This window comes from Vitis vinifera, chromosome 4, assembly GCF_030704535.1.
Source record: "Vitis vinifera cultivar Pinot Noir 40024 chromosome 4, ASM3070453v1".
Taxonomy (NCBI): Eukaryota; Viridiplantae; Streptophyta; class Magnoliopsida; order Vitales; family Vitaceae; genus Vitis; species Vitis vinifera.
This window is the reverse complement of record NC_081808.1, coordinates 22,471,023-22,742,392: the sequence shown is the minus strand read 5'-3', so window position 1 is coordinate 22,742,392 and position 271,370 is coordinate 22,471,023. Positions and strand designations below refer to the sequence as shown.

The window sequence follows — 271,370 nt, the reverse complement described above, 5'->3', positions numbered from 1 at the left end:
AAGATTTATAAATGTTTTTTAAAAACAGATTACTTTGACCGGAACTCGCATTCAACTGTCATATTTCGCTCCTTTATGTCACCATATTGTGGATGGGAATATTTTATGGTAACTACCTCCTTAGGTACCATACCAATTTTTTTTTTAAGCCATTGGATGTCCAAGCATCTTGGCCATCCATTTTAAATTTGCAAAACAAAAATGCACTTAACCGGTTAAGGGAAGAATCGGTTGTGACCTTCCACTCTCTTCTCATGTTACCTCGTATTCCTCCATTCTCAACATTTTCGATGATCTTATGTAAAGCGCTTCGGTAATTAGACCGTCGTAATATTTTTTGTACCAAACATGAAAAATGTTATGAAGATACCAAACATGTATTTATCACATTTTTTGTACCCTCCATCGTATTTTTCGTATCCTTAAAATTTTACAATTTTTTGAATTTTTTTTACTTAGAAATACAATAATATTCTTTATTAATACTAATTAAGCTTATGAATAATTAAAATTATTCTTAAAAAATTAAAAATTTAAAACATTAAGTAATTATAGAGGGTACCAAGAATTCCTCACATTCTTCATATCTTTTCTCATATTTTTTTTATCCTCAAAATTTTATAATTTTTCGAATTTTTTTCCACTTAGAAATACAATAATGTTGTTTATTGATACTAATTAAGCTTAGAAATTATGAAAATTATTCTTAAAAAAAATTAAAATTTAAAATACTAAGTAATTGTAGAGAGTACTAATAATGCGATAAAAGGTATAAAGAATGTAAGAATTAATGCATACTTCATACTTTCAAAATTTTATAGTTTTTTCGATTTTTTTTTTCCACTTAGAAATACAATAATATTGTTTATTGATACTAATTAAGTTTAGAAATGATGAAAATTATTCTTAAAAAAACTAAAAGATTAAAACACTAAGTAATTATAAAAGGTACTAATAATGTAATGATTTCTCATATTGTGGACCCCGCATTTCGGCTCAATGCGTTTCCCACTCGAATGGCGAGCTCGATTTTTATTTGAAAAATTGATTTTTATTGATTATTTGAAAATGACTTGGAGTCGCCACTTATTTTTGTTTTATTTTTAAAGGGTAAACAAAATAAGAAAGAAAAACCCTAAGTGTGACTCCTTATTTTGGAAAAGGTGGTCTGTGAAAAACCGGATCGGGTTCGGGGGTCAGGTTACTTATCGGGAAGGTACGGTAAAGACCGTGGCACCCCTCTAAGTCCCTAAAGTCGGGTCTCTACTACTAAAATGAAGCTGACATGACAATCAATGAGAAAATCAATGAATACTCAAATCAAATCATGCACATATGAGTATCAGAATATGCAATAGAGGATAACTGAAGTGAAAGTGGATGCGTACCTGATTAGCAAACGGCAACGCGCTATCACAAAATGGGATTAGTGCATAGTAATGAATATAAAATATAGCCCGCGAGTCACTAAACAGATAAAGAACCATCAACAGCACACATGACATTTCATTCAAATTCAGTTTTATTTTGATGAAAATTTATTTGATGTTGGGCCCCCACCAAAGCCCTTTTATTTTGCATGAATCAATTCCATAAATTCCATCACTTGGAATTACGGAATTTAATTCTTACTTATTTTAAAAACATTTTAAAAACAAAGAAAATGCAAAAGTGGCTTGCCGGAAAGAAAATGGCAACCAAATTTTATTAAAAATGAGATGTTGGTATCTAAAAACCCTAAGGATGGAAAATTTGATGACTTGAAAACATTTTAAAAACCGAAAGTTGGAAAAACATTTCAAAACGGGGTTGGAAATTATTATTTTGAAATCAGAGGGAAAGAGTTTGAGGGATGGCACGTGGCTCAGAAGGGTGGCCATGCATGCCAGGCTAGAAAGAAAGAATGGTCCTAAAGATGCCACAGATACATCCCATTAGATATGACTTAGCAACCACTCGTTTCCAATGTTCATAGTCCGCAGTGAAATCCCCAGGTACTGCTCTGCCATAAACCCCAACCTGGGAACTCGTCAACCAGTATGGAGTTTTATCCAATCTTGCAGGCCATAGCTCTGGCCATTGAGAGCCGCGTTTCAATGTATCAACTGGCACTTTGTGCATACATGCTCGTAATGGGACATTCCAGGCAGCATTTGCATTTTCTAAATCAGCACAGATTGGAGGTTCATTTTCATGACAACTGCAGGCTTCTCAAGCCCATCGCTTCCAACCACTGGTTCAACACATAAAGAGTCTCATCTACAATAACAGCTGAACCTGCCATCCTAACACCATGTCGACATCAGCCTGCTGTCATGTGCCATGAGATGGATTGTAAACAACTGCATGCACATGAGAAGTCAAACCAGAAGTGCCGCAGCGGATATAAATCTTCTCATCCAAAACTATGGAATCTTCAATGTCAGGCACGATGTTAGGGTCTTGAGGAGGTGGCGCATACCCATATGCCTCGTATATTTGAGCATACCCATAATATCCACCATTGAAATCAGTGCAGCAACCATGCAGACTGTATTCTCCCTGCAAGTCAGATCCGAAAACCATTGGCAGCAACAGAAGAAGCTCCCAAGCATTCAAACTCGAAGTATGGATACTAACGTCCAATCTACCTTCAACAATATGCTACTGGTTGCGTTCTTTGTGCTTCCATCATTAAGCTTGCTCTCAGCCGTGGGTGACAAGCTAGTTGGACTGCTCACAAGCCTAAATACAAGACCAGGTATCCTCTGACTGCAGCCTGTATTATAGCTGCTGCAACGTCCATGCGGGATGAATTAGATTTTCGTGGAGCCTTGAAGCCTCGACAGCGACGGAGAGGGAACCCAACTCTAACATTCTCATCATCGTAACCTTGTATACAGTGCCAAACCCGGAGCCGTCATGATTGCGGGGAGCGGAATGATGATCGCTCTGATATAAGATGGAGCCGTTATGCTTCGTTCCGTAATGGGAAGCAATATCTTTGACGGGCGAGGAAGAGGGCATGGGGTGCTGCTGAACTTGAGCATGAGAAACGACAGCGTCCTCCTCAGTGTTGGCACGACACCCAGACAGGAAGAGTCATTCCACACGAGAATTTGCATGATTTCTTTCTAACTGAACTTCCTCTGCTGATGAACCAGGATTCTCAGCAAAGAACTACTCTCAGAATGCATCAGCGACCCTAGTTGGGACAGGAGATGGAGCCCCAAAACAGTAGTAACATCGAGCTTCTCTGTGGTCACGGGTTGTAATTTCACCTTGCTCATGCTTCTTTCCCATCTCTTGGCAACCTCGGCTTTCTTGAAAATCTGGCATGTGTCTTTCAGCAGTTACATGAGCATCGATGCACTGAATGAACTTCCAAGCTGCCCCTGCTGGTTCAAGCACAGTAAAGGGAGCATCCCAAGGGTGATGAATCCACTCAGTGGGCACTCTTGCCAGCTCGGGCAGCCAATGTCTCACATATTCACCCTCTGGATCATAATTGGAGCTTTGATTCTCTGCCACTTCAGCACCAAAATCTGCCCAGCTCAATGTCCCCGTCATCTGAGCATCTACCTTGCCCATAACCTTTCTTCCTTTGATACTGAGATACATCACCATGTAGTGCATAAAAGTTTGATGGGCTATGCACTTACTACCCTGGACTCTGATGTGTGCGTAGAAAAGAATTGTTTGGATTGAAGCTTTCAGCTGGGAGCCAGGAATCTGACTTGACTGCTGTAACTTCTTCATGCACAAACATGGAGGTCGATGGTGAGGAACCTTGTTCAGAAACATCCTTAAAGGCATTCCTGAAGACCCTCCTTGGACTGAAACTGCATTTCAATAGCTGTAACTGTGATAGTCTCTACTGAATCTGTATGTCTTTTTGTTAGTGTTGGCCCTGCCTCGGTTCCAGATGGGACTTGGTCTGCTTGTTTTGCCATTATTGAGATTGATCTACTGGAACTCAGTTCTCCCATGTTGATTTTCAGCATACATATTGTGTAGTTTCTCTGCCTTTTGCAACCCAGAAAAGGTTGTATTGAACCTCACCACCATGATGCTCTGAGGGGCAGATTTCCCTCGGCATATTTAGGTTGAAGAATTTGAAGAAAAATATGAAGGAATTTGAAGACAAAATATAGAAGAACACCTCAATTCATTCTGTGATACCTACCTTTACAATGAATGAAAGTATAAATAAATAGCCTATGGATATGAGACAATTCCGGAATGGAATTTCCCTTACATGGAAAGTGAATAAACTCTTACATGGGAATTAAATAAACTACTCTTACATAGAAAGTAAATAAACTACTCTTACATGGAAAGTGAATAAACTACTCTTACATGGAAAGTGAATAAACTACCTTGCTAGAATTACTCCTAAATCAAATATAATAAAGGTTGTACATTACACTAATTAGGGAAGTAAATAGAGGATGCTGGCTTGATTTCCAACACTCCCCCTCAAGCCGCGTTGTAGATGTTGATCATTCCAAGTTTTTCTGTCAGATCTTCGAAGTTAACTCGAGCAAGAGCTTTTGTGAGAATGTCAGCCGTTTGACAGTTTGTCGGAGTGTAGCTGACTTTGAAAACTCCTCCTTCAATCTTTTCCTTGATAAAGTGTCGATCTATCTCCACGTGCTTAGTTCGATCATGATGAACCGGATTCTTAGCGATACTGATGGCAGCTTGATTGTCGCAGTATAACACCATGGGATGCTTCAATGGAACCCATAATTCTTCTAACAGGCTGTTCAATCAGATTCCCTCGCAGATACCTTGTGCCATAGCACGAAATTCTGCCTCAGCACTGCTACGGGCTACCACTGACTGTTTCTTGCTTCGCCATGTAACCAAGTTCCCCCAGACAAATGAACAATAGCCTGAAGTTGATCTCCGATCAGTCACTGAACCTGCCCAATCTGCATCTGAAAAAATTTCAATCTCTTTCTTTGTTGTTCTTTGAAAGAAGAGACCCTTTCCCGGTGTCATCTTGAGGTATCTCAATATTCTGATCACAGCAGTCATGTGTTTTTCGGTTGGATTATTCATGAATTGACTTACCACACTAACGGAGAAGCCGATGTCTGGCTTTGTATGAGAAAGATAGATGAGTTTCCCCACAAGACATTGATATCTTCCTTTATCAACTGGCGCACTTCCATCACTTTCTTCCAGTTTGACAGTTGTATCCATAGGTGTTTCTGCCGGCTTGCATCCTAGCATTCCTGTTTCATTCAATAAGTCCAGAACGTATTTGCGTTGTGAGATTGCTATACCTTTCTTTGACCTAGCAATCTCCATTCCGAGAAAGTACTTGAGGTTTCCAAGATCCTTGATCTCAAATTCCTTTGTTAGTAATTTTTTAAGTAAGTCAATTTTCTCTTCATGATCACCTGTCAAAATTATGTCGTCCACATATACAATGATAATTGCCAGTTTCCCTTCTGGGAAGTGTTTCACAAATAATGTGTGATCGGATTGACATTGAACGAATCCGTACCCTTTCACTACCTTAGTGAACCGTTCAAACCAGGCCCTGGGACATTGTTTGAGACCATACAAGGATTTTCGGAGTCTGCAAACCTTGTTGAAATTTGATGTCGCCTCAAGTCTAGCAGGAATGTCCATGTAAACTTCTTCCTCTAAGTCACCATTGAGGAAGACATTCTTCACATCAAGTTGGTGAAGCGACCAATCGAGATTAGCTGCCAAGGATAAAAGTACACGAACAGTATTGAGCTTGGCAACTGGAGCAAAAGTTTCTTGATAGTCAATGCCATAGGATTGGGTGAATCCTTTGGCGACCAACTGACCGAAATTTCTCTATTGTACCAAAATACTTAGCCTTTTTACGTAGTAACTCTGGTCAAGAAAAACTAGAGAAAGAGTCACTACGGCTTTTGTAGTATTCCGGGTATCGTTCTCAAGGACTGGCTTATGAAAATTGTCAATACTAGAATAAATGAATTGTTTTTGTTTAAATCCTTAAGTGAAAAAAAAACAATATGTGGATAATGTGAAACTAAGTAAAAGAAATTGGATTAATAAGAGAAAATGAATATTGATTTTAAATTCAATTGATTCAAGTTTGGGGTTTTCCACAATCCAACCTAGGGTATAGAAATTATAGAAAACAAGGGTATTTTAAGTAATATGATCTTAGGGTTTTGGGATCCTTGGCCACTCGCGATCAAGTTGGGTTCTATAACTCAAAATTGCATCCGAAACCTAATTTTTCCTTTTTCAAACAGATTCCTAAAACCATCAAATGAATGAGATTGATTATCAATTTAAGATTTGGCTTTTTAACCCTTCCTACTCCTTATAGCTTTGTTTAGGGGCAAATAACGGTAGGGAAAACGAGGATAACTAATGATCAAGAATTACCAAGAATCACTAGTATCAAGTAATAACCTATCGTATCATTCCCTAAACGAACTCACAAGGATAGGATAAAAAAATATAATAAATTGTCACCCAACCAATAATTAATCTCATTGTTATAGTAATTTACCCATTGTCCCTATAGGTTTCCTAGCCCTTAGGTTTTCATGCTTCAAGCCCCAAGTTGGCTTTTAGCCTCTCATGGGGGTGATGTCACATTCACAATCCATAGTAGGGTAAAAATCCATAATTTGAATCAAAAGAAACTAAAAACAATATATTCAATAAAGAAGAAAAAGAAAACAAACCAAAGTTCTCGTCTTCTTCCTCCTTCAATGTCAAAAACTCCAGAAAAAAAATCCAAGATTCAAGATACCATAAAACCTAGAATTGAGAGAGTTTATATAATATCCTCACTTACCTAACATGTGGCATACTCTCATTGGCCACTTATTACAAAAATAATTTCCTAAAAATGATTAAAAAATAATAAAATGGTGATTTCTAGTGTGTGGGGTCCACCTAGGGCGGATGGAGTGCTTTAGATGCAATTCCCGAGGTAGAGGAGGTGGAACATCAAAGTGGCAGTGGGTGAATTCGGAATTGGTGTCATTTCGAAGTGGATTTCGAATTCATAAGTTGAATTTCGAAATCATAAGTTGAATTTCGAAATCATTTCGAAATGACCCTCCAGCTTGGTGCAGTTGTCTTCAAATGGCCATAACTTCTTCATTTCAGCTCCGATTTGCAAACCGTTTGAAGTGTTGGACTCCTGACTTCCCAAGCTTCGAAACGATATATAGTATGTATATAATGGACTCCAGAAAGTGCTCCAAATTTGTCCTCAAAGTCAAAGTATATAATGCCATCAGATTTTTGAGTTCTAAATTTCCATGCAACTAAATCTTGCTTCATGCCTCATTTCCCATTCTTTCTTGCCTTCTTTCTTACTCCATAATGGTCATTTATCATCCTCCAACCTCTTGATATCCTTGATTTTCCTTTCCTTACATTCAATGAGTCTTGATTCACTTATTTCCTCATTTAGCCCTTTCTTGATCTTTCAAAATCAAAGTCATTCAATTTGCACAATTTTCTTCCCTTGAACCTGAGATAAATCTCCAAAGTATAGATTAAACTCATGGCTAGGGCCTTAGCATTGATTTAGGTCAAGTTGGGTGATTTGAATGTCCTTTGGTGCACAAATCATATCGAATATGTGCCATTAGAGCACATATTTTGGCTCCAATCACTATCCCAAAAACGATATTCAGGGGGAGAATTCAACTCAGGAATATCAATTTTGGGATCTTGAGTCATTCATTGAGTCACCCATCACCACTGAAAATCACATTCCTCCAGAGTCATTTAATCAACCCGAGTCCATTGTTGACTTGTGGGATAAGGAGCACATCCAAGAGGAAACGGAGGAAAGAACACTTTCTCAACAAACCCATGAGGCAGAACCGGGTCCTAATCCAAGCAAACTTCCAGGTAACAACGCTCCTGATGGTACTGTTGATTCCGAGTTAGAAAATGATATTCTTAATATGCCCATAGCTTGGAGGAAAGGAGTTAGGTCATGCACTCAGCATCCCATTGGAAATTTTATTTCTTATGATAAGCTATCACCTACGTTTCGTGCATTCACTTCTACCATCACAGAGATACAAGTTCCTCAGAATATTCAGGAAGCTTTCAAGTATCCTAAGTGGAAGGCGGCAGTCGATGAGGAAGTTCGGGCGTTGGAAAAGAATGGTACGTGGGAAATTACTGACCTCCCAAGAGGTAAGAAACCAGTTGGGTGTAAGTGTATTTTCACAGTAAAGTACAAGGCAGATGGTAATGTGGACAGGTATAAGGCTCGGTCTGATATTATTTCCAGTGACACCATTGCTACAGCTTTTGGTTTACCATCATCTGCTCCTCCTGAAGCACGCTTTGCACCTCAATCACGACCAGCCTTTCCGAGGATTGCACGTATACTAGCACCTCAGGGTACTCGTTGTCGTTCAGCCATCACTCGCCTTGAGATGCCACAGATCTTATGGTTTGTAGATCAGGTCATTAAGACCAATATTTTTCCATTTGGACACTCTACAGAGCGCTCTGGTTCAGTCTTATGGGGGTTATATCACATGTACACAGGTGAGTGGTGGAGTCCTGCTCAACTCATCATGGATACCATCATTTATTTTTTTCAGAAGGTGAAGGAGAAACAGTTAGCTTCAGCTCAAAGCTATCTCATTCCTTTGCCTCGGTTGCTCTCATACTACTTGCTCCGTCGTGGACACCAGTTACCCGAGTCTGATCGTCGTATGGCTTCTCACACTTATGTTATTGATCAGTGGGTTCGGGTGATTCATTCCGGGTCACAGCTGACTACCCATGGCACTAGACGAAAGAGAGATTTGCACGTTGTTCCACTCCCATCTACTACAGAGAGCCCGCTCCCGTCTGCGCCCACTTTTGATACGAGTTTACCAGTGCTTCCTATTTCTCTTCCACCACCTCTTTCGGGCGCCCCCGAGCCTGCTGTTCCTATTTCTACACCAGCAGTACCAGTCTCTGATCTTCCTAGACCTTCACAGCCTCAGGTTGCTGATGCTACCTCGAGTACCTTATCGATCATGGCTCGTCTAGACACACTTCAGGAGTTATTTGTGTCTATGGACTCCCGCATTGATGCTCGCCTAAGTAAGCTGGAGACTCGGATGGATGACCTCACTTTTTCTGTACAGCAGCTCACTTCCTTGGTTATTCCATCTAGACAGAGAGGAGATTTTGTTACACCAGCTGATACCAGCCTAGAGGGTGATGGCGGCACAGAGGTGATTGGTTCTGGCTCTAACACCGACAGTAGCCCATGAGACCATGCCTATTTTACAGACATCGGGTGCTGCAGGACAGGTTGATGGTGAGATCTTCATTCGTGCGACTGACACTAGTATGGACATCATTATTCGGGATGACCCCCCTATGGTACGGGATCTTGGCGAGGCCATTACACCTATCGTGGAGATTACTGATCAGACTACTACACCTATGTTAGAGGAGATAGATGGAGCTGTCACTCCTATCATTGGTGCCTGATGATCATTGTTCTATATTCCTTATTCGATATGGTTGTATACACTATGGTACTTTTGGAGCATACTGATACCCTTATACTCTCTTTTCGATTCTCACCACTTATGTTTTTCTCTATGCATACTTTTGCTACTCACCTTGTTGCTTTTGTGCAAGACTAGTTTATATGAAGTCCTCATAACAAACTTCTCATTCGATGATCTTAAGGTAATATCTTCCTTTTTCCTTTCTTTTGACCTATTATTCTACACATTGGGGACAATGTGTAATTTAGGTTGAGGGGGGAAGGCTTATTAGCCTATTAGCCCTAATTTTTTTTCAAAAGTTTGCATGTCATCTTTGGTTAGCTAATGAGATTCTTGATTTGCCTTGGTAACTCATGGTTTATTTGGCATGAGAATGCTTTAAGTAGTATTATTTCTTTGGAATTTGAGAAAAAATGCAGTTAGAGCAAGAGTATTAGTTCACTTACCTTATCTTTATATACCTTTAAGTGCAAAAATAGTTAGGTTGAATCCTTGGAATACCTTCAATTTTTCTTTGATGGTTATTTTCCATTTAAGACTCAAAGCACACACAAAGCACATGTACCCTTATGGTATCTTGATTAAGATAATTTCTTTAGCTTAAAAAGAGTTGTTCTTAAGCAATAAAATGAGGAAATGAAAAAAAAAATAAAATAAAATTTGAAAATGATTGATTTAAGCTTGAGCAATTATCTGAAGGGGTAATGGCCTTGTGTCTTCAAGCCCTGGTGCCCAAAACCAACTGGTTAGGAGTCATCGGTATCTTGCTCGTTACATAAGCTAAACTCAGTTTAAAAAAAAAAAAAAGATAAAAAAAAAAATGTTTGGGAAATTCGACCTTGTTCTACCTTGAGCTAGGGTGATACCTGAGGGGTAAGTGGCCTATAAAGGTCCTCAATACCTGGTACCTTGGGTGAAAACTCGGGAGTTGCCGGTGGATCCCTATTAAGCCATATAGAAGGAGATTTCCTAAACTAAGAAAGAAAAGTCAAAAAAAAAAAAAAAAAAATTTTCCTCCTCTTTAACTTAAAGAATGATGAAATTTGAGTTTAAGAAAAAGTCTTAAGAAAAATACTATGAGGGGACACCAAAATTAAGCACATGAGGTTTAGGTGGAAAGAACCAATCAAGGGAAAATCAAGAGACACTAAGAGGAATGCTAAACATGGATGCACATTTATGTATACGAAGATCAGGTGAGAAAACTAAGAAATTGCATATCTTGTGTCATCTTGCTCAATTCTAGGAAATTTGTCTACTTGGGTATCTTGTGTGTGAAACATGTTACGTTGAGTTAATATGGTTTCATGAATCTCATTACATATTTTTCATTCTTCTTTATTCTTTTCATTTGCTAGGGACTAGCAAAGTTTAGGTTGAGGGGGATGATTGGAGCCAAAATATGTGCTCTAATGGCACATATTCGATATGATTTGTGCACCAAAGGACATTCAAATCACCCAACTTGACCTAAATCAATGCTAAGGCCCTAGCCATGAGTTTAATCTATACTTTGGAGATTTATCTCAGGTTCAAGGGAAGAAAATTGTGCAAATTGAATGACTTTGATTTTGAAAGATCAAGAAAGGGCTAAATGAGGAAATAAGTGAATCAAGACTCATTGAATGTAAGGAAAGGAAAATCAAGGATATCAAGAGGTTGGAGGATGATAAATGACCATTATGGAGTAAGAAAGAAGGCAAGAAAGAATGGGAAATGAGGCATGAAGCAAGATTTAGTTGCATGGAAATTTAGAACTCAAAAATCTGATGGCATTATATACTTTGACTTTGAGGACAAATTTGGAGCACTTTCTGGAGTCCATTATATACATACTATATATCGTTTCGAAGCTTGGGAAGTCAGGAGTCCAACACTTCAAACGGTTTGCAAATCGGAGCTGAAATGAAGAAGTTATGGCCATTTGAAGACAACTGCACCAAGCTGGAGGGTCATTTCGAAATGATTTCGAAATTCAACTTATGATTTCGAAATTCAACTTATGAATTCGAAATCCACTTCGAAATGACACCAATTCCGAATTCACCCACTGCCACTTTGATGTTCCACCTCCTCTACCTCGGGAATTGCATCTAAAGCACTCCATCCGCCCTAGGTGGACCCCACACACTAGAAATCACCATTTTATTATTTTTTAATCATTTTTAGGAAATTATTTTTGTAATAAGTGGCCAATGAGAGTATGCCACATGTTAGGTAAGTGAGGATATTATATAAACTCTCTCAATTCTAGGTTTTATGGTATCTTGAATCTTGGATTTTTTTTCTGGAGTTTTTGACATTGAAGGAGGAAGAAGACGAGAACTTTGGTTTGTTTTCTTTTTCTTCTTTATTGAATATATTGTTTTTAGTTTCTTTTGATTCAAATTATGGATTTTTACCCTACTATGGATTGTGAATGTGACATCACCCCCATGAGAGGCTAAAAGCCAACTTGGGGCTTGAAGCATGAAAACCTAAGGGCTAGGAAACCTATAGGGACAATGGGTAAATTACTATAACAATGAGATTAATTATTGGTTGGGTGACAATTTATTATATTTTTTTATCCTATCCTTGTGAGTTCGTTTAGGGAATGATACGATAGGTTATTACTTGATACTAGTGATTCTTGGTAATTCTTGATCATTAGTTATCCTCGTTTTCCCTACCGTTATTTGCCCCTAAACAAAGCTATAAGGAGTAGGAAGGGTTAAAAAGCCAAATCTTAAATTGATAATCAATCTCATTCATTTGATGGTTTTAGGAATCTGTTTGAAAAAGGAAAAATTAGGTTTCGGATGCAATTTTGAGTTATAGAACCCAACTTGATCGCGAGTGGCCAAGGATCCCAAAACCCTAAGATCATATTACTTAAAATACCCTTGTTTTCTATAATTTCTATACCCTAGGTTGGATTGTGGAAAACCCCAAACTTGAATCAATTGAATTTAAAATCAATATTCATTTTCTCTTATTAATCCAATTTCTTTTACTTAGTTTCACATTATCCACATATTGTTTTTTTTTCACTTAAGGATTTAAACAAAAACAATTCATTTATTCTAGTATTGACAATTTTCATAAGCCAGTCCTTGAGAACGATACCCGGAATACTACAAAAGCCGTAGTGACTCTTTCTCTAGTTTTTCTTGACCAGAGTTACTACGTAAAAAGGCTAAGTATTTTGGTACAATAGAGAAATTTCGGTCAGATAGTAAGGCTGGGTTTCAAAAAAAGTGACATCCATTGAATTGTAGAATTTTCTTGTGACCGGAGAGTAACACTTATACCCTTTTTGATTTGAAGAATACCCAAGAAAGATGCACTTGAGTGACCTAGGATCAAGTTTACTTCTATGTTGTTGATTGATATGAACAAAGACAGAGCACCCGAAAATTTTGGGTGGGACGGTGGAGATGAGACGAGTAGTCGGAAAGGATTTTAGGAGTGTTTGACAAGGTGTTTGGAATTTTAGTACCCTAGACGGCATCCTATTGATGAGGTAGGCTGCCGTAAGGACAGCTTGCCCCCAGAATAATTTTGGAACATTCATGGAGAACATTAGTGATCTAGCCACCTCTAACAAATGCCTATTTTTCCTTTCAGCGATTCCGTTTTGTTGTGGGGTATCAACACATGAACTTAAGTGGACTATCCCTTCTTGTGCTAGAAATTCTCCTAGAATGGAGTTGAAATAATCCCTAGCATTATCAGACTTTAGAATTTGTATTTTTGACTGGAATTGGGTCTGAATCATATTTTTAAAATTTTTGAAAATTTGACTCGTTTCAGATTTTTCTTTCATGAGGAATACCCAAGTTAATCTAGTGTGATCATCTATGAATGAGACAAACCACCTAGTACCAGTTACATTTTTTATTCTTGACGGACCCCAGATATCGCTATGAATCATTGAGAATGGACTAGACTCTTTATAGGGTTGAATGGGAAAATGAGACCAAACTTGCTTTGATAATTGACAGATTTCACACTCAAAGGATTGTGGATTTTTATTAAATAATGAAGGAAATAAATGCTTGAGATACATAACATTTGGATGACCTAAGCGATAGTGCCACAACCTAATTGCACTATCGTTATTTTGACATGAAACCGAAAAAGAATTACTACCAACTGTCATTTGAGGTTGTTCTTGTGGATCGTGGCGCTCCTTAAGGATGTAGAGTCCAGAGCATTCCTCAGCATTGCCAATCGTCTTCCCCGAATCCAAATCCTGAAATTCATAGTGAGTGGAGGAAAAATTAGTAATACACCTCTTTTCCTTAGTGAGTTTACTAATTGACAATAGATTACAGTCCAAGTTAGGAACAAGGAGAACAGAGTTGAGAGTAAGATCCCTTGATAGCACAACTGAACCTGTTCCGGCAACCTTTGATAGTGAACCATCTGCTATTCGGACTATTAAATTATTTGGACATGAGCTATATGTATCAAAAATTGTCGCATCTCCCGTCATATGATCAGATGCTCCTGAGTCCACTATCCAAGGTTTTTTACGTTTCTTACCAACAGTGAAGGCACTCAAAAAATTACCTTTGTGAGCCAAGGTTCCGGAACCAATGACCTGGTTGGAAGATGAGCCAGTTTTCATCTGATGAGAGGATGAAGACGATGAGATGATGATATCAGAAGTAGAGGATGATGAGTTGGTAGCCATTCCAAAGGCTGGACCGTATTTAGGCATAAATTAGAAGAATAGAATTGAGTAAAAAAAACTGACTAAAGATGAAGACGATGAGACATGATTAAACCTGCTCTGATACCATGAAGAATTTGAAGAAAAATATGAAGGAATTTGAAGACAAAATATGGAGGAACACCTCAATTCATTCTGTGATACCTACCTTTACAATGAATGAAAGCATAAATAAATAGCCTATGGATATGAGACAATTCCGGAATGGAATTTCCCTTACATGGAAAGTGAATAAACTCTTACATGGGAATTAAATAAACTACTCTTACATAGAAAGTAAATAAACTACTCTTACATGGAAAGTGAATAAACTACTCTTACATGGAAAGTGAATAAACTACCTTGCTAGAATTACTCCTAAATCAATTATAATAAAGGTTGTACATTACACTAATTAGGGAAGTAAATAGAGGATGCTGGCTTGATTTCCAACATAGGTCTTTCCCCCCATCAATCCAGATGTTGAATTCCACTTCATTCTTCCCATGCAATTCGTTGAACCTCTCATTCACTTCCTTGTATGAACTACAGACTGCTTCATGGTCTGCAAAGCAGCTTCAAGTTTCTCCGGCAGATCCTCAATCACTTTGGTAGCAGCCTTAATGGAACTAGCAACAATATCACAAATACCGAAGCCATCATGAGGGCCAGATGAGATGGCAGAGAATCGATCAGCGTCAAGTCTTCCGGCGACACGCGTCAACTGGAGAAACGGCGGTCAGAGTCGATAGCTGAGGGCACGACGCAGTCAGAGTGGAAGCGTTTCACCGCCGGCGGCATTCGGGGACAGCTTTGCTTGCTTTATTTCTAGGAGACAAATTAAGTGTGTCTCTTAAACTATTGGTGGCTGCACCGGTTTGTGAGTGGGAGGATTGAGTCTCGTTGGAACTTGGCTTTGCTTTCAACTAGACTGAATGAGTCAACTGATGAGAGTCTGGACAGTTGTCCCTGTACTCTAGGACCCATTGTGTCTCTTTCTGCTATCTTGTTAGACTTTTGAAGTATATTACTACTCCTCGCTTTAAGAATACGCAGAACAAATCCAGATTCCAGGGCTTTCTTCAACTGGGTAAAGCAATCATCACACACGCGATATGGCTTGTTCATGTTTGGAGCAAAAGAAGTTTTCAGAGATTTCCTACTGCTTCAACAAGTGTTGGAATCTTTCCATCAGCTACAGGACTTCCCAGCTGTCCATACACAGCACTCCCCATTGCTGCTAGATTTCTTCATGCACGAGAATTCCAGCTTTAAGACGAGCATGCTCATTTAAAATATCCATAGTTTCAATAGAGTCAACATGTTTGTCTCATTTTGAGTTCCCACAGCAATTTTATTTAAATTCCAGTTTATCAGAGCATACTTCCTTTTCCATCATAAACAACAACTCCATCTTTATTTCCAATGCCAAGGGCAGAAAGGGCAGAAACAACAACTGCAAAAGCTTTCTCCGATGGCAACCTGTGTGGCTGATTTGTGGTTTGGTCTGATATGTCATTAACATCAAAGAAAAAAAGGCACCTGGAATGTGGGCATCCTGAAACTCCTGAAGTGGATTTCTCTGCTCATTCGGCATGTATCAAAACGCATCCAGCACCTTCAATACCACCGGTGGGACATCTCAATATTACACAATCATATCTGGTGTTTCATAACTGTGCATGGATGAACATAACTCCGGTCAAGACCCGTCAGTCCCATAGTCAAAGAACCTTTTGCCCAGCAAGATTCTTTTCAAATGAGGAGACAATTTTTCTGGTGTCACATGGCAATAGTATCAGGCAACGTATCCACCCAGCAACTGCACTCTCAGGACCTTCTTACCCTGACGAACACGTCATCTTTGTGCCTAAGTATTCACCAAGCACTCTCCTACTGGAAATGATCCTCTGTAACTCCTTGCTTCCAAATGTGGAAATGAGGAAAATAACACAGTCCAGGTATGGGTACCAGAAACAGGGTAGACAACAAAAACAGAGTGCAAGCAACAGGAATAACATGAATTCATACAAGCCTCATTTCATATATTAATCAATGAGCTCACATGAGGATGGGTGAAATCAAATGAGTACCAAATAAAAATCAAAACAAGGTTACAAATATCTCATAGGGAAACTGGAACAGAGCCAAACAGGTCCTCAACAAAAATCATTAAAGAAAGAGATATGAGCATGCTTACTCCCAACCAACAAAAATCATCCAAGAATCAACAAAAACAAGAGAAGGAAAAACTTACCGGTAGAAGCGAATGAGAAACCCACAATAAACATACCTGAAGCTCCTCTCCAGCTCAAGAGATCCCTCTCTCTGGTTCTCTGCTCCAGACTATGGCTCCTTCCCTCTGCCAGAAAACAGCAGCCAAAAACGCCACTCTCCTCTAGCTTGCTGCTCCTAGCTCTCCCTAAACCATACTCTCTTGGAAACTTGCTGCCCAAGCTCCCAAAACTCCCCTCTCCCAAAAATATCTCTAACCGTCTTCTTCTCCAAAAATCACCTGCAGCTGCCTAAAATCCCTGTCAAACAGCTCCTGAAAAACCCCCTCCTCCGTAGCCTCAAACCTTCCTCTCCTCTCTCTCTCTCGTTCCCCTCTCAAGCTATTCTCTGTTCTCTCTTTCCAGAAAAATGCCATGTTTTCTCAGCTTGCTTCTCCTCTCAAGCCCCCGAAAATCACCTCCTGGCAGCTCTCTCTAAAGCTCCCCCAAAAAATCTACCTGCAGGAGACGCTCCCCCTCTAACAGAACGTACCTCCTCTGCATATCCTCCAACAGGTATCACCTTCTCATTCGTCCATCAACTCCACTAAGCTGATTCCTCAGCAACCAACCAGGAGGCAGCACTTGGCTTTCAAAGAGCCCTCTAGCTGGCAAGCGAGCTGCAAAAATGAGAGAAAAGAACATGCCCCAAATGGGGTCTACACATATTCTTTGTACATTTCTCACATTCCTCCTACTTTCGAAATTTTATAATTTTTTGAATTTTTATTTTCCACTCAGAAATACAATAATATTGTTTATTGATATTAATTAAACTTAGAAATGATGTAAATTATTCTAAAAAAATTTAGAAAATTAGAAAATTAAAACACTAAAAAAATTTGAAAATGTACAAAAAAAAAAAAAAGAGTAAGGAATGGTACAAAGAATGTAAGGATTCTTTGTACCCTTTAAAACATTTTTTGTACCATTGAAATTTTATAATTTTAAGAATTTTTTTTCATTTAGAAAATACAATAATATTGTTTATTAATACTAATTAAGTTTAGAAATAACAAAAATTATCCTTAAAAAATTAAAAAAATTAAAAAACTAAAACACTGAAAATTTGGAGAGGGTAGAAGAAAGTGAGGAAGGATATAAAGAATGTGAGAATCTTAACATTCTTTGTATCATTCCTCACATTTTGTGTACCCTAAAATTTTTACATTTTTTCAAAATTTTCAATTTTTTTTACTTGGAAATACAATAATATTATTTATCCATACCAATTAAGTTTATAAATGATGAAAATTATTCTTAAAAAAATAAAAAATTTAAAACACTAAGTAATTATAGAGGGTAGAAAGAATGTGAGACTTGAAATTTTATAATTTTAAGAATCTTTTTCACTTGAAAATTCAATAATATTGTTTATTATACTAATTAAACTTAGATATGATGAAAATTATACTAATTTTTTATGATACGCTACAAAATTGGAAGAGGCTGGAGTTCAATAATTAAATAACAATAAATAATTATTTTAAAATTTATTTAAAAAAATTTCCACTCCAAATAGTTATGATTCTGTTTAAAAATACTAATTACACTCACATTTTTCATACCCTCTAATTTTTATAATTTTAAAATTTAATTTATTTTTGCCACTTTTAAAAGCATCAATATTGCTTAGCCATAATAATCATTCTTAGAAATGATGAAAGTTCCGCACAAAAAATTTTAAATTAAAAACATAAAAATTTTCCTCCCATTTTTTTTTACTATTCCCACATTCTTAGTATGCTATAAAATTCTCAATTTTTTTTTTATTTTAAGAATTTTTTTCCACTTCCAAAAAATGATTTCAATATTTTTAATCCAATCTTTTCCATAAAAAATTAAATAAAAATTAATAATAATACAATCTTTAATTAATCATTTTGATGGATCATAATTCTAATTTTTAATAATAAATACTCATTTTAATTTAATTATAAATGATTTTTTCACAAGGTCTTAGTGTTAAAATCTTATATCATAAAATCAGTGGCAAAATTTATTTCACAACATATTATTTTTACAAAATTTTAAATATTTTACAATTTTTATAAAATAAATTGTTCAATAATATAATTGGTGGTTGTGAAGATAATTTAAATGTAAGGGGCATGAGATTGCTTCCTTTTTACAGACATGGTCACCAGTTGGTAACTTGTAGTATTGGTTTTTTTTTTTTCGAATTTTTTATTCATCTAAACTTTCCATGTGGCTTATTTTTATTGGTTAAAAAATGGAGGTATGGTACGGAAAAGCACTTTTCGGTACCATAGAATGACTAGATCTTAAAAATGATATGAAAAAAATATTTCTGCTGAATCTTTTCCATGGTTTGTAGCATTTTTCCCCGCTTTCCGAATTCCGATTCAGTACAGGGTATGCTCTGTAAAATCCACTTGGAAATGGTCACATTTCCACTTGGATAATGACATCATAGAGTTGCATAAATCAATGGCAATATGGCCACCTCTCCACGTTGCCCAAATCTCAGACTGGGGGGGACGGGAAAAAGGTTTTTAAAGGTTTCGGCCCAAACTGGGACCATCCTAGATGGGCACTGAAAATGTTGAAGCCCAGCAGGCCCAGTATTAAGTCAATATTCATAGTCGTGACTTGGCTAGCTTTGATAAGAGTAAGACAAAGAAAAAAAAAAAAGAGCAGAATCGGAAAATGAATTTATTTAATAACAAACAAACAACCCCAGGAAATGTCTACGGGTTCCGGAAAGAGATGGATGTTCTAACAGAAAATAATCCCAAACAGCCAACCTTATTCAGTGGAGAGAAAGATAGGTCCCCTCTTTATTGGAAAGACAAAAGAGAGAGAGAGAGAGACAGAGACAGAGACAGTGCGAGGTGGGTTCACTCCTCATCACTCGGCGGAGGTGGCCTGTTCAAATCCAACCCTCCTTCCTTTCTCTCAGGAGGAGGAGGCGTAGGAGAGGAAGGGCTTCTTGGTGGTTCAGCGTCTGGCTCATTTGGCAAGTTCAAGTCAATGCCCAAACCCCTTCTCCGTTGAGTAGATGAAGACAATGCAGCCTGATCTTGTCTGTCGGAGTGGCTGCGCATGTGCCCACCAAGAGCTGGACCAGATGAAAAAACTCGTGAGCAAATAGTGCATCTATGCCCTGTTTCTGTCTCCGTTTTTCCTCCCTCATCTGTCGTTTTCGCTCCTGGAGAACCAGAAACATCTCGTCCTGCAACCCCTGGCGCTTCACCAGCTGCCTTGCCAGGTTCTGGTGCCGCTCCCAACCGTGCAGCAACCTCATGCGCCACCCCCAAGAGTAGATTCTCCGCTTGTTCCCTTACCACATTGTCGTCAGGTTCCTGATCATCATCCGCCCCTTCAGGCGTTCCTTCACGGTTGAACCTTGGCGGCGGGTGAATCCCTCGCCAGTCTCTATCCGGATGACTCCGCATATGGCCGAAGAGCGCCTTCCACGACCCAAACCGTCTGCCACAAACACTACAGGGTGAGGCAACAGCCGGTGCATCAAACTCCTGTGGCTTCTTCTTGGCCTTGGTCCCGCTAGGCCCTGCCCCCTCTTCTCCGGCGCGGGATCTCTTCGCTCCACGGCCCCGTTGTCCGGAACCATCGCCACCAACGACCTCTACCTGCACTCTTATAGTACTCTGTCTCTCTTGGGTAGCAGCAGGTATTTCAGTGGCAGTTTGCAAGACCGCAGTAGAAGATTCGGGCGCAGTACCACCCGTCTCGTGTTGTTCTGGCCTCTGGTGTTCGGTGGGTGGTGGACCGCCGGCTTCATCTTCGCCAGAATTTGCATGCTGAGGGCTGCGTCTTTGGCCGTCACGATTAGGGGAACTTGCTGAAGAATCCTTGGGATTATTATCCATAAAGCTTTGGAATTGCAGCAGCGAGGGGTAGACAAAGTTTTGTACAATGTCACCGGCTTCTAATGCAGTGCCATGATAGCAGTTATATAGTGCCGGGAACATTTTTTTGATTTGGCAGTTATTTTCAGTTAAACAGTTTTTCCTCCCATGTCAAAAGATACGACCCTTCATTCATAACCGTAGTCCGTACGCGTGGATTGATGTTGTATCAGTGCCTCCAACTGTAGGCGCAGATCAATATTGGATCGGAGTGGACGCCATGGTTCGTTCACACTAGATAGTTTCACGGTGCATGGGGTTGTTAATTGTTGCCAGTCGACCGGCCATCCAGTACCACACTTCTGTACCATTTTGAAGAAGCGGGAAACCAACTGCTCAAAGCAGCCCCTCAAAATGACAAATATACCCTTTGCTCTTGGCATGATGCTTAATTTTTTTTTTAATGTATATGATCATTTGAAGTCATTTATCTAGTAATACCATGTCAATCGATTAATCAATTTGAGATTCTTTTCACTTGAATTTACATGTATATATTATAGAGGAAAAATGGCTCCCTGCATGCACCCTTAATTTTGGTATTTATGGGTTAATATTTTTCTATATGAAATTACCCCCATTCACCCAATCCAATCCAATCCAACCCAATGTGCAATACAAAAATTGACTCTTGTCTTTATCAAGGATATACATGATCTCAGACATAAAATGAAAAAAATTCTATATTACATAAATATGGTCAATAACGATTTGAAAAAATTTTAGGGTACTAATATAGAGAACATCTTTTATTAACAATAAATAGGCATAAAATGAAGAGATCTGTTAGGCATATGGACAGTCTCAGCCACCTGGGTTTCAAACCATTTACACGTATCTAATCAAACAGAAGTCTACAGGGCCTCTGAAATATTCTTCATCAAAATAACAGACAAAAGCACTGATAAACAGAATTGCCACACAGAACAAAACAGAACAGAACATGTTATTGGGAATAGTATTAATGGTTGTTACAATGACAGTCTATAACTTGCCTTTCTCAACACAATGGAAGAGAAATTTTTCTACAACTTTTACAACAAATCTCAGAGTACCAGTACTTGGACCCACGTTTTCTCCATCAATGCATGCATCCCCACTTGATGGGGGCCAGTTTGGACTCTATGGAAAAATGATTGGGGTCTACACAATCATAATATCAAACATTTGAGAAAGCCAACAGCTACGTTGGGTATTAGAAAGTTCAACCTGCAGAAGAGAAAAGCAAGTAGACAAGATGGTGACTAGGTTCTTTCCAGCAGCAACTATGCACGATAAGGGAACATGGTTTATCAGTTGTCTGATTTGGTCGGTGGAGTCAGCTGTGGTGGAACATTTTTTGTATCATATTTTCCCAGAACATTCAGAGCCTTAATCCGTTCTAGCTCTCTCCCTGCAATAAGGAGGAAAGACCAAATGAAGCGTTTTATCATTTACATAACTGTATCAATGACTAACAATGATAAATAAATAAACAAGGCAATAAATAACATGCAGACATGGACACAGGATAGAGCATCCTGATGTAGAAGTTTCTAATCTGGAAAACACAAAGTGAACCTTTATTACATCTCTCACCATTGTCTTAGTTGTTAATGAGTTTTTCAACTGTTTCTGAACGATAAACAAAAACCTCTAATACCAGAATGTAGCTGGTAGTTTCCTACTAGTGCATCTTTGACAGGTTTCTGAACAATAGGAACAAGAAACATGGCATCCATGCCCTGCCCTTCATTTTTAAATTTAATCAGGAATCACAGTAGTTCACTTGTATAAATGATCATGAACTGAAACAATTTCGAAGAGTGTTATTCCATACAGTGCATTATGTTGTAAGATATAATCAGAAAAAGAAAACTGTAAGTATAGACAGAAGACAGATGTATGTAAAGCTAAGGAAATGTCAGGAGAAGATATCCATTCATCAGTTAATTGGATTGTTCATCTATGCAACTGTGGCTAATGGTTCCTTCCAGGAGAGGCCTAAAAATTGGACAATTAGTGATAGTTATGTAAGAGAGAGTAATTAAATGAATGGTAGAAACACATAAAATTATTGACAGCTACAGAGACAACATGAGATTCCTTTTAAAATCATAGTAGGTAAAGGATTAAGGGAGCAGTCTAAATGATTTCTGTTAAAACAGCACGTTGAAAATCCATGACTTTTTGTCAGTTTATTTTTTATTTTTTATGTTATTCTGGGAGCAAAATGTTGAGTAAGGATGTTAAAAATTTCTTTACCTTCCTCCAGAAAGAGGTGGATGGCTCTTTTCTCCAGTTCAACTGCATGTCTGCTACGTTCAGCTGAGGTAAAAGACCGAAGCTCTAATAGAATCACAAACACATACAAGATCATCGTTATGGAATTGTCTAACAGGGAGAAAAGAGAGAATATCCTGAAGCAAGTCCTTTACGAGTCAAGCACTTACTCTGGACATAGGCCTCCTGATTTGAGTGGTCACAATCCTTCAAATATGCCTCCAGCTGAATTAACCGCTCTCCCCAGTGCATATTTGCTACATCCTGAGAATTCTCAGAACAACTTACTTCAGAATTAGCTCCATGGGGCCCATTCACAGGCTTTCCAAGAGGAATAGGCACTGAAGGAACTCCAGATGAAGTTGTTGTCGGAGCTGCAGGAATAGATGAAAATGTTGAAAATCCAGCACCCTTAGGCTCCTTCATCTGGGCTTGTTGAGGAATATCTCCCTTTTGGCCCAGTTGTCTTGATTCTGGATAATCAGCACTATGATCATTGTCCTGAGCACTGTTCTTACCTGGTTCTGCCTCAGATTTTCTACGGACATAAACAAGATGCCCGTTTGCACCATTACTGCTTAAGGACTGGGGTCGAGAGGGGCTAAGCGGACGATCTGGTGTGGGTCTCTTGGCACCCAAAAGCTTGATGACATTCTTAGTGGTCTCTGCATCCTTAGGAGCTGGAGAGTTTTCCAGGGGCTTGGGCAACACAGTTCTGTTGTCATTCTGCAAATCTCTCAATGCAGTCTTCTTCACTGGGGCCAGTGCTTGCTTGTCACATGTGGCCAAGCCAATTCCAGTGTTGCCCTTCTCATATTCACCAAATTTGGAGTCGATCATTTGTTAAAACATCAGAAGCAACTCCTCACTGCAAGTTCTTAGACTTACCTAGAGAATGATGGTGAAAAAAAGTGTTGGACGATTGACACATGTTTCCTTAAAATCAATGATGTTACATAAATCAAATAACAGACAGGAGATGTGAGCATTTGAGCATCTACAGGAAAGGGTAGAGTCCTTTTAGAGGAAAAAACTATGAGGTTTTTCTGCTAAATTTTTAGATAGTCTTCCAAGTCTCGGAAGGAATTTAACAAAACAACTGCATGAGATTTTTGAAAGTGAAGTGAACAATGGATTTGGAATGCACATCTTCCCAAATGTGTGATGCCTCAAAATAGAAGCAAAAATTAAGGGAAAAGGAGATACAAAAAACTGAACAAACTGAACAAAGCATACAGCAGAACAAAAAGTAATTTTCTTGATATTCTATAATTCAATCAAACCATTTTTGGTTCAATAGAAGAACTGATAGCATATAATTTTGTGATTTGATGGTCTGTGTAAATCATCTCTATTCAGAACAAAAAACTGAAACCAGATTCTCTCATGTTAAGTCTAAGTTATACATCTTTAAGGAGCATCTCTCTGCAGGTGAACCTTTAACCTCAGCCATGACAAGAATTCTGGCATAAAACCATTCTCCCAATTGTACTTTCTTAACATTTGACTAAGGAACGGATCTTTGAACCGTCTTCTTCCACAGCAAACATGTTGAGAAGAACTGGCGTTTGCCCACCATCCTTCAAATCATGTTGCCACAGTATTATTTAAGGAGGGGAAGCTTGAATTGGAAAGAATAATATGTAAACCCCAAAGAGAACTTACACAGTACAAAGCTATAATTACAAACTCAAGGTTGGAATCCTAAGTAAACTAGGTTTACTACTTCTAGATTATCAAAAGTGAAAAACTTTCAACCAAGAAGGTAACATTTTTTCACAATTTTAAACAGCCAGTATAAAGTCCATTTGATCCCAGATTTCATAAATAACAATAGCCAAAACTTGCAAACAAAAAACTATGTATGCCAGATTCTGACATTCTTATTAGTGTATCTCCATTCTTTTAGTAAGCTTTCAAAAATAGTGCTCGTGAGTTTGTATCACAACTAGCTTGCTCCTCATCAATTGATACTTGAAACTATATCAACTTCCCAATAGAGTACATGTCTTTATGAATTACCTTCTCAATGTGGACATGTTTTTATGAATTACCATTTCAACACAGAATACCTTCCTATGGAGATTTCCTTAAACCCCTTAGTGCCATAAAAACTGCAAGTCATGTATTTCAGCAAGAGACTTTAGCTTATGAGCACACTGAATAAGGAGACAATAGCAGTGGAATGTCATTTATAGGGTGATGTCATATAACTAATAAATGCTCATAATAGGCATTCGGATTGCAAAACTAAAGGCAAGAGAAACAGATTTTGAATTAGATGCAAGAAATAGCTTGCTCCTAACTCATCTTGATGACATAGAACCACCAAAAAAATGAATAATTAATATAGGATGTAGTAATAGCACATTTAGCAGTCATTTATTGACTTACTACATTGTAGGCAGTGAGTCCCCTAGGTTGCACATAGGCAGCTACTTCACTGAGGAGCAAGTACCCTAAAGCTGGCGGCTTGGAAAATGCTAGGGAATTCAAGTGCAGTAGTTTCTCTAGGTATGTCCAACCACTAAAGCATTAAGGCTTGATGGTTGTAGAAAATATAAATTTTTTTGACTAATACACAAATATTTACTGCAAAGACATTTTTTTTATGGGCAACTTTTACATTTAAACCATTTTTATGGGTAACCTTTTTTTTTTTTTTCACTATTAACCTCCCCCATCCCAACCCTAACTCCTTGCCACTTGAGATAGGCCTCAAAAGCTGTTTACTGCAAAAATTAATAATATCCATTAGTTACAATGAGTCTATTTTTGACTGACTGATGAACAAAGTTAAAAGTCAAAGAAGTTATTGCACTCATACTGAGGGAATGCAGATAAAAGAAACTCCAAGAATCAAGAATGAAAAATAGTTCGGAGTCTGAAATATGCAAAATTTGGGATCCTAGCAGCTAATTTCAGTGGTCAAAAAGGACAATTGTTTGCAAAGCCAAGATGTGATCAAATTTTTCAAAAGGGCCATACTGGATCAGATGGCCTAAAAAATGCCAAGCAGCCTGAAGAGGTCAAACCAATAAGGTCAGCCCACCAGAACATGATCAAATAGCCTCTTAATAGATTTTATAGGATGCTCAAGGCTAATTCAAGTGGCTACACCTGATATAAGTCTGGATAAAGCATAACAAGAGAAATAAAGTAAAAATAAGATCATTAGAAGAAGGCTTGATGTCAGTAACCTAGGCAGGGGGGCTGAGAGAATGAGACCACACCACAGAGATGTGCATGGGAACTGGAAAATTGTCTCCCCAAAGACAAAAGGATAAGAAAACCCCATTCACCACAAAGAGAAAACCTCTCCCTAAATAAAAAAATGATGAATGTCCTTATCAAGAAAAATATGAGTACACTTCCTCAATGTAACTAATCCCAAAAAAGGGGACTCAGGCCAATGAATTTAATTTATTCTTCTATATGTATGTTTTCAGTCAGAGCTTTCACTGAAAAATTTACAATCCAAATTTCAACTAGGCTCTGTTTAAATTGGTGGAGAATATTTCCAGCATAAGTATAAAGCAGATCATTTCACAATGGGGGTTTCTATTTGTGCTCCCCTCATTCTCCTTATACCCACATTTTCCTTTTTTTCCCCTTTATTTACACACCTTCATCTTTTTCCACACAAAACCCAAACAAACCCTACCCTAAATCCTAATCTGCTTCCCCATCATCTTCCTCACCTCCATTTTTTTCCCATTTTTCCTTCTATTCTCATTCTCATGTTCTTTGCTTTTTTTTTTTCAATTAAAACAAAAGGAGAGAGAAAAAGGTGGGGAGAAGCAGTCATGGCGCTGCTGCCACAGCAATAGCATAAGGATGGATGAAAGAACCTTGGATTCTCTCTCCATCTGATATATGATAACAACCTGTGATATGAAGAGCAGTGGCACAAATCGAGGCAGAGTAACATTTCCCCACAGTCTGAAACTAAGGCAAGTAGAAGAACCCTACATCAACAACAGAAGATCCTTTTCAAGTTGGCATTCCAGCTGAGTTTGACAATATCGCAATGGAAGTGAAAACCTTACAGTATAGCATATCAAAAATTAAATTTCAAAAACTAAACCAAGAAAATAACCCAGAAAAAAAGTGTGAAATCAGAAACATGATCATCTGTTTGTTCATAAATAAAAATGTGAACGACACAGCTGATAAAGAATCAAACCCTACATCATAAATGAAAACACATTCACAAGCATATGAACCAATCAACGCAAAATCACAAAATAGACAAAACCTAAGAAGGCAGTTCCTCCTTCAAAGCCCGAAACAGCAAAACCCCAGGTACCAATTTCCCAAATTCCTCACCTGCAATTACAATTTCACAGAATATCAAGGCCCCACGAATCCTTCAGTGCATTGAACTCACAGAATAATCAAAGAAACCCCGCATTGATGTCCAACCTAAGTCCAATTGTAAAACAAAAAAGCACAAACATTGGCATATCATATCATACCATAAAATATAATTCATACAAAGAAAATGAATTATCATGAAAATCAGTGAGGTTACCAGAAACAGCGGCTTTGATATGAGAGATGCAATAGTTCGGAATGGAGCATTAGATGGTACTGAGAGAGAGAGAGGGAAACAAAGAGGGAGGGAGAGAGAGAGCTGTATGACCTGTGGGTTTAATGAGGAAGCCTACAAGGCTTTCAATCGCTGTGGACCTGTTTGGCTGGCTGACACATAGGCATATCCCTTGGAATTATTACACAAACTGTAGTTTCCAAGTGTCAGGCTTATGTGATTAATAATATTTTCAATTTTATAATTTTCATAAATTCAAAATTGACTATTGGAATTAATAAAATCTTGTAAGGGATTGTTTGGGGTAGATGTAATTTTTTATAATTTTATTTTCAAAATATTCAAAATAAAGAAGTGAAATATTTGGTAACAAAAATATTGTTAAGATTTGAACCAAAATATGTCATTATGATACTTAAAAAATTGAAAATATTAAATTTATTTTTATAAAATATAGTGTGAAACCAAAGTTTGATTAATCTCAATTTTGATTATAACAAAACAAGGAAGCTAATAATTATATATCAAGTGTAACCAAGCAAGATGATTTTCAAAGTGATAATAACAAAGACCAAATCAAGTTGAGGGAAAATAAAGAAAAAAGATGAAGTCTCAAAGAAAAGAGTCTTTAAGACATTTGATAGGATATCTCTATAAGATTGTTGACACACTAGGTTTTTCATGCATTTTATTTTATTTGTTTTACACCAAAAATCATCAAAAAGTTATTTTATTTAAAGTCTTTTATAATTGGATGATTTTTTATTTTTAACTAAAACTTTGTATTAAATACTTTTTAAAAATTATTTAAATGGTTTTAAGTTGAAAATGATGGTTGGTGAGCCAATCGGTTAAGGATGGAATGAATCGGCTCAACCGATTGGGAACCAATCAACTGATTACCCTTTCTTGGTCATGGACCGATCAAGAGGTGAAGAGATCTTCTTTCTTCCAGAAGGGTTGCTTTCTCGGTCGAGGATACCTCTATCTTGGTCAAGGCTAGACCTTTCCCAATTGAGGTTCAAACAAGCCCTAATGGTCATCTAGCAAAACATTAAATGCTAACGATTAGTGAACCAGTCGAATTGGAGCTTGACCGATTGACCCCAAACGTGCCTAATGGTTAGTTTAAGCTTTTCTTCTTTTTTTAAAGGTTTCAATATTCATTGTTTTCAAGAACTTAACTTTTCTTAAATATATTTGAGTCTTGGGAAAGTGTTTTTTAGTACACATTATTTTAAAACTTGCATATCATTAGTACATCATTCAATCGTAGTTTATCTTATATCATTTCAGCCTAAATTTTGTATTAGGATTTTGGGAGGATATTTCCTATATTTATTTGTAAATCTTTGAGAATAAAAATTTAAATGTGAGGCTAAACTTAGGGATTCTAAAGTATGGGGTATCCCTTGAGGGGGGTTGTTTAAGAATGAAGTATCTCTTGAGAATTGTAAAGGATGCTTGGAGCCACAAGTCCGAGATGGTTGAATTAACTAATTTTCTACCATATAGTATTGAGAATAATTCACTTTGAAAAATAAAATAGAATCCAAAAATTATCTTAAAAGATATTAAGTGGCTTCTACCTTTCCTTGAATGCATGCATTAGCCATTTTTATGAAACCAATGTGTAGTTAATTTCAATTTTAATAATAAAAAAATAAGATTTAAAATTAATAGTTTGTCCTAAGCGTGTTTAGGTAAAAAAAAAAATTTAAGGTGACAATTATAAAAGATAAATCAAATTAAAAGAAAATTAATAAAAATGAGAAGACCTCAAAGAAAAGATCAATCAAGGTCATTTTAGAATCTCCTTATAAGGTTATTAGCACATTAGGTTTATATTGCATTACAAATTTATTTAAACATCTAAAATCATCCAAGTACTTAAATTGGTTTTATTTTTTATAAATTGGACGAAGAATCTTATAAATGAAAACCACCTTTTATTAATGCCGTTCTTGGCTAAAAATGTTTTTAAAATGTTAAGAAATTAATCTACCCGAGTTTCTACAAAGATTTTGTGTTAAAGATGTAAAAGTTACAAAACCTCATTTATGCATTTATATATATATATATATATATATATATGGATCGTTTCAATGATAAAAAATAATTAAAAAAACCTCATATTTTAATTTGTATTTCATCATTTAAAAGGATTTTTTTAATCTTTAATTTTTATATTGAAATAATATGAGTTATTAAAGGTTATTTATATATCATTTTCTCACATTTTTTATATGTTTGACCAGTGGTTGACTAAAGGAGTCAATTGATTGGACTAAGTGATCAGCCAATTCAAGAAAATTTTCATAAATTGAAGAGACGAAAGCTTGTTTCAATCTATGGCTCAACTGATTGAGTTTTTGTAGTCTAATGATTGTCTATTGTATCTTTTGTTGCCTAATGATCAATAATCGATTTATCTAATTGGTCAATTGATCAACTCAAAACTGTGCCTAATGACTATTTTGGGCTTCCTTCTTATTTAAAGGCTTCAAAATTTTTATATACGCCACTATAATTACAAAAAAAATAAAAATCCTAATTATGCCTCAAATTTTAGGACCTCCTCTTGGACTAGCTAGTGGGTATGACTTCTGTGAAATTTTCTCCAACTAATTTTTCAACAAGAAAGATGATAATGGACAAATATTTCTATTGTTTTATGATATCTTTTTCTTGAATATAACTAATATTTAGGTTTATTTCTTGCTTTTCTTATTTATTTTTTGTTACAACAATTGAATCATTAAGAAGGAAGTAGCAATGAAAATCCTCAACTTTTGTCACTTCCTCCACCACCACCTCAGGCTAGTGGTCAGGTCTTACTCTATTTTATGGGTTTGATATTGAAGGTGGGTTTGGAAATTTTTTATACTTAAGAAAATTGGTGCAGATATACCATCAAACCTACTAGGTCTTTCAAGAACTCCCACTCATACGAATAGATCATCACCACTAATGAAGGCTACAAATGGGTGTAGAAGATAGCCAAGACTCATTGAATGTTGATGGTTCCTTGGCTTAGATTTTCTTCATAGGCGAGTAAAATGTTTCTTCACATGTGGAAATCTAGCTACATGTTCTTAGCAAACATGTTGATAAAAATCTAACCTAAAATTCTATAAAATTGATAAAAAATTGGATTTACATGTTCTTAGCAACCAAAAATGGAAATTGATGAATAAAAATCTTAAAAAAAAAAAAAAAAAAAAAAATTTAGATTAAGAAAAAAAGGTTATTGATCACTTATTTCTTTCAACATAAGCTCATTAGAGTCAAAAGATATGATCGTTAGTGTCAATCGGGTTTCAACATGAACAAACTAGAGTTTGATTGCACTACGTTTGATAGCACATTTCAATGAAATAAAACATTTTCATAAATTTTTAAAAAATAAAAATAAAAAAGATAAGAGAACCTTTTAAGAGAGTAATTTTCACTTGATAAAATGTCCTAGATCCCATGTTTCTACATGCAGCGACCGTATCCATGTCATCCACTTGCTTCATATACGTCATCTCGAGCTCCTTCTTTTCCTTGGCAAAATCAGCATGTGCCTGCTCAAGCTCAATTCTGAGGCGGGTACTCTCTTCTTCTTCAACCTTTGCCGGGGCGGAATCTGCAGTTACTTTCTCAAATTTAAGATGTTGGATTTCTGCTTGCAAAGCTTTATTCTCCTGCTCAGATTTTCGAAACAGGCTAGCACCGTTTTCTGCATCCTTACTGTCCTTAGTAGTGCGACTTGAGACATTTCCAACTCCGAATGGAGCTTTTGACGCTCGCTGGAGGCTTGGACTGCATAAGCCCTTACCTTTTTAGTTGCGTCCAACCTCTAGAAGAGATGGTTGCTTTGCCTCATCAGATTCCGAATCCCGACCACAATCTGAAATGAGCATATAGGCTTAGAATAATTCGAACTAGAATGAAGATTGAAAAGTCAAGATGCTCATCACTTCTACGATTTGGAATGCAGAATACTCCTACATGACAATTACTGATTCGATGTCACTATTAGGGGTGCCAAACGGAATTGGAGACATGAAACTCTGCTCGGGATCACTATCAATATCAACAGGAACCCTTTGCACTCAGGGAAAAATCTCTCATATTCTTTATGGGTGGTTCCTCACCCACAAAGCTGGGGACTTTCCCCAAGACTTTGCCCAACTCCTCCAAACTGGGGACGTCCACGGCATGAGTAGGACACGGAGGATGGCTCGAGGTTGAATTGCTTGATAATGAAATAGGATCTGTGGAGTGCAATGGAATGGAGTCACTAACATCAACTTGCTTTACCACTGGGTCAGTAGCAAGAGCTAGCTCAGCAGACAATGCTAGCCCAGAAGTCACACCCCTTTCAGGAGTTGAAAAGTCTCCCCTTTGAAAACCCTTTCAGCGAGCCATTTCTACTAATGCTCCTTGAAAACGGCTCGAAGATCCGCTGTCATTTCTTCTTCAACTTCCTCTTCGACTATTAAAGGAGTGAGGTGGGACGATTCAACCGACTCACTCACACGATCACCTTCAATCTCCGATGACTCTATTGAAGAAGCGACGCGAGAGCATGTCCATTTCTTCGAAGAATTTTGTATTGGTCGAGATGTTACAACTCGTCGAAGGTACCTTCTTGGCGCTTCTTTTCTCTAGCATCCAAAAGAGCCTGACGAGCCTTGCTGTTGGCTACCCGGGCGACTTCGTATAATTATAAGAGTTTTGACGAACATTTCAAAAATAAATTCCATGAAGTAAACCGGTTTTCAGAATAATATTCATTCTAGTGCACTTGTGTCATGGAGGTTGCCCATCATAAAACCATAATTAATGACTACGGTTTTAACTTTAAGTTTAAAACCATAGTTGATGATTACGATTTTGATCATTTTTTAAAATAATCAAAGTCGTAATCACTAAATACAGTTTTAAACTTAAAATTAAAATCATGATCGGTGAGTACAGTTTTGACAATTTTTAAAAATTATCAAAGTCATAGTTATTAGATACGACTTTAACTTTAATTAATTAATTAATTATAATTATATTGTTTGATTTGAAATATTTAACTTTAATTTTTTAAATAAAAATATTATATTATTTTAATTTTATATTTATTAAAAATATATGAGTAGTTTAATAAATTGATCTCATTATTTAAAAAATAGTAATATATGAAATTAGCACAAATTAACCGTATTTGCATGTGTAAAATCCACATAATAAATTTTGCACAATTTTTTTTTTTTTTAATTGAAGTTTCCAACACTGAACTTTTGCGACCCTTAATGTGTTTAGGGTCATCTTTAGGCTTTCAACTAATAAGCTCTTTTATGTTCACATCTCCTTTTCTAATTGTGAATTGGGTTTTGAGTAATGGAATATTAATCCATGTCATTTCTAATTAATTCTGAGCAATGAATAAGGGAATAATCTTTGCAGATTGCAATTCTTCTAAACATTATGGAGGACAAGTCTGCAATTGCACCATCAGATTCGGATCTCTTAATGCCCCAGCAGCACCTCCCAATCCTCTAGCTCCGCCCAATTCGCTATAGCCTGGCGAATTGGACCCTCCATAGTGGGCAGAAGCATAAGGACCACCCAATCCAGCACCACTCACCGAAGATGGCAAGGATGATTTTAGAGGATGGTGATAAAAAACCTGAAGGCATTCCAACAGAACTCGATGGCAACCTCTACAATGAAGACCCAACTCTCCAAAACAACAAAATAGATAAAGGGTATTTTCAGAAAACTCTTACATCATCTTCAACCTTAGACGGGTCAATTTCAACCGACTGAAACTTAGTTTTTTTTCTTTTTTAAAAATACCAAAATCGATATTTAAAATAAAATGGCTGAATATCATATAAATCCCACTGGCAAAAAGAAAATTTTTGGACAATGGGTTGAATGTTAGAAATTCAAACACCACAAGTCTACATATAATTATAAAGCATAAAAATCACGTGTAAAACACATATACCTTCCTTCCAATTAAGGTAACACCACCACTCCAAAAATACACATTACATATAATTATAAAGTATAAAAAGTACAATACTCAATTTTAAACTTAAGGAAAAAATGCACAAAACATGTTACAAATTAAAGGAGAGTAAAGTTTAATAAATCCTAAAATTTATATTTTATATGATAACTTTTTTTAGATAATAATTAAATACATCTATTTAAAATCTTTTTACCTAAAATCTCTCTAAAAAATAAATTTTATAAAAACAAATACACTGACAATAAAATTTGAAACCAATGATAACTAATTATATTTACATGAAACCTCAACGAAATGAATTAAATTAACTCTTCTTAGAATTAATAATATATGCTTGACAAAGCGCATTAGTTTATTATAAGGTAAAGTTAGAAGTTTTGCCACTACTCAAAAACAAAAAGGTTTATCAGTTCAACTGGGTCCGCAGTCAAGAAAACCCTTTGGGGTTAATGTGCCTGAATGGCCATCCTGAAAATGGTCATTGTAGATATTAATAGAAATAGCATAATCATATCCGTACACAATGTGAATTCTTTGTTGCCCTGTCCCTGTCCCACGGCCTCAGATATTCTCTAATCAGGAGTTAAGTTTACAGCATATTTCAGGGAGTGGCATGCACACTAGCAAAAAGAAAATATGAGAAAGTACTTAAAATCGGTACCCAGTACAAGTACCAATGTTGATAAATGAGGCAAACAATTCAAAAGACGAATATTTAATATGGTGTATGTACAAGCCACTCGGATCTTTCAAAACAGGGGAAAAAAAATGGAAAAATGGGTATGGAGTGGGGTAAGGGTGGGGGAAGAGAGATTATAGTTGAATTATCATAATAGCCTACATCAAGTTCATAACTCTTACTATCTTAATTTGTACTTATTCATACCCAAAACGGGATTTCAATATGCCTCAGGTCCAAACAGACCACTCTCATCAATCCACATATTAGAAACTCAGTAAATCATATCCTACTGACCAGGGTTCCCCAATAGCCGCTCCACTGCAGCATGGACATTCCCTGCAGTGGCAGTCAGAGCCCGTATATTCTCCTGTGTGTCAAAGAAACCCATTTCTTGAAGCTGCGACAGCTGAGTAGCATACAATTGTTCCGGTGGTACTGGAAGAACAAAATGGAACACAGGTTGAGAATCAGAATAATTAGTAAATAAACACATGTGAGAGAGAGAAAGAGAGCAATAACCATCAGATCTGCTGGGAATATTCATACTGCCAGCCCCGAGTCCACCAAACATGTTCATCAACATCTCTAACCCCATATTGTTAAGCATTCCTCCTATTGCCAGAACATTAGCAAACACCACATGACAAATTGTTTCATAGGAAAACCAAGAAATTTGCACATAAGATTTCTCAGTGATGGTGACTCTATTCTTAGCACACAAACAGTCAAATATCTTCCTAAATCCCTTGTGCATGTGTATACTGTATATGGCAAATATACAAGTTTGATTAACTTCCTGAACTTTCCCATTCTAACAGTTGTATCAATTTGATAAAGTGATACAACTGTTATACATTTTCCTTGAGCTAATGTCACTCTTATCTTGTTATAAATTTTTTGCTAGATTAATGCTTTTTTATATCAAAATGCATAGGCAAATGGGTGCACCTTGGAAAAGAATTATTGCAGAACTCAATAGCCCAGCATGTCTCCAGGAGTGTTAATAGTATTGTGACCATAATATATAGACTGATGCAAATCATACAATTATAATGTTTTGAAAGCCAGACTGGACCGGCTGGTCTGACCAGTCTTACCATCGACCTCTCTGATTCGGTCTAGTAAAATAAACCATTCAAAGGTTGGACCATCGTTGAACAGCCTAAACTGGCAGTCAGACCATTGAAACTGACGGACCATCCAGTTTCACACAAATTGGTCAACCATTGTTTGACCAAAAACTTGTTGGACTCTCCATTCATATGGTCCAAGTTTCTTCCTTCTAAGCCCATTTGCCCGTTACTAAGGTGTGCAAGTATAACTACCACATACGTGATTTGTAGATTTAAATATTTATACTTAGTATTATTTTTATAATAATTATTAATGATAAATATGAAAATAATATAAATTAATTAATATAATAATTTTTAAAATTTTAAAATAACAAAATATATAGATATGTAATTAAATTAAATATTATCATTTTCTTTTCATCTTAAATATATCTTCATATTTAAATATTATACATATTATATTTAATAAAATTTAATATATTAATATATTTATATTTATTTTTATCATTTCATTTGACATATAAAAATAAAAAATAAAATATTATTAAAATTTTTAATTATATATATATATATATATATTTTTTTTTAATTTCTTATAATTATTTTTAATTTTAATAAAATATATTATACATTTATGACACCATTGGTTAGACCGTGGTTCAATCACCGATTTGACCAGCAAACCATGAACTAGTAATTTTTTCACTTCAAGCGCGGTCTGGTACTAAAAACATTGTACAATTATATCCGGTCAATCATCAAAGATGAGCACCAAAGATTATGTTTAGAATAGTTCCAAGTAGCCTTTTTTCTTTATAGGTAAATTTTCCAAGTAGATCCTTTTTATTTATAGGTGAATAATTTTTCTTTCTTTGTCCCAACTGGGGCTCGAACCTGGATCCCCTCATGAGCCAACCCAGCCCAGCCCAACCACACCCCACCTCTTACAACTAGGGCCAGGCCCCAAAGGCTTCCAAGCAGCCATTATAATCTAAGAACGACCACAACATAATAGTAGAACTACCACTCCCATAAAAATGGGAGAAAAACAAAAACAGTAAAAGGAATTTGGAGATTGACTTTTGTACCTGTGCCACCACCAGTCTGACCTGATTCCCTGCAAGAGTGCACCATGAATTTAGAAGGAAACTAAGACAAAAACTATTGATGAATCTGGTAACTAAACAACTTCAAACTGTAACAGGCTGACTCATTGAACCAGTAAACAGGACACCCGGGCAGCTAAGGTCCTAAGTTGGAAGATGTTAGGAAATAAACCCAAGCCAGCTCAACATCAAAAGAATTATACTACATTAATAAGACGAATTATACTTGAATACTGGCTACTTGTAATATGAACATCTCTGGTCACAAATCTACAAACTGATTGTTTTTTTATATAATACTGTAATGTTCGTTTGGAGACACTTCATATTTTTCCTTTTTACAATTAAGACTTCTATATAAAATTAGAACATCTTGTACAAACATATAGATTTACCTTACATATTTAAAAATCACTTTCAAAAATTTTAAAATTTGAGGTAGTAAAATTTTTTTGATACTTCAATCTTTTAAAATAACTTTTAAAACATTATTTTCCAATGCAAGTTTCTATGAGTTCTCATATCTTACATAAAAATTATTATTATTTCTGATTTTATAAACAAAAAAACGGAAGTGTATCCAAATGGACATTTAGTTAATATTTTATTATGTTTCGCTAGTACTAATTGTGTAAATAACAAATAATAATTAATTAAAATAAAAATAGACTAGCTATAAAAGAATTATACATACAGCATGCAGGGAGGTATACACTAATAAACATAGGCATTTAAATTTTGTAAACTCTCATCAGATGACTATTATCGCAAAAGGACTTGAGATAAAAGAAAAGACTGAGAATTCCAAACCCTGGGACTTGAAAAAAAAAATTTTTGATAGGCAAAGAGAAAAAACAAATTAAAACACGCCAAAACAGGGGGCACTCCCTATGTATATAGGCAGTATACAAAAAAAGCCAAACCCAAGGCAACAAAGGAGGGAAAAAACCTAGAAAGGACAAAGTTAACCAACACTCCAATCACCCAACAAATTCATAAAAGAGAGATAGTCCAAGTCCATAATCTGTTGAGACCACTCTAGAAGAGACCGTAGAAAGAGATTCCTCAAGCTCTAGAAGAGACTGTAGAAAAAGACTTGAAAAATTGACACATACATTGTGTAAAATTACACAACTATTGATATCTCATATTGGTCTAGTGTCTATTTGGACTTTGACTCTAAATCTTTGCTTGATTTTTATTGACTGTTTAGAAAAGAGTTAGGAAGTTGTTTAGCTTGTAGTTCTTTCTTTTCTGGCCTTGGGTGTGCTTATACTTATCATGTACTTGGAAGCTTTTTAATAAATATTTATTTGGATATAAGATAGAGAGAACTGCTGATATAACATAAGAAGTACAGAACTATTGATTAAAATAGGCTTAAAGTTATAAATAGGTTTAAACATGAATTGGGACAAATGAGTTTAGCCTCATTTGGCCAAATCAAGAGAGAAAAATATCGCCTCACTTACTGGCTTGATTGTTGGCGACCAAGCTGAGACAGAAGAGATTGCTGTAAAGTCAAAAATTGCTGCAAGAGAGAGCAAAACAAAAGTAAGGAAAATGAAGAGTACCAAAATAGATAAATTACATCAAGGCAGAAGAGTCAATGACTAGCATGTCAATCTAGCTTATAAAAACAAAAATGTTGAGAACAAAACTTCCCAGTTCAAACATCAATATCATAAACCACAACAACCAACAATAAGACAAGTCAAATGGTCATGCAAGTCACCACTTCATTCCCCTGTAAGCACTTGACACATGCACCTGGATGGCAGGGGAGGAAGAGAGAGAAAGAGAGAGAAGCAACTCTGTATGTATTTCTGTTTCAGAGAGCCTCAGAGTCTTAAACTACATACCTGCATTGTCTCTGGTGAAGTCAACTGACGAAGAAATTCTGGATTTTGCATCATTTCTCTTAGTTGAGGATTGGAATCAAGAACGCTACGCAACTGGGGATTGAGACCAAGTATCTGACAATAGAGAGATGTCAGAAAACCAGAAACTTTACACCCAAGCATGATCATACCAGATAACAAAGAAAAATGGTACCTGGTTCATATACTGAGGACTGGAAAGGAGGCTCTGCATCATCTGTGATATAGCAGGATTTTGCATAATCTGATTCAGTGAATTAGTATCTGGCATGGAGCCAAACATGCTCTCAAGCTCTGGGAGACCAAGTCCACCCAATCCACTGGGTGTTGGAGTCCTAGCATCACCCACAGGATTTGACCTTGTAGTGGTGTTTGTTTGGGCACCTCCAGCTGCAACATTCACAATTAACAATTTACTAGCAATTATTAAGGCCCACTTTGGATTGGCTTTGTGGAAGCCATAGCTGCCTTTTAAGCCCAAGAAGATCTTCTATCTTTGTTTGGATGATTTCAGCAAAAGTGATTCTAGCTATAACATGGAAACAAGGACAATTTTGCTTCTCCTGGAAGCCTTTTTTCAACTCAAGTAAGAAGTCATTTTCTGTTTAATGAAACTTTCATAACACCAAAATGGTCTCATCAAAATCAAGGCTTCAACTTTATCCTCTAGCTAATGCCAAATGTAAGGAGTTATCCTGCCATGGTGCCGAAGTGGCGTTCTTAAACTGGAAAATTTTAAAAGCAATAGTGATGGGGAAAGCCTTTTAAAGTTTATTCAAGAAAGAAAGGGAAGACCTAAGTAAACTTTAAGTAGGATTAATATTAATTAGAATTGAATTGGGATTGGTATTTGTTGGAATCTAATTAGGATTAGCTAGTTGACTTATGATATAATTAGAATTTGAGTCATGATAGGTTATTAGAGTCCTAATAGACTTTGAATTTCTTAAAGAAGCCTATAAATAGGTTAATCAATGTAAATCAAAGGGATGAATTGATATGAATAATATTATATTTTCTTTCATTGCAAGGTTGCAACCCTCATTGGTGAGACTCCATTGATTTTCTTCTTGGTGAGACTCCTGGAAGGCCTTAGTGAGACTCTAAGGTTTTCCATTTTTTCTTCATTGTTTCTTCTTTCTCTTTATTTTTTATCTTATAATTTTCTCTACCATAAAATTTATTATTTATTCCTCTCCTTACACCCTAAAAAATAAAACCCTAGTCCACCTACCCTTGAGTGTAGGCAACCATCCTAGGGTTGTCCTACATCAAATAGGCTATCCAAATAAGGCTTAAATAATGTTCTCTAGTCAAAGAATTTAAAAATAGTTCTTCTAGAAGCCCTTTTTGCTTCCAAAAGCCATTTCACGTTTAATGAAACTTTCATGATACCAAAATGATGTCATCAAAATCATGGCTTCAACTTTAGTCTCTAGCTAAGGCTAAATGTAAGAAGTTTTCCTGCCATGGTGCCTAGGTGCATAGTTGTGAAAGGCGTGTTTCAAGAGCGCCTAGGTGCAAGGCGACACGATGCAAACCGTCAATGCCTCACCTTACCCTAGGCAACGCCTGTTGAAGGAGGCACAACTTAGGTGCGCAAGGCGCTCGCCTTTTGCCAAGCGCAAAGCCCCAAAAAGGCACGCTTTTTCTTCTCCTTTCTCCCTTCTTCTCCATCTTCTTCCTCCACAAACCTCGAACAAGTTGCAGGGTCGGAGCAGAGAGCCCTAATCTGGGCCTTTTTTTTTCTTTTTTCTTTTTTCTTTTTTTTAATTGGGCCCAACAATTTTTTAAAAAAAAAAAAGAAGAAAGGGCCCAGCCCAGAATGGGGTTTTGACCCAACAATTATTTTTTTAAAAAGAAGGTCCAGCCCAGATTATGGCTTAAAAAAAAGGGCCCAACAATTTTTGACCCAACAAAAATTTGAAAAAGAAAAGGCTCAGCATGAATTAGGGCTCCCTGTCTCCTCATGTGTGCAAAAGAAGAAGAAGAAGAAGAGGAAGAAGTCACTGAGTAGAGGAAGAAGAGAAGAAGAAGAAGAAGAAGAAGCAGCAGCGTACCTTTCTAGATGTACTATATAAAATTATATACGTAAACTACAGTGCACCTCACTTCACTGAAGCCCGCACCTTAGGCTCCAGGAGGACTTTGTGCCATGGTGCGCCTTGAGCCTTTTAAAACTATGCCTAGGTGGTGTTCTCAAACCAGAAAATTTAAAAGCAATAAGCTATCCAAATAAGGCCTAAATAATGTTCTCTAATCAGGAAATTTAAAAATAGTTCTTTGAAGCAAATAACTCTATCACTACATGAAAATAATAATAACAAAGGAATAAAGGACATTTTGGAATAATTCTAGAACCATTTTATGTTGCCAAATGCCTATCAAAAAAAATTATCAAGCTGCAGAACAATTAATCATATAAACAGTAAAGTATAATATTTTTTTTCCCATTTTTATTCAAATTTTATTTTCACAATTGCTTGAAAATTTTTGGGGGGTGTAACAAAGGCAGTCTATATATATATATATATATATATGTTTTAATTATTTGTTTTATCTTTTCAAGTGAATGAGGAGATAGTCCAAAAGCATTTAAAAGTTCACAAAGCCATGGGTCAAGTGCAGATTTCCAATGGGTGGGACAAAATCTCGACAGATTTAAATTTCCACAAAATACATTCAATTTATTTTTTCACAATATTAAAGCTACAGAAGATTCACACACATTTTGCATCCAAATCTGACAAGCCTTCCCTTTTTTTGCTTCTTTATGAGTTAGTTGGGTGTTTACTTTTTATCTACTCCTTAAAAGTTGAAAAGTATAACAGAAGAATTGAAAAGAATAAGAGAAAGATGAACTGTCTGCCCTGAAACCAGAACATTCTTAAGAAAATTAAGAGAGTGAAATTTCTTACCACCACCACCACCACCACCACCTGGGGTCCAAGGGTTGGGAAGAGGGTTTGTATTTGGAGCAGGAGAATTATTTGTTGTATCAGAACCAGCGGTTGGAGGATTAGCAGATCGATCATGGGCCTGAACCCCACCTTGGGTCCCTAAAAGAGCTGCAAAAGGGTTCGATCCTAAATCACTTCCACTGTCCCCAGACATTGTAGTTGCATTCAGAAATGGCTCTTGAACAGTTTCATACATGCGCCTGAGCATGTTGAATCCCTCAGGGGATGATTCAATGTTGCTCATTGCTCTGTCAGTATTACGCATCATCTCACGCATGAGTTCAGGGTTTCTTGCAGCTTCTAAGGTCTGACGGAGAGTACTAGGATCATTAAGTATGTGTGCTAGCTCAGGATTTCGATCAATTATTTCACGCATTTGAGGATTGCTCATAATTAAGTTATGCATTATGTCGGGATTATTCATCAAGTTCTGAACAACAGGCATGTTCATTATTTCTCTCATCATGCTGGGGTTTTGAGTCAACTGTTGCTGCATTTGCTCAAACTCTGGAAGTCCAGCCCCAAATAAACCTCCAGTGCCACCTAAACCATTGATACCAAGCCCAGGAAAGAGGGAAGCTCCAAAACCAGAACCTCCTAATGCCCCACCTTCATTCAAACCAGCATCCATAGGAATACTTGGAGGAGTAGTATTTGGACGCCCTGAATCGGCTGGACCAGCCTTGTCAGCTGGTGCAGGTGGGGCAAAACCACGAACCAAGTGGACAGTGTGATCTGCCTCCAGGCCTATCAACCATCAAAGAAAAGTAGTGGTCAGCTTCATGAGAGCTAATTTGAAAATTGAATGTTTTAAACAGATGGCTTCAACATCTTTTATTTTGGGGGGTTCCTAAAAGGGGAAATCCAAGAAGTGTGCAAGGGCTTTTACTAGGCAGAAAATATAAAAATTTTAATTTTTTTTGGGCTACATGCAGTAAAATAAGTCCCATCACCTGATGGCGCTATGTCTACTAACTAAAGCAAATCACTAAGCTCCATGTTCAAAACCCAATCAAACAATCTTAGATTAAAGTTCTATACTATGGCAACCAAATAAGGAAAGCAGTGACAACAGCAGCAATGTTAACTCCCTAATCAATTTTGTACAGGCATAGGGCAAAGTAATATAAAAATAATCATTTCATAAGTCATTTAACCTCCTAAGATCTCCACAACAAAAGTCATCAAATCCGACCACACCAAATAAGTTCCATAACTTAAAAGGCACCTTTGGTTATTCCAGCTAAAGATAAAAGTAGTTGCTAGAAAATCAAACAGCAATTTGCTTCAAGAGCCCATGTCACAAGAAAAAGATTAATGTCAAGCAGGCAGTTGACTTAATGAACTTTGTGATATCCTTCTGTGACCTATTATCTGCCTCTCTCAAAACCCAACATATTAGACGAAAAAAGGTAATGATCATTCCAATCATATGAAGCCCTAACAACAAGGCAGTTCTCTCTTGCCTGCCCTAATGAATATCTTTATACATTCATACATAAATAAATAAATAACTAAATAAGAGAAAAAAGAGCATGTTGATTATATCAAAATTAGCAGGCACTAATAATTTTAGTTCATCATGGCAGGGACACTATTGCTTACTTAATATCTCTATAAGAAATGCTGACATGATTACCTCCACATGCAATGCTGAAATGGATAGAAAAGTAACAGTTTGACTAACATCTACTAATATCATTGAAAACATTGTTAAAATATTTCTATGGGAAGGTTATATCAAAATTGTGAGGAAACATCAGGAAAGCAACAAATATTTTTGGTTTTAACCCTGCGACATAGAAGGAATAGTAGGACCGATTTAGGTTTCAGCATGGCATAACAAAGCTTGCACCGTCCTTCTGCACTTAGGCACACAATGTGCCATTGGTAATGATTAAAGTGTTTCTTTCCTTTGGAGAGAGGAGTGTGGAGCAAACAGAAGGAATAGAAAAATGCATGTAAAAAGAGAAAACACATCTAAAACACCCAACAAATACACTGTCACAGAAAACAGAATCTAATTAATTTCAAATTCACGTCATAATAGTATTTTTAAATTCAGAATTGGCAATATACTAATACTTCACAAACTTAGATTCATTTTTATGGTTGAACTTAATGCACCTACCCTATTAATTAAATAAACCGTAATTCATTTCAGCAGCATCCAAAAATACAGCCCGAAAATATTATAAAAAGAAATAATGCTAAAGAATCAATATTCATTAAAGCTATGTCCTACAATTGGAAAAAAAAAAAAAAAAAGAGCTAAAATGTATATATTTTTTTTTATTCATTAAAGCTGTGTTTCACAGTAATTAAAAAAAAGTTAAGACAGTTGGCTCTATTGGAAAAATGAACATTGTAAATTTGAACAAATTGAATGGATGATCAATTACTGTCTGCACTTGCTCATCCAAGCTTGGCTCCAATCAAAGCTTCAAGATATGACCTTATATGGCCTACAAATATTAAAGCCTAACCCAGCTTAAAAAATTTATTAGACGTACTATAGGTACAATGGACAAGTAAACTAAAATTTATCCTTCCTATATAGGCCCATTAAGCTAAGTGAGCTTCTGACCTGACTGACCAAACTGCGCTTGATCTTGGCATCAATCATACAAAATGGTAAGCACTTTATTATTAAAGATCGCTCAGAAGTTGATAGGATTGCAATAGACACTTATAACAGACAAAATCAAGTAAAGGATGCTCAGAGAAAACATCAGAATAAAAAACAAAAATGTCTACTAAAGCATAATATAATGACTAATGGATGGACATAGCTTATCCAATCAATCAACTCCAATTCTTTTCTCTCCAACAAAATTCATATGGAAATCAAAAGCTCCATCAAAGGCCAAGGCATTTGTTGGGTTAGTAGCCGGCAAGAAGGTTAACACCAATGACTTGCTTCAGGTGAGAATACCTTTCAAAACCCGCAGTCTTAATCATTGCACATTGTGTATGGGAAGTGGAGAATTAATCGATCATTGTTTTTACTTTGTCCAATGGCTTAAGAACCATGGCACAAGCTATTTAGACTAGTAAGATTGGATTGGATTGGATTCCTCCTAGAAGTATTAGCGACATGATGACCTTTCATTAAGAATTTGAGGAGTATTATTAGAAGTAAAGTTATATGGCAAATTGTTTGTCTTACGCTGATTTGGATGGTATGGTGGAAAATAAATGCAGGGATCCTTGAAGATAGTGGAGGATTTCAAAGATGATAACGAGACCTAATATGCTTCTATTCATCTTTTTGAACCTCTACTACTACGGCTTTCAAGGGAATTCCTCTCAATGCCATTCAACCAAATCGAAATTTGACAATTAGATCAAAAATGCTAAAATAGCAAAGCAAAGAACAATGCTTCAAGATCATTTTGAAGGAGTTGTACGAACCCCTAAGGAATGATGATTTGCTTTTCTTTGTAGTGTCACTTGCAGTACCATTTTGATGAATATTGGAGAAGGTTTCTCTACCTCTGCTTTTTGTCAGATTTTGTAAATTTGGGAGGATTGCTCATTCTTCACTTGTACTTTTAATGCATTTTAATGCATATGTTGTTTCTGATAATAAATAAATAAATACAAAATAAAATAAGGATACACACTACATGCAAAGCAATGGCAGTTGGGAAAGTTATATTTTACTCTGAGATTTCATTTGGTAGCAAAAGAATAAGAGGGCATTCTTCATAATGTTGCAGGAGTCAGGATACAAGCAAAGATAACAATGATAACCGAAAGAGGTAGTCCTCATGCACATAAAAATTTATCCTATTACTTGGAGCATTGCCTGAAACAAGTTCTTCCACGATGCCTGACAATCACTACGTATGACAAATTATGAATGCTAAAAACCGATCTACTCATGGCTTCATATAAGTCGCAATTGTTCCTTATATCTCTCTCAATTTATTCAATCATTTGATTGAATATTTCGGAAAAATAAATTATATCCTAGCAAACGCACAATTCAGTTCCTCATTTATAATCCTATGCACAAATAAGCAAGTCAATCATGATCTCTTCTAAGGAAAAAAAACATAAAAAAAAAAATGGATCCTGAAATCAAGCCAATAGACGCAACCAAACAAAAACTTAAATCGAAGTTCTTTCAATACTACAACTACCCATAACAACAGACTGCGTGGAGAGCAATGGATAGAAATGTCAATATACCGTAGCTCTCTAGGGTTTGGTCGTCCTTCAAGATCCGTCCCTTGTAAATCAATCGCTGCTGCTCCGCGGGAATATCGCAGTTCTGCGAGAGAACGGCTTTGAATGCTCTGACGGTCGATTCGAGGCTAATCTGCACAGAGAACTTCGAACCGTTGGAGCATCGGACGTGAACGGTGACTCCACCGCCGGCGTTCGATTCGCTAGCATCGCCGGCAACTCCATCACCGCCCATAGTCTCTCCTCCCTAGTCCGGGAGGCTCCTTCAATTTCTTATATAAGAATCGAAAAAGAGAAAAAACGTAGAAAAACAAAACAGATCGTAAAGATAGTAGTTCGAAACCCTAACCCTTGAAAATTGTCGAAACCGATCAACAATTCGTAGAAAACAATAAAGATGGAGAGAGCTTTTCCGTAAATTAATTCAGAATGAAGCCCCAAAGAGAAAAATTAGATTACGAAAAATAATAAATAGAGAAATGAAAGGGTGGAATCAGAGGTGACTTAGCCCACCTAAACCGGCAAGGTATATGCTGTTGGTCTTTTCTGTATTTCAAATCCCACGAGCGTTGACGCGAGTTACGGCCACTCACCCCCACATTTTCCAATGAAAAAAAATACGCTCTAACAGAGCGCGTGAGACAGGGTTCTAATTGGGCCAATTCTATCAACAGTCGGTTTGGGCTTTTATTTGGGCTGCATTGATGGTGTTGAATCATGGATGGGTGAGGGCAGTTGTGAGTGGGGCCCAATGAAAGTGAGAGTGCCAAGGGAGAATGAAGTGGTTATGTTGACTTTGGTTTTAACACAAATCTTATCCCATACCCATGTAAAAAGTTGGAAATTAGGTTCGATTTGGCTCCGCAAAAGTTACTTTGGTTGTTAATTTGTCTTTGTTTAAGGGTGGATACTTTTATTTTTTTATAATTTCTTTATTTATTTATCAATTTTTTTTACTATGAATGTTTAATTATCCCACCAAGTGAAGGATTGGAGTTGGACGCTGATAAAGATCAACATAAATCCAATCCGAATTAAGAAACATTTAACTTAAGTTAATTCAATTAGATCCCTAACTCAAATTATATTCCGCACTAAACTCAATTTCATCTTTCCAAATCCAAAATATCTTTTGTATTGATCGAAGTAGACTCGAATTAGTTGGATTGATAAGTTTTTTCCAAATTCGGATTTTGTTTATATTGATTGAAGTAGACTTGAGTTAATTCGATTGACAAGCTATTTTGTAATATTTTTTTTTAAAAAAAATCTATATATTTATATTAAAATTTAAATAATAAATAAAACAACATTGGATCACAAAAAAATGAATTCATTTTTTTACACCAATCTAATCAAGTGATAAGGCTCAATGCTTCACAAGAAAACACTTTTTTTTTTGGCTTAGAATATAAAATAAAGAGAGAAAAAAAAATTATAAAGTAGGTGTTTGGTAAAAATTAATACGCATTATTTAATGAATTAAATTGATTTTAAGTTGAATTAATCTTAAATTGTTAATTTAAAACTTATTACTTATTTTTTATTTAAACATTAAGATTATTTTATAAAGTTAATTTAAAATTTTCACTAAATCATCATATTGACATATTTACCCTCATTAATTTTAACTAATATTTATATTTTCACTAATATTAAACAATAAATTTATTTATTAATTATTCATATTTAAAGTATCATAGATATATATATAAGATAACTATAAAAATATTTACTACAAAAAAAATGAGTTGTAAATATAAAGTCATAATTGTAAAATATCCTCCCACTAAACATGGGTAAATGAGACAAAAAAAAGTGAAATTAAGAATAAATAAATTATTTTAACTTAATATTTAAAGTTATTTCTTTTACTTTAAGTTATGATGTTAAGTTATTTTACTAAACATAATTAATCTATTTAATGACTTATATTAAGTTATTAAATAGATTAAGTCATTAAGTTGATTTTCTAAACACCTTCAAAGTTTAAAACCTTCTATAGTTTCAACACAATTTCAATCTTTGTATTCTTCCTATTAACTTAGCACATCATGTCATATTTTTATAATTTTAATTTATAACTATAAATTCAAAAGCCTGACTTAAATTTCACATGTTATAGGTAATAATATCGTCCCTATTCTCATATATTGAATTAATAGGAATATAAAGGATGTTACACTTTAGTCATAAAACCATTAAAATGATGTAACATTCTCTCACTCATTTTAATATTTTTCTAATAAAGAAAAAAAATTGATCATTATGCATCATGAAGGTGACTCTCCATTGAACCTTCATTAGCAAGACTATCATCTCTACGATATAGTTAGTAATGGCCTCAGGCCTGAACTATAACTCCTTAAGAGAAATAAAGAATTATAGCTAACATATAATAACCCAAGTGTTCAAAATATGAACTTTATTAATTAACACACTACAACTTGTGTTGATCCTAGTGTTCATAAGTGTATTTACGAATAAGGCCAATTTTCATAAAAAGTGATCCCACTTTCACGTTCATATGCATAAAAACTTGTCGATGTTTTCCTATAACTGTTAAAATTTTATTAAGAGTTTTAGAAAACTCAACCCTCAAATATTCCGTAGTAACGAGTAAAATAGAGATTGCATTTTTATGGTCCACTTATGATTTATTTTTCCTTGAGCCAAGTTCTTCGGATCTCCACTTTCAGGTTGAGTATCCTCGTAAATGACACATGATTGTATGTATGAGCTTTAACCCTATCCTCCTCATTGTACTTCAACCTTTTTCTCATGTAAATACCTTCATTAATGGATCCAAAAGATTGTCAGTAGCATTATGTTTTCTCCTCGTAGGTATGAACTTACTATTATAATAATAGTTATTCACTCTATCAATAGTAGTAGTATGTTATCATAACTGAGGTTAGAAACTCCGAGTTACTCTATTCCCTGGCCTGAATCACATAAGGTGTATGCTTCTATCCTAGGCATCTCTAGACTTGATATAGCATAAACCAATGGCTATAAAAACCATAAAATACGATATTTAGAGGATAAAATTTCATACCTACGATTTAGATGTTCCTAAATTGATTCACATCCAATGAAGATACTATGAGCTTTATAGAACTTGTCTACCTTGCACTTCCACCCGATCTCTCCCTCTAAGGATCTTTTCTCTAAAATTTCAAAAAACTGAACTAGAAGCATGAAGCCCTAATCCTTAAGGAGGTTTAGCTTTCTTTGTGAGCTTAAGTGACTTAAGTCAAAATTGGGCTTGGGTCACCTAATCCAATCAACTTGAGTCATAATTAATTAATTAACCTTAACAGATTCTAATTAATTAACTAACTTAATATAAAAGGTCAGTTTATAAGATCTAGTGCAATATTATGTTTTTACCAAAACGCTTTATGCACACTTATGAATTACATACCCAAAATACCTTCAAAAGGTGTGTCACCATGAACTATGAGCTCAAGCAAAGACCACTTAGACCAGTAGAAAAATACTAACTTCCTTAAACCCAATTATGAAGTTGATTTAACACTCCACTAAAGAGAGTCAACTGCACTTTTGTTTTAAATTTAGACAAAACATCTAATACCTATAAGATGATGAAAGAAAATGTTTAATAGTGGGGTTAAACATAAACCATTGGAAGAAGTATGATGTTGTCTTCTTATACCTTGGTCAGGAGATAAACTTTTTTCATAACTCTTTTCATTCCTTCGCTATTAAACAAACCATGACTATGTTTAGGAGATAAACTTTTTTCATAGCTCTTTTCATTTGTTCGTTAATAAACAAACCATGTCACGGGAGGTTGGTAATTTGGACTTTAAGTGATATTTGTGTGATTCTTAATAATTTTTATAAATTATTTGAATAATAAGAACAAATATAAAAATTATTAGATTTTGAATTTGTGGAGATAAAGCACGACAAAACTCAAGGATTGAAGAAGTAAAGGTATATAACTTCATAAAATAAGAACAACAAAAATTATTAGATTTTGAATATGAGAGTGTAGAGTGTGAAAGACCTTACAAGAACAAAGGAGAAAAGTATGTGTAACTCTATAAAATAAAAACAAATATAAGGATTATTTTTATCTAAGAATAATAATTTTAAATTATAAATCTTTAAATTATTGTGAGAATTTTGAAAATATGGTTGATTATTATTTTATGTCAAATTATTAATTTCAAATATCTTATAATCATTATATAAAATAAAAACTAACACTATAATTATTTTTTATAAAGATAAAAGCATGTAATTATAATTTTTAGATATTTAAAAATTTTTAAAACACTTACTTAATAGGTAACTGCATTAAGTCATCAAATGAAAACCAAACATATTAATGTGATTCATGCATATATAGAAAAGATGAATATATAGAGGATCAATTTTTTTTTTCTTTGGTCCAAAATAGAAATATACTCAAATCTAATATCACAAAAAAAGGGAAAAATAATTTTAGTACAAAATATGGTGAAAATTGGAGTACATATTTAAACAACTCAAAAATAAATCAAGCTAATTGGTTTTGGTTAAATATAAATTTCAATATAATTGCATTGATGATTTAGCATATTTAGCTTGTTTCACATTTTCAACTAGTTGTATTGACTTGAATATTGTGTATATGATCAAAATGACTATGTTTGGTTCTTAGAAAGTATCAGAGAAAGAAAAAAAAATTAAATAAATGATTTTCTTATATTTGGTTTCAATATAAAAAATAAGAAAAAAATAAAATATAATTAAAATTAATTAGAAATTTATACATTTTTTAATTATTTAATCTTTATATAAAGGAAGAAAAATAAATGAAATGAGTTTGAAATAGTAGACAAAATAATTTATTGATTTTAATTTTTTATATTTTTTTTCACTTTTTGTTTGTACTTTTTCTTACTATTTTCTTTTCCTCACTCTTTCCCTTACATTTTCCTTCATATTTTTCGGGAACCAAATACATCTTTAATTTGAAATTATTTTGAATTTGCATTTTTAACATCTTTTTCAATCAAATAACCCTTGAATTAATCAAAATTTTAGCTGTTGTTAACATGACAAGATGACTTATGCTATTAAAAAAATAATGTTTTTAAAAGTTATAATTTGGATGGATTAGGTTAAATTTATTTGTATAACATAGAGATTAACAAACAAGATCAATTATGCTCTTACAAATAATATTTCTTAGAGTTATAATATGAATGGATTATGTTAAATTTATAATCAACTAGAATTCAATCAAAGTAAAAAACATTCAACCTCAATCTAACTTAATTTGATTTCTAAGCACTCAACCTAAGACTAATTTAATTTAATTTTTACAAATTTGGATTGAGTGAGGTTTGGGTTTGTATTGGTCAAATTTTAATGTGTGAAAATCAAATTGAATAAGCTTAAATTGAGTGACTTAATAGCTCAAAGTAAATTAAGTATGTTTGGTGAAATAACTTAATAACACGGTTTAAAGTAAAAAATAATTTTAAATAATATGTTAAAATAATTAACTTATTATTAAGTTCACAATTTTATTTTATCTCTTTATCGTCATTTGTCCTAATTACTTTCACCATCTCTTTTATTATTTCACGGTCTTTAATATTACTTGACTTCTTTTGTCTTAGTTATAACTTATGAAGATAAATATATCAATATCATGTTTTAGAATAAATTTTAAGTTAATTTTATTAAACAATCTTAATACTTAAAGTAATAAGTTTTAAGTCAACAATTTAAAGCATAATTTAATTTTAAATCAACTTTAGTTATTAAATAGTAAGTATTAAATTGAATACCTCATAATTTAAATAAAATAACACATTAAAATAACAAAAAATAGAATATTTATCCATCTTTTTAGCAAAATAAGATATCATATGACATAATCACAATTTAATTATTTTTTTAAACATATAAATAAATATTATTAAATAGAATAGTGCAACCTTATAAATAATATAAAATATTAAATTATGTGTCAGGAATTATTTGAAAATTTTCGGAGGAGGCCAACGGAAATTTTAAGAATGATCGATTGGGCCGTCATTAGTCAATTGTACGGGAGTCAGAGTCTTTGGTGGGCTTTGGTTGGGCCGTCATTAGGACCAGGCCAGACCATTCGGCTGTTGTTGCAGCCCTAGGTGGATCCTCGGTTAACCATTTTAATTCTCTAAAGCACCTGACCGCAACGGGAGGGCGCGTAACGGAGATGTTCACCTCCTCTTCCTCCTCTTCCTCCTCTGGAGTCTCACGGCCATGAGGCCCATGACACTCTCCTTCACGCTTTCTCATGGCCTTAACACTCAAAGCCAGTAATGGCTTCGTATCTCGCATCAGAGCCCTATTCAAACTGCAGGTTCATTTCTATTTCCCCATTCTCTTTCAGGCATTTCTTCGAACACTTCATCACATACTAACAAGGTCCCTTTTATTGTTCCCCCCCCACCTCTTCTTATGTATATATTCTACTTCCAGAGATTTAGCCACGCAATAGTCGACGGAGGACTACAACCTCAATTCCACCGAGATATGGGTTCGGATTCGAACTCAATCCCAGAACAATGTATGTTTTTAGAAACAATGATGTATTTACACGTACAAATAATTGGAACTTTCAATTTGGATGATGTTGATGATGACGGGGTGCTGATGTAGGTCAAATTGACATGTCGAAATGGAAAAAATTGGACTCAAGGACCTTCGGTATAACGCGGTCGATGATTTCATCGCCCTCATGGGTTGTCTTGAAACTTCTTCAGCGTGAAGGTGATGTTCTGTTATAATTTTGCTAACTATATGTTTTCACATGTGGTGGAAGGGCTTATTGTTTTGTAGTGAATTTTTGTTTGGTGCAATAATTCAGTTGGGTGGTCAATGCAAACAACCTTATGCAGTTATGAATTTTTGCAAATTTTAGTAAATTGTCTTTTAACAATTTGTTTATCTTTGAGCCAACCTGTTTTGTGCTAACCCCTCTTTAATTTGTACTGACTTGCAACTCAAACTAGAGAATTGGGAATATTGTAAATGGCTCATTTAACCTACCTAATTCCCTGCTATAGTACTCTTATTGTTAATAGCCATTACTTCCATGCCTGGTGGTACATGGGGGTACTCCTTATGGGGCAAGGCTATCTAAATCCAATGCAAATGTAACAACCAACTTCTTCCCATGTAGATATTGTTTGCTCGGGGTCCAACAAACCCTGACAACTTTAAAACACATTTCTATGGTTAAAAGGAGTCCAATACATATATAGTGTCAATTACTTCTTCCCTTCACCAATGTGAGACATCACAATCACCTCCTGTGTAGATAAAATGTTTTCATTGTGTCCCATGAGATTTCAAGGTCACTCAAACAAACAAATAGTGTCCCACATTGGGGTCAGAAATTGGTTTGTGATATCCCACATTGATTAGGGGAGAAGTTCCTAGCTCTACATATGTACTAGATTCCTCTTAATCATGTAGACGTGTTTTAAAGTTGTGACTATAAAGTTAATTAAACTTAAAGCGGATAATATTTACACGATTGTGGGCTAGTCGTTATAACACTCCTTAGTAGAGGTGATAGTCAATGGGTTTCTATTGTATGCTTAGGAAGGAGTTTCAATGGGAAACATGTAAAATAAAAAGTAGGAAAAGAAAAGACAAATAAGAAAGATAGGAAACCTTAGAATTTCATTAAGGCCTTTTAAGAGTCTTTATAGGAGTATTAGTTAGAAGAAAAACAATGAAGTTTCATCATTGTAAATTGCAAAGTGGGAAAAAAAAAGCTTAATATTATTGATCATCAATCATTAATCATGTTTTATATCAATAAGTCTTATTTATAGGTTTTGGAAAACTTTATGAATTGAATAAAACTAAGAAATGTAAACCAAACCTCACCTATCTAGTAGCTTATTAGGAATTTCTTCCCTTTCTTAAAACTATTAAATCTTCTAAAAAATTAAAAGAACGCAGGAACTTTTTTTTTTTTTTAGAATTATATATAATATGTAAAATTAAAAACTTAAAACCTCTTGTAGTAAGAGTTTCTAATAGAGAAGACACTCGAATCAAAATTTTAAAAACTTCTTTCAAGGAGAAATCTAAAACTTTCCAAATTTTGAATAAAACTCAAATGCCAACTCCTAATTAATTATGGCACTAGAGAACTTTAAGACTGTAAAATTACCTAAATAACTCTTGTCAAACTAATTTATGATTTCTTTATTTCATTTCATTTTTTTCCTGAGTAGATTTTGGAGATTCATCCTCATGAATGGAAACGTGTTTCACTATCTCTGTGTGCCGATATCATTTTTATTTGGTTGCACTTGAATGCTCTGTTATTCATATAAGAGAAGGTTTCCTTTTTTAACCAATCTATACCATGCAGGATTTGAAGCCTACCTGGTAGGTGGGTGTGTGAGAGACTTAATCCTGAATAAAACACCTAAAGATTTTGATGTGATCACCACAGCTAAACTTAAACAGGTCTTGTGGCATTGTTTAGGTTCTTCAGAACTTCATCAGTAATCTAGTGTTTGCACCATAAGGTTTAGGTAGTTATGCTGATTGTATATTAATAATTTACAGATCAAGAAGAGATTTCGCCGTGCTCAGATTGTTGGACGGCGGTTTCCTATATGCAGAGTGCATGTTAAAGGTTCTGTAATTGAGGTTGGTTGGTGCATTTACTCGGCATATTAAAACCTTCTATGATTTCCTTTTTTACTGTAAACTACTGGTATGAATACTCCTCCATCTTGCATATAATATTGTATCTTGTCTTCCTTACAGAATTGTATCATTTTCTGTATCAGGTATCCAGCTTTGAAACAGTGGCAAAGCATGGTGAAGAAAAAGAAAAAGTTAGTTTCTCCCAAATGCCAAGTGGTTGTGATGAAAGTGACTTCAATCGCTGGAGGAACTGTATGCATCGAGATTTCACAATTAACAGGTCCTATTTTCTTAAAAGGAAAATGTGAATGCATATGTGGTTCATGTGGTTGAGGTTTATATTATAAATGATGTGCTTTGTTTATAAAACGTAGCATATTTCTATCAGTTAACAATAAAATTAGGTATTTCTCTTTTTTATCTGAATTTTATGAGCTTAGTTGGATTCAATCTAACTCATTGATGTCTATCTATTAAATTGTGGAAGCAGTTTATTCTTTGATCCTTTTGTGAATAAAATCTATGATTACGCTAATGGAATGAAGGATTTGAGGTCCTTAAAGGTGATTCTTTATTACCTTTTGTTAATAAAATCTTGTATTCAGCTTGTTATAATTTGCTCCAATTTGTCTGATTTGAAGTTGCAAACATCTTTATTTTGGTCTGCTCTCAGCTACGGACATTAATCCCCGCACAGTTGTCATTCAAAGAGGACTGCGGTAGGTGTCTCCATCCTCTAGATATAAATTCATTAATATCATGACTCATGACATTCGTAGTTGTTAGCACAATATTTTTTCAAACTAAGCCTAATTGGACATTTTAATGCTAACTCTATCATGTAGCTAGAATGTTGCGGGGTTTAAGAATTGCAGCTCGTCTAGGCCTGTCATTTTCAAGGGAAACTGAGACTGCAATACGAAGCCTTGCTTCATCTGTTAAGAGTTTGGACAAGGTACTTCTACAGGAGTCTAGTGAGACTACTGTGCTTCCTGGATATTTAATGATTTTTGAGTATTTTGCTTTTTCATTGTATGTTATCTTTGTCTGTTTTCTGCTGTAGAACATGCATTACTACCAAAATCGTTAGTCTTATACATGACACAGTGGGTGTGCTGTATGATATCCAATGCATCATATGGTATATTGGGTTGTTTGACCTATTTGATTGGGCCAATAGGGCAGATAACCTGATGTTTAAATGGAATTCTCTGTACAGTCTCTTAACAATATGGTATTTATTTGTCTGTTCAGTCCAGGATAATGTTGGAGTTAAACTATATGCTGTCTTATGGATCCGCTAAGCCTTCTCTCTGTTTACTTTGGAGATTCAACCTGCTTGACATTCTGCTTCCATTTCATGTAGGTAGATTTTCATATTCCTGCTTTCTGTGTTTCTGCACATGCGTTTAGTTATAACACAAACTTATACTTAAATTGTCTTTTTGATTGCAGGGAGCATACCTTGCTCAACAGGCCACTGAACCATCTGCACAGCATTCCATGATGTTTATGGTAAGCTCCAGTCTGCAGTGTATCATTTTTTCATAAATGATTAACATGCTGCTAAGGCATGATAAGCAGTGAGGAATTTGGATTTGGTAATTTTTAACCTTGGAGTTTGAATCAAGGAGTTAGAAATGCTTGTGTGATTAACAACACTGAGTACTGAATTTTGAGAGAACCCATGTTTCTTATGAAAAGCTGAGAGTTATGATGTCTTTCAAAGTCTTGGAATAAAAAAAAATGTATGAATCTTTGTATTCATGTAATTCACGAATGATTTGGAAAATGTTTAATCTTATAGGATAAATTTTCCTAGTAAAATTTTGGAAATAATTTTGAATTCTGGAGTAACTGAGAGTTTTACCAGATTTGGTTTGTTAAAGGAATTCAAGAGTTGTAATGAAACAAAAGCTTTTAGAAGCATGTTATACAACTTCATTTTGTGATGATGACATATAGACCCTTTGGTATGTGTATGCAAACTACTTACATGTGGTCTCTAGACTTCTACTAGTTCCATGCTTAATCCAATTGTAAATATGTTCAACATGTCAATTTATGTTAGTTTGAATATCATTTTTTTATTAGTAAACCCCTTTTTGTCAATTCATTGCCTTCTAAATACATTTATTTATTTTTCATGTGCAGAAATTATTCTTCAATTTGGATAAATTGGTTACTTGTGATCGACCTTGTGATTGCAGTCTATGGTAAGCCAAATGTTACCGAGCCTGATGCTATTTTCCTTCTTAACTTTATTCCTTCAGTAACATCAACATTATGAATTTTCTTATTGTTCACTCCATAAAGATTGCTTGTATTATTTTCTTTTCCTTTTCTGTTTGTTATCCCTTATCTTCAATAAAAATCTCATTCTCTTCTCATGGTTTCAAAATACCCTTAAGCCACATTCACTATGCTGAATTAGTGGTCTGGATAGGATACATGCATCCAGGATATTTTATCTCCAATGGGATATAAAATATGATATCCTATGCTAATGTTTTACTATAATTGGAATAAAAGCGCAGAATGGAAAATATATCTCATTCTGCTGTTTGGTATTTGGGAAAAAAGAAGCATGAGATTCATTTATGGATTATTCCACAACTTAATTTCTTCTGTGTAACTTATAATTTCTTCGTTATATCACTAATAATTAATTTATTAAGGAGCCCCTATCATCGTAACCTATTCACTAGTTTCTAAGTCTTTGAATCTCCCCCTACTTTAAGCCATATATGTTCAAACTTGAAGGGTGCTTTACCCCTCCTCATCCTTCTTCCATCTAAAAGGATGTGAATTTTTAGCCACATCACGCAGGATCACAACCATAAGGAAAAGATCAATTATTAAAAGAAATGGAGGCAGAGGGAGAAAGGGTGATTGGAGGTAGAGGTTGGTTTGTAATTGACTCGAAATCTTTCAAAACTTTGGTTGAGACTTTCAAAGGAAAGATCTCTGGTGTAGTCACTGAGAAGGGACAAAGATTCTCGATGTGGATTAGACTTAGAGAAAGGGGTCTTTCTTTTCACCTAGAAAGGATGGAGGCTTGATGTCAGAAAGTGAACTTGAAGGTTTTCATCAAGTCTTGGATTGAGGGTGGGAGAAGCTATAGTTTAAACTTTGTAGTAATGAGGTGGGATGGTTTCTCTTGTGCTCAGTATTTTCAGTGGAAGCAAAAAGGTTTGATTTGATCTTTCCCAAAGGTAAGGGGCTGCCTGGGGGGTGGGGGGTTGGGGTGTTTGTTCAATGTTAGCTCCTTTTAGAGGAATGAGTCTTTGGGGCCTAAAGAACTTGTTTTCTTTGCTAAGGTGGTGGGTGCACCTCGGAGAGCAGTGAGTGATACCATGTGGCTGCAATTTGGGGGGTTTAAACTCTTTCAACAAATTGTAGTACCTCAATTGGTGTTTGGTAGGGCGGTGGGGTGCCATTGTTTGGTCCATGTTGATTTTATTGGTCTTCCCCTTGATTTTCCATATCCTCAATGATTGGATCACAAACCAAAGATGATTAGCAATATAAGTCCTTTGTAATCTTTCCCTTAAATTTTGTTCTTAATGTAGCATGCAATAGAGAGCTTACAAACCAAGAAGAACAAAAAGAAAAACAAAAGCAAAAAACGGAATTAAAAAAAGTAAAATGAAAAATGGAGAATCGGTAAAAAGAATTTCACCAATCTTGTGATGTGGATCACAAGGGCTAATCCTTATAAATTTTTTTGCCTCCATTACCTTAGAACCATCCTTGACAATTGTGCCATTTTTTGATTGATGGATTTTGGTCGTTTGTCGTATCAAAACAAAATTTATAACCTAATTCAATTATGTTAAGGTAACTTTTACTTGATCAAAAACAGTTTTTAGCAAAAGTTACGGTAGTATAGCGGTTTTGGGTGTCATTCATTAGGATGCATTATTTCTGTTAATTAAAGCTTGAATGGTGAGAAAAGAAATGAATGTGATCAAATGAAAATAAATTGACAATTTATGATAAAAATAAAAATAACAATGATTTCAAATTGGGAAGAACAATTCAAAGTAAAACAATTAAATTTTGAAACAAAATTAATAGGGAAACGAAACTCTTAGAGTTAATATTTTCTAGAAAACAATCTCTATGGTGAATAGGTGTTGAGATCTATTCTTTATCAAGTTAGATTGAAAATCTAAATTCTCATCCAAGTTTAGATTTAATTTTTCTTCAAATTAGGTGATTTAATCCAAAAGATCAATTTAAACCATAGATTCAATTCATCTTAAATCTTCTTCCAATGATTCACATAATGCAACTAGTCAATCTCATTAAATCTAGGTTTAAGAATTTAATGAGTCTATCTAGTTTGCATTGTAGTACTCATTCAAGACAATTTGAAGAGAAAAATTCCCAAAATTTAATCAATCAATCAATTAGATCAAATTAGGTTTGCAAATCAAGCTTTATTTCTCTAATTCACCATAGATCTTGCCTCTAGATCCTCATTCCTCCAAGAAAAATGAAATTTAGTCACTCATGCTTGGAGATTTGGTCTCACAAGGCATGTTTGGTTAGTGAGAAAATGTGAGAAAATGAAAGAAAATAAAAATTTCTATTGAGAGAGAGAGAGTCTCTAGAAAATTCCAAAGTCCAAAAGTAAAAAAAACCTCAAATGAGAGTTTCAAATTCCTATTTATAGGAATGTTACATAAATAGACACTTGACATCATCTTAGGGGTCTTTCTTAATCTTCCAAATTAAAAAATCTGGAATTTGGCACCAAAAACACATTTTTGCATGAGATTTGGCCATTTCGCATGGTGGTGCGAAATTCCAAAGTGAGTGGCAGCAGCAAGTGGAAATGCTTTTTGGACCATTTCACAGCTTCATGCGAAATTTTGCATGGTGGTGTGAATTCCTTTTTTCAAGCTATTGCAGATTCTCCTTCTCTGGTCCAATTCACACGGTTGTGGGAAATTTCACATGGTTATGAAATTTCCAATTCTTTCTTTTTCATCACTTTTCATTCTCATTTCTTCCATGATCAATTAAATTCATCAGTTACGCCTTAAAATCATTTCACAACTCATAGAAGATGGTTAGTAATCATTGCAAGAACTACAATATGTCAATTGGGTATTTTAGGTATAATTACTACTTAAAATATGTGAAATTCATGAGAATTTTAATATAAAATGTTCCTTTTGAGTAGTAATCATGAGGTGATTTCTTGGACGAGGTCCTTCTTTTACCTACTTTAAAGGAGTGGACTAGGTATTGTTGGAAACTAAGAGGGAACTTTCGCCTATCTTTGATGGGAGATTCTTTAATTTTATTTGAATTTGAGGTTGCGGGGAAGTGAAAAGGGTTTTGCAAGAAGATTTGTTTGTTTTTAAGTAGAAAAATATGATGCTTGATAGATGGGTCCCAAAGGTTGGTTACTTCAGGGAAGGTGTTTAGGCAAAAAATGCTTGGTTGAGATTAGGTCTCCCGCTTTTCCTTTGGGACAAATGTTTCTTCAAACAAGTGGGTGATGTATGTGGGGGCTTTTTAAGGGTGGGTGAGGAGATTACAGGGGGAGGGGGGAATCTATAGGGGGTCTTTTCTCTAGATGACGAATCTTTGGTGGCAGAATCGGTTCGATTCCAAGGTATGATGAACCCCTCTTCTTCCTTCTTAGGATGCAAATCTCCTTCTCAATTTTCTCCTTTTGTGGGTTTGGAATATGACGAAAGACTATTTGAGGATTTGATTTATTGGGGGGACATGAAGAGGACTGTCAATGAGTCTTTGTTTGTGAAAGAGGAAGTAAGGGGTGGCCCCCTTAAAATGATTTTGATGGATGGCTTGTCGATGGATTTCTAGCAAATTGTGTGAATATTGAAAATGGAGTTAGGGCAGGGGTGGAGGAAGAGAGGCTTGATCTAGTCAAGGGGTGTGCTTTAGAGAGTCCATTGTGGGATTCCATTTTCACGAAGGGAAGTTTTAGCAAGTTGGCCTCTTTTATTAAATTTGTGGAGCTTCTAGTAGATGGTTTTGAAGAGGAAATCTTTGTACTTTTGAGAAGATTGGAGCTTAGAAAGAAAGGGAAGACTTCGAGGCAGGGGTTAAAAAAAATATTTATGTTGAATCCAAGTCTGAGAGGGAACTTTGTAAGTTGGAATGCTTTGTTAACGATAATTCTGACTCGATTAATGGGAGAAGAGAGGGAAAAGGGTAATTGGGAATTAGCCAGAGTGTGTCAATAAAGCTCTACATTCTTTTGTGGAATGTTAAAGGGATTAATGAGGGGGATAAACATAGAATTATTAAGTCTCTCATTCACTCATATTTGGCAGACCTTGTTTGTCTTCAAGAAGCAAAGGTTCAACCAATGTTAGCCCATTTGGTGAGAAGGTTGGGTGTGAGCAGGTGCTTCGAATGGGGGGTAGTGGAAGCTAGGGGTTAAGTAGGGGGGGTTGGTTTTCTAGGATAACCAAGCATTGGAGCTTATTGAGATGGAAGTAGGAGCATTTTCTGTTTCCTGTAGATTTAAAAACTATGAGGATAACTTGGTTTGGATGTACACAGGGGTCTATGGTCCAGTCTTAAATGAGGAGCGGGGAAATTTCTCGAATGAATTGAGTGATATTAGATGTCTTGAGAGCGATCCATGGTGTGTAGAAGGGGATTTCAATGGTGTGAGATTCCCAAGGGAAAGGAGGAATAGCCAAAGTAACTCAACTTCTATAAGGCGCTTTTAAGAGGTTATTGAGGATCTGGAGGTAAAAGACCTTCCTTTAACTGGAGGATCTTTTACTTGGTGTGGTGGGTTAAATAATAGGCTAGCTACTAGGTTGGATTGTTTTCTTGTTTTTAAAGATTGAGAGAATTAGTTCAGAGGCTTGTTCCAAAGCATTCTACCCAAATTAGTCTTATACCATGCGCCTATTCTGCATGATGGTGGAGGGATAAAGAAAGGAAAAATACCTTTCAGATTTGAAAACATGTGGTTGACAGTGAAAGGTCTCAAAGAGCTGATCTGAAACTGGTAGGATGGTTATAGTGTATAGGGTTTGGTTAGTCACATTTTTGGCGGTTAAGCTTAAAGATTTGAAGTGGAATCTCAAAGTTTGGAATAAGGTGGTCTTTAGTAACATCTCTACTCAGAAGCTAGTTGCCTTCTCGCAGTTAGATTATTGATGAGGGCTTTATTTTACTGGGTGAATTAGTGTCAAAAGTGATTATGTTTGCTGCTTATTAAATTATGATTATTCAAAATCCACTGGATTACATATTTTTTGTTTTGATGCTCTCTTTCATTGCTTGAGGGTGGTATCCATATTCCCAAACATGTGTAATTGTGAAATGAAATTTTTTCCTATTTAAAAGGGCTGCAAACATCATTGTAGGATGGTGGGGCTCTAAAACACTGTTGAGATATTAATGCCATCATGAATTCGTGCCAAACTCCTGTCAGGGATACAAAATAAATGGAAATGCTGATTGATGTCTTTTTGGAAAATTATCTTGAATTCTCTTGCATAAGTTTAAGAACACTACAGAGCTTTACAAAGTTGTCTAAGCATTAAACATTTCTTGAAATTCGCTCCAGTCTTTCCCTAGCTGCTAGCATCAGAAGGTTTCCATGCCTTGCAAATCATTTTTAGCATGCCTAGAAATATTCACACCCCATTCATATCGCATAAATTCATTTGTTGTAGAAGACTTTCAATTTGATGAATACTATGTAGATCTACCGGTTCAAGATAGTTGTTTGCCCTCTGGGGCTCTCTCAACATCTCGCGTCCTTCTCTGTTTTTTACACTTATGTACATCTTATATTTTCTTGTTTAATATCCCACGGCAGTTTTTAGTTGCTAGGTGTGGGAAACACAAACTGTGTTCTGTAACTGGGAAGACAACTTGGTATGGTAGTCCATCCTAAATTTTCTATTACACTTGTAATTTAATAACAGTCTGGAATAGTTTGGGAAGGAATATATAAACGTTTGTTTATGGATCCATATGTTTTCAAGTCTTTCTGATACTGATTCTCTGTTTGAGATGCGGCTTTCTGATTATATGTCTATTTGTATGGAATAGGGTTGGACTGTTGGCATTTCACATGGCATTAGTAAACAAACCCCAAGATGCTTCTGTAGTTTGGACTTTATCTTCTGTTCTATATCATGGGAAGTGGACAGAAGGTGTTAAATTTGCAAGAAAACATGCTCTAGCGCCAATTAGTTTCTCACCTGAGATTTTAGTGGAATGTGATTCTAAATCAGATGAAGAACTAGCAGAAAGAGTTTCTGAGTTGGCATCACTTGTGCAAGATTGTGCAATTTCTTCGACTAAAACGGGTGACCTTTCTGCATCAATGTCCGACTACCCTGACTACCCATGCTCCGGTTTGGTAAGTATTGATTTGGTGTTAAGTCTAGATTGTTAATAAGCTCCTATTTGCTGTGCTTAAGAACCAAACAGTAGATAAGCTGGAGTTTAGGTTAACCTATAAGTTGTCTGAACCTGCCATTTGTATGGCACTTCTAAGTTGACATTTGACCACTGAATGCTGCTATCTTTTCTGCGGACATGATATTCTTTTGTCCTGACTGCTTTATTTTTCTTTTGAGCGAGGCCTACAAGGAAAATGCTAAGGATCATGTTATAATGCCTCCAGTCTCATCCAGAGTGGTCAACCACCTTATATCTAGGTTACATGCCAAACATGAGATACTACTTAGGAGAAGCTGGCATCTTGTTTGCATTTAATTGAGAGTTGATTTGTCATCATGTAGATGCATGCAAACATATAGTTCATGTTAACACACTCTTGTCCAAGTTTTATGTCCACTTATTTTACATGCATATACTTTGTCCTACTTGCTGGGCTGTATAAGCAATAGCTTATTTCTCATCCCCAGAGCCATATGACAAATGTATGCTCATGCATGTGTTGGGAGAGTGCATGAGTGTGAGATGATCTTAGAGGAGAGCAAATATCCAACTGGCTCTGAATCTTTTCTATTAAAATGGATCTGGGATGTTAATTTATAGAATCTTGTACCATCACTGTTTCTAGTGGGGATCTAGCTATCAGTGTGGGTGAATAATCCACATGGCTGTTGAAGAAAACATACATGTTGACATCTGTGCTACTACATACTATTCGGATTGCGGCTGATATGGTTGAAAAATGTGGTTCTTCAGGTATTTGTACAGAAGAGGATGGCAGAACGTGTTGCTCATATTTTTAATGTGCTGGTGAATGGTATTGAATCTTATAAGGAGGGAAGGGAGAGTCCTGAGATTGACTATTACTTGCTCGGAAAGGGAGATCTGAGAGAGACTAGATTTGTTCTTGGCAAAGTTATTATGGACACAATGAGCAGTGGGCTTGTCCAGATGGGAACAGAGGTTCTTGAGGAGAAAAATCAGCTGCACATGTCTTATAATGAACAGAAGCCAGAGGCACTCGAACAGGATTGCCATCCCATTCTTTATGAGGTGGTAAAACATCTGGTGGTTGCTAAGGAGGATAAAAAACGCAGTCTATCATCATTTAATCCTGAACTACAGCAAGAGAGGGGAAAGAAGCAGAAGTTGGTTGACATAGAGTTCGATCCTTTAGAGCAGGAGATTGCTAAGGAGAAGCAGAAAGAAAAGAATAACAAACACCAGGAGATAGCAAAAAAGCAGGAGATGGCTGAGAATGAGCAGCACCAGGAAATGGCCAAGAAGCATTTGAAAATGGTAGGGAAGGAGAATCTCCAAAAATCAGCTAAAAGGCAGGATAAAGTAGCTAAGAACAGTCATTTACCACAACAGAAGTTGGCTAGAAAGCAAAATGAGCAGCACAAGCTAGAAGAAGCAGTTAATCAGAAACCTAGTCGACCGTCATTATCCAGTCTCTTCAAGTGAATGTATCTTTCTGCTGTAAATTACTACCCAGTTACTTGGTTAGCATCACAGTGAAACTGACCTTTGACAATAACAGGTAAATTTCATCTCTCTGTGTGGCTCTCTCTTCCCCCAATTAGGCCACATGACTCAATCTTCTTTCTTCTCCCATACAGGTCTACCACAAAGGGGCATGTCATCTTCCCCACTTCATCTCTCAATTACTGTGAACATTCTGCCCATTCTGATGGTTCCATCACATGGAAAGTTCCGGGTAATAATAGTAGTAGTCTTCAGTTCAAAGGCCATAGCAGATTGAAATAAATAGATTTGTGGTTATGTTTTGGAAAGTCTGTCAGTGAATGTCAGATATGACAGGGCCCGTCAAATGCTAAATACTGATTCTAAAATGCCCTTCAGATTGGAGGCTTCAGCATTGCATTGCCTCTTGTTTTCCTATTATTATTAAACTCTCAGGAAAGGAAATGGAAACGGAAAAGAAAGGAAATGAATCACAACGGAACCAAAAAAGAGAGAGGGGGGGGGGGGGGGGGGGGGGGGGGGGGGTGTGGTGTGGGGGTGTGGGGGGCGCTTGGCCCATTGGTGTGACCTTAAAAGGCCTCTGCTGGCACTGATTTAGAAGTTCCCTTTTGTTCTTACTAGGCTTGCCCCCACCAGTGGTCCCCTGTATGAATAATGGAAGGGCCTGGCTCCTCCCCACTTGTGATTATTTCCAAAGTTAAAAAATGGTAAAGGTACACCTCATTGTTTGATCAGTCAAATTCTAGCTACCAAGAACAAATACTTTGGCCAGGTAATAGAATTTGAGAAGTAAAATTATTGAACTGAACTGATACACTGTGATTTGGAGCCACCAAATTAATGGGCATGTCCTAAAGCTACTCATATGAGATGTTTATTGATTCACTGAAAATAATCAAATGTTTGAAAGCAATGAAAGCTTATTTATTTTTCTAGACTTCCCCAGCATCTTTTCTTGCGCCTGAATTTCTGGTCACTTCGCCAGAACACCAAACCCAAAGTCTCCAGTAATATAACATAAATAAATACAAAAAATTAATTAAATAAAAGATACAATAAAATTAAAAATAAAATAAAATAAAAATGCTTCTAGAAGCCTAAAAAAATCTGAAAATTTAAATTTAATTAAATATATTAAGTGTTGTTTGGATATATCTTTTTATCTTTTACTTTTTAAAGTAAAAATATAATAACTTTCATACAAAAATAGAAATTTCATACACTCATATAAAAAAAATAATCTTAAAATAGGAATCTAAATTTATTAAATATGAATTTCAAATTATTATCTAAAAATAATTAGTATTATATATATATGTTTTGTCAAAGTTTTATCTTCAAAATGTTATTTTTTAATAATATAGATATTACATTTAATCATCCTAAATGTTATTTTACGAATAAATGTATGAAATTTGAATTTTTTAAAAGATTCTTATTTTGTGATTATTTTTATATAAGGATATGAAAACTCACTTTTATATTTTACATTTAAAAATAATTTTAAAATGAAAAATAGAAAATATATGCAAATATTTTTATAAAAGGTTCATGAAATGTATATCTTTTAACCAACCAAGAGATATCAAATAGATACTGAATTTCAATCTCCCTTTTTTTCTTTTACTAGTTCGTGACTGGATATTAATATTTTTTTTTAAAAATAAAAAATAAAATTAAGATTTAAATCAAAATTTGGCATTTTCTTAATATTTATTTTTAACGGTAAAAATATTTATATATCATATCTGTTGGATAAAAACATTGATAATAATGGATCTTTTATTTTTTTGTTTTTACAACGGATATATCTAACTGTAGAATTTTCCTAGAAAGTTTAACAGTAAAAAAAGCCGGATATAAAAAATAAATGAAAATCCAAATAACTTAGAAAACAAGAAGCATGACAGTCATGTGACCGTTAGGATAGACAAAAGTCATTCATACAACACACCTTAGGCAACAGATAAATTTCTAGCCGTTGCATTTGAAAATATATATATTTTAAGACAAACCCTATTGTCTCTGTCCAAACCCACTGTCCATTCTACCTTTACTTTCTGTTCTCTAGAGGGAGTCTAGATTGTATTATCTAGACTCAAAGCCCTCCTTCCACCCTTGATCTTCATCTCTTTAGCTGGTATTCTTCTTTTGAGTAAGGAAAAAATGTGCATTCCAGAGAACAGTCCAGTTTCTGGTTTGGTTGAACCCACAGTCCTTCAAGGTAATTGAATCTGGGTTTGATTGAGTTGGAATTCGTCTGGCTTTGGATTGTTTTTGAGGTTTGGGTTGTTTTGGTTTTTTCCTTACAGAAATGGGCAACAAAAAAGTTGTGCTTGAGACGAGACAGAATCGAAGAGCTTTAAGCGTGATTAGTGAGAATGTTGTGAGAGGTGGTGTTAGCAAGAGAGGCTTGTTAGAGTAAATAATTCTCTCTTCACCTTTTTGAGATTTTCTCTCTCTTGTTTTTTTTTTCTTTTAGTATGGTTTTCTTGTGTTCGGAGATTAAATTTGTTGGATGTTCGATGTTGACGCAGAAAACAAGCGATTTGTGAAAAGAGGATACACGCTCCAGTGCAGCGTCGACCAGTTACAAGGTTTGAATGTAACCCATTTCACTTTTCATGGTGTCCGAGTGGGTGTCTGGGGAACTTGAAAATTTTGAATTTTGAACAGTTCATAGTTTGATGGAGAAAGAAAAAAAAGTAAAAATATACTACCCCTTAGCTGAGCCTGATGCAGCTGCTTAGATGTGTTGAGGTCTAACTTCTAAGCCAAATACAACACAAATCCATCAAACCCTTAGTCTTGTTTTGTTGTTTTCTCTCATTTTCCTCGGTTTCCTCGGCAGCCAAATGGGATTTCAGTGGATTTATTTGTATTTTTTTTATGACATTTTATGTTCTAATGGGTCTCCTTTGATTTCATTTTGCTGCTACCTTTTAGGAGGTTTGCTGCACAATTGGCGAGCAGGCAGCACTCTAACATTGTGGTACAGCTTTTAGCTCTCTGAGAGTCAATTTTCCCTCTTATTTATACACAATGGGGCTAACATTTTCTCGTCTTATAATGATGTTAGCAGGAACCTAAGAAACCCGAGTTATTATCCATATGGACTCCTGGTCAATCAGAAGATTGCGAAATTGAAGATATGGAGGAGCACAAGGCAGCTCCAGATCATCCAGTACCCATGTTGGTGGAACAAACAGAAACCAAGATCGATGAGATGAATCAAGTGGTATATCTCTCTCCCACTAGAAACTACTCAATAATGCATCAAATAGAAAACCCATGAAGGAATGGCTGAAATATTTGCAGGAGGAGGTGGAAATGGAGGACATAGATGGGGAGCCTATCATGGATATTGATGGCCCAGATGCCAGGAATCCACTTGCAGTTGCTGAGTATGTTGAAGAGCTGTATGCCTACTACAGAAGGATGGAGGTAGCTCAAAACTCAATCTCATTATATAGTTTCAGATTATAGCCTTTGATTCTGGGTGACCAAGGTTGATATTAGGGTGTAGGGCAAGGATTTTTTTGACCTTTAGTTCTTTTGTTACAAAATTTAAACCCTAATGCAACTTGCACTTTGGATCCATTAATACATTCAGGTTAAATTTCCTCAGAACTCCACAGATCTTCTGAATATAAGCTATTGTAATTTTGAGCATCAATTCACATTGGGTTTGATGTCTAAACAACACTGATTTTATGCAGAGCTCTAGCTGTGTCTCTCCGGACTATATGGCTCAACAATTTGACATTAACCATAAGATGAGGGCTATACTGATCGACTGGCTTATCGAGGTATATACAAATTTACTAAGTGGAGAAATGAGATATTGTCAGATCCAAGGGGGGCACTAATTGATGTATTTGAACCAAACAGGTGCATGATAAATTTGAACTCATGGAAGAGACATTGTTTCTTACTGTCAATCTCGTAGACAGATTTCTAGCTCAGCAGACGGTGGCAAGAAAGAAGCTTCAATTAGTTGGTCTGGTTGCTATGCTCTTAGCGTGCAAATATGAGGAGGTTTCTGTTCCAGTTGTTGCTGATTTAATAATTATTTCAGACAAAGCTTACACAAGGAAGGAGTTTCTTGAAATGGTACTCTTTTACTCTACTGCCATTAGGCTGGTGGTGGTTTGTTAGTGCGCTCTACTGCCATCATTCTCCTCTTTTTGTCAAATGAATAAAAACCCTTTTCTTAAAATAAATCTGCAGGAGCGATTGATGCTCAACACATTGCAATTCAACATGTCAGTCCCGACGCCGTACGTTTTCATGAAGAGGTTCCTCAAGGCTGCTCAATCAGACAAGAAGGTTGGTTCTGGTTCTCGTTCTGGTTCTGTTTATTTAATGAATCAACCAACATAGATTGGCTTACTGAGATTCTGTATTTAAATTTAAACCATGACCCAGATGGAGCTACTATCATTCTTCTTGATGGATGTTTGCCTGGTGGAGTATGAGATGCTGAAGTTCCCACCATCTCTGTTAGCTGCTGCTTCCATCTACACTGCTCAGTGTACTCTCTATGGTTTTAAGCAATGGGACAAGACTTGTGAGCACTACACCAGCTACACTGAAGATCAGCTCCTGTAAAGTCTTTTTCCTCCTCCCTCCTTGCTCTCCTTTTCTGTTCAGTAATATCTGGAAAAAGTACTGATGGGGGGGTGTTGTTTTTTTGCCTTGATGGTGCAGGGAATGCTCTAGACTGATTGTTAATTTGCACCAAAATGTGGGATCAGGGAAACTAACTGCAGCTCAGAGGAAGTACTGTACATCAAAGTTGGGTTATACATCAAAATGTGAACCGGCTCATTTCCTACTGGGGACACAACAACAACAATAGGGCTATGTGTGTGTGTGTATGTATAGTTACTAATTCTCAGTGACTTATACAATTGGGGTTCAATGGTGGGGGGAAGGGTGGGTGGCTAACAAATAACAACCCAACAACTTGGGTTGCCCTGGAATGTTATTTTTATTTGTTTATTTTATTTAAAATGTGGTGCAGCAGATGTTGGACAATAATTCAATGAATAAATACCAATTTTCTGAATAATTCCACCTGTTAGGGTGTGCTCCATTTTGTCTGAATCTATTTAATCCAAAGGGGAAAAATTCAACTTTAATTTTTTGTACTTGGGAAAATTCTATTTGAATACTAAAAGCTATAGCTTGGTTGCCAAGAAAGAGAGGAAGGAAAAAGTACTAACAAAAAAATGGAAAGCCACTTTGAACTTTTGACCTCAATTTTAACCTTTTTAACCTTTATACTATAGCTTGTATTAATGATATTTTTAGGACACCTAGAATTTGCCTATTTTTAAACAAGAAAATTTGGATATTTGAAATTATTTTTAAAAATAAAAAACTATTTTTTGATAATATATTTTAATTTTTTTCTTCTTTAGAGACTATTTAAAATAAAAATAGTATGAGTTTGGAAAATAATCCGAAATAAAGGGCAGATAAAAATGATTTTTAAAATATATAAAAAATTAAAAGAATTCTAAAAATAGATTTTTGCTCTAAAAAAAATATATATATTAAAAATTATTCCTAAACAGCCCTTACCTTCATAGCGCTCCACTATATATAGTACACCCATGGGTCCAGCCATCTTCACGCCAAAAACCCCTCCTCGCTCTTTCTTCTCTCTCGCTCAACACTCTCCCAGTAACCATGGCAACGGCCACCTCGCCAAATTCTCTTCTTCTCCAAAACCCTAATCGTTCAACAACCATACATTTCCGCAAAAACCCTAATCCGGCACGCGTTAATGTCTTCAATCTCAGCCCTAGTCGTCGTAATAAGTCTATCTCCATCACCTGCTCCACAGCCCAAGTCGAACGCCCACCCTCCAACGCCCAATCCTTGGATCGGGTCTTCAATTTTGCGGCCGGCCCGGCAACGTTGCCGGAGAACGTGTTGATGAAGGCCGAGTCGGAGCTCTACAACTGGCGCGGATCGGGCATGAGCGTCATGGAAATGAGCCACAGGGGTAAAGAATTCATGTCCATAATCCAAAAGGCGGAATCGGATCTGAGGGCTCTGTTGAATATTCCGGAGGAGTACGCTGTTTTGTTCTTGCAAGGCGGTGCCACCAGCCAATTCGCCGCCATCCCGTTGAATCTATGCAAACCCGATGATCCGGTGGATTATGTGGTTACTGGGTCATGGGGGGACAAAGCTTTCAAGGAGGCGCAGAAGTTCTGCAAGCCCAGCGTGATCTGGTCTGGGAAGTCTGAGAAGTATACGAAGATTCCATCTTTTGATGGGTTAGAGCAGAACCCAGATGCTAAGTATTTGCATATTTGCGCCAATGAAACGATTCACGGAGTTGAATTCAAGGACTACCCGACCCCCAAAAACAACGATCGTCTTCTTATTGCGGATATGTCTTCAAATTTCTGCTCAAAGCCTGTGGATGTGTCCAAGTTTGGGTTGATTTATGCCGGAGCTCAGAAGAATGTGGGTCCATCCGGGGTCACAATTGTGATTGTCAGGAAAGATTTGATTGGGAATGCACAAGAAATCACTCCAATCATGTTCGATTACAAGATCCATGTTGAGAACAATTCACTTTATAACACCCCTCCTTGTTACGGGATTTATATGTGTGGATTGGTGTTTGAAGATCTGTTGGCACAGGGAGGTTTGAAGGAGGTTGAGAAGAAGAACATAAAGAAGGCCCAGATTCTGTATGATGCCATAGATGAGAGCAATGGGTTCTACAGATGCCCAGTTGAGAAATCAGTGAGGTCGCTGATGAATGTTCCATTTACCTTGGAGAAGTCAGATTTGGAAGCCGAGTTTGTGAAGGAGGCTGCAAAAGAGAAGATGGTACAGCTGAAGGGGCACAGATCAGTGGGAGGAATGCGGGCATCCATATACAATGCCATGCCTTTGGCCGGTGTTGAGAAGTTGGTTGCTTTCATGAAGGATTTCCAGGCAAGGCATGCTTGATCCTGAAACGATAATAAATAAAAGTTGAGATCAATGCACTCAAAAACTACTAGAGTTTGTAGGGATTTTTGTCCTTGTTTTGTCCCTTTTGTTTTTATCCATGTGGGTAGGTGTGGTGTCTGGGATTTCATTTACCCACATTCACTCACTATGCGTTGTATCCTAAATCCAGTGATATAGATTTCTGTATCCATATCATTGAGAAAGCAATATTTTTCACTTTTAATTTTTCTAGCTCTCACAATTTGGATGGGTTCATTGGGCTGTGAAGCCTCTTTATTTGTGAAAGTAGAGCACTTTTTATGACTTGAATCTCTCTGCTGCTGTCTACACCTGCTTTGGATAATAACAAGTTTGTCCCAGTTCTCAGTGATTTCAAGTTCCAAACATTTATTTGAGAGATATTCTTTCGACCGGACAACTCTGTCGTCGGTGGGTTGAATCCACGGCGAGATTGGGAGTTGCTTATATGAGTTATTTCAGCAACCTACACATCACAGACCAACCCCCGCCCTGACCCACTACCACCAACCCACAAACCCCCGCTCTGGCAATTGTGAAAATGACTGATGACTTGTAAAAGATACTAGATACCCAGTATCTCCCATAGGATCCTCCAGATCCAGAGACATAGTTTCGCTTCCTTGTTGAATTTGAATACCAACTTGCCCACTTGGACCCTGTGATAGAGACGTTACATGGCATCTTACATAAAACAAAAGAATCTTGTGTTTCCAGGAAACCAGTTATTGTTTGAAAACAGTGGGTTTTGCTAATATTTCAATGGTTTTTGAAAGCGCCTAAGAAGTAAGAACTAATTGATCCAAGGTTTGAATTTTTTCCAACTTACATAATAGATCTGAATGTGGGGATGTCCCACAGGGTCAGCAGCCTCCAGTTCAGCCCAAGGGTTTTATCATCATTTGCCATGTAATTCATTCCATACTATGGATCATCCTTCTCTTATGTTTTTTTTCCTTAACATTTTACATAAATATTTGCACCTCTTTTTTTTTTTTTTTTTCTTTTTTAGATGAAAAGAGAGCACAAAGCAAAATATCTGCTATTTCGATTAAAAGATGAATTACAATAATCTTTGAAACCAAATTTTATAACATTTTAAAGAAAATTTGACCTTCAAATGATCAACTCTATATTACAAATACCTTTCTTAGTTAAATAGTCCGCTCTCTATTTACTTCCCTCCTTATAAATATAATGACAATTGTAAATATTTAGATTCTAATATAACTTTCAAATATCCTTTTATTAAAAAGTTAATAAAATTATGAATATTATTATTTTTAATATAACAATTTATTACTATTTTTGAATCATTTTCAATTTATAAGTTTAAGAACCCATTGTTTTTTTTTTTTTTTTTATGATTAGCACACCATCTTTTAAAATCATACATTCCACAATATTTGTTGAAGCATTTCCTATATGAATACTTGCAACCATTTTTATAATTCTATTAGTCTCTAATAATACAAAATTACACACTTTTATTCTCAATTATTGAACCATTAAAATTTAATTTGAATCTTTCATTAATGGGAGGAATCCAAGAATCAATTTTTTCAATATAATGAAGGGATTAGAGTGGTTCTTCATAAATACTATATGATTTCTATGAATTCATACCTTCCGCAATTTTGCACCTCTTAAACAAAAGCATATTGCGTATTTTGTAGCAAAACAATCCAATTAAAATTTTCCTTCCCTCAAATTTTTTCGGAAATTAAACAGAGCTAAAACTTCAATAGCAAGCTTCTAACTTGTAAAATGGAGTTTGCCTTCCAGATGAATGAAGACTTGCATCATTGCAGCTAATCCATTCAATGGAAATACCAAACATCGAGTGCCTACATTGGTTCTGAAGATGGATGAAGATAGAGAGGGGACAAGAAATCTAACTCTTTGAAAAAAGATACATGTAATTCTTGCCTAAGTAGTTCACTAAAACACGCTCTTTTACTTGTGCAATTGCTTTACATCAAAAAGCGAAGCATGGGGAAAAAGGGTAAAAGAAATTGCTTGTGTAGCTTCCAAGAAGCAAAACCCAAATAGCCGGAAATGTTTATCCTCCCTCTCTTTAAATCTTATGTTTTTCACTCTCTCCTACTTAATTTTTTACAATAAACTGGCAATTTAGTGTTACAAAATAATACAAGATTTGCCATGGCTGCACCTTCACTTCTCAGTCTGCAGGCAGAGTGGTCAGCACTAATGCAGCTGGATTGCAGATGCAAATAATTTTAACCAGATCAGAAGAATTCTCTATTGCCAACATTCCTGCGGTTATGAAAATGAGAATCTTGAGAAGAGAGAATGGGCAGATCCTGGAGCATCACTTGCAGGAGTGGGAGGAACTTCCGTTGAGGAGTGGTATGCTTGATGGCACTTTTGCATCTGCATTTGCATAAAACAACGAGTGGTTCATCAGAAAACTTTGATAAGGAGTTACTCAAAACAGAAAAAAAATGGGACTTCAAAATTAAACACCACAGTGCTGAAGACATGAAAAATTGGGTTGCCAAACATGAAATCTGGACAGATGCTAAACAGCATGACAGCATCCTAGCTTAAACAGTGTTGAGCATGCAAATGCACTGGTGTGTTATTGCACAGGAGACAGGCGACAAGAGCAATAATCTGTGACAGGTGAATAGGTAAGCCATTTGGTATTTACCCATCTGACCCACATACTATAAGAAGTTCAATAGAGCTCTCTCTCTGCAAAAGATAAAGTTAACTGAAAGGCTCTCACTGTTTCACATTGCTCAAATATCACACAGTAGATCAAAGCAATTGCTAAACCTCTATATTCCAAGTTCTGCAGGCTAGTAATGCATCCTCAATATCATGCAAAGGACATCTGAGTAGTAAGACTAGTTCAAGATTTCCCATGGTAATGGAGTAACAAGAGGAAAGTGAGAGCTTCACCTCCTCAGGACTGAATTGAAGAAGCATTCCAATCACAGGTAGCAGAGCCTCCACTTCTCCTGTTTAAAAAAGTTCATCTGGGTTAAATTATTCTTTTACAAATATCAGTATCATCTACTCTAGAAAATTAGCGCTTCATCAATCTAATAGAGAAAAGAAATTGGCTAAACTTCTAGTTTAGAGATTTTCAGTCCTTTTACACAGGTACCTGTCTCAAGAAGCTTTAAGATAACATTTTTCAAATATGTCATATCTACACCTTCCCTCTTCTGCGTTCTTTCCATGTTCCGGAATTCTTCCTTTAACATGGCTTCCTTCATTCATGAAATTTAAATTGTGTTAATATGAGAAATGAGTGAGCTAACAAGATAAACAAATTCAGACAATTTTTTATTTTATTTTATTTATTAAAGATAAAATGATAACAAGAATTGAGGTATGGTTAAACCTTTAACTAGAACACAAGACCAAAAGACACAAAGACAAAAGCTATAATAAAAAATATATTAACCTCACATGGTTCACATACAGGATGCTAAATTTCGGAGGGAGGGCAGATAGAATTAGTTCAGTGAGAGAACGCAATATAACAGCAAATTATCCCAAGATTTAAAAACCTTACTGAACTATTCAGAAATCCAAGTTCCTAATACCTGCTGACTGTGGAGACGATTTTCACGTTCAAGCTCCTCAATTTCCTCCTGATATAAAACACGTATCAGAAACGATGTAATAGAAAATTAATTAAAGTAAGAAAAGGGGATGGCTTACTTGAAGTGCTAGAATGTGTCTTTGTGACTGTGCTAGCTCTTCCTCTCTCTGAGCCTGTTGCCTTGCCAAAAGCTAGAATTCAAAAGGGAAAGAAAATGTTTAGGAGGCTTCTCAGCTAAAAATATCTATTTGAGTATGACAAGTGGTACACCTAATTTTTAAGGATCACAAACCACACTAAATATAGATATATATGTAGAACCTAGAGGTACCAGAGCCTATAATATTATTAACTTGAACCATAGGTGCCATGAAAGAAAGTGGCAAGTAATAATGAGTAAAGGAAATAGAAATGTCCCTGAAATTTTTTACTTAATACAAAAAGCAGGATACAAACTTTTAACAGGGAATTGAGTGAAAGAGAATGGCTAGTGGAAAAGAGCTAAATAGAAAGTAAATTAAAGTATATACAAGTCACCAAGATGACCAACACATCTTGTTTAACCAATGAGTCTATTGCCAATATCCAACTGTTATACCAATCATTTTCCCTGGATTTTTTGTATAAGTTCATTCCCACTTTTTGTTATCTTTATTGTCATGGTGATGTTTATTGTGATCATCAATATTTTAACCTTAGGGTAAAATAAAAAATTTATTTCCCACATGTTTCAGGGTTTCTTCTAGATATTTTCTGCCTTACAAGATATTTAGAAAACCATTAGGGGAGTTACATTGAATTTTCAAGGAACTGTCCGCCCTCATGAAGGTTTCTAAGTAACTACTTCATTTATGGCTTCTGAGGATCATCTACAAGAATATGTCTGAATGTATGTACATATACACTAGCAAATCTTGTTTGGAAAGAAAGTTATTAGTGGATACATTAAGAGAATGAGGAAGGGTAATAAGCATAAAAACTGCAGCAAAAGAAAAATGAATTTCCAGTTGCACAAGTAATATCTACAAATCAGCTGGCTCAATTGGCTATTTTCCTCTTTCAGAGATGGCTTAATCTTTCCTACCTTTCACTTAACAACCATAAACAAACACCCACCCCAACACCCCCACCCCACAGCAGCTGAAACTTGCTGTATTGTGCATTGGGAAAACCTATGATTGAACTCAACAAATTAAAAGTTACTTGATAAGGGAATTCTTAGAATAAGATATTCACCAGAATCTGCTGTTCTGCTGCAGAGGTGCTTGAGTTCAGTGCTTCCTGTTTGTGGAAGGCTGTCAATACCAATTGAAAATTCAGAACATTATAAAAGCAATGAATTAATTTGCAACAATACAAAAAGCTTCAAATTTGTCTAATTTAGAAAAGCAATAAGCAAGTGTGACCAGAATTGTCTTAATACCTGTGTTGTAATTGTCATTGTGGTAAGCCTGGGATCATTTACCCCAATGTCAGTCCAAGGATCATAAATATGGAAAATTGGTCCACGAAAAAGTTAAACTAGCAAGGTTTACAAATATAAAAGAGGGAAACATACAGCTGGTCTTGATTCTAGAGATTGTTGAAGAGTCTTATTCTCATCTAAAAGTTTAGATATCTCGTTGTCTTTCCCTTCAATCATTCTTTCAGCCAGATCACGGAATGATTCATGCTCTGCCTACAAGGTATGAATCTAATCAATACTAGAACAAGATATCTGATACTCATTATCCAGATTCCATACTACAACATACAATAAAGAGGCAAGGTACCTTCAATCTTTTATACTGTAGATTAAGCTCTTCTAACTCTTTCTGTAGTTCTTGTCCGGAAGACACTTCGTTTTGAGCAGCCAATGCTTCGCACCTCACTGTAGATCATTCCAGGTACAATCTTATTTTTAAGCTCAATGAATCATGCGGGTCATTCAGGAAAACAAAAGGAAAAATAAAAAGAAACATCATTCAGCTTAGTATGGATTAATTACATCGCCAAGTTTCTTCCAAATTCTGAAGGTTTATCTCCCATGCTTCTTTCTCTGATTGATATCTGGCGTTAGCAGAATCAAGCTTCTTTTCTATGCTCTTAATCTGCTGCTTGGCACTACTAAGAGCCGCATCTCTGAAATGAATGTGGAATTGAAAAAAGTCTTAAGCTAATAGATTTACACTGCACAAAGTTCAATTCATTTTCCACGGTTGTGGATCCAAAGAACATCATTCTACTTAGCGATGGGAGGCTGCAATACAACAAATACTAGACACCTAGATTCGTACAACATGAAATTAGCAAAGCTTCAGTGGAATTGACAGTTCATGATGAGGTCAAGTATTCAATGTTCAGTACAGAAGAAGATTTAAATAGAAAAGTGAATTTTATCAAAATAAATATCAAGGAAAAGGAAATGAAGCACTCGATAAGGATAGATCAGACTATCTTAAAAAAATCAGTCCATTGCCTATAATTTTGTTGCAAGGCTTGTGCCATATTGGTAGTATACAAGAGCCAAATGCACAATCACGCATTGTTCACAATGTCCTCCATTTGTCATTAACTCTTTAGTTTCAACAATAATTTTGTGCACTACTCACATGAACTTGTTATTTACCAAAATAATTTTCTTTCAGCATGGATATTTATTTAAGCTAGAAAATGCTGCTGTTTATAAAATAAAAATAAGATTAGCTGGGCTTCATGAAGCAGAGCCTTGGGCAAACAATAAACAACACCATTGGTAGGATGCAATAAAGTGTGAAAAGACTGGGAAAGGTAACATTGAAAGTGAACACACAGGTAATCATCCCAATAGGTCAAACATGGCAGAACAGCTGCCCATTTAGTCATGTTCAAAAAACCATCTAGGCCAGAGATACTCAAATTCATTTTGTTTAGATACCCATCTTGGCCTTTTCCTTTGGCCCATGGTAGGTATAAACAGGTGTGGCTTGCTTGGCTTAAGGTTGGCCTTAGTTCAGCCACAAGTTTGGCTTGCAGAACGGAATTTTCAATTGATTGGCCTACAAAACCTCTTATAGGTTGTTTCTCACCATTCGATAGGCTTGGGCAGCCCTTTTGAGCTGTTTGGTTTATCCCTCTGACATTTGATTTGGTTCATTGTTTGGCTCCCTTTGATGACTTGTACTTAAGGGCAGCACAGCTATTGAAAACTAGCTGCTAGTATCTATGTCCAGTTTTTGGTTATCACAGACACATTTAAATAGAATGCATACAAGTTATTTTTCAGGAAAAGGTGCCATCTTTACTTTGCTTATTCAAGGAATCAATTCAATGGTGATAGTGAAATAACAGAAAATATCCGAGAAAAATATGGGAATAACTACAGAGTAATTCAAATAAAAAAAATGAAAAAGCCCTTAATGGGCTTCAGCATCATGTTACCTTGTTGCAAGTTCTTTATCATGATTAGCCAAAGCATCCTGAAGATCTCGAAGAATCCTGTCCCTTTCTTCTGTTGCCAACAGTATTTCTTTTTCAGCCTCCTAAAATTACAAGAAACATGATAAGTAGCCAAGTAATTTGATTAATTTTTGCCTCAGTTCAAGCGTTTCTTCATATTATAAGATACAGGCAACCATAAACACATACTTTTAGAGCTTCTTCTTGAGCTTTGAGTTGTTCAGAGTCCTTTGCTGCAGCAAGCTCTGCTTCCTTCTTTTGGAGAAGTGCATGAGCACGGACCTTGTATGAAGAAAACTCACTTTCTAGACGCTTAATCTGCAAGATATAGAGTGAGAGGGCAACATATTAGGACGGATTATAATTCAGAAAATATTTACTCTAATAAAATGTTTCATAAGAGAACTAGTATTTGTTAGCAAAATCTAGTCATCAGTGCAGAGTAGTTTGACTGTGTGATGATCCCAATTCAAAGGGGGTTAGGGGTTGCAGAATATCATAAACTGTTAGTTAGAACTGTCTACTGGCTTCATTGACAACCATGAATCAACATCATCAATTATTTTACTATAAGAGAACCCATTTACTTTTTTTTTTTTTTTTTGATAGGTAAATAGGAGAATTTATTAAAAAGTGCTAGCAATAGGCACAACCAAGTACATACGTAGTATATAAAAAAGGCCTAAAAGGAAGCAAGAGAAAAAAAGGGCAGAGCTAAAACAAACCACCCAAACAGCATCCAACCCCAACACCCTAGAAAATTTGTAAATTCTAGGATGGACAAGAAGCTGCCCGAGAGCCCTTCTCTAACCAAAAACCATCAACCAAGCTGGGAATGAAGACAACAACCTCAAAGTGAGAGGACTAAAACCCCATTGCTCCCCCCTTTCCCCTTATTGAGTGAGGAGAGCAATTGTATTTCACCAACCATTCAAGCTTTTGGATTTCCCTCTCTAGATAAGTAGACGAAAAAATTCCTACTTGCCCTTGAAACCTTAACCCCACATCCTTTTCTTGACTCCATTTTCCTCAAAATAGAAGTAATTTCCTTTTCAAACCCCACCACTGGCAACCCCAAAAAAACTACTAAAATCGGCAAACTAACTAGGAAGACTCACAGAGCTAAGCTCCTCCCCCTTCGACATGCAACAAGCCTCCAACGCTTAGTTGACCTTCGACTCCTCAACCCTACCCACTAACTCTTTACTTGAAGGACCCTTCTCTTCATTCCCCTTTAGATCTAACAACCTTCCATCTTGGAGCATCATTTGAAGCAGTCGAAGATCCGAAAGAAAAAGTCCCCAAAGGGAGGCGCCGCCCTTTCCAAACCTGTCAACCCAACATCAAGAGCGAGAGGCCCAACTGGAGAAAAAGAAGCCAAAGGGGGGCGCCTACTTTCAAAGCCAACCACTTCAGCCAATAAGGTTTCATTCACCCCCAAAACCTACCCCACCAGACCCTAAACCACCGCCTTTAAGAGAGGATTGGTGAAGAACTCCAAAGAGGAAGCAAGATCACCAACATTAAGGTTCCTCTAATGCCTTTCTTGGGAAATTATAACTAGGGTTCCAAAATATAAAGGTTGGATATTTGACGACCTAAACTTAGGAAGCCCAACTTGACTCCCTTTAGTTAAACTTAAAGGGGCTTTGGGCTAGCCTAAGAAGAAACCAGGGGCCTTACTAGCATAATAGGGCGGGCCTTCTAGTCCCCCTTTTCTCCAAGGGGCCTAAATAAACTTTAGGCCCATTAGAAAGGCTAACAACCTCAACGACCGCCCCACGAGGCCCACAAGCTACACTATAGGTATAGGGATGTGACGTTGAAGACCTATCAATCCCCATTCTTTTAGCAATAGTACCTCCCCCCACTTTACAGAGCACAATGGGTTTTCCTTTGACACCTGGGCTACCACCTTTTCAGAGCACCCTCCTTCCACTCTCTCTCTGGTGCATAATCTAACCACTCCTTCTCCATCCACCCTTTCATTATAACCTAGAGAAGGCACCTTACTCTACCAGGGTGGGATCTCCCACCACAGTTGAACCGCAAAGCAAGAGGTTCCCACAAAGAACTTGGAACTTTCCACCTACTAATCCCAACCATAACTCTAGCCTACTGCAAGTTCCTATGCTCCGTCATGTCCTCATTGATGGCCACAAATCTTCCACTAGCTTCCCTTATTCTTTTAAACAAACCTTTTCCCCAAAGATGCAAGGGGAGTCTCAAAATCCTTACCTAAACTTCATGATCGCCCTTTTCCTCCTTAAGGCACCTAACATAAGGGTTCCACCACTAAAAAAAAAAACTTTTTCCATTGAAACATTTTACACTCGAGTGAAGCACCCTCTCAGCTTCACCAACAACTTCAAATTCAAAAAGGATGAGGGACCCTCCTAACAAAGTCAAGTGGAGCTTCCCTTTCAACTACCATCTAATCTGAGCCCAATTTCTCAAAGCAAGGAGGTTCGGGGTCTGATCAGAAAGCTCCCCCCCTCTCCCCACCCTCCCTTCAATCTTCTCACAAGGATCCTTTTCAGATCTTCCTCATTTTTGTCAAACAACTCTTTCTTGATTTCAATCCACACAACATTCCATTGCTCAGTTGAACCAAAGGACACCGCATCTGCTATCAAATTCTCTTTCCTTTCGCCACCCTCACTATGGACCAACATCTTCCTATAAGAAGCAAAGGACTCCTCCACCTTCCATAGGGCCAGGGAGACACCAAGGTTTCTCAACTTGTCAGACAAAATCTTCCACCCCCTAAAAATCCCCTTGCTTCAGGAAACACTAAGGAGAACCTCTTCTCTTCCACTGACCAAATAGTGCAAAACAAAAACCGTCTTGCTCTATTACTACGCAACTCCAAGTAACGTTTACCCCCTTCCACCCAAACCTTTCTAAAGGGTTCCCCATCCTTAACAATGCAATAGGTCTCAACCCCTTCCACAAGCAAAGCCAAGCCCTTCAACCTTAACTTACTGATACTCTAGGCCCTTCACCTTCCCTAAGAGTGGAACACTTGGACTCTCATTAGATACCACTAGGCAAAACCATCAATTAAAGCAAACAATCAGTATGTCCATCAAATTAAAGCACAGAGCCAAGACCATCCTCATTCAAAAGTCTATTGAATGAAACTAATTTAGATAATTCTTCATTGGCCAACACAAAATATGTAGATAACCCTTTTTCCCCTCACTTTTGGATGAGAACTTGGAATCTCAAACATCCCCACTTGAGTCCAAAATAAATGATTTTAGCCCTTAGAAAAAGAAAACTAATTCCTGAACCATTTCGTGCTCATGTCACATTGAGGTACTGCAGAAGAAATAACTGCAAAGTCTGATCAACTATATTGTAACACTCATTTGTTTGTAGAGACAGAAAGAAAGAGCACAGCCATTTGCAGATAAAAGCATTCAGCTATATTTCCTTCAAATAGAAACCCTGATAATGAAACTTGAAAGCTTTTTTACCCTGTTCAAAGAAGAACACTTCAACAGTTTAATTCAATTTTCAATATTGTAAAGCTATGCTACCTAAAAGATTGAACTGTAGCATCCAGAAACAGGTGGTAGAAGTGACATTTGCAAGGAAATGGCAGCTCTCTAGTTCTGTGGACCTTGCAGATCCATCTTCAAACATAATGTTAATAGGCAATTGCTATCTTCTTACTTCAGTGGTTTCAATAGAAGTAGGTCACAGGGGGGCAACACATTTCCAGCAACTCTCAAATGGTACATGCCCTTAAGTCTCAAGGAAACATTCTGATCTAATGAGGCAAATCTAATTAACAAGAGGGAGAGTTCATGCCCCAAGTGAGGGCACCCTCTTCAAACCATTTCATTTTCAATAACTATCTAATCATATCATTCTGAGATACAGAAGTAAAAATTAATCCACCAAGATATAAGCTTAATCTCAACCCAGAGAATAAATGGAAACCTAGTTGCTTTCTCAAGGAATAAGAATGATTATTTTTGCCTTATCACAGTCAACAATTAGTAAGTTAGATTCTCACGCCTCCTTTCTTGGCATGGATCAAAGATTAGATGTGAAAAAAAACTGAATACCTCCTCCTTGGAAGCCATTAATTCAGCATCTCTTGTACTTAGCAGCTGGGTTTGAACAGACAATTCTAATTCCAGCTGACCTGCCAGTAAGAAAGCATGAAAACTATATTTTCTCAAATATAACTAATCAAATGAAAATCACAGTGAGGTAAACAAAAACAGAAAATACTTCTGATCTTTGCTGCTTCAATTTCAGCTCGTATGCAGTTACTTTCAGCAAACTCCAGTTTTGTTTTCAGTGCCTGGGAGGCAGCTTCCCAACTCTCTTTTTCTTTCTCCTAAATGCATCACACTAAAAAATGTTATGCATGCAGGCTAACAAAGTATCCAATGGCTGAGGAAACTTCAATAAGATTTACATGGTTGGTGCTAATGTCATTTGGAAATTAATGGTCAACAATATGGTTTGACATCAAATACAAAGTATTGTATTTGGCATCAAATATAAAACATTATAAAAATTTAAATTACCAAACTTAAACACACAAATTTGAATGAAAAATAAACAGAAAAAACATCATAGATATTAGGATGCTCAGCTCCTCCCAGCAGGTTGGTAAGGCATTTCCTCTTCAGGGAGGAAGCAGATGGGTGGCTGCTAGATTAAATGGGGGAACCTTTTGGAGAGTGACTGCAATATGGTTTAGCTTGAGTCTAAACAACTCCACCTTTAAATGTAAAGGCCACATGTTTAGGTCAAGTTTAGCCATCAAAGAGAAGGGAAGAATCCTGTTTATTTAAAGAGCATGCTTCTGACATCAGTCTAGTTTCTAGAATGAAAAACTGTCAAAATTTGGAGCTCCAAAGTTCAATTATTATCTTGACAAAATAGTTATGGACACAGGTCAAAAGGCAATATCAAAACTATGTCAAAGTGTACACATCGAGCACGGTGAGGAAAAGGAATTACTATCTAATTCCTGATCAATATTAAGATAGTCTGAATAATCAATGTTAGAACTAGGAAGATTGTCTACACTGGAGTGAAGGGATTATAGTCTGGACAGTACAGAAAACTATCCATATGGAAATTTTTTAACCTAATAGCTTAGGCAGAATCCTTTTTGGTAAATGGCCAGCACATTGGAAAGCTATAACTGGCATTTATTTTTTAAAAGAAACCTGTTTTAAAAGGGAAGTATTGACTTTGATTTCAATTTCATTTTGGCAGAAGAATTGAATGCAATCAATGTGCTAGACAGCAACTACAGTCCATATTTTTAAACTTATGGGGAGCAGATTCTCAAGGAAATATCATATCTAAGTTATATAACTGGCTAAGGTCTGAAAACAACAAATTAAGCTAATTTTGGAAGGGAGATGGTGAAATTGATTATAGCCAACACAAGATAACCTTCTTCTAAATGGATGGAACTTCATCATTCTGCCAATCAAATTTATCAAAGTTATGACCATACTCAATGATTAATCACCCATCCACAAGCTCATGACCAAAATCATTTGTGAAATATTTAGAAAAGAAAATTCACATAAGGCCCCTTAATGTAAATGAGAAAGTGACATTTACTCTTACTAAAAAGTTTGACTCATACATGCTCATGCTTCAGGTGAACAAGCTCCCCTTTTACGGTTTCCATGGCAGCTCTAAGTCGTGCTGCTTCACCGCTTGAAGCTGCATCCATCTCTGCAATCTTTGACTCTTTCTCAGCAATTAGCACCTGAAATAACATATTCAGTGAAATGTTGAGTTCCATCATCAACTAAACAATTTCTGGAGCATCCAGCAACAGTTAGCTATAAACCTATGAGATGGACAAGCCAAAAGAAGAAAAAATATGAAGACAACGGCTAGAAGTCCATCACTACTGTTTCATTATACCCTATTGAATATCAGCGTGCCTGACATAACTAATAATAATTCACTCTTTCCGTGCTGAAAAGCCATATGACATATTAATTAATCATTGTGTCGCATTTTGATGATTTGAGCAAGAAGATCATGAACACAGAATTATAATTCCTTATACTGCTGCTTCTTTTCTATTCCTGAAAAGCAGCAAGCATAACAAAACCTTATAACATTTACTCACCTGTAGAGAAGAAATCGTTTCAGTTGCTTTGGTTCTTTCAGATACTGCATCAGCAAGTTGAGCTTCCAAACTCTCTACTGTCTATGGAAAATAAGATAGAGAAGGGAAGCTAAGATACAATTGGTAGCACCAAAAGTAACCAGAGAGAAAGAAACATGGACAATCTTAATGGTTAACAAAAGAACCATATTTTAGGCATCTGCATGCAAATTTACCTTCTGGTGTTTAGCAGAAAGCTCAGCTATTGAAGCTTGCCTTTTTTCTTCTGCAGCTTGTAATAACCCTTTCATGTCTTCCAACATCTGAAAAATAATCAATTTGACAAACAGATATGGAAAATCTAGGAAGGGATCTTCAGTTCTCTTCATTTGGAATACTAAGAAACGAATATATGTACTGAGTGTATGTGTGAGCACACCTATGTTAAGGTTTCTGCACACATTCATTCACATGTTTATTTGTATGCAAGTTTTTCTAGTTGCATTAAATAACAAGATGCACTGAGAAGCTGAATTTTCAGTTTTGCAGTATGGTAGAGCAATTGAACCTCCGGAGAACACGATTATTTAAAACTGGTTTAGGAGTTTCAATACCTGATCTTTCTCCATAAGTGACTGTTGCAAGGTCTCAATGGCATTCTCTTTGGGTTCAAATGAACGGCGCAATTCATCAATTTTGTCTCGAAGTCTGGAAGTCAATGACATTGTTAGAAACTTCAAAATGTGAAACAAGTAACAAACATGATCTTCAAGGAAAGCATAATTAATGTGTATTTTCCAAGAAATCAGTTTAATCACCTTCACAATGCTACTATTTGCTTATCAAGGAAGAACATAGATTATTCTGCTGGAAGATATTTGAACAAAAATAAAAATGAAATATCTATTGGTTACTGTTGCAGATGAGGAAGAAGGTTCCTGTTAAGCTACCAAATAAAAACAGAAGCTTAAGGTGTTAGGTAATTGACCAACAATGTATTTCAAGCTAACTTAAACTAAAGCCCTAGCGTCCACTCCTCTTTTGGTTTGTTTGTGGGTTTAATTAACTGAGGGAAACAAACAGTTGGGAGGTTTAAACTTATGATCTTCTGTAAACCTACCATGTTAAACTGCCTGTCAAAAAAAAAAAAAAAAACACTATATTAAGCTACCAAATTAACTTAAAAATTTAAATTGTTAGTAATGGCTAAAAATGTACATCAAGATGACCTGGACTTAAATCCTAATATATGTTGCATGGATTCGGGTGCAAGTATCATTGCCAACATGTATCTAGGTGTTTGATCCTTCACACCTCCAAATTTAGGATATGAGGACTTAGGTAAAAAGGATGCCTATGATGGGGACACACACTTGAACAAGGCCATAATAAAAGAAAGAAAAAAGAAAATTTATTGAAAATCAATCAAAAGTAAAGATATTCTTCATAGAAATTTCTTCTCTTTTCGCTTTTATCCTTGTCTTTTTTTTTTTTATCATGTCTGGATATTTTTATATAAATCTCTTTCTATATGCTAAGGAAGTTAAAAAAAAAAAAAATTAAAAAGGGAACTCAAATAAAATCAAACAATAATATCTAAGGCAAATTAGGAGTATCTAACAAGGATCTCACATCCGTACCCAAATTATATCCCCTATCAACATAGGCATGTGGGTGAAGTTGAAGAGTTCAGTTATCATAGGTCCTAGAGGTTCCTCATCGAGAAAACCTTTTGGAGCTCCATTGATGGACTAAATCAATAAACAATTGAGAGAAGCACACACACATACCTCCCTCACCCCCTGAACTCATACACATAAACACATACAAAAACAAGCAGAGTTCAACTCTACAATATCATGCTTTTGGTCTTTATGAACAAAAAGTGAAAATTAGTATGTAAAAGTATCTATAAATATTAATTATGCAAGGGAATAATGGATATAGTTCTCAGTTTAGGAACAATGAGATTATACTTATTGTTTTCACTTCGTAATTGTTGCCTCTCTGCATCTATGGCTCTCAATGCATCATTTGCTTGTTGTCGTGTGCGCTCGAGCTCCTGCTGCAAAGAAGACTGTTGGGATGATGCTCGTTCAGTTGTTTCATTCATGTCACGAAGACGGGCTTCAAGATCGTCTTTTTCCTGAAAATGGCAATCTCCAAACAACGAATGAATTCATTTTTTGTGCACATTGGAGTTTCATTTTTCCTTTTTATTTGAAAAAAATGTAAGTTCAACAAGAAGAAAAAAAAATGTGATTACAAGTTAATATGAGAGAATTACAAACATTATCTTATAAAAACTACAGCATAAAAAGGCACGAGCCTATAGAACACTTCAAGACCTTATAGCTATTCTACCTTATGTTGAGATTTTGAACAAAATAACATTCTATCCTACGAAATTTATCTACATATAAATATGCCTGTTTTTGTCTCTTCTTGAGTTTAATAGGAAGAATATGAAAGAATAACTCAGGTTGTAAACACTAAATTGTGTTTTGTCACACTATTGTGGCCATAAAAGTAGAACTACGCAAGCACCAAAGTTGATTCAAACATGGAGAAAGAAAGTCAACTAAACCAAAACTTAGGTACATTTGAGATAAATTTTGGATTTCTTTTCACATTAGATTATATGGTGGTTTGGATTCTTTGTTTCTCTTTTTACATGTGGGCATGGTTCTTCCCCCTTTTTTTTTCATCGGTTTGACTCAATCAGAAAATCTCTTTGTTTCATTCTCCTTTTTGACCTTTGTGTGGAAATAGTAAGGGCTTAATCTCAATTTGATATTTTAATAACCATAGTTTCCAAATGGATACATCTGGGTCAAATTTCAAAGATAAACATCTTGATGGAACTACTTCAACTTCAAATTAAAAAATTACAGGTTTAACCTAATTTTAGGTGGGATAAATGTGATAATTCATGGAAAAGTGTACAGGAAAAAAGAGGATCCATGTGTTCCATGATGAAGTGCATGACAAACAGCATTTTCATATTGGGAGCATAATGCAGTAAACATGCCTCTCAAAGCTAACATGCTTCAGAACATAAACAAGAAGAGAGGGCACATAACAGACTAAATTTCAACCAGGATAACAAATGTGATGGCATGAAGCATTACCCGAAAGAAGCAATCTAAGATGGAAGCAATCTAGTGATAGAACATACCTTTTGAACATCTTGGATTCGTTGTTTTGCTCGTTTGTGAAGCCTGCTAAACTTGGAGTCAAGTTCAGAGTACTTCTCATCACGCTCTTTTATTTCTTGTTCCATCTTCTGTTGAGCTACGTGAATAACCATGCAACAAATTCAGACTAAGAAAAACGTTAAAAAAGGTTCATTTCATCTAACACTACAACACTACAGTGAACATGTAATTCTAGTGGTCTTTTTTTTTTTTTTTTTTTTTTTTTTTGTGGGAAGATGTCCTCTACAGAAACTAGTTTTCAACCTCTAGTTGGCTACTAGAGGTGGCCACCTGTCAGAAGCAGAATTTGGTTATATAGATGTGTAAATAAGTTTCATTAATTCTGAATATTTCAGAAAGGATTCATAATTCTAAGCATGATCCAGGATATTAATTTAACATGAACTCCATCATGTCCACATGAAATCACTATTAAATAGGTCATTGAACAAAATAACAAAAGATAGAAAAGGAAGTTGATAATATCTGACCTTCGGCAAGCTTGGTGGAAAGCTCTTGAGCTTTTGCATCTGCTGCTGAGTGAGCTGCTCGAAGATGCTTAAGAGCCTCCTCTGCAGCAACTCGAGTTTGTTTTTCTTCAAAAAGTTCACTACTCAAAGATTCTATCTTTTCATGGAGCCCTTTCACATCTACAGATGCTGCACCTTCCTGCACTGTTTCTCTTGTTTGCTGGTGAGACCCATCAGATTCTGAATGAAAAGCCTGCAAGCCCTCAAACTGAGACTTTAAGTATTCATTCTGAAGATTGAGTTCCATAACCATTAGTACAAGCTGGTCATGAGTAGCATCAACATGTGGCTTGCCGTCAAACAACCCATTCTCCTTGGCATGGTTGGCATCGTTCTCAAGCCTTGTATCAACAAGCTGTATCTCGGGTTTCAAAGCATCAGCTGTTTGACTTTCTGGCGTTTCACTAACATTGCCTTCGTCCATAGACATTATTGTGCTATTTGGAATCACCACCTGAAAACTGATCATCACATGAGAAGAAGATATTTGTTGACATAATCAAACATTGAAGATGGGCAAACTCAGACATAATGGTACGAAAACACATGTTGCCAAAGATGATACATTTGTAGGTGGTCATGAAATAAAGCAACCGAAACAGACCAACAATATGAAAATAAAAATAATAGAAAAAAAAAAAAAAACTGACAATGAAAGAAAAATAAGGAGCTTCATAACCTGGTCTTTGCAAGTTAGAAGTGAGCTAAAATTTCAAGAAGCATTGAACTTCCAACTTGCCCTATAGTAGGGCTGTTTTTTCCTGATGAGAGATCACAAGGGAAAAAAAAAAGGGAGAATTTGGCATATGTCTACAATAATTTTCCCACGTTTTAAGCAAATAAACAGCACATAAGGTTTCGTTAGTTTTATCATTTTACTTCAAAAATGTCATCATTCAATTGTAACCCTCCAAAAGCCTAATTATTAATGTGCTGCCAACTATAGTTTCCCAATGAATCCAAGGCTTGATTGACGAGTCAAAATCGCGTATCACTCACAGAAGAATTCATTCTTCAGCAATAATTTTAGTCGGTAAGTTCTATAAATATTCGATTCCCCAATTTTTCATGCAAATGTTCCATGTGAAACTGGAATTCAAATCCGGACAAACAAGAAACCCCATAGATCTCCGTGTACGTGATTAAAATCAATCAGATCACAATTCATTCAGCCGCAATGTTGAAAATTCTTGGAAATAGCAGAGGGAGACGAAAAGAAGGAGTACATTTTCGAAGAAACCGAATCTGAACAGAGAGAATTGGGGTTTGGCAATGACTGACCTTTTATTAACGGATCAACAAAGTGGATGCCTCTCTCAAATTGGAGATTATATACGGCACCTGAAGATGAATAACTCCCACTAAATCTAATGGATCCAAGAAAAACCCTAATTTCTAATACAATACAATGAATTCGTATGGGAAGAAACTGAAACTCTAGACCTGAGATGGCAGGCTTTGGAGATGCCAGCTCTGGTCTCAATTCCTCAGGCCTTCCATGCTCCCCAGAGAGTATATTCATCAACCAACACCAACACGACGTCGTTTCGATATGTGAACAAAATTGTATGAAAATACGAATACATCGTGAATTCGATTTTTTGGTAACTTAAAAATAAATAAAAATAATAATAAAATTTTAAAATTATATAAAAAGTAAAAATATACATTTTAGATTTATTTTTTAAAAAAAAATTATATATATAATTTATCATATTTAATAATAATATTCTTCCTATAAATAAAAAAATATAAATTTTATAAGTGTATATTTATTATTAAGTTGAATCATATATTATTTTATAATAATATTATGATAATATGTCTAATTTTAAAATATATTTTATATTAAAATTATAAAATATTTTAATTTAAATATATTTTATAATATCAAATAAATAATATATATATATATATATATATATATATATAATTTTTTAATAAATATATAAATTATATAAAAAGGACCTAAGAGAATTATGTTTTTATATTTTTTTAATAAATTAAATCAAATATAAAAATAAAATAATTAGAATAAATTTATGTTATAATAAAAAAATAAAAATAAAAAACAATGAAATATTGGTAAATATCCCAAAATATAGGTGAAATATAAGTTGAAATACAAAAAAAATCAAAAATCGATTAAATATGGAAAATATGCAGAAATATCGACTTTTGGATATATCTTCTCATCCACCGATATTGGGTATATCTTCATATTGGATATATCACCGATATTGGGTATATCTTCATATTGGATATATCGAAAGTATACAGGCATATATATATTTGGATATTTTAAACTTTGCTCATTCGCCAATCCTTTAGTGTGTCCGGACCCAGCCCATTAGTTAAGAGCCCAATTCCTCTGAACTGTCCTTAATTTCCTGGCTTTTTGTTTGGAAGTCTGGTTTCTCTCTACTGGAGATTATTTTGTTTTGCCTTTCATCATATGGTTAAGTTCTCAATTGCATATTAAACCATCTATTTTGCCAATGAGATTATTTCAATTATTTTTAGGGAAGCTAATAAGAGTCTATTTTGTAGTAATTTTAAGAAGTATTTCTAATCTTTCTGATACTTGAATAATAAAATTTTTCAAGTATTAAAAATATTAAAAGTGTTTTCTAAAATCACTACTAAACTAATCGCTAATAAGTTAGCTGCTTTTCAGTTGCCTGCTTTTACGTAATTTTCTTGCTTCTACTAAAAATAAATACAAAGTTTAATTTGATATTCTTTTGCTGAAACTGATTCATTTGTGAAACATTGAACTAAATTACAATGAAATTCATACAGCTAGTTCAACATAGAACTAAATTACAATGAAATTCATACAGCTAGTTCAACATAAACCGTATACAACGACTACACGATCGATCATTCCCACATTCACTACATTTTTCTGCGGGTTCTTTTAGTTGATATGAAGATTACAAGAACATGAAAAAGCCAACAACAACCACAAAAAAAAAGGGAAAAAAACAGGTTCCTAGCTACTGAAGAGAGTGTTTGCATTTGACATGCAGGTCACAAGACACCAGATTCCCCTGCTGCATGACTCTTTTAAGTTTCTTTGTCATTTCTTGTCGCATCCATAGCCCCTGCAAATAATCCACACTGGTTTAATTGAGGAAAAATATTGGTAGGGAAAAAAAAATCAGCAGGAGTGTTGTGAAATGAAAGTCCGGTTATATATATCTAGTTAATCACCAAAACACAGCAAATAAGGTGGTGTTGGGGGCTGCCGAAGAAATACCATTTTCACATTGCTGCAATTTTCCCCTTTCCAACCAAGAAATTTTTACAAATGAAACACATTTTGATGTAATATTGGAATCCTGTATGAGACAGGATATGCTGCTCAAGAAGCAAGAGTTTGGTTGTGGGCATTATTTGGTCAATTGTATAGGATAGAACTAATACCGACAGATATTGAATCTTAGAAACTATGTCTGTTCTTGCCTGTCTAGTGAAAGAATCAATTAAAACCACAGTTATATTGGGAAAAATGAATGCATCTAATCCCACTTTTTTAGTGTTTTGAATAGGCTTTTAGGCAAAGAAAATTAACAACTAGAAATATCAGCATAAGAAAACTAAGGTCTGAGGAGGGACAAAAAAAGGTCTTTAGAGTATAAAGTCATTCTAGTTTGTCCTTAAGAAAACTTACCAGTAGATTGTCCATCCATAGCATGTTCAAAGTAGTCTTTGGTGGCATCTGCACATTCAAGTAACAAGCATCAGAATGCTATGGAAGACTCCAAGAAGTAAGCCCAATCCTAAAATGGTCACTTGTAGAACTTTGAAATAACACTTCAGAAAACATAAGATACAAACCCATGCTGTAAATGTAGGGTGTCAGGACATCAAACCCATATTAGTTCACCTAGAAAATTTATTTCCCACTAGCCACTTTGTTGTGCCAACTATGAATTCTAACATAATTCTTGAGTCCCAAGTACAGTGCTCACTTAATAAGTTTTGATTTTGTGCTCAGGAGATATGCTAGAAAAGCCCAATATAATCATCCAACAAATGATTCACTTAGATGTGCTTGGCATAAAGGCAATTGATTCCCAAGGGATGGGTTCTTCAGATTCTACACATTGGAATGCTTGCCCTAGATAAGTGGCACAACATGCTTGGATGGTTTTGACTAGTCCATATGGTTTAGGGTCATATAATGACAAGTGCCTTCTTAATTCCCAGATGCAAACACAATAAATATTTACTGTTCAATCAGCAGGAAACAAATGCAAAATTTCCACTTAGATGTGGATGAAATGATTTTGCAAAAATGCATGATGTGCATGTTGATATTTAGACGTACCATGCTTCATAGTTAGAGATGGATCTTGCTCATGTACATGTCCAATCAACCTTGCCGGTATTCCTGCCACCATGCTTGGGAACCAAAAAAAAGAAATGTCACACTTATATCATTTTGCCCATTGGTTCCATAAACATTTGATGATAGCAAACACATTATTCCATCAGTAATTCAGAATATATCCTTTTTTACCTATGAGGTGGAACATCTTTTAATACAAGGGAACCAGCAGCTATCATGGCACCTTCACCTATTTTTATATTCCCAAGTATAGTCGCACTAGCTCCAATTAGTGCTCCTTGAGCAACTTTTGGATGACGATCACCGATTTCTTTTCCACTTCCTCCTAAAGTTACTCCCTGTCAAACAAAATGCAATTCTTCATAGGAAATGTTCCATAGCATGTGTAACTGCTTCAATTAATTCATTGCATTGGAAACTTGAAGTGTATATGGGTGTTAAGCTACTAATTAATTAAAAAACTCAAGTTGTTAAGTAGTAGTAGCCAAACAATGTATATCAAGCTTTATTGGGCTAAAGTCCTATCTATAGCCATCCAGAACACATCAAAATGCATTCAGAAATATTTAATTTTTGGTGAAGAATTGAGTTTGGATTTATAATTAATAAAAACAAAAGGAAAAAATAAAAATAAGAATAAGAAACATAATGGGAAAAAAAATGACGAAAGAATGAGTCCATAATTGTTAGCACCAACTGAACTACATCAAGCCTTGTATCCCACATGTCCAGGATCATCCACATGAATTCTTTGATGAAAATGTGCTCAACCCAGGACTATATCTAAGACTGACCATAAGATCCCAAGTTTGAAAGCCTGTGTTTCATAGGAAAAAACTCCACAATTTATAACTTAATCAGAATAATAACCTAAATGGTTTGGTAATCAACCCCATGGTTGGCATGTATGTATATACAGAAGTCATGAATCAAGATGTTCCTAAAAACCAGAATTTGAACTTTGATTTAGTGATTCTTTGTCCACGGCTTCTATAGGATACTTAAAGAGTTTATTTGTTAGAAAAAGAGAGAGGTGTGCAGGGGAAGTTTATTAATGTGTTTCCAGATAACTACTTGGTAGTTGACATGAGACCAATCAGATAACGGTGAAAGATAGGAAGACAGAAGCCACATTTTTTTTTTGAATGGGTAAATTTTTGTCCCCATTGACATTTTGAACATGGAACCTCCTATAAACCCTCCCTAACTGTTATCACTTGAGCCAGGCCCCAAGGGCAGGAAGATAGAAGCCAAATTACCTGCATTAATGAAACTCTATTTCCTACAACAGCAGTTTCACCTATAACCACGCCTGTTGCATGATCCAGAAGTATTTCCTCTCCAATTTGTGCAGCTGTACAGAATCACCAAATTTAATTAAAAAGGAAAAATTTCATCTCATAGTGGATATCATCCAGGAAACCTTTGTCATCTCGCATAGCTACAAACCAACAAGTTAAAAAAGATCGTTCCAGACTTGCAATGGCAGCAACTGTTCATTGAAACAAGAATCATATCTAAGTACCAGGTAAGCTGTAAACACATTTAAGTTGATTTCACCATAGGTTTCTCAAAAGTTACATCCCTTTTACAAGGAATGTTGCTGCTCGCTCCTACAATAAACTTAATGAAAAATATGCTACAAATTGTAAATGGGATATCTATCCAATAAAACAAATTTGAGCAAATACATACCTGGATGGATGTCAACTCCAAAAACCTAGACAAAAATAAATAAATAAAGGTTACCAGATTAAAAGGAGAAATAGGAAAGGCACAAATCCATATAATATGGTCATAATGCTGCTCCAGATTCAAAGATTTTCAAATAAGAGACTACCTCACTGATCCGACTTTGTAATGCTAATGCCAACTCTTTACGCCCATGGTTCCATAAGGCATGTGCTACTCGATATGATTGCAGAGAATGATAACCCTGAAAAAGATTAAATAAATTGCATGTATTAGATCCACGAAAGGTAGACCTCCAGTAGTATGATGATAAATTCAAACAACTTATAGCTACTGATAATGATAAATTGAATAAATAGGAGCAACTATCGTGCTTCTTTTGACTGCATCATTTGTATCTAGAAACTGTATTGATGTTTTAATGTTCTTTTTCTTTTGGGTGGGTAACTGACTACCTTCAGGTATAGCAAAGCATTGGCCCTAAACAATAAGAAACTGAGTAAAATAAAAAGTATATTCTCCGAGAAGATCAATCATAATGCTATAAATTAATTAGTACAGAAAGAAAAATAAAATAAATAGTACCTTAAGATACAACAAAACCGAGCAATGCGACAAACAAGAAGGATCTCTATCTTTAAATGCCTGTGAAAGGAACATTTTCATACATTTAAAATTCTTCCCATGATACCAAGCACAGATTCTACTGCCAAGATGGTGCTCATAGTTTTGGATGTCAATGAAATTACCTGCATATCTAGGCGAATTGCACGTTGAATATCCCTATCATTCAGTATCACCTTACCAATTATATCCATCAATTGTGTTGCCAAGAGTGTCAGGTTATGAAGTCGATTTGCAAGAACAAATGCCAATGCTTGCTCTAAACAGTCATGGGACAAAATACTGGCATACAAGAAGCTACTTAGAATTGGCTCCTTCTCCGCCTGAAACATTGCATGGTAGCAACAAATATGTCAAGATCAGATAACAAATTATTCTTCCAAACGAAATTCTCTTCCAGCCCAACACCCCGACACCACCACCTGATGTTCTAAGTACCCAAAACCAATAAAATAAACAACAAAATGCCCCCTGTAGCCAATGTGCCCATGCTCATGGAACCACAAAACAACAAAAGACACTGTGAGCAATTTATACAGAACACCAGAAAGCACACAAAATTTTAAGCTCCCTGAAGAAGAAAGAAAAAGATTGTATTCAAATCAGCTACTTTTATATAATACTAATCAAAATTTCTACAGTACTATAGAACCCATTCAAGAATTCAGCCTTTTTGTGCGACACAAATGCAATCAGATGGTGATGGAAATGGGTTCCACACTCCTACTCTGATACCATGAAATGAGTCTCTACTATATTTGGTGAGGAATACGGCGGCCAGTGATTTATTCGACTAGTATATGATTATCAAATAGAGAAACTAAATTAAACCAAAAAATGTAATCTGAAGACGAAATTGACATAGCCAAACCTTCGAAACAACTGAAAAATCGAAAAAGAAAAATCTTGAAATATCAAAACCCCATCATCAGAACCACCTGAACAACTCCAAAGAATCGACAAAAGACGAAGAAGAGTACCTCCAACTTGGCCTCCTCCCTCACAGCGTCCCAGATCGGGTCACCCACAATAGAATCCAAAATTTCAAGCGAAACATCTCCCCCCACGTTGGCCTTGGAGAGACCCATGGCATAAACAGGAAACAACTTCTCCATTCGATACTCCATGGATTTGGAAGCAGAAAAATCCGGCGTTTCTCCCTGGAGAAGAGGCATGCTAAATCGAAAACAAAAGAAAAAAAAGGAACAAGAAGAGAAAGCCAATTACATATGACTGGTGAAAGAAGCTGATCAAAGCATGTAGGGTTGCAGAAAGTGAAAAATGAAGGGGAGGGAGGTGGAGATAGGCAGTGGAGAGTAGTGGAGCTGCATGTCTCCCGGTGGCGCTAGAGGTGGAGGTGCGAATATATTCCCACTGTTAGATAGTCCGCCACTGCCTCGTAGCTTAACGTTTTTTAAAAGGAAATTGGGCCGGTGCGAAGTGCAAACGCATGTTGTTGGTCCTTCCATTCCGTGCATTCCGATTCCATTTGCTACCTTCCAAAATCTTAGCTTTAATTTTCACCGTTTCTTTCCATACATTGATGGGTATCTGTCACAATGACTGGTGAGGTTTTCTCATGCTACTCAAATGCTATTTCATTTCAGTCTTCATAGCTTTAACTCTTATGGGATACTCCATGAACTTTTTTTTTTCTTTTTTGCCCTTTCCCCCTTTTTATTTTTATTTTTTATTTTTATTACTTAAATACAATTGGGAGAATTACAGTTAAGGGTAGGCTGGGGGAAAAAATGACTGAAAATGGTGGATAAATTTGATAATTCTTTTGAAGGCCTTATATTTTTATTAGACTAATTTACCCTCAATTGATTGCTAGTTCTGCCAGTCCCAGAATTCCAATTCCTTGGCCCCTTATCACCACCTCCTTGGCCCCAACTGACATCACCATCATGACCTTTCCACCCTTCCCCATTATTGTTTGACTCTTTGTTCCATTCAAAGGACTTATTATTCTCACCAAAATTGCTTCTGTTGTTCCAGCCACCACTTTGATCCCTCCTTCCACGGCCCCTACCTCCAAAACCACCCCTGTCTGAATCACCTCCGCCTCCACCTCCAAAACCACCCCTGTCAGAACCCTTGTCTTTGAACCTTTGGTGACACATTATAATATAAAATTGCATTTACAGTAAATTGAAAAGTATGATTTGATTTTCTTTTTTTTGGGTTGGCTTTTTTTCTCTTTTTTTGGACTGACTTGGTTGGTGGAAGCAGTATGGTCAATTGAAAAGGTTGATTTGATTTTGCTTGTGTGAGGGGTGATATATTTTTGGAGACAAATTGAAATGGAAGATTTTTATTCCACTAATTTGATACCCAATTGACTAATTTGATACCCTATGGAAAGCAAATCAGGTTATAAATTTACTAATTTGATACCCAATTGACTTATAATTTCCTTAATTAGTATTTGCAGAACGGATTGTGGCATATTTGTAATGAAGTTTATGCAATTATGGAGTAACCGTGGAATTTCTCGTGCAATTGCAAATGTATTATATTGTGGTGAATAAAATATATATATATATTTTTTTTATGATCATGAATTTTTCTTAATATTATATTATATACTCTTTTGTACAGGACAAGGTATTTGTATTGTACATGCCTTTTTGTTGTCCACCCTTGTATTGTATTTGTTTATCCTCCTTAGGTACAATCTCCCCTCCTTCATGAAGGTAGCCATAAATGGAATTTTCCAAGTCCATTTACCAATTCAGAAGTACGTCTTCTTTCACCGACAATCAAATCAATCTATTTCACAATATTACAATCAATGAAAATTTTACAACGAATACAAAATAAACAAATGAAAATTATAATAAATTGAAAGACATATTTTATATAATAAATAACAATATTTGTTGTATATTATACATGTTAGGGATATGCCAAAGAACCCATAATTGCACAGTTTCATAAGAAATTTGACATTTTCAAAATTTTACCTTATCGTAATGTATCGTAATGTTATTGTATTTGTATTGTAATTGTAATGTATTTTTATTATACCTCTATATTTTTATATAAAAAAAATTAATTTTATAGATTTTTTTTTTTATCCATCATTGGATTATCATCAACAACTATTTCACAATATTACAATCAATGAAAATTTTACAACGAATACAAAATAAACAAATGAAAATTATAATCAATTGAGAGACATATTTTATATAATAAATAACAATATTTGTTGTATATTATACATGTTAGGGATATGCCAAAGAACCCATAATTGCCCAGTTTCATAAGAAATTTGACATTTTCAAAATTTTACCTTATCATAATGTATCGCAATGTTATTGTATTTGTATTGTAATTGTAATGTATTTTTATTATACCTCTATATTTTTATATAAAAAAAATTAATTTTATAGATTTTTTTTATCCATCATTGGATTATCATCAACAACTATTTCACAATATTACAATCAATGAAAATTTTACAACGAATACAAATGAAAATTATAATCAATTGAGCCATATTTTATATAATAAATAACAATATTTGTTGTATATTATACATGTTAGGGATATGCCAAAGAACCCATAATTGCCCAGTTTCATAAGAAATTTGACATTTTCAAAATTTTACTTTATCGTAATGTATCGTAATGTTATTGTATTTGTATTGTAATTGTACTGTATTTTTATTATACCTCTATATTTTTATATAAAAAAAATTAATTTTATAGATTTTTTTTATCCATCATTGGATTATCATTAACAACTTCATGTATTGAAATTACAATAGTGTATTTTTGTTGTTGTTTTTTTTTTATAATTTTGGCTTGCAAGGATGCTTTATGATAGGAATACAACATGATAGCCTAGAAATGCCAATTCAGTAAAAAATAATTCAATATTTTGTCATTTTGGTATATTGTAATGTATCATAATGTTAATATTTTTTCATTGTAACTATATTGCATTTGTATTGTACTTATACTTTATAACTGAAATAATGGTTCTTTTACATAACCTTCAAACTACTAGGCATTCGACTCATCATACCAAAATAATACTTATACAAAAAGGTAACAAATTTATAACAAAAATATAGTGATCTTAACTCTTTAACAAATTCATAATAAAAGACAAAGTGGTCTCGTACAAAGGGGATTTCAGTTTTCAATGACAATCCAAATATGTTTATAAATACACAAACAAAGTGGTCCCAAACAAGCATGAAACAACTGAGAACATTTTTTCTTCAATCATGTCAAAAAGTCTTAACAACAAAACTAAAGTGTAAACCTTTTCAATGGAAATCAATAATAATCATATCAAACAACCCACCCAGAAAATAAATTAAAAATAAAAACCTTCAATATGACCTAAATAATATAAAAAAATTCAAAATAATAAATTTAAATAACATTTAAAAAAAAATGTAATTTCTTTCTCAAAACCTCATTTAATATTTCAGATCTAATATCTTACAACTACATTGTTAAAATTATTAACTTTTCCTTCATTCAATCCGATTTTTAAATTATTTATTTATTTTTCCATAAACTGACTTTTTTTTTGTATTAAAAAAAAAAAAAAACTGACCTTTAATGGATTTCTTGCTAGATTCACAAAAAAAAAAAAAAACAAGTTTTGTGTATCGGTTGCAGAGAATGACCTGAAGTGCGCACCTTTTTCCTTTTCCCTTTTTCTTCTACAACTCGGCTCCAGGTAGGTTAAAGAAAGGGAGAATAAACTCTTTTTTATTTTCTGTTGCTTTTCACTTATTAAGGGTAGTATTGGCATTTAAACAAAATAAGGCCTTTGAAGGAATTATCATAATTTTACCCTACCCTTTACAATAATTATCAAATTTACCCACCCTCATTGGTCATTTTTTCCCCAGCCTACCCTTAAGGGTAATTCTCCCAATACAATTTAGACCCAAACCTTTTAACATTTTACATTTATTAAATAATAGCACTTTAACAGAGTTTTCGGTAGAAGTACCACTTTGTTTTTTGAAAAAAAAAACTCTAAATCTAAATTTGTGTTGAAAATATTTGTCTAAGTAATACATATGTACCATTTTGTTTTTTTTTGTTTTAAAATCGAGCTCAATGATTGTGGTTTTAGCTTTAAGATTAAAATTACAATCATCAATTATGATTTTAAAAATTACTTGTTAGTGATTATAGTTTTAAACTTAAAGCTAAAATTATAGTTAGTAATTGTGGTTCTAAAACAAAAAAAAATATTTAAAAAAATAAGAAAATGAAAGTTTACATGGTTGAAAGACCTGATAAGTGAATATTCTAAAAGACAACTTAGATGTGACTTTTTTTTTTAAACGATTATTTTTTTCACTAAACTCACTTCAACATCATTTGTTGACTTTAAAAAATTCTATTTTTAGATTGTCACATCAAAATGATTCTATTCAAGTACAAATGAAGGTGAGAAAAAGAGTAACTCCCACATCGGATAAGAGGAAAATTCTTGACGCTATATAAGTATGGACTCTTCATAACCCTATAGACGTGTTTTAAAGTCATGAGGATTCCTTTGAGTTCAAAGCGGATAATATTTACACGGTTGAGAGTGGGTCGGTACACATTTGTACTTGAATAGAATCATTTTGATGTGACAATCTTAAAATAGAATTTTTTTAAATACCCTTAAAATTTGATGATACATCGATTTGATTTTTATTTTAAAAAAATATCATTATAATTATTTGTAACTTTGGCATTCAATTACCTCTTATAACAACTTCAAATTTGTTTCTTCCATTTAAGACTACTCATTTACCATTTCTTTACTCTACAATTTCTTTCTATACAAGGAGAGGTTGATCCATCAAAATGAATGATGGCCTTGGAATGGTGGGTTGCACATGCTACCCATTACATTAGGGATAGCTCTAATGGGGTACTTCATAATTTCCCCCATTTTTTTTCCCTTCCATTCCTTTTAATGTATTAGAAAATGATACATATGAGGGAAATCAAGTATATATATTTTCACCTAAATTACATTTTCTTTTTAGGTAAATTACACTAACCTTTTGTGAATATTACATTAATCTCTTTCCTAAATATTGTCTAATGTATCCCCATACCATTATGTCCTTTTTGTAAAGGAGAAGGACAAGAGCCTTTAGTTGGCTTATATACCTAACCTATGGTGTTTGGATAAAATCTGAAGTATAAGCCAAGCCCCATATTTTCTAACATTTTGTTTGCATTTTAAAGAACCATGAAGAGTAATGCTTTTTCTCAAACATGATGGAGTAAATCATATTTTTAATTTTAGAAAAAAATTGGAATAAAATATGACATGATTTACTTGAAAAAAAATGGAGTAAATCCTATATGTTTGCAATTAGGTATGATCTTTTTTTTTTTTTTTTTTTAATTTGAATTAGGAAAGATGGGAAGAAAATGTTGGGAGAGGAGAAGAGTACAGGAAAAAAAAAGGAGAAGAAAGGAAAGTAGGGTTAAGCTTGGAGGGGGTAAAGTAGGAGATTCTACAAGCCTATTTTTATTTAAAATAGAAAAATGTTGTGTACTGGAAACCAAAAATTTAATAAAACATCTAGATTGCTTTGTAAGACTACAATGGTACCTAAACCATTTAGGGTTAATAAAAACTCAAATAGACCTTCAACATGTTCTTTCTTCAATTCATCTTCAACTCAACTTTAGGGTAACCATCAGAGCTTGAGTTTTAATCAATGCTATTTACCTACAATGTCTTGGTTGGGTTAACGATGCAACACACTTATAAGATGTAAGATAAACACGTTTATAGGAAAATGAGATCTTGTAGGAAGTATAGAAGCTTTTTTGGTTAAATAAAATTTAGGAAAAATATTATTATTATTATTATTATTATTATTATTGAAATGTGTGGGTTGGGGTTAAGATTGGAATTGAGTACAAATTTTGTGGGAATTTCTATTAGTTTGTTTGAATTATAATGCTAATTATCATAATGTGTATAATTACTAAATTTTCTATGTGTTTTTTATAAACCATGACGATCCAAGAGGGGCCATAAGCCGAATCCCAAATATTTGGGTTGAGCCTGTATGTGAAAGATCGTTACATGCAGCATACATGCAAAGTAGCAGGCAGTAGATAGAACCATTTAAGCACGTGGAAAGTGGAGAACAGGATTGGGTCTTCAATTGCGAATGGGTCTTCGGTAGTTGAGTAATGGGTCTTTAGTAGTTGCATTATTTACGCCACTTTTATTTCATGCAATTATGTTATGTTTTACATGTATTTGCACAAGTTGTTTTACGTGTGTTTGGGTCCAGCTTTTGGTTTCTCGTTTCCTTTTATTTCGGTTTATTTGTACGTGGCTTTGCTTATTTAAGTAGTCGAAGTTTATTAATTAAAAGAGGTAATCATTTGTTATCAAAAGCTTGTGGTACTTTCTCACCCGAAGAGAAAACAATTCACTTTATCGTTTGAATATTTGCTGGGACCTATCATTGGTATTAGAGCTAGGTTATTATGGGAACCAATAGCGTATTGAACAGTGGGAGGTTGGGTTCGGTGAAGTGCAAGATGGGCTACACTGGATGGAGCTCGGCATGGCGGACAGACTACGACATTTGGAAGAAACTCTCAACCGTCTCTCTGATGTACTCCTTGCAAACCAGGAGCCTCCAAACCATGGTAATCCAAACCAGGAAGGCCACAATGGGAGACGACTTGTTGTATCCTCCAAAACGAAGAAACTGGAGTTTCCTCGATTCTCCGAAGATGACCCGATTGAATGGTTCAATTGTGTGAACCAATTTTTTGAATTTTAGAATACTCTCAAAGCCTAGAAAGTTTCTTTAGCCTCTTACCACTTGGAAGGAGAGGCTAACCAGTGGTGGCAATGGATCCACAGGACATTCCAAGAGGAAAGACGAGTCCTCTCATGGGCAAATTTTGAAGATGAACTATGAACGCGCTTTGGGCCTTTGGATTGCGAAGATTTTAACGAAGCTCTTTCACGAATCAGGCAAACGGGCTCCCTGCATGAATACCAGCGGGAATTTGGACAATTAGGCAATCTAGTCAAAGGTTGGACGCAAAAGGCTCTTGTGGGACCATTCATGGGTGGTTTAAGGACAGAGATTTTGGACGAGATCCGCCTGTTTCAACTGCAGACATTAAAAGATGTTATCCGCTTCGTGAGGATGAGAAATGACCAACTAGTGAGACAGAGGAGGTTCACACGACCTGCACCACCATGTGAGCTCCCCTAGCTCTTCCACTAGCAAATCGAGCAGCAGCCATAGCACCTGTCGTCTCGGTTTGACGATTGAGTTGGGAGGAAATGCAGCGGCGACAATTCCAAGGTTTATGTTTTGTAATGAATGTTTTACCGCATGACATAATGTCAAGGGCCTCGGATACTCATGTTGGAGGGACACGAGGACGACAACAACGTTATTTGCGACGACGTCACCAAAGAACAACATGTGGGAGAAAACCAGGAGGAGCTTCGCGAACCAGAGATTAAGTTGCATGCATTAACAGGATGGTCTGCGCCCAAGACCATGCAAATAGCTGTCAGAATCAATGCCCACGACGTCATTATATTGATCGATAGTGGGTCGACTCACAATTTTATTAGTGAGCATCTGGCCAACTTGCTGCGATTACCGGTGGTGCCAACAGAAATCTTCACCGTTTGGGTTGCCAATGGAGAACATGTCAGATGCCAGGGGCGGTTTGAGGAGGTACAAGTGAATTTTTAGGGCACTTTTTTTCCTTAACTCTTTACTCCTTACCTTTCACAGGGTTGGACGTAGTGTTGGGGATTTAATGGCTCGAGTTACTTGGCTCTGTGGTTTGCGACTGGAAACATTTGACCATGGAATTTTTGTGGGAAAACCATACCAGAAGATTGCTTGGTATCGACGGGCAAGACATCCGAGCAGCATTATTAAAGGAGTTATCCAAGGAAATTTTGCCCAAACCAAGCGTTGTTTGTATTATGTTTCCCAGGTCGCTCAAACGGAACCATAAGGGAATATTCATCCAAGCATGTAGGAAATATTGCAAGAATTTTCTGATCTGTTCATAGAGCCCATGAGCTTACCACCAACATGAGAGGTTGACCACAACATCACTCTTAAAGAAAGAACTGAGTCGATTAATGTTCAGCCTTACAGACATTATCAAAAGAACGAGATAGAGAAACAAGTCCAAGATATGCTGAGATCAGGGCTTGTTCGACCCACCACTAGCCTTTTTTCATCACCCGTTTTGTTGGTGAAAAAAAATAAAATGGGAATTGGCATTTTTGCACATATAACCGCGTACTTAATGTCGCAACCATTAAAGACCGATTTCCAATCCCCACAGTTGAGGATATGTTGGACAAACTCTATGGTGCGTCCTACTTTACTAAGCTAGATCTAAGAACAGGATACCATTAGGTACGACTAAATCCACGTGATGTCCCTACAACTACTTTCCGAACACATAATGGGCATTATGAATACTTGGTTATGTCATTTGGCCTATGTAATGCACCCTTTACACTTCAAGCTATCATGAACTCTATCTTCCGTTATCATCTCCGTAAATTTATATTAGTTTTCTTTGATGACATTTTGATCTATAGTTCCAATTGGGACACACATTTAGTTCATGTAAAACAGACCTTTGAAATATTGAGGCAACACCAATTCTTTGTCAAATCTAGCAAGTGTGCATTTGGGCAACAAGAATTGGAATATCTGGGGTACATTTTCACTATCCAAGGCTTCAAGGTGGACGAAAGTAAGATTGCTGCTATGGCAGCTTGCTCTTGGCCTATTAACATTTCGGAACTATGTGGGTTTTTAGGTTTGATAGGGTATTACCAGAAGTTCTTCCAGAACTATGGCATTATAACTTCTTCACTCACCAATCTTCTAAAAAAAAGCCAATTCGGATGGCATGAGGAAGCTGAAGCCGCTTTCCTTGCTCTCAAACAAGCTGTTAGCCCAAGGGTTCTCCTAATCGGGTTTTGATGATAACAAACCATGGTTAAGTAACTAATTGGTTTAATGTTTAAGAATCTCAGGTATAAACTCGAAAATTCATCAAAGGACCAAATGGATACAAGATCGAGACGCTTGGAAGACTTGAGATCATAGGAAATGAATGTAAGATGATAGCATGAGTGCATTTAGGATGTTCATACCTTTTCATGTATCTTAGAAAACTCGGTTTATTCTTTAAAACTTGATTTTATTTAAAACCCGAGTTTTATCAAACATACCTTAGGCAAATTGATTCAAAAGTGGCATATTAACTCACCTAAAGACCTTGCCTAAGTATTGGAAAAGAAAGAAATAAAAAAGGATAGGTTTTCGGGGCCAAAAGGCTCAACCGGTCGAGGCCAAGGCCAACCGGTCGACCGGCTGAGGTCGTCCGGTCGAGGAAGGTTAAAAACCTTCTCTCTCTCGCAGTAGCCTTCTCTTCTTGGTCGAAGTGATTCCTTTACTGGTCGAGGTCAGGTTGAGGCAACGATAACCTGTCATGCATTAAATGCTCCAACGGCTAGTGAACAGGTCAACTCCTAGCTCGACCGGACGAGGTTGCCTTTTGCTGTTTTTGACTTCCGAGCTTAGAAACCTATAAATTGAGAGCTCCATTTCATTCATGACCAAGAGAACAATTGCATTCAAAGCCTACCTACCTGTTCTTGATCAAAAAGCTCTCATTTCTTTCTTAGTGCATTAAACCATCACTTGCATATTCTTAGTGCACTCTTGTAAATCATCCTAGCTTTCTCTTGTACTTAAGCCATTCTTAAGCTAGGTTGAGAGTTTCATCTTTGTGTAAACTGAGTGTGAAAGCCTTCAAGTGGTTCAAATCTTGAAGAGATTGTGTAAGAGCCCATTGGAGTCGGAATCCAAGTGTAAGAAGATTGAAAGCTTGATTGAAGCTTCAAGTTAGTGGAACCCTCACTTGGTTAGGAGATTGAGGAGAGTGGACGTAGGCAAGGAAGTGCCGAACCACTATAAACCCGAGTTTGAATTCTCTAACTTTATCCTTTCCTTTATTTATTTTGTGCATATATTATTGTGTGGAAAAATATTTTGAAAAACCCAATTCACCCCCCCTTTTGGGTATTTTTCTTAATTATTCATAGCCTTTGTTTTATCACAAGCCATGAAGACCACTCCTTCATTGGCCATGCTTAACTTCAACAAGGCCTTCACTATCGAAATGGATGCATTTAGGGAAGAAATTGGGGCGGTCCTGACCCAGCAAGGAAAACCAGTGGCGTACATGAGTCGAGCGTTTGGAGTGACCAAGAAATCTTGGTCGACATACGCTAAGGAGATGTTAGCTATCGTCGAAGCCATACGCATGTGGCGGTCGTACCTGCTAGGTAAAAATTCTATATTCAGACCGACCAACATAGTCTCAAGTATTTCCTAGAACATAGAATAGCAACCCTGGAGCAACAAAAATGGGTTGCTAAGCTCTTGGGCTACGACTACGAAATTATTTACCAACCGGGTTGTGAAAACTCTACAGCTGATGCTCTTTCACGCAAGCAAGGTAGTCCCATTCTTCACTATATTTTCTTTCCGCAGGTTAGTTTATGGGAAGAAATTAAAAAAGCTTCAAATGATGACCAATACATTCAATCAATGGGTCGTGCGGCCACAGAACAACCTGAGGGATCATATACATGGCGTCAAGGGCTACTACTATACAAGGGGAGGGTCATCGTTCCGAATGATGCACCTTTAAGGGCTAAACTGCTACACGAAATGCATGACACCAATGTGGGGGGTCATTCGGGCTTCTTACGTACATTCAAGAAGCCGGGACAACAATTTTATTGGCCTGGGATGCATAGAGCAGTGCAAAACTATGTCAAGGGGTGTGACGTTTGCTAGAAGATAAAAATTGAGACATTGACTTCAAATGGGCTTCTTCAGCCATTGTCGATTCCGTGCCAAGTATGGGACGACATCACCTTAGATTTTATTGAAGGATTACCGGTCTCGCAAGGAAGGGATACCATCATGGTGGTTGTCGATAGGTTTAGTAAGTCCGCAAAGTTTCTTACTTTCCGTCATCCTTTTACTGCAAAAAATGTGGCAACAAAATTTGTGGAAGGTGTTATCAAGCTCCACAGGATGCCCAAGTCCATTGTTAGCGATCGAGACACGATCTTCATCAGCAACTTCTAGCAAGAATTTTTCAGGATGTCGGGCACCAAATTGTAGCTTAGTTCTGCATACCACCCGCAAACGGATGGCTAGACGGAAGTCATCAATCGTTGCATCAAACAATATCTATGGTGTTTCGTTCATCAGTGGCCACAAAAATGGTGTTCCTACTTACCTTGGGTTGAATATTGGTATAACACAACATACCATATTTCGATAGGGATGACCCATTTTAGGCTCTGTATGGAAGGTTACCACCCTTCATTACGACGTATAATGTTGGCATTTCACTAGTACATGAAGTCGACCAATAACTCATGAGCCGAGATGAATTGCTACGACAACTGAAGGCCAACTTAGAAAGATCGATGAACCGAATGAAGTAGTTGGTAGATCAAAAGAGAAGAGACATTACGTTCAGCATCAGTGACTGGGTGTTTTTGAAGCTACATCCATATTGTTAGCAAACGGTCTTCAAACGGGTCCACTAGAAACTTGCTAGCCGTTTTATGGACCCTACCAAATTCTAGAGAAAATCGGTCCTGTCACATACAAATTACAACTACCAAAGAGGCACGCATTCACCCGGTGTTTCACGTATCACTGCTTAAACAATACTAGGTCAACAAGGCGGTCAACGGGGAGATGCCTGAGACCAAACGAGTCGAGTTACCACCATTCACTGACGAATGGGTAGTAATTTTGGAGCCACAAACTATTTTAGACTACCATTGGATCAAGCAAGGAACACAACTTGTCAAAGAAAGATTAGTAAAATGGAAACATCTTATAGCCGATGAAGCGACGTGGGAGCCAACAATCACGCTACGGGAGATGTTTACCGAGTCTGGACCTTGAGAATAAGTATCCGCTTCTTGGGAGATGTATTGATAAGCCACGATGATCCAGGAGGGGCCATAAGCTGAATCCCAAATATTTGGGTTGAGCCTGTACATGAAAGATTGTTGCATGCAACATGCATGCAACGTAGCAGGTAGTAGACGGAACCATTTAAGCACATGGAAAGTGGAGAGTAGGACTAGGTCTTTAGTTGTGAATGGGTCTTCAGTAGTTGTGTTATTTACGTCACTTTTATTTCATGCAGTTATGTTCTGTTTTACGTTTATTTGCACGAGTTGTTTTACGTGTGTTTGCGTCCAGTTGTTGGTTTCTCATTTCCTTTTATTTCAGTTTATTTGTACATGGCTTTGCTTATTTAAGCAGTCGAAGTTTATAAATTAAATGAGGTAATCATTTGTTATCAAAAGTTTGTGGTACTTTCTCACCTGAAGAGAAAACAGCTCACTTTATCGTTTGAATATTTGTTGAGACCTATCATTTTTGTTCGCATCTATTGAGTTACTAGTGGATTTCAACATATGAAATTTTGGAATGAACAATTTAGGACAATGAGCTTAGTATTGGTGTATGACCAACAAGGAATGTCCGATTAGCCTCTAATGTCTAGACGACGATTCACCTATATATATGAATGTCCGGATGGGTTTTTTGAGTACGCTCCTTTGAAACTTAAGTCAGAAAGAAAAGACTTGAGCAAAAAAAAAGTGTTCTGAAAAAAATTGCAATATATCTTTCTTATGGTCAAGGACAACTATTTATTTTTGCTTAACTATAATGCCTTTTCAGGTGCTTTAATGGTGCCTTTGATTGTGTTTGATTGAACGTTATTGTATTTAATGTCAATGATTATTGGCTCACCTTGATGAGTCATAAAGACTGGTGTTTTAGTTTTGTAATGGTTGGGTCAATCAAGGCATTTAATGTCTATTGTAGTTAATGCTTATTAGGTGGTGTAGTTCATGCTTGGTTAATATTGTATCCGTTTGATACCCTTGGGCCAGGCGGACGAGGCAACCTGGTCTTGTGCTATCAAGTTATGACCTGGATGACTTTAGGTGATGACTATGTGCTCTCCATACTTAGTACACTGTGTTGATAATTTTGTTCCAATATTTTTCAACTTAGAAAACTTTTTAGATAATAACTTACTCTCCCATTGAAGATCTAAGGTTGTTGTTGATCAAACCAGAAAGTTACATACAAGTTTAAAAAGATCTATTTAATGGTAAGCTAAGTGATTAAATGGTTAAAGTGAATTTATATATTTTCTGTAATTTAAAAATACCTAAATTATTGTTTTGGAAAAACAAGGAAGACTTGAGCCATGGAAGCAATGCTTGACTTGAGCAATGGATAAGTGCGCCTGAATGCTCGTTTTAAATCTATCATAATATAACAAATTATCTTTTGAAAATTCACAAAGCTTTTTTTTTTTTGGTAAATTCTCGATACCAATCTCTTATTATGTATAGGCGTATATAAAGTATCTTTTATAATATAAGTATATAAAGTATCTTTTAATCCATTATATTATAAAAATTAATTAAGTGCATTCAAACATTGGGTTGAACGGGACGAATCCACCAAAATTGCACCCCAAAATAATATTGGATGTGTTAGACATATATTTGGTAATATAAATCAATCACACATGAATGATGTGATAATAAAAAATTATAATAAATCTACTCATAATAAAATTTCATAACGAAGTTTGATAATTATCAAATAAAAATGTTTCATATTATATCAAAATTATCTTGCCAAAAGGGGCTTTTTTTTTTTTTTTAAGAAGTTCATGTGCTATGATACTAATTTCAATTATAATTAATTTTAATGTTTATTTTGAAAATATTTATTTATTTCTTTATTACTTTGGAATTTCGTGTAAGATTATGAAACAAGTAAATGCTTATACAATATCATAGGAGGCAACAAATGTTCAGATGGTTATTATTCCTTCACAGAACTGACTTTTTAAATTTTATTTATTTATTTAAAGTTCTGGATTCTAAATTCTCCTCTCCCCTCTTCTTCTTTCTGCTTTCTTCTTCAGCCTTGTTTCCACGGTTCTCTCATGGCTTCTCTACCTCACTTGTCTCGCGAAACGGCCCATCCCTACTTCTAGAACATTCTTCCGCCTCAAAGCTCATAAGATCATAAACCTCAACGCAATGGCTCCAAGAACCCTACCGATTCTGAAGCAACTCCTATCGAAATCATCTTCCTATAACACTAACTTCATTGGGTCCAGATTTGCCCCGAAGAGATCCGTCACGTACATGCCCCGCCCCGGGGATGGGGCTCCCAGGCCAGTAACCCTAATTCCCGGGGACGGAATCGGGCCTTTGGTGACCGGCGCCGTCGAGCAGGTGATGGACGCGATGCACGCGCCGGTGTACTTTGAGCGCTACGAAGTTCACGGCGACATGAAGAAGGTGCCGGAGGAAGTGCTGGAATCGATTCGGAAGAACAAGGTGTGTTTGAAGGGCGGTTTGGCGACTCCGATGGGCGGTGGTGTGAGCTCCTTGAATGTGCAGCTGAGGAAAGAGCTGGATCTCTATGCTTCGCTTGTGAATTGCTTCAATCTTCCTGGATTGCCAACGCGGCACCAGAATGTGGATATAGTCGTGATTCGGGAGAATACGGAAGGCGAGTACTCGGGGCTCGAGCACGAGGTCGTTCCCGGTGTCGTGGAAAGCCTTAAGGTTTTGATTTGTTATTACCTTGTCTGATGGTTATTTTGGCCGTTTCCCAATGCTGTTCAATTTTCCTTTTCTCGATTTTAGAGGTAGAGGATCATTTGGTTGAATTTCCGAAGAGCCATTTGCTAAATTTATGAAAAGCTTTGAGTTCAGGAATGATTATAAATGGCTGAATTTCCGATTTTTTTTCCCCCATTGAAAGGGAAAATGAACAAGACTGCTAAGTTCTCAACTTGTTCCAAATAACTCTATGTAAAGGACTCACATGACTCTACTACCCGAAAATGAACACAAAGTTAGAAATTGGGATAGACCTTTGGGAACAAAAAATGAGGACATCTTTTTGAAGTTTTTGAAATTAGTGAGATAATGATGATTTTGTTCTGAAATGAGAGAAGTTCTGTCTTCCCACTGTCAAGTCTGAATAAGGAATTGGCTTGTAACATGGCTCTAGCTTTTAAAACAGTAGAAAGAAAATGACAGTGGCTGCAGCTCATTAGGATTTAAAACCCAAACCCAATCTTAAGTTGTAGAGGGGTTCATGATTTTGCTTCATACTGGTATAAGCAGTGTTAACAGCATTCCGATTAAACAGATGGATAATTTACCTTGTGCAATAGTTAAGTAGAATTTTGATTATTATTTTGGTATTGATCAAGAAATCCAGTATGTATCAACTGACATAGAATCTAAGGTCTTGTTCTTATGTGGCATTCAGACTTCATATGTTTGTGTATTGTTTATTTTTTTAAGGCTTGTCTTATTTTCAGATATTTTGTTTGAATGCAAAAGGTCAGATTCTGAAATCATCTAAATTTTTTGACACCTTTACATCGATTTCTAGTCATATTTCAGACAAATTCAGACCTTAAAAAAAAAGATACCATTTAAATTTTTTGTAAATCTTATGAGGTTACCTTCCTATTCTTTGCTATGCTTTTCATGAACTTGCATCTTGGGCATTGCACAGTCTGTAGTATGTTTGTGGCTCATGATGCTCATTTGCTAGGTAATAACAAAGTTCTGTTCAGAGCGCATTGCAAAATATGCTTTTGAGTATGCATACCTAAACAACAGAAAGAAAGTGACAGCTGTGCACAAAGCAAACATTATGAAGCTTGCTGATGGTCTGTTCTTAGAATCTTGTCGAGAGGTTGCAACAAAATATCCTGGAATCAAGTACAGTGAAATTATTGTGGACAATTGCTGCATGCAGCTTGTTTCAAAGCCTGAGCAGTTTGATGTCATGGTATGTGAATATACTATTGTATAGCACTTTAATTGAGATGCAAATTGCTTGGTCAATGTTTGTCATGTTCTGTAATTATTCTTAAGATTTCCTGATAGCATCTGTAAGGTTGTTGCAGACATTAATCTGATGCAGAAATGACTTAATGCTATGGAGAACAAATCCTCTTCCATACATATATTTTTTTAACTTTTTAATGAGGCTAAGATCATTAGCTAAATTTTTATGATGACCCATTTAAAACTCTGCCAACTGGCTTCCATTTTAATTGTGGTAATGCAGAAGCAGTGCTCCTGCAATGTTGATATTTCAAACCTATGCCTACTAGCTTCATTATTTGTTGTCTTCCATTTTTTTCCAGAGAGAAAAGAAAGGGCTTATATAGCTTATGCTTTGTGGTGTACATTTTACAGGTGACACCTAATCTTTATGGCAATTTAGTGGCAAATACAGCAGCTGGTATTGCTGGTGGCACAGGAGTCATGCCAGGAGGTATACTCACAATTTCAAGTTTATATTTCTTCCTCCATTATTTTTTCTTTTCTTCTAGAATATCATCCACGCATCTTAGGACATAAAGTCAATGAACCCGTTCCTGTTTCCCAAATTTTTGCTGCAACTAAAAATCAACAATTTGGGTTTGTGATCATTTCTTTCAATGTGGTTTCTTGCATTTTCAACCAAATTTCTTAGGGCAATTTTGTGGATGAAGCCTAGGTTCATAAATCACTATTTCTTAAGCCTATGTTTTGTTCTTAGAAAATTTGAAGGAAAATGCTAGGGAAAGAAAATAGAAAAGAAAAGTAGAAGACAAGAAAAAGCAAAAAATAAAAAATAAAAAATAGGATTAAAGTCAATAAATTACTTTTATGTGTTACTTTAAACTTATTTCACTTAATTTAACTCATTGATATAAATAATAAATAATTTGAAAATGAATAAATTTTTAACTAGTTTTATATATATTTGATTTTTTTGGTATTTTTAATAGGATAACCAAATATGAGAAAATAATTTTCCTTAGCATTTTTCTCCTTCGTGAACCTTAAGGTTATGTTTGGTTCCCAGAAAGTACAAAGGAAAGAAAAAAATGTTAAGGAAAATGATTTTATCATATTTGATTATTCTATAAAATATTCAAGAGAAAATTAAATATAATTAAAATTAGTTAGAAACTTATGTATTTTAAAATTATCTAATCTTTATATTGATGAGTTAAAATAAATAAAATGAGTTCGAAGTAGAAAATAAAAATAATTTATCATCTTTAACTCTATTTTTTATTTTTCTTCACTTTTTATTTCCTTTTACTTTTCCTCTCTATTTTCTTTCTTTTGCATTTTCCCTCAAATTTTTAGAAAACCAAACACAGCCTAAAGAAAATTCTCTTGTCACACATCCTTCACTTCTATGCTGATTATTATAAATGTGTGCTTCATGCAGCATCAGAAGATAAGGGACTCTCTTCCCCAAAATAATATATATATCTCGGGTTTCTCTATGTTGATTAAGTTTATGCTTTGTTTATTGCATTGGACCCATTCAAAACTTTTAAAAAATCCATGCACCTTTTGATTGCATCAAAGAGCTATGTTAGAACCTCTTGTTTGTTTGGTTGATAAGGAACCCATAGCCCCCAGTTTCTCCAATGGAATGATTCTAGGGCCTCTAGTACACTCTAATAATTCTGGACTCCTTTTAAATGGCTATTCCCAGTCTATGCATTTCCTGGGGGAAAAAAAAAAATTGTCTTTTAGAATTAGGTTTCCGTGAAAAGTCAACCTAATAAACAATGTCCAGAGAAAAGAGGTCTTAATAGTTCACCTGCTAGTTTTAATATTTTATGCTATTTGTATATGTTTGAACAAGTTCGTTTTTGTTAAATAAATACACACCTTATTTATTTGTTTTCAGAGGATAAATAAATCTTTACTCTGTTCCTCTCAAGTTTTTTTTGGTATATGTATCTCAGTGTCTGTTCAGTTCAGGCTTACATGAACAAAGTATTGTAAAATAGAGGGGCAGGTGTGTCTGTGTTTATCTCCCTACCCCATATTTGCATTGGACTCCCCTGCTGCTGGTCTAGAACCAGAGCTTCTTGTTCCATACATTAAATGAATTTTTTTTTTAAAATTTCATGTTGGCATTTTCAACAACCTTGGTACTGGTGTTTGCAGGCAATGTTGGGGCTGATCATGCTGTTTTTGAACAAGGTGCTTCAGCAGGGAATGTGGGACATCAGAAACTAGTAGAACAAAAGAAAGCGAATCCAGTGGCCCTTCTACTATCATCTGCCATGATGCTGAGGCATCTCCAATTTCCATCATTCGCAGATCGATTAGAAACTGCTGTGAAACGTGTAATTTCAGAGGGCAAGTACAGGACAAAAGACCTTGGGGGAGACAGTAGCACCCAAGAGATCGTTGATGCAGTCATAGCAACCCTAGATTGATTCACAAGACACGTGTTTGATCTCTGCTTTTCAACTATAAAACCAACCATTTGGCCTTGGGTCTTCCTTGTTTATGTTTACTTAAAAATTTTCCTCCCACCACAATCGGTGATATTAAATAACATCAATCAGAGATAAAAGAGTGATGATGTGATGTGAAAGTTACATGGTTGCTATCAGGAAGTCTGAAGTCCATTCTCTGAGTTTAATATTTTTTAACTTAGTAGGCCATGGCCCGGCTTTGAAATGGCTTTATGAGACAGGTTGCAAACTTGAAGATGAGTACCTCAACATTAGCAAATTCAATAGGTGCTTTTTGTTTCTATTCTGTCCTAAAGATAACCTAGTTTTAAATCATTGTTGAACTAGGTGGATTAATAATTGGCTGCTGGCTGGAATTGGGTGTACCCGCAACCGATCCCACCGTTTTCAAACCAGTTGGTTGTCTGTGCAATCTAAAAAGTTCAGAAAGAAATCCAAGCATCAGCAATCCCCACCTAATCTTGATGATGCAGCATTGCGCTCACACGAAAAAAAGAGGGGAAATGATAGCAGGAAATAAACCACATGATGAGCTCCTTTCACATACTATTGACTCACACAACAACCCACACATAACTCAACATTGAACAAATGATGTGCAGATAATAATCCAATCATACAATAAGTTCATCATACATGCTGTTACTTCATCCATCGGGAAGCATAAGATACCACCTTGCCAGTTAGATCAAACGCTGGAAGGCAATGCAGAGTCACCTAATTCGAAAATGCCTGATATTGCTCTGCCCTCGAAAAGATAGTTCATTGTCGTCCGAATGCTCTGTGGCCTTGAGTGAGCTAGCATTCATTTTAGAATTCGGTGGTTTCCGTCTATCCTCTGTGTGAGGAGGGTCCGGTTGGTTCTTTCTTCTGCGCTGGTTATGTCCAGCCAGCCGCTTTCGACAGCTTCTTTTGGTATCATCAAACTGAGAAATTTCATGGAATCTACATCACATGTTCAAACCCATTCATTATTAACTTCATCAAGGTTTCCATCTCAATTACAGCACCTAGTTCATTACTAGTTGAAGTATAGATCTGGTAATTTATTTTTTTCCCCCAAATAATTTGCCGTTTGGTTACCGAGAAAAAAGAATCCAAACCAAAATTTTAAGTTTCTATGATCTCTCCTGTTTAAGAATCCAAACCAAAAAGAATTGGAATTCTCTTCAACTATGCCAAACTTTTGTGCCATATTAGATTTTCGTTACTCCCAACTAATGGAAAAAATAAAAAATAAAAAATTAGTTTCTTTTCATTTTCCGGAATTTTCCAGCACCCATTTGGAGCATGAATGATCCCCAAATCCAAAAGGTAGATAGGCAACTCAAAAAACCCAAAGATAAAGCTCAAAGAAGCTTCAAGATAAACTTGGATATCAAGAAGAAGCAACCATTTCCAAGCATATCAAAATCATCAAACAATCCACAAAAATGAAGCTCCCAAAACTGAAATTAAGGCAATAATACCTGCTACACTGCTGGCAAAACCTCTGCTCAATGCCGCCCAGGAAAACAAAGGCCGCCTTAGCATGTCGCTCGCAGACCTTGTGCCTTCTGTGGTACCTCTTCGCCGCCCTCAAGTCCACACCACAATCATCGGCCTGACAACACAGCGTATTCGACGGAACTCCCCTTCTCTGCCCCGAAACTATCCTTATCAACGCCCTTTTTCTTCTGTCCTCCACTTCCTCCTCCCGCTCCTCCTGCTCCTCCTCCTCCTCCTCCTCCTCTACTCCATCACCACCACCACCGTAATCAACAGTTTCATCATCATTTTCAGATTCTCCCACTTCATCCTCCGTTTCATACTCTTCTTGTCTTTCGTATTCCCTTTTTATCTCTAACGATCTCTTCGCCATTGAAAAAATTTTCAAGCAAACAAAATTAGGGTTTTCCGCCAAAAATAGGGTTTTTGTCAAAGTGTCCTGCTAGAGTCTAGTGGGAGATAGTAGTCTCTTAACAAGTGTCGCATTCCCTTCACTCATTTGACTCCCCCTACTTTTACCCACCTTCTCTCTCTAAACGCCATGAACGTTTCTTCTGCATTCCCTCTGTTCCACCACCTTTCTTTCTTTCTCTGTATCATGGAGCACATGAAAACGATGCTTCACGCATCCGATGCCGCTAATGTTGAGCTGTGCTGATTAATACGTGTACGATGATGCTGTCGCAATTACTAAAGTGCAATGCACCTTGTTTTTATAAAAACATTTCGCTTCAATCTGAAAACGTCTTTGCAAACAACGAGGAAATCTCTCCCGCGTACCGAAACTACGGTATGTGTGTTATACACACAGGGGGTCTGAACTGACCACCGGGCTTGAGAATTTTTGAGCCGTTGGATCATCAAACCTGACAATCCAACTGTGCAACGTGTGCGCTGGTGTAATAAAGTTGACTGAGAGTTTTGGGGTGTAGCGGTGGAAGAATATCCAGCGGCGGAGATTGAAGACACGTAGGCACCTTCACGTGTGTAGCATGACAGCATAACCTATTACCAGGAAATCGTCCGCTTTTTACGGGATATTATCTTTATTGTTTTGTTGTGGCGCGAATGGACGCAAACGACGTCGTTTTCTTAGGAAAATGCCTGCTAGGTGACAACCATTTGATGTTTGACTGTGATCATTGACTCGTGTTTTATACGGCTACAACATTAACTTCTGAGTCCTGACGCACGCGCATCGTCCATTGGAAAAAAGAAGAATAAAATTTGACTTTAACCATAAAATTTTGGAAAAAAAAAGCCTATTGTCTCCTCATCACATAAAAATCTAAATTATTAGGTGATGGTATAAATAAAAATTAAAATATAAAATGATAAAATTAAATGCAAATGACAAATAAAAATTAAATTATACTCGTAACATAATATATTATGATTAATTTATTTATTTTTAGATACAAGATTGGATGCCGGCCGTGCCCAACGGGGCAAATCCCCTTGAAATTTTGATAAAAAAATTAGCGGTCCATGGGGATTTGATTCGACCTAAAATTTTCATAAAAAAACCCATCTATTACCAGGCTATAATCCCCTACTTTGATAATGTGTTCTTTCGTAAGTTTCAAATATTGCCCCGTCAACCAATTTTCTGGCTCCGCCAGGGTGGACACATTCCGATTCTTTTTGAAAAGGTGAATAAGAGTGAAGCATGAGGATCTCAAAAGATAACATGAAGTGTCGATTGACAATCACAGGACGTGAGGTGTGATGCTTGGCTCTATGATGTGTCACACGTCACTATATGTGGTGTATAGGGTGGGAACATCTCAATAAATGTATAGAGATGTTCACATCCATTTTCATGCCTTCTAAATCACGGTTCCTTTTTGGGTGTTGAAGGGTTGTTTATGGGCCTCACTTTTCAACCAACCTATTCAAGCTGGGCCCATCAGCTGAGCTCAATTCTGAAACAGGGGTCAATTTTTTGGACCATCGGTGGGCTATATGGGCCCAACAGCCACACCCCTTGAAGATTCTACTATTTATAAAAAAAATGACTTCTTTTGATAGACTATTTCCATCTCCAACATAAATAAAATTATTCCCATTATATGATTTAATATGAGAAAGTTTACCCACATCATTTGTCAAAAGTGAGGTAGCATCAAAATCAATAATAAAAGACTTGTTTGAGTCGTTCAATGCAAGAGTAGCAAAAGCTTGTGGAAATCTTCAGATTGGTTAAAAATAATAAAACCAAATAGCAAGATGATTTAGGTGATGTTTGTTTTTTTACTTAACTCTAAATAGAACCTTAATGTTTAATAATGTTAAATATTAGGTTGTTTATTTTTGTAGTATTTTATTTCTATTAAGTATTAAAAAGTAAAAAAAACCAATATATTATTTTTTCTATTTAGAAAAAACTACATATTTTGTTTTTTTTTATTTAGTAAAAATTTTATAATAAGCCATGAAAAAGTAGAAAAACAAACAATCTAAATTATGAAAACAAATTGCTTTTAGTAAAATGCCAAAAAAAAAACAAATACCACCTTAGTCTTTTATAGATTTGACAAGTTGCTTTATTATCATTATTTGAGTTGGTAGGACATTGCTGTTGATGTTTTTGTTTTGGTTGAGTTGTGTTCTTATTTGGCTATTTGGGATTGTATTCATTTCTAAGAGGATTGTGGTTTTCATTAGTGTCCAATAGGTGTGAATCCTGTTCCCCTTGAGTTGAAATTTTCTCAACCCCTATGATCATTTTAACTACAACCTCATTGTCTAAAGAAAACTTGCGAATGTTCTAAGAACATTTTCTTCTCCTCCTTTTGGGTGGTGAATGATTGTTCATGCCTTTGAAAATGTAGCATGAATTGATTAAAGGAAGGACAAGGTGGTTTGGTAAGATAGGAAGTTGAAAATTTTCGTACCTTTGTCCTAAGCTATGAGTGAATTAGAAAACTTTGTTTTAGTTTGAAATTGAAGTTTTCATTGCGACGAGATTCTCTCTCTTTCTCACACACATACACACAAATGTATATATATATATATATATATATATATATATATATATAAAGTCTCTTAAATATTCTTTAAAGGCCATGACTCTACATCAACATATTTATCAAATTTTTTTTTCTACTATAATGGGAAGTAATTTCTCTTCAAGAGAAGTCCATTCTTCATATGCCATTTCATTTCAACTCCAAAGCTTATGCTCAAAACATCTTCTTTCATGATTCCAAGAAACCATAAAGCGAGAAGCTTGTCATTATTAATTTATCATTGGTGTTGCGAGTTGGGACTTTTATTTCCTTCGTCATCCTTACATTTTTCAACAAGTTTTTCTCCACTAAAAAGATGATGGAGAACATGAGGGCAAGAACTAAGGGAGTAATTTGGTTTCATCACAATAGAAAATTTGTGGTGTTTAATTTGGTGTACTTTGGTAATGAAAGCTGTGATTTTTATTACTTTTTTTTTTTGAAATTTTATACAAAATTATAGGTGAGTAATAAAAGGAAAAAAGTAAAGAATATTTCTAATAAAAATATATATAAAAATGTCCTAAAATTAAGAGAACCTAATATAGTTAATATTTGATTGCTCTTATAAATTTATGGAAACATAGATTGGAGTGTATTTCTACCTGGCCTTTATGTGTTGATTATATGTATGTCCTTATATGTTTTTCCTTCATTATTTTTCTAACGCTATCCATTTGGGTTATCATCAAAATCTATTACACCAATCTCACTTAGAAACAGAAAAGCATGTAAAAATGGCATGACAATTAACATGCTGAGTAGGAAGTCAAAGAGGTTGCAAGGCAGCAAGGTTTTATGTACTCCTTACATAACACCTAATTTTACACTGATCCAATTGTCCATTTGCTCTTTTCCAAATGTCCAATTAATACACCTTGTAGGATTAGGTCTTCTTCTCATTTGATCCAGTTGTCCATTTGCTCTTTTTGAACTGTCCAATTAATGCACCTTGTAGGATAAAGTCTTCTCCTCACTTGAGATAGAGGCTGGTCAGCCTTTATCCTCTAGACCCATTATTTTCATTCATCTCCAAACAGTTCACCCCGGGAGGAGTGAAGGATGTGGCCTATTGGTTTGTGCATAGTGACATTAGTTATCATATGGGTCACAAATTGGATTCATAGATGGAGGAACCCCAGATGCAATGGTACACTTCCTCCTGGCACCCTGGGCTTTCCATTCATTGGAGAAACCATTCAATTTTTCATTCCCGGCCACTCCTTGGATCTTCTACCATTCTTCAAGAAAAGAGTTCAGAGGCTAGTATATCGTCATCCCCATCTTCCTCTTGGTCTTGAAAATATTTTAATTCCTTATAATAGTGAGCAAAATGAGGAAATAGGATTCATTTTCTTTCATTTTATTTCATCAATTGAGTTTCTCTCCTTCAAGAATTTTATGTATGTACTTTTGTCACTAAAACAGATATGGTCGTCTGTTCCGGACAAGCCTAGTGGGTCGACCGGTTGCGGTAGCAGCTGACCCTGAAGTGAACCATTTCATCCTTCAAGAAGAGGGGAAGTCGGTGGAAATGTTTTACTTGGATTCTATTGTTAAGCTTTTTGGGAAAGATGGGGCATCCACCCATGCAACCGGTCACGTTCACAAGTATCTCAGGACACTGGTTATGAATTACTTTGGCTTCGAGAGCCTCAGAGATAAGCTACTTCCTAAAGTGGAAGCAGTGGCTCGTAAAAGCTTAGACACTTGGTCGAGCCAACCATCTGTGGAACTGAATTATGCGATTTCACAGGTAATGTTTGAGTTCATATCGATGGAGCTGTTCAGTTATGATCCAAGCGCATCCACAGAAAGTATGAGCGATGCATTCATTAACTTTCTGAAGGGTCTAGTGTCTATCCCCTTGAACATTCCTGGTACAACTTTTCATAAATGTTTGAAGGTAATTCATGAAAATTATACTATCTTAATTGTTCCTTAAGCGAATTCCCATCCAAACAGTTTGTATATAATTAAGGTCTTTGTTGTGGAACTTAATTCCATAGAACCAGAAGAAGGTAATGAAGATGCTGAGGGAGATAGTGGAGGAGAGGTGTGCTTCTCCTGAGAGACGCCATGGTGATGTTCTTGATTATTTCCTGGAAGAAATGAAAAGCAAAACATTCATAACAAAGGATTTTATTGTCTATATAATGTTTGGGCTTCTCTTTGCTACCTTCGAGTCGATCCCCACTATGTTCACTCTAGTCTTTAAATTAATAATGGAGCACCCACTGGTGTGGCAAGAATTGAAGGTTAGCCTTCCATTCATTGTCATGTTGTTCGTCAAGTTTGCGCTCATTGATCCTGTTATTTTTCTTGGTTGGTTAATAAGTTTCTCCGTTTCTCAGGATGAGCATGAGGCTATTCTTAGAAATAGTCAGACTTCAAATTCCACAATCACATGGGAAGATTACAAGTCCATGACTTTCACATTTGATGTGAGTGACAAACAAATTTCTCCAGTCTATCTTCTCTTTTCATTTGATTTTCTTATGAAGTCGTTATGCGCTCTTTGAATTATTGGGATTGCAGGTTATCAATGAGGCACTTAGAATGGGAAATATTAGTCTTGGGAGTTTTAGAAGAGCCGTGGAAGATGTAAGGATAAATGGTATGGTCATGAATCATGATCCATTGCTTCATGCTTTACATATAGTATCTACTCTTCAAATTCAAACGATGTGCAATTTAAATTCTTTTTGCAGGATATACAATTCCAGCAGGGTGGATAATTTTAGTTGTCCCTTCAGCACTTCACATGGACCCTGAAACATACCCCGATCCTCTTGTTTTCAACCCATGGCGATGGAAGGTGGGTGATTAATTGGATCGATCTAAGATTTGATCTTTCATGAAGTTAAAAAGTTCAAAATATAGGTTTGAATGCGTTGATTTCCTGATAAAAATGCAGGAGGATGGGGGATCAAAGATCAGAGTTAAGAATTTCACACCTTTTGGAAGGGGTATACGCTCTTGTCCAGGGGCAGAACTCAGCAAGCTTGTGGCAGCCACATTCATCCATGCGGCAGTCACCAAATACAGGTGATTTCCCATCTTAATTATGCTTTTTCAAGACGTGTTTTGGGTGGCTGAGAAATGACATTTTAAGAGGTGTGCTCTCTGCAGGTTTACGAAAATTAAGGGAGGACGTGTAGTTCGAAATCCAATGTTGAAATTTAAGGATGGGTTTTACGTTAAGGTTTCGGAGATGGTCACTGAAGGTGGTGGCTCAGCTGCTGAAGATGCTTGAAAAAGTTTAGGTTGCATGTGCTATAGGCGAAGCTACTGTAGTTTTGCCCTTGTATGAACCTACCATATATATGGTATGAAATAAGCCTGTGAGAAGGGTTTTCATTTGCCAGCTCCCCTTTCAACGAGTAGTTGATAATCGTTCCGGAATGTTTTTGATAATGGCTTTGAAAAAAATTAATTTTCGAGAATAATTTTTAAAAATAAGTTTTTGAGAACAATTGTATTTTTTTTTTTTTTTGTATTTTCTAAAACAAAAGTCCAATTTGAAATGTTATCAACATTTTTTTTATATTTTTTATATTTGTATAATTAAATTTTAAAATTATGCCAAAAAATTAATGAAAAAATTTAAAATAATTAAAATATATTATCATAATACCATATCTAAAGAACAAGTTATTAAAATGTCATTGTGTTAAAAAGTCATCAAATATGTTTTCAAATTCAGAAAACAATTTCTTGTTTTTAAAAAGAGATAATTGTTTTTAAAAATAATTATCAAACACATTAGATGATGTTTGTTTTTTGTTTAAATAGAAAAAACAAAAATATTTAACTAAAAGTAATATACAATCAATCAACCAATGTAATTAAACTGATTTATAATAAGCTCATTTTATTTATATTGTTTAATTGGATAAAAAAAATCCAAATAGTTTGATTTTATCTATGCAAAAAAATAAACACCATCGTAGCTCTTATGGCCCAAATGAGTTAAGTTTTTTATTTTCAAAAATAGGAAAAATAAAAATACTATTCAAACATAAGCTCAATTACAAATTAGAATTTTACTTTTCAACATATTTTTAAAAATAAATAAATCATCTCTAAATGTTTTACTAATAGAAAGCAATTCAAGATTGACATTTTCATTTTTTATTTATTGAGAAATTGAAGAATTCCTCTTCATTACCATACCAAATAGATTCTTAAAAATCAGGTGGGGAAGAGTAATTCAAAAACACTAATTTGTCCAATAGGAAATGTCTATTGTGTTTTTCAAAATGTTATCCTTATTGGGCAAACTTCATTACTTCATATATATATATATATGTTTACACTAGTTAAACTCCTTTTGCTTTCGCCTTTGGTATGGAGGTTGATGTATACCAATGGCCCATTGTTTAGAATCTTTTCTCTAAATTGATTTTTTGACTTTACACCATTTGGAGGGTTTTTTTTTTCTTTTTGCATGAGAATATCATATTTTTGAAAATTTTTTAAAAAAATACAAAGAAAAGAAAATAGAAAGAAATAAAAAATGAAACAAACTAAATAATAGATTTAAAGCTAATAAATTATTTTATATATATATTTTTAAATTTATTTTTCTTTATTATATAAAGATTAAATAATTTAAAATATATAAATTGATGACTAATTTTAATTATATTTTATTTTCTTTTTTCAAACATGATAAAACCATTTTCTTTAATAATTTTTTCTTTGGTATTTTTTTAATCAAACATAATAAAAAAAAATTGAAAATGCTTTTACAATTTTTTAATTAAATTTGATTCATGATTCTAATTAGGTTAGAATCTTATCCCCTCAATCATATTTTATGTTCCACTCATCTTTTGAAAATATGGATACAATATAAATGAGTGAATTTCTCTCTCTCTCTCTCTCTCTCTCTCTCTCTCTTTTAAAATGAATTTAGTGTTAAAAAAAAAAAAATCATATTTTGAAAAAATAAATTTAATGTAAAAACTGAAAATTATCTTTTTAAAAAAAGATTTGAATGTAAGAAAAAATAAAATAAGTGAGAAAGAATAGTTTCATTAGGAATGAAAATAACATATTTTTGTATTTATTTTTAAAAATATCCTTTGTTAATAATATCTTTTAAAAATAATATTTTCCTAAAAGAATACATCAGACATGTGCCCACGTTTTTAGGTAATATCAGTAAATGCTTAGTGCAATGTATGTATTTTGAGCACATGGAAAAGAAAATAAGATTATCAAAATATTGCGAACCTCTCTAATTCAAAGGCCCAAACATCCGAGGAATAACAATAATAATTATCACAAGGAAAAGAATATATAAATATTACTTTTTTTTTAATCCTAAATAAGGAATTTCCCATTTTATAAGGATGACAAAAAAAATTGTATATTTAACAATAAATATATATAAATAAAAGAATTGTTCAAATTATTATTAAAAAATTTATATACTTATATGATCTATAATTATATGTAATAAAATATAAAATTAATATACTTATAACTTAAAATTAATATGCTTATAATTTATAAAATGACGTATTAATATTATTATAAATCAAAATTTGATCTCGATATGTCAAACCTAATATTCTTGGGTAAGTGTGAACTGAAACCATTTTATTTATTATAATATGAAGTTTTTATTAAGTTTAATAAAAATATTTTCGCAAAATCTTGGTTTGGATTTTAGATTGAAATTGATTCAACATAACTTTAGTTTAATTTTTTTACTAAGTATACATTTATTTAAATTAAATTATAGGGAAAAAAATTTCAAACCTTCGAACCAAATAATTAATAATCTGTTTGATAGTGATTCGAAGAATAATTTTAAATATTTATAATACTTGAAAAATTTTCAAATACAAGTGTTATAAATGTTTTCTAGAATCAGCCCCAAATGCACTCTAAATCTCTCTAACTTCATAGTGGATGAAGGTTCAAACTGAAAAGACTCCAATGGTTAAACCTATCACTCAACTTAGGTATATAAAAAATACTTTAAAACATTGACAAACCATTTAGACAAAATACAATACTAATAAATTAACATAAGGTTGTATGATATAATATTGAAAAAACAACATCCCGAATAAAGTGGGCCATCTCCAAACTTGAAGGTGGTCAAGACAAAAAGTTCTATACACATTTCTATTTTATTGAAATTTGAATAAGAAGTACACAACAATTTTGTTTTATTCTATGGATGATAACTTCATTTAACATTTTAGTATTCGTGGTCTTCATTCTTATCATACATTTCTAAAAACTTTGAATGATTTTTTTAGATACCCAATTTTCAATTTCAATGAATGAATTGAGTATTGAAGATTTGGAAACTTCATTTAACAACCTTTGTTAAAAACCTATAACTCTTGTTTGAGACACATAATCTTAAATTGAGAACAAAATGAACAAAATCCTTTCTTTTTTGTCTTTCATTCAATTTTCTTATAAAATTACTAAAACCAAAACAAAAATCAATTCTTCCAAACAAAGGGTTTTTATATTAAAACCTTAAAATCTATGAAATAACAGTGTGTGTATATATATACTTGGGATAAATGGAATAAAATGGATTGATATTGGTATGATTTAATCCATTATCAATTATTAATCTTGAACATGATGGATCATTCCTTTTTTTTGATATATGAAATATAGGAGTTCACTAAGTTAATTGTTAAAAAAAGATCAAAGCATTGGCTGCAAAATAATGAAAAGAGAAATGAGAAAGTAATGAAAATAAAATGAAGTAAAAAAAAATTGGAATACAATTAATGAAAACCTAAGAAATAAAGGGTGTTGTGCAATTATGAGAGGGCAACTAAGTGAAGTTACAAGTGAAAAAAAAAAATGATTGGTTTCCATAAACAGTCTTTAAAAAAAAAATAAAAAATTAAATTTAAATTTTTTTATGGAAAATTATTAACTTATATTATGTTGTTAAGAATTATTTAAAAAAATTAATTTTTAATTCATTTTTAAAAACCCTTTATATATTTTGTAGAACTTATTATTATTTTATGTTTTTAAAGATAAAAAATAGCATCAGTATTAAATTAAATAATTTCATATCAAAGAATAATATATAATATATCAAATTATTCAATCAAACCAAAAAAATATAAAGAAAGAATAAGTTTTGTTCTAAAAATATTTAAAAAAATCAAAAGAATTAAAATCTCAATAGAATTTTTTTCATCATTTTGGTAATTTTTATATCAAAATCTTAATATTTTTAAAACAATTTGTAATTTTCTTAATAAAATTAAAATTTTTTAAATAAATAATATAAATGAGTGATGAAACTTTTTATTTAATAATTATTTATAATATAATAATTAAGTGCTATTATTAATTCACTATTATTTAATTAAATATAAAAGTTTAAAAGATTTAAATATCTAAAAATGAATGGAAATCACTATTATATTTATAAAAAGTAAAAAGTTTAATGTAATTTTTTTTTTAAAAATTAGTTCATTTCATTGAGGAAATGAAAGATATGTTAGTATTTAAAACCTTAAATTAATTTTCTATTAAAACAGTTGATGAAATAGAAATTAGAGGGAATTGAAAATATTAAATTTTCAATTACCTTTTAGATTTGTAATGACAATTTAAAGAATAGCTTCCATCACATCAAATGATTAAAACCTTAACTAAATGAAAAGATTAAATTCTCATTTAAGTTGATTATTAGTATGAAAAAAATTAAATTTTGAATTATCTTTTAAATTTGTGATGATAATTTTAAGAATGACTTATGTTATGTTAATAATTAAAACCCAAACTAAATACATATTAGGAATCGAAAGATAGGGATATCCAAAAGAGTTTGTCCCATTCTCCATGAAAAAACAAAGTTTACTCCAAAAGAGGCAATTAGAAGAGTAAGAAAAAATTTAAAAATATTTTTCTCTTTCCTTTTATTAAAAATATTCTTAAATTAAAAAAATGACTATTCCCTTACTTACTCCTTAGAAGATTTTTTAAGTAGATATGGCCATTTAATCAATTGATATTTTTTAAGTATAAATTTAAAGAATTTCAATTTTCTTTCTTAGAAGATTTTTCCAAATTTGGTGAACCTTCGAATGGTTTCAACTTTTAAGATTTTGTTCCTATTATGAGAAAAAGGAGAAAATGAATAAGAGAATAAATATGATTTTTCCTTTTTTGTTTTTTTGTTTTTCTAATTTCTATGAATAAATTTAATTCCTATAAATAAAATTTAAAGAATCATTCACATGCTTCAAGTGATTTTGATGTACTACATAAAAATCCATGATAATTCATAATCAAATTATGAAATGAGAATTCCTTGATATCAGGATATCCCATTTATATAAATCTAGTTTCTATTATTGAGCTTGCACTTAAGTATGCCAAATGCATACCCCAAAGAAGGGCTACCCACCTAGAACAAGAGCCCCTCAAAATCACACCCTCAATCCAAGTGAGTGACTCGTTAATTTTTGAGCCTACAGGCCTCCACTACTTTCACCTCCTCTCCAGATCCTTCGTCGCCGTAGAACTGAAAAATGTTGCCTATAGGTCTGTGTGTTGTGAGCTTAGTTATTATATGGATCACATATTGGATTCGTAGATGGAAGAACCCCAGATGCAATGTAACACTTCCTCCTGGTTCTCTGGGCTTCCCACTCATTGGAGAAAGCATTCAGTTTCTCATTTCCTGTAGCAACTCTTTAGATCTTCACCCATTTTTCAGAAAAAGAATTCAGAAGTAAGTACCCATCATTGAATTACTTCTTTTCATCTTATTTTATTTTCGTTAAGGAAGTTTAGTTCCCTTGATCAATAGATATGGCCCTTTGTTCAAAACAAGCATGCTTGGTCGACAAGTGGTGGTCACAGCTGACCCGGAGGCCAACCATTTCATCCTTGAACAAGAGGGGAAGTCAGTGGAAATGTGTTACTTGGACTCTGTAGCTCAGCTTTGCGGACACGATGAGTCATCTGCTGGTGCAACTGGTCATATTCACAAGTATCTTAGGACCCTGATTCTGAATCACTTCGGCTATGAGCGCCTCAGATATAAGCTACTCAAGAAAGTGGAAGCCATGGCACATAAAAGCCTGGGTGCTTGGTCGAGCCAACCGTCTGTGGAGTTGAATCGTGCAACTTCGCAGATAATGTTAGATTTCATTTCAAAGGAGTTGTTTAGCTATGACCCAAAAGGATGCACAGAAAGCATGGGCGATGCATTCATCGACTTTTTAGATAGCTTAGCGTCCGTCCCCTTGAACATACCTGGTACAACGTTTCATAAATGCTTGAAGGTAATTCATGAATAAGTACTTATTTGATATATCCTTAAATGAATGGATAATATGTCCATATAGTTTGTATATCATTGTGGTCTTCGTTCTGGAACCTAATTCTACAGAACCAAAAGAAGACAATGAAGATTCTGAGGGAGATAGTAGACGAGAGGTGTGCTTCTCCTGAGATACGCCGAGGTGATTTTCTTGATTATTTCCTGGAAGGCATGAAAAAGGAGGCGTTCATAACCAAAGATTTCATTGCGTTCGTAATGTTTGGGCTTCTCTTTGCTAGCTTTGAGTCGATTCCCATCATGCTTTCTTTAGCCCTTAAGTTAATAATGGAGCACCCACTAGTGTTGCAAGAATTGAAGGTTAACCTGGTTCATTTAGTTCAGTTCATGTTGTTTCTTCAATTTTATTCTCCATTAATCTTCTCGGTTGATTAATTTCTCTTTCTCACAGAATGAACATGAAGCTATTCTTAGAAATAAGGATACTTCAAATTTCACACTCACGTGGGAAGACTACAAATCCATGACTTTTACACTTCATGTGAGTCAAAGAAACTCCCAAACACCTCATTTCCTTGTCATTTGATTCTTACAAGGTTGCTGTTCTGGGAAAATTGCAGGTCATCGATGAAACACTTAGGATGGCAAATGTTGGTCTGGGGAATTTTAGAAAAGCTCTAGAAGACATAAAAATAAAGGGTATGATCCATTTAGCTACGGGCTTTATATTGATTCAAAAACTATACCAAGTTTAATTCTCTTTGCAGGGCACACAATTCCAGCAGGGTGGACAATTTTAGTTGTCTCCTCAGTACTTCACATGGACCCAAATATATACCCTGATCCTCTTGTTTTCAACCCATGGAGGTGGAAGGTGGGTGATAGAATAATCTCAGAGTTGCCTTGTCTTTCTGATCTTCGTGGAGTCATTTTCATAGTGTAGCTATTCATGTGTTGATCAGGATGGAAGATCTAAAATCACAACCAAGAATTTCACGCCATTCGGCGGGGGCATACGCTTTTGTCCAGGAGCAGAACTTAGCAAGCTGACAATGGCCATATTTCTTCATGTGGCAGTCACCAAATACAGGTGATTTTCTATCTAATTTATTCTTTTAAGACCCATCAGGGTGGCTGAAAACTGCCATTTCCAATCCTGTGCTCTCTCTCTTCAGGTTTACAAAAATTAAGGGAGGAAACCTAGTTCGAAATCCAGTTTTAAAATTTAAAGACGGGTTTCATATCAAGGTTTCAAAGAAGATGAGTCATGAAGATGGTGCTGAAAGAGAAGCCAAGTCAGGGAGTGTATCAATCATGTAGGGTGGCGGTGAATAAAAAACAATACTACTTGTTTGGTTTTACCATACAAAATGCGAAATAAAGTCAAATATATATATATATAAAAGCACAAGGTGTTTGTCATTTATTTATTTCCAAAAATATCATTATCAATACTAATAACCAACTTAAATAGGAATTTAATTTTTTCATTTAGCTAGGGTTTTGATTATTTTACTTAATAGAAGCCTTTCTTGAAATTATCATCACAAACCTAAAAGGTAATTCAAAATTTAATATTTTCAATATTAATAATCCATTTAAATAATCAACTTAAATAAGTATTTAATCTTTTCATTTAGTTAGGGTTTTAATTACTTGACATAATCGAAATCATTCTTGAAATTATCATCACAAATCTAAAAAGTAATTCAAAATTTAATCTTTTCCATATTATTAATCAACTGGAATGAGAATTTAATCTTTTCATTTAATTAGGATTTTAATTACTTGATGGAAGATTGTCTTCACAAATCCAAAAGGTAATTGAGAATGCAATCTTTTCCTTTGCTTCCAATTTCTATTCCACCAACTATTTCAATAGGGATTTAATATAAGGTTTTAATTACTTATCTTAATGGAAATATGTAGATTCATAACTTCATTTTAATTTTATATTTAAATTCAATCTTGAAATTGGTCTCAAGAAACTACAAAGGAAAATGTTAATGTTTATGGGAAACCTCTTAAATTGGGCATTCATCTCTAGCACAACAATCTGGTGTTCTCTCCGACATAACTACCTCATCCTTTAGCCTGTTTGACAAAATGCCTCATGATCCGCCGATATGATCATGTTTATCAGTCTCAACCATTGATTTTGGTTTATTTATAATATGTATAGAAAGAAATCTAAATATGACAGTAAGAGATCAATGTAGAGTGTTTATCAAATTTCAGATTTAGAGTTGAGATAAAGGATAGTTAGGGTTTGTTTGGAACTCTCCTACAAATCATTTTTTTTTTCTTAATGACACATTTGAAGTATTTTAAGTCATATTTGAGCATTTTTTTTTTTGAGAAAATAAATAAAATGTATTTAATACTTATATTATTATTATTATTATTATTTTTCTTCTTATCCTAACCTATCTTTCATTTCTTCAATGAAATAAATTATTTTTTTTTTTAAAAATTACATGAAACTTTTTACTTCTTTTATAACTATAATAGTGGTTTCCATTCATTTTGAAATATTTAAATCTTTTAAACTTTTATATTTAATTAAATGATAGTGAATTAATAATAAGACTTATTATATTATAGACAATAATAGACTAAAAAGTTTCATCATTCATTTATATTATTTTTTAAAAAATAAATTTTATTAAGAAAATTACAAAATTGTTTTAAAAATATTAAAATTTTGATATAAAATTTACCAAAATGATGAAAAATTTTCTATTAAGATGTTAATTCTTTTGATTTTTTTTTATTTAAAATATATTTAGAAAAAAACTTATTTTTTTTATTTTATATTTTGTCTGTTTGATTGAATAATTTGATATATTATATCTTTTTCTTTGACATGAAATTATTTAATTTAGCCTTTAAGTTATTTTCTATCTTTAGAAACAAAAAATAATAATAAGTTTTACAAAATATATAATGGTTTTTAAAAACAAACTAAAAATACAATTTTTAACAACACAATATAAGTCAATAATTTTTCTTTAAGTTATTTTAATTTATTTTAAAGAAAGTGTATGAAACCAATATACTTCATTTTATCTTCATTATTCCATTTATCCAAAGTATATATATATATATATATATATAAAAGGGAAATTATGTTTTGATTCACTAATTTGAAAAAATATAAAAAAAAGAACCAAAACTTTAATAAATCATATTTATCTTCACCCATTTAAAAATATTTTAAAATACATGTACTTTTTTATAATTTAAATAATTAATTTCTAAAATGACCTTTTTATATATTAACAACACCAATTAACAATTTTTTTTATTGTGAGAAATAATTTGAGATTAATAAAATAAGAATTTTAAAAATTAAAAATGCAATTAAAATTTAAAAAAATTAGTGCAAAAAATATAAAATAAAATATTAAATTTCACTTCATTAAAACACTTTGGTAGAAAATATAAATATCAAGAAAGAGCTAAAAATACAATGAGAGTAAATACTTTAATTTTTAATTTTTAAGTTTTTTTGGTTTTTAATTTATTTAATTTTTATTTATTTTAGTTTTAATTGTATTTATAATTTTTAAAATTTCTTTATTTATTATTGATGTCAACTAACAAAATTTGTATTCAGTTTTATTAAATAAAATGAGAAAAATGAAGGAATTTATATAATACACGATATATAAAATCATTATTAACTAGGAGATTAAAAAAAATTTATTTATCAGTTGAGAATCTTGGAGGATTTTTCCACATGTATCTCATATTATATAATAAAAAATTTATAATATATTTATTTGTAAAACACCTTTATTAAATTAAAATGATAAATTAATTTTAGATAATTTTATTTAATATTATCAAGTAAAAAAGTATTTTAAGAAATAATTATTTGAGTTATGAAAATGTGCATATATTTTAAAATATTTTAAAATATTTTTAAATAGAGGAAGATAAAATTAATTTATAGAAGTTGATGTTCTTTCTCTCTCTCTCTCTCTCTCTCTATATATATATATATATATATGTAACGCCCAAGTATTTTTTAAGGGTAATTTAGGAAATTACTAATAATAATTAAATTAGTTAATTAATTAATTTAATAAAGTGGAAGAGGGGTAAAAGTGTAATTTTACGAATAAATACCCTAAGTATAAATTAGAAATTCTATTTCTTCCTATTCTTTTTTGAATAAAGTTCCTGTTCGCAAAATTTCAGAAAACGTAGGTTGGAATCAGATTTCAGGGTTGAAGAATAGATCTCTATAGGTAAGATTCTAACCCCTAGTTTAATATTTTAGATTCATTGATTAATTTTAAACACATTAGATATCTTTTGGAAAACCCAAATCTAGATTAGGGTTTGTCTATTTAGTTTTTAAATCAAAACATTGAAAATTCATGAACATGAATTATTTCATTGGTAAAAAAAAAAAAAAAAAAATTGGAAATTTTAGAAATTAGGAATTTCCTAAATGTTTAGAAAAAAAAAATAAATTATGAACATGGGGCAGTTTATTGTTGGAAATTGAGAAACTTTGAAATTTAGAAGAATAAATCTGAGTAAAAAAAAAAATGAAGGAAATTTCTGGGCGTGTTGTGGCGGTAGGTGATAGCCAAAGAATAATAATAATAATAATAATAAAAAAGACTTGTTGGTTATGCCATGTGCAGTGGGAATGAGAGAGTGAGAAAATAATATTTTACTAATAAAAAAATAAATTCTTGTGTGCTGGAGTGGCAGAGAGTGTAAAAAGAATGTTTTTCATATATATATATATATATATATTATTAATAAAGTAGTAATGGGTAGAAAAGAAAAGAAAAAAAAAAGTGAGGTACAGGTGTTAGGAATGGGTAGTAATGCTGAGTATGAAGACTAGTATAATATGGAACTAGGTGTTGGAACTTTTGATGAGGTATAGGTTCTTGCTAGTAATTGTTAAGTAATAATAAATCAGATTTTTTTTTTAAGAAATGAGGTAGCAATTCAGAGAATTAGGAAGTGCAATAATAATAATATTTATATATACAAGTTTATGTAAATAAAGTGAAGTACAAGATTAGTTGGTAAAATTAAGCTAATAAATAGAATAAAATTTAATTAGTAAAATAAATAGTAAATAGTTAAGTTATGAGGTGTTCTTTGACTTAAATTAGAAAAAAAAAATTATAATTAAATAAGGAATAGAGTAATTAAATTATTACTTTGTTAATCAGAAATATTAATCTTAACATTTAGAACTTTTAGGATTATCAGATTTATATTTTGAGGTAAATAGTAATAGTTGTCTTTTTATTGTGTTAGGTGAGGAGTAGACTTTTCAGGGTTATTTTTCTTTCAAGGTCTTTGCATATTTTGAGGTAAGGGAAGTTAATGCAATATTTATAAAATTAAATTATTTTATATGTTATTTTGAATTGTGGAAAAGAAAATGATATTTTGTTACCATGCATGGATCAAACTGTTTTGCACTAAATATTATGTTGGAATATTTTGTTTTATTTATGACACAAAATATGGATATATTATGTTGTGTAAATTTGAATACTTGAACAAAAACATCACTCTGGTTTATTTGGCTCTTGTCAACGGGATATAATAGTTGACTATTCGGCCTTGTCAACGGGATATAATAGTTGACCTTTACATTTCATGGTGGGAATGTAATTGATTTGGACCCCAGCCTCTAGGGGTTTGGTTAGAGGTTACTAGTACTAGTAGTGTTTGGTTCATTCCACCAGGAACAATTTGAGGCTAGCCACCCATTCGAAAAGTCCCACCTAACTGGGCATTTGATATTTGATAACCAGAGTAATGAAAAATTGAATGGATTTGATTGAATATTAAGTGAAAGTGTTTGAATTTGACATGAAAATGGTTGGTTGAAATTTAAATATATTGGTATTTTTGAAACTCTAATATTTGATGAGAAAAAAAAAAAACGATATCTCCTATTTGAAATGGAAATATTTGATCCATGAATTGCATTAATATTCCTTATTGGGCTGTGAGCTCATTCCCAATTGTTGAAAAATTTTCAGGTACTCTTAGTTCGGGTAAGGAGTGATGGCTAGGCTGAGGAATGGTCATCATTAGGATTTGACTTAGGATTTTATGTTGGATTTTGTTTAACTGTTAGTTATGTTCATTTGGATCCTTTAGTATTTGGAAGTTATTTGGATATTGATCCTTCAAATTTTATGTTAGATCAAAGTTGAGTTTTGGAGATTTTGAAATTTGTTTTAGTACTTGAATTGTTTAAGTTTGCAAATATTTGGATAATGGATTTTGGATAGTGGATGTTTTAGTTTTGAAATTGAATTTTGAGGATTTTAGATTTGTTCCGCTACTCTGAACAGGAATTTGGTAATTGGTAACTTCCAATTACAAGATAATTGTTTGGGTCAGGTTACACTGTAAGCCTTCCCGTTTAAAGTATGAATTGACCGTCACGCCCTTAGAGTGGGTCATGGGGCGTGACAGAGTGGTATCAAAGCACTAGGTTTTGATCTTGATGGGAATTTGAATTGGTTTAGATTGGGGATAGATGAGTGACACATTTGTTTAAGTTTTAGTTTCATTTAGTATAAATTCCAATTATTTCTTTATTTGGAAATTTTCTAATTGGTTCTTTAGTGACTAATTTAGTTATGCCTTATTATTTTAGGACATCATGCCACCAAGAAGAGCAACTTCTTCACAAAACAGTCAGGCTAATAATGATGTACCTCCAGTTGAGGGTTTGCCTCCTGTGAGTGCAGAAGGGATCTATAGGTATCTTGGGACACTAGCTGGTTTAGTTGAACGCCAAGCTCGAGCTGCTGGGACTAATGTTTAGGGATAGTCTTCATCTTCTAGGGGTAGCTCTTTTGATGACTTCAAGAAATTGGGTCCTACTTACTTTTCTGGTGCTACAGATCCCACAGAGGCAGAGGCTTGGATCCTTAAGATGGAGAAATTCTTTGGTGTAATAGATTGCTCTGAGGAGCAAAAAGCCTCTTATGCAGCTTTTATGTTAGATAAAGAGGCAGATCATTGGTGGCGTATGACTAGGAGACTTTTGGAGGATCAGGGACCCATAACATGGAGACAATTTAAGGGGGCTTTCTACAAGAAGTATTTCCTTGACAGTGTTAGGCGGCAGAAGGTGGGAGAGTTTATTCGTTTGGAACAGGGGGATATGACTGTGGCTCAGTATGAGGCCAAATTTACAGAGTTATCACGTTTTTCCCCACAGTTGATTGCTACAGAGGAGGAAAAGGCATTAAAGTTTCAGGATGGATTGAAGCCTTATTTGAAGAACAAGATATCTATTCTGAAGCTTGGTGTCTATTCAGAGGTTGTTGATAGAGCCCTTATAGCAGAGAAAGATAATGAGGAGCTTCATCAGTATAAGGAACAGCAAAGGAAGAGAAATAGGAGTGATAGTGCTCATGGTAATGAAGCACAGTGAAGGTCTACATCAGGAAGAAATCAGAATAAAGGGAAGGCAGCGCAGAATTTAGATGGGGCTTGTCCTACTTGTGGTAAGAAGCATGGGGGTAGGCCATGCTATAGAGAGATTGGAGCTTGCTTTGGTTGTGGGAAGCAAGGACATTTGATCAGAGATTGTCCAGAGAATAGGAAGTTCATCACTGAGAAGCCTAAAGAGGAAAATAAGGAGGATAAACAGAAACCCAAAGCCCAAGGACAGATGTTTGCTATGACTCATCGAGATGCTCAGGTCACTTCTGATGTGGTGACAGGTACTCTCCGAATCCACACCTTATTTGCTAGAGTCTTGATTGATCCTGGATCAACACACTCTTTTGTTTTAGTATCTTTTGCTGGTTTGTTGGGTTTGCCTGTTGCTAGCATGGACTTTGATTTGATTGTTGCTACTCTTGTGGGAGATTCTGTTGTGGCCAGTAGAATGCTTAGAAATTGTATTGTGATGATTGGTTATAGGGAAATGCCAGTTGACTTAGTACTCCTTGACTTTCAGGATTTTGATGTGATTTTGAGGATGGATTGGTTAGCTTCCTACCATGCCTCTATTGACTGTTTTGAGAAAAGGGTGATGTTTAGTATTTCTGGTCAGCCTAAGTTTAGCTTTGAAGGGAAGCATGTGGACAGACCACTGCGTATGATCTCAGCCTTGCGAGCTAGTAGCTTGCTCAAGAAGGGTTGCCAAGGATTTTTGGCTAGTGTGATGAGTAATGAAAGTGATTTGAAGTTGGAAGACATACCCATAGTAAGATGTCTTTCTAGAGGATTTGCTTGGCTTACCACCAGAGAGAGAGGTGGAGTTCACCATCGATCTGGTACTAGGAACAGGTCCTATGTCTAAGGCCCCATACAGGATGGTACCTGTGGAGCTTAAGGAGTTGAAAGTTCAGCTTCAGGAGTTATTAGACAAAGGTTTTATCAAGCCCAGTGTTTCACCTTGGGGAGCTCCTGTTTTATTTGTGAAAAAGAAGGATGGCTCAATGAGACTTTGCATTGACTATAGGGAGTTGAATAAGGTGACAGTGAGGAACAAATATCCCCTTACTCGGATTGATGATTTGTTTGATCAGCTACAAGGTGCTTGTGTGTTTTCTAAGATTGATTTTCCGTCTGGTTATCATCAGTTAAGGGTTAGAAGTGAAGATGTACCCAAGACTGCTTTTCGAACTAGATACGGGCATTATGAGTTTTTGGTTATGCCTTTTGGTTTGACTAATGCACCTGCTGCTTTTATGGACTTAATGAATAGGGTATTCAAGCCCTATCTAGATCAGTTTGTGGTGGTTTTTATAGATGACATCTTGGTATACTCAAGATGTAGAGAGGAGCATGAGGACCATTTGAGTATTGTATTACATACCCTCAAAGATAAGTAGTTGTATGCTAAACTGAAGAAGTGTGAGTTTTGGTTAGACCGAATTTCTTTCTTTGGGCATGTGGTAAGCAATGATGACATCTCAGTTGACCCTGGAAAGGTAGATGTTGTAGCTAATTGGAGAAGACTTAGTACTGTGACTGAGATTCGAAGTTTCTTGGGACTTGCTAGTTACTATAGGCGGTTTGTAGAAGGGTTCTCTAAGATTGCCCTACCTTTAACTAAGTTGACACAGAAGGGAGTTAAGTTTGAGTGGTCTGATGATTGTGAATGTAGCTTCCAAGAGTTGAAGAATAGATTAGTGTCAGCTCCTATTTTGACTATCCCTTCAGGTTCAGGATGATTTATGGTGTATACTGATGCCTCTCATCAGGGTTTGGGTTGTGTTCTTATGTAGCATGGGAGAGTTGTAGCTTATGCTTCTAGACAGTTGAAGCCTTATGAAAGGAACTACCCTACTCATGATTTGGAGTTAGCTGCTGTGGTTTTTGCACTTAAGATTTGGAGACATTTTCTTTTTGGTGAAACTTGTGAGATATTCACAGATCATAAGAGTTTGAAGTATCTATTTTCCCAAAAGGAGTTGAACATGAGACAGAGAAGATGGATAGAACTACTTAAAGACTATGATTGTATTATTCAGTATCATCTTGGGAAAACGAATGTTGTAGCTGATGCCTTGAGTAGGAAGTCAGTTGGTTCTCTAGCAGCTATTAGAGGCTGTCAAAGGCAGTTACTTGAAGAGTTGAGGAGTTTACAAGTCCACTTTCGAGTTATGGGCTTAGGAGCACTTGTAGCAAATTTCAGAGTACAACCAGACTTAGTTGGGAGAATTAAGACCCTACAAAAGAATGATTCCCAATTAGTGCAAGTTATGGAGGAAGTTAAGAGGGGCAGTAAGCCTGATTTTTTTTTGTCAGATGATGAGATCTTGAGATTTGGGACTAGACTTTGTGTCCCAAATGATGAAGACTTAAGGAGGGAGCTTTTAGAGGAAGCTCATTGTTCCAAGTTTGCAATCCACCCAGGAGGGACAAAGATGTACAAGGATTTGAGGCAAAACTATTGGTGGTCAGGTATGAAGTGTGATATTGCACAATTTGTGGCTTAGTGTTTAGTGTGTCAACAGGTGAAGGTTGAGCATAAGCGACCAGCAGGGTCTTTGCAGCCACTTGCTATTCCTGAGTGGAAGTGGGAGCATATTACCATGGATTTTGTGATAGGATTGCCAAGAACCTTAGGGGGTAATAATGCTATTTGGGTGATTGTTGATCGGTTGACAAAGTCTGCTCACTTTTTGCCTATGAAAGTCAACTTTTCTTTAGATCGTTTAACTTCTCTTTATGTGAAGGAGATTGTGAGAATGCATGGAGTACCAGTTTCTATAGTGTCTAACAGAGATCCTCGTTTCACTTCTAGATTCTGGCATAGTCTACAAAAAGCTTTGGGCACTAAGTTGAGTTTTAGTACTGCTTTCCATCCTCAAACTGATGGCCAATCAGAAAGGGTAATTCAGGTTTTGGAAGACTTGTTGAGAGCTTGTATTTTGGACTTGCAAGGTAATTGGGATAATCATTTACCTTTAGTAGAGTTTGCCTATAACAATAGTTTTCAAGCTAGCATAGGGATGGCACCTTTTGAGGCATTGTATGATAGAAAATGTCGATCTCCTATCTGTTGGAATGATGTTGGAGAAAGGAAACTTTTGGGGCCTGAACTTGTGCAGTTGACTGTTGAAAAAGTTGCTTTGATTAAAGAAAGATTAAAAGCAGCTCAAAGTAGACATAAGAGTTATGCTGATAATCGTAGGCAAGATTTGGAGTTTGAGGTGGGTGATCATGTGTTCTTGAAAGTTTCACCTATGAAGTCTGTGATGAGATTTGGGAGAAAAGGAAAACTTAGTCCTCGTTTTGTGGGTTCGTTTGAAATATTAGAAAGAGTAGGCACTTTGGCATATAAAGTAGCCTTGCCCCCAAGTCTATCTAAGATTCATAATGTTTTCCATGTTTCAACCTTGAGGAAGTATATTTATGATCCCTCTCATGTTGTGGAGTTGGAGCCTATTCAAATTTCTAAGGACTTGACCTATGAAGAGGTACCCGTTCAAATTGTGGATGTGATGGATAAGGTACTGCGACATGCTGTTGTCAAGTTGGTAAAGGTCTAGTGGAGCAATCATAGTATCCGAGAGGCCACTTGAGAGTTAGAAGAAGAGATGAGAGAAAAACATCCTCAATTATTTCAAGACTCAGGTATGTCAAGTTTAAAAGACTAAACTTTTGTTAAGGAGGGGAGGATGTAACGTCCAAGTATTTTTTAAGGGTAATTTAGGAAATTACTAATAATAATTAAATTAGTTAATTAATTAATTTAATAAAGTGGAAGAGGGGTAAAAGTGTAATTTTACGAATAAATACCCTAGGTATAAATTAGAAATTCTATTTCTTCCTGTTTTTTTCTAAATAGAGTTCCTGTTCGCAGAATTTCAGAGAACGTAGGTTGGAGTCAGATTTCAGGATTGAAGAACAAATCTCTATAGGTAAGATTCTAACCCCTAGTTTAATATTTTAGATTCATTGATTAATTTCAAACACATTAGATATCTTTTGGAAAACCCAAATCTAGATTAGGGTTTGTCTATTTAGTTTTTAAATCAAAACATTGAAAATTCATGAACATGAATTATTTCATTGGTAAAAAAAAAAAAAAAATTGGAAATTTTAGAAATTAGGAATTTCCTAAATGTTTAGAACAAAATAATTAAATTATGAACATGGGGCAGTTTATTGTTGGAAATTGAGAAACTTTGAAATTTAGAAGAATAAATCTGAGTAAAAAAAAAAATTGAAGGAAATTTCTGGGTGTGTTGTGGCGGCAGATTATTGTTTGAATTTGACATGAAAATGGTTGGTTGAAATTTAAATATATTGGTATTTTTGAAACTCTGATATTTGATGAGAAAAAAAAAACGATATCTCCTATTTGAAATGGAAATATTTGATCCATGAACTGCATTAATATTCCTTATTGGGCTGTGAGCTCATTTCCAATTGTTGAAAATTTTTCAGGTACTCTTAGTTCGGGTAAGGAGTGATGACTAAGCTGAGGAATGGTCATCATTAGGATTTGACTTAGGATTTTATGTTGGATTTTGTTTAACTGTTAGTTATGTTCATTTGGATTCTTTAGTATTTGGAAGTTATTTGGATATTGATCCTTCAAATTTTATGTTAGATCAAAGTTGAGTTTTGGAGATTTTGAAATTTGTTCTAGTACTTGAATTGTTTAAGTTTGCAAATATTTGGATAATGGATTTTGGATAGTGGATGTTTTAGTTTTGAAATTGAATTTTGAGGATTTTAGATTTTGTTCCGCTACTTTGAACAGGTATTTGGTAATTGGTAACTTCCAATTACAAGATAATTGTTTGGGTCAGGTTACACTGTAAGCCTTCGCGTTTAAAGTGTGAATTGATCGTCACGCCCTTGGAGTGGGTCATGGGGCGTGACAATATATATATATATATATATATATATATATATATTTTCAAATTAATGAATCAGAACCACTTTTCCTGTATATATAAGAATTGATTTTTTGTTTGGTTTTAGTAATTTTATGAGAAAATTGAATGAAAGACAAAAGGAGAGGATTTTGTTCTCAATTTTGAGATTATGAGTCTCAAATGAGAGTTAGAGGGTTTTAAATCTTAAACAAAAGCTCTTGAATGAAGTTTTCAAAGCTCCAACACCTAATTTATTCATTAAAATTGAAATATGGGTATCTAAATAAAGCATTCAAAGTCTTTAGAAATGAACGGTAAGAAAGAAGAGTACGAATACAAACATGTTAAATGAAGTTATCATTCATAGAATAGAACAATATTGTTGTGTTCTTCTTATTCAAGTTTCAGCAAAATAGAAATGTGCATGAAACCGTTTATCTTAACCATCTTCAAGTTTGGAGATGACTCACTTTATTGGAGATGTTGTTTTTTTAATATTATACCATACAACCTTACGCTAATTTATTATTGTTGTATTTTCTCACAATGATTTATCAATGTTTTGAAGTTTTTTTTATATACCTGATTTGAGTGAGAGGTTTAATCATTACAGTGTTTTAGGTTTGAACCTTCATCCAGTACTATGAAGCTGGAGAAAAATTTAATTACTTGGCTTGAAGGTTTGAAATCTTTTTCCCTATAATTTAAATTAAATAAATGTATACTTAGTCCAAAACATTTCAAATTAAACTAAAGTTGTGTTGAGTAAATTTCAATTTAAAATCCAAATCAAGATTTTGTGAAAACATTTCTATTAAACTTAATAAAAGCTTCATATTATAATAAATTAAATGGTCTCATTTCACACTTACCCAAGAATATGAGGTTTAACATATTTTTGATTTATAAGAATATTAATATGTCATCTTATAAATTATAAACATATTAATTTTAAGTTACAAGTATTAACAATATATAATTTTTTTTTCATTTTTATAAAATGAGAAATTCATTGCTTAGGACAAAAAAGAAAGGTAATATTTATATATTCTTTTCCTTGTGATAATTATTGTTGTTATTCACAAGATGTTTGGGGCTTTAAACTAGAAAAGTTTGCAATGCTTTGAAAATCTATTTTTTTTTTCAATTTATTATTTATTTGTTTGTTTATTGTACTCAACTACGCACATGAACATTTACTAATATAATTAAAATTATTAAGAAATTTATATATTTTTAAAATATTTAATATTTATATATAAGAGTTAAATAAGTGAAAAAAGTTTGAAATAATATATAAAAATAATTTATTGGCTTTAATTTTTTTTTCTTTATTTTTTTTTCCTTCCATTTTCAGAATTCAAACATAATCTTATAAGTTTTAAAATTTAGAAGAGTGAAAAATATGAAGCGAATATTTTTATTTTCCTCAAGCTTTTTAAATCAAAAATAAGTTTTAAAAAATCAAGATAAATTTTGTTTTTCAAAATACTAATTTTTACATTTTGTATAAAAAATTTTATTTTCAAATGAAAAATAGGAAATGCCAAAAACTCTTTTTAAAATCTTAAATTGAAGGAGCTAAAAATTTTTCAATTTTTCCCAAGTTAAAAATTTTGAAGAGTTTTAAGGAGTATAAAGTAATTTTTTTCTTATAAATTTTTTTATATTCTTTTATAAAATTTTTAATTTTAAAAATGAAAAAATAAAAAGTAAAAAATAAAAGATTTATCTAAAGAATTCAAATCATCCTTGTTCCTTTGAATTTGAATCCCTAACTTGGAGTAAGTTCTTGATTTGTCATTCAACTCCATGTTATTGGGAAAAGTCGGATTTGATTCACTAATATGGAAATATCTAGAAAAAAAAATCTCAAATATTTTAAATTAGTATTATATTAGTTTATTTAAAAATAATTTGAAATACATGCACTTTTTAATTAATCATCCAATTATTCCTAAAAATAGTCAATTACTTGTCATGCCATCCAAATCAATTGACAATTAGACTTATTCACGGCAAATATTTATTTTCTTTAAGACATTTTATTATTATTATTATTTTATCTAGGATTTTTTTTTCTCTAGAAATATTATAAAGTAAGAATTTGAAAAAAAAAAATAATAAGAAGAGTTATTCTAGTATTAATAAGTTAAAAATAAATTAATATTCTTGATAATAAATAAACCAATAATAAATTTGTATTTATTATATAATATTAATAATTGTTTAACATAATAGTGAATAAAATTTTTTATAAGAGTTTTTCAGACATAAAATGTTTTACAATATGGTTGTACTTTGATATATAGTATAAAAATAAAATATTATTTTATATTAAATAAATTAATCATAATTAAAATAATTATATATTACTAAATTTATTATTTATTATTTATTATTTAATAAATAATCTTATTACTTTTTGAATTGGTAATTATGATTAAATAGGATTTGTTTGATAATATTTCCTCTTAAAATTCTAAGAAAAAAAAATATTAATCACATTTAAATAAGATTTTTTTGCATAATATTTCCTATACTTTTAAGAAGTTAAAATAAGAATCCTATGAGGTGTTTGTTTCTAAAGAGAAAAAAATCTTTAAAAATAAAATAATAAAATGATGATAATAATAATAAAATATCTAAAAAGATGAGAAACATCCATAGAAAGTCTAATTGTTAATTGATTCGAAGTACATGACAAATAAAAAGTATTTTGAGGAATAATTGAATGACTTATTAATTAAAAAAAAGACATATATTTTAAATTATTTTTAAATAAATAAATATAATACTAATTTAAAATTTATGAGTTTTGTTTTTTTTTTCATATATTTTCATAAATCTCACTTTTACCTGTGTTATTGATTTGATCCAGTCCTCTATGTTTGGAAACCATCACAAGTCAAGCTAAAAGATGATAGCTTTTGAAGCTTTCATGTTCACCGGAAAACATACGTTTCTTATCCAATTTTGAGAAAAATTGAAGTTTTAACGAACCTAAAATATAAAAAATAAAGTAAAGTGCTCATCATGATGGGAATGACAACAGGGCTACTCATGCTTATCCTATAGCACTCTGCAACATATTTAAATTCTTCAACCTGCCGTTGCAGCTTCTTCCCTCATCGTGTTATTTCGATTATCTTTTCATCCGATCTTCTACGCGCCAAGTCATCATCTCAATTACTTGGCAGCCATGAACCCGTTTTTCAAGAATTCACTGATTCGATGCATTTTTAGTCTGAACCGGCTTCATCCAAATCTCAGTCACGATTCTCGACGATTCTGTCACTTTTCTGGGGATATCGGACCTGGGTCATGGAAATCAACGGAGGGTCTGGTTCGATGCCCGGTGAATGACGTGCCCCTGTCTCCTATAACCTTCTTGGAGCGGTCAGCAACGGCTTACAGAGACAGAACCTCAGTTGTGTATGGATCTGTGAAGTATACTTGGAGCGAGACTCATGAACGGTGTCTCAAATTGGCCTCTGCTCTCACCCAGTTGGGGATTTCGCGAGGCGACGTTGTAAGTTGCTGTAGTTTAACTTTATTTTCTGATTGTTGTTGGTGTACTTTGATGCTGTTGTTGAATGAAATTGCAGAGTTCCTCTCTGGGTGGTTGTTCAATTTTTGTTTTGATTTCCTTTCTTTGATTTATTCATTTTGATCTCTGTTTTTTTTCTATCCAGTTTGGTTTTTATCTTTAGTTTTTTTTTTGTTATTTGAAAATTAAGCAAATTTTGTGCTTTTGGTTTTTTTTTCCCCTTATGAGTTGCGTGATTGGCTTTGCTTGTGATTTTTCTTGTTAATCTTTTGGTACTGGCATCTCTCAAATTTACGAATTGTTAAAATAGGGAATGGCAGAGGAATCTGATGAAGTGGCTATGGCTAATTTCTTGGCATTTGATTTTTCCTTATGGATTTTTAGACCCCAGAAACTACCATGGACATGATCAACAACCTAGGAATGATTTGTGTAAATTTACCTTATTTCTTCATGTTCGGAATTCTAAATTAGTTGATCAGGTTGCAGTATTGGCCCCCAACGTTCCAGCAATGTATGAGCTTCATTTCGGGGTCCCAATGGCTGGAGCTGTTCTTTGTACACTTAATACACGGCACAATTCAGCCATGGTGTCAACCCTGCTTCGTCATTCGGAAGCCAAGATCATATTTGTAGACTACCAATTACTTGAAATTGCTCATGTAGCACTTGATCTTCTAAAGAAGACAGAAACAAAACCACCCATCTTGGTCTTAATTGTAGAATCTGATGGCTCACCCCCCACCAACTTCAGTACTTCTGACGGCTATGAATATGAGAGTCTCCTTGCAACTGGACAATCTGAATTTGAGATCAGGCGGCCCATAGATGAGTGGGATCCAATCAGTGTTAATTATACTTCTGGCACAACATCCAGTCCCAAAGGAGTCGTTTACAATCACAGAGGTGCCTATCTCAATTCCCTTGCAACCTTTGTTCTCCATGGAATGGGCTCAATGCCTGTCTACCTCTGGACGGTGCCTATGTTCCACTGTAACGGATGGTGCCTGCCTTGGGGAGTGGCAGCTCAAGGTGGCACCAACGTATGCCTTAGGCGTGTCATCCCAAAGGACATATTTGACAGCATCGCTCTCCACAAAGTCACCCACATGGGCGGGGCACCAACTGTGTTGAACATGATTGTGAATTCACCAGTCAGTGACCGGAGGCCTCTTCCTTCCAAGGTGGAAGTAATGACAGGTGGTTCGCCACCACCTCCGCCCATACTTCGCAAGATGGAGGAGCTGGGCTTCGGTGTATCACACTTATATGGCCTTACAGAAACTTATGGTCCGGGAACAATTTGCACATGGAAACCCGAGTGGGATTCTCTGCCTCCTGATGAAAGATACAAACTCAAAGCTAGACAAGGAGTTCAACATCTTGGGTTGGAGGAGGTTGACATAAAAGATCCTGTGACCATGAAGAGTGTAGCTGCTGATGGTAAAACCATGGGCGAGGTGATGTTCCGAGGTAACACAGTAATGAGTGGATATCTTAAAGATGAGAAAGCAACAGAAGAAGCTTTCAGGGGTGGATGGTTTCGAAGTGGGGATCTTGCTGTAAAACATCCAGATGGGTACATAGAAATGAAAGATCGCTTGAAGGATATCATTATTTCTGGAGGGGAGAATATAAGCACTGTTGAGGTTGAAACAGTGTTGTATAATCATCCAGCAATTCTTGAGGCTGCAGTTGTTGCACGGCCAGATAATCATTGGGGCCAAACACCCTGTGCTTTTGTGAAGTTGAAGGAGGGATTTGATGTTGATGCTCAAGAAATACTCAAGTTCTGCCGGGATCATTTGCCACATTACATGGCACCCAAGACAGTTATTTTTGAGGATCTTCCAAGAACCTCCACCGGAAAGATTCAAAAGTTTATTCTAAGGGAGAAAGCAAAGGCCTTGGGTAGCCTTTCCTGAGGGGAGGAAAATTGTAAAACAACATCAGTAAAATTTGTTCTTACTTCCAATAAAATGTAAAAGAAATGAATCAACTTTTGGTGATCATAATTAGTTTAGGTGACTGATAGAATGAAACTTGTGATATTGGACCATCCAAGAATTTCTCTAAACATTTAACTGCCTTAATTTGAAGTTGCCCCTTTAGATGGTATACATGAGCATATTTATAAGCTAGACTTGGAAACCTTTCAACAATTTTAATCTCATTACTCCATACCATCACAAAAGTTGATATATCTACTACCATTTATACATGTTCTTTATCTTATTGGTGATTATTATTTATTTATCATCTAATATACAAAAATTATAAAGATAGTAATACATTTAATAGTTTAAAGGGTAAATTTCACTCACCTCCCTAAGGTTTGAACTAAATGCATTCAACCACCATGAGTTTGGAATTTTATTAAATACTTCTCATCTCATTCTTATTTGTTATTTTCACTTCTCAATGATTTAAATAAGGTTGTTTTATGGATGATAAACATTTCACTTTCAGCCATCAAGAAAGATCACTTCCCACTACCCTTTTTAGATCAGGTTTTGGAGAGGGTAGCTAGACAAGATTATTATTGCTTCTTGGATGGCACTTGCTCTTTTGGTACCTATGTTATAGGTACATGCCTTTTAGTTTTTGCAATGCGTTAATGTTTAGCAACTTCAATGACATGGTAGAAAAGACCATGGAAGTTTTCATGGATGATCTAATTGTTTATGGGAAGACCTTTGATTAGTGACTTCAAAATATTTAGAAAGTTTTGAATAGGTGGATTGAGAAGGACTTGGACCTAAATTGGGGGAGTGTCACTTCATGGCAACCTTAAGGGTAGTACTTGACCATATCATTTACAAAGAGGGCATTAAGGTAGATCCAACAAAAATTGAGCTCATCTCAAAGCTACCACAATTTTTGGGGCAAATGGGTTTCTATAGGAGGTTCATACAAGACTTTTCAAAAATCTCTTGACCCTTATGAACTTTATTGCTTAAGGATGCATAATTTGTATGGAGTAAGGCATGTTAGGAGGCCTTCGAGAGGCTGAAGTCACTCCTCACCACCACACCAATCGTGCGACCTCCTAATTGGTCTTTTTCATTTAACTTGATGTGTGATGCTAATGGTTATGCAATGAGAGTTGTACTAGGTCAAATGGAGGATGGTAAGCCATATATGGCGTACTACACCTACAAGACCCTCAATGATGCTCAAAGGAATTACACAATCATCGAAATGGAACTCCTTGTAATGGTATTCACACTTGACAAAGTCAAGAACTATCCTATACGGACATCAAGAGTAATCTTCACAAACCATTCATCCTTGAAATTAAGGATGAAAATATCGATAATCACGGACATATCGGTACTTCGATTTTACCGATATATCACCAGATATTTGACATAAAATATCAGTGGATCCAAAATGAATCAAACTCATGAAAATGTTGAGAAAAACTCTAAAAATAATATAATAAATAATAATAGACATTTTAAAGTTGTTTTATAAAAAAAAAATGAAATATGTATATGATATAATTTATTATATTTCATAATAATATCGCATGGTTAGTAAAAAATATGAATTTTATAAGTATACATTATTATTAAATATTATTCAACAATAATATCATAATATTTGATTATAATATATTTAATTTTAAAATATATTTAATATTGAAAGTATAATCCATTTATTTCAATTATATTAAATGATATAAAATAAATGATGATATATGTCTAAGTATTTTTAATTTTAAAATGTTGATTATTTTATTTATTTTATATTTAATTATGATACAAAATACATAATAATTAAAATTAATTGACTTATTTTAATTAAAAATATATATTAATTTATGTTTACATAATTTATATGTATATATATAATGCATACCTAACATATTGTAAATAGCAATGTGGCTTGGTGGCACAATATTAATTATGGTCTTTTCTATCGTTATTTACCCTAAGACAAAGTTACAAGGAATAGAAAGGGTTAAAAAGTTAAAACTTGATCGACAATCAATCTCATTCACTTAATGGTATTTAGGGATCTATTTTAAAAAGGAAAAAACAAGTTTCAAATGCAATTCTAAGTTATAGAGCTCAGATTGATTGAGAGCAACCAAGGATCCCAAAGCCCTAAGATCATCCTAGTTAAGAAACTCTTGTTCTCTTTTACTTCTAACCTTAGATTAGATTGTGAAGAGCCCTAGACTTGAATCATTTGAAACAAAAATCAATATTTGCACCATCATTAATTTAGTGTTCTTTTATCTAATTTCATTCCATAAAAATCAAATTCACATACTATTTTCGCTTTAGGATTTAAGTAACAACAATTCATTTGACCTATATTGATGACTTTCATATGCCAGTGTCTAAGGAAGATACCCAAAATACTAATAAAGTCAAAGTAGCTCTTGTTTGATTTTTCTTGGCCAAAGTTACGACATAATTTAGCTTAAGTATTTTGACACAACAAAGAATATTGACCACCTATACTTATTAATGCTCCATTAGGTAATACTTATGAATTCTTTGATTTAAGGGTAAGATATGACATCATAATTATGAGTATGGCCTCCACTAAGTTCTAATATTCATCATATTATATCACATGGTTTAGCAAATAACAACGAGACAGTCAAGAGTCCTATCCATTCCCTTATTGACTGCTTTAAATCGTCCCCTTGGAATGTACACATGCCCCTTTCTTTCTCATGTTAACTTTTAGGACCTGAAATTTTAAAGATTTTCAATTTCAATAAGCTTTGTTTTTTGTTAAATATGGAATGCATTGTTCTAGTTTATTATTAAGTAGGTATTTGGTAAAATTTAATATTTATTATTTAGTAATTTAAGTTAACTTTAAATTAAATTATTTTGAAGTTATTGACTTAAAATTTATTATTTAATTTTTACTTTTAAGTATTAAGGTTATCAAATAAAATTAACTTAAAATCATCAAATTGATATATTTGCCTTCATTAATTTTTATGAATAATTATACTTTTATTAATTTTAAGCAATAAATTTACTTGTTAAATATTCGTATTTAAAATATTATAAATACATAAGATAACTACAAAAAGATTTACAATAAAAGATGAAATGTGAATATAAATTCATAATTATAAAATATGTTTTCATTGACGGATAAGACCAAAGAGATTTAAAATTAAGAATAATTTAACTATTTTAACTTAATATTTTAAGTTATTTTTTTTAATTAAGTTGTGATATTAAATTATTTTATCAATAAATTAAGTCATTAAATCATAGAAACATTTTTTAAGTGATGAAATTTTAGCTTTAGTTTATTACGAAGTGAGAATATTTCAAGCTTACTCCATGAATGGAGATTAGGCAACAAGCTAAGATAGAAAGGTCAGTACAGAGGAAGATTTATATGATTGTCGCCAAGTGCCTTTTTCCTTAAAATCAAGACCTAAATATTAAATCTATTTGTATTTACTCTGGATGAACCCTCCGATGTGAGGGATATTGCTATATTTAGAGTGCGTTTGATAGTGATTTTAAAAATTGTTGCTAACCTTTATAATACTTGAAAATTTTCATCATTCAAATATTAAAAATATTAAAAACACTTCCTATAATCACTATCAAATGCATTCTTTAATGACATTTATGGGATTTTTACTCTGAAAATGGTTGGTAACAACTATCATACGATTTGTAGCAAATCAACCATAACAATTCATAGGATTTACAATCAATTTAGCCCCACACAACATTTCTCTGAGAGACTTTGGTAGTTGACACCGGTCATACCATCCCCCATTGTTATTAGGACCATCTTCTATAAACTGCATGCTGCTTCTGCTTAATTTAGAGCTTTTTCTTTGCATCTCCATGATTTCTACAAGGGCCACTCGCTCAGTCACATGGTGGCACGCGCAGCATGTTGATGAAGATCAAGCTGGATCATGTAGGGTGCGGTAATAGAACCGCAATATAAATGATTTCCAATCTTCACTCCACTTGTAACCTCTGACAAACCAGGATCATAATAATATGCAGTTGGATTTCCTTCCAAATCAACAACCAAAACCCCTCCATTTTTCTCCATATGAGGCCTTACTTTGTACCTTTCCACGATTGCCACAACCTTCCGGATCCAAGGATATTTCAATGCCAGATCCCAAGCCAATGAGTTTCCCTGCCAAAATTGTGCAACGTTTCAAAGGTATCACACTATACCATTAGACCATAGTAACATTCCCATTGAATTAGCACCAATCTAATATAAAATACAAGACTTCAATTACCATGGGTAATGCAATCCAATAATGTCCTTCGCCATCATATAGAATATTATCAGGTGTACCCGATAAATTATCGATGAACTTATCCATGGATCCTTTCTTTCATCTTGTATGTAATATTTTAAGCACATTTTCCTGCAATCATAAATCATTTCACATAAGATAATGATTTTATAAAAAATTAAATTAGTTTCACATTGTATATGCGAAACTCATTTTAAATGTTTGTAAAAGTCTTAGTTTAAATATTTTAGCGAGAGATGGTGGTTTTAATTGCTTCCATAAAACGAAAATCATTGGCTTGACTTATAGTTGGGGAAGCGCCCACCTCACTTGATACTAAGAACTCTTTAGTACCCTCTACTCAATTGGAATGACTCCTATTGACCTTAATTCACAATTAGGTTTTAAACATAAAAAACACGACTTTGATATAAATTCTCCTCTATAAAAAGACTTTAGGAAGTGAGTGAGAAACGTACATGACACTTTCACAGAATATCACGGAATTTTGATCGGGTGAGACGATAACTCCATTAGCGAAGAACAGGTCCCGAACCAGCACTTTGGTCTCTTTAGTTGATGGGTCAAAACTCATTAGTCTACCATGGGGCCTACCCTCTAAAATGTCCCAAATGTATTCTTTCAAGCTATATTTATAGGAAGCATCTGTAAAATAAATCATGCCATCAACCGCCACATCCACACCGTCGGTTAGTTTGAATTTTATACCCTCAGCCTCATCGGTCAACGTCTTCACCATACCATCTGTAGTTACCTCCAATAGACCCTGCCACGTGTGATCATTTTCTTAACGAAATTTACTACTATTGTATTTATTTTTGGTCAACAAAGTTTGATAGAAATTTGAGCTTAGATTTTTATTGCTCCAATTATTTTAAACCTAAAAATTGTTTCCATAATTTAATTTTCAAAAATATTATTTTTGACATCCTTTCACAATCTCCTTGGAAGTGATAATTAATTTTAAAAAATAAAATTCACGTATTTAAAGATAATAAAATAAAAAGTAGCAAAATATTTTCCTTTATTTTTTGTTTTATCAAAATATTGTTAATCATTAATTAAATGAAATTAGAATTTATCACTGTGTAAAATATTAAAGAATGAATAGAGTGTAATTAATTTAATTAAAATTTTAAAATGACAAAAATTGTTGCTTTTTTTAATATTTTCTAAGAGAAATTAATATGTTTTTTTTTTAAAGAAAACAAAAAATAAAAATGAAAAAAACAATCAAAGTAAACGGGAAACAGAAAATCATCTACCTACCTTTTCGGCATCAGCGACGATCAGCTGACCGTGGCGGCCGAGAGCGACGCCGAGGGGTCGTCCTCCGGTGAAAGCCCAGTTCTGCACCACGGAATCGTTCAAGGTGACTCGCTTGACCCAGCCATCAGCACAACCGGTGTAGATGAGGTGTGAGTCGGGATGGTAGGCAATGTCCTCTGGACCCAAAAGCTTCCCAACCCCAGTCATCTCCGATCCTTGTAGCATACGAGAGTTGTGCTTGGGCACGACCATGGGTTGCTGTGAAAACTCGTGGATGGGGACAGGAGCTGGGTGATAGGGGTCGAGTTGGTAGAGAAGCATGGCTGCTGCAACTGGAGCCAAGATCAAAGTGAGAAGACCCAAAGGCCACGATGAACATCTCCGATCCATGCTGTTGGGACGTAATTTGTTTTTATCCGGACAGGGCCGTGGAGTATATTTGGTTATGTGCCAGTCAGGGGCATCACAGAGTGGCCTCCCCAGGATTCGAACTCGGGACCTTAACCCAGATAGTTGCCCTTAGCCCAGATGGTACCAGGAGGGCAACTGTCTGGATTAAGATCCCGAGTTCGAATCCTAGGCAGGCCATTTTGTGATGCCCCTGACTGGTACAGAGCTAAATATACTTCGCGGTCCTACCCGAATAAAAACAAATGACATCCCAACACATGCTACTCTGAGAAGGCGTTGGGTCTACCATTGGTGGTGCAAAAGAAGAAGAAGAATAAAACGGAATAGCAACGTGTAGGAGTAAAGTAATGAAGAGGGCAAACCTGCTTGATTTAAAAAATAAGAGCATATAAAAATCTTATTTGTTTATTTATTTAGCCGCTCAACTTGACCTATGGAATGCATTCTTCTGATTTATTATTAAGTAGGTATTTGGTAAAATTTAATATTTATTATTTAATAATTTAAATTAATTTTAAATGAAATTATTGACTTAAAGTTTATTACTTAATTTTTATTTTAAGATTGTTTGATAAATCTTATTTAAAATCATCAAGTTGACATATTTACCCTCATTAGTTTTTATAAATAATTATATTTTTATCCATTTTAAGTAATAAATTTATTTTATTAAATATTCATATTTAAAGTATTATGGATGCATAAAATAACTACAAAAAGATTTACTATAAAAGATGAAATTTGAATATAAAGTCATAATAATATAATATATTTTCATATAAGACAAAAGATATTTGACATTAAAAATAATTTAACTATTTTAACTTAATATTTAAAGTTATTTTTCAGTTAAATTATGATAATAAATTATTTTATTTTTAATATATGTAATGACTTAAATTAAGTTATTAAATCATAGAAACATCTTTTAAGGGATGAAATTTTACCTGTATACTTCAAGCTCACTCCATGAAGGTTAGGCAACAAGCTCTAACAGGGAAGTCAGTGCACATGAAGATCTTTATGATTGTTAGCAAGTGCCTGTTTCCTTAAAGTCAAGACCTAAATATTAAATCTGTTTGCATGAACTTTGGGATGGACCCTATCATACGATTTGCAGCCAATCAACCATTGCAATTCATAGGATTTACAATCAATTCAACCCCACACAACATTTCTAAGAGGGACTTTGGTAGTTGATCCATGTCATACCATAGTCTTCCTCCATTGTTATTAGGACCATCTTCTAAAAACTGCATGTCGACTTTCCTTAATTAGAACTTTTTCTTTGCATCTCCATGATTTCGACAAGGGCCACTCGCTCAGTCACATGGTGGCACGCGCAGCATGTTGATGAAGATCAAGGCGGATCATGTAGGGTTTTGTAATGGAACCGCAATATAAATAATTCCCAATCTTCACTCCACTTGTAACCTCTGACAAACTAGGATCATAATAATATGCAGTTGGTTTTCCTTCCAAATCAACAGCCAAAACCCCTCCATTTTTCTCTATATGAGGCCTTACTTTGTACCTCTCCATGATTGCCACAACCTTTCGGATCCAAGGATATTTCAATGCCAAATCCCAAGCCAATGAGTTTCCCTGCCAAAATTGTGCAATGTTTCAAAGGTGTCACACTATACCGTAACATTTAGATTGAATTAACACTAATCTAATATAAAATGTAAGAATTGAATTACCATAGGCAATGCAATCCAATAATGTCCTTCGCCATCGTATAGGATATTGTCAGGTGGACCCGGTAAATTATCAATGAACTTGTCCACTGATCCTTTTCTTTCACCTTGTATGTGGTATTTTAAGCACCTTCTCCTGCAATTATAAATTATTTCATATAGAGTAATGATTTTAATTAAATTAGATTCACATTGTATATGTGAAACTCATTTTAGATATTTGTATAAGTCTTATTTTAAATATTTTACTAAGATGGTGGTTTTTGTTATTTCCGCAAAGCAAAAATCATTCGATTGGCTCAAAGGCAGGGGAGCGCCCACCTCTCCCTATACTAAGAACTCTTTAATACCCTCTACGTAATTAGAATGACTCTTACTCACCTTAATTTACAATTACGTTTTAAACATAAAAAATAAAGAGTTCATGAAATACGAATGAAATTAACATAAATTTAGTATAAATTTTCTTCGATAATAAACCTTTAGGAAGTGAGTGAGAAACGTACATGACACTTTCACATACTATCACAGAATTTTGATCAGGTGAGACGACAACTCCATTAGCGAAGAACAGGTCGCGAACCAGCACTTTGGTCTCTTTAGTTGATGGGTCAAAACTCATTAGTCTACCATGGGGCCTACCCTCCAAAATGTCCCGAATATGTTCTTTCAAGCCATATTTATAGGAAGCATCTGTGAAATAAATCATGCCATCAACCGCCACATCCACACCATCAGTTAGCTTGAATTTTAGACCCTCAGCCTCATCGGTCAACGTCTTCACCATACCGTCTGCAGTTACCTCCAATAGACCCTGCCACATGTGATCATTTTCTTAACGAAATTTACTACGAATGTATTTATTTAACAAGATAGTAAACTGTAAATTACTATTTTTTATGGGAGAATTACCCAAAAGGGTGGATTAGAAAAAATAATGACTATAAATGCTCACTCTTTTAGAAGATAATTTTACCCTTTAATATGTTTTTTATATTATTTATAAATAAATTGAGTTTGTCAATTATGTGGGGCTCATACATAATGATAAGTACAAATTGATAAATGATGTGAGACTTATACATGATGATAAGTATATGTTGATAGGCAATCAACGGTACATTTTTTAACTTGAAAAAATTGTTATCACTTTTGAACAATTAACTATTTAAAAATTTGTTATTTTTTTTTTAAATTGAGATTTTTTAAAGAACCTTATAAAAAAAATAATTTTTAATATCTTATAAATAAAAACCATATCCGAAAGTTATTATATCATTTTATATATAAAACATACAATTAAAAACTTTGTTATCATAATATAATAAATAATTATTTTTTACGAGCACTCATCAATTGAATAATATATAAATATTCAATTGACTAACACACACCTATTAAATGGAATAACTCACAATTATTCATTGGGTAATATAACACGTGAAAAAATTAAATAAAAATAAATTAAATTATGTTATAATATATTGTAATGATAGTGTATTTATATTGTAAGTATAATGCATTTATGTCGTACCTATATTTTATTATAAAAGTAATAATTTTAAAAATGTTTATTCATACCCTATTAGTATTAACACATCGTATTAATATATTAACAACATTTATTTAGTGTTTTAAAATTATTTAATAATTTTTGTATATATATATATATATAAACTAAGTGAATTCAAATTAGTATTTCATTTGATTTCAAAAATTATTTATGATATAGGTATGTTGTGAAATATGGTATGATCATACAAAATTACCATTTTTATAAAAAAAATTCATAAATTTCTTAATTAGGTTTTATTGTTATGTATTGTAATATAAGTGTATTTATATTGTAATTATAACATATTTTTGTTGTACTTGTATTGTATAATAAAAGTAATAATATTAAGGATCACTTTTTATACCTTATTAATATTCAACATATCAAATATATTAACATCATTCACTCGATACATTGAGAAAAAAAATTTATATGAAAATTAAAAAAAAAAAAAAAAACACTATGCAAAGGAAAAAAAATCATATAAATTTTTTAAAATTATTTTATTACAAAAATAAAAAATGATTAAATATTTTCTATCATTTTCTTATTATTTTTAGAGAATTTAAATGAAAAATTAAACATTTTATCTTCCTTAAATTTAATACAAAAACATAATTTATCAATTTAAACTTATAATATATATATATATATATATATATATATATATATATATATATATATATATATATATATATATATATATATATGAAAAAATCATCATTTTTATTATATAATTATAAAACTTATTTTTTTCTTCATAAAATTAAAAATTAGAATAAAAATAAAAAAAGGTAAAAAAACAATAAATGATATTTTGAAAATATTTTTTAAAAGTATTTTTGTTTTAAATAGTAAATTTAAATAACAAATTATATATAATTGTAAGGATTAAACCCAAAATTTTGATTTAAATTTTAAATATCAATAATTACAATAAATGTGTGACTCATGTACCATAAATGTATTGACAAATAAAGTGAAGTGCTTTAAATGCTTTGAATTTTAAAAGTTTTAGTTAAAGGATAGTTTTGATATATTAAACTTACTAAAGTCCTCCCCACTAATTATTAAAAGATACCACCTTTTCTAGGTTTTACCCAACCTACCTTTTGGATAATTCTCCCATTTTTTATCAGGCATATCAAATTCAACTCGGTCAGCAGTGAATTATTAGTTATTAATTTATTAATTTATTATTAGTTGGTGGGCCAAAGGGGAGGGATGCGTAGGCTTCTGTATATCAATCAGTCAATCTATGAAGGGCAGGTGGACCTTGCTTGTGCCGACGTGTGTGCTTCATTTTCTGCTATTCGTTTGTCGTGACACGTGAGTATGACTATGAATTTTTTTATTTTTTTCTTTTACAATCTTTCTTAATTAAATAAAATCAGAATTTATCACTGTCTAAAATATTAAATAATGGATGGGAGTGCAAAACCAGGCAGTTTGTCCAGTTCTGCGATCTAACAGCCGGTTGGACTGTTAGATATTCCACCGAACCGGACCGGAAAAGGGTAAGTGGATAGAGGGTGCTTCTCCGCTAGAGTTGGGGGCGGGATCGCTAAACTTTGGAAGTGAATATATTGCTACGAAAAGTAAATAGGAAACAGGAAAATCATTTACCGACCTTTTCGGCATCAGCGACAACAAGTTGACCGTGGCGGCCGAGAGCCACGCCGAGGGGTCGTCCTCCGGTGAAAGCCCAGTTCTGTACCATGGAATCGTTCAAGGTGATTCGCTTGACCCAGCCATCATCACAACCGGTATAGATGAGGTGTGAGTCGGGATGATAGGCAATGTCCTCTGGACTCAAAAGCTTCCCAACCCCAATCATCTCCGATCCTTGTAGCATGCGAGGGTTGAGCTTGGGCACGACCATGGGTTGCTGTGAAAACTCGTGGATGGGGACAGGAGCTGGGTCATAGGGGTCGAGTTGGTAGAGAAGCATGGCTGCTGCAACTGGAGCCAAGATCAAAGTGAGAAGACCCAAAGGCCACGATGAGCTTCTCCGATCCATGCTACTCTGAGAAGGCGTTGAGTCTGCCATTGGTGGCGCCGAACTTAATGACAGAAGAAGAAGATGAAAACGGACCAGCAACCTGTAGGAGTAAAGCAGTGAAGAGGGCAAACCTGCTTGATTTAAAAAACAAGAGCATATAAAAATCTTGGAAAATTCTATGGTACTACTTCGGTACCTATCGAAAAAACATTTTTGGCTATTGGATGAAGGTGGTTCAATCCGGACCGCCCAACTGGCTTATGTATTTAAAAAAGAAAAAAAGAAAAAAAAGAAATAAGTTACAGGTTGCCGGTAAACTTGTAATAAGAGTGTTGTTCTTCTCTGAAACTAGTATGGTGGTTTTGTGTGTTGTTCTTGGATAATGTTGAGGGGTTTTGGTGAATTTTTTGTTTGTTTGCTTGTTCTTTTTTGTTGACGGGTATTTTCTCTTTTTTCCTTGAGTGTGGGTTTTGGGTGAGTTGATCTGGATCTGTGTTCTTTGTAGCTACATTTTCTTGCTGTTTTAGGGGTTTTGCAGGCTGGGTTTTCTTGGGAAACCTTTGGTGTGGGAAAATGAGGGAAGTAAACACATTGTGGAGAAAAATATGGGATGCTTGCAGAGATGGGAGTTTGGTCTGGTTTTGCTGGTGGTGTGGAGGTTTTAACAAGTTGGGTTTGTGGGGAAGTTCCCAGACCAGGAAATGAGTCACCTTTCAACTGATTTTTGCTTGCAATTCATGGTTTCATAGTCTTCACATTTCAGTCTCGTTTTCCTTCTCATCTTTGTCATTGATTTACTGTATTATTAAATGTTGGCAATGAACTTTCTTATTTTGACTTACTTTTTGTTGGAACGAGTCCATCAAGATCTATTTTTCCATTTGGTTTACTATTCATGATGCTGATTGTGTTTGTTCTTTTTCTATTTTTTTTTTATTTGATTCTTGCAGAGATTCGGTGGGTTGGGTTTCTGAAAAAGAAAAACTCTTTCTAGTGTAGTGGGGAGGGGAAAAAAAAATAGGATTTTGATCAGACTTTGGAAATGGAATTTCAAAATTGGGGGAAATTTAGGGGTTTCTCAACTCACTGGGTGTTGCTGGTTGGATTTTATTTGATGGGTTTGTGTTGACAGGCTTGGATCTAACTGTGGATGGGTTTTGGTTCTTGCAGGAATTTGGAGAGTCTGATCACCATAAAAAATACAATAAATTTGTGTACAAGAAAAAATGGCTAGGATTTTCATGGTTATATGTGCTATGGTGCTTTTCTGCTCTTCATTAACATTTTAAAATATTTTAAAATACATGTAATTCACAATAAAAATAATTATTTCTTAAAATGATCTTTTACATGTGAGGTTAATAACACCATTTGACTATTTTTATTTTTTTTTATCGTGAGAATTGAGATCAATAAAATAAGAAATTTAAAAATTTTAAAATATAATTAAAAAAAACTTTAAAGCTAAAAATATAAAAATAAAATTTTAACTTTCACTTTACTAAATTACACTAGTAAAAAATATAGATTCAAGAAAGAATTCAAAATACAATAAGAGTCAATATTTTTAAATTTTTTTTTAAAGTTTTTTGGTTTTAATTATATTTAATTTTTAAGTATTTTAGTTTTAATTGTATTTAAAATTTCTTATTTGATTGTTGATGTCAATTAACAGAATTTTTATAGGTGGGTGGATTTATATAATATTGGACATAAAATGATTATTAATTAGAAAATTAGAAAGATTTTATTTATCACTTGAGGATTTTGGAGAATTTTTTTCAAAATGATTTTCAAATCATAGTATATAATAAAAAAATTATAATATATTTATTTGTAAGATACTTTTATCAAATTGAAATGATAAATTATATTTTTGATAATTTTATTTAATTCACTCTCTTAGAAAGTTCGTACACTCTCTTAGAAAGTTCGTACCCTCTCTTAGAAAATTCGTACTTTAAAAAGTTCGTACCCTCTCTTAGAAAGTTCGTACCATCTCTTAAAAAGTTCGCAACATCTCTTAGAAAGTTCGTACCCTCTCATAGAAAGTTCGTACCCTCTCTTAGAAAGTTCGTACAATGTCTTAGAAAGTTCGTACAATGTCTTAGAAAGTTCGTACCCCCTCTTAGAAAGTTCGTACCCCCTCTTAGAAAGTTCGTACACTGTCTTAGAAAGTTCGTACTCTGTCTTAGAAAGTTCGTACCCACTCCTAGAAAGTTCGTACCCTTTCTTAGAAAGTTCGTACCCTCTCTTAGAAAGTCCGTACCCTCTTAGAAAGTTTGTACCATTTCTTAGAATGTTCGTACCCTATATTAGAAAGTTTGTACCTTCTCTTAGAAAGTTCGTATCCTATCTTAGAAAGTTTGTACCCACTCTTAGAAAGTTCGTATCCTTTCTTAGAAAGTTTGTACCCTATCTTAGAAAGTTTATATCCTATCTTAGAAAGTTTGTACCAACTCTTAGAAAGTTCGTACCAACTCTTAGAAAGTTCGTACCAACTCTTAGAAAGTTCGTATCCTCTCTTAGAAAGTTTGTACCCTCTCTTAGAAAGTTTGTACCATCTCTTAAAAAGTTTGTACACTGTCTTAGAAAGTTTGTACCATCTCTTAGAAAGTTCGTACCATCTCTTAAAAAGTTCGTACATTCTCTTAGAAAGTTCATACCATCTCTTCGAAAGTTCATACCATCTTTTAAAAAGTTCGTACCCCCTCTTAGAAAGTTCGTACCCTCTCTTAGAAAGTCCGTACCTTCTCTTACAATGTTCGTACATTCTCTTACAATGTTCGTACGTTCTCTTAGAAAGTTCGTACATTCTTTTAGAAAGTCTATATCTTCTCTTAGAAAGTTCGTACCATTTCTTAGAAAGTTTGTACCATCTCTTAAAAAATTTGTACCTTCTTTTACAATGTTCGTACCCTCTATTAGAAAGTTCGTACACTCTCTTACAAAATAGTGATGACAATTTCATAACAAATGACTAAATGCTCTCAATTTGATTAATAATAACTCAGAAAAAAAAATTAAAAATTCTAGATGTTATAAATCATTACATATTTAAATGTCATTTAACATGACATTTCTACCTACAATACTTATATGTAAATGGAAAAAAAAATCAAATGTTACCTTTTAACACTTGTAATCACTTGACATCCTTCAAGACATATATAGCTTCATCTTCAAATTTAATCTATGAACAAAAAAAAATTATATAATAATATTAATAACAAATTGATAACAAAATTTTATAATAAACTCATAAAAAATTCTAAAATCGTTATTTAACATCACATTTCTTCCTACAACAATTATATTTGGATAAAAAAAATATCAAATATTACCTTTGACACTTGTAATCACTTGAAATTCTTCATCTTCTTCATATAATACAAATTTTAAATTCTCTCTCAAAAAGTTTTAAACTTGATCTTGAAATTTGATTCATCAAAATACATCTTACATATTTTGTAATTTGGTAGTTGAAATTATTTAATTTTCATATTAAATTACTATCCTTTTTTTATATATGAATAATGAGAGTATAAGAGTTGTTGGTAGGATTTTCTTTTTTTAAATAGAGTTAGGTAATGTATTAAATAACAAATTATATTTGATATTTAATAATAAATTATAAAAAATTTGTAATATTTACATATATATGAAATGCATGTGATTATTTCTCACTAACAAGTCATCTTTACCGATTTGATAAGTTTTTATAAATTTTTTAATGATATGTATTTTACACATGTCATTTTTTATTGGGGTCAAATGTGGGTAGGTACCCCCAAAATGAAGAGTGGGTACCATAGAACAACCCAAAAATCTTATTTGTTTATTTATTTAGCCGCTCAATTTGACCTTTGATCTTTGCCGCCTCTCACACACGCCAAAAATATCACAGGTGGGGTTTGATTTGCTTTCTTTCTTTCCCTTTGGCTATGTTTGGTTCTCGGAAAATGCGAGAGAAAGAAAATCGGGAGGAAAAATGGAAGGAAAGAAAAAATTAAGGAAAGGAATATAAATTTTTTCACTTGTTTGGTTATCTATGAAAAATTCAGGGGAAAAAAAAAAAGAATTCATTTTCTTTTGTTTGGTTAACCACGAAAAAAAAGTTAAAGGAAAAATAGAAGGAAAACAAAATCAATAATTTGTCTTAAATGATTATTAATTTATTAAATAATAAAATAAATTTTGTGCTCTTATTTTCTAAAAAATAATTATAGAAGAACGCATTTTGTGGGAGCCCATTGTTCAATAACTATTGAAAACTTACCCTTTTTTAATTGTACTTAGCATTTTTTTTTTCTTCTTCGTGTATATACAGTTCAACCCTCTCACCCTCACCATACCAAAATTTTAAAAATAAAATAAAACCCATGTGATCCCAGAGGCAACCCAGAGTCGTTGATTAAACTCATCTTGCATCTCATCAGGCACAACTTCTGATCGTGATCCATCCAACGGTCCAGACAGCTTCGGTGGAAAATGTGTTTACAATTGGTCAACCACCTGATCTCTTCTCCTACCTCGAAGTCGTACAAATATACTGCGCGTCGCCATCGCAAACCGCCTCCCCGAATTTCATCATCAGCAGGATTTCACGAATCAAAACCGCCGATACAGGCGGGTATTCCGGCACTTGCGTCTACGTTTCGGACCACGAAATGTCAGTTTCCAGGAAATCGAAGAGACCCAGAAAGTGAAAGAGCGAGAAAATGAGTTTCCTGATGAAACCCAGAGCGATATAGCCACTGCTCCTTCGCCGTCTCCAACGGTTAAACAATGATGGAGTCGTCGAAAATGCGCTGCAAAGTGGTCCCGGCGACCGCCGACGACGACTCATCTGAGAAGTTTGATCAACTTCTCCTCTCCTCCGCTATCTGCAACAATGAAGATCTCGGTCCCCTCATTCGCAAAGCCTTCACTTCTGGCAAGCCGATACCACCCAGATAAAATTTTCCCCAACTTTTCCCCTCTCTTTTCTCTTATTTTCCTCCTTATTTTTTAAGGAAACTAGTAAGGAAAATATTATGATATTTTCTTTAATATTTTTCTTTATATTTTTTTTTCATCGTATTTTTCATGTCACCCAAACTAAAGAAAATCATTTTCCACATGATTTTTTTTCCTTTCCTTAACATTTTCCGAGAACCAAACATAGCCTTCTTGTTTTGTAATCAATGAACAATTTCGCGTGGTTAATAGTATCAACATTTAACTTTGATCTGATTGATAGATATATTTTCATTTTATACTGGTATAAGATAGATGAGGCCAAAATATGAAAGCAAAAATGTCCCATTACTTTTTTATGAAAAGATGAGTCGGGCTTAAACAGTCAACTCCCTTTTTGAAAAGTCGAGTTTAATGTAATTATGTAAATATAAAATATTAAAAAAATAAAAATAAAATCAAGAAAACTCTGCATCCTTGGTGAGTAAGGTGGCAATATCATAAACAAGAAAACTCTTCTAGAAGTTAGTCTTAATCATTGCCTTAGTCATAGATATTAAACAATGTCTTAATTCTTCTTAGGATTTTCTTTCAGCCTAGTAAGTTGCTGCCAAGAAAGCTAGTTATTAATAACCATTCTCTACCATATCCCACGTCTTTGGGTATGATATAGGATTTTCATTTAAGTTAGAAATTCATTTAAGCAGGGGAAAAAGAGTAAGGAACATATTTTGAAAGGGGGATTGGTGCTTGACAGATCTACCTCTTCCACTAATCCTAAACTTTTCAAGACAGACAAGAGAGTTATGAATGAAGGATGCTACTTTTAAATGTTACTGAAGTAATTAATTGCAGCGGAAACATACTGTTATTTATTAAATATCAGTGAAATCGTGGGAATAGAAACACCTTACTTTTGAAAACCGACTAATTTGACTTTTATTCATCTTTGCTTTCCCATTGTGCATGCATGTCTTAGTATTTTTAAACTTCTAAAAGAAACTTGTCTCGTAAAATGGTTTTGTCCTAAACAACCTTTGGACTCCCAAGTAGCATAGGATGTTTATGAGGACAAGCCTACCTTATCTAACCCGATGTTTATGCAATGCAATATCTATTAAGAATGTGTTTGGCAGTATTTATATTCTAAGTGTTTTTAATAAAAATATTTATTTTTAAGAAAAATGTTTTTAAAAAAATCACTTATTAAATATTTTTTTCAAAAAATATTATAAGTGATTTTTTAATATTACAAATAACTTTTAAATTTTTAAAAATATTTCACGAAGTTTGTCGAACACTTAATGTTTTTTTTAAAAGCATTTTTCAAGTTAAAAACATTTTCTATAATTAATTACTATCAAACAGACCTTAAGAGTTATATTAAAGTTGACTGTTCTTTATACGCTCATATTATTTTTTTGGTTGAATAAAACATAATTTAACTCAACTTTAAATACAATTCAATAGTATTAATTGTGTTTTTATTTTTTTTATTTCTATTAAATATTAAATCTTAATAGAGCGATGATCATATTGAGTTGTTTTTTTATTATTTCAAAAAGTTATTTTTAACATTCAATAAAATATCAAATATTTTGATATTTTATTATATAATAAAAAAAAACTTTAGAAATAAGTAATAAGCAAAAAAGAAAAAAAAGTTTAAAACAAATTATTTAAATTTTGAAAGCAAATTGCATACATCATTAAGGTTTTTTTTTTTTTTTTTTAATCTCAAGGATTACAAGGGTGTGAATAGTAAAGAGTGTTGAATTATGCAAGTGTTGTGGACATGGGCCCAAGGATGAGAAAAAGACAACGACTGGACACAATTGTACCATAAAAGTTTGCATGCTACCTCAATGTCACCTTAAACTTTTTTTTATTATTTTCTCAAAAAGTTGGTGCAAACTGCGTCATGCATGACCTATGCAACTTTCTTCTAAGTTCTAACCCTTTCATTGACCACACGGCATTCTCCAGTAGCTCTTCACAAGGAGTTTGGAATCTGGACCACCCCTCCTCCAAAATCTCGTTTATCCTCTGAGCCTCACATTGGGCTTCGTAAACTAAAAACCATTCACCAACTCCCAAGCACCATTCTCCGTCTCATTTTGAGCTCTCCAGTCTCCACTACTTCAAACAAACTCCTAGTTTACTTGCACGAACTCAGACATGGGGCTCATTCAATCAACCTATTTTATTTTTCAAATTTTTAAAAATATTTCACGAAGTTTGTCGAACACTTAATGTTTTTTTTAAAAGCATTTTTCAAGTTAAAAACGTTTTCTATAATTAATTACTATCAAACAGACCCTAAGAGTTATATTAAAGTTGACTATTCTTTATACGCTCATATTATTTTTTTGGTTGAATAAAACATAATCTAACTCAACTTTAAATACAATTCAATAGTATTAATTGTGTTTTTATTTTTTTTTATTTCTATTACATATTAAATCTTAATAGAGCGATGATCATATTGAGTTGTTTTTTTATTATTTCAAAAAGTTATTTTTAACATTCAATAAAATATCAAATATTTTGACATTTTATATATAATAAAGAAAAACTTTAGAAATTATTTAATTTAACCTTTAAGTTATTTTCTATCTTTAGAAACAAAAAATAATAATAAGTTTTACAAAATATATAATGGTTTTTAAAAACAAACTAAAAATATAATTTTTAACAACACAATATAAGTCAATAATTTTTCTTTAAGAATTTTAAAATTTAATATAAATCTTTTATTTTAATTTATTTTAAAGAAAGTGTATGAAACCAATATACTTCATTTTATCTTCATTATTCCATTTATCCAAAGTATATATATAAGGGAAATTATGTTTTGATTCACTAATTTGAAAAAATATAGAAAAAAGAATAAAAACTTTTATAAATCATATTTATCTTCACCCATTTAAAAATATTTTAAAATACATGTACTTTTTTATAATTTAAATAATTAATTTCTAAAATGACCTTTTATATATTAACAACACCAATTAACAACTTTTTTTATTGTGAGAAATGATTTGAGATTAATAAAATCAGAATTTTTAAAAATTAAAAATGCAATTAAAATTAAAAAATAATAATGCGAAAAATATAAAAATATAAAAATATAAAAATAAAATATTAAATTTCACTTCATTAAAACACTTTGGTAGAAAATATAAATATCAAGAAAGAGCTAAAAATACAATGAGAGTAAATACTTTAATTTTTAATTTTTAAGTTTTTTTTGTTTTTAATTTATTTAATTTTTATGTATTTTAGTTTTAATTGTATTTATAATTTTTAAAATTTATTTATTTATTATTGATGTCAACTAACAAAATTTTTATTCAATTTTATTAAATAAAATGAGAAAATGAAGGGATTTATATAATACACGATATATAAAATCATTATTAACTAGGAGATTATAAAAAATTTTATTTATCATTTGAGAATTTTGGAGGATTTTTCCACATGTATCTCATATTATATAATAGAAAATTTATAATATATTTATTTGTAAAACACATTTATTAAATTAAAATGATAAATTAATTTTAGATAATTTTATTTAATATTATCAAGTAAAAAAGTATTTCAAGAAATAATTATTTGAGTTATGAAAAGGTGCATATATTTTAAAATATTTTTAAATAGATGAAGATAAAATTAATTTATAGATGTTGATATTATTTTTCTATATATATATATATATATATATATATATATATATATATATATTTTCAAATTAAGAACCACTTTTCCTGTATATATAAGAATTATTTTTTTGTTTGGTTTTAGTAATTTTATGAGAAAATTGAATGAAAGACAAAAGGAGAGGATTTTATTCTCAACTTTGAGATTATGAGTCTCAAATGAGAGTTATAGGGTTTTAAATCTTAAACTAAAGCTCTTGAATGAAGTTTTCAAAGCTCCAACACCTAATTTATTCATTAAAATTGAAATATGGGTATCTAAAGCATTCAAAGTCTTTAAAAATGAATGGTAAGAAAGAAGAGTATGAATACAAACATGTTAAATGAAGTTATCATTCATAGAATAGAACTATATTGTTGTGTTCTTCTTATTCAAGTTTCAGCAAAATAGAAATGTGCATGAAAGTGTTTGTCTTGACCATCTTCAAGTTTGGAGATGACTCACTTTATTGGAGATGTTGCTTTTTTAATATTATACCATACAGCCTTATGCTAATTTATTATTGTTGTATTTTCTCAAAATGATTTATCAATGTTTTGAAGTTTTTTTTTATATACCTAATTTGAGTGATACGTTTGACCATTGGAGCGTTTTTGGTTTGAACCTTCATACACTATGAAGCTGGAGAAAAATTTAATTACTTGGCTTGAAGGTTTGAAATCTTTTTCCCCATAATTTAAATTAAATAAATGTATACTTAGTCCAAAACATTTCAAATTAAACTAAAGTTGTGTTGAGTAAATTTCAATTTAAAATCCAAATCAAGATTTTGTGAAAATATTTCTATTAAACTTAATAAAAGCTTCATATTATAATAAATTAAATGGTCTCATTTCACACTTACCTAAGAATATGAGGTTTAACATATTTTTTATTTATAAGAATATTAATATGTCATCTTATAAATTATAAACATATTAATTTTAAGTTATAAGTTGTAGACCCCTCATGGGGGCACCCGGATAGATGGCAGCTTCTTGTAGGGGAGGAGAGGGGGATCGACTTCTTCAAGCATCAACTGCATGAGACGCATGGCAAGTACCTCACCACCTCACCATGGTGGTGGTTGGGACGACGACCTACTAAGAGGAGGAACAACAGGGTAGGTGCGGGCTTTCCGGGGAGAGCATATTTTGGGAGGGAGTGGATATCTTTGGCAAGTGAGAAAGAAAAAAAGAAGGGAAGAAAAAGGGGGGGAAGCTAGACTGTAGAGAGGAGGCCCAGGCGGAGTCACGGAGAGCAGGGAAAGAGCTTGTTAGTTCGATCCAGGTATGATTTCCGCACTATTTTGTACATTCTCAAGAGTTGTATCCTGTTTCTTGATAGTTTTTGGGTTTTATTTGTTGGTTTGCTATGGACATCAAGGGCCACAAGATGGGTTTGGTTGAATGTGATTATCTGCCCATATATGCTCTGTTTTGGTCATCTTTGATGCTCTCGTTTTTTTCCCCTTGTAAATGACCCTTGTGCATGGAGAAAAGTTTAACTTGTCCAAACAAAGACTTCATGTTCTCATGATGAATAACACGGTTACCACATGCCTACGCCTTCTTCACTGTTCGCGTCAGCCATACCCATTTCCTCACTCAAGCTTGCAAGAATCAAGCATCCTTCACCACACCCATTTTCCTCTCATTCATTCTCCATCCCACTCCCTCACTTACATGGAGTCTCACGGGTGCATGCTATCCTTCACTCCTTCACATACTCATTAAAACCACTCACCCAAGCCTCCATATCCATACAACCCATACCCATCCTTCTTCATGCTACTCATAACCATGTTCTACCATACCCATGTGTACACCCATTTAACCATACCACCAAACCTGTTTCTCTCTCTAAACCTTCACATACCCATCACCACCTTTTCTCCTTCTACACCACACCACACCACACCACATCCCCTTTACAACACTTCTCAAATATCCATCAAACCCGTTTATCTCTTCCTATCCACGTACATGGAACCCTATGTGCATGGCCACCTTCACTTCATGCCATTTTCAAGCCCCACATACTCATCTTTTATACCCATCTATCCTCACGCATGCATGATCACCTTTCATGCCCGTTTTCTCTCTCTACATCCTCAATGCCCACTGCCCACTGCCCATTTCCTCACACCCATCACGTACCCATTCCACTCTTCATACCCCCCTCATGCATTCCCATTATTCATTCCCGCCAAACCCATTTTTTTCCACTCTTGCATGGCCATGCATGGCCAGGTTATGCCTATTTCTCCCTATGCTAACCTCCATACCCGTATCCTCCATGCCCTCATGTATATCACCACCCTCCCATACATAACTATCCTCCACTTACCCATTTTTCTTCTTCTTACCACCTTTCTCTCTCTACACCACCACTACCACCAAACCCTCATTTTCTCACTAACTCACTCACTTTCTACTCCCTACCCGGTTATACCCATTTTCCAAATACCCATCAACCCACACCTTTGCATGGCCACCTTTCTTGGCCCACTTCCAAAGCCCAGCATATACCCATTTTCCAAAGACCCATCAACCCTATTTCCTCCACCTTTGCATGGCCACATTTCTTGGCCCATTTCCAAAGCCCACTAAACTTATTTTCTTGCACAATGGATTGGAGAAGCCCAAGGCCCGTGAGTGCATTTTGAAGGCCTTACTCCATTTTAGGGTCATCTCAAAGTGCATTTTGAAGCCCAGGCCCATGAGCATCATTTTAATTTTTCTCTCCACCTAGGCCCATTCCTAAATGCTCCCATTTGCATGGTCATCACCCTTGGTCCATTTCCAAAGCCCACAAACTTTAAAAATTGATTTATGAAAATCCAACACCCTTGGCCCATGAGCATCCTTTCAAAATTTCTTTCCACCTTGGCCCATTCCTAAATGCTCCAATTTGCATGGCCATCACCCTTGGCCCATTTCCAAAGCCCCCAAATTTTAAAAGTTGATTTATGGAAATCTAACACCCAAATAATTCTATCTTACAAATTTTCATCTTTAAATAATCCTTTAAAAATTCCAATTTCCAAATTAAATTCCCAATTTCTGAAACTCCAATTTTCCAATTTCCAATTTCAAAAATTCCACTATTTACGTTCACCTATTTAATTATTGTTTTCATTATTATTATTATTATTCCACTTATTTATTTATTATTATTATTATTATTATTATTATTATTATTATTATCATTTTATCTATTTATTTTTAAAATTTCCACATTCAAATAATTTCCAATATTTCAATTTTTTATAATTTAACTTTCATAGTTTCTACTTCCTAAGTAATTTTCAAAATTATACTCTCTTTCGAATCTAATCCCTAAAATCCCAATTCTTAAATTTAAATTTTCAAAACTCCAATCCTTAAATAATTTACTAATTGCTTTCAAATTTAATTTCCAAAATTCCAATTCTTAAATTCAATTCTCAAGACTCCAATTTTCAAATAAATTTCAAAAAAATCTAGTTTTCTTTCCAACAGTTTTAATTCCCTTTGGGTTTCATATAATCTTCTATTTCTCTTGATTTTAGATAAGCATGAATGTAATTTTCATAATTCCAGATTAATGGAATTTGTGGGATTAATTCGTGCAAGATAGATTGGGCTTTGGTGGGGGCCCCACACGCGTGATTTTATGATCGATTGGTGGATTGATTGATTTGATTGCTATCTGTGATTGATTTACACTATTCTATGATACACACACGATTATTTTGTGTTTAATTGCTAACATTTGTTTTCATTGAAGTAAACCAGTTCATCACTCAGGTACATTATTTGCCTCTCCTATTCATTCAATTATTTTGTTTTGAGTGATATTCATTCAGTATCCATGCTCGATTAATTAATTGTCATGATTGTTCCATTTCATTAGTAGAGACCCGTTTTTAGGGACTTAGAAGGGTGCTATGGTTTTTACCGTACTTTCCTGATAAGTAACCTGACCCCCAAACTCGACCCGATTTTTCGCAAACCACATTTTCCAAAATAAGAAGTCACACTTAGGGTTTTCTTTCTTATTTTGTTTACCCTTTAAAAATAAAACAAAAATAAGTGGCGACTCCAAGTCATTCTTTTAATAAATAAAATCATTTTCAAATAAAAAAATTGAGCTAGCCATCGAGTGGAAGTGCATGAGCCGAAATGCGGGGTCCACATAAGTATATTAATTTTATATTTTAATACATATAATATAGATAACTATTGTAAAGTATATAATTTTTTTAATAATAATTTGAAAAATTCTTATATAAATATATATTGTTAAATATATAATTTTTTTTTTCATTTTTATAAAATGAGAAATTCCTCGCTTAGGACAAAAAAGAAAGGTAATATTTATATATTCTTTTCCTTGTGATAATTATTGTTGTTATTCACAAGATGTTTGGGGCTTTAAACTAGAAAGGTTTGCAATGCTTTGATAATCTTTTTTTTTTTTTAATTTATTATTTATTTGTTTATTTATTGTACTCAACTATGCACATGAACAGTTACTAATATAATTAAAATTATTAAGAAATTTGTATATTTTTAAATTATTTAATATTTATATATAAGAGTTAAATAAGTGAAAAAAGTTTGAAATAATATATAAAAATAATTTATTGACTTTAAATTTATTTTTTATTTTCTTTATTTTTTTCTTTCCTTCCATTTTTAGAATTCAAACATAATCTTATAAGTTTTAAAATTTAGAAGAGTGAAAAATATGAAACGAATATTTTTAATTTTCCTCAAGCTTTTTAAATTAAAAATAAGTTTTAAAAATTCAAGATAAATTTTTTTTGCCAAAATACTAATTTTTACATTTTGTATAAAAAATTTTCTTTTTCAGATGAAAAATAGGAAAGGCCAAAAACTCTTTTTAAAATCTTAAATTGAAGGAGCTAAATTTTTGTCACTTTTTCCCAAAGTTAAAAATTTTGAAGAGTTTTTAGGGGTATAAAGTAATTTTTTTTCTTATAATTTTTTTTGTATTCTTTTATAAAATTTTTAATTTTAAAAATGAAAAAATAAAAAGTAAAAAATAAAAAATAAAAGATTTATCTAAAGAATTCAAATCATCCTTGTTCCTTTGAATTTGAATCCCTCACTTGGAGTAAGTTCTTGATTTGTCATTCAACTCCATGTTATTGGGAAAAGTGGGATTTGATTCACTAATATGGAAATATCTAAAAAAATGAATTTTAAATATTTTAAATTAGTATTATATTAGTATATTTAAAAATAATTTAAAATACATTTATTTTTTAATGAATCATTCAATTATTCCTAAAAATGGTCAATTACTTGTCATGTCATCCAAATCAATTGACAATTAGACTCATTTATAGTAGATGTTTATTTTCTTTAAGACATTTTATTATTATTATTTTATCTAGGATTTTTCTTTCTCTAGAAATATTATAAAGTAAGAATTTGAAAACAAAAAGAGTTTATTCTAGTATTAATAAGTTAAAAATAAATTAATATTCTTGATAATAAATAAACCAATAATAAATTTTTATTTATTATATAATATTAATAATTGTTTAATATAATAGTGAATAAAAATTTTTGTAAGAGTTTTTGATATATAAAATATTTTACAATATGGTTGTACTTTGATATATAGTATAAAAATAAAAAATTATTTTATATTAAATAAATTAATCATAATTAAAATAATTATATATTACTTAATTTATTATTTATTTAATAAATAAGCTTATTACTTTTTAAATTGATAATTATGATTAAATATAATTTGTTTGATAATATTTCCTCTTAAAATTCTAAGAAATAAAAAAATATTAATCACATTTAAATAAGATTTTTTTGTATAATATTTCCTAAACTTTTAAGAAGCTAAAATAATAATCCTACGATGTGTTTGTTTCTAAAGAGAAAAAAATCTTAAAAAATAAAATAATAAAATAATGATAATAATAATAAAATATCTAAAAAGATAAGAAACATCAAAGTCTAGTTGTCAATTGATTTGAATTACACGACAAATAAAAAGTATTTTTAGGAATAATTGAATGACTTATTAATTAAAAAAGAAAAGACATATATTTTAAATTATTTTTAAATAAATAAATATAATACTAATTTAAATTTTATGAGTTTTTTTTTTTTTTTTTTCATATATTTTCATAAATCTCACTTTTACCTGTGTTATTGATTTGATCCAGTCCTCTATGTTTGGAAACCATCCCAAGTCAAGCTAAAAGATGATAGCTTTTGAAGCTTTCATGTTCACTGGAAAACATACGTTTCTTATCCAATTTTGAGAAAAATTGAAGTTTTAACGAACCTAAAATATAAAAAATAAAGTGCTCATCATGATGGGAATGACAACAGGGCTACTCATGCTTATCTTTTCATCCGATCTTCTACGCGCCAAGTCATCATCTCAATTACTTGGCAGCCATGAACCCGTTTTTCAAGAATTCACTGATTCGATGCATTTTTAGTCTGAACCGGCTTCATCCAAATCTCAGTCACGATTCTCGACGATTCTGTCACTTTTCCGGGGATATCGGACCTGGGTCATGGAAATCAACGGAGGGTCTGGTTCGATGCCCGGTGAATGACGTGCCCCTGTCTCCTATAACCTTCTTGGAGCGGTCAGCAACGGCTTACAGAGACAGAACCTCAGTTGTGTATGGGTCTGTGAAGTATACTTGGAGCGAGACTCAAGAACGGTGTCTCAAATTGGCCTCTGCTCTCACCCAGTTGGGGATTTCGCGAGGCGACGTTGTAAGTTGCTGTAGTTTAACTTTATTTTCTGATTGTTGTTGGTGTACTTTGATGCTGTTGTTGAATGAAATTGCAGAGTTCCTCTCTGGGTGGTTGTTCAATTTTTGTTTTGATTTCCTTTCTTTGATTTATTCATTTTGATCTCTGTTTTTCTCTATCCAGTTTGGTTTTTATCTTTAGTTTTTTTTGTTATTTGAAAATTAAGCAAATTTTGTGCTTTTGGTTTTTTTTCCCCTTATGAGTTGCGTGATTGGCTTTGCTTGTGATTTTTCTTGTTAATCTTTTGGTACTGGCATCTCTCAAATTTACGAATTGTTAAAATAGGGAATGACAGAGGAATCTGATGAAGTGGCTATGGCTAATTTCTTGGCATTTGATTTTTCCTTATGAATTTTTAGACCCCAGAAACTACCATGGACATGATCAACAACCTAGGAATGATTTGTGTAAATTTACCATATTTCTTCATGTTCGGAATTCTAAATTAGTTGATCAGGTTGCAGTATTGGCCCCCAACGTTCCAGCAATGTATGAGCTTCATTTCGGGGTCCCAATGGCTGGAGCTGTTCTTTGTACACTTAATACACGGCACAATTCAGCCATGGTGTCAACCCTGCTTCGTCATTCGGAAGCCAAGATCATATTTGTAGACTACCAATTACTTGAAATTGCTCATGTAGCACTTGATCTTCTAAAGAAGACAGAAACAAAACCACCCATCTTGGTCTTAATTGTAGAATCTGATGGCTCACCCCCCACCAACTTCAGTACTTCTGACGGCTATGAATATGAGAGTCTCCTTGCAACTGGACAATCTGAATTTGAGATCAGGCGGCCCATAGATGAGTGGGATCCAATCAGTGTAAATTATACTTCTGGCACAACTTCCAGTCCCAAAGGAGTTGTTTACAATCACAGAGGTGCCTATCTCAATTCCCTTGCAACCTTTGTTCTCCATGGAATGGGCTCAATGCCAGTCTACCTCTGGACGGTGCCTATGTTCCACTGTAACGGATGGTGCCTGCCTTGGGGAGTGGCAGCTCAAGGTGGCACCAACGTATGCCTTAGGCGTGTCATCCCAAAGGACATATTTGACAGCATCGCTCTCCACAAAGTCACCCACATGGGCGGGGCACCAACTGTGTTGAACATGATTGTGAATTCACCAGTCAGTGACCGGAGGCCTCTTCCTTCCAAGGTGGAAGTAATGACAGGTGGTTCGCCACCACCTCCGCCCATACTTCGCAAGATGGAGGAGCTGGGCTTCGGTGTATCACACTTATATGGCCTTACAGAAACTTATGGTCCGGGAACAATTTGCACATGGAAACCCGAGTGGGATTCTCTGCCTCCTGATGAAAGATACAAACTCAAAGCTAGACAAGGAGTTCAACATCTTGGGTTGGAGGAGGTTGACATAAAAGATCCTGTGACCATGAAGAGTGTAACTGCTGATGGTAAAACCATGGGCGAGGTGATGTTCCGAGGTAACACAGTAATGAGTGGATATCTTAAAGATGAGAAAGCAACAGAAGAAGCTTTCAGGGGTGGATGGTTTCGAAGTGGGGATCTTGCTGTAAAACATCCAGATGGGTACATAGAAATGAAAGATCGCTTGAAGGATATCATTATTTCTGGAGGGGAGAATATAAGCACTGTTGAGGTTGAAACAGTGTTGTATAATCATCCAGCAATTCTTGAGGCTGCAGTTGTTGCACGGCCAGATAATCATTGGGGCCAAACACCCTGTGCTTTTGTGAAGTTGAAGGAGGGATTTGATGTTGATGCTCAAGAAATACTCAAGTTCTGCCGGGATCATTTGCCACATTACATGGCACCCAAGACAGTTATTTTTGAGGATCTTCCAAGAACCTCCACCGGAAAGATTCAAAAGTTTATTCTAAGGGAGAAAGCAAAGGCCTTGGGTAGCCTTTCCTGAGGGGAGGAAAATTGTAAAACAACATCAGTAAAATTTGTTCTTACTTCCAATAAAATGTAAAAGAAATGAATCAACTTTTGGTGATCATAATTAGTTTTAGGTGACTGATAGAATGAAACTTGTGATATTGGACCATCCAAGAATTTCTCTAAACATCTAACTGCCTTAATTTGAAGTTGCCCCTTTGGATGGTGTACATGAGCATATTTATAAGCTAGACTTGGAAACCTTTCAACAATTTTAATCTCATTACTCCATACCATCACAAAAGTTGATATATCTACTACCATTTATACATGTTCTTTATCTTATTGGTGATTATTATTTATTTATCATCTAATATACAAAAATTATAAAGATAGTAATACATTTAATAGTTTAAAGGGTAAATTTCACTCACCTCCCTAAGGTTTGAACTAAATGCATTCAACCACCATGAGTTTGGAATTTTATTAAATACTTCTCATCTCATTCTTATTTGTTATTTTCACTTCTCAATGATTTAAATAAGGTTGTTTTATGGATGATAAACATTTCACTTTCAGCCATCAAGAAAGATCACTTCCCACTACCCTTTTTAGATCAGGTTTTGGAGAGGGTAGCTAGACAAGATTATTATTGCTTCTTGGATGGCACTTGCTCTTTTGGTACCTATGTTATAGGTACATGCCTTTTAGTTTTTGCAATGCGTTAATGTTTAGCAACTTCAATGACATGGTAGAAAAGACCATGGAAGTTTTCATGGATGATCTGATTGTTTATGGGAAGACCTTTGATTAGTGACTTCAAAATATTTAGAAAGTTTTGAATAGGTGGATTGGGAAGGACTTGGACCTAAATTGGGGGAGTGTCACTTCATGGCAACCTTAAGGGTAGTACTTGACCATATCATTTACAAAGAGGGCATTAAGGTAGATCCAACAAAAATTGAGCTCATCTCAAAGCTACCACAATTTTTGGGGCAAATGGGTTTCTATAGGAGGTTCATACAAGACTTTTCAAAAATCTCTTGACCCTTATGAACTTTATTCCTTAAGGATGCATAATTTGTATGGAGTAAGGCATGTTAGGAGGCCTTCGAGAGGCTGAAGTCACTCCTCACCACCACACCAATCGTGCGACCTCCTAATTGGTCTTTTTCATTTAACTTGATGTGTGATGCTAATGGTTATGCAATGAGAGTTGTACTAGGTCAAATGGAGGATGGTAAGCCATATATGGCGTACTACACCTACAAGACCCTCAATGATGCTCAAAGGAATTACACAATCATCGAAATGGAACTCCTTGTAATGGTATTCACACTTGACAAAGTCAAGAACTATCCTATACGGACATCAAGAGTAATCTTCACAAACCATTCATCCTTGAAATTAAGGATGAAAATATCGATAATCACGGACATATCGGTACTTCGATTTTACCGATATATCACCAGATATTTGACATAAAATATCGGTGGATCCAAAATGAATCAAACTCATGAAAATGTTGAGAAAAACTCTAAAAATAATATAATAAATAATAATAGACATTTTAAAGTTGTTTTATAAAAAAAAAATGAAATATGTATATGATATAATTTATTATATTTCATAATAATATCGCATGGTTAGTAAAAAATATGAATTTTATAAGTATACATTATTATTAAATATTATTCAACAATAATATCATAATATTTGATTATAATATATTTAATTTTAAAATATATTTAATATTGAAATTATAATCCATTTATTTCAATTATATTAAATGATATAAAATAAATGATGATATATGTCTAAGTATTTTTAATTTTAAAATGTTGATTATTTTATATTTAATTATGATACAAAATACATAATAATTAAAATTAATTGAATTATTTTAATTAAAAATATAAATTAATTTATGTTTATATAATTTATATGTATATATATAATGCATACGTAACATATTGTAAATAGCAATGTGGCTTGGTGGCACAATATTAATTACGGTCTTTTGTATCATTATTTATCCTAAGACAAAGTTACAAGGAATAGAAAGGGTTAAAAAGTTAAAACTTGATCGACAATCAATCTCATTCACTTAATGGTATTTAAGGATCTATTTTAAAAAGGAAAAAACAAGTTTCAAATGCAATTCTAAGTTATAGAGCTCAGATTGATTGAGAGCAACCAAGGATTCCAAAGCCCTAAGATCATCCTAGTTAAGAAACTCCTGTTCTCTTTTACTTCTAACCTTAGATTAGATTGTGAAGAGCCCTAAACTTGAATCATTTGAAACAAAAATCAATATTTGCACCATCATTAATTTAGTGTTCTTTTATCTAATTTCATTCCATAAAAATCAAATTCACATACTATTTTCGCTTTAGGATTTAAGTAACAACAATTCATTTGACCTATATTGATGACTTTCATAAGCCAGTGTCTAAGGAAGATACCCAAAATACTAATAAAGTCAAAGTAGCTCTTCTTTGATTTTTCTTGGCCAAAGTTACGACATAATTTAGCTTAAGTTTTTTGATACAACAAAGAATATTGACCACCTATACTTATTAATGCTCCATTAGGTAATACTTATGAATTCTTTGATTTAAGGGTAAGATATGACATCATAATTATGAGTGTGGCCTCCACTAAGTTCTAATATTCATCATATTATATCACATGGTTTAGTAAATAACAACGAGACCTTGCCATTTTGGGTAGACAGTCAAGAGTCCTATCCGTTCCCTTATTGACTGCTTTAAATCGTCCCCTTGGAATGTACACATGCCCCTTTCTTTCTCATGTTAACTTTTAGGACCTGAAATTTTAAAGATTTTCAATTTCAATAAGCTTTGTTTTTTGTTAAATATGGAATGCATTGTTCTAGTTTATTATTAAGTAGGTATTTGGTAAAATTTAATATTTATTACTTAATAATTTAAGTTAACTTTAAATTAAATTATTTTGAAGTTATTGACTTAAAATTTATTATTTAATTTTTACTTTTAAGTATTAAGGTTATCAAATAAAATTAACTTAAAATCATCAAATTGATATATTTGCCTTCATTAATTTTTATAAATAATTATATTTTTATTAATTTTAAGCAATAAATTTACTTGTTAAATATTCTTATTTAAAATATTATAAATACATAAGATAACTACAAAAAGATTTACAATAAAAGATGAAATGTGAATATAAAATATTAGGCAACAAGCTCTGATAGAAAGGTCAATACAGAGGAAGATCTATATGATTGTCGCCAAGTGCCTTTTTCCTTAAAATCAAGACCTAAATATTAAATCTATTTGTATTTACTCTGGATGAACCCTCCGATGTGAGGGATATTGCTATATTTAGAGTGCGTTTGGTAGTGATTTTAAAAATTGTTGCTAACCTTTATAATACTTGAAAATTTTCATCATTCAAATATTAAAAATATTAAAAACACTTCCTATAATCACTGTCAAATGCATTCTTTAATGACATTTATGGGATTTTTACTCTGAAAATGATTTGTAACAACTATCATACGATTTGTAGCAAATCAACGATAACAATTCATAGGATTTACAATCAATTTAGCCCCAACCAACATTTCTCTGAGAGACTCTGGTAGCTGACACTGGTCATACCATAGTTTTCCCCCATTGTTATTAAGACCATCTTTTATAAACTGCGTGCTGTTTCTGCTTAATTTAGAGCTTTTTCTTTGCATCTCCATGATTTCTACAAGGGCCACTCGCTCAGTCACATGGTGGCACGCGCAGCATGTTGATGAATATCAAGTCGGATCATGTAGCGTGTGGTAATAGAACCGCAATATAAATGATTTCCAATCTTCACTCCACTTGTAACCTCTGACAAACCAAGATCATAATAATATGCAGTTGGATTTCCTTCCAAATCAACAACCAAAACCCCTCCATTTTTCTCCATATGAGGCCTTACTTTGTACCTTTCCATGATTGCCACAACCTTCCGGATCCAAGGATATTTCAATGCCAAATCCCAAGCCAATGAGTTTCCCTGCCAAATTTGTGCAATGTTTCAAAGGTATCACACTATACCATTAGACCATAGTAATAGCACCAATCTAATATAAAATACAAGACTTCAATTACCATGGGTAATGCAATCCAATAATGTCCTTCGCCATCATATAGAATATTATCAGGTGTACCCGATAAATTATCGATGAACTTATCCATGGATCCTTTTCTTTCACCTTGTATGTAATATTTTAAGCACATTTTCCTGCAATCATAAATCATTTCACATAAGATAATGATTTTATAAAAAATTAAATTAGTTTCACATTGTATATGCGAAACTCATTTTAAATGTTTGTAAAAGTCTTAGTTTAAATATTTTAGCAAGATGGTGGTTTTAATTGCTTCCATAAAACGAAAATCATTGGCTTGACTTATAGTCGGGGGAGCGCCCACCTCACTTGATACTAAGAACTCTGTAGTACCCTCTACTCAATTGGAACGACTCCTATTGACCTTAATTCACAATTAGGTTTTAAACATAAAAAACACGACTTTGATATAAATTCTCTTCTATAAAAAGACTTTAGGAAGTGAGTGAGAAACGTACATGACACTTTCACAGAATATCACGGAATTTTGATCGGGTGAGACGATAACTCCATTAGCGAAGAACAGGTCCCGAACCAGCACTTTGGTCTCTTTAGTTGATGGGTCAAAACTCATTAGTCTACCATGGGGCCTACCCTCTAAAAAATGTCCCAAATGTATTCTTTCAAGCTATATTTATAGGAAGCATCCGTAAAATAAATCACGCCATCAACCGCGACATCCACACCGTCGGTTAGTTTGAATTTTATACCCTCAGCCTCATCGGTCAACGTCTTCACCATACCATCTGTAGTTACCTCCAATAGACCCTGCCACGTGTGATCATTTTCTTAACGAAATTTACTACTATTGTATTTATTTTTGGTCAACAAAGTTTGATAGAAATTTGAGCTTAGATTTTAATTGCTCCAATTATTTTAAACCTAAATATTGTTTTCATAATTTAATTTTCAAAAATATTATTTTCAACATCCTTTCACAATCTCCTTGGAAGTGATAATTAATTTTAAAATAGAAAATTCACGTATTAAAAGATAATAAAATAAAAAATAGCAAAGTATTTTCCCTTATTTTTTGTTTTATCAAAATATTGTTAATTATTAATTAAAATGAAATTAGAAGTTATCGCTGTGTAAAATATTAAAGAATGAATAGAGTGTAATTAATTTAATTAAAATTTTAAAATGACAAAAATTGTTGCTTTTTTTAATATTTTCTAAGAGAAATTAATATGTTTTTTTTTTTAAAGAAAACAAAAAATAAAAATGAAAAAAACAGTCAAAGTAAACGGGAAACAGAAAATCATCTACTTACCTTTTCGGCATCAGCGACGATCAGCTGACCGTGGCGGCCGAGAGCGACGCCGAGGGGTCGTCCTCCGGTGAAAGCCCAGTTCTGCACCACGGAATCGTTCAAGGTGACTCGCTTGACCCAGCCATCAGCACAACCGGTGTAGATGAGGTGTGAGTCGGGATGGTAGGCAATGTCCTCTGGACCCAAAAGCTTCCCAACCCCAATCATCTCCGATCCTTGTAGCATACGAGAGTTGAGCTTGGGCACGACCATGGGTTGCTGTGAAAACTCGTGGATGGGGACAGGAGCTGGGTCATAGGGGTCGAGTTGGTAGAGAAGCATGGCTGCTGCAACTGGAGCCAAGATCAAAGTGAGAAGACCCAAAGGCCACGATGAGCTTCTCCGAGCCATGCTACTCTGAGAAGGCGTTGGGTCTGCCATTGGTGGTGCAAAAGAAGAAGAAGAAGAATAAAACGGAGTAGCAACGTGTAGGAGTAAAGTAATGAAGAGGGCAAACCTGCTTGATTTAAAAAATAAGAGCATATAAAAATCTTATTTGTTTATTTATTTAGACGCTCAACTTGACCTATGGAATGCATTCTTCTGGTTTATTATTAAGTAGGTATTTGGTAAAATTTAATATTTAATATTTAATAATTTAAATTAATTTTAAATTAAATTATTGACTTAAAGTTTATCACTTAATTTTTATTTTAAGATTATTTGATAAAATTTATTTAAAATCATCAAGTTGACATATTTACCCTCATTAGTTTTTATATATAATTATATTTTTATCCATTTTAAGTAATAAATTTATTTTATTAAATATTCATATTTAAAGTATTATGGATGCATAAAATAACTACAAAAAAATTTACTATAAAAGATGAAATTTGAATATAAAGTCATAATAATATAATATATTTTCATATAAGACAAAAGATATTTGAGATTAAAAATAATTTAACTATTTTAACTTAATATTTAAAGTTATTTTTCAGTTAAATTATGATAATAAATTATTTTATCTTTAATATATGTAATGACTTAAATTAAGTTATTAAATAATAGAAACATCTTTTAAGGGATGAAATTTTAGCTGTATACTTCAAGCTCACTCCATGAGGTTAGGCAACAAGCTCTAACAGGGAAGTCAGTGCGAATGAAGATCTTTATGATTGTTAGCAAGTGCCTGTTTCCTTAAAGTCAAGACCTAAATATTAAATCTGTTTGCATGAACTTTGGGATGGACCCTATCATACGATTTGCACCCAATCAACCATTGCAATTCATAGGATTTACAATCAATTCAACCCCACACAACATTTCTATGAGGGACTTTGGTAGCTGATCCGTGTCATACCATAGTCTTCCTCCATTGTTATTAGGACCATCTTCTAAAAACTGCATGCCGACTTTCCTTAATTAAAGCTTTTTCTTTGCATCTCCATGATTTCAACAAGGGCCACTCGCTCAGTCACATGGTGGCACGCGCAGCATGTTGATGAAGATCGAGGCGGATCATGTATGGTTTTGTAATGGAACCGCAATATAAATAATTCCCAATCTTCACACCACTTGTAACCTCTGACAAACTAGGATCATAATAATATGCAGTTGGTTTTCCTTCCAAATCAACAGCCAAAACCCCTCCATTTTTCTCTATATGAGGCCTTACTTTGTACCTCTCCATGATTGCCACAACCTTTCGGATCCAAGGATATTTCAATGCCAAATCCCAAGCCAATGAGTTTCCCTGCCAAAATGCAATGTTTCAAAGGTGTCACACTATACCGTAACATTTAGATTGAATTAACACTAATCTAATATAAAATGTAAGAATTGAATTACCATAGGCAATGCAATCCAATAATGTTCTTCGCCATCGTATAGGATATTGTCAGGTGGACCCGGTAAATTATCGATGAACTTGTCCACCGATCCTTTTCTTTCACCTTGTATGTGGTATTTTAAGCACCTTCTCCTGTAATTATAAATTATTTCACATAGAGTAATGATTTTAATTAAATTAGATTCACATTGTATATGTGAAACTCATTTTAGATATTTGTATAAGTCTTATTTTAAATATTTTATTAAGATGGTGGTTTTTGTTATTTTCGTAAAACGAAAATCATTCGATTGGCTCAAAGGCAGGGGAGCGCCCACCTCTCCCTATACTAAGAACTCTTTAATACCCTCTATGTAATTAAAATGACTCTTACTCGCCTTAATTTACAATTACGTTTTAAACATAAAAAATAAAGAGTTCATGAAATACGAATGAAATTAACATAAATTTAGTATAAATTCTCTTCGATAATAAACCTTTAGAAAGTGAGTGAGAAACGTACATGACACTTTCACATACTATCACAGAATTTTGATCAGGTGAGACGACAACTCCATTAGCGAAGAACAGGTCACGAACCAGCACTTTGGTCTCTTTAGTTGATGGGTCAAAACTCATTAGTCTACCATGGGGCCTACCCTCTAAAATGTCCTGAATATGCTCTTTCAAGCCATATTTATAGGAAGCATCTGTAAAATAAATCATGCCATCAACCGCCACATCCACACCATCAGTTAGTTTGAATTTTAGACCCTCAGCCTCATCGGTCAACGTCTTCACCATACCGTCTGCAGTTACCTCCAATAGACCCTGCCACATGTGATCATTTTCTTAACGAAATTTACTACAAACGTACTTATTTAACAAGATACTGTAAATTACTATTTTTTATTAGGCATATCAAATTCAACTCGGTCAACAGTGAATTATTAATTATTAATTTATTATTAGTTGGTGGGCCAAAGGGGAGGGATGCGTAGGCTTCTGTATATCAATCAGTCAATCTATGAAGGGCAGGTGGACCTTGTTTGTGCCGACGTGTGTGCTTCATTTTCTGCTATTCGTTTGTCGTGACACGTGAGTATGACTATGATTTTTTTTATTTTTTTCTTTTACAATCTTTCTTAATTAAATAAAATCAGAATTTATCGCTGTGTAAAATATTAAATAATGGATGGGAGTGCAAAACCAGGCAGTTTGTCCAGTTCTGCGATCTAACGGCCGGTTGGACGGTTAGATATTCCTCCGGACCGGAAAAGGGAAAGTGGATAGAGGGTGCTTCTCCGCTAGAGTTGGGGGCGGGATCGCTAAACTATGGAATTAACTTTGGAAGTGAATATATTGCTAAGAAAAGTAAATGGGAAACAGGAAAATCATTTACCGACCTTTTCTGCATCAGCGACAACAAGCTGACCGTGGCGGCCGAGAGCCACTCCGAGGGGTCGTCCTCCGGTGAAAGCCCAGTTCTGTACCATGGAATCGTTCAAGGTGATTCGCTTGACCCAGCCATCATCACAACCGGTGTAGATGAGGTGTGAGTCGGGATGATAGGCAATGTCCTCTGGACTCAAAAGCTTCCCAACCCCAATCATCTCCGATCCTTGTAGCATGCGAGGGTTGAGCTTGGGCACGACCATGGGTTGCTGTGAAAACTCGTGGATGGGGACAGGAGCTGGGTCATAGGGGTCGAGTTGGTAGAGAAGCATGGCTGCTGCAACTGGAGCCAAGATCAAAGTGAGAAGACCCAAAGGCCACGATGAGCTTCTCCGAGCCATGCTACTCTGAGAAGGCGTTGAGTCTGCCATTGGTGGTGACGAGCTTAATGACAGAATAAGAAGAAGATGAAAACGGACCAGCAACCTCTAGGAGTAAAGCAGTGGAGAGGGCAAACCTGCTTGATTTAAAAAACAAGAGCATATAAAAATCTTATTTGTTTATTTATTTAGACGCTCAACTTGACCTTTGAGTATCCGCTAATCTTTGCCGCCTCTCACACACGCCAAAAATATCACAGGTGGGTGGGGTTTGATTTGATTTGCTTTCTTTCTTTCCCTTCTTGTTTTGTAATCAATGAACAATTTCGCGTGGTGGCCATAACATGTTATGTTAATTGTATCAGCATTTAACTTTGATCTGATTGATAGATATATTTTCATTTTATACTGGTATAAGATAGATGAGGCCAAAATATGAAAGCAAAAATGTCCCATTACTTTTTTATGGAAAGATGAGTCGGGCTTAAAAAGTCATCTCCCTTTTTGAAATTGACAGCAATTTCAACAAAATTCACTTGCTAGCAATTTCATCTTTTACCTCTAAGCCAGACTGGTTTCTCTTACTTGCTTCATAAGCTCTTTCACAATTTCCCGTGATCTGTTTTGCAATGATGTCAACCTACCTCTTTATGGGCTTAAATTTCAAACACCTAAAAATCAATGGTCCTCAATTTGATATATACCAATAAGTAAGTAAGTCAATAACACAAGTTTTGGGTCAAAATGACCCATTTAAAAAAAAAATTGTAATATCTAACCACCTTTCGAAACTTATGTTTAAATTGGTCTTTTTGGTGCCATGTAGTGTCATTAAAATATATATATATATATATATATATATATATATATATATATATATATATATATATATATTTTATTTTAGTTAAAGTCACAGTTGCCAACTGCGGCTTCATTTTTGAACTAAAACTGTAGTTACCAACTGAGGCTTTAGTTAATTTTTTTTTAAATTTAAAATTTAATTAAAATTTATTAAATTACAATTTATGATTGAAATTTAAAAAATATATTTAAATAATAAATTATTTATATTTAAATTTAAAAATCTAATATTACTTTAACAAACATAAATTGATAAATAGAAGATATTATAAATGAATATTTTATTTATTAATAAATTAATAATCTTAAAATAATAAACTTATATAACATATAAATAATATATAAAATTATATAATTTATTAATTTAAAATATCTAATTTGTTGTTTTTTAAGATATTAATTTATTTGTATTATGATAAATTTATCTTTATTGAAATAATAATATACTTTTAAGCTGTAGTTGATAACTGAGATTTCAATTATAATTTTTTTTTTACTTTCAAATTTAATTAAAAACTATTAAATTAAAATTTATGATTGAAATTTTAAAAATATATTTAAATAATAAATTATTTATATTTAAATTTAAAAATCTAATATTACTTCAACAAACATAAATTGATAAATAAAAGATATTATAAATGAATATTTTATTTATTAATAAATTAATAATCTTAAAATAATAAACTTATATAACATATAAATAATATATAAAATTGTACAATTTATTAATTTAAAATATTTAATTTGTTGTTTTTTAAGATATTAATTTATTTGTATTATGATAAATTTATCTTTATCGAAATAATAGTATACTTTTAAGTCGTAGTTGATAACTGAGATTTCAATTATAATTTTTTTTACTTTCAAATTTAATTAAAAACTATTAAATTATAATTTATGATTGAAATTTTAAAAATATACTTAAATAATAAATTATTTATATTTAAACTTAAAAATCTAATATTACTTCAACAAACATAAATTGATAAATAAAAGATATTATAAATGAATATTTTATTTATTAATAAATTAATAATCTTAAAATAATAAACTTATATAGCATATAAATAATATATAAAATTGTATAATTTATTAATTTAAGATATTTAATTTGTTGTTTTTTAAGATATTAATTTATTTGTATTATGATAAATTTATCTTTATCAAAATAATAGTATACTTTTAAGTCGTAATTGGTAACTAAGATTTCAATTATAATTTTTTTTTCTTTCAAATTTAATTAAAAACTATTAAATTATAATTTATTATTGAAATTAAAAATATATACTTTAATAATAAATTATTTATATTTAAACTTAAGAATCTAGTATTAGTTCAATAAACATAAATTAATAAATAGAAGATATTATAAATGAATGTTTTATTTATTAATAAATTAATAATCTTAAAATAATAAACTTATATAACATATAAATAATATATAAAATTGTATAATTTATTAATTTAAAATATTTAATTGTTTGTTTTTTAAAATATTAATTTATTTATATTATGACAAATTTATCTTTGTCGAAATAATAGTATACTCTTAAGCCGTAGTTATCATATATAGATTTTTTTACAAAATTAGTTAATGAAATTAATTACAAAAAGTCTACTACAAAATGTAATTTTTAATAGTTTAATTAAAGTCACAAAAAATATCCACTAAACATTAATATGGTGGAAAATAAAAAACATATATAATTTCACATGGAACCTATGTGTAACTAGATTTTTAAATTTAAATATAAATAATTTATTATTTAAGTATATTTTAAAATTTCAATCATAAATTGTAATTTAATAATTTTTAATTAAATTTAAAAAAAAATTAATTAAAACCTCAGTTGGCAACTACGACTTTAGTTTAAAAATGAAGTCGCAGTTGCCAACTGTGACTTTAGTTCAAAAATGAAACCGCAGTTGTCAACTGCGACTTTAGTTAAAAAATGAAGTCGCAGTTACCAAGTACGGTTTTAGTTCAAATATGAAGCCGTAGTTGCCAATTACGGTTTTAACTAAAATAATGAAAAAAAAATATTTTTTAATGACATGGTGCCTACGTGGCATCAAAGAGGCTAGTTTGAACATAAGTTTCAAAAAATGGTTAGATGTTACATTTTTTTTTTTAAATGAGCCATTTTGACCCAAAACTCCAATAACCCAGTATCCTACGTCTAACAGTACAAGTATTTCTGCATCCTTGGTAAGTAAGGTCACAATGACATAAACAAGCAAACTCTTCTAGAAGTTAGTCTTGATCATTGCCTTAGTCATAGATATTAAACAATGTCTTAATTCTTCTTAGGATTTTCTTTCAGCCTAGTAAGTTGCTGCCAAGAAAGCTAGTTATTAATAACCATTCTCTACCATATCCCACGTCTTTGGGTATGATATAGGATTTTCATTAAGTTAGAAATTTATTTAAGCAGGGGAAAAAGAGTAAGGAACATAGCTTGAAAGGGGGATTGGTGCTTGACAGATCTACCTCTTCCACTAACCATAAACTTTTCAAGACAGACAAGAGAGTTATGAATGAAGGATGCTACTTTTAAATGTTACTGAAGTAATTAATTGCAGCGGAAACATACTGTTATTTATTAAATATCAGTGAAATTGTGGGAATAGAAACACCTTACTTTTGGAAACCGACTAATTTGACTTTTATTCATCTTTGCTTTCCCATCGGTGCATGCATGTCTAAGTATTTTTAAACTTCTAAAAGAAACTTGTCTCGTAAAAGTTTTGTCCTAAACAACCTTTGGACTCCCAAGTAGCATAGAATGTTTATGAGGACAAGCCTACCTTATCTAACCCGATGTTTATGCAATGCAATATCTATTAAGAATGTGTTTGACAGTATCTATATTCTAAGTGTTTTTAGTAAAAAATATTTATTTTTTAAAAAAATGTTTTTTAAGAAATTACTTATTAAATATTTTTTTTTAAAAATATTACAAGTGATTTTTTAATATCACAAATAACTTTTAAATTTTTAAAAATATTTCACGAAGTTTGTCGAACACTTAATGTTTTTTTAAAAGCATTTTTCAAGTTAAAAACATTTTCTATAATTAGTTACTATCAAACAGACCCTAAGAGTTATATTAAAGTTGACTATTCTTTATACGCTCATATTATTTTTTTGGTTGAATAAAACATAATTTAACTCAACTTTAAATACAACTCAATAGTATTAATTGTGTTTTTATTTTTTTTATTTCTATTAGATATTAAATCTTAATAGAGCAATGATCATATTGAGTTGTTTTTTTATTATTTCAAAAAGTTATTTTTAACATTCAATAAAATATCAAATATTTTGACATTTTATATATAATAAAAAAAAACTTTAGAAACAAGTAATAAGCAAAAAAAAAAAGTTTAAAACAAATTATTTAAATTTTGAAAGCAAATTGCATACATCATTAAGGTTTTTTTTTTTTTTTTAAATCTCAAGGATTACAAGGGCAAATCAGTGTCATGCCCACGTGGCCAACACATAGACAGTATCTTCTATCAACTACATCTCATCTTCATCTAATTTAGAGTTTTTTAGGCATCTTTATGTATTGGTTTTTCCTGCGCCTTCCGTGCATCAGGGGAGTCAGAATCCCAAGGGAATCAGGGTCGCAGCCCTCTATTGAGCAGTTGGAAACCAGCCTCGCTCTTCTAATAATAATGAGCAGCCTGCATCTTTATCATCTTATAGTAACGACCAGGTGAGCGGTCGAGAATACCTTCTTTGATTCATGGCTGATGGTTCCGTTTTTTCGGCCATGGTTGCTTGCTTGTCTTACTTGTCTGACTTCGAATTCCCCCCAGCGAATGGCAGTTTCCATCCATTTAGAGTGCCCTTAAAGTGAGTGTATGATTAAATGCTCTTTGGTACTCTGATATTTCTTAATGAAGTGTTCTAGCGCCAAGCCACTTGAAAGCAAATGGGACCACTTAATTAAATAGAGGGCAGGGGCCAGGAGAACCCACCAAGACTGTTTGATAGTAGTTGTGTGGTAGTTGAGACTCCGCCGAATATGCTAGAGAGAAAGAGAAAGCCAGATATTTTCAAGGGACTCCATATTAAAAAATAAGTATGTTTATTTTCCAATCAGTGTCTAGGAAGCATTGTTAACACAAATTTTTTTACTGTCGAAGCTGGTGATCCTTTGGAGAACCCCAAAAGAAAATTTTTTATATCCTGGTTATGTCTATATTATTAATATCCTTAAGAGAATCTTTCTTATATAAGAAAAGACCAAACCACCTTGTATCTGAAAAGGTGGAATTTCAACATGTGTTGTGCGCGCATGGAAGAATGGATTGGCTTCAAGATAGGTAGCCCCAAGGTTCTAACACCATCAGATTGGAGCATGAGCAAGAGAAAGATTAAAAAGCCTACATGTGGTAGCTTGCTTGCCCGAAACTTGCTGTCTTCAGTGCGGTCCCCGCCTCAATCTTTATATTTGATTGATGTTCAGTTTCCCCACGCCTAAGAAAGGAGCGAATAAAGCTCTTTGAACGACGAATCTTCTCTTATGGTTATGGTAGTAGTTAGGGCCGAAATAGATTGAAGATCCATCTACATTGTTCCAGAAATTGCTTGGAGTATGACTTTAGGAAGCGCATTACATAGTATATGGATCAATTGAAGGGGTGGTTTCTGACAATTATGAAAATTTAGTGTAGGAAGAATTATAGATTATATAAAACTGGTATTTTTTTTCTTTAATGAACTAAAAAAATATGAGTGTGTACAGGATAAATGATTGAAATAGCAACATGTTTATAGAACAGCTCACACCAAGAGGCAAAATAGCTCTATATGGCAGTTGATCAACGACTGTTTCAAATAAATTCACTTGCTACTGTTGCTAGCCATATTATCTATACCTCTAAAAACCAAATTGATTTCTCTTAACTTACCTCAGGATCTCTTTTCGCATCTTCACCATGATAAATTAGTTTTATACGTTTTTTTAAACTCATTTTTCTTATTTCCTTCTATTAGTATAAATATTAAATAATTTAAAACTACATAAAATTTTGACAAATTTTAATGATATTTGATTTTCTTTTATATTTTTTATGGTGAAATCAAATATGAGAAAACCGTTTTCTTTAAGCTATATTTGGTTTCCAGAAATTATTAAGAAAAGAAACAAAAATGATAAGAAAAATAGTTTTCTCATATTTAATTTCACCATAGAAAATATGGAAGAAAAACAAACTTAGTTAGAAATTTATACATTTTAAAATTATTTATTTTTTATATAATAGAAGAAAATAAGTTAAATGAGTTTGAAAAAAATATATAAAAAACGAAATTTAATCACGAAGGGGGAGACAAAAAAGGCAAAAGAAAAAAACGAAAGGAACATATTTTGAGAGGGTGGAGTGGTGTTTGACATCTTTGCCTCTTCTTGTTGGCCATGAACCCTTTGTAGAAAAACAAAAAAGTTAAGAGCTTGTTTGATAACTATTTTTAAAAACAGTTATGAAAAATAGTTTTTAAGAACAGTTTTTAAAAACTCTCCTATGATATTTTGTAGAATAAATATCTATTTGAGAACCTAAAATACTTTTAATCTGTTTTTAATATTTTTAAATATGTTTTAAAAATAATTTTTATGTCTATAACTTTATTTTTAATCATTATATATGTTTTTGTAATTATTTTTTAAAATAACTCTAAAAAAAATAATTGAAAACAACTAAAAGATGTTATCTGAAAACACCATGTTTCTATTTTCTAAGAACAAAAAATAGAAAACAGTTTCTAGTTACCAAACATATTTTCTAATTTTTTTGTTCTGAAAAACATAAAATTGTTTTTAAAAATAGTTCCCAAACAAGACCTAAGTCTCAAGCCTATTGCTTTTAAATGTCACTATTGAAGTTGTAGTAGAAATATATTGTTTTTAATATTTTTAAATATATTTTAAAAATAATTTTTATGTTTACAACTTTATTTTTAATCATTATATATATTTGTATAATAGTTTTCAAAAAATAAGTGAAAACGACTAAAAAATATTCTATAAAAACTGATAAAAAATAAATAGAAAATAACTTTTGATTGTCAAACGTGTTTTCCAATTTTTTTGTTTTATAAAATAGAAAACTGTTATTGAAAACAGTTCCCAAACTAGGTCTAAGTCTGAAGTTTGATGCTTTTAAATGTCATTATTGAAGTTGTAGTAGAAATATATTGTGTAATTATTAAATAGCAGTGAAGTTTTGGAAATAAACGTGCTTCTCTTTTGGAAATGATTAGAGATCAATTTGACTGCACCATCTATTATAAGAGTTAAGTTTTGATTGAATTCCTTTAACATTTAACCATTGCTTAAACTTATAGAACAAATATTATTTCGATCAAGTGCACCATCTATTATAAGAGTTAAGTTTTGATTGAATTCCTTTAACACTATGCCATTGCTTAAACTTATAGAACAAATATTATTTCGATCAAGTTCATGACATTAATCACGTACAGTCGATTCAATTCAACAACATATTTATCTTCAAGATTATGAAGGCAAAGTAGGGTCATTCCACAATCTTTCCCCATTATGACCAACACATAAGACGGTATCTTCTATGGACACCCCGTCCGGACGCCTTTTGCAGGTGGAACGACTGAATCAAGAACCTATATTGGTTGAGATCGTGCGTCCATCCATTTGGCAACTACGTGGATCACCAGGGACGCGAGGCCTCAACACTCCGGTGAAAGCCCAGTTCTGCACCACGGAATCGTTCAAGGTGACTCGCTTGACCCAGCCATCAACACAACCGGTGTAGATGAGGTGTGAGTCGGGATGGTAGGCAATGTCCTCTGGACCCAAAAGCTTCCCAACCCCAATCATCTCCGATCCTTGTAGCATGCGAGAGTTGAGCTTGGGCACGACCATGGGTTGCTGTGAAAACTCGTGGATGGGGACAGGAGCTGGGTCATAGGGGTCGAGTTGGTAGAGAAGCATGACTGTTGCTACTGGAGCCAAGATCAAAGTGAGAAGACCCAAAGGCCCCGATGATCTCCTCCGATCCATGCTACTCTGAGAAGGCGTTGGGTCTGCCATTGGTGGTGCAAAAGAAGAAGAAGAATAATAAAACGGAGTAGCAACGTGTAGGAGTAAAGTAATGAAGAGGGCAAACCTGCTTGATTTAAAAAATAAGAGCATATAAAAATCTTATTTGTTTATTTATTTAGACGCTCAACTTGACCCATGGAATGCATTCTTCTGGTTTATTATTAAGTAGGTATTTGGTAAAATTTAATATTTATTATTTAATAATTTAAATTAATTTTAAATTAAATTATTTTTAAATTATTGACTTAAAGTTTATTACTTAATTTTTATTTTAAGATTATTTGATCAAATTAATTTAAAATCATCAAATTGACATATTTACCCTCATTAGTTTTTATAAATAATTATATTTTCATCTATTTTAAGTAATAAATTTATTTTATTAAATATTCATATCTAAAATATTATGGATGCATAAGATAATTATAAAAAGATTTATTATAAAAGATGAAATTTAAATATAAAGTCATAATAATATAATATATGTTCATATATAGATAATATAAAAGAAATTTGAGATGAAAAATAATTTAATTATTTTAATTTAATATTTAAAGTTATTTTTTAGTTAAATTATGATATTAAATTATTTTATCAAATATGTTTAATATATTTAATGACTTAAATTAAGTCATTAAATTATAGAGACATCTTTTAAGTGATGAAATTTTAGCTTTTATACTTCAAGCTCACTCCATTAACGGAGGTTAGGCAACAAGCTATAACAGGGAAGTCAGTGCAGAGGAAGATCTCTATGATTGTCAGCAAGTGCCTGTTTCCTAAACTCAAGACCTAAATATTAAATCTGTTTGCATGAACTTTGGGATGGACGCTCCATGTGCCGCATGTAAAATTAATTCACACATTGGAGTAGAGTGGTGTTGCCGGATTTAATGAAATTTATGGGATTTGAACTATGAAAATGACTATAAACAACTATCATACGATTTGCAGCCAATCAACCATTGCAATTCATAGGATTTACAATCAATTCAACCTCACACAACATTTCTCTTAGGGAGTTTGGTAGCTGATCCGTGTCATACCATAGCCTTCCTCCATTGTCATTAGGACAATCTTCTATAAACTGCATGCCGACTTTCCTTAATTAGAGCTTTTTCTTTGCATCTCCATGATTTCGACAAGGGCCACTCGCTCAGTCACATGGTGGCACGCGCAACATGTTGATGAAGATCAAGGCGGATCATGTAGGGTTTTGCAACGGAACCGCAATATAAATAATTCCCGATTTTCACTCCACTTGAAACCTCTGACAAACCAGGATCATGATAATATGCAGTTGGTTTTCCTTCCAAATCAACAGCCAAAACCCCTCCATTTTTCTCTATATGAGGCCTTACTTTGTACCTCTCCATGATTGCCACAACCTTTCGGATCCAGGGATATTTCAATGCCAAATCCCAAGCCAATGAGTTTCCCTGTCAAAATTGTGCAATGTTTCAAAGGTGTCACACTATATCCTAACATCTCGATTGAATTAGCACTAATTCAATATAAAATGTAAGAATTGAATTACCATAGGCAATGCAATCCAATAATGTCCTTCGCCATCGTATAGGATATTGTCAGGTGGACCCGGTAAATTATCGATGAACTTGTCCATCGATCCTTTTCTTTCACCTTGTATGTGGTATTTTAAGCACCTTCTCCTGCGATTATTAATTATTTCACATAGAGTAATGATTTTAATTAAATTAGATTCACATTGTATATATGAAACTCATTTTAGATATTTGTATAAGTCTTATTTTAAATATTTTACTAAGATGGTGGTTTTTGTTATTTCCGTAAAGCGAAAATCATTCATTTGGCTCAAAGGCATGGGAGCGCCCACCTCTCCCTATACAAAGAACTCTCTAATACCCTCTACGTAATTAGAACGACTCTTACTCACCTTAATTTACAATTATGTTTTAAACATAAAAAATAAAGAGTTCATGAAATACGAATGAAATTAACATAAATTTAGTATAAATTCTCTTCGATAATAAACCTTTAGGAAGTGAGTGAGAAACGTACATGACACTTTCACATACTATCACAGAATTTTGATCAGGTGAGACGACAACTCCATTAGCGAAGAACAGGTCGCGAACCAGCACTTTGGTCTCTTCAGTTGATGGGTCAAAACTCATTAGTCTACCATGGGGCCTACCCTCCAAAATGTCCCGAATATGTTCTTTCAAGCCATATTTATAGGAAGCATCTGTGAAATAAATCATGCCATCAACCGCCACATCCACACCATTAGTTAGCTTGAATTTTAGACCCTCAGCCTCATCGGTCAACGTCTTCACCATACCGTCTGCAGTTACCTCCAATAGACCCTGCCACATGTGATCATTTTCTTAACGAAATTTACTACAAATGTATTTATTTAACAAGATAGTAAACTGTAAATTACTATTTTTTATTAGGCATATCAAATTCAACTCGGTCAACAGTGAATTATTAATTATTAATTTATTATTAGTTGGTGGGCCAAAGGGGAGGGATGCGTAGGCTTCTGTATATCAATCAGTCAATCTATGAAGGGCAGGTGGACCTTGTTTGTGCCGACGTGTGTGCTTCATTTTCTGCTATTCGTTTGTCGTGACACGTGAGTATGACTATGATTTTTTTATTTTTTTCTTTTACAATCTTTCTTAATTAAATAAAATCAGAATTTATAGCTGTGTAAAATATTAAATAACGGATGGGAGTGCAAAACCAGGCAGTTTGTCCGGTTCTGCGATCTAACAGCCGGTTGGACGGTTAGATATTCCACCCGACCGGAAAAGGGAAAGTGGATAGAGGGTGCTTCTCCGCTAGAGTTGGGGGCGGGATCGCTAAACTATGGAATTAACTTTGGAAGTGAATATATTGCTAAGAAAAGTAAATGGGAAACAGGAAAATCATTTACCGACCTTTTCGGCATCAGCGACAACAAGCTGACCGTGGCGGCCGAGAGCCACGCCGAGGGGTCGTCCTCCGGTGAAAGCCCAGTTCTGTACCATGGAATCGTTCAAGGTGATTCGCTTGACCCAGCCATCATCACAACCGGTGTAGATGAGGTGTGAGTCGGGATGATAGGCAATGTCCTCTGGACTCAAAAGCTTCCCAACCCCAATCATCTCCGATCCTTGTAGCATGCGAGGGTTGAGCTTGGGCACGACCATGGGTTGCTGTGAAAACTCGTGGATGGGGACAGGAGCTGGGTCATAGGGGTCGAGTTGGTAGAGAAGCATGGCTGCTGCAACTGGAGCCAAGATCAAAGTGAGAAGACCCAAAGGCCACGATGAGCTTCTCCGATCCATGCTACTCTGAGAAGGCGTTGAGTCTGCCATTGGTGGCGCCGAACTTAATGACAGAAGAAGAAGATGAAAACGGACCAGCAACCTGTAGGAGTAAAGCAGTGAAGAGGGCAAACCTGCTTGATTTAAAAAACAAGAGCATATAAAAATCTTGGAAAATTCTATGGTACCACCATTGGATGAAGGTGGTTCAATCAGGACCGCCCAACTGGCTTATGTATTTAAAAAAGAAAAAAAGAAAAAAAAGAAATAAGTTACAGGTTGCCGGTAAACTTGTAATAAGTTTAGCCGCTCAACTTGACCTTTGATCTTTGCTGCCTCTCACACACGCCAAAAATATCACAGGTGGGTGGGGTTTGATTTGCTTTCTTTCTTTCCCTTCTTGTTTTGTAATCAATGAACAATTTCGCGTGGTGGCCATAACATGTTATGTTAATAGTAACTTTGATCTGATTGATAGATATATTTTCATTTTATACTGGTATAAGATAGATGAGGCCAAAATATGAAAGCAAAAATGTCCCATTACTTTTTTATGAAAAGATGAGTCGGGCTTAAACAGTCAACTCCCTTTTTGAAAAGTCGAGTTTAATGTGAACATAAAATATTAAAAAAAAATAAAAAAAAATCAAGAAAACTCTTCTAGAAGTTAGTCTTAATCATTGCCTTAGTCATAGATATTAAACAATGTCTTAATTCTTCTTAGGATTTTCTTTCAGCCTAGTAAGTTGCTGCCAAGAAAGCTAGTTATTAATAACCATTCTCTACCATATCCCACGTCTTTGGGTATGATATAGGATTTTCATTAAGTTAGAAATTTATTTAAGCAGGGGAAGAAGAGTAAGGAACATATTTTGAAAGGGGGATTGGTGCTTGACAGATCTACCTCTTCCACTAATCCTAAACTTTTCAAGACAGACAAGAGAGTTATGAATGAAGGATGCTACTTTTAACTGTTACTGAAGTAATTTATTGCAGCGGAAACATACTGTTATTTATTAAATATCAGTGAAATCGTGGGAATAGAAACACCTTACTTTTGGAAACCGACTAATTTGACTTTTATTCATCTTTGCTTTCCCATCGGTGCATGCATGTCTAAGTATTTTTAAACTTCTAAAAGAAACTTGTCTCGTAAAATGGTTTTGTCCTAAACAACCTTTGGACTCCCAAGTAGCATAGAATGTTTATGAGGACAAGCCTACCTTATCTAACCCCATGTTTATGCAATGCAATATCTATTAAGAGATATTAAGAATGTGTTTCACAGTATTTATATTCTAAGTGTTTTTAATAAAAATGTTTACTTTTAAGAAAAATGTTTTTAAAAAAATCACTTATTAAATATTTTTTGAAAAAAATATTACAAGTGATTTTTTAATATTACAAATAACTTTTAAATTTTTAAAAATATTTCACGAAGTTTGTCGAACACTTAATGTTTTTTTAAAAGCATTTTTCAAGTTAAAAATGTTTTCTATAATTAGTTACTATCAAACAGACCCTAAGAGTTATATTAAGGTTGACTATTCTTTATACGCTCATATCATTTTTTTGTTGAATAAAACATAATTTAACTCAACTTTAAATACAACTCAATAGTATTAATTGTGTTTTTATTTATTTTTATTTCTATTAGATATTAAATCTTAATAGAGCGATGATCATATTGAGTTGTTTTTTTATTATTTCAAAAAGTTATTTTTAACATTCAATAAAATATCAAATATGTTGATATTTTACATATAATAAAAAAAACTTTAGAAATAAGTAATAAGCAAAAAAGAAAAAAAAGTTTAAAACAAATTATTTAAATTTTGAAAGCAAATTGCATACATCATTAAGGTTTTTTTTTTTTTTTTAATCTCAAGTATTACAAGGGCAAATCAGTGTCATGCCCATGTGGCCAACACATAGACAGTATCTTCTATCAACTACATCTCATCTTCATCTAATTTAGAGTTTTTTAGGCATCTTTATGTATTGGTTTTTCCTGCGCCTTCCGTGCATCAGGGGAGTCAGAATCCCAAGGGAATCAGGGTCGCAGCCCTCTATTGAGCAGCTGGAAACCAGCCTCGCTCTTCTAATAATAATGAGCAGCCTGCATCTTTATCATCTTATAGTAACGACCAGGTGAGCGGTCGAGAATACCTTCTTTGATTCATGGCTGATGGTTCCGTTTTTTCGAGCATGGTTGCTTGCTTGTCTTACTTGTCTGACTTCGAAGTTCGAATTCCCCCCAGCGAATGGCAGTTTCCATCCATTTAGAGTGCCCTTAAAGTGAGTGTATGATTAAATGCTCTTTGGTACTCTGATATTTCTTAATGAAGTGTTCTAGCGCCAAGCCGCTTGAAAGCAAATGGGACCACTTAATTAAATAGAGGGCAGGGGCAGGAGAACCCACCAAGACTGTTTGATAGTAGTTGTGTGGTAGTTGAGACTCCGCCGAATATGCTAGAGAGAAAGAGAAAGCCAGATATTTTCAAGGGACTCCATATTAAAAAATAAGTATGTTTATTTTCCAATCAGTGTCTAGGAAGCATTGTTAACACAAATTTTTTTACTGTCGAAGCTGGTGATCCTTTGGAGAACCCCAAAAGAAAATTTTTTATATCCTGGTTATGTCTATATTATTAATATCCTTAGAGAATCTTTCTTATATAAGAAAAGACCAAACCACCTTGTATCTGAAAAGGTGGAATTTCAACATGTGTTGTGCGCGCATGGAAGAATGGATTGGCTTCAAGATAGGTAGCCCCAAGGTTCTAACACCTTCAGATTGGAGCATGAGCAAGAGAAAGATTAAAAAGCCTACATGGTAGCTTGCTTGCCCGAAACTTGCTGTCTTCAGTGCGGTCCCCGCCTCAATCTTTATATTTGATTGATGTTCAGTTTCCCCACTCCTAAGAAAGGAGCGAATAAAGCTCTTTGAACGACGAATCTTCTCCTATGGTTATGGTAGTAGTTAGGGCCGAAATAGATTGAAGATCCATCTACATTGTTCCAGAAATTGCTTGGAGTATGACTTTAGGAAGCGCATTACATAGTATATGGATCAATTGAAGGGGTGGTTTCTGACAATTATGAAAATTTAGTGTAGGAAGAATTATAGATTATATAAAACTGGTATTTTTTTTCTTTAATGAACTAAAAAAATATGAGTGTGTACAGGATAAATGATTGAAATAGCAACATGTTTATAGAACAGCTCACACCAAGAGGCAAAATAGCTCTGTATGGCAGTTGATCAACGACTGTTTCAAATAAATTCACTTGCTACTGTTGCTAGCCATATTATCTATACCTCTAAAAACCAAATTGATTTCTCTTAACTTACCTCATGATCTCTTTTCGCATCTTCACCGTGATAAATTAGTTTTATACGTTTTTTTAAACTCATTTTACTTATTTCCTTCTATTAGTATAAATATTAAATAATTTAAAACTATATAAAATTTTGACAAATTTTAATGATATTTGATTTTCTTTTATATTTTTTATGGTGAAATCAAATATGAGAAAACCGTTTTCTTTAAGCTATATTTGGTTTCCAGAAATTATTAAGAAAAGAAACAAAAATGATAAGAAAAATAGTTTTCTCATATTTAATTTCACCATAGAAAATATGGAAGAAAAACAAACTTAGTTAGAAATTTATACATTTTAAAATTATTTATTTTTTATATAATAGAAGAAAATAAGTTAAATGAGTTTGAAAAAAAAATATAAAAAACGAAATTTAATCACGAAGGGGGAGACAAAAAAGGCAAAAGAAAAAACGAAAGGAACATATTTTGAGAGGGTGGAGTGGTGTTTGACATCTTTGCCTCTTCTTGTTGGCCATGAACCCTTTGTAGAAGAACAAAAAAGTTAAGAGCTTGTTTGATAACTATTTTTAAAAACAGTTATGAAAAATAGTTTTTAAGAACAGTTTTTAAAAACTCTCCTATGATGTTTTGTAGAATAAATATCTATTTGAGAACCTAAAATACTTTTAATCTGTTTTTAATATTTTTAAATATGTTTTAAAAATAATTTTTATGCCTATAACTTTATTTTTAATCATTATATATGTTTTTGTAATTATTTTTTAAAATAACTCTAAAAAAACAATTGAAAACAACTAAAAGATGTTATCTGAAAACACCATGTTTCTATTTTCTAAGAACAAAAAATAGAAAACAGTTTCTAGTTACCAAACATATTTTCTAATTTTTTTGTTCTGAAAAACATAAAATTGTTTTTAAAAATAGTTCCCAAACAAGACCTAAGTCTCAAGCCTATTGCTTTTAAATGTCACTATTGAAGTTGTAGTAGAAATATATTGTTTTTAATATTTTTAAATATATTTTAAAAATAATTTTTATGTTTACAACTTTATTTTTAATCATTATATATATTTGTATAATAGTTTTCAAAAAATAAGTGAAAACGACTAAAAAATATTCTATAAAAACTGATAAATAAAAAATAGAAAATAACTTTTGATTGTCAAACGTGTTTTCCAATTTTTTTGTTTTATAAAATAGAAAACTGTTATTGAAAACAGTTCCCAAACTAGGTCTAAGTCTGAAGTTTGCTGCTTTTAAATGTCATTATTGAAGTTGTAGCAAAAATATATTGTGTAATTATTAAATAGCAGCGAAGTTTTGGAAATAAACGTGCTTCTCTTTTGGAAATGATTAGAGATCAATTTGACTGCACCATCTATTATAAGAGTTAAGTTTTGATTGAATTCCTTTGACACTATGTCATTGCTTAAACTTATAGAACAAATATTATTTTGATCAAGCTCATGACATTAATCACGTACAGTCGATTCAATTCAACAACATATTTATCTTCAAGATTATGAGGGCAAAGTAGGGTCATTCCACGATCTTTCCCCATTATGACCAACACATAAGACGGTATCTTCTATGAACTACATCTCACCTTCATGTAATTTGGAGTTTTTAGGCACATGTATGCATTGAAGACTGTTATTGGAAACAGTCATTTACAACGTGTTTTCCAATTTTTTTGTTTTATAAAATAGAAAACTGTTATTGAAAACAGTTCCCAACTAGGTCTAAGTCTGAAGTTTGTTGCTTTTAAATGTCATTATTGAAGTTGTAGCAGAAATATATTGTGCTCTGGTGCCCAGCCGTACCACCGAACTATGCTAGTCAGGGACGTCACAGCCGGAATGGGCCGAACAGCGCAGAGTCTTATGAGGCCATTTGTTTATTTGGCCCTTGTGGGTGACGTCCCTAGGATTCGAACTCGGGACCTTAACCCAGACAGTTGCCCTCCTGGTACCATTTGAGCTACTAGCCCAGATGGTACCAGGAGGGCAACGTCCTAAGCCTTAAGGCCTACAGGACCCAAGTTCGAATCCTGGGGAGGCCACTCTGTGATGCCCATGACTGGCACAGAGCCAAATATACTCCGCAGGCCTATCCAGATAAAAAACAAATGACGTCCCAACAACTATGCCATTGCTTAAACTTATAGAACAAATATTATTTCAATCAAGCTCATGACATTAATCATGTACAGTCGATTCAATTCAACAACATATTTATCTTCAAGATTATGAGGGCAAAGTAGGGTCATTCCACGATCTTTCCCCATTATGACCAATTTGGAGTTTTTAGGCACATATATGCATTGAAGATCCATTCTACACTGTTCCAAAAACTAATACATCCCACAAGTTTACAAGGTGGTGCGAGCAGCATGTTGATCAAGATCAAGGCGAATCATGTAGGGTTTAACAACAAAACCACAATATAAATACTTGTCAATCTTGATCCCACTTGACATTAATGATAATTTAGGATCATAATAGTGAGCAATCGGTTTTCCTTCCAAATCAATTGCTAGAACCCCACCATTTTTCTCGAATTCTGGCCTCCCGATAAACCTCTCCATGATTGCCATAATCTTTCGAATTGAAGGATATTTGAGTGCTAAGTCCCAAAGATCATTGTATCCCTGTTCATCACTCAAACATTTTGAAGGTATCATTATGAAGCATTACTATTAACAACATCATATAATAAGAATGATCAAATAATTAATGTGGATGAATAGAATCATTGCTCAAAGAAATAGGAAAATTGAATTACCGTGGCTAATCCAATCCAATAATGGCCTTCCCCATCATATAAGATGTTGTCGGGCATACCAGGCAAATTATCAATGAATTTGTCCACAGATCCCTTTCGCTCACCTTGTATATAGTATTTCGAACACCTTTTCCTACAATCGTATCATTAAAAAGTAATATATTTAAATTAGATAAATTATAATTTTATATTAAATATGTTTTCAAATTCTTAAATTATATTTTTATTATTTTCTTTATAGATTATTACTAATTATGTTTGGTTATCGAAAAATTTGAGGGAAAATACAAAGGAAAGAAAATAGAGAGAAAAAGTGAAGAAAAATAAAAAATAAAATTAAAAATGATAAATTATTTTTATTTGTTACTTCAAACTCGTTTTATTTATTTTAACTCATATTAAATAATTTTAAAATACATAAATTTCTAATTAATTTTAATTATATTTAATTTTTTTAAGAATATTTTATAGGACAAAACATTTTTTTTCTTTCATGTACTTTCGGGAACCAAACATTATTTTTATGAATTTCCATCTCACGATATTTTTCAAAATTTAAGCATACGTGGGTGAGAAACATACATGAAGGTTTCGCAAAAGATCAGGAACGTCTGATCAGGTGAGACGACAACACCATTAGCAAAGTAGAGATCACGAACCAGCACTTTTGTCTCTTGCGTTGATGGGTCAAAGCTCAGTAGTCTACCATGGGGCCTACCCTCCAATATGTCCCATATGAAATCTTTCAAACTGTATTTATAGGAAGCATCTGTAAAATAAATCATACCATCAACGGCTACATCCACAGCGTCCGTTAGTTTGAATCCTATGCCCTCAGCCTCATCGGTCAACAGTTTGACCACACCATCTTCACTTATCTCCAGTAGACCCTGCCACATATGATTATTTTAAAAATAAATTTCAAGCAAATATCATTTATTGTACGGTTGAGATTGCATCATCAAATGGGACGTGTACTAAAAGATCGAATCTTAGAGGAAAAGAAAAGTGTGGCAGAGAAAACCAATTTCCTACCTTGTCGGCGTCGGCAACGAGAACCTCACCGGCGCGACCGAGAACGACGCCGAGAGGTCTTCCACCGGTGAAGGCCCAGTCATGAACGACCGAGTTGACAGCCGAGTCGTTCAAGGTGACTTTCTTAATCCAGCCATCAGCACAGCCTGTGTAGATTAGGTGTGAGTTGGTATCATAGGCTATGTCCTCTGGACCCAACAGCTTCCCAAGCCCGATCATCTCAGATTCATGCAGCAGACGAGAGTTGATCCTGGGGACAGACATGGGTTCCTGTGAAAACACGTGAGTGGGCAGAGAAGCGGGATCAAAGGAGTCGAGTTGGTAGAGAAAGATGGCCGCTGCAACGGGAGTAAGAATGGAGATAAGAAGAGCCAAAGACCATGATGAGCTCTTCCTAGTGGTGTTAGGATCTGAAGGCTTTGACTTAGCCATTGGTGCCGCACTCACTCGGTTACTCTCCACAGAAGAAGGAAGAAGAAGAGATAGACAACGGGACTACTCACAGATTCGAGTATTAAATAGGCTCGGCCAGCTTGCCTGTCTTTATGTCTTACTGCCACGGAGGAGAAAATAACCCAATCTGATTTAAAACTACGAGGAGATAGATCTTCCTTTTATATCCATTCAAATCTATGCGTCCCGGATGTTGCGTGTCTCATCCACCGCCTAAATAATAATATCCTTCCACCTAGTGGGTTTGATTTTTGATATGTTTTGTTTGTTTCCATTTTAGTATTATTATTATTGCTTGGGCCAGATCTCGATCCTTTACCGTCACATCGGGGGACTTTTTTTAACTTCTAACAACTAATTTGAAAAACATTTCTTAAAAAATAGTAGTTACGAAATTATTGATAAGTCCAATATTTTTTTGCCCTCGAATTGACATTTTTCATCAATTTTTATATAGATGATATACGATAAAAAAAAATTAAATTAAATTTATACTAAAAATATCTTTTAAAAAATAATTCTCATCATTTTTATATTAGTCATAGTTCTTTAAAAAAAAAATTCAATTCAATTTTATGAAATTATAAAGAAATAATTTTAGTATAAATTACCATAATTATTTAAGAGAAAGTATAAATTCAATTTTATGAAATTATGAAGAAATAATTTTAACATAAATTTAATTTTTTCGATGGATCATTAATATGAAAATTATGGAAGATGTTTCTTTAAAATATATATTTAATATAAATTCAATTTTTCTCGATGAATAACTAATATGAAAATTATGAAAGGTGTTTATTCTTTAGTATAAATTCTGTGGAATTTTGAAAAAGTGTATCTTGAAGGAACATTTTTAGTATAAATTTAATATTTTTAAGGTATATGACTTAATTAAAAAATTATAAAAATGTGTATTTTGAAAAAACATATTTAATATAAATTTAATTTTGTGAAATATCTTCAAAAGATACTTTTAGTATATATCATTGATATTAAAATTGTAGGTATATCTTAATGTAGCAAAACGTGTCGTAAATTTGGAAATATTTTTTAATATTTTATATTTTAAAAAATTAATTTTAAATTCACCGTACAAATTAAAGAGGATGTGAGCTTTGTACATATACAAAATATTTCTTTTCTTATGTGGTGTTTGCTTTTTGGTTGAAAAGAAAAATAAAAAATTTGATTTTTTTTATTTAACAAAAAATAACTTATGGATATCAATCAACATTACTTCATATTACCACCGAAATTAAAACTCACACACATTATTCTCACACCCTATTTTGTTTGCTGCTTAGGGTTCTCTTGCTTTTTGATTTCCATGCTACTCATTGGTGTTGCGAGCAAAATTTGAGTCTAATGAGTTAATTTCCTTAATTACACGACTCATAACTATGTTTGATTATTCAAAATTTTGAGACTAAGGATGAAGAAAAGAAAAAAGAGAAGAAAAATTGATAGGAGAAAGTAAATTTAAAGTTGATAAATCATATTTATACATCCTTCAAATTTATGTAACTTTTTTAACATTTTTATATTAAAATTCAATTATTTAAAAATATATGTTTTTTTAGCTAATTTAAATTATATATATATATATATATATATATATATATATATATATATTTTATCAGAAAATCATTCTTCTTAACCAAACAGAGTTGCATTTCTTTTGACTACCACAACCTCTACTTATTTATATAATGAATGGATCCAACTAAAATGCATTTGTGGTTTCTTCTAAATTTATTTACCAATTTGGACGCCTAATTGATAAATGGTGCCCTGGCCTAATGCATTGTATGAGTGATCTTCATATAAAAAATAAAATAAAAAGAAGAAAATTTATTGAAAAAAAGATGAGCCTTATTTCCAACTAAATTAGAGTTACTTTGAATTAGCATTTAGTTCTACCATAATAATACTTATCATAATTCAAACCAATAATTTGAACACAATCATTGGTATTTTAGTGTTATGGTTGATAACGGTTTCTTTTTTTCTTTTTTTTTCCCTTTTTATAGTTGGTACGATTGGTATACGTGTCATTTGTTAACTGGTAATTGTTTTAACAGAAAAAGATTCTTCACCGTGTCCTCAAAAACATGAGAAAGTTCAAACCAATAATTTGAACACAATCATTGGTCCTTTAGTGTTATGGTTGATAACAGTTTTTTTTTTTTTTTTTTCCCTTTTTATAGTTGGTACGATTGGTATACGTGTCATTTGTTAACTGGTAATTGTTTTAACAGAAAAAGATTCTTCACTATGTCCTCAAAAACATGAGAGAGCTATGTTTGTACTTGTGAGGACACATTTATGAACCCATGCACGCAAGAACAAGGATAAACTTGTTTTCTAAACGGGTTGAATCTAATTGATTGTTAGTTCATTGAAGTTTCCACTTAGACAAGTTGAATCTAATTGATTATTTACCTAAACTTAATTCCCGCATGAAACTTATTTGTCCAAACTTAACCTAAACCAAACTCATTTTTCTTTTTTAAAGTCAAATTGAAATTGGGTTACAATTAAGTTATGAATAAATATGTTCAAACAAGGGACTTGAGCAGATCATAAAATCAAGTTAGGTTGAGTTTGATCAAACCCTAAATAAAAGTAACTAAACTCTACATCTATTCGACAAGGAATTGGCTGTTAATTGAGTCCATATTAAACAACACTGAATTTACCATTAAATTTCAAAATTTATTGTAAAATTAATGGATGACGAAGATACATTAAAGGTATATGGAAATGTGGATCTCAGTGGCATTAAGTGGTTGACCACTTCTTCCATTCATTATGTGACAGTGTCGGTACTACAAAAGGCTCCTTCCATCTTTCTTTTCTCTAAGAATTTTAATGGCATCTGAAAACCAGCTGGCAGCCTCTTCATTAACCAAATGGGTTGTGATTGAGACCTTGCACCTTATATAACTTTGAGTATATGGATCGATTGGGAGGGTGTTCTTGACAATTATGAAAATTCATTGCAGGAAAAAGAGTTATTGAATATATAAGGCTGATACTTCTCCCCCAGTGAACCAAATAAATATGAGTGAGTGGTGGGTACAGGATAAATAATTGAAATTACAACACTAGGGGACAAAAATGGCTTTATAGGGTAGTTGAGCTATTTAATAAAATTTACTAGCTAACCATGCCATCTACCTCCAAATTAACCACATTGATTTCTCTGACTTGTTTCATGATTTCTTTGCTAAGTTGACCATGAATTGTATTGCAACTTGATTAGTGGTGTCAACATCTCTCTTTATGGATCTTAAGTTTCAAAAATCTCAAAATCAATGGAAATCAATGGTCCTGAATAGGATATTATTAGTCTAAGGTTTTTCTCAAGATTAATTTTTATGATTACAAAATAAAGGAATTTGATCTAATTTTGTTTTTAAGTCACTTGAATTTAATTTCTATACATTTTTAATCCTTCAAGAGCTAAGGAAGCAAGTGCTTACCATAGGGTTTTCGTCAATGATGAGAACCAAACTTAGGTTATCTTTATGTAAGATTGGGGTGCATCAAGATAAGAATTCATTTTGTCATTTTAAAGCATCATAGCTCATCTAAATTAACAAAAATTATTTTTCTATTTTAAAATTTTCGATGAAGAAATGCTTCAAAAGGGAACATATGTTAAAATCAACATATTTATCCTCTTAAGGTTTTCAAAATTGTATAGAGTTATTTAGCCAAGTATTTTCCCTTGTTTTATCCCTTACTATCATATATATATATATATATATATATATATATATATATATATATATATATATATATATATATATATAGCCAAGTATTTTCCCTTGTTTTATCCCTTACTATCATATATATATATATATATATATATATATATATATATATATATATATATATATATATATATATATATATATATATATATATATATATATATATTTCATAAAATCACCAAACCATAGAGGAGATGTTTACAATGGCTTTTGGCTAGTCGAGGAAAAACCTCAACCCTTTAAGCACCGGTTGATTGGTAGTTCAACTTATCAAAGCTAATTATTTTCCAACCATGTATTGCACTTTGCACCTTTAACAAATTAGTAGAGTGGTTGAAAGTTTGGTTGATTAATACAATACAAAATATGCTTACTAAATATTTTCACATTGATACTCTTATAAAAGAGTCCAATACTTCATTTATAACTAAGAGTTCCAATATTGGAAATTAATGATCAAAAATCCAATTTAAGGGCATTTTTTAGTGCACCTTATTTAAAAACTTGTATTTTCTACTTGTATACCCTTCAATCCTTATTTTTTTTTCTTTTAATCTTTGAGCTAAATTTGCAAACTAAGATTGTGTTATATTATTTTTCTCTTGTAAACCTTGTGATAAAGTGTTCAAGTGTATGAGATCACTTGAGGGAAATTGTTGAAGACCCATTGGAAGCTAATTATGGAACAAAATGAGATTTAACTAATATGTTTATATATTATTATTTTAGTATCCACTATCCTACCCATGTTTTCATTAATATTTATCTATGCATTCAGTATGACATCACTTGCATTGTACATAATTTAGGTAGTATATTAGGAGTTGTATATAAGATCAAAGTATTGGATTTCTTACAAGATGAAAAGTTTTTCACAATCGGTTTTTGAAAATAGGCAATCTATTTGAAGTTATAGTATATTACCTCATAATTGGAAGGATAATTTGTCTTAGTCATTAGGAGAGATTTCCCATTGTGAGTGCATTAGTGCGCATGGTTACACATTGGACATGATATATAATAAAAAATTACATTGGATATCAGATAGTTATGACTTCATCAAGTTATTATGTTGCATGGTCTCTTAATCTTGAAATAATACTAAACTAATGCCAAAGGTTTTTGTGGCTTTAATCTATGGGTGATACCCTAAAGTAGTCATATATTCCCTACAATTGGGTTATTGTTGATTAGGGTAGATGGTAACAAGTATTTTCAATGGAGGCACTGTGATATCTTATTAGATTGAGATAATGTGTGCCCTTAGGTGATCCTAAGGACTTGTGATCATAACATTTGTGTCATTGTAATAATTCTTTATGTGGGATTTGACATATGTCATATGTAAACTAGAGTAAGTCAATTGATTACAAAATAGGAGGATTTGAGACTCAAAAATGGTAGAGGCACTCTTGAAAAGTTGATAGTTTTTATCTCATTATATTATGAACATCAATTCATGGAGAGTGTGCATACATTAAATAGTAGGTCATAGACCTAAGAAATTAATTAAACTTGATTTAATGAATTTTTATCTTGATATAATATCGTAGAGTATTGAAGTGCAACTCACTCTCTTGAGTAGAGTGTTGAGTCAACTTCAAATTTGGATTATGAGGGGTTAGTATTTTCCTATGAATCCCAATGATTTCCATTCAAACTCATGTTTTTTGTTGACACAAAGTTTTGAGGATTTAAGAATAATTAATCATTTATGTTAATAAGTCTGTTTTGGTAAAAGATAGAAGTTTTAAAGTAAATTATGATTAGTTATTTTAGATTTCTTTTTTTATTGAGATAATTAATTAATTAAAGTCCATTAATGATAATTAATTAATTAGGATCTAGTCAACTAGATTACGTGACCTAAGCTCAAGTTAAGTCAAAGTTACTTAAGCTCATATAAGAGTCTATATAAACCTCTTAGGTTTTAGGGTTAGATTCTAACTTTTCCAACTAATAGTCTTCTAGAAATATAGCTTCTCTCTCTTTCTCCTCTAAAGGTGTGTAGTGACTCTACACATTTGCTAAAGATCGAAGATAGAGCCATTGAATGAAATATTGCAAGATTTTTGAGATCCCTGCATCAATTAGAGTAGGATCTAGGAACATCTAGATCTAATAACATGGTTTTTATGACACCCAAATCTAATTTTTATTGCTTTTGTTGTTGATAGATCTATAGAGCATACACCCTATGATTTGATTGTTAATCCAACAATTTATACCTCCAATAGCTAATTGAGTGCTCAACCAACTAGTATGTCTAACAACTATTTTCCAATTGAAATTCCTATAAGAAACTTCAATACTTCATTATTGCTAAGAATATTGTTGAAACCATGGCTCATAAATCATTTGAGCCTTTGAGAACATTTTTTAATACACCTTGTTCAAAAACTTATATTTTCTTCTAATGCACCCTTCAATCCTAATTTCTGTGTAAACTTTGAGCCAAATTTGCAAACTAAGATTTTGCTATATTATTCTTCTCTTGTAAACCCAATGAGAAATTGTTCATGTGTGTGAAATCAAAACTATATTTCTTTAGATGCTATTGAAGTTGTTGCTAAATTTACGATCAAAACATGTTGCTTTTAAACACTATTGAAGTTGTAGCTGAAACATGTTACTATTAGAAATCATTTCTAACCATGGATGCTTAAATAGGCTCACCCAAAATCTCTCCAAATACTCAACAAAAAGATGTCATATTCAAATGAACACCCTTTCCTTTGAAAAGAATTGGAGATCAACGTGACTTCAATTTATCTCTATTTTATCATTATGGCACATGCATGTTTCGATACGAGCCTACCTTGTAGTCCTGATGTTCATGCAATGCATCATCTATTAAGAGCTATGCAGCAACCAACTATTTCTTGACACACATGTTAGTTCTTAAACTAGTCGACTAATATTGTTTGTGTTGAACTCGCTACATTGATCACAATCAATTCAACTTTATAGGTAGTTGTCTCAAGGATTATGTGGGCAAAGCAGTGTCATCTTTCCCCCTTGTAACCAACACATAAATGGTATCTTCCATCAACTGCACCTCATCTTCATTTAAATTAAAGCTTTTTAGGCAGTTGCATGTATTGAATGATCCATTGTACTTTGTTGCAAAAATTAGTGCACCTTGCAATTATAACTAGGTTTGCCTGCTTATGTGATGGTACGGGCAGCATGTTGATCAAGATCAAGGCAGATAATGTACGGTTTGACAAAGGAACCACAATATAAATACTTGCCAACCTTGACCCCACTTGACACCATTGACAATTCAGGATCATAATAGTGGGCAACCGGTTTTCCTTCTAAATCAACTGTCAAAATCCCACCATTTTTCTCGATATGTGGCCTTCCAATGTACCTCTCCAAGATTGCCATAACTTTTCGAATTGAAGGATACTTGAGTGCCAAGTCCCAAAGACCTTTAGTCCCCTATCAAGTGGGCCAATAATTTTGAAGTTATCATACAATAGGAATGACCTACTGGGAGATGTAGACTAAGGAGAAAATTGAATTACCATGGCCAATGCAATCCAATAATGACCTTCCCATCATATAAGATGTTGTCAGGCATGCCAGACAAATTATCAATGAACTTTTACACGGACCCCTTTCTCTTGCCTTGTATATAATATTTTGTATACCTTTTCCTGCGATTATATTATCATAGAGTAATTCGAGTATGGTAATTTAAAAACGTGTGAGTGAGAAACATACATGAGAGTTTCGCAGAAGACCACAGAAGTCTGATCAGGTGAGACGACAACACCATTAGCAAGGTAAAGATCACGTAAAAGCACTATAGTCTCTTGAGTCGATGGATCAAAGCTCAGTAGTCTACCATGGGGCCTAACCTCCAATATCTCCCATATGAACTCTATCAACCCGTATTTATAGGAAGCATCTGTAAAATAAATCATACCATCAACAGCTACATCTACAGCGTTCGTTTGTTTGAATTTTAGGCCTTCAGCCTCATCGGTCAATAGTTTCATCACACCATCTCCACTTATCTCCAATAGACCCTGCCGCATAGGAAAAATCTTTGAACTTTTGATTCAGGTCGATAGATCATACGGCTGATGATAAACTTGAGAAAAATAATGGTTCTTTCTATTTTTATTTTGTTTTTTCCTAGCGTCCATAATGCGTTGTTGTCAAAATCAGAAAAGAACCCTGACGACGACAAAGTCAATAGAGTGAGTTGGAGTTAGTAGTTGCCAATGGGAATGGTTGCTTGCCGTCTTAAACCATCCACATATCGACAGCAACCCATGCGCTCATGTTCGTCTATTTCACCAGCTCTGATTGTAGTAATTAATTAAGGGAGCGTTTGGACCGCCATTATTGGAGTATATCATGTCACTTATTTTTCAATAAAAATACCACTTATTAATTTATTATTATTCTTTTTGGTTTTTAAATGATAATTATCTTATCTCTTTGCCTTCAAATGGAGGAAAAAGACAAAAAAAACTAGAGAAAAGTAAGTGTGGCAGAGAAAACCATTTTGACCTTTTCGGCATCGGCGACGAGAACTTCGCCAACTCGACCGAGAGCGACGCCGAGAGGTCTTCCACCGGTGAAGGCCCAGTTATGGACGACCGAGTTGGCAGCCGACTCGTTCAAGGTGACTCGCTTGACCCAGCCATCAGCACAGCCTGTGTAGATTAGGTGTGAGTTGGCGTCATAGGCAATGTCCTCTGGGCCCAACAGATTCCCCTGCCCAATCATCTCAGAACCTTGCAGCATACGAGGGTTGAGCTTCGGCACAGGCATGGGTTCCTGTGAAAACTCGTGAGTGGGCAGAGAAGCTGGATCAAAGGAGTCGAGTTGGTAGAGAAAGATGGCCGCTGCAACGGGAGTAAGAATCAAGACGAGAAAACCAAAGGACCATGATGAGCTCCTCCTAGTCGTGCTAGTATCGGAAGGTTTGACTCTGCCATCGGTGACTCGGTGAGTCTCCACAGACGAAGGGGCAAAAACAGGGCCACTCACCAATTTGGGTAATTAAAGAAGCGGGTTGGCAACTTGCTTGTCTTAATAGCCACGAGATAATATCTTTGTTATTTATCAGGTTATGTTTGGAGCCCTCAAAATTTGAGAGAAAACACGAATAAAAAATAAAGAGGAATAAAATAAAAATAAATTTAAAATTAATAATTATTTTTATATGTTATTTTAAATTTATTTTAATTTTTAATATAAAAACTAAATAATTTAAAAATAAACTAATTTTTAAATAATTTTAATTGTATTAATTTTTTTTATATAATAGATAAGAAGATAATTTTTAGTATATATATATATATATATATTTATTTATTTATTTAAATTTTGGTACTTTCTGAAACCAAGCATAGGCTCAAACTATGTGGATCCTCTTGTCACTTTATCAGTCGTGTTAATGGAAAGGGGTTGGAAAAATTCCAATCCACGTGTTGCTTTATCATTATATTTGGAGCTGATTTGGGTGTTTCTCTAATAATATATACCATCCTGATAAGCTGGTCATAGCAACAAACTCCTCATATGGAAAATCATCATCAACTGGTCTATTCTCAGATGTCGGTAGTGAGGCTAGGTGATCGGCGACAATACTTCCCTTAATAGACTTCTGAGAAACATACTGGATATCAAACTCTGTCAAAAGTACAAGTCATCTCATTAGTCTACCAGTCAATGCAGGTCTATCAAATAAGTATCTCAATGGATCTAGGCGGGATATCAAATGCACTGAGTACTCTGTCATGTAATGTCTTAATCTCCTGGTAGCCCAAACTAGTGCTAAGCATAGACGCTCAATTATAACCAAGAATGAAAATATCGGTAATCACGGATATATCGGTACTTCGATTTTACGGATATATCGGAGATATATCGGCGGATATTTTGGAAAAAAATATCGATAAACATAAAATTGATTAAAATTTATAAAAATATAAAAAAAACTTCATAAAAATGTAATTAGAAGTATAATGATATTTTTAAATTATTTTATTAAATAATTTGATATATGTATAATATGATTTATCATATTTGACAATAATAGTATATGTGTTAATAAAAAAAAACTATAAATTTCATAAGTATATATTTATTATTAAATTATATCAAATATTATTCATAATAATATTTGTGATATTTGATTATAATATGTCTAATTTTAAAATATATTTAATATTTAAATTATAATTCATTTAATTTAATTGTATTAAATGATATAAAATAAATGATGATATGTGTATAATTTTTAATACTTAATTAATATATTAATAATATTAAAAACATTATGAAGAAAATTATCACAATAATTTTTATATTTTTGGTATTCAAATAGATGAAAAAAATTTATTTAATTATAAAATAATTATAATTAATTTGTTCTTTAAAACATTTTTTTAAAATTATGTTTATATGATGAATTTGACTTTATATATATTTGGTGCACATTATATATCAAGGGGCAAACTTGCCCCAGCAGTTGGCTTGCTGCCAACCAAACCTTTTGGCTGGGGTTCGAGCCCCCGCGACGGTCCTGAGGCATTTTTAAAAGTTTGACCGCATTGATCCTCATTTGACCGTCCAAAATATCGCGATATATTGAAGATAAAATGATAAAATGCCAATAAATCACGAGAAATAAGTGAAAATCACGATAAATTGATAAAATATCGTGGAACCGATATATCTCTAACATATATCGTGTCGAGATGGTCCGATACACGATATTTCGGCGATATATCGCCGAAATATTGCGACATTTTCCTCCTTGATCATAACATATTTCACTTCATACTCCAGCATCCTTTTACTCAGATAGTAAATAGCCTGCTCCTTCCCTTGAGTTGTCAATCTGAGCTAACATACATCCCAAGACCATGTCTGAAACTGACAAATATAAAAGAAGTGGGCGTCTTGGCGTAGGAGGCACTAAAACAGGAGGAAAAAGCAAGTACCCCTTGATCTTCTCAAATGCAAGCTGACAATCATCATTCCAAACTGTTGGTTAATTCTTCCTTAAAAGATGAAATATGGGCTCACATATGTCTGTCAATCTGGCTATGAAACGACTGATGTACTGTAATCTACCCAGAAAACCTCTAATCTCTTTCTTAGTCCTCGACGCAGGCATGTCAAGTATGACTTTGATTTTATCTGGGTCGACCTCTATGCCTCGCTTACTGACCATATGTCCCAATAACTTCCCAGAAGTCACTCCAAAGGTGCACTTCTTGGGATTCAGCCTCAATCTAAACTTTCGGATCCTCTCAAAGAATCTCTCTAGAGCCTCTAGGTGATCTGCTCTGCCTTGGGATTTCATAATCATATCATCCACATAAACTTCAACGTCCCTATGCATCATGTCATGAAACAAAGTAGTAGCGGCCCTCTGATAAGTGGCTCCTGCGTTCTTCAACCCAAATGGCATAACCTTGTAACAGTAGGTACCCCACTCAGTAATAAAGGTTGTCTTCTCCATATCCTCTGGAGCCATCAAAATCTGATTATACCCTGAAAACCCATCCATGAAAGACAACATCGAATGGCCTATAGTGCCATCAACTAACAAATCGATATGTGGGAAAGGGAAGTCATCTTTAGGGCTAGCTTTATTAAGATCTCTAAAGTCTACACAAACTCTAACTTTGCCATCCTTTTTGGGAACTGGGACGACATTAGCCAACCACTTTGGATACTCAACCACTGATATGAATCCAACACAGAGTTGTTTCTGAATCTCCTCTTTCACCTGCAGACTCCAACGTGGATGTAACCGTCTTAATTTCTGCTTAACCGGTCTGGCATGTGGTAGGATAGGTAAGTGGTGTTGAACTATAGAGGGATCAATGCCAACATGTTAAGATAGCAAAGCAATCAAGTAAGATAACCAAATCGCCTTGCCTAAAAATGATGAGGTACCCTCTAATCGACCAATTAAACGCCACATTTTCCTCAAATAGTGTTTAAGCTTGATCCTCAAGATCCCCAGTGGAGTCGCCAATTTGTGGACCCGCATTTTTCACGTGCGCTCTCACTCGATCAGCGAGACTCGTTTTTTATTTATGAAAAATTAATTTTTGAAAAAGTCGGAGTCACCAATTATTTTATTTTTATTTTAAAGGGAAAATAAAACAAGAAATAAAACCCTAAAAAAAATGACTCCATAGTTTTGGAAAAAGCATGTCTTTAAAAAAAACCCGAGTCTAAGTCCAAGGATCAAGTTACCTATTGGGAAGGTACCTTTGAAAGGTAACACCCTTCTAAGTCCTATAAAGGTCTCTACTAACTAAGTTAAGGGAAGTGTGACAATTAGTTGGTTAATTATAGATACCTAAGTAAGCTAGGTGATTTCAGAAAATAGCATGCTAAATAAGGAGATCAATCACAATAAAGGAGAGTTAGGGTACGTACCTGAACCACTTCTTAAGCGCTATCACAAAACATCAAAGGTTAGTATAGAAATATATCACACAACATGTGCTTTATCCAAGCAAATCAAGTATACACCTAAACACCCAAGGATTACATCAAACATGGAAGTGATCTTCAATAGCATGTATGTTCATAGAATTTGAGAAAATGAGTGTGTGTGTGAGAGAGAGAGAGCGTACCTGGGTAGCAAGCTAAATGCGTCTATGGAAAACAAGGTTAGCTTAATAACAAGTATAAACAATTTTCATATATATCATAGGGAACAATTGAAATCAGCCAAGTATCGAACAATCCCCTCATTTGAATCAATATCAGAGAAGATATCAAGAATGTCGGACCACCCACCAAGGTCCTGATTGATTTTGCATGAGTTGATTCTATGAATTCCATTGTTTGGAATCATGAAGTTTGTTCATGCTTGTCGAAAATCGAGAAAATCATGAAAATAGTTGAAGATGACGAAAATGCATGCTGGAAAGGAAAATGGCAGCAAATAGTATGTTAAAATTTGGATTTTATGCCCAGAAACTTCTCGGGAATTTTAAATAAAACTAGAGTTATTTTTTACGGAAAAAGATTTTGAAATCCAGATTTAAAATGTGTAAGATAACAAAAAAGAATAAGAAGAAACATTAGGAGTATGATGTGTGGCAAGGTGACCACTATATGAGTGAGGTCTGGAGGTGCACTTGAGACTAAATGGTTGAAACAGATTGCATAAGGAGGATTCTGTAGACCACTGGTTGTCTGGAAAGAAACTGAATGTATTCGCTTCAGAGCCCATGTTTACTGGATTTTAGGGTGCCACCTCATCTAAAAAAAGGGCTTCAATACAACTCTAGTTTCTCAGGATCACAACCTGAATTATCAACAGAAGCTTCTGGTGAAGACGTAATGCTCAATTTCAGATTAAGTTTCCTGTTCTATAACTCATTTTCTCTGAATTTTCCTTTTATGTCTATGCTTTCTGATCATATAAGTTGCCCGTCTAGTTCCTTGTTTGAGACTCTGCCGAACCTGGAATAATGCTTCTAGGTCTAGCTGAGGGAACCTACACCCCTTTTCATGGAACCTGAGGCATGCGTTAATTCGAAACTCTGTTACTTTGCCTTCCATTGCTTCAAGTCTTTTAGCCATCTCAGCCACAAATCTGGAGATTCATTTATCTTTCTTTAATATTCAAGCCAAATGTCAATTCAGTCCGCTTAAACCCTGATTTGAACAATTTTGAACTCTCTTTTTGCGCTCTTGATGTTTTTCATTTCAACTACAACGACAAACTACCCTTCAAAAAAGAAATCTGGACCGAATCCTAAACTTTTTAATTCACAACTTCTTGAGCCTGACTGAGAGTCGACACAATTGAATCACCTTGGATAAGAGTGCTTCTAAAAATCCTCCAGAATGTAGACACAAGTGCAGCGTTCGCTAATAATGTCCATGGCATGTCACAAAGGAAAGCTTCTTTCTCATAATCATCAACGCAAATTGACTCTTAATGGACCCCATTGCCTGCATCACATCAAAGACTGGATAGATAGGGAGATTCACAATTTCGATAGCTATCTTTGCATTATTTGGGCAGGGTAATTGTGTCATGGATATATAGCTCGAAGGTGACTCGCGTTTTGTTCTGTTTGCTGCCCAAGCAGCTATGGAGTTGTTGTTTTGATTTTGTGTCCTGTGCGTGGATTTCAACCCTCTCGTGAGCTTTGTTGCGAGACATTCCACGTCATGCATCTGTCTCTGTGAAAATGTAGTAACACTCTGAATAATTTTGGCTGGAAGTACACGTATTGTTAAGATGTGATAGCCCATGAGAAAGCTGGGAACCTTGAGAATGCCCGTTGGATAGGAACCTTTCATATTATTCTTTCCTCTCCTGATGCTCTGCCTGGAAATAATAGTGACTTCATTTCTACTGCTTTGTTCATACCCTCTCGGACCAATATCTACTTCATCTCTCACGAAATCTGGTTATGCTGATGAAGTTCTACCCTTAGTCCGTTTTGCAAAGCGTAACTTAATTTGACATTTGTAAGGTCCCAGGTTATCTCTCTGGTCGATGGAATTCATAGCCTGACGTAGCCTTTTCTAAGAAGTTAAGAGAAATTGTTTCTCTGGTAGAAAAGCTTTCAAGACCGTGTTGAGGCTCTGAATGTTGATAGTTTTCCATTACAATTGACGTGAGTTCCTCATCAGTAGTGTCATAAGAGTGACTTCATGAGAAGTTTCTTGCTGTATCAGAATCAGCAGCATTAGGGGCTGCTTCACCTCTTTTGCAGGCAGATATTCACCTTTAGGAACCAAACAGCTAGGGAGCATCATCATAAACTAACTTATTGACAAGAAGTGGTCTTCCTGACACATCAGGTAAGTAGATCTTAGATTTATGTTCATGAAACTGAACTTCAGCCAGATGTTGCACCTAAAATGCTAACATGTCATCAGGTTTCAAGAGCTCCTGAATTCCGAGTTTCAAAAAATAATTCCTTGAAAACTGCTAAATCAACTGGTATGACACGTATATAGGAGCTAAATGGTGGGGATCATCAAGGACAACCTCATCAGCAGTTGCGAATCCATCTCCCACCCAAATCCATCGACACACTTCTAGGACAGTTTGACAGGCTGCCATTTGCGTTCAATCTGCATTTCAAAAAATTGAGAATGCGTACATGATACATCTGTTCTTTGCAGAGATTCGGTGACTGCAGGTCTTGTTCCATATCATCAGTAGCAGCCTCAAACCCGCCAAAGGTTTGAGTGGTATTAAAAGACTCAACATGATCGGCTGTAGGTGATCGAGCAGCCAATTCATCATTGAGCAAATCAATAAAAGCTTGGATATCATTGTCGAGTGGCCTAAAATCATTAGATAAATCATTAAAGTCGTTAAGTATATTACTGATCTCCATGAAAACCCTTCTCCTTGCTTCTGTAGAGCGAACACAAGCTGCCACTAAAATTGGTTAGCCCGGATTGCTAATTTATGCATCCAATCACCATCGATTTTTCTTTTCCTTTTTGGAATTTCTGGAATATGGATGAAACCTGTGAAGAATGTGGTGGAATTGCGGTCTGCAAGCATAAAGCTTCTAGTGTCTAGCATGGCTGCGTAGGCGACTCCAGTATTGTTCAGACCAGCCTTTGAACATGAGGGAAGAAGAGCATTATAAATTCTGTTTCAATTTTCCCACTTCCAATGGCATTTGCCTCAGTTTTTGGAGAACGGCTTCATCATCTAGTCTGGCCATTTGCAATTCTTTCGAGAAATTCTTGCAGCCTGCATCATCTTGAACACTTGGTTTGTTGTGAAAATTGTTTGTTCCTATGAGAGGAGCAAATATTGATTCTGCATTCGGTGCATAGGTGGATGCCAGAAACTCCACTTTTTCATCATAAACTGAGTATTCGTCATAGGGTGAGTGCTAGTAAAGCATTAGAATCCTCCAATTTAAATATTTGAGGGTTCCAGAACCTTTTTGGCAGAGTACCTTCTAGCACTATGGGAGACAAAGGTGAAACGCTTGGTTGGATTCATGGCAGCATAATCCTCCAGCGATACAACGATTTCAATATGTTTTTGACTGAATTCAAGAGCATTTTTGCTGTTCTTTTGAGGTCAATGATCTGACCAATAGAAACTTCAGCACTTGTATCAATTAGAAAGTTCATCAGCTGATGGCCAAGAGAATCCTAAGATCTGCCTCACAATAGGTTCAGTTCTGATGCGAATGCTACTCTCTTTATCCTCAGGTAAATTGTCTCTACTTGATGGACCTGGTTGTTGAAGATGACGTTCAAAGCCTTTGAGCTTATGGAAATGAGTTAAAATCCCATTTCTAACCAACTTGTCTCTTTTTGTTTTGACAAATCCTGCAGAAGTTGTATCCAGGACTGTATCAAAATCAACATCATCATCAAATGGAATTGTTTTCTTTCGCTTCTTTAATTCTTTGCCCAATTTCAGAATTTCATTTAACATTTTCTTAGGTCTTGCCTCCTCCTTAACCAAATTTGGTATCACCTAGTCATGCTCAACAATCTTGGAAGGCTTTTCTTTTTGCAAATTTGAAAGCTCTATTTCAAGTTGAGCTTTTGTTTTCTTAAGGCTTCTTAGACGATCAGCAGCTAGCGATCAGGCAATTCTCAAGAATATCAAGTATTTGTTGAGTTTGTGTAAAACGAACAACGCGGTGACCCTGTTCTTTCCACCCCTTAAGCACATGAGCGACAATTTTCGTTTTTTTTTTTCTACTGTGTTCAGGATTCCCATAATCTGGATTCTGGTAAGCATGCACTCTTGCTCAAGTAGATCAAAGTGATTGCATATTTTATATATCACATTAATGTCATAAAGAGAACTTCTACTACCATCAAAGATCTATTCCACCTCCAGACTCGAGAGAAGTGCTCGATATATAGAATACTGCTCTGCGGTAAGGCTGCAAAAGAGGACATGTTCAGTATTGTTTGGAAGCTGAGCATTCACATCAACTGTCGTACATCGAAGGAGATATGACATAATCAAGTCACGTAGGACTACTGCACACCTATAAGCAGTGGATACTTGTAATGGAGAGGCATTGGCATAGCCAGCAACAGATATGGGAACTGCAACTTCTGCTTCAAACACAGGCAACACTCCCAACTTCCCAAGGAAGACAAAATCGAACAAAGACCACAGCTCAGCCAGCTTGTTCTGAATTGGCGCACCAGTCATTATTACATGATGAACAATCTGTAACTGTTTACAAAGCATGATAACTTTAGCATTCGGATTCCAAATTTGGTGTCCTTCACTCCTGGGAATTCATCTAATCTTTTAAGATCCCCCACCAATCTGATTACAATGGAAACATCTTCTCAAAATATGGAAAATGTTGTTAAAGGATTGTCATTTATGGTCTAACTCTGATCAGAAGGTTTCTCCGAAGCATGAGCCTCATCCACAAACATGCTAATTAAGTTCTGATTAAATGGCATGCATCCAGATTCTGTTTTGAACTCTGCCATCAAATCTTTAACAGTTTTTATCCATGTAATGCAATCAAATCGCCCACTGTTATGCTTCTGTAGAGCCATGATGACATATACTTTTCTAACATCATCATATCTGACCCAATCTGATAGGTCTTTAAGAAAATATTGTGCAACTTTATGCAGCCAAATGTCTTTGGTAGGAAGCATGTCCGTTAAACACTGGACAAGTTCATAAGAGAGAACCATTGGGACGAAAGATGCAGGCAACCTTGATAAGAGAAGAAGCAGAACATCAGATGCCAAGTGTTTGCTGTCGTGATATGCTGATACAGAATCACTAGGTCTAGCAAGTCCTTCATGCTGGAAGAGATCATCAAGGGCAAGAATTGCAAGGGGCCTAACATATTTTGGATCTGTACTGAAACAGTATCTGAAAGACTGTGTCAGATGATTTAACACTAAGTTGGACAGTTTGGCGTATGTATATGTCTCGAGAAGCCTAATCAAGGGTGGATCAGGCAGCGGGACTCACGGGAGATCCGAGTTCCTTCTAGAAAAGCCTCGCCTTTTTTAGAGAACACAAAACATTGGTGATAATCTCATAACATTGTTCAAGCTAAGCAAGTGCATGTTCTCAAATTTCTGCATCAAGTCGCTCATTGGAAGCATCACCTTCAGGGACAAGGGGCTTGTGCCTTTTTGTAGTGGTAAACGAACCACAACTTCATGAAATCTCCAGTCTTCAAACCTTTTGCAAACTGCTCACAAATCTGCAGGTTCTGGAACTTTATTCAAGAGATTGAAGGCCTCTCTAGCAAGGTTTTCCTTCTCTTCGGTGTCAGAAGTTACAGTAGCTCTCTCAAGAAACTCCACAGCTAAGTAAAGTTTGTGATCAGTCCCCTTGTAATAGCCTAGCCGACCTTCTCGCAATCGTGCGCTAATATCATCAACTGTTACCTTATCATTAGGACCAGTGTAATACTCCATTAGGGAAGATATTAACCTAGTAGCAAGCCGATCACCTTCCTCGGAACAAACAGATTGGTGGAGTGTTAATTGAACTAATTATTGTCGTAGATTAACATCAAAACCCTGAACCAAGCGTGTCACATGATACTGACAAAGAAGTTGGAGCAAAGAAAACAGAGCTTCAGCATATCTAAGAAATAACTGTCTAATACATTTTAAGGTTCACAACTAAACACTTAGGAATATGTCCTTGAAGCCGCTCATAAAGCTCTGATAGACCTTTCTTTTGACTACAACATTCCAAATTTGAATTTAGGTCAAATGTCACGCATGAATTGGTAGCTGCATATGCACATTGCTCTCTTATTTCTTCCCTCAGACTGATCAAACTGAAGGAACACCTTAGGAAAAGGAAAACAGTCTGTCTCTGTAAATGGTATAAAGACATGTTATATACTTTTCCATCAAGAATACTGAATAAAAAATGGAGAGCCTTCAAGACAACCACTCTCATCAGGCTTGACTTGACGTATTGGTTGGAGCAAAAGATCTTGAAAGTGTTCATGGAGAACTTGCAGCAAAGAAGCAAGAATTGAATATTGTAGACGGATATAGAAACTGAGCCTAAACATTAGCATCAACAACTTGTGTTTAAAGTACAGAGATGCACAAGCTGTTACAATTCCATTGCTTGCCAAGGCACCAATATAGAAACTTAGGAACAAGGTTGCTGATGTTATAAAGAACAGGATACTTACCTAGAGAAACACTTGGGATTCCCAAAGAACCATTTTGCTCAACCAATAAACAGAAGAACTGAACAAGATTTCTTAGAAATACAACCTTTGACTCTAGTAGCTGAACATTCCTCAGACTAAAAGTGTTTGAGCGTCTCTAAGTGTCACCATTCTGACCAACACAAACATCATTCAATGAATCCCAAGGCACATTTGACAAACAAGAATTGATAGAATCCAAGTATTTTCCCAAGTTGATCATCATATTCTTGCTTCAAGTATTTCAATATATTACTCAAAACTCGAATAATACCAGCCACTGCAAACCAATTTGCATTTTTCAGTCTGGATTTTACAAAAAACAACAAAACTTGACTTCTCAGTAAAAATTTCGTCCCCATCAGTTTGGAGTGTTAAAGACGATGAAAGAAAGTTTCCAATTGCTACATCAAAGCAAACACGCAAAAAATGCACAAATCCCTCCCAATTACTTCCAGAAACCACCACAAACTCATAAATGACCACAAGAACCTTGCTCGCCAAATATTGAACATATTGACTTTCAGCAAGTTGGCTATGATTCTAGTCAAACAACAATGCTCTTCATAATTTTCTGATTTCTCAATATAAGTAGGTTAGGCCGCTATGTCGTCACGGGAATCGGAATCAAGCTCATATATCCAGAATTGAATTTTTCTTGAATCCTGGGAAAGAGCAACCAAAAGATTTTTTGTTTGGTCACTGAAATTAGCTCTGATTCGATGTAAAGAGGAAGAGAATCATTGATCAGATGACAGAGATGTGAATATTCAAAGGCTTTTCCCTCGCCTTCAATGGCTTCAAAGGGAAAGTGCGAGTTTCCATCCTCCATTCAGCTATGATCCCTTCAGTTTCTTCTACTTTCCGGTTATCCACAGTTCCCTCTAACCAATCCTCTCTTTGGATCACCCCTCCAGGAACCGCGCGTGGTAATAATCTTCTAATAAGATGAATCCAGAACTTCTTCAGTTTTCCAATTCCAGAGAAACCCAAATCTCTCCTCAAGGTCGGTGATCCCTCTCCATATGATGATAAGATCAACAGAGAATGGCAACAAGGTTGTTTCCATGGGAATCATCAGTTGTAGCGTGAACTCCATTTTTCTAACAGAATCGAAAATCAAACTCCCAGAATTTCTCCCCTGTTTCCCGAGGTTGGTAGTGTGGGATAGATCCGAATTTCAATGATGCGTATTCCAGATTTCTGTAGTTCACTAGAAGAACCTCGGAATCAACTATCCAATATTTGAGTGAGATTGTTGCATACTCCATCTCGTATTAACACTTCCGTCATTCCTCAATGTACACCCAAAGGTAATGAGAAGGATTTGGGCAGCATACAGGAAAATGGATGGAAGAGAAATAAAATGAAATAAAAACGAAGTAAAACTCAGAGGAGGAAAGAACAGAAGATGTTGATAAGTAAACAAAAATAGTCTCCACTTCAAGTATTAATCCATGGGCTAAGAACATAACAGAGGGAACAATACAAGATAAGATTCAAACAAAAAAAAGAGCAGGATCACATTCAAGCATGGAGTTGTATATTTCCGAAGACATTCATGACACGTAAAATAATCAAAATAAAAATTGAATAAAGAAGTAAACAACCAAGCTCAGCAGAACAACTTGTGGCCCTTAACGTCCACACCAACGAACAATATATTAAATATTCTAAAAACAAATATACGGAGAAATCGAATATGGGTAAGAATTTCAAGAGTAACAAGAAACATACCTGGATGAACTTGGCTACTCTTGCTCATTTCCCGCTTCTCTGTGCTTTTCCTCAAGACTATCTCCCGAAAAAAAAAAAATTCACTTCAACATCCTTTTGCACATATGTATATCAGCCCCCAAAGACCCAAATCTTGTTGGGTTTCCCTCCTTTGTGGGACTCTTAAATTTACTAAATATGGTTTTGCTATTTTGGCCAACACCTTGGTTGGCACATGACTCTTGGCATATTCAAGATTGGTTTGAAGTCTTCAAGGAAAGAAAAAAACTACAAGTCTTTTGTCTTTTCCTTTGGTTCATCATCTTGGTCGGCAAGAAGACTCTTGGGATACCTTTTTGGTTCAAAACAAAAATCAGCCTTCTTCTTCTCCATTTTTGGTGCTACACAATCGGCAAGTTTGTACTTCAAGTGGGTAACGTTTCTTCACTTGATATTTGGGGTTTCTTGCGGTTTGTTCTTGGAGATTTGGTTTACTTTTGTGAGGTATTTTCCTCTTGTGATTTACACCTTGGTATGTTTGTAAGGCTTATGCCTTTTGGCCACTTTGTAAACTCTTTTGGTGATAGTGGAAGAAACTGACCTACCGGTCGTCGTGGACGTACCTCAAGTTATTTGAGGGAACCACGTAAATCTTGTGTGCTCATTTATTTTCTGTTATTCTATTTATATTGCTTCCATTGATTTACACTTGTGGGAAAGCCTATTTTTTTCAACAAATCTGTTCCAAAACAAAAAGGAAAATCCCCCTTTCGTTTTTGTTCTTTTCTTCCTTTTTAAATCTACTTTCCTTTCTTTTATTTCCCTTCCTTTCCGAAAATCAGAATGTTTCTCTCTTTCTATGTAGGATATTCTCTTTCCATATGTATGCAGCCATGTTAATCCTCGTTTTCCTCCAAAAATATTTTTCTTACCTTCTTTGAATGTACATGCCTTTGTGAGAGTTGAACAACAACTCTCATTCTCTTGTCAAACAATAAAAAAACGAAAATAAAAAGAATAAAACCGAAAAAGAGTTAGCAATGTTGCAATATATAAAAGAATAAAGTAAAATAAAATGAATGAATAAAGTAAAACAAAATAATTAAATAAAATGAAATAAAATAGTTAATCCTATGCGGACCATGCAAGTCATGCGACTATGTGAGTCATGTAAAAAACGTTTAATAGGCCAAGTGTGTCTAAGAGGGCTAGGGTGGTGCCTACGTAACCTAAAGTGATCAGGATATCGTGTAGGTGACCTAAACATGTCTAAGTGTGCTCTTCTAAAAAAAGAAGGAAAAGCCTAATCTAAAATAGGGTTGTCAAGGGTCACAAAAAAGGGTTCAGAAAATCCCTCAACCAAAATCTTTGAGGTGGCTTAAAAAAGGTAAGTTGTATGAGTAGTTATGGACCACCAAGGAAGTACTATGAAGCACTGAAAATGAACTTAAAGGGACAAAATTGAGGGTTTACAGATAATAAAGAATAAATAAATAAACAAGATAGAGATAGGAGTGTACCTTAGCATCTAGCTAAAAGTGTTCCCCTCCAACAAGATTTGTTGGACCTCTAGTCTTCCTTGCTTTCTTCACAAACCTAGAGAACCAGCTAGTTCTCCTCTGTTTCTTTCTTTCCCCTTGTTCCTTTTTTCTTCCTCTATAAGACTTTTATTTTTTCTTTTCTCTCTAACAACCACAAAGCAATAGAAAGAGTCTCCCCCGTCTGAAACGCGTCTCCTACAGATTCTAAAATGTGTTCATCATCTCTCTCTCCTAACTACCCTTGCAAAGAATATCATTTCTTTAAAAAAAAACCTAACCTTGCAGCTCACCCTTACCTATTCTCTCTTAATAGCTGACCTAAAGAAAAGAAAAAAAAACGTGCTCCAAAGCTCCCCCATCAACTAACCTTAAAAAGTCTTTAGAAGGCTTTCTTTAAAATGCTTAAAAGAACGGCCAAGATGAGAACACATGTCGCCAACTGCTAAGTTCTCTAAAAAATTCTAAAACCTAAAGTCCTCCTAAGGTTGAAATTCAAAAAAAAAAAAAAAAGACCAAGCTTAAGGGGTCTTTAAAAATCACGCTAGGATTTGAAATTACCTCCTAAATGGCCTCTAAAATGTGGCTCAAAAATCAATAGAGTCGAGCAAAGGTAGACCAATAAGAGAGAAAATGAACAACAAAAAAAAAATGATCCTAAACAGGCACTAAAAGTGAGAATAGGATGAGAAGAAAAATAAAAATGAGAAAATATATGTTATGGGATAAGATGGGAGATCTATAAATGTTAATCAAGATCAAGACGGGTAATATAGAGTATGATAACAAAACCATAATATAAATACTTTCCAATCTTAATCCCACTTGATATCATGAAAATTTAGGATCATAATAGTGGGCAATTGGTTTTCCTTCCAAATTAACAATCAAAACCCCACCATTTTTCTCGATTTGTGGCCTCCCAATGTGTCTCTCCAAGATTGCTATAACCTTTTGAATTGAAGGATATTCGAGTGCCAATTCCCAAAACCATTGGTTTCCTGCCAAGTCAACCAATCATTTTGAAAGTATTATACTTAAGCATTAGTATTAACAACATTATATAGTAAGAACAACTTAATGATTGATGTAGATGAAGTATTTAATTATTGTATATTAGATTCAACAAAGAATATAAAATTATTGCTCAAAGAAAAACGAGAGAATTGAATTGCCCTGGACAATTCAATCCAATAATGTCTTTCTCCATCATATATATATATATATATATAAGATGTTGTCGGGCATGTCGGGCAAATTATTGATAAAATTGTGCACGGATCCCTTATGCCTATATATGGCAGCTGATCAACTACTATTTCTAAAAAATTCGTTTGCTACCCACATGATCTATGCCTCTAAAATCCAAATTGATTTCTCTGACTTGCTTCATCATCTCTTTCGCGGTAACCACTGTTTTCAAAGTCGAACCAACCGGGTTCGTCCAACCGGTAAACCAAGTGACCAGGAAGTTCTTCAAGAACCGAACACAGTCTAATGCTCCTTTATTTTTTTTCATTCAAAGCAAGGCCCAATTCCAAAGCCTACCTCATACTGAGGCCCAATTCAAAATCTTAACCCATATTGGCACTCAGTGGCATGGGTACCACCCCGCTACACATTTTTTTCATACTTAGTATGGCAAATGCAAAAAAAAAAAAAATTATTTAAAAAAAAATTATAATATTAAATAAATATAATATAATATTTTTTTTAAATTATAAAAATAGTTAAAATTAAATAATTGGATTTTCTTTCATTTTCAATATATTCATATTTAAATATTTTATATATTTCATTTAATAAAATTTAAAAAGTATTAGTACAGTCATATTATGCAAGATTTAATTTGATAATACTAGAGATAAAAAAATAAATATTATTGATTTTTAATTTATTTATATATTTTTAATTTTATAATTATTTTTAATTTTAATAATATGTAAATTATATATTTATAATATCACTAGTTTGACCGCAGTTCAACTATTGGTTTAACCATTGAATCGTAAACTGATGACTTTTTTGGTTTAATGATCAGGTTGATTTTTAAAATATTGGTGGCAACAACACAAATAAGGAAACTCTTCAAGAAGTTCTCTCAAGGCATTGAAATTAAACAATACCTTAGGCTATGTTGGGTTCCTATAAAATTTGAGAGAAAATGTGAGGAAAAGAAAATAGAAATAAAAATTATAAAGAAACAAAAAATGAAGAAAATAAAATTTAAATTTAAATTTAATAAATTATTTTTATATGCTTCTTCAAACTTATTTCACTTATTTCATTTTATTAGCATAAAGATTAAATAATTTAAAACTACATAAAATTTTGACGAATTTACTGGTATTTGATTTTCTTTTATATTTTTAGGATGAAATCAAACATGAAAAAACCATTTTCTTTAAGTTATGTTTGGTTTTTGGAAAGTATTTTAAAAAATGGTTTTCTCACATTTGGTTTCACCATAGAAAATATGGAAGAAAAATAAATATAATTAAAATTAATTAGGAATTGATATATTTTAAAATTATTTATTCTTTATATAATGTTGGAAAATAAGTAATATAAGATTGAAGAAGCATATAAAAATAATTTATTGACTTTAAATCTACTTTTTATTTCCTTCCACTTTTTCTTTTTATTTTCTTTTCCTTATATTTTCTTTCAAATTTTTTGAGAACTAAATATAGTTTTAATAATTTTTTTTTTCTTCCCTTAATACTTTTTGGAAACAGAAGGTAACCTTAATTTCTATTTGGATTTTCTTTTGGTGTAGTAACTTTGTTCGCAAGAGAGTTTTCCTCATTCTCTAGTTCTTAATGACCATTCTCTACTGTATCCAACAATATGCCAAAGGTCTTGGGTATCATATAAGATTCTCATTTAAATACGTTAGAAATTTAATCACGAAGAGGGAGACAAAAAAGGCAAAAGAAAAAACGAAAGGAACATATTTTGAGAGGGTGGAGTGGTGTTTGACATCTTTGCCTTTTCTTGTTGGTCATGAACCCTTTTTAGAAAAACAAAAAAGTTAAGAGCTTGTTTGATAACTATTTTTAAAAACAGTTATGAAAAATAGTTTTTAAGAATGGTTTTTAAAAACTTTCCTATGATGTTTTGTAGAATAAATATCTATTTAAGAACCTAAAATAATTTTAATCTGTTTTTAATATTTTTAAATATATTTTAAAAATAATTTTTATGTCTATAACTTTATTTTTAATCATTATATATGTTTTTATAATTATTTTTTAAAATAACTCTAAAAAAAACAATTGAAAACAACTAAAAGATGTTATCTGAAAACACCATGTTTCTATTTTCTAAAAACAGAAAATAGAAAACAGTTTCTAGTTACCAAACATATTTTCTAATTTTTTTGTTCTGAAAAACAAAAAATTGTTTTTAAAAATAGTTTCCAAACAAGACCTAAGTCTCAAGCCTGTTGCATTTAAATGTCACTATTGAAGTTGTAGTAGAAATATATTGTTTTTAATATTTTTAAAGATATTTTAAAAATAATTTTTATGTTTACAACTTTATTTTTAATCATTAAATATATTTGTATAATTATTTTTTAAAATAGTTTTCAAAAAATAAGTGAAAACGACTAAAAAAATATTCTATAAAAACTTATAACAAAAAATAGAAAATAACTTTTGGTTGTCAAACGTGTTTTCCAATTTTTTTGTTTTATAAAATAGAAAATTGTTCTTGAAAACAGTTCCCAAACTAAGTCTAAGTCTGAAGTCTGCTGCTTTTAAATGTCATTATTGAAGTTGTAGCAAAAATATATTGTGTAATTATTAAATAGCAGTGAAGTTTTGGAAATAAACGTGCTTCTCTTTTAGAAATGATTAGAGATCAATTTGACTACACCATCTATTATAAGAGTTAAGTTTTGATTGAATTCCTTTGACACTATGCCATTGCTTAAACTTATAGAACAAATATTACTTCGATCAAGCTCATGACATTAATCACGTACAGTCGATTCTATTCAACAACATATTTATCTTCAAGATTATGAGGGCAAAGTAGGGTCATTCCACGATCTTTCCCCATTATGACCAACACATAAGACGGTATCTTCTATGAACTACATCTCACCTTCATGTAATTTGGAGTTTTTAGGCACATATATGCATTGAAGATCCATTCTACACTGTTCCAAAAACTAATACATCCCACAAGTTTACAAGGTGGTGCGAGCAGCATGTTGATCAAGATCAAGGCGAATCATGTAGGGTTTAACAATAAAACCACAATATAAATACTTGTCAATCTTGATCCCACTTGACACTAATGACAATTTAGGATCATAATAGTGAGCAATCGGTTTTCCTTCCAAATCAATTGCCAAAACCCCACCATTTTTCTCGATTTCTGGCATCCCGATGAACTTCTCCATGATTGCCATAACCTTTCGAATTGAAGGATATTTGAATGCCAAGTCCCAAAGATCATTGTATCCCTGTGCATCACTCAAACATTTTGAAGGTATCATTATGAAGCATTACTATTAATAGCATCATATAATAGGAACGATCTAATAATTAATGTGGATGAATAGGATCATTGCTCAAAGAAAAAGGAAAATTGAGTTACCGTGGCTAATCCAATCCAATAATGGCCTTCCCCATCATATAAGATGTTGTCGGGCATACCAGGCAAATTATCAATGAATTTGTCCATAGATCCCTTTCGCTCACCTTGTAAATAGTATTTCGAACACCTTTTCCTACAATTGTATCATTAAAAAATAATATATTTAAATTAGATAAATTATAATTTTATATTAAATATGTTTTCAAATTCTTAAATTATATTTTTATTATTTTCTTTATGGATCTAGTTATGTTTGGTTATCGGAAAATTTGATGGAAAATGCAAATAAAAGAAAATAGAGAGAAAAAGTAAAAGAAAATAAAATATAAAATTAAAAATGATTAATTATTTTTATTTGCGACTTCAAACTCATTTTCTTTATTTTAACTCATCAATATAAAGATTAAATAATTTTAAAATACATAAAATTCTAATTAATTTTAATTATATTTAATTTTCTTTGGAATATTTTATAGGATTTTCTTAACATTTTTTTTTTCTTTCCTATACTTTTTGGGAGCCAAACATTATTTTTATGAATTTCCATGTCACGATATTTTTCGAAATTTAAGCACGTGGGTGAGAAACATACATGAAGGATTCGCAAAAGATCAGGAACGTCTGATCAGGTGAGACGACAACACCATTGGCAAAGTAGAGATCACGAACCAGCACTTTTGTCTCTTGCGTTGATGGGTCAAAGCTCAGTAGTCTACCATGGGGCCTAAGCTCCAACATGTCCCATATGAAATCTTTGAAACTGTATTTATAGGAAGCATCTGTAAAATAAATCATACCATCAACAGCTACATCCACAGCGTCCGTTAGTTTGAATCTTATGCCCTCAGCCTCATTTGTCAACAGTTTAACCACACCATCTTCACTTATCTCCAGTAGACCCTGCCACATATGATCATTTTAAAAATAAATTTCAAGCAAATATCATTTATTGTAAGGTTGAGATTGCATCATCAAATGGGACGTGTACTAAAATATTTTTTAATATATGAATTTTAAGTTAATTTCTTAATGCTCCTACCCTTGTCCGTCTCGAGGGACGGAGGAGGCTAGGTTAGCCAAGAGATGGTTATAGGTTCAAGGACACAAGGTAACCCTTCTTTTTCAAGGGTAAGAAGGGGTAGGGAAAATGCCTCGAGTCAATGTTCGAGTACCAGGTGCTGAAGTAACCCATGTCATACTCCCAAGAAAAGCTCGAATAATCTTCAACAAAAAGGTACCTATGCCCGAAACCGACTCAGGTGGGTAGGTAGAGAATATCTAGGGGCATGAGATAACTCTTTCTAAGGAACTTGACAAAATAGCCTTGTAACTTTGGGAGAAGGGGTGCCTTCTCTCAAAGGGGGTCGCAGTGACTAAGCCCGGACGATTGTTTATAAAAAACATAGGTCTCCACAAAGTCGTAAGACCATATATGAGTGCTGTCGCCTACCTAAAGTGCCGAAAGGTCAAGAAAGTTGCTAATCTAGTGACAAGGGAGTCGGCGACCAAAGCCCTGATGAACGGCGGTCGTAACTATAACGGTCCTAAGGTAGCGAAATTACTTGTTGGGTAAGTTCTGACCCGCACGAAAGGCGTAACGATCTGGGCACTGCCTCAGAGAGAGGCTTGGTGAAATAGACATGTCTGTGAAGATGATGATGATAATTTTTGTTCTCGTCAATAATAAATTTGATAAAAAATAATTTATTTTCTATTTTTATTTTATTTTCCATTAGTGGAGTTGATAATAATAAAAGAAAGAAATAAATAATTGAGTGATTTTATGAAGAAAAAAATAGAATTTTTTTTTTTTAAGAAAAGTTTTGACCCGATGCGTGTGGGATATAAGGATGGCAATGCGATCGATTTTTTCGGGTACCCGCCTCACCCCGCCCCTAATGGGATGGGGTTTAAGTTTAATAAACGGGTTTGGAATGAGTATAAGATTTTTTTTTAAACCCACGCCCCGATTATATATAAAATTAATTTTAAAATTAAATTTAATTTAAAATTTAAAATTAATTTAATTTAAAATTTTATTTTACTATTTTTAATATATAGATAATAATAAAAAAATTTAATAAAATAAGTTATAAAAAATATAATAATTTTATTATTTATAAAATATATTTATTTTAATGTAATTTAAAAAAAAAAAGTTAAACGGGCCAGGGTATGGGAATTTCCCATACCGCGCCCATTTAATTTTTTAAACGTAAACGGGCAGGTTGGGATGCGGGCGATCCGACCGCTGGTTGCCATTTGGGATATAACTTAATATTATTCCTAAAAGATCGAATCTTAGAGGAAAAGAAAAGTGTGACAGAGAAAACCAATTTCCTACCTTGTCGGCGTCGGCAACGAGAACCTCACCGGCGCGACCGAGAACGACGCCGAGAGGTCTTCCACCGGTGAAGGCCCAGTCATGAACGACCGAGTTGACAGCCGAGTCGTTCAAGGTGACTTTCTTAATCCAGCCATCAGCACAGCCTGTGTAGATTAGGTGTGAGTTGGTATCATAGGCTATGTCCTCTGGACCCAACAGCTTCCCAAGCCCGATCATCTCAGATTCATGCAGCAGACGAGAGTTGATCCTGGGGACAGACATGGGTTCCTGTGAAAACACGTGAGTGGGCAGAGAAGCGGGATCAAAGGAATCGAATTGGTAGAGAAAGATGGCGGCTGCAACGGGAGTAAGAATGGAGACAAGAAGAGCCAAAGACCATGATGAGCTCTTCCTAGTGGTGTTAGGATCTGAAGGCTTTGACTTAGCCATTGGTGCCGCACTCACTCGGTTACTCTCCACAGAAGAAGGAAGAAGACGAGATAGACAACGGGACTACTCACAGATTCGAGTATTAAATAGGCTCGGCCAGCTTGCTTGTCTTTGTCTCACTGCAACGGAGGAGAAAATAACCCAATCTTATTTAAAACTACGAGGAGACAGATCTTCCTTTTATATCCATTCAAATCTATGCGTCCCGGATGTTGCGTGTCTCATGACTCATCCACGACCTAAATAATAATATCCTTCCACGTAGTGGGTTTGATTTTTGATATGTTTTGTTTGTTTCCATTTTAGTATTATTATTATTGCTTGGCCCAGATCTCGATCCTTTACCGTCGCATCGGAGGGCTTTTTTTTAACTTCTAACAACTAATTTGAAAAACATTTCTTAAAAAATAGTAGTTACGAAATTATTGATAAGTCCAATATTTTTTTGCCCTCGAATTGACATTTTTCATCAATTTTTGTATGGATGATATACGATTAAAAAAAATTTATACTAAAAATATCTTTTAAAAAATAATTTTTATAATTTTTATATTAGTCATAATTCTTTAAGAAAAAGTATAAATTCAATTTTATGAAATTATAAAAAAAAATAATTTTAGTATAAATTATCATAATTCTTTAAGAGAAAGCATAAATCCAATTTGGTGAAATTATGAAGAAATAATTTTAGCATAAATTTAATTTTTTTGATGGATCATTAATATGAAAATTATGAAAGATGTTTCTTCAAAAGATATATTTAATATAAATTCAATTTTATGAAATTATAAAAAAATAATTTTAGTATAAATTGTCATAATTCTTTAAGAGAAAGCATAAATCTAATTTTGTGAAATTATGAAAAAATAATTTTAGCATAAATTTAATTTTTTCGATGGACCATTAATATGAAAATTATGAAAGGTGTTTATTCTTTAGTATAAATTCGATTTTATGGAATTTTGAAAAAGTGTCTCTTGAAGGAACATTTTTAGTATAAATTCAATATTTTTAAGGTATATGACTAATAAAAAAATTATGAAAATGTGTTTTTTGAAAAAACATATTTAATATAAATTTAATTTTATGAAATATCTTCAAAAGATACTTTTAGTATGTATCACTGATATTAAAATTGTAGATGTCTTTTAATGTAGTAAAATATGTCGTAAATTTGAAAATATTTTTTAATATATTTATAGATCCCAAAATTTGCCTCAATTTTATTTTTATATTAATTTTGAACCAAATTTTATCCTTAAATTTTAAATTTCAATTACATATGATATTTTTTACCCATTTATTATTTAATTATTAGTTTTTATCCTTTTATATTTTATTTTAATTTTTATCATTACTATTATTATTTTTATTTTTATATTATATTTTATTTTATTTTATTTTATTCTTTTTCTTTTCTTCATTTTCTTTTTTTATCTCTTCTCTCTCCTCTCTCTTATTACATTTCCCACCTATCCCACCCGCTTTCTCTCTCTCCTCCCATACCCTCACGTCACCACAGTCCCCCTACTCACTTCCCTCTTTCTTTTTTAGTTTTTCTCCCCCATATTCTCATGTCGCCGGCTCCCTCATTTTTCCCCGATTTTTCTTCTTCATTTTTTTAAGCAACACTACTCACCACACTCCACTCACAGCTGGCTCCCTCATTTTTTGGGCTTCCCCATTTTCTTATTCATTTTCTCTCCCCAATCATCCATTTCCGGCCACACGCCCCTCATCTCACTTCTTCCCCCATTTTTCTTTTGTTATTTTATTTTATTTATTTTATTTTTCTTATTTTCCTACCTTTTTTTCTTCCAATCTTTTCCCTCTATCTTTTTCCCATTTCTTCCTCCACCATACCTCACTTCCAAAGACGAACCACACGACCCTTTTCTCTTCTTCCATCTTCCTCTCATTTCTCCATTTTTTTATACTCTTCATTTTCTTTTCTTTATTTTTATTTTATTTTTTGTTTCCCAGAAAAGCCATCAACGGCCGCCGGTGAGCCCCTGCCGGTCGGCAACCTCCCCCCCTTTTATCTCATTCTCTCACTTTCCCATCATACCCATTTTCTATTATTATTATTATTATTATTACTATTTTTTTTCTTTATTTTCTTGATTTGATTTTAATAGTAATTATTATTGAAATTGAGTTTGTGTATTTATGTTTGTTTGTGGACCTTATGTTTGGACTTTGTTAATTAGTATGAAATTTAAGTTAATTTGTTATTGGTAAATTAATGCAAAATTTGGGATAATATATTATTGGTGAATTAATTTAGAATTGGCTAATTTGGGATAGATTAATTGATAATTTATATGATTGTGCTCATTTTCATTGTTTAATTTGGATAAGATATAATATTGTGGTATATATTAAATGTGAGTTTGCATATTAAATTGAGTTGATTTTGGTTGTGGATTTCAGATTGTATATTAAATTGAGCTTGAATTATGAGATATTAAATTTAGACATGAGGGGATTTATTTCAATTTATCATGTTTTAGGTTTGATTAATTAAGCTTATATTTTGACTATTAATTTGAAAACTTTAGATTATGGTCTTTGATATATGAGATATTTTTCTTATGTTATATTTGTTAATTTGGGGCCCATTTTTAATTGCTGAAATTTATTGGACTAATTTGAAATTTAAAATTGGATTTGAATATTTGTTTAGGATTTTGTACATCTCGGGATATTTACTTTGGGCTATTTTTGTTTTTGCATGGGCTAATTCTGCAAACCTGTTGGCTGAGTACAAATTTATGACATGTGGAGTACAGAATTTCATGGAACAAAGTGAGACTCGAAAAGCTGTAAATGGAGCATTGAACTTGTTGTAAGCTTACTAGGGTACATATTTGATTTCTCATTTATATTTGGTTTTATTTCTATTGATTTCTGTAAATATTTATCTGTGCATATTTACTTATTATGTACAGAATTGAACATCGAACAAACTATAAATTTTGTTTAAATAAGAGGAAGAATTCAATAAATATGTTTTAATAAAATAATAATTTTAAAATATTTGTTTTAATAAAAGAAAGTTTTTTTAAAATTTTTTTATTAATAAAAATTCAGAAAAATGCATTTAGAAAAATCCAAAAGAATTGCTTTTAGAAAAATTGTTTTTAATAAAATTGTCCAAAAATTTCTTTATTTAATGAAAATTGTCCAAAAATTGTTTTTGTAACTAAAGTTGTCCCAAAAATTAATTTTTAATAAAATTGTCCAAAAAATATTTTTTTTAAATGAATTCTTTTCCCTTAATTAAAATAGGATTAAAAGTATTTTTTTTAGAAATAGATTATTTATTTATTTTAATTAAAATTCATTTCGCAAATAAAGTTATGTCTTTTTAAATAATTTGTATAAATCACTTTTCTTAAATGAAAACAAATTGAAATACTTTTATAAAGAAAATTGTAAAAATTCATTCATTTTTTGTAAAAGCAAGTAAAATAATTTTTGTTGTCAAATTGAAATTTTGTAATAAATTCTTTTGACATGTAAAAAACTTTTTTTTTTGAAAATTAAATGCAAATGAAATTGAATCAAATCACTTGAAGAAAATATTTTGTAAATAAATAAATTGAAATTACTTATTCAAAATTGTTTTTAATAAAATCCTTTGAAATTTTCGGAAAACTAATTTTTTCAATTTTTTTAATTAGTTCAATAAATCATTTGCATAATTCTATTGTCATTTATTTTCTACGTTCTTATAATTTTATTTTGTTATCACTTCTATGTATATTGATTTATGTTATTAATTTTGGTATCCATGATTAATTAGTTAATTGTCACAATTCCCTCAATTAGTTTAGTAGGGACCGTATATATACGGGTTTAGAGGGGTGCTACGACTCACCATCGTACCTTCCCAATAAGTAACCTGACCCCCGAACCCATACTCGATTTTTCATAAACCTGTTTTTTTTCTTCAAGAGTCACACTTAGGGTTTTTTTTTCTTATTTTGTTTTTCCCTTAAAAAATAAAACAAAAATAAGTGACAACTCTAAGTCTTTTAAAAAAAAATCAAATTTTCGCCAAATAAATAAAAAAACGAGTTTCACTATCGAGTGGGAACGCATCGAGCAAAATGCGGGATCCACAATGTTATATTTTTAAAAATTAATTTTAAATTCACCATACAAATTAAAGAGGATGTGACCTTTGTACATATACAAAATATTTCTTTCCTTACGTGGTGTTTGCTTTTTGGTTGAAGAGAAAAATAAAAAATTTGGTTTTTTCTATTTAGCAAAAAATAACTTGTGGATATCAATCAACATTACTTCATATATTACCTCCAAATCATATGGAGATTAAAACTCTCACCCATTATTCTCACACCCTATTTTGTTTGCTGCTTAGGGTTCTCTTGCCTTTTTATTTCCATGCTACTCATTGATGTTGCATGGAAAATTTGAGTCTAATGAGTTAATTTCTTTAATTACACGACTCATAACTATGTTTGATTATTCAAAATTTTGAGACTAAGGATGAAGAAAAGAAAAAAGAGAAGAAAAATTGATAGGAGAAAGTAAATTTAAAGTTGATAAATCATATTTATATATCCTTCAAATTTATGTATCTTATTTTAACATTTTTATATTAAAATTCAATTATTTAAAAATATATGATTTTTTAACTAATTTAAATTATATATATATACATTGTAATGCCCCAAACCCAATTTAGGGTTAAAATCGTAATTTAGAAATTAATAATTAGTTAAAATAATTTAATAAGGGTAAAAATTTCTTTTTGTATTTAAAATTCCTATATATATTAGGTTTTTTTTATCTTCGCTATTCAAAAAACCCTTTTAGATCAAAGCATAGGGTTGAAGATTTGGAAGTTTAGGGTTTTAAGATTAATTTTTCAAGTAAGATTTTAATCCTTAAATTAATGTTTTGTATTCGTTAATTAGTTTTAAAAACTTTAGATATTCTTTGAAAGATCTTAATCTAGATTAGGGCTTATTAAATTAATTTTTAGATCAAAAGACTGAAAATTTATGAGTGTAGATTAATTTGTGATGAAAATAGGAAAATTTAAAAAACTTCAATTAAATAGAAAAACAAAATCAATGAAAAATCAATGGAAGAAAAAAAATTTTAGATTTAGAATAATAATAATAATAATAATAATAATAATTGGAGTATGCATGTGTTGCCAAGGTGTTGACTTGGGCATTGGAAAAGATTTTATATGTAAATATATTATTATAATAATAAATAATGAGAAGAAACATAAGGCTTACTGTTTTATTCTTATGGCTTTATGTGGGTAATGAAGATATGAGGGTAATGGGTTGGTTATGTATCGAATTTGAAAATTAATAAAAAATTATAATATTTAGTTTTAAGCTAACAAAGGAAATATTAATAATAATAATAGTTTTCTATATAGGTTTTAATTTAATTTAAGTATATAAAGAAATAAATAGTGAGGGTAATATTAGGAAAGAAAATGAATTTTAAAATAATTTGGAAACTCACTAAATTAATTTATTATTGTTTAGGAAGTTGAAAATAATATTGGATGGTAATAATTTTAAAATGAGAAATTAATTAGGATCTCTAATACTAAATAAAATATTTTTACGATTGTCAAATATATATATATATTTAGATAAATAATTAATAATCAATATTGTGTATGATATTATGTTATGTGAGGAGAAATTCTTCAGAGTTAAATACTTCAAGATTTTGAGTACTTATTCAAGGTAAGAGAAATTAATGCAGATTTTTATAAAAGAAAATAATTTCATTTTTACATTGTATTTTGAAATATGTAAAAATATTATTTTTATCTTTTCGCATGGATCAAATATGTGTTTTGTATGAAAAGTATATTTGATAATCTTCTTTGTTTATGAAAAACGAAAAATTTTGGAGATATGATATTTTGTTTTGCAAGTTTGAATTAATGAAATAAAGTGTTTGACTCTAGTTCCTATGACCCTAGTCAACGGGTTATAATTGTTGACATTTCTATGACCCTAATAAACGGGTTATAATAGTTGATATTATATGACCCTAGTCAACGGGTTATAATAGTTGACCTTATGGCCTATAGTCAACGAGTTATAATTGTTGACTTTTGGTTTTGTTCACCTTAAATGGAACAAATTTGAAACTAATCACTTATTTGTGAAGTCCTACCTAATTGGGCACCATTTGTTATTTGATAACCAGAGTAAGATATTTTGAATGCATTTGATTTGGTTTTGATGAGAAATTATTTTGAAATGGATATGAGAAAGTTTGTTGAAAAGTTTGAATGTATTAGTATTTTAAACTCGAAAGTTTTATGAAAATAAGTATATGTTATATCTCCTATTTGCAAGCATGATTGAAAATGTTTGATCTATGAAACTATATTAATATTCCTTATTGAGCTTTAAGCTCATGTCCATTCGTTGATAATTTTTTAGGTACTCTAAGTTCAAGCGAGGAGTGATGGCTAGGTTGGGAAAATTTTTTTTTCTTTGTTAGGATTTTGGTTCAAACATTATTTTGGATATTGTTTAGATGTTAAAATTTAATTCCCCATTTAAATTATTTGAATTTGAAGTTATTTGGACAATAACACTCTAATTGATGTGTTAGTTTTTTTAAAGTTGATACTTGGATATTTTAGAATTTTGTCCTACTATTCTGAATAGGAATTTAGTAATTGGTAAATTTCTAGTTACAATATGAATGTTTATGTCGTTTCCACTTTAAGCCTTTGGGCTTGAGGTGTGAAATGACCATCATGCCCTTCGAATGGGTTTTGGGGTGTGACATATTTTATTAGAAAATCATTCTTCTTAACCAAACAGAGTTGCATTTCTTTTGACTACCACAACCTCTACTTATTTACATAATGAATGGATCCAACTAAAATGCATTTGTGGTTTCTTCTAAATTTATTTACCAATTTGGACGCGTAATTGATAAATGGTGCCCTGGCCTAATGCATTGTCTGAGTGCTAACGATCTTAATATAAAAAATAAAATAAAAAGAAGAAAATTTATTGAAAAAAAGATGAGGCTTATTTCCAACTAAATTAGAGTTACTCTAAATTAGCATTTAGTTCTACCATAATAATACTTATCATATTTCAAACCAATAATTTGAACACAATCATTGGTCCTTCGGCGTTATGGTTGATAACCTTTTTTTAATTCTTTTTTGTCCTTTTTATAGCTGGTACGATTGGGATGCGTGGCATTTATTGGCTGGTTATTATTTTAATAGAAAAAGATTCCTCAATGTGTCCTAAAAAACACGAGAGAGCTATGTGTTCGTATTTGTGAAAACACAAATGAACCCATGCACGCAAGGACAAGGATAAACTCGTTCTCTAGAGGATACGGGAATATGTCCGTACATATTCACCTATTTCAATTAGCTCATTGAAGTTTCCACTTAGACAGGTTAAATCTAGTTGATTATTTACCTAAACTTAATTCCCTCATGAAACTTATTTGTCTAAATTTAACCTAATCTAATATTACTCGCAATTTCTTAAACCAAACTCATTTTTCTTTTTTAAAGTCAAATTGAAATTGGGTTACAATTAAGTTGTGAATAAATGTTCAAACAAGGGACTTGAGCAGATCATAAAATCAAGTTAGGTTGAGTTTGATCAAACCCTAAATAAAAGTAACTAAACTCTTCATCTACTTGACAAGGAATTGGCTGTTAATTGAGTCCATATTAAATAACACTGAATTTACCATTAATTTTCAAAATTTAATGTAAAATTAATGGATGACGAAGATACATTAAAGGTATATGGAAATGTGGATCACTTCTTCCATTCATTATGTGACAGTGTCGATACTACAAAAGGCTCCTTCCATCTTTCTTTTTCTGAAAATTTTAATGGCATCTGAAAACCAGCTGGCAGCCTCTTCATTAACCAAATTGGAACATTAATTCTCCTGGTTACATTTCATTAACCAAATGGGTTGTGATTGAGTCCTTGCACCTTATATAACTTTGAGTATATGGATCGATTGGGAGGGTGTTCTTGACAATTATGAAAATTCATTGCAGGAAAAAGAGTTGTGGAATATATAAGACTTATAAATAACAACATGTTTATAGAATAGAGCCCACACTAAGGGGCAAAAATGGCTTTATATGGTACTTGAGCTAGTGTTTTAATAAAATTTACTAGCTAACCATGCCATCTACCTCCAAATTAACCACATTGATTTCTCTGACTTGCTTCATGATTTCTTTGCCAAGTTGACCATGAATTGTATTGCAACTTGATTAGTGGTGTCAACATCTCTCTTTATGGATCTTAAGTTTCAAAAATCTCAAAATCAATGGAAATCAATGGTCCTGAATAGGATATTATTAGTCTAAGGTTTTTCTCAAGATTAATTTTTATGATTACAAAATAAAGGAATTTGATCTAATTTTGTTTTTAAGTCACTTGAATTTAATTTCTATACATTTTTAATCCTTCAAGAGCTAAGGAAGCAAGTGCTTACCATAGGGTTTTCGTCAATGATGAGAACCAAACTTAGGTTATCTTTATGTAAGATTGGGGTGCATCAATATAAGAATTCATTTTGTCATTTTAAAGCATCATAGCTCATCTAAATTAACAAAAATCATTTTTCTATTCTAAAAATTTCGACGAAGAAATGCTTCAAAAGGGAACATATGTTAAAATCAACATATTTATCCTCTTAAGGTTTTCAAAATTGTATAGAGTTATTTAGCCGAGTATTTTCCCTTGTTTTAACCCTTACTATCATATATATATATATATATATATATATATATATATATATATATATATATATATATATATATATATATTTCATAAAATCACCAAACCATAGAGAAGATGTTTACAATGGCTTTTGGCAAAAGCCATTAGTGGAGGAAAAACCTCAACCCTTTAAGCACCGGTTGATTGATAGTTCAACTTATCAAAGCTAATTATTTTCCAACTGCCTATTGCACTTTGCACCTTTAACAGATTAATAGAGTGGTTGAAAGTTTGGTTGACTAATACGATACAAAATATGCTTACCAGATATTTTCACATTGATACTCTTATAAAAGAGTCCAGTACTTCATTTATAACTAAGAGTTCCATTGGAAATTAATGATCAAAAATCCAATTTAAGGGCATTTTTGAGTGCACCTTATTTAAAAACTTGTATTTTCTACTTGTATACCCTTCAATCCTCTTTTTCCTTTTTTTTTTTTTTAATCTTTGAGCTAAATTTGCAAACTAAGATTTTGTTATATTATTTTTCTCTAGTAAACCTTGTGATAAAGTGTTCAAGTGTATGAGATCACTTGGGGGACATTGTTGAAGGCCATTGGAAGCTAAATATGGAACAAAATTAGATTTAACTAATATGTTTATATATTATTATTTTAGTATCCACTATCCTACCCATGTTTTCATTAATATTTATCTATGCATTCGTATTACATCACTTGCATTATACATGATTTAGGTATATTAAGAGTTGCATAGAAGATCCAAGTATTGGATTCCTTACAAAATGAAAAGCTATTCATAGTCGGTTTTTGAAAATAGCCAATCTATTTAAAGTTATAGTATATTACCTCATAATTCGAAGAATAATTTGTCTTAGTCATTAGGAGAGATTTCCTATTATGAGTGCATTAGTGTGTATGGTTACACATTGGACATGATATATAATAAAAAATGACATTGGATATCAGATAATCATGACTTCATCAAGTTACTATGTTGCATGCTCTCTTAATCTTGAAATAATATTGAACTAATGCTAGGGTTTTTTTGTGGTTTTAATATATGGGTGAGACCCTAAAGTAGTAATATATTCCCTACAATTCGGTTACTGTTGATTAGGGTAGATGGTAACAAGTATTTTCAATGGAGGCACCGTGATATCTTATTAGATTGAGATAATGTGTGCCCTTAGGTGATCCTAAGGACTTGTGATCATAACATTTGTGTTGTTGTAATAATTCTTTTAATTGAGATTTGACATGTGTTATTTGTAAACTAGAGTATGTCAGTTGATTACAAAATAAAAGGATTCGAAACTCAAAAATGATAGAGGTACTCTAGAAAAGTTGATAGTTTTTATCTCATTATAATATGAGCATCAATTCATGGAGAGCATGCATACATTAAATAGTAAGTCATAGAAATTAATTAAATTTAATTTAATTAATTTTTATCTTGATGTAATATCATAGGGTACTAAAGTGCAACTCACTCTCTTAAGTAGAGTGTTGAGTCAACTTCAAATTTGAATTATGAGGGGTTAGCATTTCCTATAAATCCCAATAATCTCTACTCAAACTAACATTCTTTGTTTACACAAAGTTTTGAGGATTTAAGAAGAATTAATCATTTATGTTAACAAGTCTGTTTTGATAAAAGAGAGAAGTTTTAAATTAAATTATGATTAATTATTTTAGATTTTTTATTGAGCTAATTAATTAATTAAAGTCCATTAATACTAATTAATTAATTAGGATCTAGTCAACTAGATTACATGACCTAAGCCCAAGTTACTTAAGCTCACATAAGAGTCTATATAAACCTCTTAGGTTTTAGGGTTAGATTCTAACTTTTCCAACTAATAGTCATCTAGAAATATAGCTTCCCTCTCTTTCTCCTCTAAAGGTGTGTAGTGACTCTACACATTTGCTAAAGATCGAAGATAGAGCCATTGAATGAAATATTGCAAGATTTTTTAGATCCCTGCATTAATTAGAGTAGGATCTAGGAACTTCTAGATCTAATGACATGGCTTTTATAACACCCAAATCTAATTTTTATTGCTTTTGTTGTTGATAGATCTATAGAGCATACACCCTATGATTTGATTGTTAATCCAACAATTTATACCTCCAATAGCTAATTGAGTGCCCAACCAACTAGTATGTCTAACAACTATTTTCCAATTGAAATTCCTATAAGAAACTTCAATACTTCATTATTGCTAAGAATATTGTTGAAACCATGGCTCATAAATCATTTGAGCCTTTGAGAACATTTTTTAGTACACCTTGTTCAAAAACTTATATTTTCTTCTAATGCACCCTTCAATCCTAATTTCTCTGTAACCTTTGAGCCAAATTTGCAAACTAAGATTTTGCTATATTATTCTTCTCTTGTAAACCCAATGAGAAAGTGTTCATGTGTGTGAGATCAAAACTATATTTCTTTAGATGCTATTGAAGTTATTGCTAAATTTATGATCCAAACATGTTGCTTTTAAACGCTATTGAAGTTGTAGCTGAAACATGTTACTATTAGAAATCATTTCTAACCATGGATGCTTAAATTGGAGATCAACGTGACTTCTATTTATCTCCATTTTATCATAATGGCACATGCATGTTTCGATACAAGCCTACCTTGTAGCCCTGATGTTTATGCAACGCATCATTTATTAAGAGTTATGCAGCAACCAACTATTTCTTGGCGCACATGTTAGTTCTTAAACTCGTCTACTAATATTGTTTGTGTTGAACTCGCTACATTGATCACAATCAATTCAACTTTACAGGTAGTTGTCTCAAGGATTATGTGGGCAAAGCAGTGTCATCTTTCCCCCTTGTAACCAACATATAAATGGTATCTTCTATCAACTGCATCTCATCTTCATTTAATTTAAAGCTTTTTAACTAGGTTTGCCTGCTTACGTGATGGTATGGGCAGCATGTTGATCAAGATCAAGGCGGATAATGTAGGGTTTGACAAAGGAACCACAATATAAATACTTGCCAACCTTGATCCCACTTGACACCATTGACAATTCAGGATCATAATAGTGGGCAATCGGTTTTCCTTCTAAATCAACTGCCAAAATCCCACCATTTTTCTCGATATGTGGCCTTCCAATGTACCTCTCCAAGATTGCCATAACTTTTCGAATTGAAGGATACTTGAGTGCCAAGTCCCAAAGACCTTTAGTCCCCTATCAAGTGGGCCAATAATTTTGAAGGTATCATAGTTAGCATACAATAGGAATGATCTACTGGGAGATGTAGACTAAGGAGAAAATTGAATTACCGTGGCTAATGCAATCCAATAATGACCTTCCCCATCATATAAGATGTTGTCAGGCATGCCAGACAAATTATCAATGAACTTTTCCATGGACCCCTTTCTCTCGCCTTGTATATAATATTTTATACACCTTTTCCTGCAATTATATTATCATAGAATAAGAGTGCGTTTAGGAGTGATTCTAAAAAATATTTCTAATATTTTTAATAATTTAATGATAAATAAATGTGCTCTAATTCAAGTATGATAATTTTAGAAGTGATTATTAATTTTATCCATTTTCTTTTGCACATCAAAGCCTCAATTAATGTAAGCACGTGTGAGTGAGAAACATACATGAGAGTTTCGCAGAAGACCACAGAAGTCTGATCAGGTGAGACGACAACACCATTAGCAAGGTAAAGATCACGTAAAAGCACTATAGTCTCTTGAGTCGATGGATCAAAGCTCAGTAGTCTACCATGGGGCCTACCCTCCAATATCTCCCATATGAACTCTATCAACCCGTATTTATAGGAAGCATCTGTAAAATAAATCATACCATCAACAGCTACATCTACAGCGTTCGTTTGTTTGAACTTTAGGCCTTCAGCCTCATCGGTCAATAGTTTCATCACACCATCTCCACTTATCTCCAATAGACCCTGCCACATAGGAAAAATCTTTGAACTTTTGATTCAGGTCGATAGATCATACGGCTGATGATAAACTTGAGAAAAATAATGGTACTTTCTATTTTTATTTTGTTTTTTCCTAGTGTCCATGATGCGTTGTTGTCAAAATCAGAAAAGAACCCTGACGATGAAACAGTCAATAGAGTGAGTTGGAGTGAGTAGTTGCCAATGGGAATGGTTGCTTGCCGTCTTAAACCATCCACATATCGACAGCAACCCATGAGCTCATATTCGTCTATTTCACCAGCTCTGATTGTGATTAATTAATTAAGGGGGCGTTTGGACCGCCATTATTGGAGTATATCATGTCACTTATTTTTCAATAAAAATACCACTTATTAATTTATTATTATTCTTTTTGGTTTTTAAATGATAATTATCTTGTCTCTTTTCCTTCAAATGTAGGAAAAAGACAAAAAACCTATAGAAAAGTAAGTGGCAGAGAAAACCATTTTGACCTTTTCGGCATCGGCGACGAGAACTTCGCCAGCTCGACCGAGAGCGACGCCGAGAGGTCTTCCACCGGTGAAGGCCCAGTTATGGACGACCGAGTTGGCAGCCGACTCGTTCAAGGTGACTCGCTTGACCCAGCCATCAGCACAGCCTGTGTAGATTAGGTGTGAGTTTGCGTCATAGGCAATGTCCTCTGGGCCCAACAGATTCCCCTGCCCAATCATCTCAGAACCTTGCAGCATTCGAGGGTTGAGCTTCGGCACAGGCATGGGTTCCTGTGAAAACTCGTGAGTGGGCAGAGAAGCTGGATCAAAGGAGTCGAGTTGGTAGAGAAAGATGGCCGCTGCAACGGGAGTAAGAATCAAGACGAGAAGACCAAAGGACCATGATGAGCTCCTCCTAGTCGTGCTAGTATCGGAAGGTTTTGACTCAGCCATCAGTGACTCGGTGAGTCTCCACAGACGAAGGGGCAAAAACGGACGGGGCCACTCACCAATTTGGGTAATTAAAGAAGCGGGTTGCCAACTTACTTGTCTTAATAGCCACGATATAATATCTTTGTTATTTATCAGGTTATATTTGGAGCCCTCAAAATTTGAGAGAAAACACGAATAAAAAATAAAGAGGAATAAAATAAAAATAAATTTAAAATTAATAAATTATTTTTATATGTTATTTTAAATTTATTTTAATTTTTAATATAAAAACTAAATAATTTAAAAATATATTAATTTTTAATTAATTTTAATTATATTAATTTTTTATATATAATAGATAAGAAGATAATTTTTTTTAATATATATATATTTAAAAAAAAAAAAATTTGGTACTTTCTGAAACCAAGCATAGGCTCAAACTATGTGGATCCTCTTGTCACTTTATCAGTCGTGTAAATGAAAAGGGGTTGGAAAAATTCCAATCCAGGTGCTGCTTGATCATTATATCTGGAGCTGATTTGGGGCGTTTCTCTAATAATATATACCATCTCATATTAAAATAAAACTAAACTTGAAATGATGGGACAAGAGAGAGACAAACGAATTGTATAAAGAAAATGTCGCTTTGTGTTGATACAATATTATCTCTGTACTTATACATGCGTATCAGACGAAGACTAAATTGGGGTAGATTTGACCAGACAAAAGTGCCTCCTTATTGGCTCATACACAGGTGAAGTCCCACAACGATATCCTGGTGGTTACTATTTGAAATGGCAAAATAAGGACAGTAAAAATCGAAGTAAAGATCAGAACAGCAACCGTATATGGATGGAGACTTGGCAATATAGACAAAAAGAAATGCTCCAGAGAAAACAAACAAACCAAGAAACAAATCTACATCTCAATTGATTAGTCCAAATATCAGGTGGTGTTTATTTTTTACTTAATTCTAAATAAAACCTTAATTCTTAATAGTGTTAAATATTAAGTTGTTTGTTTTTGTAGTATTTTATTTTTATTAAATATTAAAAAATAAAAAAAAACTAATATGTTATTTTTTCTATTAAAAAAAAACTATATATTTTGATTTTTTCTATTAAGTAAAAAATTTATAATAAGTCATGAAAAAGTAATAAAACAAATAACCTAAATTTTGAAAACAAATTACTTTAAATAAAAAGCCAAAAAAACAAACACTAAAGAGTAACTCTAGTTGATTGGCACAATCCAATCAAAAGTAACCGAATCTAATATTTGTGATAGGAGTTGCACAATCATTTTTAATATTGAAATTCTTAAGACAGTTTTCTCAATCCAAATTCAATTAAGGTTAAATTCAGATAAATGATTCAACAACTTGAGATCTAACTTTAATTGGAATTAATATTTTATTATACATTTCAAAAATAATTTTAAAGAAAAATTGTCAAATTATTTTATTTTATTGAAAAATGAAATAGATTTATTTTTCCTTTTTATTATCATCTTGAAATGTTGTGTGCTTTATTATTTAAATTGCATCTCTTTTGAATAGAGGTTAGAAAGGTTTCTACATCCTAAGATCGGGTAGCCTCTCCATTTGGCCAAACTGAAACATGGTATTTCATTCCCACAATTCTCAACGAAAACAGGCTTTTAGCAAGACCTGCCTTAGGCCCTTATATTGGGAAGTGAAAAATCAAAATCCGACTTCTTCAGCACTTATCTCAGTAGACTACTCATGTTATGAATGTCAATTAGCAAATCCGAAAAGCATTACTCATCTCAAGGTATGTGTTATGTCTACCAACCTCTGTTTTCCAGACATCAGCATGCAAGAACCACCATGGACCATTTTTAGACAATAATCTGGAAAGAACAAGACATAGGTGCAGTGAGAACAAACAGGAAAACTCAGATTGCTATCACTATCACTGGATAAGGATAAGAATATCAAGGCAACCTAAAAACTGAAACTTAGGGAAAAAGAAATGAGAAACAAAAACAAAATCTGTGCCCTACAAACCAAGAAATCAATCATTCTCTATGTTCAATGAGTCTTATATGTGTCATGAGCTAGGGAATTGAAATCAACTTGAACATTTAGTCATGATTTTGGAAAGTGAAATATTGAACAGTAGTGCAGTGGAAGGTTTCCACCACTGTTGAAAGAGAAGAATAAAGATAAAATTATTCACACGTAAAAGTAGACAATATCTGCATCCATAGAGATAAAAAACAAATCTATTTTATCATTAATGAATTTTAAAATAGACACAAATCTTGAGTCCTAAAACAATCATATATTTCCTCTTCCTAGGATTTACAACCTTAACCGGAGTCCTCTTCATAGGACGTTACATACTCTTCCTTATATCCCTATATATTGAGTATAGACTTTGAATGTTTACCTTAATTATAACTTATTTTCCCCTCATACCAAGAATATTAGTAGAAATATTTTTAAAAAATTTCTTTATCTTACACAAAAACCTAGTTTTAGAAGTAAAAATATTTTGAATATGTATTAAATAAAATTTTGAGGCCAACACTGTCCACCTTGGTTAAGATTCTGTGAGGTCAATTTTCTCTCTTCTGAAACACAGCTCCATCATACACGTATCATCTTTGCACATGTCTCATCGGTGCACAAAACTCCTTGCAGTCATTCAATGAACTCTACCTAGAAATTTGTCTGAACCACGTCAACTAAAGTTTTAAGTTTTAAATAAAGGAATATCAAATGTCTTCAATCCTAGATCCAAATGCTTGATGTTCCAAATCTTTACTTCGCACCACACCTCCCTCTTGCACCATGAGAACTCCTTATAGTAAAGCAAGCTGTGGCAATAATCTTGGTGACATTCTTGAGATTGACAGTTCTCAATGAGGAAGAAATTACACATAATACAGGAGGACGGTAGACAAATTCTCTGCTTGTAGATTTTTAATTGTCACCACTAGAATCTTTCCTCCATTCCTTATTGAAGATCATTCCATATTTGCTGTCTTTATACTTCGAAACTATATATGCTCATAATTTTAATGAAAAGTGTGTTAGTGCTTTATTTTGAATTTTGTGTTATTTGCATGTTTATGGAATAAAGCCCTAGAGCTCATGGCTCATAGTTGCCAAAATTTTCCTTAGCGCTCCTATCTAATAGTCACTATGCAAACACTTGCTCTTGCATCCATTTAGTTTCTGTCAAACTTGATCACCCAAATTATTTATTGTGGAAAAACCCAATCTTTACTAAACCTTCATAGTAATGATTTGATAGGTTTTGTTGCTGGGAGCAATGCTTGCTCAAATCAGTTTCTTCTAGATGCTCAAATGAAGTCTATAGCCTCTCTCAATCTGAAGCATGCTACACAGCAAAGACATGATCAATTTTGTTGAGTCGGCCTTTTTCTACAAGGAGTAGATAGGTACTGCTGCAAGTTTTGGGTCTTACCACATTTCGGAGAAGAGTGGCTTTCCATTGAAAAGAAATGTTCTTCTCATGGCAAAGTTCATGTAATGAAACTCAAGTAACAATTGCAATAAGCTAAGTGTCAGCCCCTTGACCCAATGACAAAGTAAAGGGCCTCATGGGTAGGCCTTGCACCCATGAGGATCCTAGGAGGGAAGCAAGGAAAGCCTAGAGGTTTGGTGGTTCAAGCCCTAGGAAGAGAAATGAGGAGACTTGCTTAAGCCACTTGCAGGCCACACACGCATCAGACGCACATCAGGCGCAGGCCTCGTGCGCCCCAAACATGCACTAGGCGTAGGCCACATGCGCACCAAGTGCGCACCAAGCACAGGCCGCATGCTCGCCAAGTGTGCATCAGATAAGCACTGTGCGCGTACCAACCGCATGTCCGCACATCCGCATGCACATCAGCCCTGCACCCGTGCACACACTTAGTGTACGTCCTGCACACTTGGGACGTTGGTGATGTGCAGATGGAGGACATCTTGAGAACAACCCGTAATGCTCTTTAAGAGGAGGGTAGGTGACTCAAGGGGTTACCAAGGATAAGCCTTGACCGCACCAAGGAGGCACCATGGCACGACCTTGGGCATGCCTAGGACGCACGAACGACACTATAGCGCACACACATGGGCTCCATGACATGTGTGGCGTACACCCTGTGGCCGCAACGACACGGGGCCAAGTGCGGCCTACCTTCTCCCCGCGCTGGCACGAGGATGCCTAAAGACTTGTGCACTGAGCCAGTTGGAGAAGTCATGGGCGCAATGCCATGGCATTAGACATGCAAGTGACTTAAACTCATGATGCCTATGCATGGCACAGGAGCGCAATGCCCTGTGCACGAGGATGGAACAACCATGGGTGCAATGGCATCAGTGGCTAGCTAGGAAGCTCTAAGGCAGAGGGCAAGATTAGTGGTGCATGACATGGGCAAGGCAATGGTGAACCTTGACTAACAGAGGGAGCTTGACACATGCCTTAGGCCATGGGCACCTTGACATGGCACAGGCTCGAACATCAGTGTGATGAAGACATGTTGATACGCTAGATACACTTGATCAACTGGGGGATGTTCAATGCTGGTTCAAAGGTTTTGATTAGAGAAACCTTGGTGGGCACCCATTCATAGGAAGTACCTTGTGGGGAGGGGGCATCTTGTTAGGGGGATCCATTAAGCAGCTGACCTGTGAGAAGTAGCTTAAAGCAACAGTGGCCAACTAGTTGGGGCAGCTGGAAGGATGATCAGTGCAGCACCTAAAGAAGGCAAGAGCTAGACTCAGCAACAAGGAACTGGCAGATAGATGAGAAGCTAGTGGCTGGTGTGAAGGGACACCACGGTTCAGAGGGGGTGTCTCCAGTTGGGTGGTTATATAACCACCAGCAGGCTCCTCTGGTTTGAAATTTGAAAGAAAACTGTAGGCTAGGTGTTATAAAAACCTCCCTATGTCTCAGAGACAAGGTATGAGAATGTTATTGAATGCTTAGGGGGTAAAGCATTGTAATCTCTGACTCTTGTAAAGTGTTGAGACACTTTGAAAAGTTTTGTATCTTGTAGTTTATTGGAATAACACAAGCTGGGAAGCATTCCCGTAATTGTTGCTTTGGCCTGTTTATGCTGCTTTTATAAGGCTTAAAGGGGATGGATGGGTAAGAAAGGGTTCTTAACACCACACACTCAGAGAATAATTTAGAATGATTTTCAGGGGTGTGACACTAAGTCTCTTTCAATTTTTGATTATCTACAACACATAAAAAACCATTTCAAATAACTTTACAATAGTTAGCTCTCCTGTAGAAGAGAGATGATTTAGTACTCATGATCCTCAATGGTCCTGGGTGTGACTATGATTCTTTCAAGACCTCTATCAATATATGATTAGTTCCAGTTAGCATTTGTTGAGTTATATATATGGATTACTTATTAGACAAGAAATTAATATTGAGCACACTTCAGGATATTTGTCATGAAATTCTTCTACTATTGCATTTGTTGCAACTAAAGGATGTGCCTCCTAAAAACACAAACATGGTAATTTTCGATTAATGGCCCAGTCCCTCTAATGTAGATATTGTCCCTTCTGAGCCAATGAGCCCTAATATCTTTAAAATGCATCTACATGGTTAAGAGATGATGTAGATATTATATGTTCTAGGTTAATGAGCTCTTACAGCTTTAAAATGCATTTACATGGTTAAAAGGAGTCCACTATATATATAGTGTCAAAGACTTTTTCGTCTAACCAATATGGGATATCAAAATCCCCCCATGAAGACACAATGCCCTTGTGATGTCCTACAAGATTGTGAGTCAAAAAAATAAACATTCCTTAAGGGACCAAACAAAGTTCCACACCAAGTCAAGGATTGGCTCTAATATAATTCGTTAATGGTCTACTCCCTCCAATGTAGATATTGTTTGCTTTAGGCCGATGCACCCTCATGACTTTAAAATATGTCTACATGATTAAGAGGAGTACACTATATATATAGTGTCAAAAACTTTTTTCCCTAATCAATGTGGGATATCACATTTCATGGGCAAGGTCAAGGGTATGGACAGAACTTATCCAACTTTCTGTTATAAAGCTAGTCCACCTCAATCAACTAATTATGGGGCACCTTCTAAATCACAAATCAAGTGCCAAATCTGTGATCTTCCTGGGCATTCTGCACTTGATTGTTATTATCACCATAACTACTCATTTAATGGACATAGTTACCCAAGGCAACATACAGCAATGCAAGCAACCCACAATTCTGGTCCCAATCTTATTGACCATTCATGGTATATTGACAGAGGTGCCATCAACCATGTGACATCAGATTTGGCCAACTTATCTACTCATTCAGATTATTCAAGTCTGAATCAAGTTGTTGCAGGTAACAGTTTAGGTTTTTCTATAACTCATAATAGTTACACTACCTTATCTACTTATTCTCATGATTTTTGTTGCACAATATTCTTTGTGTTCCACGGATACAGCTTAAATCTTCTTTCTGTCCAAAAATTCATTAAGGATAATAATTATACTTTTGAATTTCATATATTTGGGTTTGGCATTTTTTTTTTTTTTTGATCAGAAACGAAGAAAAATATATTAATAAAAGAACAAATACAGGAGAGAAAAAAGAGACAATAGAAAGAGAAAAAAACCAAGGGAAGGATGAGAGGTCCTTCCTACACAAATACCAAGGAAAAAACTCCCAACAAAAGAACTCTAAAAACAAAAGAAACCCCATCAATCTTCAAACTCTTGAAACGCAAACCCCAATCCAATTTAGTTGTAGAATGCTTAGAGGAACTCCTCTAAAAGCTTCAGTACAAGAAGCCCATAGAGAAGAATAAAACCGGATCAAATCCCAAACCATCTCTTCCGTTCTCCCTTTATCCTCAAAGATCCTATTATTTCTTTCTTGCCACACCATCCAAATCAAAGTAAGGCAAGCAATTTGCCAAAGTGTCTTGCCTCTTAATGAGTTCCCCAACCCTTTAAAAGAAATAACCAACATGTCCTTAAGGCTCCTTGGAGGGACCCAAATCAAACCTACTAGATTGAATAACCTGTGCCAAAGTCCAATGGTAACGGGACAATGAAGAAAAAGGTGGTCAATCGACTCTCCATTTCCTTTACAAAGAATGCACCATTGAGGACAGAGGGCTTTGTAGGGTCTTCTCAATTGCAACTTGTCATTAGTGTTTACCTTCCCATGTGCTACTAACCAAGCGAGGGCCTTAACCTTTGAAGGGACTTTTGAGCTCCATAAAAACTTGGCCGGAAGGAACATTAAAGGATTTGAAACTTTTGACAAGGCATAAAAAAAAGATTTCACTGAAAATGAGCCTGACGAAGACAAAGACCACGCTCTTGAGTCTGATGAAGAAGGGGAAAGAAGCACATAATTAAGGGAGGACATTAATCTCTGAAGGAGATCAATTTCTGAATCCATTAGATTGCGGCGAAAGTTGAAATTCCAAGACAATGATAAAGAATTGCCAAGGACAATTGAGACAGTGAGGTTTTTCACAGAAATAACTCTGTAGAGATCAGCAAATTGAGAACACAAAGTTTGGTTTCCCCACCAAAGATCTTCCCAAAATCGAATTCTCTCCCCATTGCCCACCACTAGGCGGACAAAAGGGGAGAACTCCTGGAAAACTTGAGCAATAGCCTTCCAAGGACATCTGTGAGACCATCTAACCACCATGTTGGCGTCCCATCCATTAGGATGTGTCCCATATATACTCGCAATAACCTTATGCCAAAGACCGCTCCTTTCTCTAGGGAACTTCTAGAGCCATTTCCCTAAGAGAGCAATATTTCTCATAGAAGTCTTCCCAAAGCCCAAACCTCCCATCTCCTTTGGTCTACTAACAACCTCCCATCTGATTAGATGATCTTTCTTCCCTTCCCCGGCCCCAGACCAAAGAAAATCCCTTTGCATCTTCTCAATCTTTGAAGCTATAGATACAGGGATTTTAAAGAGGGAGAGGAAGTAGCTAGGGATGTGAGACAGACAAGACTGAATTAAAGTAATCCTCCCTCCCAAAGACAAATAGGCCTTTTTCCACCCATCCAACCTCCTCGAAATTCTCTCAACCACTGGATCCCAAAAGCCTATTGTCTTTGGGTTCCCTCCCAAAGGAAGGCCTAAATAAGACAAAGACCACTCTGACACTCTGCACTCCAAAACCAAAGCCAAACTAGACAACACCTCCTGCCTAGTGTTAATACCTGAAATGGTGCTTTTTTCTAAGTTGATTTTTAAATCAGATACTTGCCCAAAAACCAAAAGGATAATCTTAAGGTTTTGAAGAAGGTCCAAAGAAGCTTTAGAGAAAAATATGGTATCATCAGCAAACTGTAACAAGGACACTCTAGTCCTATCCCTCCCCACAAGGAAACCCTCAGTTATCCCAGTTTCCTCAGCTCTAATCATCAACCTACTTAGAACATCTGCTACTAGAGTAAAAAGGAAAGGAGAAAGAGGGTATCCCTGTCTCAAACCTCTAGAGGCCTTAACCCAACTCTTTGCATTCCCATTAACTAGGATTGCAAAACTAGAAGAAGACAAACAACCCCTCATCTAAGATCTCCATTTCTGGCTGAACCCCTTCCTTTGAAGCACATGATCTAAAAAGCCCCAATCCACATGATCACATGTCTTCTCAAAATCAATTTTGAAAACTACCCCTTCCCCCTTGACCTTCTTTTCTCATCCACCACTTCATTGGCTATCAATACAGCATCCAAAATTTGTCTCCCTTCCACAAAGGCTCCTTAAGAGCCAAAGATTGTTTCATATAGAACTTTGCGTAAACGCCCTGATAAGACCTTAGCAATTAACTTATATAAACTTGTAACCAAACTAATAGGTCTATAATCTGAGATTTTAAAAGTTTGGCTTTTCTTAGGCACCATAGCAATGAATATCGCATTTGTACTTTGATTTATTACCCCCTTAGTGTGGAACTAAAAAAACACCCTCATAAGATCCTCTTTTATCACATCCCAACACTCTTGATAAACTGCTATAGTAAAGCCATCAGGGTCAGGGGCCTTTTCCTTATTCAATTGGAAAACTGCCATTCGAACCTCCTCTTCAGAAAACGGTCTATCCAACCAAATTGCACTCTCTTCAGAAATAGGGGCCCAATCAATCCCTTCAATCTTCCAAGAGTCACCTTCGGGTTTGGAATAGAGATTCCCAAAGAAATTTACAATCTCCTCAGAAATAATCTCAATGTTATTTAAAGTCTCCCCCCTCTCAGAAATCAGAGACTTTATGAACTTCCTGCTTCTTCTTCTAGTGGCCACTCTATGAAAAAACTTAGAGTTGCAATCCCTTTCTTTAATCCACTTAACCCTAGATTTTTGTCTCCATTGCACCTCTTCCTTCAATAACAAATCCTCTAGCTCCTTCCTTCTTAAGGTCCTTTCCGAAAGCAGATCAAGATTTAAATTCCCTTCTTGTTCAATTCGATCAATTTTGCCTAAGTCCGTAAGAATGTGATTTTTCCTCTCTCTTAAATCTCCAAAGACCACTATATTCCACTCTTTCAACTTTGATTTAATAAACTTTAGTTTCCTCATAAACTTGTGACCTTCCCAACCTTCAATCGTACACTCTTGCCACCAATCTCTAAACTTCTCTTTAAACTCAGGATGGAGCAACCACATATTCTCAAACCTAAAAGGAGTCGGTCCCCATTTTAAAGGATTAGTTTCCAAACAAATTGGGCTATGATCAGAGGTCCATCTAGGAAGGGCCTCTTGAATACTTTGAGAGAAAAAAGAATCCCACTCAGAAGAGAACAAAAACCTATCTAACCTCTTGCAAATAGGATCGACTTGCATGTTTGACCATGTAAAAGCCGCATTCCTAAGAGGGGGATCCAACAAACCACTTTCCCTTATAAACTCGTCAAAACACCTCATGTTGACTGTTAACCTAGAGTCACCCATCTTCTCAAATATCCTCCTGATCACATTAAAATCCCCTCCTACGCACCACCTTGGGAAAGTCAAACCATGCAGGTCTTGAAGCTCCATCCAAAAGTCCTTCCTCCACATAGCCTTATTCGGGCCATACACTGAGGTTAACCAAAAAAACCCTTCCTCATCAGAGTTCAATTTTACAGTTACAAAGAAAGATCCTAACACCTTCTCTGAACACTTGAACTTAATTGAATCCCATAAGATCACAATCCCCCCCGACGCCCCACAAGCAGGAAGAGCAACCCAATCTAGACTTTTACCTTTCCAAACACTTGAACTTATTTGGGTTTGGCTTTTTTGCAAGGACTGAATCACAGGGAGATGCTTTTCTGCAGCATAATTAACAATGGTCTCCATTGACTTCCAGTCTCCAGTGCCCACATTCAGTCTTCATTACTTATGTCCTTATCTAAATCATTGCCTTGCATTTTCATTCGTTAGGGAACGTGTGTCTTCAATCTCTGGCACAATGGACTTTTATCCTCCCCAATGTCTGTTGTACTTCCTCATGTCTCACAGCCCACTCCCACTTTCTAGAACTGTAGCCATGCCAGTTGTTCCTCATGTCAGCAATGTCAAAGTGAGTGCTTAGTTTTTAGAGCATCTAATTTCCAAACATCTTCTCCTATAGAAATTCTTAATATTGATGTATGAGGTTATCCTCCAATTGCTTCAATAAGTGGTGACTGTTTTTATCTAATAATAGTTAATGATTTTAGCACATATACTTAGAGGGTCTTTGGTCAAATTTAATATTTATTACTTAATAATTTAAGTTGACTTTAAGTTAATACTTAAAACTTATTACTTGATTTTTACTTTAAGTAGTAAGGTTATTTGATAAAGTTAGCTTAAAATTTATTTTAAATCATTAAATTGACATATTTACCCTAATTAGTTTTAACTAATATCTATCATTATTAATTTTAACTAATATTTATTTTCATTAATCTTAAACAATAAATTTGTTTGCAAAACATTCATATTTAAGGTATTGTAAATTAATAAGATAACCACAAAATATTTATTATAAAAAATGAGTTATGAATATGGAGTTATGGTTGTAAAATATACTTATTAGATATGGAGAAATGAGGTAAAAAAGATTTAAGATTAAGTTAACTATTTCGACTTAATACTTAAAGTTGTCTTTTAACTTTGAGTTGTGATATTAATTTATTTTATCAAATATGCTTAATCAACTTAATGGCTTAATTAAGTTATTAAGATATATTACGTCATTAAGTTGATTTATCAAATACCCTCTTAGTATTATTCCATGGTTACTAAAAGCAAACTCTATATATTTTCTTGGTCTTAATTAGTTGAAGCTATGTGCAATGCTAAAATCAAAGTTATTCAATTTGATGGTGCTAGTGAGTACACAAGTCATTGCTTTCACAATTTTTTGTCCTCTCATGGGATTACTCATCGTATTTATTATCTATACACTTCAGAACAAAATAGGGTGGCTGGAGAAACTTTGACATCGAAATAGGTCTCCCATTAGTCATGCAGCTATACCTTGTATTTTCTGGACTGAAGTTTTATCCACTGTATCTCATCAATCAACTCCCATCCAAAGTCCTTTAACATGTTGGTCCTTGGGAAAATTATTTGTATGCCCCTACTTATAATTCCCTTCAAACTTACAAGTGTGCATGTTCTCCATTTCTATGACTTTACAATAATAACAAACTTGAATTAAAATCTATCAATGCGTTTTTATCAGTTATATGGGTAATGTCTACATCAATGAACATGTCACATATGACGTGAATTTATTTCCTTTCTTGCATTCTAATGTCACCCAAGTCCTTTCTCTTCAGCATTCTCTTCTACCATCGTTCTTCCTCCAGTTGTTATTAATCATTTCAGAGAATCTGCTTCCCTTAAGGCCACAATTTGCTGTTCTCTATATTCTTTAGGCCATCTTTCCGCATGTTCCTTCCCTTCTGAACAGAACTTGACCTTATGTTTGCACCCGGCTTGAGTCCTTACCTAAATATAAGTGACCGTTATCTAGTCTCTACATCTGCTCTTACATTTGAATCTCTTTCTACCATTTCACATCCTGCTCCTACTCATCTTATGGTGATCCATACTCAAACTAGCAAACAAAAGAACGAAGTCTAGACTATCACCCATCCTCTACTTCTTTTAACCAGTATAGATGTTACAAATCCACTTGAACCTACTTGCTATAGCTATGCTTTGAAAAGTCTTGAATGGTTTGATGCAATGACCACTGAATTTAATGCTTTTATTAAAAATAGCACATGGCCTTTGGTTCTATAAAGCTTAAAATGTTTCCAGTTATCACAGCGTTTATCTAATAAAGAAAAAGGTTGATGGTTCAATTGAATTTTTAGAGCTTGACTTGTGGCTAAGGGATTTCAACAGAGAGGGTCTTAATTATTTTGAGATGTTCAGCCTTTTGTTAAACCTAGCACAATCTGGATTGTTCTTACTCTTACTGTACCATATGATGATCGATTAGCTAACTTTATGTACAAAATGACTATTTGCAAGGGAATTTGACCAAAGAGGTATACATGTGACAACCACCTAGATTTGTTGATCCTCCCTCTCCAAATCATGTCATGTCATCTTTGTAAGACAATTTATGGGTTTAAACATGTGAGCGCCATGCTAGCTCCAAACTTTTCCATTTCATTCTCCCGTTTTCAAGTTTCTCAACTTTCCTTTGTATTTCTTATTTTCCCCTATTTATTTATAAACCCTAACCAGATTGGCACTTCCCTTTCCATTTCTTATTTTCCTCAATTTCTTTTTGAACATCCAACCACTATTCATATACAAAGGAAAAACAAGAGAAAGCAGAAGCATAACCTAAGAAAGAACCAAACAATTTGGAAATTCTGTTGTGTTGGGTAATTTTACCACATTGTCGATTTTTTATTTGTTTTTGAAGATTTTGCTTTGTGGGTTTTGCTCATTTCCAGATTTTTAATGTGTGTGCCATGGTTTAGTAGTTGTATTAATTTTTTTCTTTTCTTCAATTTGTTCAATTTTTTGGCTTTATGGGTTTTGATGGTTAGTGTGGGTTTGATCATTTGGTTGGGTGTTATATGTGTTCTTGGTTCAGTGCATTGATTTTTGTTTGTTTTTTGAGATTTTTGTTTGTGGGTTTTGTTTATTTCCAGTTTTGTGCTCATTTCCAATCTGAATATGGGTGTTGTGTTAAGTAGTTGTATTGTTATTTTTTCTTAAATTTGTTTCATTTTTTTTACTTTATGAGTTTTTATGGCTAGTGTGGGTTATTTGGTTGAGTGTTGTGTTCTTGGTTCAAGGCATTGGTTTCTATGTAAAAGAGGTAACTAATGCTTATAAGTGTGGTACAGCCACAACCTTACCAGAGAAGAAAACCACAAGATTCAAACATTTATTATTTTCTCAAATCCCACCCACTCTTTCATTATTTCTCTCCTCCATCTCTCTTACTTTTCTCTTTCATCACTTGTGCATGTATGGATGCTTTCCTTGAGATATTAATGTTTCTCCCACTTTCAAATTTTCATTTGGTTTTTAACTTTAATCCCAAATTTTATTTATGGTTATAATAATATATATCAACTATCTATTATTTAGAACTTTGCACACATCTCTGTGTAAATAAACTGTTAAAATAATAAAATTATTTACAACTTTATAGACACATATAAAATTACATTTTTCTTTTTGATAGATAATATATCTTTTTACTAATTAAAGATTATATTTTTTTATTTAATAAAGTAAAAAACATTTGTAGTTTAATATGGTAATACTAAAGGGGAAAATGAAATCTTTTAAGTTTTATTTATTGATTATATATAATCCTAACTTATTATAAATATTTTTACTTTTAAAAATATATAAATTATTTATTTATAATATCATGTTACTATCACAATCCGGCGACTCAACTACTGATATGATCATTGAACTATGAATTGATAGCTTTTTTAATTTTATGATTAGTACTGTGGTAAAAAAATTATAGGTGTTTTCAAAACATTAGATTACTGATAAATTAAAAATTTTGACTCTTCTTATATATATAAAATATATAAAAATAAAATTTAACTTAAACAAATATTACTAAAACATTCCAAGTCTATTAAAATAAATAAAATAAAAAACGAATAAGATATGTTAGATAATTTTTTTTTTTAAATTTGGATATAACTATAAGTGTGATTTTTGTTATTTAACACCAAACCCAATACAAGAGTCTTATAATTATTAGCTTAGAATCACTCATACATAAAAGATGATAGCGCAATGACTTTTATCTTATGTGAAAGGAGTGTGGAAATAGTGTTGCCCTCTTATCTATTTGTTGTGCTTGTCCCTTTATAATTGATTTATTTTTCATATTTTTAAATTGAATAATTTTAATGGTAGTACTTTTTTTGTTTCTTAGTTTGAAAATAGAACTTGTAACAATAAATTTAAGTCCCCTTAATCCTATTAGTACATACATACTTACATGCATACATATATATATAGTGAATTGTTTTTGTTCATTGATATTCTTTTGTTTTTGTTTATGTGAAGGCAATTATGTCTAATTCTATAGTGGAAGTGCTATGTTTTACTCAAATGGAATAATTTTGAGGACAGAAATAGATTTGAGATATATTGGAAATAATATAGAGATTGAGCCTATAGATGTGCTTATTGATACAACTTTTTTGGAGTTGCTGAACATGATATATGGCATCATTGGTGTTGACAGACACAATCAATTATTACTCATCAAAACTAAAGGGATCCCATTTTTGCACGTTATAGAACTTTAAAGTAAAACTTGATAGTCCAAAGTACCTAGATGCTAGGCATCTGAAGCATCATTGCAAAACTAAATATTTAAGGATCTATCACATATAAAAGTACTACCACTAATTGAAGACTACAATACACTACTGTGCTGCATATACAAAGAAAAATACAAGAAATAACCAATTCACATCATGTTTTCAACAGCAGATCTAGAAGTGAGAGATCAGGTTTTTTATTGAGAATTAAAGTATTTGAGGATTCTATTAAGTTATTGAACCTCTAGAGCCATTAGACACTTCTTTGTCACACATGCAAGAGTAGCAATGTATTATTACCTTTTTTTTTATAGGTAAAGGAAAATTCATTAAAAGCCAAAGAGGCTAAAGAAAGAGTATACACGGAGTATACCAAGATACAAAAGAGCAAAAGACAAAAGGGCAAACAAGCTTGACCCTTGCCTGGTAGCTAACCAATCTACAAAATCTATCAAAGAGAAAGTGTGTTCCTCTATATACACCCTAGCCCAATTCAGCAATGTATTATTACCTAACAACTAAAATTTCAAGCCAAAATAAAAACCTTTTAGTCACTGTATCAAATATGAGGAGGCTGTCATAAAGTGAAAAAATCATTAGAGATGGTTGACTAAATAGATTAAGATTGTAAACATTGCTAATGGATAGACAAGAAAAAGGAACTTGGCATAATGCAACAAAGTTTACCTCAAATATCCAGCCACAATGCGCAAGCCCATGAAAAGAGTCAAACCCAACCACACTCCTGAGAGGCCAATGATAGAAGTAGCATAAAACAGAAATGCAGAAGAAATCGCTCCCACCACCATCTGTAAATCATTTGTAAAAATGTCATAATGCTTTAATATGTATGATAATCAAAATCTTATCTAAATGTTAAGACATCTTTAGAAGGTTGCTTACCATAGAGCCAGCTGCATATAAGAAGTCTGAAACACCATAATGGAGACCATCAAAGACATAAGCAAGAGCATTGACAGGTTGACTGGCACTAACAAACTGTACCAGATTTAGATGGAAGTTCATAAAAGAAACATGAGTGAACATATCAAGGGACAAAGATATTGATACATACCAGTAACCCAGATCTAACAATATCTAGTACTTCTGCATCTTTAGTAAATAAGGTCGCCAGAGAACCAAAAGACACACCCAGAATGGCAGCTAGAGAAATGCCAGTGAATAATCCTGTCTGGAGGAAAATGAAGTGACAATCTAAAAACCAAAATAAATCAACACAACAAAAGGCCCAGATATTTAAATGACAAATGACAACAAAAAATCAAATTCCAAACGAAATTTAACTCAGACATTATGGAGAGATGTGCAAGAATAAGCCACCTTTAAAGCAGAATAAGTCATTTCTTTAACTGCGCTATAGTCCTTTTTGGCAAAAGAACTTGCAATAAGAGCCTGCAAATAATAAAAGATTTTAGGAGAACACAAACCTAACTGTGTGAACATGTCAATAGTCAATTTCCACCACAAAAAGTACAAAATTACTATAAAGTGGCATGCAATAACATGAACAAAAAGACCTGAAGCTGACTTTAGACAAAATACATGGTGCGTGAAATACATAGCAATGGAACAAAACTTGAACATAAACTAATTTAGGCAGTAAGGACTTCTGAGATTCGTACTGCATCCACAGGTGAAAGTCCCTTAATCTAAAATTGCACAACACCTTCATCTCCTTGCCAATGAAAGAGAGACAGATAGAACTTTTACTACATGATGAGCTGTAGATTATCTCATGTTACATGGGGTATGCATGTGGTATGTGGAAAGGGAACAGGTACTGGTATACAGCTTACCCTAGAATGTGGTACAATGGTGGCAGACTTACATAGATCATTTCATTAGAAGTTAGAATTAAAGGGTTATTCCAAACTACAAGATTGTTTCTCTTTTCATTCAATAAAAGACGAGTACCAAGCATTCTCTAAAATGCAAAATTTGCCCTAGGTGAACTATATAAGTGCACAGCATCAACTATTTTTTTTTTCTTACAGATTGCTAGATTACTAGCAGCATGTAGCAACCTTGAGATTGCCCAAACATATTAGTATCATTGTAGATTACAAGCATGTAATTGACATTAAGACATTAGATGAGAAGTAGAGGGGTTAAAGAAAAATGTATTGAAGATGACACAAAGGAAAAAAGTGAAATTGGAAAATGTTTACCTGAGCAGATCCAGCAAGGGCATCTGCAAGGAGAGATACAGATAGCCACACTTGCAAGCATATCTGGTGAGCAGCCATGGCTAATGGGCCTTGACGAGCAGCCATTGATGTGCTGAAAGTTATGGTCATAACAGAAGCTAGAGTTCTCCCAAGAAGAAAACCACCTAAACCAAAGGAATTATATTGAAAAAACAAAAAGAAAAAATAATAAAATAAAAAAGGAAAGGAAATTAACATTTTGCATTGCTACAAAATTTCCCAGGCTCTAGGAGAAGGTTGCACCAAGAAATAGATATTGTTGAGAGAGAGAGAGAAAGGAGAAAAACCTTATTTCTCATTCATGTAATATCTACTTACAATTGAGAGATATATATATACAAGGCTAGGAGTCCTAACTACCATACATGTGACCTATATTAACAAGGAAAGATAATATACTATAAATACATTATATTTAACACTCCCCCTCAAGCTGGAGCATATACGTCATATGCACCAAGCTTGTTACAAATATATTTAATCCTAGGACCTCTGAGAGATTTAGTGAAGATGTCTGCTAGTTGATCATTTGAATTGACAAAACTTGTAGCAACACATCCTGATGCGATCTTCTCTCTAATGAAATGACAGTCAACTTCAATATGCTTGGTCCTTTCATGAAAGACTGGATTGGATGCAATATGTAATGCGGCCTGGTTATCACAGATGAGTTTCATCTGTTCATCCTTTCCAAATCTCAACTCCTGAAGAAGATGTCTCAACCATATGAGTTCACATGTTGCCAAAGCCATAGCTCGATACTCGGCTTCAACGCTAGATCTGGCCACTACATCTTGTTTCTTACTCTTCCAAGATATTAGATTACCTCCAATAAAAACACAGTACCCTGAAGTGGAACGTCTATCTGTGGGTGAGCCAGCCCAATCTGCATCTGTGTAACCAAGAACTTGAGTATGACCTCTGTTCTCGTACAATACACCTTGGCCTGGTGTACTTTTGATATATCGAAGAATACGGATCACGGCATCCCAATGGCTATCACATGGTGACTGTAGGAATTGACTAACAACACTCACAGGAAAAGAAATGTCTGGACGAGTAATGGTGAGATAGTTCAATTTACCTACGAGCCGTCGATATCTCCCGGGGTCTCCTAAAGGCTCCCCCTGTCCTGGTACAAGTTTGACATTCGGGTCCATAGGTGTGTCTACCGGTTTACAGTCTAACATACCGGTTTCTTCCAGGATGTCTAAAGCATACTTCCTTTGGGAAAGGACCACACCAGAACTGGATTGAGCTATCTCAATTCCCAAGAAATACTTAAGTTTCCCCAAGTCTTTGGTCTGAAAGTGGGTAAAAAGATGTTGTTTTAGTTTCTGAATAGCATCCTGATCACTGCCTGTAATGACGATGTCGTCCACATAAACAACTAGATAAATACACTGCCCCAAGGAGTTATGATGATAAAAAACTGAATGGTCTGCTGTACTGCGAAGCATGCCAAACTCTTGAACAACAGAACTAAAACGGCTAAACCATGCTCGAGGAGATTGTTTCAAGCCATATAGAGAACGGCGTAACCTGCACACTAAACCAGACTCCCCCTGAGCAACAAAACCAGGAGGTTGCTCCATATAAACTTCCTCGGCAAGATCACCATGGAGGAAGGCATTTTTAATATCCAACTGATAAAGACGCCAAGAACACATAGCAGCCATGGAGAGAAGCAAGCGGACAGAAGCAATCTTGGCAACAGGGGAGAATGTGTCACCATAATCAGAACCATAAACTTGAGTATAGCCTTTAGCAACTAAGCGGGCCTTAAGGCGATCAACCTGACCATCAGGACCAACCTTAACTGCATAGACCCAACGACAACCAACTGTAGATTTACTAGAGGGTAAAACAACAAGATCCCAAGTGCCATTAGAGTGCAGAGCAGTCATTTCATCCACCATTGCCTGTCGCCAGCCTGGATGGGAAAGAGCTTCATGGGTGCTCTTTGGAAGAGAAACAGAGGATATAGCAGAAACAAAAGCAGAATAGGGTGAAGATAATCGATGATAACTCAAAAAATTGTAAATAGGATGAGGATTACGAGTAGAGCGAGTACCTTTCCGAACAGCAATGGGTAAGTCATTAGGAGAAGGCAGAGCCGGGGCAGGTGAAGCCGAAGGGATAGGAAGTGAGTCAGCAGGTGCCTCAGGAAAAGGGAGAGGAGCAACGACACGAGGGCGACGATGATAAACCTGAAGTGGTCGAGGGGGCATAGCATCAGGTGGGGAGACAATGGGAATGGGCAAGACTTCAGAAACAGGAAGAGACTTAGAAGTGGTGGAAAAGAACGGTGAATCCTCAAAGAAGGTGACATCAGCGGAGATAAAGTATCGATGAGTCTCAAGGGAATAACAACGATAACCCTTCTGAAGCCTGGAATAGCCCAAGAAGAGGCACTTCATGGCTTTGGCGAAAAGCTTGTCCTGTCCATGAGTGAGAATATGAACAAAGCAAGTACAACCAAAGACACGAGGAGGAAGGAAATAAAGTGGTTGGTCAGGGAAAAGAAGGGAGTGAGGAATCTGATCGTGTAAGACAGAGGAGGGCATACGATTAATCAAATAACAAGCGGTAAGAACAGCGTCCCCCCAAAAGCAAAAAGGAACGTGACTATGGAGGAGGAGAGTACGAGCTGTCTCAACAAGATGTCGATTCTTGCGTTCAGCTACCCCATTTTGTTGAGGAGTATGAGCACAAGAAGACTGATGAAGAATCCCATGATGAGACATAAACGAAGTAAATTGGGCTGAAAAATATTCCCTGGCATTGTCACTGCGTAACACACGAATAGAAATATTGAACTGGGTTTGGATTTCAGTATAAAATTTCTGGAAAATAGAGAATAACTCAGCTCGATTTTTCATTAAAAATAACCAAGTACATCGAGAATAGTCATCAATGAAAGTGACAAAATACTGAAATCCTAAAGTAGACGCAGTCCGACAAGGACCCCAAACATCAATGTGGACAAGCTCAAAATGAGACTTTGCCCGATTATTCAAACGCTTTGGGAACGAGACACGAGTATGTTTCCCAAGCTGACATGACTCACACGGAAGCGACGACAAGGTGGAAAAACGAGGAACCATCTTCTGGAACTTGGAGAGACTAGGGTGGCCCAGACGATTGTGAATGAGGAGAGGAGCATCAGTGGAAATGCAAACTGCAGGAGATGAATCTGAGGTGAGGTGATAGAGGCCTTGAGACTCACGTCCTATGCCAATCGTCTTCCCCGTACTCCGGTCCTGCAAGGTCACAAATTTATCAGAAAAGGTAATAGAGCAATTAAGAGTACGAGTGATTTTGCTGATGGAAATAAGATTAAAAGGACATTCAGGAGTATAAAGGACAGAAGTGAGAGGTGGAGAAGGCAGAGGAAGGGCCAAACCAATACCTTTAGCCACAGTTTGAGAACCATTAGCTAAGGTAACAGTAGGTAAATCAGAAGTAGTAGTAATAGAGGAGAAAAGATCCTTATTACCAGATAGGTGATCAGATGCTCCAGAATCTAGAATCCAGGGTCCAAGAGAAGATGTGTGGGTAAGGCAGGCAGAGGCATTACCAGGCTGGGCAACAGAGGCAATAGAAGCCTGAGATGTCTGAGATGCGGAGGAGCTCGAAGTCTGAGGCAGCGGAGAATCAGAGGACTGGGCCATATGGGCAGTGCGAGGAGGTCTTCCATGTAACTGATAGCAACGATCGCGAGTGTGGCCAAGTTTATTGCAATAGGTGCAATGAGGACGTTGGCCTCTACCTCGGGTACCACTGCGTCCTCCTCGAGAGGTAGTTTGAGAAACTAACACAGAAGAATCTGAAGCGCTATCAGATGGCAAAGTCTGAGTGGACGAGATACGGAGGAGGCGAGCAAACACATCATCCAAGGACGGAACTGATGAACTACCAAGAATCTGATCACGAATAGGCTCAAGATCCGGACGGAGGCCAATAAGAGTAAGGACCATGAAGAACTTGTCAAGCTGTGTTTGTTGAGCCCCAACATCAGGAGTAAGAGGCATCACAGTCAAGAACTGCTCCTTAAGAGAGGCAATCTGACCAATATAAGTAGATAGATCCAAGTCCTGTTGGCTGAGATGGACAATAGCAGAAGCCACCTTATAAAGACACTGGATATCATTGGTGTATAATCCTTTGGCCTGAGTCCAAAATTTAAAACAAGTTTTATAGGCCTGAAGATGAAGAAGAATCCGGGGATCAACCGATTGCCATAATACACTACATAACTGTGCATCGATCTTCCTCCACTGTACACGGTCAACCTCAGGGATATCTGCCTCCTGGGTAACCAAGTGATCCTCATATCCTTGACCCATAAACCAAAGTTCAACAGAGGCAGACCAGGAGAGATAATTCTCACTGCCAACCAATTTCTCTGAGGTAATCAGAGGAGATCCAGAGAGAACAGAGGTAAAGATCTGATTTTTGGTGGTCATATTCACGTATTTGGATCGAAGAGAGCCCTAATACGGCTTCAGATTGCGGCGTGGCACCACCGAAAAAGGGAGACGGCCTCAGATCGCGACGTGGTACCACCAGAAAGGTAGAAGAACACTTCCCAAGGCACGTGCAGGGATTGGGGTGGAGAGAAAGTAGTCGGAACTTCGCCGGAAGGCTGTTTGGAGGGCTGACGGAGACAAAAATCCCCAAAAGAGGTACGTGCAAGGCTCGGATGGGAGAACCAGGTAGGTAGGGATGCTGGTCGGCGGCAGGCGAGGCTGGAGGAGGAGGCGCGTCGCCGGAAAAGGCCTCACGCGCCCTCACGCGCCGGCGCGTGAGATTCAGTCGCCGGCCGTAGAAGTGCGCGTGGCCGGCGCGTGGAGGGTTTTCTGGCTCCGATGCTTTTGAGAAAGTTGGAGATCTCCTCCAGGCGCTCCTCTTGGTGTGGTCGGTGTCGGAAAAAGACGTCGCCGGAAAGTTCGCCGGAAAATTTCGCCGGAAAATTTCGCCGGCGGTGAGTGGTTTCTGACGACGATCCGAAAGTATTGGGAGATGGGGAAGGTGACCGGAATGAAACACGGTCACCGGAAGGTTTCCCGGAGTTGATGACACGGGAAATAGGAAAGAATTAGGTTTTCTTCCTTGGCTCTGATACCATGTTGAGAGAGAGAGAGAAAGGAGAAAAACCTTATTTCTCATTCATGTAATATCTACTTACAATTGAGAGATATATATATACAAGGCTAGGAGTCCTAACTACCATACATGTGACCTATATTAACAAGGAAAGATAATATACTATAAATACATTATATTTAACAGATATTTACACATTAAAAATCCGTGCTTATTTACCATATGATTTTAGATTCAAACATGAAACTTTAAACAAACTCTAATATCTGAAAATGATTGACTGTACATGTGTCATTTTTTATGTGTATCTAACTTCCTGATTTTCTTATGGTATATCTTTTATAGATACCAAATTAGGGCAACTAAACAAAAGATAGAATAGGAGTACTAGAGGAATTACTTTGTTATTCCACAGAGCATCATATAGATAATGAAAGATGCCCTAAATGCTAAATCCAACAATTGGAAACAATCTAATCACCACAGCAAAGACAGAGAAAAGGATTTTACCAATTTATTTATATGATTTAAGAAGTGCCACAAGATTTCAGCTAGACCAGTTATTCCAGAAATAAACACTCACCAGATCTCAAATAGCCACCCAAATGCAAGTTTTTCAGGTTGGGAATCCTTAACACAGTCCTCTTATTAAGATACCAGATCATCAAAAAGGTGACAATGTATCTGAAAATTTTGAAATGACACTGTTAGTGCTAAGTACAATTTAGAGCAGAAGACAGGTGAAACAGTTGAAGGACGTACTGAGATGCAACAGTGGAAATGGCTGCACCAGCTACACCCAAGCGAAAATAATATATAAGTATAGGAAAGAAAAATATAGCTGATAAATTGCCAATTCCTGCACATCAAACTTCTACATGTCAGTGAGATTAGAGGAATAGAAAGAACAACTAAAAGTAATGATGATAAAAAAAAAGGGGGGGGGAGGGGGGGGGATATTGTTTTGGAGGTATGCAAGTAGGAGGTAGTGATTGATGCTTGTATTTTAACCTAGGTGCTGAAAATAATTCTTAATCAGATGACCTTAACAGGCCTTTGTTTATAATAAACTGAGAGGGTAAACCTCTTGCCTAGACAAAAAACAGGGGTCTTTGTATCCTTGAACCCACGAAAGATGCCTTGAATGACCATAGAAACTACAACTGCAGGAGTGCCAATTGCTCTAAGGGAAAGAAAATGTTCTGCTGGAATGCGCATAGATGATTCCTGTCAAAGATTGAGTTGTAGCCTTTTATGAAACAATCCTCTAGTTAACAGGAAACAATGTATGTGGAAATAACTAAAATGGAAAGGTGTGATTTGTGAAAACAACATACCAAGACAATATATCTATAGTGGCAGCAAGATGAAGAATTTGGAAGTTACTATGCATAATATAATTTATTAGTAAACATAGACAAGATTATGGCAGTGATTCACTGAAATTTTATATAATATATGAATACTACTTACTGATGATATGCCCATTGTGTTGAGAAAGAGTCCAGATCCCAAATACAATGCTGCAGCCTCGAAAACACCAATTCCAACCGCTAAAACTAATGCTGTAGAGACCGACGGCAGTAGTTTCTTTACCTCTGTTTCATCAAGGGGCATACCATGGTTACTTTCATTATGACAACCTTTATCTGTATACCAATAATCTCAAACTCAAGAAGGAAAATTTAATGCAAATGCATGCCTTTTATCTTCTTCTTTTTTCTCCTTAAAATATGTCTACCCTCAGTATGTCATGTCCAAATTAAAGTTCAAGAAAACCCCTCTCATATCTATTTGGTTTCACCTGAAGTAGATTCCTTGCTTGCATTCCTCGAGACATCTTCAGCCACAAATGAAGTTGCAATGCTGAGGAGAGGAATGTTGAATACCTTGGATATAATGTTGAAAATTGATATGGCAACACCCGCTGATGCCAACTCCAAGGGACCTATTCAGTAAAATTAAGAGAATTTTAAACCTAAAAATTCAGTGAATTCCCAGTAGGACAAAAATTCAACAAAAAATTTTATTTGAAGGAAGCTAGAATTAATGCAAGGATTTGCAAAATGATCAAAAAGAATGAATAAGTTAGCAATAAATGACTATTAAAACCCCAGAATCAAAGTCCTCTGTCAGAAGTACAAGGCAACCGGCCAAGGGAAACAGTATTAACATGAGTTAGATCCCAACAAAAGTCTGTACATGATGCATGTATAGTTACCTTGTGGAAACCAAACACATGGAAACCTACCTTGTAAATCATACAAGGGAATGGCTCTCCATTTTTAACAACTTCAGATATGTTAAACTATCCATTGCCCCTAATAATATAACCCTACCAAACTTCTTGAGCCAGTTGCCGTCCTGAATAAATGCCACCTAGCTTTCAATGTGACTACAACAGAAACTGCCAAGAAGGACTTAAAGAAGATTTTTTTTCCCCTTTTAAAGTCAAGACCCTATTTAAAATACCTAAAAAAATCTGGAAGTTAGTTGAATATAGAAGTCAGATCGATCATATGAAAATCAATTATGACCACATTCAGTTTGAACGACCTATATGCTTTGACGATCACAAGAAACAAGCAAAGACATGAAAATAGGAACTCTGGAAGAAGAAACTTATAAAAGAGCACTCGGACCTCTCAAGTATAAAATTTGTGTAAAATTTATGCCACTCAAATTTATAAAATCAGCCCTAATAAAACCCACAAGCATCAGAAAGCAATCTTACTGCTTAGCATTTGAAACAAAGGAAAGCAAGAAAATCTCACCCAATCTTCCAATATAAGCTGTTTCCATCAATTGTGCTAGAGGCTCAATTGCTTGTCCAGCAATTGCAGGTACAGAAAGCTTTATAAGCTCAATTAGAGGACGTGATTCACTAGTAGAAGTCCCACTGACTTCCCTGGAAAAATTCAGAATGTTAATAGCTAGGAAATACGAATCATAAAACAAATAATATCCAGACTTTGCATGAAATCCAGATCTTTCAGAATAGTATACCAAAGCAAATTAGTTTGAAATGATTATAAATTCCTCTCTGTCTTGTTTCATTGCCAAGAAAGCACATGAAATTTTGCTAAAGCAAATTCCTAAATACAGTCAATGGTGTTAAGTGCAAAGTCTTACAAGATTCCCTCGCTTGAACATCTTCTTTTAGAAGCCAACCTCTCATCCTTGTTAGAACGGAAGAATCCATGATCCAGACTATGTTGATTACAGGTCAACCTCCAACTCTTACCACCATATTTGGATCTCAACCCTCTTCCGTCACAAGCTGTAAGATACCGGTAATGACGAACTTGAATGAAGGTTTCTATAGACACTTCCCTGTCATTCTTTATTGCTCTTGTTTCACATTTTTTTCCAGGAATTCCACAAATGAGTGAACCATAAGTTTGAGCCACCGTCATATTGGCCAGAATTAAGTTACCAGTCATGATTCAAATGTAAGATCCGAGACCAAACAAGAAACCCAGAGTTAGGCGTATCTCTAAAGTATCCTTTCAAAACTCCTTCTATTGCTTGATTTCATAATGCCTTCGCGGAACGCGGAGAGAACAGGTGAAGAATCTGAAAACGGACACTGAGGAAACGGGAGAAAACAAAGAAACTAGCAATAATCTTAAAATTTAAACGAATTCGAGAAAACTTAAATTCTACTCAACACTGAAGACAGCTTGTCATCGTTCGGAAGCTGAAGCGACAATGTAGAAGATGACAGACTCAAGAAGTTTCTTCCATTTTCTCAGAAACCAAACTGATGGAGTAATGGAACACTCTGCAATAGTCCCCTTTTAATGCTCGAAAAAATACATTTAAGTTGGCATCACGCTTTAAACACCAAACACTGTGGCTCTTGTCCTCATAGGTGTCATGTGGGTAAATAGGTTTTTATTCAACAAAAATTAGAGTATAATTTTCAAAACCCATTTTCAAAAATTATTTTTATTTTATTTTTTCAAAATAGTTACCAAACATACCCTAAACTAGTATATTGACACCTCTAAGAAAACAAATCTCTACCATGAGATCTAGATAAGAAGACCACAAAAGAATGGAACATATAAAGTAGAGATACCAATACAAAATTTAGAAAATTATACATAGCATATCACTTGATTAGTGATGTCTTGTGATAAATATCCAAAAAAAAAAAAAAAAAATACCATTAACACTATAAATGA

General features: G+C 33.9%; 24 protein-coding genes and 2 pseudogenes across 47 annotated transcripts; 8 read left to right on the top strand and 18 right to left on the bottom strand.

The window, feature by feature from the left end:
• Nucleotides 1–19,129: 19,129 nt before the first annotated feature.
• LOC104879192 (zinc finger protein ZAT2-like) lies at nucleotides 19,130–20,506 on the bottom strand. Its single transcript, XM_010651151.3, has one exon. It carries the CDS (start codon nucleotides 20,423–20,425, stop codon nucleotides 19,331–19,333), a length of 1,095 nt encoding a protein of 364 aa, XP_010649453.2. The 5' UTR covers nucleotides 20,426–20,506; the 3' UTR covers nucleotides 19,130–19,330.
• A 786-nt stretch (nucleotides 20,507–21,292) lies between these two features.
• LOC100264584 (uncharacterized) lies at nucleotides 21,293–27,310 on the bottom strand. Of its 9 annotated transcripts, none has more exons than XM_059736506.1 (6): nucleotides 27,159–27,310; nucleotides 26,954–27,049; nucleotides 26,512–26,592; nucleotides 22,795–25,356; nucleotides 22,607–22,690; nucleotides 21,293–21,755 (listed from the first exon to the last, which is right to left on the bottom strand). In XM_059736506.1, the coding sequence occupies exons 4-6, from the start codon at nucleotides 23,462–23,464 to the stop codon at nucleotides 21,655–21,657; spliced, it is 855 nt and encodes a 284-aa protein (XP_059592489.1). In that variant the 5' UTR covers nucleotides 23,465–25,356; nucleotides 26,512–26,592; nucleotides 26,954–27,049; nucleotides 27,159–27,310; the 3' UTR covers nucleotides 21,293–21,654. The 9 variants fall into 9 exon arrangements, with proteins under 9 accessions (XP_059592489.1, XP_010649456.1, XP_010649455.1 ...); XM_010651154.3 differs by having other exon boundaries at nucleotides 22,795–23,512; nucleotides 26,883–27,049; nucleotides 27,159–27,309; XM_010651153.3 differs by having other exon boundaries at nucleotides 22,795–23,512; nucleotides 26,476–26,592; nucleotides 27,159–27,309.
• Nucleotides 27,311–33,840: 6,530 nt separating this feature from the next.
• LOC100250759 (ubiquitin domain-containing protein DSK2b) lies at nucleotides 33,841–45,635 on the bottom strand. 9 transcript variants are annotated; one of them, XM_019219450.2, is made up of 8 exons: nucleotides 45,097–45,635; nucleotides 40,867–41,646; nucleotides 38,115–38,329; nucleotides 37,922–38,035; nucleotides 37,532–37,590; nucleotides 36,042–36,070; nucleotides 34,397–34,489; nucleotides 33,841–34,312 (listed from the first exon to the last, which is right to left on the bottom strand). In XM_019219450.2, the coding sequence occupies exons 1-8, from the start codon at nucleotides 45,326–45,328 to the stop codon at nucleotides 34,164–34,166; spliced, it is 1,671 nt and encodes a 556-aa protein (XP_019074995.1). In that variant the 5' UTR covers nucleotides 45,329–45,635; the 3' UTR covers nucleotides 33,841–34,163. The 9 variants fall into 9 exon arrangements, with proteins under 9 accessions (XP_019074995.1, XP_010649310.1, XP_059592484.1 ...); XM_010651008.3 differs by having other exon boundaries at nucleotides 40,858–41,646; nucleotides 45,097–45,598; XM_059736501.1 differs by having other exon boundaries at nucleotides 40,861–41,646; nucleotides 45,097–45,598.
• A 5,616-nt stretch (nucleotides 45,636–51,251) lies between these two features.
• On the top strand, nucleotides 51,252–64,084 carry LOC104879172 (uncharacterized). 3 transcript variants are annotated; one of them, XR_009465564.1, is made up of 15 exons: nucleotides 51,252–51,466; nucleotides 51,586–51,673; nucleotides 51,766–51,876; nucleotides 53,498–53,595; nucleotides 53,698–53,781; nucleotides 53,925–54,061; nucleotides 54,272–54,344; nucleotides 54,455–54,500; nucleotides 54,627–54,736; nucleotides 55,036–55,143; nucleotides 55,237–55,296; nucleotides 55,936–55,997; nucleotides 61,849–62,161; nucleotides 62,959–63,745; nucleotides 63,825–64,084. XR_009465564.1 is itself a non-coding variant. In XM_059736497.1 (14 exons), exons 1-14 carry the CDS (start codon nucleotides 51,401–51,403, stop codon nucleotides 63,667–63,669), a joined length of 2,067 nt encoding a protein of 688 aa, XP_059592480.1. In that variant the 5' UTR covers nucleotides 51,271–51,400; the 3' UTR covers nucleotides 63,670–63,761. The 3 variants fall into 3 exon arrangements, 1 of the variants encoding a protein (XP_059592480.1); XR_009465565.1 differs by lacking the exon at nucleotides 54,272–54,344 and having other exon boundaries at nucleotides 51,271–51,466; nucleotides 54,423–54,500; nucleotides 54,631–54,736; XM_059736497.1 differs by lacking the exon at nucleotides 63,825–64,084 and having other exon boundaries at nucleotides 51,271–51,466; nucleotides 62,959–63,761.
• A 1,624-nt stretch (nucleotides 64,085–65,708) lies between these two features.
• Nucleotides 65,709–68,764, top strand: LOC132253657 (G2/mitotic-specific cyclin-2-like). Its single transcript, XM_059736496.1, has 11 exons — nucleotides 65,709–65,914; nucleotides 66,003–66,111; nucleotides 66,228–66,287; nucleotides 66,637–66,682; nucleotides 66,773–66,928; nucleotides 67,009–67,134; nucleotides 67,410–67,499; nucleotides 67,582–67,803; nucleotides 67,921–68,019; nucleotides 68,119–68,297; nucleotides 68,401–68,764. Exons 1-11 carry the CDS (start codon nucleotides 65,857–65,859, stop codon nucleotides 68,549–68,551), a joined length of 1,296 nt encoding a protein of 431 aa, XP_059592479.1. The 5' UTR covers nucleotides 65,709–65,856; the 3' UTR covers nucleotides 68,552–68,764.
• Nucleotides 68,765–69,298: 534 nt separating this feature from the next.
• Nucleotides 69,299–70,897, top strand: LOC100854216 (phosphoserine aminotransferase 2, chloroplastic). Its single transcript, XM_003635621.4, has one exon. It carries the CDS (start codon nucleotides 69,388–69,390, stop codon nucleotides 70,669–70,671), a length of 1,284 nt encoding a protein of 427 aa, XP_003635669.1. The 5' UTR covers nucleotides 69,299–69,387; the 3' UTR covers nucleotides 70,672–70,897.
• Nucleotides 70,898–72,575: 1,678 nt separating this feature from the next.
• Nucleotides 72,576–89,107, bottom strand: LOC100266353 (protein GRIP). 2 transcript variants are annotated; one of them, XM_002263370.5, is made up of 22 exons: nucleotides 88,807–89,107; nucleotides 87,487–87,986; nucleotides 86,977–87,092; nucleotides 85,775–85,944; nucleotides 84,413–84,506; nucleotides 84,035–84,121; nucleotides 83,820–83,900; nucleotides 83,322–83,447; nucleotides 81,938–82,046; nucleotides 81,769–81,848; nucleotides 77,879–78,007; nucleotides 77,672–77,772; nucleotides 76,260–76,393; nucleotides 76,045–76,142; nucleotides 75,831–75,950; nucleotides 75,696–75,723; nucleotides 75,509–75,567; nucleotides 74,392–74,463; nucleotides 74,274–74,321; nucleotides 73,829–73,934; nucleotides 73,621–73,679; nucleotides 72,576–73,086 (listed from the first exon to the last, which is right to left on the bottom strand). In XM_002263370.5, exons 2-22 carry the CDS (start codon nucleotides 87,953–87,955, stop codon nucleotides 72,976–72,978), a joined length of 2,397 nt encoding a protein of 798 aa, XP_002263406.2. In that variant the 5' UTR covers nucleotides 87,956–87,986; nucleotides 88,807–89,107; the 3' UTR covers nucleotides 72,576–72,975. The 2 variants fall into 2 exon arrangements, with proteins under 2 accessions (XP_002263406.2, XP_010649308.1); XM_010651006.3 differs by having other exon boundaries at nucleotides 87,487–87,979; nucleotides 88,807–89,050.
• A 1,179-nt stretch (nucleotides 89,108–90,286) lies between these two features.
• On the bottom strand, nucleotides 90,287–95,791 carry LOC100233047 (probable serine acetyltransferase 2). The gene is made up of 10 exons (XM_003631859.4): nucleotides 95,179–95,791; nucleotides 94,324–94,521; nucleotides 94,160–94,219; nucleotides 93,723–93,818; nucleotides 93,578–93,602; nucleotides 93,142–93,236; nucleotides 92,054–92,220; nucleotides 91,862–91,935; nucleotides 91,202–91,249; nucleotides 90,287–90,632 (listed from the first exon to the last, which is right to left on the bottom strand). The coding sequence occupies exons 1-10, from the start codon at nucleotides 95,371–95,373 to the stop codon at nucleotides 90,595–90,597; spliced, it is 996 nt and encodes a 331-aa protein (XP_003631907.1). The 5' UTR covers nucleotides 95,374–95,791; the 3' UTR covers nucleotides 90,287–90,594.
• Nucleotides 95,792–109,125: 13,334 nt separating this feature from the next.
• Nucleotides 109,126–113,840, top strand: LOC100242228 (isocitrate dehydrogenase [NAD] regulatory subunit 1, mitochondrial). 2 transcript variants are annotated; one of them, XM_019219592.2, is made up of 4 exons: nucleotides 109,126–109,933; nucleotides 110,940–111,179; nucleotides 111,593–111,671; nucleotides 113,357–113,840. In XM_019219592.2, the coding sequence occupies exons 1-4, from the start codon at nucleotides 109,400–109,402 to the stop codon at nucleotides 113,629–113,631; spliced, it is 1,128 nt and encodes a 375-aa protein (XP_019075137.1). In that variant the 5' UTR covers nucleotides 109,126–109,399; the 3' UTR covers nucleotides 113,632–113,840. The 2 variants fall into 2 exon arrangements, with proteins under 2 accessions (XP_019075137.1, XP_059592478.1); XM_059736495.1 differs by having other exon boundaries at nucleotides 109,164–109,933; nucleotides 110,952–111,179.
• Nucleotides 113,841–114,190: 350 nt separating this feature from the next.
• LOC100257602 (squamosa promoter-binding-like protein 3) lies at nucleotides 114,191–115,963 on the bottom strand. Of its 2 annotated transcripts, none has more exons than XM_010651005.3 (2): nucleotides 115,143–115,963; nucleotides 114,191–114,618 (listed from the first exon to the last, which is right to left on the bottom strand). In XM_010651005.3, exons 1-2 carry the CDS (start codon nucleotides 115,532–115,534, stop codon nucleotides 114,387–114,389), a joined length of 624 nt encoding a protein of 207 aa, XP_010649307.1. In that variant the 5' UTR covers nucleotides 115,535–115,963; the 3' UTR covers nucleotides 114,191–114,386. The 2 variants fall into 2 exon arrangements, with proteins under 2 accessions (XP_010649307.1, XP_019075138.1); XM_019219593.2 differs by having other exon boundaries at nucleotides 114,191–114,599; nucleotides 115,143–115,930.
• Nucleotides 115,964–119,184: 3,221 nt separating this feature from the next.
• LOC100267946 (beta-amyrin 16-alpha-hydroxylase CYP87D16) lies at nucleotides 119,185–121,539 on the top strand. The gene is made up of 8 exons (XM_003631858.3): nucleotides 119,185–119,434; nucleotides 119,601–120,078; nucleotides 120,182–120,430; nucleotides 120,527–120,616; nucleotides 120,711–120,789; nucleotides 120,884–120,990; nucleotides 121,090–121,220; nucleotides 121,305–121,539. Exons 1-8 carry the CDS (start codon nucleotides 119,235–119,237, stop codon nucleotides 121,426–121,428), a joined length of 1,458 nt encoding a protein of 485 aa, XP_003631906.1. The 5' UTR covers nucleotides 119,185–119,234; the 3' UTR covers nucleotides 121,429–121,539.
• A 5,479-nt stretch (nucleotides 121,540–127,018) lies between these two features.
• On the top strand, nucleotides 127,019–134,296 carry LOC100264506 (cucurbitadienol 11-hydroxylase). The gene is made up of 8 exons (XM_059736604.1): nucleotides 127,019–127,471; nucleotides 127,579–127,836; nucleotides 127,919–128,008; nucleotides 128,088–128,166; nucleotides 128,235–128,341; nucleotides 128,430–128,557; nucleotides 128,643–128,772; nucleotides 134,126–134,296. The coding sequence occupies exons 1-8, from the start codon at nucleotides 127,019–127,021 to the stop codon at nucleotides 134,294–134,296; spliced, it is 1,416 nt and encodes a 471-aa protein (XP_059592587.1).
• Nucleotides 134,297–142,710: 8,414 nt separating this feature from the next.
• On the top strand, nucleotides 142,711–145,391 carry LOC100853847 (isovalerate--CoA ligase CCL2). Its single transcript, XM_059736494.1, has 2 exons — nucleotides 142,711–143,358; nucleotides 143,859–145,391. The coding sequence occupies exons 1-2, from the start codon at nucleotides 143,029–143,031 to the stop codon at nucleotides 145,299–145,301; spliced, it is 1,773 nt and encodes a 590-aa protein (XP_059592477.1). The 5' UTR covers nucleotides 142,711–143,028; the 3' UTR covers nucleotides 145,302–145,391.
• A 3,663-nt stretch (nucleotides 145,392–149,054) lies between these two features.
• On the bottom strand, nucleotides 149,055–151,380 carry LOC109122473 (protein STRICTOSIDINE SYNTHASE-LIKE 5-like; annotated as a pseudogene).
• Nucleotides 151,381–152,417: 1,037 nt separating this feature from the next.
• Nucleotides 152,418–157,338, bottom strand: LOC100245229 (protein STRICTOSIDINE SYNTHASE-LIKE 5). Its single transcript, XM_002273422.5, has 4 exons — nucleotides 156,225–157,338; nucleotides 153,546–153,853; nucleotides 153,043–153,175; nucleotides 152,418–152,944 (listed from the first exon to the last, which is right to left on the bottom strand). Exons 1-4 carry the CDS (start codon nucleotides 156,642–156,644, stop codon nucleotides 152,666–152,668), a joined length of 1,140 nt encoding a protein of 379 aa, XP_002273458.3. The 5' UTR covers nucleotides 156,645–157,338; the 3' UTR covers nucleotides 152,418–152,665.
• Nucleotides 157,339–171,464: 14,126 nt separating this feature from the next.
• LOC100853691 (isovalerate--CoA ligase CCL2) lies at nucleotides 171,465–174,056 on the top strand. 2 transcript variants are annotated; one of them, XM_019219533.2, is made up of 2 exons: nucleotides 171,465–172,027; nucleotides 172,524–174,056. In XM_019219533.2, exons 1-2 carry the CDS (start codon nucleotides 171,698–171,700, stop codon nucleotides 173,964–173,966), a joined length of 1,773 nt encoding a protein of 590 aa, XP_019075078.2. In that variant the 5' UTR covers nucleotides 171,465–171,697; the 3' UTR covers nucleotides 173,967–174,056. The 2 variants fall into 2 exon arrangements, with proteins under 2 accessions (XP_019075078.2, XP_059592476.1); XM_059736493.1 differs by having other exon boundaries at nucleotides 171,920–172,027; nucleotides 172,531–174,056.
• A 3,482-nt stretch (nucleotides 174,057–177,538) lies between these two features.
• Nucleotides 177,539–179,805, bottom strand: LOC104879170 (protein STRICTOSIDINE SYNTHASE-LIKE 5-like). The gene is given in 5 exon segments (XM_019219534.2): nucleotides 177,539–177,976; nucleotides 178,072–178,204; nucleotides 178,550–178,692; nucleotides 178,695–178,859; nucleotides 179,365–179,805. Coding segments are annotated over 5 exon segments (1,140 nt in total). The 5' UTR covers nucleotides 179,785–179,805; the 3' UTR covers nucleotides 177,539–177,697.
• A 781-nt stretch (nucleotides 179,806–180,586) lies between these two features.
• LOC100244596 (protein STRICTOSIDINE SYNTHASE-LIKE 5) lies at nucleotides 180,587–183,288 on the bottom strand. The gene is made up of 4 exons (XM_002273987.5): nucleotides 182,584–183,288; nucleotides 181,701–182,008; nucleotides 181,198–181,330; nucleotides 180,587–181,102 (listed from the first exon to the last, which is right to left on the bottom strand). The coding sequence occupies exons 1-4, from the start codon at nucleotides 183,001–183,003 to the stop codon at nucleotides 180,824–180,826; spliced, it is 1,140 nt and encodes a 379-aa protein (XP_002274023.1). The 5' UTR covers nucleotides 183,004–183,288; the 3' UTR covers nucleotides 180,587–180,823.
• A 6,976-nt stretch (nucleotides 183,289–190,264) lies between these two features.
• On the bottom strand, nucleotides 190,265–190,901 carry LOC104879173 (protein STRICTOSIDINE SYNTHASE-LIKE 5-like). Its single transcript, XM_010651009.1, has 2 exons — nucleotides 190,523–190,901; nucleotides 190,265–190,341 (listed from the first exon to the last, which is right to left on the bottom strand). The coding sequence occupies exons 1-2, from the start codon at nucleotides 190,899–190,901 to the stop codon at nucleotides 190,265–190,267; spliced, it is 456 nt and encodes a 151-aa protein (XP_010649311.1).
• A 927-nt stretch (nucleotides 190,902–191,828) lies between these two features.
• Nucleotides 191,829–194,413, bottom strand: LOC100853656 (protein STRICTOSIDINE SYNTHASE-LIKE 5). The gene is made up of 4 exons (XM_010651004.3): nucleotides 193,841–194,413; nucleotides 192,954–193,261; nucleotides 192,451–192,583; nucleotides 191,829–192,352 (listed from the first exon to the last, which is right to left on the bottom strand). The coding sequence occupies exons 1-4, from the start codon at nucleotides 194,258–194,260 to the stop codon at nucleotides 192,074–192,076; spliced, it is 1,140 nt and encodes a 379-aa protein (XP_010649306.1). The 5' UTR covers nucleotides 194,261–194,413; the 3' UTR covers nucleotides 191,829–192,073.
• Nucleotides 194,414–199,707: 5,294 nt separating this feature from the next.
• LOC100249006 (protein STRICTOSIDINE SYNTHASE-LIKE 7) lies at nucleotides 199,708–202,109 on the bottom strand. The gene is made up of 4 exons (XM_002268431.5): nucleotides 201,376–202,109; nucleotides 200,923–201,230; nucleotides 200,341–200,473; nucleotides 199,708–200,206 (listed from the first exon to the last, which is right to left on the bottom strand). Exons 1-4 carry the CDS (start codon nucleotides 201,805–201,807, stop codon nucleotides 199,928–199,930), a joined length of 1,152 nt encoding a protein of 383 aa, XP_002268467.1. The 5' UTR covers nucleotides 201,808–202,109; the 3' UTR covers nucleotides 199,708–199,927.
• A 6,466-nt stretch (nucleotides 202,110–208,575) lies between these two features.
• LOC100245364 (protein STRICTOSIDINE SYNTHASE-LIKE 4-like) lies at nucleotides 208,576–210,850 on the bottom strand. The gene is made up of 2 exons (XM_059736492.1): nucleotides 210,141–210,850; nucleotides 208,576–209,650 (listed from the first exon to the last, which is right to left on the bottom strand). The coding sequence occupies exons 1-2, from the start codon at nucleotides 210,402–210,404 to the stop codon at nucleotides 209,282–209,284; spliced, it is 633 nt and encodes a 210-aa protein (XP_059592475.1). The 5' UTR covers nucleotides 210,405–210,850; the 3' UTR covers nucleotides 208,576–209,281.
• Nucleotides 210,851–218,380: 7,530 nt separating this feature from the next.
• On the bottom strand, nucleotides 218,381–224,181 carry LOC104879169 (uncharacterized; annotated as a pseudogene).
• A 3,958-nt stretch (nucleotides 224,182–228,139) lies between these two features.
• LOC100254111 (protein STRICTOSIDINE SYNTHASE-LIKE 7) lies at nucleotides 228,140–231,565 on the bottom strand. The gene is made up of 4 exons (XM_002268280.4): nucleotides 231,002–231,565; nucleotides 229,250–229,557; nucleotides 228,658–228,790; nucleotides 228,140–228,523 (listed from the first exon to the last, which is right to left on the bottom strand). Exons 1-4 carry the CDS (start codon nucleotides 231,431–231,433, stop codon nucleotides 228,245–228,247), a joined length of 1,152 nt encoding a protein of 383 aa, XP_002268316.2. The 5' UTR covers nucleotides 231,434–231,565; the 3' UTR covers nucleotides 228,140–228,244.
• Nucleotides 231,566–242,922: 11,357 nt separating this feature from the next.
• On the bottom strand, nucleotides 242,923–245,281 carry LOC100259998 (protein STRICTOSIDINE SYNTHASE-LIKE 5). Its single transcript, XM_002264330.5, has 4 exons — nucleotides 244,634–245,281; nucleotides 243,838–244,145; nucleotides 243,505–243,637; nucleotides 242,923–243,409 (listed from the first exon to the last, which is right to left on the bottom strand). Exons 1-4 carry the CDS (start codon nucleotides 245,063–245,065, stop codon nucleotides 243,131–243,133), a joined length of 1,152 nt encoding a protein of 383 aa, XP_002264366.2. The 5' UTR covers nucleotides 245,066–245,281; the 3' UTR covers nucleotides 242,923–243,130.
• A 361-nt stretch (nucleotides 245,282–245,642) lies between these two features.
• On the bottom strand, nucleotides 245,643–271,025 carry LOC104877819 (protein DETOXIFICATION 45, chloroplastic). 2 transcript variants are annotated; one of them, XM_059736489.1, is made up of 14 exons: nucleotides 270,313–271,024; nucleotides 269,955–270,088; nucleotides 268,985–269,128; nucleotides 268,654–268,778; nucleotides 268,272–268,407; nucleotides 267,943–268,039; nucleotides 267,764–267,864; nucleotides 262,033–262,196; nucleotides 261,185–261,256; nucleotides 260,919–261,035; nucleotides 260,747–260,842; nucleotides 260,531–260,652; nucleotides 246,859–246,916; nucleotides 245,643–245,829 (listed from the first exon to the last, which is right to left on the bottom strand). In XM_059736489.1, the coding sequence occupies exons 1-14, from the start codon at nucleotides 270,621–270,623 to the stop codon at nucleotides 245,827–245,829; spliced, it is 1,680 nt and encodes a 559-aa protein (XP_059592472.1). In that variant the 5' UTR covers nucleotides 270,624–271,024; the 3' UTR covers nucleotides 245,643–245,826. The 2 variants fall into 2 exon arrangements, with proteins under 2 accessions (XP_059592472.1, XP_059592473.1); XM_059736490.1 differs by lacking the exons at nucleotides 245,643–245,829; nucleotides 246,859–246,916 and having other exon boundaries at nucleotides 260,538–260,652; nucleotides 260,747–260,772; nucleotides 270,313–271,025.
• Between the last annotated feature and the right edge of the window lie 345 nt (nucleotides 271,026–271,370).

Coding starts and splice junctions, on each gene's coding strand:
- LOC100245229 (XM_002273422.5), bottom strand. CDS start 156,644: ATGGCAGACTCAACGCCTTCTCAGAGTAGCATGGATCGGAGAAGCTCA. Junction 153,854..156,224: donor TTGTCGCTGATGCCGAAAAG/GTCGGTAAATGA, acceptor CACATGTGGCAG/GGTCTATTGGAGGTAACTGC. Junction 153,176..153,545: donor ATAGTATGTGAAAGTGTCAT/GTACGTTTCTCA, acceptor TTATAATTGCAG/GAGAAGGTGCTTAAAATACC.
- LOC100266353 (XM_002263370.5), bottom strand. CDS start 87,955: ATGTCTATGGACGAAGGCAATGTTAGTGAAACGCCAGAAAGTCAAACA. Junction 84,122..84,412: donor CACTTATGGAGAAAGATCAG/GTATTGAAACTC, acceptor ATTATTTTTCAG/ATGTTGGAAGACATGAAAGG. Junction 78,008..81,768: donor TAATGGCTTCCAAGGAGGAG/GTATTCAGTTTT, acceptor TATATCTTGCAG/ATTAAGCGTCTAGAAAGTGA.
- LOC104877819 (XM_059736489.1), bottom strand. CDS start 270,623: ATGACTGGTAACTTAATTCTGGCCAATATGACGGTGGCTCAAACTTAT. Junction 268,408..268,653: donor ACACAATGGGCATATCATCA/GTAAGTAGTATT, acceptor AATCTTTGACAG/GAATCATCTATGCGCATTCC. Junction 268,040..268,271: donor GACCCCTGTTTTTTGTCTAG/GCAAGAGGTTTA, acceptor TTTGATGTGCAG/GAATTGGCAATTTATCAGCT.
- LOC104879172 (XM_059736497.1), top strand. CDS start 51,401: ATGGCCTTAACACTCAAAGCCAGTAATGGCTTCGTATCTCGCATCAGA. Junction 54,501..54,626: donor GTCATTCAAAGAGGACTGCG/GTAGGTGTCTCC, acceptor TCTATCATGTAG/CTAGAATGTTGCGGGGTTTA. Junction 55,998..61,848: donor CCTTGTGATTGCAGTCTATG/GTAAGCCAAATG, acceptor TGTATGGAATAG/GGTTGGACTGTTGGCATTTC.
- LOC100264584 (XM_059736506.1), bottom strand. CDS start 23,464: ATGATCGACTCCAAATTTGGTGAATATGAGAAGGGCAACACTGGAATT. Junction 22,691..22,794: donor TCAGGAGGCCTATGTCCAGA/GTAAGTGCTTGA, acceptor TGATTCTATTAG/AGCTTCGGTCTTTTACCTCA. Junction 21,756..22,606: donor CCACCTCTTTCTGGAGGAAG/GTAAAGAAATTT, acceptor TCCTTATTGCAG/GGAGAGAGCTAGAACGGATT.
- LOC100853656 (XM_010651004.3), bottom strand. CDS start 194,260: ATGGCAGACTCAACGCCTTCTCAGAGTAGCATGGATCGGAGAAGCTCA. Junction 193,262..193,840: donor TTGTCGCTGATGCCGAAAAG/GTCGGTAAATGA, acceptor CACATGTGGCAG/GGTCTATTGGAGGTAACTGC. Junction 192,353..192,450: donor ATTGGATTGCATTGCCTATG/GTAATTCAATTC, acceptor CAATTTTGACAG/GGAAACTCATTGGCTTGGGA.
- LOC100853847 (XM_059736494.1), top strand. CDS start 143,029: ATGAACCCGTTTTTCAAGAATTCACTGATTCGATGCATTTTTAGTCTG. Junction 143,359..143,858: donor GGATTTCGCGAGGCGACGTT/GTAAGTTGCTGT, acceptor TTAGTTGATCAG/GTTGCAGTATTGGCCCCCAA.
- LOC100267946 (XM_003631858.3), top strand. CDS start 119,235: ATGTGGCCTATTGGTTTGTGCATAGTGACATTAGTTATCATATGGGTC. Junction 120,079..120,181: donor CTTTTCATAAATGTTTGAAG/GTAATTCATGAA, acceptor TTAATTCCATAG/AACCAGAAGAAGGTAATGAA. Junction 120,790..120,883: donor GGAAGATGTAAGGATAAATG/GTATGGTCATGA, acceptor TTCTTTTTGCAG/GATATACAATTCCAGCAGGG.
- LOC100245364 (XM_059736492.1), bottom strand. CDS start 210,404: ATGCCTGTGCCGAAGCTCAACCCTCGTATGCTGCAAGGTTCTGAGATG. Junction 209,651..210,140: donor TCGTCGCCGATGCCGAAAAG/GTCAAAATGGTT, acceptor CCTATGCGGCAG/GGTCTATTGGAGATAAGTGG.
- LOC100854216 (XM_003635621.4), top strand. CDS start 69,388: ATGGCAACGGCCACCTCGCCAAATTCTCTTCTTCTCCAAAACCCTAAT.
- LOC100264506 (XM_059736604.1), top strand. CDS start 127,019: ATGCTTGGTCGACAAGTGGTGGTCACAGCTGACCCGGAGGCCAACCAT. Junction 128,342..128,429: donor TCAACCCATGGAGGTGGAAG/GTGGGTGATAGA, acceptor TGTGTTGATCAG/GATGGAAGATCTAAAATCAC. Junction 128,558..128,642: donor GTGGCAGTCACCAAATACAG/GTGATTTTCTAT, acceptor CTCTCTCTTCAG/GTTTACAAAAATTAAGGGAG.
- LOC100249006 (XM_002268431.5), bottom strand. CDS start 201,807: ATGGCTAAGTCAAAGCCTTCAGATCCTAACACCACTAGGAAGAGCTCA. Junction 200,474..200,922: donor ATCTTTTGCGAAACCTTCAT/GTATGTTTCTCA, acceptor ATACGATTGTAG/GAAAAGGTGTTCGAAATACT. Junction 200,207..200,340: donor ATTGGATTGGATTAGCCACG/GTAATTCAATTT, acceptor AGTGATGAACAG/GGATACAATGATCTTTGGGA.
- LOC100250759 (XM_059736498.1), bottom strand. CDS start 45,328: ATGGGCGGTGATGGAGTTGCCGGCGATGCTAGCGAATCGAACGCCGGC. Junction 41,647..45,096: donor CCAAACCCTAGAGAGCTACG/GTATATTGACAT, acceptor GATGGTTGATAG/GCCTGGAGGCAGATCACACT. Junction 36,071..37,531: donor GGTCGCCAACAATCAAGCCA/GTAAGTGAGGCG, acceptor GCACTCTTGCAG/GGAATCAGGTCAGACTGGTG.
- LOC100257602 (XM_010651005.3), bottom strand. CDS start 115,534: ATGGCGAAGAGATCGTTAGAGATAAAAAGGGAATACGAAAGACAAGAA. Junction 114,619..115,142: donor TTTTGCCAGCAGTGTAGCAG/GTATTATTGCCT, acceptor CATGTGATGTAG/ATTCCATGAAATTTCTCAGT.
- LOC132253657 (XM_059736496.1), top strand. CDS start 65,857: ATGTGCATTCCAGAGAACAGTCCAGTTTCTGGTTTGGTTGAACCCACA. Junction 66,683..66,772: donor GGCAGCACTCTAACATTGTG/GTACAGCTTTTA, acceptor TGATGTTAGCAG/GAACCTAAGAAACCCGAGTT. Junction 67,804..67,920: donor GGAAGGAGTTTCTTGAAATG/GTACTCTTTTAC, acceptor ATAAATCTGCAG/GAGCGATTGATGCTCAACAC.
- LOC104879173 (XM_010651009.1), bottom strand. CDS start 190,901: ATGGCAGACCCAACGCCTTCTCAGAGTAGCATGGATCGGAGGAGATCA. Junction 190,342..190,522: donor GTTGAGGCCTCGCGTCCCTG/GTGATCCACGTA, acceptor ATAATCTTGAAG/ATAAATATGTTGTTGAATTG.
- LOC100254111 (XM_002268280.4), bottom strand. CDS start 231,433: ATGGCTAAGTCAAAGCCTTCAGATCCTAACACCACTAGGAAGAGCTCA. Junction 229,558..231,001: donor TCGTTGCCGACGCCGACAAG/GTAGGAAATTGG, acceptor CATATGTGGCAG/GGTCTACTGGAGATAAGTGA. Junction 228,524..228,657: donor ATTGGATTGGATTAGCCACG/GTAACTCAATTT, acceptor AGTGATGCACAG/GGATACAATGATCTTTGGGA.
- LOC100242228 (XM_019219592.2), top strand. CDS start 109,400: ATGGCTCCAAGAACCCTACCGATTCTGAAGCAACTCCTATCGAAATCA. Junction 109,934..110,939: donor GTGTCGTGGAAAGCCTTAAG/GTTTTGATTTGT, acceptor CTCATTTGCTAG/GTAATAACAAAGTTCTGTTC. Junction 111,672..113,356: donor CACAGGAGTCATGCCAGGAG/GTATACTCACAA, acceptor TGGTGTTTGCAG/GCAATGTTGGGGCTGATCAT.
- LOC100259998 (XM_002264330.5), bottom strand. CDS start 245,065: ATGGCTGAGTCAAAACCTTCCGATACTAGCACGACTAGGAGGAGCTCA. Junction 244,146..244,633: donor TCGTCGCCGATGCCGAAAAG/GTCAAAATGGTT, acceptor CCTATGTGGCAG/GGTCTATTGGAGATAAGTGG. Junction 243,410..243,504: donor ATTGGATTGCATTAGCCACG/GTAATTCAATTT, acceptor CCCACTTGATAG/GGGACTAAAGGTCTTTGGGA.
- LOC100233047 (XM_003631859.4), bottom strand. CDS start 95,373: ATGCCTCTTCTCCAGGGAGAAACGCCGGATTTTTCTGCTTCCAAATCC. Junction 93,819..94,159: donor CGGTTTTGTTGTATCTTAAG/GTACTATTTATT, acceptor AATCTTTTTCAG/GGTTATCATTCTCTGCAATC. Junction 92,221..93,141: donor ATAGAGTTTCATTAATGCAG/GTAATTTGGCTT, acceptor TTTGTTTGACAG/GGAGTAACTTTAGGAGGAAG.
- LOC104879192 (XM_010651151.3), bottom strand. CDS start 20,425: ATGTTCCCGGCACTATATAACTGCTATCATGGCACTGCATTAGAAGCC.
- LOC100853691 (XM_019219533.2), top strand. CDS start 171,698: ATGAACCCGTTTTTCAAGAATTCACTGATTCGATGCATTTTTAGTCTG. Junction 172,028..172,523: donor GGATTTCGCGAGGCGACGTT/GTAAGTTGCTGT, acceptor TTAGTTGATCAG/GTTGCAGTATTGGCCCCCAA.
- LOC100244596 (XM_002273987.5), bottom strand. CDS start 183,003: ATGGCAGACTCAACGCCTTCTCAGAGTAGCATGGCTCGGAGAAGCTCA. Junction 182,009..182,583: donor TTGTCGCTGATGCAGAAAAG/GTCGGTAAATGA, acceptor CACATGTGGCAG/GGTCTATTGGAGGTAACTGC. Junction 181,103..181,197: donor ATTGGATTGCATTGCCTATG/GTAATTCAATTC, acceptor GCATTTTGGCAG/GGAAACTCATTGGCTTGGGA.